Source organism: Engystomops pustulosus, chromosome 1, assembly GCF_040894005.1.
Source record: "Engystomops pustulosus chromosome 1, aEngPut4.maternal, whole genome shotgun sequence".
NCBI lineage: Eukaryota > Metazoa > Chordata > Amphibia > Anura > Leptodactylidae > Engystomops > Engystomops pustulosus.
Genome location: NC_092411.1, coordinates 89,988,798 through 90,277,155, shown reverse-complemented (window position 1 = coordinate 90,277,155; position 288,358 = coordinate 89,988,798). Strand labels below are relative to the sequence as shown.

Here is a 288,358-nt window from a genome sequence, read left to right as displayed (position 1 = left end):
CTCAGATGACAGGGGAAGCAAAATCTATCTTCTGATGCTTCCTTGAAGAGCTTCAAGACTTGAATGAGCAGTGATACTGTCACAGCAGATCCTGGCCCTTTATGATGTCATAGTCAAAGTTTCCATGGAGCTTAACTATGACACGTGCAGTGTTCCATTTTATGCAAGTTAGCCTCAGTTTCTTCTGGTGGATGTCAACTAGAATCTATTCCCCTGGGGAAGCCAATTTTTATCTCCATTGCCAATCTTCTCTCATACACAAATGGCACTTGCAAACACCTAACATGAAGATAACTCCCTACAAGGTAAAAGCCTAAGCACAAAACAGGGGCACAGCAATCTCTATTAATGTTTTTCAATACTCATTTTTTCTATTTGCATAACTCATAACTACATTGATGCTTCAGACGTTGCAAAAAACTTTGAAAATGTCCTAAATTGTTATGCAAATAAAGCATAGATAAACCTACTATAAAGGATTCAACTTATGGCAAAAGAGGACAAGGAAAATATTGGGTGGATATAGGGAAATAAATGCACTTCATGAAGGAGGTCTAACGTCCAGGTCCATATTTCCACTAGACGTAGGTCTTTGATTCCAATGAAAATGTTTGAGTTTCATTTGGATTAATAAAGAATGGTGTTTAGCAGTGGAAACAAGCATCTTGGGCTGATGCTACTTTGCAGTGAGAAAGGTGGGCACGGGTAGTGGATGTCTAGCCTGTGACTTGTCCTTTGCCTAATATTCACCAAAAACATATTTATATGTAGTAAGAAAGGGCATAGGGCAAGAGGACACTTACCTCAAACTTATGGTCATCTTGTACCTTGCATTAAACTTGATGTGACTTTTGTGCTTTTAGTGTTATTTTCTGCCATAAGCTTTAAACCTGACTCTGACTACCTTTCTTGACATGACCCATTAACCCTCCTGGGGTTTCCATGAACCCTCAGATGACAGGGGAAGCAAAATCTATCTTCTGATGCTTCCTTGAAGAGCTTCAAGACTTGAATGAGCAGTGATACTGTCACAGCAGAACCTGGCCCTTTATGATGTCATAGTCAAAGTTTCCATGGAGCTTCACTATGACACGTGCAGTGTTCCATTTTATGCAAGTTAGCCTCACAGTTTCTTCTGGTGGATGTCAACTAGAATCTATTCCCCTGGGGAAGCCAATTTCAATCTCCATTGCCAATCTTCTCTGATGCACAAATGGCACTTGCAAACACCTAAAATGAAGACAACTTCCTACAAGGTAAAAGCTTAAGCACAAACCAGGGGCACAGCAATCTCTATTAATGTTTTTCAATACTCATTTTTCCATTTGCATAACTCATAACTACATTGATGCTTCAGACGTTGCTAAAAACTTGGAAAATATCCTAAATGGTTATGCAAATGAAGCATAGATAACCCTACTAGAAAGGATTCAACTTATGGCAAAAGAGGACAAGGAAAATATTGGGAGGATGTAGGGAAATAAATGCACTTCATGAAGGAGGTCTAACGTCCAAGTCCATATTTCCACTAGACGTAGGTCTTTGATTCCAATGAAAATGTTTGAGTTTCATTTGGATTAATAAAGAATGGTGTTTAGCAGTGGAAACAAGCATCTTGGGCTGATGCTACTTTGCAGTGAGAAAGGTGGGCACGGGTAGTAGATGTCTAGCCTGTGACTTGTCCTTTGCCTAATATTCACCAAAAACATATTTATATGTAGTAAGAAAGGGCATAGGGCAAGAGGACACTTACCTCAAACTTATGGTCATCTTGTACCTTGCATTAAACTTGATGTGACTTTTGTGCTTTTAGTGTTATTTTCTGCCATAAGCTTTAAACCTGACTCTGACTAGCTTCCTTGACATGACCCATTAACCCTCCTGGGGTTTCCATGAACCCTCAGATGACAGGGGAAGCAAAATCTATCTTCTGATGCTTCCTTGAAGAGCTTCAAGACTTGAATGAGCAGTGATACTGTCACAGCAGAACCTGGCCCTTTATGATGTCATAGTCAAAGTTTCCATGGAGCTTAACTATGACACGTGCAGTGTTCCATTTTATGCAAGTTAGCCTCAGTTTCTTCTGGTGGATGTCAACTAGAATCTATTCCCCTGGGGAAGCCAATTTTTATCTCCATTGCCAATCTTCTCTCATACACAAATGGCACTTGCAAACACCTAACATGAAGATAACTCCCTACAAGGTAAAAGCCTAAGCACAAAACAGGGGCACAGCAATCTCTATTAATGTTTTTCAATACTCATTTTTTCTATTTGCATAACTCATAACTACATTGATGCTTCAGACGTTGCAAAAAACTTTGAAAATGTCCTAAATTGTTATGCAAATAAAGCATAGATAAACCTACTATAAAGGATTCAACTTATGGCAAAAGAGGACAAGGAAAATATTGGGTGGATATAGGGAAATAAATGCACTTCATGAAGGAGGTCTAACGTCCAGGTCCATATTTCAACTAGACGTAGGTCTTTGATTCCAATGAAAATGTTTGAGTTTCATTTGGATTAATAAAGAATGGTGTTTAGCAGTGGAAACAAGCATCTTGGGCTGATGGTACTTTGCAGTGAGAAAGGTGGGCACGGGTAGTGGATGTCTAGACTGTGACTTGTCCTTTGGGTAATATTCACCAAAAACATATTTATATGTAGTAAGAAAGGGCATAGTGCAAGAGGACACTTACCTCAAACTTATGGTCATCTTGTACCTTGCATTAAACTTGATGTGACTTTTGTGCTTTTAGTGTTATTTTCTGCCATAAGCTTTAAACCTGACTCTGACTACCTTTCTTGACATGACCCATTAACCCTCCTGGGGTTTCCATGAACCCTCAGATGACAGGGGAAGCAAAATCTATCTTCTGATGCTTCCTTGAAGAGCTTCAAGACTTGAATGAGCAGTGATACTGTCACAGCAGAACCTGGCCCTTTATGATGTCATAGTCAAAGTTTCCATGGAGCTTCACTATCATAGTATATAAGGCTGGAGATGCAAGTCCATCAAGTCCAACCTTTAAGAATTAAATAAATGTTTTATCCCCATAACCCATGATATTTTTTCTCTCCAGAAAGGCATCCAGGCCTCTCTTGAACATGTACATAGAGTCGGCCATAACAACCTCCTACGGCAGAGAGTTCCACAATCTCACTGCTCTTACAGTAAAGAACCTTTGTCTATGTTGATGGTAGAATCGCCTCTCCTCTAGGCGTAGAGGATGCCCCCTTGTCCTGGTCACAGGCCGAGGTATAAAAAGATGTTTGGAGAGATCCTTGTACTGTCCGTTCAGGTATTTGTACATTGTAATGAGGTCTCCCCTCAGTCGTCTTTTTTCTAAACTGAATAATCCCAAATTTTTTAATCTGTCAGTGTACTCTAGTTTCCCCATTCCCCTAATAATCCTGATTGCTCTCCTCTGCACCCGTTCCAGCTCTACTATATCCTTTTTATACACTGGTGCCCAAAACTGTACACAATATTCCATGTGTGGTCTGACCAGGGATTTGTATAAGGGCAAAACTATGTCTTTATCATGAGAATCTATTCCTCTCTTGATACATCCCATTATTTTATTTGCTTTAGCAGCAGCCGCCTGGCTCTGGTCACTAAAATTAAGTTTACCATCCACCAATACCCCCAAGTCCTTTTCAGCTTCAGTTTTACCAAGTAATTGACCGTTTAGAACATAATTATACTTTTTGTTTCCATGGCCCAAGTGCATAACTTTACATTTATCTACATTAAACCTCATCAACCATTTCTCTGCCCATCCCTCAAGCTTCCACAAATCCCTCTGTAATGCTAAACTATCGACCTCAGTATTTATTACTTTACACAGCTTAGTATCATCTGCAAATATTGAAACTTGACTGTGTAAACCCACTACAAGGTCATTAATAAAAATATTAAAAAGAAGTGGCCCCAATACTGACCCCTGTGGCACTCCACTGGTAACATCAACCTAATCTGAGAATGTGCCATTAATGACGACCCTCTGTTTTCTATCACTAAGCCAATTACTTACCCAAATACACAGATTTTCTCCTATTCCCAGCAGTCTCATTTTACATACCAACCTTTTATGTGGCACGGTGTCAAATGCCTTTGAGAAGTCCAGATATACAACATCCACAGCGTCCCCCAGATCCAGTCTTGAACTTACCTCCTCGTAGAAACCAATCAGATTAGTCTGACAGGACCGATCTCTTATAAACCCATGCTGACGCTGGGTTATAAGGTTATGCACAGTGAGATACTCCAGGATAGCATCTCTAATAAACCCCTCAAATATTTTCCCCACCACAGCAGTTAGACTCACGGGTCTGTAGTTTCCAGGATCGCTATTTGATCCTTTTTTGTATATTGGTACCACATTTGCTATGCGCCATTCCTGTGGAACATAACCAGTCCTCAGTGAATCTTCAAATATTAAAAATAACGGTCTGTCTATCACCGTACATAATTCATGCAGAACCCGGGGGTGTATGCCATCTGGCCCAGGTGATTTATCTATCTTAGTGGTTGCGAGGCGGCGCCGTACCTCTTCCTGGGTTAAACTGTTGACATTATAAAAAGAATTAACATTATTCCTCATTGTGTCTTCCACCAGGGGATTTTCCTGGGTAAAGACAGTTGAGAAGGCGACATTCAGTAGATTGGCCCTTTCCTCATCTCCTTCCACCATGACCCCCATGTTATTTCTAAGGGGACCCACACTCTCTGTTTTTAGTTTCTTATCATTTATATACTTGAAAAATAATTTGGGATTATTTTTGCTCTCCCTGGCAATATTTCTCTCAGTCTCTATTTTTGCGGCCTTTATCTGCTTTTTACAGGATTTATTTTTCACTCTATAATCCTGTAATGCCTCATCACTACCTTCACGTTTTAGCACCTTAAACGCTTTATCTTTCTCGCTTATTGCTTTCCTTACAAGACTAGTTAGCCACATAGGGTTTTTCTTGTTCCTTTTATGCTTTTTCCCATAAGGTATGTGTTTCTCACAGGACTTTTTCAGAATATATGAGAAAAAGTCCCATTTTTGTGGGGGGCTTTTGTCTTTGAGAACATTATCCCAGTCTATGCCTTTAAGGTCTTCCCTTAGTTGCTGAAAATTTGCCCTCCTGAAGTTTAGAGTGTTGGTTGCCCCTTCACTAACGCTCTTAGTAAAGCGTAATACAAAATCAATGATATTATGATCACTATTCCCCAGGTTCCCCCCAACCTGTAGTTTTGATATCCTATCAGGTCTGTTGGTAAGGATAAGGTCCAGCAGTGCCCCCCCTCTTGTTGGCTCCAGGACTATTTGCGACAGGTAATTGTCTTTTGTTGTTGACAGGAACCTGCTGCCTTTGAAGGACCTTCAGGTTTCTGCCCCCCAGTCAATATCTGGGTAATTGAAGTCCCCCATGATAAGTACTCCACCTTGCTTTGAAGCCGCATCCATTTCACTTATCAGTATTTCCTCTGCTGCCTCCATTATATTTGGAGCCTTATAACAAACCCCTAGTAATATTTTATTATTCTTTTTCCCTCCTCTTATCTCAACCCATAGGGACTCCACATTTGCGTTACTGATGTCATCTCGCAGGACGGGCTTGAGGCAAGAATTCACATATAAACAAACCCCTCCACCTTTTTTATTTATACGATCCTTTCTAAAAAGACTATAACCATCTATAGTAACAGCCCAGTCATAGCTACTGTCCAGCCATGTCTCGCTGATACCCACTATATCATATTTCCGCTCCAACATCAAGAGTTCCAGTTCCTCCATTTTGTTTGTGAGGCTTCTGGCATTTGTGTACATACACTTTATATGGTTTTCCCTGTCCGTATTCCTTTTGTCCTTATTCCCCAATCTCATTCCAGCCCCCCTTCCTCCCCCATGGACTATGACTCTTCCCAGCTCTCTATGTACACTGTCTATTTGCCCTGCACAAGTGTAGTTGCCCTCCCCCCAGGTGTCTAGCCATTTTTTCCCCTAAAACAGCGGCCCCCTCCCCATTGAGGTGCAGCCCATCCCTACTGGACAGCCTGTAGCCAACAGAAAAGTCAGTCCAGTTCTCCATGAACCCAAAACCCTCCTTCCTACACCAACTTTTGAGCCACTTATTTACCTCCTTGATCTCCCGCTGCCTTTCTGGTGTGGCACATGGTACAGGCAGTATTTCGGATAAAATTACCTTTGAGGTCCTTGCCCTGAGCTTATGGCCTAATTCTCTGTAATCATTTTTAAGGACCTTCCACCTACCTCTTACTTTGTCATTAGTGCCAATGTGGGCCATGACCGCTGGTTCCTCACCAGCCCCTCCCAGTAATCCGTCAACCCGATCCGCAACATGCCGAACCCGAGCACCCGGCAAACAACACACTGTTCGGTATGCACGGTCTTTGTGACAGATTGCCCTGTGTGTTCCCCTAATAATGGAATCTCCCACTACCAGCACCTGTCTGACCTTGCCTGTGCTCCCATTACCCTTCTTACTGGAGCAGACATTCCCCTGGTTGCTAGCGGCCACGTCTTTCTGCAGCATTGCTACCCCAGAGCTGATATCCCCCTCATCCGCCAGCCTGGCAAACTTATTGAGGTGCACCAGATCAGGACTAGACTCCCTACAACTCTTCCCTCTACCCTGCCTTCTACATGTTACCCAACTAGCCGCCCCCTCACTCTGCACCTCCATACTTCCCTCCCCACACCCATCTTCCCCAGAGAGTTTGTGGTCCAGGAGCAGCAAACTTCGTTCCATATTATCAATTGCCCGCAGCCTTGAAACTTGCTCATTTAGATCCAGAATCTGGGCTTCAAGATGAGCAATTTTCACACACCCCACACAGCAGTATTCCCCCTCGAACGGCTGTTCAAGGAAAGCATACATGGCACAGGATGTACACCGTGTAGCAATGCCACTTATGGAGTCCATTATTCTAATGGGGATTACAATAGAAATATGCACAGAAAGAAGAATTTACAGTCAAAGTAACACAAAACACAGCAGTTACCTGCTAAAGTCCCTCAAACTTAAGTCCCTTAAACCTAAGTCACACTTAAGACACTGCACACACTTGGGATCAAAGCACACTCGCCACCAAGCTCACACACTCACTTTTCTGATGCTTCTTTTAAAGGTTATCTGCCACAAAAATCTGCAGAGTTCACTGCAACAAGATCTGGCTGCAAACCCCAAGATCTGGCTGCAAACTATGACACGTGCAGTGTTCCATTTTATGCAAGTTAGCCTCACAGTTTCTTCTGATGGATGTCAACTAGAATCTATTCCCCTGGGGAAGCCAATTTCAATCTCCATTGCCAATCTTCTCTGATACACAAATGGTACTTGCAAACACCTAAGATAAAGATAACTCCCTACAAGGTAAAAGCTTAAGCACAAACCAGGGGCACAGCAATCTCTATTAATGCTTTTCAATACTCATTTTTCCATTTGCATAACTCATAACTACGTTAACATTGATGCTTCAGACGTTGCTAAAAACTTGGAAAATATCCTAAATGGTTATGCAAATGAAGCATAGATAACCCTACTAGAAAGGATTCAACTTATGGCAAAAGAGGACAAGGAAAATATTGGGTGGATGTAGGGAAATAAATGCACTTCATGAAGGAGGTCTAACATCCAGGTCCATATTTCCACTAGACGTAGGTCTTTGATTCCAATGAAAATGTTTGAGTTTCATTTGGATTAATAAAGAATGGTGTTTAGCAGTGGAAACAAGCATCTTGGGCTGATGGTACTTTGCAGTGAGAAAGGTGGGCACGGGTAGTGGATGTCTAGACTGTGACTTGTCCTTTGGGTAATATTCACCAAAAACATATTTATATGTAGTAAGAAAGGGCATAGGGCAAAAGGACACTTACCTCAAACTTATGGTCATCTTGTACCTTGCATTAAATTTAATGTGACTTTTGTGCTTTTAGTGTTATTTTCTGCCATAAGTTTTAAACCTGCCTCTGACTACCGTTCTTGACATGACCCATTAACCCTCCTGGGGTTTCCATGAACCCTCAGATGACAGGGGAAGCAAAATCTATCTTCTGATGCTTCCTTGAAGTGCTTCAAGACTTGAATGAGGAGTGATACTGTCACAGCAGAACCTGGCCCTTTATGATGTCATAGTCAAAGTTTCCATGGAGCTTCACTATGACACGTGCAGTGTTCCATTTTATGCAAGTTAGCCTCACAGTTTCTTCTGGTGGATGTCAACTAGAATCTATTCCCCTGGGGAAGCCAATTTCAATCTCCATTGCCAATCTTCTCTGATGCACAAATGGCACTTGCAAACACCTAAAATGAAGACAACTCCCTACAAGGTAAAAGCTTAAGCACAAACCAGGGGCACAGCAATCTCTATTAATGTTTTTCAATACTAATTTTTTCCATTTGCATAACTCATAACTACATTGACATTGATGCTTCAGATGTTGCTAAAAACTTGGAAAATTTCCTAAATGGTTATGCAAATGAAGCATAGATAACCCTACTAGAAAGGATTCAACTTATGGCAAAAGAGGACAAGGAAAATATTGGGTGGATGTAGGGAAATAAATGCACTTCATGAAGGAGGTCTAACGTCCAGGTCCATATTTCCACTAGACATAGGTCTTTGATTCCAATGAAAATGTTTGAGTTTCATTTGGATTAATAAAGAATGGTGTTTAGCAGTGGAAACAAGCATTTTGGGCTGATGCTACTTTGCAGTGATAAAGGTGGGCACGGGTAGTGGATGTCTAGACTGTGACTTGTCCTTTAGGTAATATTCACCAAAAACATATTTATATGTAGTAAGAAAGGGCTTAGGGCAAGATGACACTTACCTCAAACTTATGGTCATCTTGTAGCTTGCATTAAACTTTATGTGACTTTTGTGCTTTTAGTGTTATTTTCTGCCATAAGCTTTAAACCTGCCTCTGAGTACCTTTCTTGACATGAACCATTAACCCTCCTGGGGTTTCCATGAACCCTCAGATGACAGGGGAAGCAAAATCTATCTTCTGATGCTTCCTTGAAGAGCTTCAAGACTTGAATGAGCAGTGATACTGTCACTGCAGAACCTGGCCCTTTATGATGTCATAGTCAAAGTTTCCATGGAGCTTCACTATGACACGTGCAGTGTTCCATTTTATGCAAGTTAGCCTCACAGTTTCTTCTGGTGGATGTCAACTAGAATCTATTCCCCTGGGGAAGCCAATTTCAATCTCCATTGCCAATATTCTCTGATGCACAAATGGCACTTGCAAACACCTAAAATGAAGATAACTCCCTACAAGGTAAAAGCTTAAGCACAAACCAGGGGCACAGCAATCTCTATTAATGTTTTTCAATACTCATTTTTCCATTTGCAAAACTCATAACTACATTGACATTGATGGTTCAGATGTTGCTGAAAACTTGGAAAATTTCCTAAATGGTTATGCAAATGAAGCATAGATATCCCTACTAGAAAGGATTCAACTTATGGCAAAAGAGGACAAGGAAAATATTGGGTGGATGTAGGGAAATAAATGCACTTCATGAAGGAGGTCTAACGTCCAGGTCCATATTTTCACTAGACGTAGGTCTTTGATTCCAATGAAAATGTTTGAGTTTCATTTGGATTAATAAAGAATGGTGTTTAAACAAAATTGTCGTGATGAAAGATACTAAGTTTGTGTTCAAGGGTAAGTAAGGTTACTGCCTGAAAATATAGAACACTTAAAAATGTAACACTTTATTGATTATTTGTTAAAACTCGGGCCACTCTTCAGCCACAAAATTCCTTAAAACAGGCAATTCAGTGGGTATCGAGAGGTAGATTCAGAGGAACCTTTATTTGTGACGGTCCCACTCACAACTATCCACCCTTTCTCCCACTGAGTCAAGTGTGCTCTGCAAACATGTAGTCTTGTTTGATCAATTACAGATCACTACCATTTGCCTTGTATTCAATACACTGTTAAGGTGCCATTCACACTCGATCATGCATTATTTCCTAATTGCTTCCTCCGCCTTAAGCGTTTCAATGCTTCACTATTTGGGAGCGCATCATCAGAGGCTTATAGAGCAGATCATAGGATTATTTTACACTGCACTCGCACCCTCTTGTTTGTGCGTGCATCTGTCAGCAAGCGCCGGCACTGTTGAGGCCGCGTGCGCGTGTGCGCGTGTGTTATATCGAGAGACGCCCCGCCCCCTCATGGGGGAAAACCAATCATGGCGTCTTCTCTGGAAGAGGGCTCGTCCTGGCGCGACCGATCAGTCGCGTCCGCGACTTACATCACCTGTCCATCCTCGTTACAGGATTTTTGACTCGTGGGTTACTCGTCTCCAGGGTACCAATCGGGACTTATCACATTACGGATGGGTCCAGGTACCATGGTAATCAGCATGTTAATATAGAGTCCCCACAGCAGGTTAATTCTTATGAAGTTCAAAAAGAGGGATCGTATCGCGGCTCCTCACTTAGCATACAATGTACTGGTGAAGTAGAGAACTAGGAAAGGATATCAGATGTGTATCATTCACATATATATATGAATATGTGTGCTCAATGGGGATAGAATTCTGCATGTGCTACCCATTGATCACGTCATAGGTGCACAAAGTGGTCATACCATACTGGTATAGGTATCAGTGATGTCTAGACATGTGTGTGCCCAGAGTAGGACCCTGAGATGACTTAAAGCATACTTAACCATAAGGAGGTTTTACAGGGTCATATCGGTGTTGATCATCGATTCAGAGGTGAGGGAACTAGTTAGCCAGACCACATTGGTGGATTACAAAAAGCAACTATAGCAAATTAGGTCATTCAGGCCCTATGGTTTTTCTGTTGCCAAGATACAAATCCAGCGGGCTTCACGCTGGAGAAGGACGCGATCGAAGTCCCCCCCACGTATTGGGGGTGTCACCAACTCTACTTCCTGGAATCGAATACTGCTGAGGTCGCCATTATGATTCTCCCATACGTGGCGGGCGATTGTAGTGTCCTTTGAATTTTTTATATCCCTCACATGTTCCCTGATTCGTATCCTAAATTCTCTGAGTGTTTTGTCGACATACTGAATGCCACACACACATGTTGCCAAGTAGATTACTCCAGTACTTTTGCAGTTAATAAATTGCCTATTCTTAAATGTCCGATGGGTCACCCCACTGGTGAAGGATCTGCTTGGGAGTATATATTGGCAGGCTTTACATCCCCCACATTTGAATGTGCCCACCGGTGGTTTAGGTATCCATGTGTCCCCTGAGGGAGGTCCAAGATGGCTATGGACCAATTTATCCCTGAGGTTTTGACCTCTTCTGTATGTAATCTGGGGAACATCACCGATTTGATTCCCTACATCAGGATCTAATTTGAGGATCTTCCAGTGTGTCACCAAAATATCCCTCACTGATTGGTATTGGGAATCATAGGTCCCTATGATTCGTGTGGTTGTTTTTGAGCAGTCTCTGATTTTAGGTGTAAGGAGATCGTCCCGGTTGCTTGTAATAGCAGCTTGATGCGCATCTTTAAGGACCTTGTCGGGGTACCCTCTGTCGTGGAATCTGGACCTCAGATCTGAAGCTGCCGATAAATATTCCGACATATCGGAGCAATTCCTCCTGACCCGAAGATATTGCCCCTTGGGTATACCACTTTTAAGTGGTTTCGGATGCCAACTTTTCCATGACAGAAGGGAGTTTGTTGCAGTTGATTTTCTAAATATCCTAGAGCTCAGTCTACCTGATTCAGTTTTTGTAATAGATAGATCTAGAAAGGTGATGGTTTTGAGTTGAATCTCTGAGGTAAGATATAGACCAATCTGGTTTGAATTCAGAGTCGCAACAAACCCCTTAAAAAGATCTTGAGGTCCTTTCCATAAAATCAAGACGTCATCTATAAATCTAATCCACAAAAGGATATGTGATGTGAAATGTTCCATACTGTCTTGAAAGACGATCTCCTTCTCCCACCAGCCCAGGAAGAGGTTCGCATATGTGGGAGCACACGGGCTCCCCATAGCAACCCCCCTGAGCTGGTGGTAGAATCTGCCATTAAAAGTGAAAAAATTATGTTCAAGCACGAATTTTAAGAGGGACAATGTGAACTCATTGTGTTCACTAAATTGGGTCCCCCTGGTCTTGAGGAAAGTGCTCACAGCATGATACCCAATGTCATGGGGTATGGAGCTATACAGGGCTTCAACATCTAAAGATGCTAACAAGGTCTCTGAGTAAACCACTATATCCTCAATACGTTTCAACACGTCCATAGTGTCTCTTACATATGATGAAAGTGTAAGTACATAAGGACGGAGAATCCGGTCCACATTTAAGCTGGCATTTTGTGTGACACTGTCAATGCCAGACACAATTGGGCGTCCCTTAAGGGGATTACAGCCCTTATGGACCTTAGGGAGGCTATAGAATGTTGCAATCCTCGGATGTTGTGGTTTGAGGAAGTCCATTTCAACTTCACTGATCAAACTGAGGGATCTAGCTTTCTCAAGAATGTGCATAAGGGCTTTTGTAAAAGTGGGGGTTGGATTCTCAGCCAATACACGGTAACAGGCCCCATCCTTCAGGATATTTTTACACATGCCTACGTATTGTTCCCTATTTAGGATGACCAGGTTGCCCCCTTTGTCAGAGGGCTTGATGACTATTGAGTCATCACTCATCAAGCCCTGGATAGATTGTTGCTCTTCCTTACTGATGTTAGAGTATGGACCCTGTTTCAGGTCCTCAAGAGTTTTTAAGTCCTCCATGACTAAACTCAAAAATACATCTAGTGGAGAGTCATTGCTCACAGGGGGAAACTTCTTTGATGGTCTCTTCAGATCAGTGAACGGACCTTCACCCGGATTACGTTCGTTTTCAGTAATGAGCTCATTCACCTCCAGGCACTCAAGATCATTCCGTTCCAACCCTAGTTCATAGCATTTTCTCCTTTCATTCTGAACACAAAACTTTTTCCACTTTAATTTTCTAATGAATAGCTGTAAGTCCTTAACCCAGTTAAATCTATCAAACATTGGCGTAGGTACAAATGAAAGCCCAAGTCCCAACACCCTCTTCTCCATAGGCGTTAATTCTCTATGGGACAGGTTGATGATCTGTAGCATGTTATCAGATTTGGACTGGGAGATAGCGGGATTGGACTTTTTACTTATTTGGGTTGATTCCGCCTGACCATATAATCTGAGATCGGAGGATCCCTGGCTAAAAAAACGCCCCTGGCAGTTCTTCTTGGGCCACGTCCTCTTCCCCTCTGTCCCCCTCTGTTCGAGGAGAAATCAGTGCCACCTCTATTAGTTTGATATTGGTACTGTTTGCCCGGGGCTGATGTGACTCTTCTCTGGGAGTCACTATCTGAGGCTTCGCAGTCTGAGGCCGACGGATCAGGTTCTGAGTCGGGATCACCACAACGTGGGTTGACAATAAGATATTACCCTCCTTAAAATCCTGGGTGTCTCTGCAGAATTGAAAGTGTTTACGTTCCTTAATCTGTGCCATAAACCTTTCTATTGTACGCTGCAGAGTTAGCTCTTTTTTCTCATAGTCACTATTACCCGAGAATTTTTTTGTAGCTTCTATGCTCTCCTTCAATTTCTTTGAGGTAATATCTAATTGTATTTTTTCTTCTTCCCACAATAGATTCATAAATCTTAGTGATGATTCAATAGATTCATTTTCCCATTTTTTCATCAGATCAGCTGATCTTATTCTAGCTGATGGGATAATATTTATCCTCAGACCTCTTGGCACAATCTTATTTCTCAGATATGTCTCTAAAGACTGTACCTCCCACCATCCCCTAATATGGTCTTTATATATATTAGTCAAGCTTTTGAAGGTAGATGTAATTCTGAGATTTTGTGCTTGTATCGTGAGGTCCCTTCCTGAAAACACCTCTTTAGCTTCATCCAACCACTTATCAGTATCTAAGTCTGAAGTGAGGAAACCTGCCATGCCTTTTACAAAGCAAAAATAGGAGGGAATAAACAAAATTGTCGTGATGAAAGATACTAAGTTTGTGTTCAAGGGTAAGTAAGGTTACTGCCTGAAAATATAGAACACTTAAAAATGTAATACTTTATTGATTATTTGTTAAAACTCGGGCCACTCTTCAGCCACAAAATTCCTTAAAACAGGCAATTCAGTGGGTATCGAGAGGTAGATTCAGAGGAACCTTTATTTGTGACGGTCCCACTCACAACTATCCACCCTTTCTCCCACTGAGTAAAGTGTGCTCTGCAAACATGTAGTCTCGTTTGATCAATTACAGATCACTACCATTTGCCTTGTATTCAATACACTGTTAAGGTGCCATTCACACTCGATCATGCATTATTTCCTAATTGCTTCCTCCGCCTTACGCGTTTCAACGCTTCACTATTTGGGAGCGCATCATCAGAGGCTTATAGAGCAGATCATAGGATTATTTTACACTGCACTCGCACCCTCTTGTTTGTGCGTGCATCTGTCAGCAAGCGCCGGCACTGTTGAGCCCGCGCGCGCGTGTGTTGTATCGAGAGGCGCCCCGCCCCCTCATGGGGGAAAACCAATCACGGCGTCTTCTCTGGAAGAGGGCTCGTCCTGGCGCGACCGATCAGTCGCGTCCGCGACTTACATCACCTGTCCATCCTCGTAACAGGAACTTCATAAGAATTAACCTGCTGTGGGGACTCTATATTAACATGCTGATTACCATGGTACCTGGACCCATCCGTAATGTGATAAGTCCCGATTGGTACCCTGGAGACGAGTAACCCACGAGTCAAAAATCCTGTTACGAGGACAGGTGATGTAAGTCACGGACGCGACTGATCGGTCGCGCCAGGACGAGCCCTCTTCCAGAGAAGACGCCGTGATTGGTTTTCCCCCATGAGGGGGCGGGGCGCCTCTCGATATAACACAAGCGCACACGCCCACGCGGCCTCAACAGTGCCGTCGCTTGCTGACAAATGCACGCACAAAGAAGAGGGTGCGAGTGCAGTGTAAAATAATCCTATGATCTGCTCTATAAGCCTCTGATGATGCGCTCCCAAATAGTGAAGCGTTGAAACGCGTAAGGCGGAGGAAGCAATTAGGAAATAATGCATGATCGAGTGTGAATGGCACCTTAACAGTGTATTGAATACAAGGCAAATGGTAGTGATCTGTAATTGATCAAACGAGACTACATGTTTGCAGAGCACACTTTACTCAGTGGGAGAAAGGGTGGATAGTTGTGAGTGGGACCGTCACAAATAAAGGTTCCTCTGAATCTACCTCTCGATACCCACTGAATTGCCTGTTTTAAGGAATTTTGTGGCTGAAGAGTGGCCCGAGTTTTAACAAATAATCAATAAAGAATGGTGTTTAGCAGTGGAAACAAGCATCTTGGGCTGATGCTACTTTGCAGTGAGAAAGGTGGGCACGGGTAGTGGATGTCTAGACGGTGACTTGTCCTTTGGGTAATATTCACCAAAAATATATTCATATGTAGTAAGAAAGGGCATAGGGCAAGAGGACACTTACCTCAAACTTATGGTCATCTTGTACCTTGCATTAAACTTGATGTGACTTTTGTGCTTTTAGTGTTATTTTCTGCCATAAGCTTTAAACCTGACTCTGACTACCTTTCTTGACATGACCCATTAACCCTCCTGGGGTTTCCATGAACCCTCAGATGACAGGGGAAGCAAAATCTATCTTCCGATGCTTCCTTGAAGAGCTTCAAGACTTGAATGAGCAGTGATACTGTCACAGCAGAACCTGGAACTTTATGATGTCATAGTCAAAGTTTCCATGGAGCTTCACTATGACACATGCATTGTTCCATTTTATGCAAGTTAGCCTCACAGTTTCTTCTGGTGGATGTCAACTAGAATCTATTCCCCTGGGGAAGCCAATTTTTATCTCCATTGCCAATCTTCTCTGATACACAAATGGTACTTGCAAACACCTAAAATGAAGATAACTCCCTAAAAGGTAAAAGCTTAAGCACAAACCAGGGTCAGAGCAATCTCTATTAATGTTTTTCAATACTCATTTTTTCCATTTGCATAACTCATAACTACATTGACATTGATGCTTCAGATGTTGCTAAAAACTTAGAAAATTTCCTAAATGGTTATGCAAATGAATCATAGATAACCCTACTAGAAAGGATTCAACTTATGGCAAAAGAGGACAAGGAAAATATTGGGTGGATGTAGGGAAATAAATGCACTTCATGAAGGAGGTCTAACGTCCAGGTCCATATTTCCACTAGACGTCGGTCTTTGATTCCTATGAAAATGTTTGAGTTTTATTTGAATTAATAAAGAATGGTGTTTAGCAGTGGAAACAAGCATCTTGGGCTGATGCTACTTTGCAGTGAGAAAGGTGGGCACGGGTAGTGGATGTCTAGACGGTGACTTGTCCTTTGGGTAATATTCACCAAAAACATATTCATATGTAGTAAGAAAGGGCATAGGGCAAGAGGACACTTACCTCAAACTTATGGTCATCTTGTACCTTGCATTAAACTTGATGTGACTTTTGTGCTTTTAGTGTTATTTTCTGCCATAAGCTTTAAACCTGACTCTGACTACCTTTCTTGACATGACCCATTAACCCTCCTGGGGTTTCCATGAACCCTCAGATGACAGGGGAAGCAAAATCTATCTTCTGATGCTTCCTTGAAGAGCTTCAAGACTTGAATGAGCAGTGATACTGTCACAGCAGAACCTGGCCCTTTATGATGTCATAGTCAAAGTTTCCATGGAGCTTCACTATGACACGTGCAGTGTTCCATTTTATGCAAGTTAGCCTCACAGTTTCTTCTGGTGGATGTCAACTAGAATCTATTCCCCTGGGGAAGCCAATTTTTATCTCCATTGCCAATCTTCTCTGATACACAAGTGGCACTTGCAAACACCTAAAATGAAGACAACTCCCTACAAGGTAAAAGCTTAAGCACAAACCAGGGGCACAGCAATCTCTATTAATGTTTTTCAATACTCATTTTTTCTATTTGCATGACTCATAACTACATTGATGCTTCAGACGTTGCTAAAAACTTAGAAAATTTCCTAAATGGTTATGCAAATAAAGCATAAATAACTAGAGATGAGCGAGCACTAAAATGCTCGGGTACTCTTATTCGAGACGAACTTTTCCCGATGCTCGAGTGCTCGTCTCAAATAACGAGCCCCATTGAAGTCAATGGGAGACTCGAGCATTTTTCAAGGGGACCAAGGGTCTGCACAGGGAAGCTTGGCCAAACACCTGGGAACCTCAGAAAAGGATAGAAACACCGCGGAAATGGGCAGGAAACAGCAGGGGCAGCATGCATGGATGCCTCTGAGGCTGCTTAATCGCACCATTATGCCAAAATTATGGGCAACAGCATGGCCATGACAGAGTGACGGAATGAGGCTAGATAGCATCTAAAACATCCAATAATTGACCCTGACACTATAAGGGACGGCATGCAGAGGCAGCGGCAGCAGTGGCAGGCTAGAGAGTGTCATGGCGACATACCCTAAATGGACTCAGGTTTCACCAAAGGAGGTGAAATGAGATCCTATGTGAACAAAAGGTTGACGGTATATTTAGTCGATAACACAGCATGGTGGCGACATAGTGACCAAGTTCCATAACGTATCTGGTGAAACACCCGAAAAATGAGCCTGACACAGCTCTTTTGATAAGGGGACGACATGTGGAGGCAGCCATGGAGACGACTTCCATGATTAAGAGCGACAGTATGGGGCATTCATATTGCGCTGCTATGATTGCAACTTCAGGTCTCCAGCATGGCGGCGACAGATGGGCCGAGTTCCACTATGTATCTGGTGAAACACCTGAAAATTCTGCCTGACACAGCTCGTTTGATAAGGGGATGATGTGCTGCATATCCTCTCGTGCTCCAGCGTCTGGGGTATAGAGAGTTGAAATGAGACATTGGTGGACGCTGTGGAGGATCGTGCAGGCAAAATGGACAGGAAACAGCAGGGGCAGCATGCATGGATGCCTCTGAGGCTGCCTAATCTTGGGATGGAGCTGGCGGTCCACTGCCAGGCGAGCTTTTGCCTGTCCAAGCCCCTGTCTCTTGGCTCCTCCCCACCCAAAATGGGCCTGGGGGCCAGAAGCGTTTACTTTGAAAAAAATTATAATTTTCAAAGCAGGCTGGGTCGTTTGAATATTTCACCTAGGAATAATGGAATAGCATAGTGGTTCTATTTTTAATTGTTTTTACGGAAATGGTTCCATGATTAAGAGCCACAGTATGGGGCATCCATATTGCACTGCTATGATTGCAACTTCAGGTCTCCAGCATGGCGGCGACAGATGGGCCGAGTTCCACTATGTATCTGGTGAAACACCTGAAAATTCTGCCTGACACAGATCGTTTAATAAGGGGACGATGTATGGAGGCAGTGAACTAGTAGTAGATTAAAGGTGCTGCAGTTAAAACTATGTTAGTTGGATCTTTAGATGGAGCTGGCGCTCCGCTGCCAGGCAAGCTTTCGCCAATCCAAGCCCCTGTCTCTAGGCTACTCCCCAAACAGCATTTCTAAGAACCTTTTGTATAAGATCAAGTGTAGTAGCGTTCTTATAAGTTTAGGATATGGCGGGTGAGGGGAATGTAAACAGATGCGCAAGAAGCGCTGAAATAATATCGGTAAATGATAAAAGTTTGCCAGTATATTTTGTGGATTACACAGCAGGGTGGCGACAAAGTTAACAAGTTTGATGTGGAAGCCATGAAAACAACCCAAAATTCTGCCTGACGCAGTTCGTTTGATAAGGAGACCATGTATGGAGGCAGCTATATGGACGACTCTTGGAGGCAGCTATGGCGATGACATGTGGAGGTAGCAATGGAGACAACATGTGGAGCCAGCTAAAAAGACGACATGTGGAGGCTGCTATGGAGACAATTTAATTTGGATAGTGCCTGTATGTGGCAGTCCAAAAAAGTTTTCAAACCAGAGGAGCAGGTAGGAAGTCCTCCAGAAAAATTTAATAAATTGAGTGCCTGTATGTGGCAGTCCAAAAAAGTTTTCAAACCAGAGGAGCAGGTAGGTGGTCCTCCAGAAAAATTAAATAAATTGAGTGCCTGTATGTGGCAGTCCAAAAAAGATTTCAAACCAGAGGAGCAGGTAGGTGGTCCTCCAGAAAAATTAAATAAATTGAGTGCCTGTATGTGGCAGTCCAAAAAAGTTTTCAACCCAGAGGAGCAGGTAGGTGGTCCTCCAGAAAAATTAAATAGATTGAGTGCCTGTATGTGGCACTCCCAAAAATTGCTTAAAACAGAGGACCGGGTAGGTGGTCCTCCAGAAAAATTAAATACATAGAGTACTATAGCTAGAGCCAGAGCCAAAAAATAGCCAGTTTCCTATGCTTTAGTGTACAAAGAGGAGGAGAAGGAGGACAATGAGGAGGAGGAGTGCATACATTATTCAGGTTGAGCTTCTTTCACCTGGTGGAGAATGCAAATGCGGAGAAATCCAGGCTTTATTCATCTTGATAAGCGTCAGCCTGTCAGCGCTCACTCGACAGGCGTGTACGCTTATCGGTGATGATGCCACCAGCTGCACTGAAAACCCGCTCGGACAACACGCTAGCGGCAGGGCAGGCAAGAACCTCCAAGGCGTACAGCGCCAGTTCGTGCCACATGTCCAGCTTTGAAACCCAGTAGTTGTAGGGAGCTGTGTGATCATTTAGGACGATGGTATGGTCAGCTACGTACTCCCTCACCATCTTTCTGTAAAGATCAGCCCTACTCTGCCGAGACTGGGGACAGGTGACAGTGTCTTGCTGGGGTGACATAAAACTGGCAAAGGCCTTGTAAAGCGTACCCCTGCCAGTGCTGGCAAAGCTGCCTGCTCGTCTACTCTCCCTCGCTACTTGTCCCGCAGTACGCCCTCTGCCGCTAGCGCTATCAGAAGGGAAATACTGTTTCAGCTTGTGCACCAGGGCCTGCTGGTATTCATGAATTCTCACACTCCTTTCCTCTCCAGGGATGAGAGTGGAAAGATTTTGCTTGTACCGTGGGTCCAGGAGCGTGAATACCCAGTAATCGGTGCTGGAATAAATTCTTTGAACGCGAGGGTCACAGGATAGGCAGCCTAGCATGAAATCTGCCATATGCGTCAGAGTCCCAACGCGCAAGAATTCACTCCCCTCACTGGCCTGACTGCCCATTTCCTCCTCCTCCAACTCCTCTTCTTCTGCCTATACACGCTGAACAGTGAAGGACTGAACAATGGTCCCCTCTTCTGTCTCGCCAACATTCTCCTCCTCTTCCTCCTCATCCTCCTCCACCTCCTCCGATATGCGCTGAGAAACAGACCTAAGGGTGCTTTGGCTATCAACAAGGGAATCTTCTTCCCCCGTCTCTTGTGACGAGCGCAAAGCTTCCGACTTCATGCTGACCAGAGAGTTTTTCAACAGGCCAATCAGCGAGATGGTGAGGCTGATGATGGCGGCATCGCCACTGACCGTCTGTGTTGACTCCTCAAAGTTACTCAGCACCTGACAGATATCAGACATCCACGTCCACTCGTCATTGTAGACTTGAGGAAGCTGACTGACCTGACTACCAGTTCTGGTGGAAGTTGACATCTGGCAGTCTACAATCGCTCTGCGCTGCAGGTAAACTCTGGATAACATGGTTAATGTAGAATTCCACCTCGTGGGCACGTCGCACACCAGTCGGTGAGCGGGCAGTTGGAGGCGGCGCTGCACTGCCCTGGGAGTGGCAGCATCTGTGCTGGACTTCCTGAAATGCGCACAGATGCGGCGCACCTTCGTGAGCAAATCAGACAGATTGGGGTATGTCTTGAGGAAACGCTGAACTATGAGATTTAACACATGGACCAGGCATGGCACATGTGTCAGTCTGCCGAGTTGCAGAGCCGCCACCAGGTTACGGCCGTTGTCACACACAACCATGCCTGGCTTCAGGTTCAGCGGTGCCAGCCACAGATCAGTCTGCGCCGTGATGCCCTGTAATAGCTCTTCGGCGGTGTGCCTTTTATCGCCTAGGCTCAGCAGTTTGAGCACCGCCTGCTGTCGCTTAGCGGCGGCACTGCTGCTGTGCCTAGAGCTACCGACTGATGGCGCCATGCCCACGGATGGTAATTCAGAGGAGGAGGTGGAGGAGGGGTGGGAGGAGGAGGAGGCATAGTAGGCCTTTGAGACCTGGACCGAGGTAGGCCCCGCAATCCTCGGCGTCGGCAGTATATGAGCAGCCCCAGGGTCAGACTCGGTCCCAGCCTCCACCAAGTTAACCCAATGTGCCGCCAGTGATATATAGTGGCCCTGCCCAGCAGCACTCGTCCACGTGTCTGTAGTCAGGTGGACCTTGTCAGAAACGGCGTTGGTCAGGGCACGGATGATGTTCTCTGACACGTGCTTGTGCAGGGCTGGGACGGCACATCAGGAAAAGTAGTGGCGGCTGGGGACCGAATACCGATGGGCGGCCGCCGCCATGAGGTTTCGAAAGGCCTCGGTCTCTACCAGCCTATAAGGCAGCATCTCCAGGCTAAGCAACTTGGAGATGTGGACGTTGAGGGCTTGGGCGTGTGGGTGGGTTGCGCTATACTTCCTTTTGCGCTCCAGCATCTGGGGTATGGAGAGCTGAACGCTGGTGGATGCTGTGGAGGATCGTGGAGGCGAAGATGGGGTTTTCGCATAGGAGGTGCTTGGGCCGTGGTCCTGGGCAGGGGGCTGACTAGCAGATGACACAGGGGAAGGAGCAGTGGTGTGCCCGGCCGGAGGTGAACGGGCTTGGTTCCATTGAGTGGGGTGTTTAGCATTCATATGCCTGCGCATACTGGTGGTAGTTAAGCTAGTAGTGGTGGAACCCCTGCTGATCCTGGTTTGGCAAAGGTTGCACACCACAGTCTGTCGGTCATCCGGTGTTTCTTTAAAGAACCTCCAGACTTCTGAAAATCTAGCCCTCGCCACGGGAGCTTGACTACGGGCAACATTTGGCGCTGATGCACCAGCTCTGGCCCTGCCTCTCCGTCTGGCCCCACCACTGCCTCTTCCAACCTGTTCTGCTATAGGACTCGCCTCCGTCTCAGAAGCACTGTGTTCACCCGGCCTATCAACCCAGCTTGGGTCTGTCACCTCATCATCCTCCGATCCCTCAATCTGCTCCCCCCTCGAACTTCCTGCCCTGACAACAACTTCACCACTGTCTGACAACCGTGTCTCCTCATCGTCCGACACCTCTTTACATACTTCTTCCACTACGTCAATAATGTCATCATCACCCACAGACTGCGACCGGTGGAAAACCTGGGCATCGGAAAATTGCTCAGCAGCAACCGGACAAGTGGTTTGTGACTGTGGGAAGGGTCCAGAAAACAGTTCCTCAGAGTATGCCGGTTCAAATGCCAAATTTTGCTGGGAGGGGGCAGACTGGGGGGAAGGAGGCTGAGGTGGAGGAGCTGGAGGAGTGCTGATTTCGGTAACATGGGTGGACTGCGTGTAAGACTGACTGGTGGACAAATGGCTAGAAGCATTGCCCGCAATCCACGACATCACCTCTTCGCACTGTTCTGGCCTCAACAGTGCTCTACCACGAGTCCCAGTAACTTGAGACATGATGAACCTAGGGAGTGTAGCTCTGCGGCGTTCCCCTGCTCCCTCATCAGCAGGTGGTGTCTCACCCCGCCCAGGATCATGGCCTCTGACCCCTGCAGTAGTTGGACGCCCACGTCCACGCCCTCGTCCTCTACCCCTAGCCCTCGAGTTAAACATTTTCAAAATTAAAGTGTAAACTTCACTTTTTTTTTTTGTGTGTTTTTCGTGTTTTTTTTTAAACAAAATGATGCTATCCTATTGCTATGGCTAGTTTCTAACCTACACTGACAGCACACAACTGGATTTTGTGCTGTGCCTGATGACTTTGAGTTATAAGATAAATAAACGTAAAAAATAAATAAATCAGCAGACTGTGCCTAATTCAAATCAAACCCCTAATAAATTGTCCCACTTTGGTGTTTGAGGTGGATATGTGTGTCACTAAGAGCTAAACACAACGGTCGCAAGTCTCCCAGCAAATTCCTCACAATATGGTACTAGCTGCACTAGTAATGCCAGCAAGCCCATCCACAAGCAAACAAAAAAAAGGAAAATATAACGCTATTGTAGGCCTAAGTAAGCCGTTGGGGTTCTCCTGTGGCTATTTTCTAGCCCAAACTCAAAGCACACTGCTTTGGCAGATTACTGTGAGTTATAAAAAGAAATAAACGTAAAAAAAAATAAATCAGCAGACTCGGCGTAATTTAAATCAAACCCCTAATAAATTGTCCCACTTCGGTGTTTGAGGTGGATATGTGTGTCACTAAGAGCTAAACACAAGTCTCCCTGCAAATTACTCACAATATGGTACAAGCTGCACTACTAATAGCAGCAAGCCCAGCCGCAAGCAAACCAAAAAAAAGGAAAATAAAACGTTATTGTAGCCCTAAGAAGGACTGTTGGGTTCTTGTAGAATCACTCTTGCCTAACACTATTCTAATAGAACATCCTAACGCTTTCCCTGACCAGCAGCAGCTCTATCCCTAGCGGCATCCAGACAGAGAATGACGCAAGCAGCGCGGGCAGGGGCTAGTCTATTCCAGGGTCACCTGATCTGGCCAGCCAACCACTGCTATCGACGTGTAAGGGTACCACATCATGCTGGGTGGAGTGCAGAGTCGCCTGGCTTGTGATTGGCTCTGTTTCTGGCCGCCAAAAAGCAAAACGGCGGGAGATGCCATTTTCTCGAGCTGGCGAAATTCTCGTCCGAGCAACGAGCAGTTTCGAGTACGCTAATGCTCGAATGAGCATCAAGCTCGGACGACTATGTTCGCTCATCTCTAGTAGCAATGTATCCTGTAGAGATCTTTTCCGTACAATGAGCGATATCAAAATAAATATCATAAAAACTGGGAATTATGGATGAACACTTCCCATTATATTGACTACATCGCTATCATTATATGTCTCTGATATTTGTATCTTTTTCCAGGAACATGTACCTTTTGTTGCTGTATATGCAAGTATGTAAGTCAAAACGGTATATTTTTTCATTGTAGTTATAGACAATTTTTTTTTTTTTGGAGTTTCAAAATTTTTTGCTGTAATGGGACCAAGGATTATCAATAAAGCTTTATTACAGACACCTTACAGCTGATCATTGCAGTCTGGGACTACATCCAGAGAGCTTCACCTGAGGTCACAGTGGGCAGAGGGGTCCGTCTTTAACTAGGGGTCGTCTGTAAGTCGGGTGTCCTTAAGTAGGGGACTGCCTATATATATATTACACCTCCTCTTTTTTATGAAAGGGGACAGCTTCTCATTATGCATCCCTCTTCATAATGTAACATGACGCACCTACAGTGTGGAATTTTATTTTAGTGTCCAAATCACACATGATAGAAATTTTGGAGAATTCTATACTCCATTTCTATACTCCATTTTATTAATATGTAAATAAAATCTATATTTTATGTACACTCACTACTTACCCCTATCTTTTCCCTTCACCCTGACATGAAAGTTAACTATTTTGGTGGTGTACACCAGTGAGTGGCTTCCAAGTATATAGAGCAGTTATTTTTTCTTTTTCATTGTTTTGGAGTGGTCGTTACAAAACCCTGATCTCAATCCTATTGAAAATTTATGCGAAAATCGGAAAAGGCAGGTGCATGCAAGGCAGCTACAAACATGTCTCAGGTATACCAGTTCTGTCAGGAGGAGTAAGCCCAAATTCCTACCAACTTTTGTGAGAAGCTTATGTGAGGATATCCAAAACGTTCATTTGACCCAATTCATACAGATTGGCAATTGTACCAAATAATTTTTACAGAAATTAATAAAAATGATCTCTCTCCTACATTATTCTGGCATTTGGCGAATATAAATAATAATAATCTTTATATATTGCCATCATATTCTGCAGCACTTTAGAAATCATAGGGGACATATACAAATAAAATAATATGTTACCGAGTACAAGCAATTTTATGGAACAATAGGAGTGAGGGCCCTGCTCGCAAGATAAATGCAGCAGGCTTCACTATATCATCTTACTTCATGCTTAAGAGTGACATATATGTTCAGCAGAGGCCATTAACCCCATAGCACAATAAGATGTACCCTTATGTCTTGTAGCGCATGGGGGAGTATGAAGAGGGCTCACGGGCTGAGCCCTCTTCATGCTCACCGGGTGCTTGATTCACAATGAAGCAAACCCCCGCAGTGCTAGCACTGATTGTCAGTGTTAACCCTTTGATCGCCACCGGCAAAGCTGTTGGCGGCATTAACGAGCCGGCGGCACATGGCCACAGCCATCTTGGCTCCGATCGTCGGTCCCCGGGACATAATCGGGGAGCGGCGATCTGTTGTCATGACAGGTCATACAAAGATCCAAGGCTATCGTGTTTTATGCGAGGCTATCGTGTTATATGCAGATTCAACAGATTCTTCACTTTGCATTATGCCTACTCTAATTAACAATACAGTCAAATGCAACATAATTATAATGCACTTTATATTTATATACTATTTAAATTAATATTTATGCATTTTAAAGCAATTTAATTTACATTTTACAACTTTAAAACCTCACAGAAGTTACAAAAAAAATTTGGCATACCTACCTGCATTGACTATGAAGATCTATAAGCACTCATTTATAGACATATACAGCCCCTTTTAACACCCCATAAACACAAAAATCTGTGTAAACTGCACAGAACAATAAGTTAGAATACAAAGTAAGAAACAAGATTTCAGATACAGATGACACCACACTTACCAATTTTTGTTTAGTTTATTTGACCGTACTCAACACAGTAGTTTGCATCATATAAATCAACCTTTTGTTTAAGATAGAACAATAAATTAACAGTAATCAAAAAATCTGTATAGATATGAACAGTCAATATAGATGTGAAACCCTATGAAACACCACTTTGCAGTTCTGTTTATTTATTATGCCACCCTTGACTATTATAGCCATTTTTACTGTTTTTGGTAAACATCTGTCATAGCATAAAATTATTTCTCACATAATATATTTCTATCATTAGATTCCATACTTAATATAGCTTTTGTTTATACTGTCCTTTTATATGTCCTTATGTATCCTTATTCAAAAAGCTTTTTTCCTACTGTAATCATCGTCATTAACCACATCATCTAGACAGATTTATCCTGACGTGGAGATATAAACATTCTAGAGCTGCACAAAACATAAAACAATACACTTGTTGAAAAAATGTACACATTGTCAAAGAAGCAAGAAACTTCTTTTTCCTCATTTAGAAATACAAGATGCACAAAACAGAAGTAATTGAAACAACTCAAGTTAATCCTGAGATGGCTTCTTGCTTGTAAGGTTCAAAACAGATACCTAAATATATGTTTGGAAGTAATGGTCTATGCTATATATACATAATGACAACTACAATTTATTATCTGGCATTTATTTCATATTCTCATCAGAGGCAAATTAGGAAGAGGCCAATTGTTGGCTATGCATTCAAACTCCATTGAATCTATTTCAGTTTATCGAAAAATATTGCAATACACAAAGTCTATGGACTTACAATTTAGATTATGGTACAACAGCACAGTAATGGATTCAGTTCTTCAAATTTAATTAGAAATGTTTAAAAGACAGAGTAGAAGGATTTCGATATTATGCCCCCTATTTATACCTTTGTGTTGCATGCTGACACACAACCAATGCACTGTATAATACATTTCATTATTACAAATTCTGAATCATCGTGTAACTTTTAACAAGCATATGAAACAACATTTCTGTGCATTTCCTCAGTTGTACCTACGGCAACAGCTTCTGAATAGTTCTGCACTTTTCAAATCCTCTCAGAGAGGAGTGAAGACTATATTAAAGCACCATTGGCTAATTCCCATTGGCATTTCTGGTTAGTCTGCAAAACCCCTGGGTCAGAGATGTATATCTAGGGTACAACTGCCATGCACAAAGAATCTGACTGCTGTTCCTTTGCAATATTTTCTGGTCGGAGACAAATAGCCAGCCTCTGTGGATAAATTAAAATAGATAACATCATGAAATTAGAAATAGACAATACAATACATAAAGTAAAATGAACTTTTATTTATTAAAGTTTTTATATTATTGCTTAGTCATGTAAATTGTTAACTAACCATGTTTAATAATTATGTATTGTATTTGGATTATTTAGTGTATCTACTTTATATATCAAATAAGCAATGCTTCAAAGATATGCGTATAAAGAGAATAAGAGTGTAGTAGTAAAGTTATCAACAATTCTTACTAGGTTCCTGTTCAACAAGAGCTTACATTCTATGTTGATATAGGGGTGACACAAGCTGTTGAAGTGCTTAATTTTTACAATACTATACAGTGGAACCCTTTTTTTTCATTATACTTTATATATGCCCCAGACGCCATTTTTAAAAGAAATCTACTTCTTTATAAAAGTGAAAAAAACACACATACCTGTCCTCCTCTTCATCTCGATCCCGGCTCTGGTCGTCTTTAATCTTGATCACCATAAAAAAAGACTTATAAAAAGCAGCAGGGATGTGATGTCTGCTGCTTCGGGCTGCTAATTATTCATGGGAGAGGGAGGTGGTGAGAAGCATGAATAATTAGCAGTCTAGAGCGCCAGACACTGGGGCACATATACTAAGGGTCCGTCGGATGCATTTCCGTCGGGTTTCCCAAATTTTTCCGTTTTGCACTGAATTGCCCCGGGTTTTTGGCGCACGCAATCGGATTGGGGCGCATCGGCGCTGGCTTTCATGGGACAATAAAACGGGGGCATGGCCGTCGTACAGTCCAACTGATTTGGACAAACCGCGGAATTTAAAAATCAAATTGTGTTGCAATTTGGAGGACATGCACCGAAAAGAAGATGGTGAACTCCAGCAGACCTCAGCGGGGAAGCGACGCATGCAGGAAATTGGATGCACGATCTTAGTGAATCACGGCAGCCTCGTCGGACATTCCGGATCAGCAGCATCAACGGGACGGGTAAGTAAATGTGCCCCATTGTGTCCCTGCACTCTGGGCTGCATTTTATAACTATTTTACTCAAATAATCCTGGTGTGTTAAGATTTAAGAAGACTAGCACTTTATCGAGATGAAGAGGAAAGGTGAGTATGTATTATGTATTATTATTATGTACTATTATTATTATTTATTAAAAGGCCAACTGGGCAGTCTGCTCAAACAGGTTTCACTATAACTAATTTACATTGAATTTAATTTTAATGTAATTTAATTTACATGGTAGCAAAAATAAAGTTGAATGCGCCAACCTCCAGCCAGTATCTGTGTGTACACACCGGCAAAGGGTGCAATGAGCGAGAGGGATAATGTTAAATGAAGAGATGAACATGATAATAGAACATGAATCGGTTTATGATAGTCAAAAACAACTTATCAAATGTTTTTCATATGCTACACTATTAGTCATATGAGATGTATATTTTAAAATTGTTATAAATTAGGCATTTTAACCTTTAAATAATTTACATCATCATACAAATTGGCATCAATTGAAACGGCAGCTCAGCACACATTTACATTTATGGTACAGTATGTACCAAACTTTATAAGGTAAAGCATTGTAGTACAGATTGAATATTAATACAGACTAGTTATCTGTAAATCCTTTTTTAATTCTGAATGCTATGTCTATGTCTATATGTTTAACAGTTTTACAATAGTTGGCCTATAACTGCCCATTGTACTCTTTGAGGCTTTGCCTTGGTATCTTGGTTCCATGTTTTCTACCATTGTTCTTAATTGAGTTGTATACTCACTGTCAGATATCTAATGATGTATTAGATGATGCACACATTTACATTTATGGTACAGTATGTACCAAACTTTATAAGGTAAAGCATTGTAGTACAGATTGAATATTAATACAGCCTAGTTATCTGTAAATCATTTTTGAATTCTGAATGCTATGTCTATGTCTATATGTTTAACAGTTTTACAATAGTTGGCCTATAACTGCCCATTGTACTCTTTGAGGCTTTGCCTTGGTATCTTGGTTCCATGTTTTCTACCATTGTTCTTAATTGAGTTGTATACTCACTGTCAGATATCTAATGATGTATTGGCACTATCAGTTATGATATTTTGCTGCATTACAGTCTGTAGATTACTGAAATATAAAAAACTTTAATAAAAAATACAGTTAATAAAAAAAAGAATTCTGAATGCAATTTCAGTTTACTGAATACTTTATATCCTGATATTATGGTGCTAGAAAAGAGAGAGGTCTTAAATCTGCAATTCAGTAAAACCTTATAGAAAAAAAGTAAACACGCATGCAGTGGAACAGTTTGCTACTGCTAGCAATCACCTGTTTTAGGGATCCTGGAGTCCATACCAGCTTATAAACCATGTATATTGGAATCCAGATAAAAGACGATGCCCCAATTAGGTATCCAACTGATATGGTCCATTGTGGATATTTGTAGTCAAATAGCATCAAAGGTGGTTGATCCATAAACGAACTTACTATAATAAACTAAAGAGAAAGGCACCAAATATGACAATACAGAACATATATGCTCTTCTGGACCCGATCATGGGCAAGCAGAGGGCTGGGAGAAGGAGGGGTGATCGCTCTTCACTCCTCCTCCCTCCATAGGCAGATGAGTGGCTGCACGGCAAATCTTCAAAAATTTAGGACATGCGGCTGGTGCGGTGACACACCATGTGCTCACCCCATCGTGACCAGGATCCATAGACTTATATTGTGGCCTTGATCTGGCTACAATTGGTATGGCCACAATTCCGGCCATTTGAATGTACCCTAACGATGTAGTACTTCTGGATATGGATTGAAGCTTTAAAAAAGTGTTTAACTGGAAAACTCCTTTCAGCAATTAGACATTGCTGATTCATAATGCATCTTCAATCAACTGAAGACTAGACCTTGTTTAGTTAGTATACATTCCTATGAGGTACCTTGCAGAGCTGGATCTTCTAGAACCCATCAGCTGCTGCAGTTACCTGGTACTTGGTGATCACATGAACATCAGACTGAGAGAATGAAGCACTACAGTGTTTAATTGAGCACTGTGTGAAAAAGTGATCAAAAAGGCAGAGAATTAAAAAAAAAGATTCTTAAAGTGAAAACGGCGAGGTTAGTTTGTTGCTTTTTTGTATTTCTAAACCTGTAAAATGTAATATAACATGAAAAGGATTTGTGCTAAATATCTATACCGATTATTAGAAATGAGGTAGAAATGAGGTACAATGAGGTACAAAGGTCAATTGACTAAAACTTAAAGGGGTGTTCCAGGAATCAGCATAATTCATATATAAATGGTTACTTAAAACATAAGCTAATATGTAATTAGTTGATATCAAAAATTTAGCTCCCTTAGCAGAGAATGATGTTGTTACAGACTGTAATAAAGGATTAAAATGCTACTGGCCCTTGAATCAGTCCGTTGATTTCCTCCACACAAAGCAGACATAGAACAGAAGATGGCCGCTAGTCACATGTCCACATCACATGTCCTGCACCTGCCTAGGCAGGTCATGTGATCATCACAAAGTTTGGGTGTAGTCGGTTGGTTTCAGCACATCCCATATGGCCAGTGTTGTGGTGAGACGTAATGTGCAGTGATGGCAGTTACACATCATTACTATGGCAATAGGGCAGGACAGTCTGTTACATCATAATTGGGAAGAGGAGTTACTGAGAACTAAAGGATCATGGTTGTAGTTTCCAGTGGTGGCCATCTTGATAATAACTCCATCTACTTTAGATAAGTCATAAAGTTTTGTGAATCATAAAATCAAACTATTTAAGCTCCATTTTGTGACAAATGACATTGAGTTTTGTTATATTCATTTTATTTATTTATATCATCATGGGTTTTTGTATCAGACATTCATATTCCTGGAATACCCCTTTAATTTTATGTAAAGTGGTGTATCTTGTTGTTCTTGGTTTGGTGCTGGTATGTTGATTTAAGAGTCCACTCAGATTATAGAGCCAACTCTTACCACACTGACTGATTACCATTTTTTGGTTCTTTGGTTTATTTATTTCTGACAAAGTCATGCTTGCTGTTATGGGGACTGCCTAATAAATTATCTAATAGGGAAAGTTTTCCTTTTTCCATCATGAAATCCATATTTGCATATTTAATTTCCTAGAATCCTAAGTGGGGCATCAATAGCTATGTCTCTTCCTATATGTCGTTTTCATATTAAATTATTTTTTAATAAGTAGTCATTTTTACCAAAATATGTGATATACACTCACCGGCCACTTTATTAGGTACACCAGGCTAGTAACGGGTTGGACCCCCTTTTGCCTTCAGAACTGCCTCAATTCTTCGTGGCATAGCTTCAACAAGGTGCTGGAAGCATTTCTCAGAGATTTTGGTCCATATTGACATGATGGCATCACACAGTTGCCGCAGATTTGTCGGCTGCACATCCATGATGCGAATCTCCCATTCCACCACATCCCAAAGATGCTCTATTGGATTGAGATCTGGTGACTGTGGAGGCCATTTGAGTACAGTGAACTCATTGTCATGTTCAAGAAACCAGTCTGAGATGATTCCAGCTTTATGACATGGCGCATTATCCTGCTGAAAGTAGCCATCAGATGTTGGGCACGTTGTGGTCATAAAGGGATGGACATGGTCAGCAACAATACTCAGGTAGGCTGTGGCGTTGCAACAATGCTCAATTGGTACCAAGGGGCCCAAAGAGTGCCAAGAAAATATTCCCCACACCATGACACCACCACCACCAGCCTGAACCGCTGATACAAGGCAGGATGGATCCATGCTTTCATGTTGTTGACGCCAAATTCTGACCCTACCATCCGAATGTCGCAGCAGAAATCGAGACTCATCAGACCAGGCAACGTTTTTCCAATCTTCTACTGTCCAATTTCGATGAGCTTGTGCAAATTGTAGCCTCAGTTTCCTGTTCTTAGCTGAAAGGAGTGGCACCCGGTGTGGTCTTCTGCTGCTGTAGCCCATCTGCCTCAAAGTTCGACCTACTGTGCGTTCAGAGATGCTCTTCTGCCTACCTTGGTTGTAACGGGTGGCGATTTGAGTCACTGTTGCCTTTCAGCTCGAACCAGTCTGCCCATTCTCCTCTGACCTCTGGCATCAACAAGGCATTTCCGCCCACAGAACTGCCGCTCACTGGATGTTTTTTCTTTTTCGGACCATTCTCTGTAAACCCTAGAGATGGTTGTGCTTTAAAATCCCAGTAGATCAGCAGTTTCTGAAATACTCAGACCAGCCGTTCTGGGACAAACAACCATGCCACGTTCAAAGGTACTCAAATCACCTTTCTTCCCCATATTGATGCCCGTTTGAACTGCAGGAGATTGTCTTGACCATGTCTACATGCCTAAATGCACTGAGTTGCCGCCATGTGATTGGCTGATTAGAAATTAAGTGTTAACAAGCAGTTGGACAGGTGTACCTAATAAAGTGGCCGGTGAGTGTATATTACATGTTATTCCATCATCCTTTCCCAGGGTCAGCTACAGATGCAGAGGGTGCATGTACTTCTGCAATTTGAAAGTGAAACCTGTGCCACACAATTCTTGTGTCATATTAAATAGGAGATGCTCCCCTTTTATATGATATAAGGATTGCGTTTGGATACTTAAGAGAACCGTAAATATCCACTCTAAAGTTCTCAGAAATAGAAAGCTGTGCATAAAAATCTAAAATTTTTAGTACAACGTTAAGGCTGGATATCTCTGGTTCTGCGAAGCATCCATATCCATCCACAATTGTGTTTCTATATGCCGGGGTTCAGGAGATATAGCTGTTTGAAGTTGTTCACTGTTATGACATTTATAAATGTCCTTTCTGCACGGGGCATGTGCAAGTAGGACGTAAGTAGCCATAAGTCAGTTGTGAAGGGGTTAATGTATTATGCATGCCCAGTGCTTGGCAAAAACTGGTGATTACTGAAAGTACAGTAAATTTGTTTTACGTCATTATGTAAGTCGCTGATATACTTACAGCCAGGAATGCGGGACTTATGGCCACCCAACATACTCTCCAGTATATTCCCGGAGTAAAGCCTAACATGGCTTTCACATCATTACAGAACCTCTGTATTCCTGTGAATGAAGTATAGCATTACTGAATACCAAGGGCTATCACTAAAGTTTCCCACAAACGTACTGTTTCTAAGAAAAGGTTTACTTTGACAAAAGGCAACTTGAAGAACGTTGGCCAGCTTGTGTGAAATCTATTTTGTACTAAACACTTGCCTAATTCATAAAATATGAATTTTCTAAGCTGTGTGTTTGACACCAATGGCCTACAGTAGGGTAAAGTGAGGCTAGTAGGTAGGGACAGCTGGGAATGAGATTAGTGTCTGGGCCATTGTCTCTGTCTATGTCTGACCGTGACTTACAATTTGTTTCCATGTTTACATTTTAATGAGCATTTATTAAGCCAATATAAAATCACTAGAGAAAAACATACAGAGGACAGATGAAACTTTAAAGAGAACCTGTCAGGCAAATTACCCACCCTAAACTAAATATATTTTCATATACTGCCATTAGAAACCATTGACCCTATCTCTACATTGTCCCTCTACATGCCTGTGAACCTAAACAATCAGGTCCTAAAGCTCAGTGCAAATGACCTGAGATGAGCCCAATAAGTCATTATAATATTCAGCAATCCAGCTTATGTGTCATGGAACAGCCCTATGCATCACTGCTTGACTGACAGCTTGTATAATGATGTGACACTCCTGGTGCTGACTGCCACGCCCCCTGCAGCCTGTGTGTGTATGAGATACTCCTATACACATGACTGACAGCCTGTATAATGATGTGACACTCCTGGTGCTTGCTTCTCTATGTACTTCCTGGTGCCGGCGGCCATGCCCCCTGCAGCCCGTGTGTGTATGAGATACTCCTATACACATGACTGACAGCCTGTATAATGATGTTACACTCCTGGTTCAGGCCCGTCTATGTGCCTCCTGGTGCTGGAAGCCACGCCCCCTGCAGCCTGTGTGTGTATGAGATACTCCTATACATATGACTGACCGCCTGTAAAATGATGTGACACTCCTGGTGCTGGCAGCCACACCCCTTTCAGCCTGTGTGTGTATGAGATACTCCTATACATATGACTGACAGCCTGTATAATGATGTGACACTCCTGGTGCTGGCAGCCACACCCCCTGCAGCTTGTGTGTATGTAATACTCCTATACACTTGACTGCATCCTGTAGCAGTTGTAACAGCCAGACATGCTGTTACTCCTATACACTACTTGTGTAGCTGATGTCTGTGTCTCTCACACGCAGCAGATAAAGAAAAAGTACTTGCAATGCTTTACTATACATTACACACAGACATGAGCAGGGGGAGGACAGTGGTAACAGGGGTGATATCACTTTCTCTCTCCATGTGCCCAGCCTCATTTACATTAAGAAAATATGATTTTAGAATGATTAATGTACGATTTAGCTAGATAAAGACCGGGATGGAATGCTTTTGAGCTTCTCTAATAGGTAGTGAAGACAGAATTAGACCTGATGACAGGTGTTCTTTAAGACAAGCTTATACTGTCTATTAATGTTTTACATATTCTGCCTATTTAGAGACTACGGGGCAGATTTACTTACCCGGTCCATTCGCGATCCAGCGGCGCGTTCTCTGCGCTGGATTCGGGATTTATTAAGGCAGTTCCTCCGCCGTCCACCAGGTGGCGCTGCTGCGCTGAAGAGCATCGGAACGCACTGGAATACACCGAGCCGGGCTGAGTGAAGGTAAGTGCAATTTTCGAGACATTTTTTTTTTAAATGCGGCGGTTTTTCCGAATCCGTCAGGTTTTCGTTCGGCCACGCCCCCCGATTTCCGTTGCGTGCATGATGGCGCCGATGCACCACAATCCGATCGCGTGCGCCAAAATCCCGGGACAATTCAGGGGAAATCGACGCAAATCGGAAATATTCGGGTAACACGTCGGGGAAAACGCGAATCGGCCCCTTAGTAAATGACCCCCTACCTCTTTACAATGCATGATCGTGTGCAGTCGAGAAACTAATTAATTAATGATAAGAATAATAGAGCAATGGAACAATATAGAGTTCAAAGAATGGACTAAGGTAAGAGTTAGTAATGATATATTTTTTTTACATATTTGATGTTTACAACTATTTACTAAAACAGATATATCAGTAGAAATTAGACAGAATATTTCCCCATGAAACTGCTGTATATAGGCCACCTGCAGATTACACTGCATTTAAATGACCATTACAGAATGCAAAAATTATACAACAGAATATGTAAACAATAGACAGAAATTTAAAGTTACTTTCAATTAATTTGTCTTACCATAAAACCAAGACACAGCAATTGCTTCTAAAAATACTACCGCAATAATGGAGCAGCCAGCCCCAAATTCCTCCAGAAGCTTCACTACATATGCTCCTCCCTAATAAAATGACATGATTATTGAAGTAGAATACATCAACAGTAATATAAACATATCATACTTCTGTACTATATCTGCCAACCCAGGAACCTGAAAACTGACCTAAGCAGATGGCAGCATCACCTTTAAAATAATACTGGCCCAAATTGACTGCACAATTAGTTTAATTAATTATCCTGGGATGGGGAGGGAGGCTCATAAGATCTATTAGTGTGAGAGCAAATATGTAGCAGTGCATATGCATCTCATGGATTTTATCATCTCTGATCTGTCTCACCTCTCTTTCTATGTGTCAGATACTCGTACAATGTGCAGAAGCTAAATGAAAGTATATAAACCTGTGCCCTGATAATGTAACCACATTGTCAGCTCACATAACTACAGGCGGTCCCCTACTTAAGAACACTCGACTTACATACGACCCCTGGTTACAAACGAACCACTGGATATTGGTAATTTATTGTACTTTAGTCCTAGGCTACAATAATCAGCTGTAACAGTTATCACAGGTGTCTGTAATGAAGCTCTAGTGTTAATATTGATTCTTACGACAACCCAACATTTTTAAAATGCAATTGTCACAGAGACCAAAAAAGTTCTGGCTGGGATTACAATTATAAAATATACAGTTCCGACTTACATACAAACTCAACTTAAGAACAAACTTACAGACCCTATCTTGTATGTAACCCGGGGACTGTCTGTAGATGGATCATAAGGTGTCTGCTTAGAGAGTCCCCACCCACACTCTGGAATCTTACACTGACCATCACTGAGTTATAGGAGCTAAAACAGCAATAATTGTATAATTCTAAAGTAAGGGGTTAAAGATGATATTTATGGTGTAAACATTACTAATCAATTAAATTTGAGAACTTTCTTTCATGGGAAAACCCCTTTAAAGGAAATTTAATCAAATAAATAAATCAAAATCAAGCATGAATAAACCTGGCACCGTGGCGGTGGAAATCTTCTAATATTTGTTATCCATGGCCTCCTTCCTTGTAAAATGATTTCTTAAACTTATGCTAATGAGTGGGTGATTCCCAGAGCCCCTTTGTGCTGCAGATTCACCTGCTCTTAAGCTACATTTCAAAGAACATATGCCTGCACAGCTATGGCTGAGCAGGCATACGTCTGGTAATCCCATCTCCATAGCGATCCACAGTGCACGGCGTCGTAACACCGGGTAAGATAGGACAAGAGAAGGCTGGAAACATACAGAGTAGGGGGAGGCCAGCATTACAGGGCCTGGAATAAGGGAACGGTCGCCAAGGGGAGGAGCCTAGGTGGAGTTACTAAGGGGAGGGTAATAAGGGGCCAAGAAGAAGTAGCCAAATCGCCATTTTAGGTAAACAAAATCTGAGAGTCCGGCTCCCTTGAAGAGGATGGGGGGTTGGGTAGTTTAGTAACTTGTCACGGCGGCGGAAGGGAGAGAAGGAATGTCCTTGTAGTTGGTGAAATTGGAGAGGGGATGGAGAAAGTAGGGATAGATTTTTCGAAGCAAAATGAAGTTTGTTACTGCCATCTGGCAGTTTTGAGCTCCTGCTGGGTGGTGTTGCAGGGAGTGGTTGCAAAAGGGGTTTTCAGAAGCCATCTGCAGGGAGCTGGGTGCCCTCGAACCTGGGGTAGCGGTTGGGAATAATTGCGAAGTGGGGGGCAGATTGGCCATTTATTTGGAGCTCCAAGGACCTCCTTCTGGGGGGGAGGGAGTAGAAAAGATATGGCTAGGATATTGACGGGAGGGAATGTATATTGTTATGAAAATGTTGTTATATGTTGTTTTGTAAATAAAATGGCTGCTGTGGTCAAATTTATCCAATTTTTGTGTCATGTGTTTAATGGAAAAAGGGGGGGTAGAGGGGCCAGACAGCAGTTATGAGATGAGAATAAGATAATGAGTGACCATATTGACAGTGCGAATGTCATGTCCTATTTTTTCCCTGTGTATGGAGCACATGTGCGCCCATTTCCAGCCTAAGGGGGACTTATGTGAATGTAGCCTTAGATTGTCTTAAATTGCCACACTGCTCCCGCTCAGCACTGCCCCACACATTGGGAGGGGGAAGTGTTTCTTAAACACTGTAGAAGCCTGTGAATCTGCAGCACGGAGGGGCTCTGGGAACTGTCCAGTAGGTCTTAAGGCTCATTAGCATAATTTTAACAGTCCATTTTAATAGGAAGGAGAACAACCGCAATCACTGTGCCTGGATCTAAGAGTAAGTGTCCCAGGTTTATCCATGTTTGATTTTGATGGTGGATTTGTTTGTGCTATAGTAAATGTAAATATAGTTCAGAAATTACATCTTATTTAGTTTTACATCCTACCTGAGTTAAAGTGCTGAGAGAGCCAGTAAAGCAGATAATGACCAATCCAAGGACAAACAGCTCTCTCCTCTTGCCTATAATGTCTGGATATTCATCCATAATTGCGGTTATAACAGCTTCAAGGCCTCCAAACTAATCAAACAAAAGAAAATGATTTGAAAAAATATTTTAATCTCTGGGAGTGTTTCTTCTATAAAAAATAATATTCCAGGAATGTAGCTGGATGTTGAGCACTCCTGGTGAACTGGTGTGGGAGATTTCTTTACTGAACACAGCAACACCCCATCCCCCTGAGTAACTGCCATAGTATTAAAACAGAAACCGGCTAAAATGCTTGAAATGCATTTTACACAGTTCTGCTGCTACAAAAGTATGGTTTCACAGCCCTTCAGGGCTGCTATCGAACACTGTTTGTAGCTTTGTATGGTTACAACTGCTGATATATTTCTTTTAACCCCCTATAATGATAATGCCATAAGGTACTGTGTTAAGACTGTAATGAGAGGACATATTGGTTATTCTCTGTCCATACAGGTCACTAACACCTGTGGTCAGTGCTGGAACTGAACACGACTGTTAACCTTTTAAGTGCCATGGTTGAATACACTGAAGTATAATAATGTCACGGATGTCAGATTATTGCATATATATATATATATATATATATATATATATATAGGTACAAAGAGGCTTGAGAAAGGCTCCAGATGCAAGGAGCCGAAACGTAGCCTTGACACATGTGTGAATAAATGAGTATGTTTTTCTGATTTCCACAAATCTCGGAGTGCTGCCTTTTTTGCTGTTCTATATATATATATATATATATATATATATATATATATATATATATATATATATATATATATATATATATAATGTGTGTGTGTGTATATGGTATATATATATATATTTTTTTTTTTATTTACATTGTTTTAAAAAATATAAGGAAAAAAATATATACATTTTGGTATCTCTATAGTTGTACTGACCAAACAATTAGGGGTATGTGTGTTTCTTGTCAATTTCATCACACTGATGAGAATTTATTTCCAGCTTCCCAGTACATTGCATATATTTCCAGTTTCCAATACATATTAATAAAATATGAATATTAAGTAATGACACTAGGATGTACAATTAGTAACACATATAACAAACCCTCATACGGTTCTGTACACAGAAAAAAAAAGTTGTGGTTTTTGGAATGTAGTAAGTAAAAAACAAAATTTAACATTTAAAATAAAAAAATTTGCTAGATTCTACTCATAAAAATATTTTGTTTTGTTATACTCCATTGTTTACACCAAATGGATATTTTAAAAAAAGGATATCCACCAGCTTTATGCCCAAGATGAAGCATTAAGAGGTGAAACCCCAGTTGCACGAAAGCTTTAGTGTCTGAAAGACTGTGTTTGATATGAACGTTTTAAACCTTTTTTCTGAGTAAATGAAATAAACCTTTTTAATTTCTTTATCCAAAAGATTTTTACACTATATTCTTTTGCTCAACCTTGACTAGCATCCGCATCATGAGTGGGGAAATCGACTTAAATTATCTTCATTGCATGGGTTTGGACACTGGTGTGGATCAAACTTAGCAGCAGTACCTCACCATCGGAGTTTGGTACAACAGATCACCGAGTTTGGAGTGCAAGCATAACCTTTTGGGACATAATCCTCTTCTCCCGAAGAAGAAGACTGTTAATGGTGATTTAGCCTGTATTATGGTGTTGTGAGACTGGTAGGAGTAAAAACTGTTTATGCCAAATACCGTATACTTGTGTGATGTAAGTTTAAATGCCTTCATTGCATAACTTTTAAATGATAAGAACAGGAAGAATATGAATTTGATTATATATTTACTCACTGTACTATCCAAACCAAGAGTGATCATCATCAAAAAAAATATAATGGCAAAGAAGGTGGAGCCGACCATGTTAGCAATTGCTTCTGGGTATGTTATAAATAAGAGGCTAGGTCCTGTTAAGAAAAAAAATATAAATCATATAAAGAAACAGAACATATTGCAGAGTAAAAATCCCCTGTATTCTAAAGCGAGATGTGCCTAATTTACTAATCAACACATGCCTCTCTATAAATTTAGTATCTCTTGCCCTCTGAGCACCAGTTACTTCAGTTAAGACTATTACCTCACCATGTTCTACCTAGCCACCTGCTTAAACTAATGACATTTATGTACAGATTAATTTTATGACATTTTAATTAGTAAACATATATATATAAGTAAACATTTTATTTAAATTATTTTTAATGCCACAAACTACAAATTATATTCTAATGATATATATATATATATATATATATATATATATATATATATATATATATATATATATATATATATATATAATTTTATGTACCTACTATATTTCTTGTTGGTAAAGTTTAAATGTAACAATTACAAGACGTGAACAGTGACTGTCTACATATAAGAATCCTGTGTCACTGCCTGTTCTCCCTTTTCTGAGGATCTGGTTCTGAGTAGTTGCAGAAGATAATATGGTAATAAGATAATAAGGTAATATGTTTTAGATTTTTTACTTTCAATAAATTTTGCTGCATTCATATTAGCAATATCAGTGGAGAGAGTAAAATGATTTTTTCATAGTAGTAGTTTGATAGCTTTCGAGTCCTCTGGAGATTAATGGTTACAATTGTTAAAACTTAAGAGATTCCATTGTATGTTGAGAAAATTGTAAAAATAACAAATTTAATGTAAATACTTTTCAGTAAAAACTACAAAAGTGCTTAAGGAGTGATACCTTTATTGGCTTACCAGAAAAATGATATTTGCTGCAAGCTTTCAGGGCACACAGGCACATTCATCACGCATGGATACAAATGAAGCACTGAGAGAAAAACACAACATTTGAGAGATGTAACACTTAGGTAATTAGTCTCACCATATGTACTAATTATAGAGTAACATCTCTCAAATGTTGTGTTTTTATCTCAGTTCTTCATTTGTATCCATGCCTGAAGAAGGGGCCTTGTGTGCCCTGAAAGTTTGCAACAAATATCCTTTTTCTGGTTAGCCAATAAAGGTATCACTCCTTAAGCACTTTTGTAGTTTTTACTCCAAAGTATTTACATCAGATTTGTAAGAGATTCATGTGATTTCGGATGTCGGGGGATTATAATCACATGGTCGTGGTCAGTCAAGGAAATGTGGCTAAAGTAGGGCTTTGTTTATAGTGCTACATGAACCCCAATGTAATGGTGAGTATCTGTAGCACTGGAATTTCGCACTGCTCCCTGTCCTGGGAGTTTCTTTTCACGGGATCCTGATGCCTGCTGATTCATACTGCACTTCTTTGAGATGTTCTTGATGTGTACTACACTGAGATTCTTGGAACTCATGTATGAATCATGGGATTTTTTTCCCCTAAAACTCCACATTATGATATGAACTGCTGTTTGTAAATACTACAATCTTTCTGCTGTAGATTTCTAACATCTTTTATTTTTCTCATGTGGTTAATAATACCATGTAAATATACATAATATGCACAGGAACGCTATTGCAGGTTAGAGATTTTCACACCACGAGAGGTGGTGCTAGCAGACACCTGGGACCGGAGTCTAAGTAGCACCTGGCCTTCATAGAGCCCCCCGCAAAGCGGGATGGTCTTGCTGTGGCAGGGTACCACAAGGTCGTTCCACAGGTGCGACTAGCCCACGGTGGCAGCTGAGGTCGAGGTACCTTAGCAGGAGACAGTCCAATCCGGGGTCAGCAACGTGAGGCCCAGGCAGATGGGAACAGGAACACAGGAAAACAGGACATAGGAACACAGGAGCAGGGACACACAGGACTCAGGAGCAGGAACAGACAGGAGCGGAAACACCGGAATCAGGAGCAGGAACACACAGGAACGCAGGAATACTCAGAAATGTCGCAGCTTTCTCAATGGCATAGGCACAAAGATCCGGCAGGGTTTGCAGGAAGAGGCAGGCTTATGTGGAATTAGAGGAAATGACCAGCGCCAATTAATGGCGCACTGGCCCCTTAAATTTAGAGAAGGCGGCGCATGCCCTAGAAGGCGGGGACGCACACGCACGGCGGACAGAAGCAAGACAGGAGCCAGGACAGGTAAGATGCCCGGGTGATGCGCTGGCAGGGGCGGAGGGCACAGGTGAGCACGTGACCCGCAATGTGGGTCGTGGGACCACGCGTGACAGTACCCCCTCCCCCCCCTTCGGCTTCCCCCTCTTCTTGGGCTGGAGTCATCTCTGCAGGAGATCACGGTCCAGGATATTGTCCTCTGGTTCCCAAGACCTCTCTACCGGCCCAAACCCCTTCCAGTCAACCAAGTGAACCGCTTCCCCCTTACCATATTCATATCAAGGATCTCCTTTATCTCATAGGTGTCAGTGGAGTCACAGGAGCGGGAGGAGGTACTTGCCAGGAGAAGCGGTTCAGGATGACAGGCTTGAGCAGGGAGACATGGGAGGAGTTTGGGATGTACATGGTGGGAGAAAGGCGCAGTTTGTAGGACACCGGATTGATGCGGGACAGGACCTCGAAAGGAACCAAGAATCGCAGATCAAGCTTGTACACAGGAATCTTCAGCCGGATGTACCTGGAGGACAAATAGACCTTGTCCTCTGGAGAGGAGACAGGAGAAGGTCTGTCTCTTGTCAGCTGGCGAGGCAAGGAGCAGATGGCAGACCTGGCAGCAGTACAAAATGGGAGATCTTTGAGAACCAGTCAGTTAACACCCAGATGACGGTATTCCCAGAGGAATATGGAAGGTCCGTGACAAAGTCGATGGCCACGAGTCCACGAGCAGCTGGGTATCGGCAACGGCAATAGGAGACGAGCGGATTTGAGGTGTGATGGCTTATTACAAGCACAGGAAGTGCAGGAACCCACAAAGTCCTGCACGTCTTGGATAAGATCTGGCCACCAATAGTAGCGGGAAATGAGGGCTACAGAACGCACCTAGGGTGCCCAGCCACACAAGAGCAATGTCCCCAAGTCAACATCTTCTTCCGAAAGACAGGTCGGTTATATGGGAAGTGCCGTAGGTCCACTGGAGCGGCCACATTGGGGAGGGATGATATGCTGAGGAGTCGGTTCTTCCCCACATCAGAGGCATGAGAGAGAGCATCTGCCTTGATATTCTTCTCTGCAGGATGAAAGTGGATCAACAGATTGAGATGTGAGAAGAAGAGTGACCAACGGGTTGCCCTTAGCCTAGGGTTAAGACGTTGGGTTGTCTGGAGATACAAGAGATTCTTATGGTCCATATACACACAGACCGGATGGCGAGCTCCCTCCAAAAGGTATCGCCATTCCTCTAGGGCAAGCTTGATGGCCCGAAGTTCGGCCCTTTCTGGGTAAGCACGGCCCCAGCACCCACGGAAGATGCATCCACCTCCTAGATGAAAGGGCTTTTCTGTATCAGGCCTAGCGAGTACAGGAGCCGAAGCGAAGGTGGACGTCAACTTTGAGAAGGCCTCTTCAGCCACTGAGGGCCAGAGGTAGGAATTGGCGCCCTTCTAGGTGAGCGCCATGATAGGAGACACCAGAGTAGAGAAGTGTGGGATAAACTGCCGGTGGTAATTTGCAAAACCTAGGAACCTCTGGATGGCACGTAGACCTTCTGGACTCGGCCACTGCAGATAATTTTGCAGGATTCATCTGGAAACCTTTTTCCGAGATAATGTAACTAAGGAAAGGAAGGCTTTGCTGGTGAAGTAGACACTTCTCAAGCTTGGCATAGAGACGATTAATCCGTAGGTGGCCAAGAACTTGCCGTACGTGAGACTGTTGGATCTCAAGGTCTGGAGAGAACACCAAGATGTCGTTTACGTAGACCACTACACACGTGTAAAGCAAATCTCTGAAGATGTCATTGACAAATCCCTGGAAGACTGCGGGAGCATTACAGTGTAGAAAAAGGAATCACTAAGTACTCAAAATGCCCATCCTGAGTATTAAACACTGTCTTCCTTTTGACATAACATCCAAACATTGCAGATCCGGAGGAGATTGTAGGCCCGACGAACATCCAACTTTGATAAGATTTTGGCTCCATGAAGTCAGTCAAACAGCTCCATGATAAACGACAAGGGATAACGGTTCTTAACTGTGACCTTGTTAAGATCCGGGTAGTCAATGCATGGATGGAGTGACCCGTCCTTTTTGGGCACAAAGAAAAAACCTGCACTAGCCAGAGAAGAGGACTCACATATGAATCCCCTCTACAGGTTTTTTCTGATATAGTCCGACATGGCTGCGGTTTCTGGTACTGAGAGTGGGTACGAGGAGGGGACGTACCTGGCAGCAGATCCACAGGACAGTCGTAGGGACATTGAGGTGGCAACGTCTCGGCTTGCTTCTTCGAGAAAATGTCAAGAAAGTCCCTATAGAAGACGGGAAGACCCTCCAGGGCCTTGGGAGCCACAGAAGAAACCAAGACCCGCACTGGATGAGGTACCCGCACACAGTGAGACTAGCAATCAGGACCCCACGGAACGATCTCCCCCGTCTTCCAGTTTAGAACGGGTACATGGAGCTGCAACCATGGTAGACCCAACAGGATGGAGGATGTGGACCGTGGTACTACATAAAAAGTCTCTCCTTGTGCAGCACAGCGGCTTGTAAGGACAGAGGCTTGGTGCAGTACTGGACCGGGTCAGAGAGGATTTGGCCACTGACAGAGGAGATGACCAAAGGCGAACCACGGGGATGTTATGCCAGGAGACCAGGGCGGCATCAACGAAGTTCCCTGCAGAACCGGAGTCCAAGTAAGGAGAGACCTGGATCTGGGTGCTGGTGCCAATGCTGAAAAGCACCGGAATCATCAGGCGTGGAGAAGCTTTACTTACACCTAAGAACACTCTTTGGCATGCTCCCTAAACCGCACGTCAATCCTGGTGGTTAGGATGATGAGACCACTCAGGGTAGATGGCAAATCACAAGCGATCAGAGCGTCCTTAATGTGAGAGGAGAGTCCCTTTTTGAAAGCTGCGGACAGGGCTGCATCGTTCCAGGAAAGTTCCCAGGCTAGGGTACGGAACTGGACAGCATATTCTCCCATGGAAGAATTCCCCTGGTGCAGATCCAACAGCGCAATCTCAGCAGAGGAAGCCCGTGCCGGTTCTTCAAAGATGGACTGAAACTCCGCCAGAAATGCCATGAGAGTAGCCGTGACCAGGTCGTCTCTGTCCCAAAGAGGAGTAGCCCAGGTCAGGGATTTCCCGGAGAGGAGACTGATAATGTATGCCAAAATTGAGTAGGCATGAATTCTATGTGCAGGGAGCACTGGGTTATAAAGACCCTGCACAGCTTGGGATCTCCATCATACTTGCCGGGCATAGAGAGTCATTGCCTAGGTTCAGCAGTAGCCGGGGTAGCAGGGGTCGCAGGAGCAGCCTCAGGAACCTGTTGCTGATGCTGGGTAGCTAGCAACTGTTGCAGCATGGCGGTGACTTGTCCCAGCTGTTCGTGCTGTGCGGCAATCTGCCGGGATTGCTGGACCACGATGGTGCCAAGATCGGGCCAACTTGGAAGCGGAACCTCGTCGGGATCCATGGCCGAGCCGGGATTGCTTACGGGGGAGATGTCAGGATCCTCTGGACCACCGCGGGAGGTGGTACTAGTTGACACCTGGGGCTGGAGTCTAAGTGGCACCTGGTCTTCACCAGAGCCCACCGCAAAGCGGGATGATCTTGCTGCGGCAGGGTACCACCAGGTCGTTCCACAGGTGTGACTAGCCCGCGGTGGCAGCCAGGGTCGAGGTACCTTAGCAGGAGACAGTCTCGTGGTCAGGTTCAGGCACAGTGTCAGGGCAGGCGGCAGAGATGCAAGGTCAAGTCCAATCCGGGGTCAGCAAAGGGAGGTCCAGGCAGATGGAAACGGTAACACAGGAACATTGGACACAGGAACACAGGAGCAGGAATACACAGGACTCAGGAGCAGGAACACACAGGAATGCAGGAATACTCAGAAATGTCGCAGGGAAGCTTTCTCAATGTCGTAGACACAAAGATCCAGCATGGTTTGCAGGAAGAGGCAGGCTTATATGGAATTAGTGGAAATGACCAGTGCCAATTAATTAAATAGAGAAGCCGGCGCACGCACCCTAGGAAGCGGGGAGGCACGTGCATGGTGGCGGAAGCAAGATAGGAGCCAGGACAGGTAAGATGCACGGTGATGCGCGGACGGGGGCCCCCGGAAACACTCCTGACAACAAGCTGTTTTCTGCCCTGACCTATATAATATCTTAGAACTTTCTTTTTGTTTGTAAACAGTTTCTTTATAATAAATGACAAACAAAAACAAATTTTAAAAAGTCTTAATGCTTGTGTGTTAAAAATAAGATTATTTAATAATAATAACAATAATTCTTTATTTATATAGCACACACAGATTACGTAGCGCTGCACAGAGCTTGCCAAACTGGTCCCTGTCTCCATGGGGCTCACAATCTAAGCAACCTACCAGTATGTTTTGGAGTGTGGGAGGAAGCCGGAGGACCCAGCGGAAACCCATGCAGACACAGAGATATGTTATGCTTTGTTATTGCAGTAACAAATATTTATTTTTTTAATATCTTTTATAACTACTTTATTAAACTTGTTTTTTTCCTTTTAGCTACTAGGGAACTTGAAACAGTGATCATTATATCACTTCTATAATTCTTTGAAAACCATTGACCTCTCACAAAATTTGTATGAGGGATGTTAAAAAGGGAGACCTTTCTTTTTCATTAAATACATGAATTGCCATGGTCATTACTGACCATAACATCTAAGTGGTAGATGAAAATTGGAGACTAACTGTTTTGTAATCAATGTTGAAAATGTAAGGACAGTTTCACACTGCTGTGGTTGGTGTATGAAGCTCAAATCGTGCAATGTCCGTTTTCATGGAACGACCACACTGCTGGGAAGGGTTTATATCACTATGATGCAAAGAGTCACTGCTTAACCACTAAACAGCAGAACCACTTGAAAAAAATATTATTTCAAAAGAAACCAGAATTGTCTGTACTCACCTTTGTCCTTGGCAACATCTTCTACTTCAACATCACGCATTTCAGCCATATAACCCAATACTGTAAAGATTACAAATCCGGATAGGAAACTGGTCAAACAGTTGACCATGCTGGTGATAATAGCATCCCTGAAAGGCATTTAAAGGGACGTGAAAAATTAGAAATAAATATATAAAGTTAATACTTTTGTATTTTTCTTTGTTTATGTAATATTTATTTCCAATTAAAGGAAATATTAATTAATTTTATATTGTAACATTTTCCCACAATTAACCAATAGATGGAGCTCAACTGCAGGCTATTGCAGGTAGCAGGACAGCTATAAATAACATGTCCCTGCTGAGTCTAGCTACGGGATGCAGTTTTCCCTTTGGCAGGGCATGTCTCCACTGACAGATAGCAGAGTTATAGGTGACATAGGTATCTGTTGCTTCGGGAACAGAACTTCACAGTGATTTATCCCTATGAATTGGGTTCTTATGCAAGTACTCTATATGGAGAATTTTATTTTGTTATATTGCAAGAGGAATATGTCTGTATGCTTAAACATTCAGTGCTAGCAGGAACTACTGAGGAACCGGTCGTTTTCTTGTATTTTACCAGTATGTTGCAAGAATCCACTTCTTAAACTATTATGTTCTCATGTTAAAAGACTATACCCATAAGGTTAACCGAGGCATACATGGTTTTGCTTTACTACTGTATTCATTCATTGTATTGGTGCCGTGAGCAGCTTTCTAAGGCTCCTGGATAGACTCATGTGTGAATATAATGCTCTGGCTCCCTGCTGTGCCAAACACCCTTACATATTGCTACTTATTATATGCACACCGTCAACCTTGTTGGTCTCTAATGATTGCTGATATGTCAAGGTGTTTGGCACAGTAGACAATCAGAGTATTTTATTTGTATAAGAGTCTTACAGGAGCCTTGGAAAGTCTACACACATAGCTGTAGTCAAGCAAAATGTTGTGTGCCTTAGTAAACCCTATGGGCAGAACTTTCCAAATATGCTGACTAACTTAATTTCCCATGAGAACGTAATGGCTTGAGAAGTGGAGTTAGGCCCTCTCAACGGACCAATAAAATACAAGAAGATGACTGGTTCTTCAGTAACCCCTAGTGGCACTAAATGTTTTACATTGTTCATTTGGCGCATGGCACAGGTAAGGATTTGGAGCATGGTCAATAGGTATGTACACCAAAATAACAAATATTTAGTGCATGCATCAAGATGCTTGCACCGAGGTATCAGAGGATCACCCAAACTTAGTATATGTAATAATTGCAATAATTTCTTATCACAGGCACTGGCACAAGGAAATCAGCTTACGTAAAATTAACATAGTGGGGGATATTTATCACACTCGTGCACCTGCGTATGATAGCCCTGCCGCTGCTCTTATGCAGCCCAATACAACAAGTGGCCTAGGCCTCTTGATGTATCCAGGGAGCACCTGCGCGGCATTTACTACTACGGCAGGCCTGAAGTGGCGCAGAGGCCCTGATAAATATCCCCCTGTGTCTCTGCTGCTGTATCCCTATCACTGCAGCTTTATCTGCTGCTTCCACAAAAACTACAGCCTTTTCACCAGCCTTTAAATGAAAAAAACATGAGGATCCCTCAATTTTTCATCAACAGCCAGATACAATAAAGCAGCAGCCTCACATTACTGGCCTGGGATATGCCACATTTTTTCGCCTTTGCCAGCTTACTAAGGCCTCTTGCCCACAAAGTGATTTGTCATCACGTTGGACTCGCACTAAACTGACACAGCTGATTAATGGGTCTTTATACACACCAGGTTTTTTTCTTGCGGTGCGCTTCCATTGTGATGATATGTATTAAGAGTAGAGCATGTCCTACTCTGATGCGAGTAAGAGATAAAAAACACCCATTGAAGTCTATGGGTGTGTGAAAAAACTAGGATTATCCAATTTAGGTCAGTTTTTTCTGTGACATTTTCCAGGAAGCAGACAGAATCTGACACAGCTGGAAGATGATTTTCAAACTCGCATAATTTTCAGGGAGCAAAGTTGTATGTTTTTTAACACGGTTCATGGGTAAGAGGCCTAATACCAGTCTCCAATCCACCCCAGTCCACAAACAGCCTGTTGATGGATGGGTATTGGATTGTATCTGGATCTTTTCAGATCAGAATTCCTGGATCTGGGCCAGATTCTCTCTGTTCTCAGCTACTTCCTGGGAACTGGCGCTGGAAAAACGTCGCACCAGGAGGATCCTATTATGGATTTTTTCATGCACCTATAGACTTCAATAGTCAATATGACTCGGATCACAGGAGGACATGCTCTACTTGTGATGCATCCCAACGCACATGGACAGCGAGAATAAAAAACTGATTTGTGTAAAGGTCCATTGAATAGCTATGTATCAGAGTTTAGTGCGAGTCCAATGCCATGACGGATCACATTGGACTTAAACAAGAAAAAAACTTGTGGGCAATGGGCTTTAATCATATGCTGGGGCAACCTATGCTACTGTATGATGAATATCCGCCAATGTTTTTATGTTTCATAATATAATAATAAAAAAAGTCTTAAAAATTTTGTAAATACAACCTCACATGTACACCACACGAGATTCCACCATGTAATTTTTTTTATTAATTTCTGTGTTCTATATTTTTGAAATTTTGCACAATGTTATTTTTATTTTTTGTCAATAAAAGAATAATTGTTTGGTCAAAAGAGCTCTGTCGCCGTCTAGTGGTGCTTTATATTTGGTGTAGTCCAGGGACATTAATGGTGGAGTGACCTAGAGTAAACCTGTCTATGAGAGGATTTATATTTGGATGAAATACATTTTTTAATTAAGCTTCTTGTATGGCCAAAGTGGCAGTTAGTTGCCACATTTGGATATACAGTCACCACAAGAAACTAGTGCTTACAGCCTTGCTGACAACTCATTAGGTGCTGTTAATGCTTAAAAAGGAGTCTAAATGAAAAGGGGCTACAACTCCTTGCCATCGCCACACTGGTGTTACAGGGTGTCGATAGTTTTGAAGGCCACACAATGGTCCACATTTATCAAAACAAGTGTAGTCTGTACTATGTGCAGTTTGCCTGGGGAGTCTAGGGAGTGGTCCAGATTATTCAAAACTGCCGCATAGTCTTAATGAATCTGGCGCCCCCTGCACTGCTCTGGCGTGTGCACCGTTTTTTTGGTGCACATTGTTCATGCTGCAGAATTGTGTTGCAAACTTCGACTAAGCACTAGCTTTTTTTTTGTCTTGTTGAACACTTTAATAAATGTAGGTCAATGACTCTTAGGGTTGGCGTTAATTACTGTCCTGTTTTCTAAGACCTTTATCCACTCTAGGTACTCAAGGCTTGCAAGGCTTTCCTGATCACAACTACATTGGTGGGCTATTTAAACATGGATAATGCTTTTGAAAAACATTTACATCCTTACCGGTAACAGTTGTTGTTGAATGGATTGTAACTTGCCAGTGCTAACAGTACCCCAAATCCAGGCCCTAATGAGAAGAATATCTGAGCAGCTGCATCTATCCACACCTGGAACACAAAGCCATGGCACAATATTTGTTAATAAGAATCCTAAGATTGTGACTAAAAAAAAATTTCTCTTTTAAAAAGAAAATAATTTACAATGTGATGAAACTGTTAAACAAACCTCTCCACATTTAGAAATATGCATTAATATTACCTAATAATTAAAAAAATCCCTATCTACACTATAAAAAAACCATCTACAATATAAAAAAAAAGAAATATTTATTTTTACTTTTTCACAACCCTTTTGTAAAAAACTTTTGTGAAACAACTGTAAGAGCAAAATGCTTTCTACATCTGTTTCTGGATGGGGTAAAGTTTGCAAAATGGGATTCACTTTTTGGGGGCACTTTAAATGCCCCATGGTAGCTGAAAACTTATCCCGCCTTCTAAAATAGAAGGGGCGTTCTTTCCTTTATCTACACCAGTCTACATGCAGTCTATATTTCATTGCTTCAGAGAAATTGGGGCATATTTATCAGGACCTCTGCATTACCACACTGGAACCTCATGGTGTATATAGACGCATACGAGTCTTGGTTATTTTAATATAAGAACAAATAAAAGTTACATTTTAAAGTGATACACTCACAACTTTTCCCTCTACCCCCAAAACCCCCCTTCAAATATATGTCAATCATCAGCCAATCACCCCCAGGTATAACATACCCGACATATGACATCTCCAGAGTCCGGGGAACATCACTATCAAATTCTCCTCCCGAACATCATCGGCGCATGTGCAAAGCATATTGATGTTTGCCTGCACAGGACGACCAGAGATCCAGTCACTGAGCACAGGTAAAGGCCAGGCTGAACTACATACCCCCACCTAGTGATGTCATAGTAAGGTAAGTGGGTTGGGCATACACTTGGGTAAGTGTTGTGCTTAAAGTTCATGACACAACGATTGCAAATCATGTTCACCTTTGTCATGGAGGGAACCGTTATGTATTCCTCTTCCAAATATATCACTTATAGTGACACATGTCAGATTCCAAAAATAGGGCTCTGGCGAAAAGGGTGTTAAAAAATCAAATACTCACTGGATTTTAATTGTTTAAATTTGAAAGTATAGGATTGATTGAGTTAAAAGAGGGATCCCTGATCTGTAATTACAAACAGGAAGTCTATTATAATCCATGATTTGCAAAACAGAAGAGAAAGCATTGAGAAAAATGAGATGTGTAATTGAACGAATCATTTACATTTCTAAGGGCTTCTTCTGTCTTTACATGAAATATAACAATGTTTACTATTCACATCTCTGATCTAATAAGCTACTTAAATACAAGCATGTGTGATGTTAAACCAGCTGCCAGTATATATAAAGCTCAATAGATGTGAATCTATTAGCTTTTGTGATATTGTTTCTCCTAATGTTAAATGTAAGGGGGTAACTATTATGGCCCTTAAGGTAAAAACTACTGTTTCACTTTAAGAGACGGCTTAAATTTCTTTTTTATATTGCTTTGTAAGTGTAATTTAAATGTTATGTAAATATGAATGTTATGTTGATATGGTGACTTTTTATTCACAGCACACTCTGAGGTCCAGACTCTCAATAACGTACTCAATAATGCTGCTATGTCCCGGCATGGTGGCTTAGGATGATGGTCACTAAAAGGAGGAGAAGCCATTGTTGTATAGGATGTGTAGACAGATGATAAAAATTTGTGGTTTAGCACTGGGGCTCCAAATGGAACCTGTTGCCGTTTAGTTATCTGTACCCCTAAAAGTGACACCCAGTGAACACATTCATTTATAGCTGTAATTTTAGGCAGAAAATAAGATGGAAGATGTAGAGAAATCAGCATTTTGATATTAATGTCTATATTTTGCCCTGCAAGATATGACCTGGACATTTATGTACCAGTGAATCTTGGTCTTGAAAGTGTTAACAAATATGCTGTATCACGGGTAAATTTGTGCTCATTTGTGTGATGATGACATTTTCTGATACTTCTTATTGTATAACATTTCCATATGTATATATTTTATTTATATTCCAGGGTGATATTCTATTATAGTGATACTTTATATAAAAAATCATTTTGTGAATGGATAACCTGGTAGTTACACCTTTTTTACTTACTGCAGTGTCTGTCAGCTTCTGCCAGTTGGGTCTTAGGTAGAACAGGATCCCTCTCCATGCACCAGGCAGTGTAGCCCCTCTAATCAAGAGTATGAAAAGGACCGCGTAGGGGAGAGTCGCTGTCACCCATACAACCTGGAAGGAAAAGCCCAGGGTATAACTGTAGTACTGTCATTTCTTAGAACCATTTCTGTTTCCTTTATACTCTTCAGAGTAATTTTTTATTACACAATATTTCAATTTTCAATTAGTATATCTCTGCTAGTATATCTGCCTATTATCAACTATTATATCTCTGCCTATTATCAACTAGGATATCTCTGCCTATTATCAACTATTATATCTCTGCCTATTATCAATTAGTATATCTCTGCCTATTATCAACTATTATATCTCTGCCTATTATCAATTAGTATATCTCTGCCTATTATCAACTAGTATATTTCTGCCTATTATCAACTATTATATCTCTGCCTATTATCAATTAGTATATCTCTGCCTATCATCAATTAGTATATCTCTGCCTATTATCAACTAGGATATCTCTGCCTATTATCAACTAGTATATCTCTGCCTATTATCAACTAGTATATCTCTGCCTATTATCAACTATTATATCTCTGCCTATTATCAATTAGTATATCTCTGCCTATTATCAACTAGGATATCTCTGCCTATTATCAACTAGTATATCTCTGCCTATTATCAACTAGTATATCTCTGCCTATTATCAACTATTATATCTCTGCCTATTATCAATTAGTATATCTCTGCCTATTATCAACTAGTATATCTCTGCCTATTATCAACTAGTATATCTCTGCCTATTATCAACTATTATATCTCTGCCTATTATCAATTAGTATATCTCTGCCTATCATCAATTAGTATATCTCTGCCTATTATCAACTAGTATATCTCTGCCTATTATCAACTAGGATATATCTGCCTATTATCAATTAGTATATCTCTGCCTATTATCAACTAGTATATCTCTGCCTATTATCAATAAGTATATCTCTGCCTATTATCAATTAGTATATCTCTGTGTGCTACGCCCGGGTCCTGACTTGGGTTTGTGTACATGTAGCCTATCTCTGAACCTTAGAAGGGCAAATTTTAAACAGCTAAAGGAGGACTTTGAATGCATCAACTGGGACAGTGTTCTCAAAAATGTCTTTAAAAATATTCTAGCAGCGTCCTGTGAAAAACATTGGGATAAAAAAAGCAATATAGAAACCGAAAAGAAAACATAAGGCATAACGAGAAAGATAGGCATTTAAGTTACTAAAACAAGAAGGAAGCGATGAGATATTTCAAGATTATAGAGAGATCAATAAATCCTGAAAAAAACATATTAAAGGCAGCATATCTAATAAATGAAAAAAATATAGCCAAGGAAAGTAAAAATATTTTACAATTACATAAATAGTAAAAACATAAACCTGATAGCTTATTTACTATGATATTAATCTCTCCACTTGAAAGAGTTGCTTTCTTTGGTCAAGTGTCATAATTTTAGTCAGATTTGTAGACTTCAACTAACACTTCAGAAGACATTTTTACTGACCAACAATAGAACATGTAATAACAACTACCTAATGTAACAGCTTTGAGCCCCTTCAGGGCTATCGTGCATCAACTACAACATAGGAGACTAGCTAGCTAAGAAGAATAATGTGGGGGAGGAACGATTCTGATTCCTAGATGTCTTTTGTTTTGGGAACTTCCTTTATGCTGTCACTGTTCTTTAGGTACCGCTTTGGGACACACCCCTTGTTCTGTGTCGGTAGGCTGACTGTTACCCAGAGAATGTTCTCAATTACCTCCAGCAGATGACAGTACATATTGTTCCGCAGCTTCCACAGTATCAGAAATTTCAAAGCAACCAGACGGTTTTCTGACTTTCAAAATGGCGGGAACATTTGGAGCAGTCGGAAATTAGCATTTTTTTAAATCAAAACATTGCAGATGCCTTCCTTTTTCTCATAACCACAGCTGTCTAATCAGCAAAAATAAAAATGAAGCAGCCTCTCATTCGCACTGGGCCTTTATGATCCTTTATAACAGTGATGGCAAACCTTTTAGAGGCCGAGTGTCCAAACTATAACAAAGACCCTCTTATTTATCGCAAAGTGCCAACACGGAAATTTAATTTGTGATTTATAGTCCCTTCTCTGTCACAGTTTTCATTGATACCAGCACCCTGAGGACACCAATAAAGCAGAAAATAGTCCCAGGTAGCGCTGTCACTTTAAAACAGCTCTGTGCACAGCAAGTCCTGGGCTGTCTGGGACTGCAGGAAGATACCTGGTGTCATCTCTGGTGATGGCCTGAGTGCCCACAGAAAGGACTCTGAGTGCCACCTCTGGCACCAGTGCCATAGGTTAGCCATCACTGCTTTATAAGATCCCTTAAGTCATCTTCTTTATCAAAATAGTCCACAAATTGTATAATTGAGTGTTTAGGGTGGGTTGTTTCATCTGTCAAATGCAAGAGGCCTATTCTGTGAGCCATTTGAATTGTGCATGGATGAGGCAATCCCAGGGCAGTTGGCAGATCTTTCTCACAGATCGTAAGCAGGGCTTTATTGTGGAAATTCTTCTGGAGCTGTTCTCCAGATCTTCTATGCGCTTATGGTAGTCACTTGAACAACCCCTTCAGCATGACATAGTTAATCTCTACCTCAGCCTCCACTATGGTGGGTAGTTTTTCGCTTTCCTCTATGCATATCTAGATTGATGTGTATTAAGCATGGTTTGAATGGTGCCCTGGAGAATGGCAATGAATTGAGCATCTGGTTACCTCAATAGCCATGCGTACTCTGGGTCCTGCAGTGGGTGTGTTATGTGTTCCGGTGGAGCTGGAACTGCAGTGGAGCCCGCAACGTGGGAGAGGAAGGTGACATCTAAGCAGGTGGATCCACATGTGGCAGCGGGGCCCAGATAGTTGCTGCCCGCTGTGCAAAAGTTGTTGGGCATTGGTGTAGGAGCCCACCCACATAGCCCAGAGTCTGCTGTAATTGTGCTGTGAAGCAGGTTGTCTGGGTTGAGGGTAGTCAGAATTCCGAACACTGCCATTACTATATAAAACTTTATTTCACATTAACTGGCTCCCTGCCAGCATCGTGCTGTGAGTCCTAGGGGGGGAGGCAGCTGCAGCAGCAGCCTGTGTGCCTGTGTCTTTCTCTCCACCACACTCATGAAGCTCCCTCCACCCCTCCTCTCTTTGTGCCATGTGCATTGAGCGGACATGGGAGGGAGAGGGATGGTGTGGAGTAGAGGTTGAATGCATGAGGAGACTAAGGCAAAGACACACAGGCGGCTATAGATGCCCTCCAGGGCTCACCACACACTGCTGGCAGGGAGCCAGGTAATTTAAACTTTTTTCTAATTGTTCTGTCATGTACACTGGAGATCAAAGTGAAAGAACAATGTATGATCACCATTTTTTTCAGAAATAATGTAATCTCCATTGATCAACATTTGATGGATTTTTTGTTAGGGGTACACTATGCCACTCGAACAGTGTTTTACAAAATTACCAAAGTATATCAAGATAAAATCTTTATTTTGCAAAAAAGAGAAGACTAATAACTGTAGCACAGAGATACATTGCAATTCCATTTTCTGAAGGTTGCAACAGTCATCAATCAGTAGGAAGTGCACAGGCTTTTTTTGCTTTGACTGACCAGCACATGTGTGACCCCAGGACTTCACTAGTCTCTCACAATGCTGTGGTATGACTTTGGTCCACTCTTCTTTCAGTTTATTCAACAGTTCTGCAACTGTTTTGGATTTCTTAACCATAACTTTGTCATCAAGGATTTTCTCAGAGGTCCTATGTCGGATTAAGATCAGGACTGGCTGGCCATTTCATTGCTTCAATGCTTTCTGCTTTACATTTTGCTGCATGACAGAAGGCATTGTCCTGCATGAACATTGCTGGCTGATTGAATGAAGAAAGAATGGACTACTTCTCTGTCCACACAGCATTTTCCTCCGCAAAGGTGAGTCTAGCCTTTTGATTCTTTCTGCTAATGAGAAGTTTGGTCACTGCAGAGTGGGCTTTCAGTCCAAATGCTCTTAAAAATTGTGAGACTGTATGACAAGACAGACCCTTACCCTATTCATTGCAGCAGTTCCAGCTGCAATGTTGTAACAATTACCTATGGAGATTCTCTGCATTATCCTGTCCTCTGATGTATTTGTCTTTCAAAGGTAACCAGCCTTCTTGGGAGACTTGAATGATTTTCTGATGTTGTAAAGATGCAATATTCTAGAAATCTTAGACTTGAAATGACTAAATTCTCTTGCTATGGCTGATAGGGTCACCCCTTTGGCCTTTATCTCAACCACCTGCAGCTGGAGGGTTTCAGTCACTTCGGAATGACACACCATTTTTTCAAAGTCAGTGCAAAATGGAAAGTTAGGCACTAGTTAAATTGGGTTTATCAGATAATTAAGGAAATTAGCACCAGGTGCCAGATTAATTTTATCAGTGTTCAGTGTAGAATTATCTCTTACATTTTATTCTGTGCTATAGAACAATTTATGAAATAAGCTTAAAATGCTATTGCATTCATGTTAGGATATAATCATATGGGACTACACAATTACATTGGCATTTAGGAAATTGTGTGATGTTCTTTAATTTTGATCTCCAGTGTACATGAACATTTAACATACTACCTAAGACCTGAAGTTATTTTATTATTTTTCTTGTTGTATAATAGACCTCAACTGTATAACCATTTGCAGATTGATGGGCTCCAACAATTACTTCTATAAAATAATTTTTCTGTTTTTTTCTTATTGGCATAGTCTTAACAAATGTATGAATTACTTCACATAAAAACTTCCAAACTACTGCTTTTATTGTGGCAGTCACACCACCTGCTGTTCAGTTTATCGGGTACATTTTCTAAGAAACACTTAGCTACTACGTCTCATTTATCTCGTCCTAATTTTGACATGCTTTTCACACTTCTGCTTTTTGGACTAGTTTTTTGTTAATAAAAAAAATTACAGAGTGGAATTTGTTTGTTCACATAAGGTTTATTCACAGTGTTTATTGTTAATGTTTATTTTAAGTGTTTTATTTTTAACTTTGAAGAAGTTGTTACTTATATTACTTACCTTTCCAGATGTCTTCACTCCTTTCCACAAACTGAAGTAAACTATAGTGAAGATAAGAAATAGACAGATAAGGAGCTCCCACCGCAATCCACCAACATAGTCTAAACCATCTGCTTCATGTATGCCCAGTACGTGCCTCCTGCAAGAAAGGGATGATACACAATGAGTAAAATGTACAATGGAAACAATTGGCTCAAGTGTTGGCAAAAGGTCTAACACAATGTTTCTGGGGAACAAGTCTTATATTTTTGGCCTGGTGCTCAATTTTTCTTGGTTGCCACTTTGATCTTCACTTGCATCCTTGATGTGCAGATACTATAATGATCCAGAAATTTTAAAATATGTTTGCCAAAGTGGGAACATATTTCCAGGGTGACTCCCAAAATATAGACATCAGAAAGTGCATAATTGAAGTAGAATAATATTGGTACAATATTGCTGAGCAAGGGGAAATATAGGGGAATTGTTACTGACTGGGGGTACCATTAGCTGGTCTGGATGTTAAGGGACACGACTACTGATCAGGAGCACCAAATTACATTAGTCATAACTAAGAGGTTTCAACATTATTCAAAAGAACTACCACTAAGCAAGAGAGATTAGGGTTCTCATTGCATACTAAACAAGGCAGTTTTTGCTGAAATGGGTAGTTGTATTACTGTGTGGGGAAATAATTAGGCAGGATTACTGTATGTGTGGGCTAAATTACTCTTTAGTGCACTGGGAAGCATGGGAAGCAAAGGACAAATAGAAATTTTATACTAAAAAAAGCGCAGGTAAATTAAACAGATACACAGAACAACAATATATAATATTTTTTTACAGTGGACTTGAAGCATAGAAAATGTTTATAAATGTAAGCATTTACTGTATATACCCAAGTATAAGCTGACCCGAGTGTAAGCTGAGGCTCCTAATTTTACTTCCAAAAACTGGGAAAAACTATTGACTCGAGTATAAGCTGCGGGCGGGAAGTGCATTGGTCACAGCCTCCCAGTATATAGCCAGAACCCAGTAGTATAAAGCCAGCCAGCCCCCTGTAGTATATAGCCTGCCAGCCCCCTCTGGTAAATAGCCTGCCACATTTTTTGTGCTGAAAAACTCGGCTTATACACAAGTATATACAGTATTTGGTGCATTATCTCTAGATGGAAAAATCAAGGAATGAAAAAAGGGAGATAAAAAGCATTCACACACCATTTGCCAGGCCAAATGATGCAAGCATAAAACCAATTTTAAACAAAAAAAATGTATTTCTCAAAGATTTTTTTCCACAATTTTCTTGGGAATATTAACATCTTATGCTTTTAAGGGAGACAGCAACATCTGGAGAGATGAGTTGTGGTCAGTAGAAGTTATCATGGTGGTCAGGGATGATTGATAAGATAAAAGAAACTTAAAGGGGTATTCTCTTATTGGCATTCACATTCAATTTCATTAATCTGCCATATATATACATTTCTTCAATTAGATATTATTAAAAAATGTAACTGTGTGAAGATAATTTCTCATAAATGTATTCATATGATCCCTTAGAAACAAGGCTGGCTCCTTGGATACGACCACCTCTGCTGGAGTGATTGCACAAAGACACAAAGGATGTTTATATATGAAATGTCTGGGAGTTACCGCATAACCCACAACCGTCCATGATTGCTGAAGTCAAGTGGTCAGGCAGAGCTCAATAGCGCATGTCTGGCCACTGCTGCCAAAATGTGAGGTGGTCGTATCTGAGGAAGCTTTCTCGTTTCTAAAGGACAACATGGCTACATTTATGAGAAATTATGTTCACACAGGAAATTTTTTTTAATAACATCCAATTGAAGAAATGTTTACATATGCCAAATTAATTACATTAAATGTAAATTCCCAGGTGGGAATACCCATAATACCTTTAAGAAACACAAATACAAAACATCACCTGTGGTGGATTTATTTATAGTATGTGTTTAGCAAATGTATTATGCACAACTGTATGAGGCTACTATATGGGTGCTCTATGCTTGATGAATTAATATTTATAATAGGAGTATATTGTTTATTGGGTTCAGGGCTGATGCATGTGTAAAGATTTCAGACTGTAGGCTGTTTCTCATGATCAGCAAGGGTACTCATGTGGCAGTATCTAAGCATGTCACATGCTCTAAATGTTTGTGTTTATTTTATAAGGACAACAGATAGCATTGGGTGTATAGACTCTTGTTAAAGCTCACAGTCCATATTGTACATAGAACTTTAGTCATTTTTTAACAGTGGAATATTTAACAGTTGCAGCATGCATTTTATTTGGACCTTACCAGCATCACGTTAATTGATGAACTTTGTTAAGAAAATGTACACATATAGTCATAAGATCTCAAACTTGCGACATTTTTATGTATGTTTTTAACACAGCAAGCAAACTTTCCTTTGTAGTGAAGATGAATCTACAAGCTGATATATCAGTATAGCAACAGTACTGTATATACAATCTACAAACGGATACATGAGTACAGCAGCCTGTATACATTTTTACAAATGGTTGTGGTCAATCAGTCATTTATTAACAGACAGAATAGAATTAAACATTCTAGATCATCTAAGTTAAGTCCACTTACATGCACTTACGTATAAAACTCTTCAGCTGGGGACTTTGAGTAATTTGTCCAAGTGATGTTGCTCTTTCCAAAGTAATTAGTGCAATTTGCTGTATTCCAGGGGTTGTCACAACTTATCCATGGCAATGTTGTGGAAAAAGAGGAGTAGAAATAGTACAAAGCCCATGCAATTATTGTGTTGTAGTAGAAGGACACATACAATCCAATGATGCATATAGCAAATCCAATGCCTACAAACAAATAAGTATTGGTTATGATAATGTACAAAAAAGAAATCCCCTAAATTTGCTGACGAAATTTATATAAAATCTTCTATAAAATATTATAGCTGATACTGATTTGATGTATAAGACACATAGGGCAGGATTTATTACAACTTTTCTTGTACTACTCTTTGAGCCAAAAAAGACTCCACTGAAACAAAAAAGTCTTTAAAAGAGAAAAACTGGTGATAAAACCCCCCAATAGAGTTTAAGGTCAAGGAATAGAGCTTGGAGTTTTTACTGCAGATTTTGCTCCATGTTTTTGCTTCCAAGCCAGCAATTAGTAAAAGAGGAACGTATATTATAAAATAATAAAACTTAAACTGCTGCTAGCTACTGTAAACATGTCAGGGCACATTTTCTTACCCCCCTCACCGGAGTTCACTAAGATTGTGCACCGGATATCATGAAAGTGTGACTTCGCTGCTTAGGTCCACCAGAGTTCACCATCTTTTTCGTGGTGCATGTTAGGTCTAGGGCTTGCAACAAAATTTGAAAGTTAAATCCCGCGCTGAGTCTGAATCAATCGGATCGCCCGGTGGTACGACCCTAAATTGTGTAGCATGGAAGCCAGCACAGTTGCGCCAAAAAGGGTCGCGTGCAACACACCTGTGTTAGCCATTTTCCCATTTACGGATAGGGCACAGTCCAAAAAAAGTGCTTTATTGCCCTACCCCCCCCCCCCCCCATCTCCAAGTGACTATAATGTATTTGCTGGGCATGCATAGTTTGGCTTTTCTGATTTACCTCTTCACTTCTAACACAGCCCGTACATGCAGCCCTTGCATCAACTTTGTGGAAGTGCACATTGACAGAACCAGCGACACTACCTTCGGCTAGCTGGCATTGATTCTCTTATCTACCGCCAGTTACGTTTATCCCTCATCAATTACAAGGGACGTTTCCCCGTGCTCTGGCTCTACCACCGTAGCAGGTAATATCGCTATTCCAGCTCCCTGCTATCCTAACAACATACGTCTAGACCATATTCGCTTCCAGTGTATTATGTTAAAGGACCAGATGAAGAGGACAATATGTCCTTGAAACGCGTGGTGTGTGTCCCCTCTGGAAGGATCCTCTCTTCTTTTAGCTTCTTATGCCCTTGTTTTTCCGTAAAAAGTCTTTAAAATATGCTTATGAGGGGCTCTGGGCTCAATAGCTGTTAATTGATCCTGGAGGTTCCCCTCAGGCTCATTTGCATAATTGTAAAGGCCTTTTTTGTAAAAACAACAGCATAAGGAGCTAAAAGAAGAGAGATCATGCCAGATGGGGCACTTACCAGCATGTAAGTATGCTTGGCTTCCAATCCTTGATCCTGCCTTAATAAGTTAAGGAGCATTCAGGGATTATGTGCAAGGCAGTAAAGGCACATGGCAACATACCTAAGTAAAAGAATGCAAACCCCTTTAAGTCTTAGGAACACCTTAAGAACAATGACTAGGAAAGGTCCTATTTACTTTATTTTTCTAAAACTTGACCTTTTTATCACAAAGGCTATGGATGCCAATTGTACAGTTTCATCCAGGACTGTGAGTATCATCTACAGCTACACAATATGTCACACTAAATGACCTGTGTGTACAATGGAATTAGCAGAATGTACTATATAATAAGTATACGTACTAGGTACTTTTTACCTTTGAAAATGGGACATATGCGTTTCCATATTGAGATAGCACCTGTTCTGTGAAACTGTCCTAAAACCAATTCCATGAAGAAGAGAGGTACACCACCAAATAGAGCCATAATGGTGTATGGAATCAAAAATGCTCCTGGAAAGATAATACAATGTCAATATCACTAAGAAATTACCTTACTTTAAATAAGCATATATTAACTAAATATGAGACATATATTTAAGATGGTAGCTATTATATGTATTGTTCAACAAGTAATTAGTGCTGAGTATAATAGATGAGAGATGTTCATTTGAAATAAGAAGCTTAGCATTGATGTATGTCCGTAAGCCAAAATGGATTTGGTGAAAAATCACTGATGTGGAAAAAAAAACGCGAATATGAAACCACCTTCACAGCCCATTAACTAATGTGGAGTGAACGTCAAGAGGTCAATGAAGTATTTTAAAAAATAATCTAAAATGATGGTTACTCTTTAAAGTTTGGCTTCAAATGCAACTGCGGCACTTAAATTGCATTTTGGAAGAGTGAGGTAATCTCCACAAGACTCCCTTCATATATATATGAACAGTCGTAAAATGTTCTGAATGGGATCAGGTTTCAGGCTGCTGTGCTTGAAAACCACACCCAGAGCTGCCTGTGATTCACTGCTGCCTTTCAGGATCTTTCCTTGGGTAAAGCTGGGTATGCGTTTTAGGTAGTTCTGTGTGCAGCTGTGGTTTAAGTGATGGACGGCTGAAGACGGTGTCCATTGCTTCCTTATATTCTGACCAGACCTTTAATAGAGTGCTGGTTGTTCACTCTCTCTGTATCGTTGCAATCTTGTTGTTTTTCTATCCTGTGTAGTTGACTTCTGCTTTGCCTACCAACCATTCTATTGCTATACGATATTGTACCTTTGTTGCCATCTTGGTTTTGACCCGGTTTTACCCTACTGCACTTGTCTGTCTGTATATTTTGTTCATTCCTCAGTGTTGTGTATCTCAGGTATTCATTTTGTTTCATTTGGTATCTCCATGATTATACTGACCAAAAGAAAATTGAAAGCCCTTAAGAAAATGATGCAACTGCATGTGTGTCAATTGTACTGCATTTGGAAGTTTTTCCCATCCTTTCAGTACACTGTATGGAATATTAAGTGGTACTAACAAGCCCTCATGCACCTCTCTCAACTGAATTATAAAAAAAATTAGGGCATTCAGAATGTGAGGAGCAAAAATGGAAAATGACTGGGTTTTTAAGGGGTTAATGACCTTAAGGTTTATATACATGTTTTAATTTATTTATTTCGGGGGGTTAGCTGACAGTGTATTGTACATGGTAAAAGCTGATCTGTTTATTTTTTGTCTTGGATCTCAGCAAACAAGAAAGGGCGGCACAGTGAGATAACGGATTGGAATCCAAAGTGGGTGCAAGCTCGATGGGGTCTGACTCCAAAATCCCTGGAACTCCAAGAGAAAAAGACAGACGAGCAGCACTCCATGGAATAAGTGTTTTTTTATTTCACAAGTGGAAACAGCGACGTTTCGGCTGACTCTATGCAGCCATTCTCAAACAAAGAATTTGCTTGATTTGTGTGTCTGCGTCTCAGACACACCACAGATCACTGGACGCAGGCAGTAATGTTACTGCTGCTTGCATCCTTTGTGTGACCGAGGAACCATCGCTGCTAGGCATCCACTCCTCTCTATGACCAAGATGCTGTTGCCTTAGAAATAACAGCAGCATCGCCTGGGTCGTAGAGTCGAGTGAACAGCACTGGAGCAAGGAGGAGCTAGCTACAGGTAGAACAGGTACATTAGGTACAGTAGGTTTCGGGTCACATAGACAATTTTTTCATGGAAAACCCATACTTTTATTTTTCAAATGAGTAGCAAAATTAATAGAAAATATAGTCCAAACATTAACAAGGTTTAAGATATTTTATTTTAATTTGAAATAATAGCTTTCTCCTTCAAACTTTGCTTCCATCAAAGAATGATCCCTCGAATACCTTTGGCATTCTAGCTCTTAATCTGCTGAGGTAATCTGGAGAAATTTTCATGTTTCCAGAAGTTGGATTGGCTTGATGGGGACTTGATGGTCAAGCTGCTTCCTGGCCACTCCATTACAGATAATACCAGATGTCTGCTTCTACCCTAAATACTTCATGCATAATTTGGAGGTGTGCTTTGGGTCATTATCCTGTAGTAGGATGAAATTGGCCCCAATCAAGCCCTTTCCACAGGGTAAGGCATGGTGTTCAAATTCCCTTTGACCTTGTATAAATCTCCCACTTTGTCCCAATCCCAGATCATCACATTACCTCCACAGTGCTTGACAGATAGCGCCATCCACTCTTCCAGCATCTCTTCAGTTGTTCTGCATCTCACAAATGTTCTTCTGTGTGATCCTCAACACCTCAAACTTAAATTGGTCTGTTCATAACATTTTTTCCAATCTTCCTCTGTCCAATGTATGTGTTCTTTTGCCCATATTAATCTTTTACTTTTATTAGCCAGGCTTTTTCTTTGCCACCCTGCCCTGAAGGCCAGCATCCTGCAGTAACCTCTTCACTGTAGAGTTTGGCGGGTACTATTTAATGAAGCTGCCAATTAAGGACCTGTGAGGTGTCAGCTTCTCAAACTAAAGACTCTAATGTACTTGTCTGGTTGCTTAGTTGTGCATTGGGGCCTCCCACTTCTCTTTCTTCTTTGGTTAGAGCCCATTTTTGCTCTCCTCTGAAGGGAGTAGTACACACCATTTTAGGAAATATTCAGTTTCTTGGCAATTTCTCACATGGAATGGTCTTCATTTCTAAGAATTAGAAGTACATGAAAGTTCTTTTTTCTCGCCATAGTGAGCGTTTTATAGAACAAAAAAATTGTGATGCAGATTCTCAACCAGATCAACCAAAGGTCAGTTTTATAGCTTCTCTAATCAGTCAAACAGTTTTTAGCTGTGCTAGTATACTTGAACAAGGGTACTTTTGGGTTTTCTAAACATCCATTAGCCTTCTTACACAGTTAGAAAACACAATGTAGCATAAAACAACTGGTATAGTGGTTGTTGGAAATGGGCCTACAAACACCTATGTAGATATTGCATAAAAACCAGATGTTTTCAGCAAGAATAGTTATTTTCCACAATAACAGAATGTATTTATAATTAATTTAATGTTAGCTTAATTGAAAGAAAATGTGCTTTTCTTTCAAAAATAAGGAAATTTCTAAGTGGCCCTAAAATTCTTAGTTGCTCTTTATACAGCGCAGCTGATACCTCACCAGACTGTCCCTGTGATCACTTTTCTATCCTGTAATCCATACCAATTACGTTAACTAAGGGGAAAAAATTGTCATGAGTGTGTGAAGAGGCAGTGAATTACAACCTTCTCCTCTCTCCTGTACTCCGGGCTGGAGCATCTTAATGTATATGGCGTGCAGTACACTAACGGGAGGAAAAGTAAGACCACATTCAATACACCCTGCTCAATACATTCTCTAGAGACCCTACACAAGGAGCTAGAGATGGCCACACAGAAATCAAGTTTCTCAAAATCCAGCTGTCCTGTCCACTTCATGAACTATATGTTGCACACTGCACTGCCATAGTTAAACAGTACAAGATGTCGATTTTGAAATTCACATAATCCTAATATCAAACTGTTTCCATACTGAAAGTATCAAAACAGTATAGAGGTTTGATGTATTGTGCACCCCTAATTTATACATAGAGCGAAAGAGAGAGTAAATATATTCATATACATGTACAGTGGGGAGAAAAAGTATTAAGTCGGCCACCAATTGTGCAAGTTCTCCCACTTAAAAAGATAAAAGAGGCCTATAATTGACATCATAGGTAGACCTCAACTATTAGGGACAAAATGAGATAACAAATCCAGAAAATCACATTGAGTGATTTTTCTTCTATTTAACTGTTTATTTATTATTAAAGTTTTAGACATTTTTCACATAGACATTAGGCTGTTATTTGTATATTATTAGGGAAAAAAGGACCAACACTGGCCAACAAGAAACAGATGACATTACATTGAATCTCTAGTCAGAAATAACAATGATAGGCCTTGCATCTACACATCAGCATAAAACGTATAGCTCATGTTTCCCATCATGTTAATGATAAAAATACTTACCACTCATCACTTTCTACTTATCAGCTACCCCACTCATCCTGACATTTTAAAGGATGTATTTGCAAATTATGGTGGGAAGAAAGTAGCAAAAGTTCATCTCAATACTTTATTATATGTCCTTTGTTGGCAATGACAGAGTTGAAACATTTTCTTTAAGTCTGCAGAAGGTTGGCACACACTTGCTGGTATGTTGGCCCATTCCTTCATGTAGATCTTCTCTAGAGCAGTGATGTTTTGGAGCTGTTGCTGGGCAACACATACTCACACCAAAGGTTTTCTATGGGGTAGAGATCTGGAAACTAGCTAGGGCACTCCAGGGCCATCAAATGCGTCTTACTCCTCGGTTGCCCTGGTGGTGTGCTTGGAATTATTGTCATGTTAAAAGACCCAGCCACGTTTCATCTTCAATGCACTTGCTGATGTAAGGAGGAAGCATCATGTTGTCACCCCCATTCTTCACAGTAGGTATGGTGTTCTTTAGATGCAACTCAGCATCTACTCTCCTCCAAACATGACAAGTTGTGTTTCTACCAAACAATTCTTCTTTGGTACTATCTGACCATAGGACAATACTCTTCTGAAACATCCAAATGTTCTCTAGAACATCTAGAACATTCTGGCACTGCAGAATCTGAGTTCCTGGCACCACAGTGTGTTACTGACAGTAGCCTTTGTTATCTTAGTCCCAGCTATCTGCAAGTCATTCACGAGGTCCCCCGTGTGGTTCTGGGATTTTTGCTAACAGTTCTTGTGATCATTTTGAACTCACGGGATGAGATATTGTATGGAGCCCGTGAGAGATTATAAGTGGTCTTGTATGTCTTCCATTTTCTATTTATTTCTCCCACAGTTTATTTCTTCACACCAAGCATGTGTTGTATGTAGAGTATAAACTTTTATGATTGCTTATGTATTTTTAAAAATTTTATTTAATATCATCAAAACCTTTTAACAACAAATAGGTTTATTCCCTAGGTTTTAAACAACTTTGAAGTGAATAAGTACACAAGGAAACTATGTGAACAGATATGCACAAATTTGTGCTTTTGTCTCTGTGTCCTGTGTAAATATTTAATAGACTTACTGTACATAATTAATAACAAAGTAGCAATTAAAAGTATGGGATTATGATATGTGCATTTACATCTGGGATTATTTAACGTGTGCCTAAGGCACATCAGGGAAATATAAATGGATTGGTATGAAGTAGGTTGCAAAATATGTACATAAAAATGTGCAATGCAATGCAATGTTTTTTTTCGTAATTATTGTAATTAATGAATTTAGGTCATGCCAAAGTCATTGCTTTAACTAAAGCTCAAATAAAATATTAAACTTGACATAAAAAAATCTAAAAATATGAGACATTAAAATTGTTAATCCAATAGAATAATAATCAAATATTTTATATCAAACTTACTTAATGTGTTAATTTAATTTGGGATTTGCATTACCCTACTAAATTTAAGGCCACACATTTCTTCTATTAAAGTAAATTAAATATACTGCCCATTTGTACCTGAAACTAATAGGAGTGCAATTTGGCATTTTTCACCAAAAACTATTTTCATTCTTGGTGCAGATAAGGGGATTAGGCCTATGTCTCCTGACTAACTTGTCCAAAATACTACTAAGATGATATGACCATTATTCTCATTCAGAATTAATAAGACCCCATGCACATAGATTTACATGGTGACTGTATGCTTGCTGCAAGTCGGCAGCTTGCGTATGGCCGCCAAAGACGTGCATTGTGCACAGTACGTTGCCGATATGTTGCGCCTGGATTGTGGTACTACTGCAGCATATGTTCATCTGCGTGAAGCCTAAATAGTATTGTATATATTTATACAACAACACAATAGATTTTTCTAATAACAGTTTATTCCCCTTTCTCCACTGAGAACACATGTACATTGATAAAGTATGCATTTTTATGGGGTAGTTGGCAGTGATAGCTGTTGGGCCAAACAAATTCAACTCACAGTTTTCTTAGGACCACGAAAAAACCTTTTTCCTAGATCTGTCTTTATCAGGTAAATAGATCTCACATAAAGGGAGTGGGCACATTCTAATTATACATATCTGGAGGGGTTTATGCACATGGGTCTTTCACAGCTTTTCAGTCTGTGGTTTCCTCATGCTAGTCCCAGCATAAACAAGGAACAAGATGTCACTCAATATGGGCCTGGTCGTCCATTGCTTTCAGCTTGGAAGATGCGTAATAAAAGGTCCCTTCCCATCCCATTTCCAGCCAGGGAATATCATCACTGACATCTGCTCCTTCTGCATCTCTGCTGGCAGTACCCTGGAACTTACACACAGACATAATGGAAAAGGATTGAGTCATGTAGAGAGGGTTCCGGTATATAGTTTATAGAAGACAATACAAGCTGTAACAGGCAATTAGATGTGGAGTCATTCTACCTAGGAGCCTAATGAGGAGTTGCAGGTACAACTGAATGACTGGGATAGTGGGAACACAAGGTAAGTAGCATCTCTGCACTTAATGTGCGATTCACTAAGATCGTGTGCCCGATATCATGAATGTGTCGCTTCCCCGCTCAGGTCCGACAGAGTTCACCATCTTTTTAGTGGTGCTTCTAAGTGCAAGTGCAAAGCCGGATAATAGGTGAAATAACCCCCAAACATGTATATAACTATTTCTCCCAAGTGTAGAATTGCCTCACATGTGCATATCAAATGTTGTTGACAGATATCCTTTAAATGTGTCAGGCTGCATTTGGAGAGTGGTACCAAAACATAGGGGAACACCAACAAGTGACACCATTTATGAAAATACACCCCTTGGAGAATTTACCAAGGTGTAAGTTCCATAAGGGTGTTTGATTCCTAAAAAGGAAAACAGTGAAGATTTTCCTATAAAAGTCACTTTTACCCCTGTTTTTATAGCCAAAAGGGATGAAAAAATTAATTAATCCCCAAAAATGTATAAAACTATTTCTCCCAAGTGTAGAGGTAGCCCACATGTGCATATAAAATGTTGTATGGGCACACAGTAGAGGAAAAGAGGGATGTTTGTCTTTTAGAAGCCAAATTTGACAGAAATCCTTTAAAGGTGTCAGGAAGCATTCTCATCCGGAGAATTTAGCATGGTGTAATATGTGGTGTGGTATAATATGTGGTGTAGTGTAATACACATGGTGAAATGAACATTGTGCACGTAATGGTGGTTTCCAAATATGACGTGCAATGGATGCTAAATATGGAAATTGCTATTTTTTCTGGAAAGTGCGGTGCCCATTATGTGACGCCCAGTTTGTGCCACTGTAAAATATCAGCTCTCTGATTACGTGAGAAAGACCCTACATGTGATCCTAAACATTAGCCAGAAAATACAAGAAGGCTCCGGAATGACAAAGCACTTGGAATATAAATAAATAATAATAATCAATAAATAAAGAACTTGGAGAATTATAAAGGATCTGCTGACAAATCCATAGGCTTGGAGGGGAAATAGAAAACCTAAATAAAAAAAAATAAGTGACCCTAGTTTGCAAACTACATTCCGCAATGAAATAATTGAGGGGTATTGTGATCAATTTGACCTAACAGTTTTTATTATAATTCCTTTTACCGAAATTAATTCACAACAAAGGTTGGACGTGAATGGTGAATGCATTATGTTTTCTAGGAGGTGGAATATATCTGGGGACCAACTATTTTATCACTGGAGTTCTCTTAGGTCTCGTAGTAGTATGTAGTGTCCTTCCTAACCCCACCTGGAACAGACTCTTTTCTGAGTCCTTCCTTTAGAAGCAGCGGAATTCACTGGGAAAATGCTGTCCTGGCTAAACAGGACATCTAATCCAGAGGTACTGGACCCTGTCCTTATTATCCAAATATTAGTTCCTTAATATCCGACTCTTGAAAATGGAGAAATGATACGGCATAACCTGTACATTGGAACAGCATGTAAGAGTTGTACAGCATCATGCGTACAATGTAAACGGCCAGCGTTTTTTTTCTTCGGTTTCTGACAGATCAAACCCACCCATATATTTATTGTAATCCAGGATGCCGTCTGGCTTAGCGGCTGCCGTGGTGGTACCTTGTGCAGGAGTGAGGGGGCTGGAGTTCCCAAGAATTGTGGTCAGAACAAGGACATAGCTTTTGTCCTTATACTTGATCAAAACCATGTTCTGATTGCTGAGCGCCTTGATGTCCCCCTTTACTAATAAGAGATCCAGGCCTCTGGTTTTTGCATACAGTGCCGCCACATGCTACAGAACCTCTGGAACTGAGGGATTTGAACAGTGGAATGCTGGGATTAAAGTTATCCACATACAAATGGTAGCGGGTGCACAGATTGGTCAATCAAAAACCTCTGGGAGATAGCATGAAGCCACCAGACATGGCCCCTTCCACTAATAATTGATGCTCTCATTCACCCAAGCGCTGTGACGAATATTGCTGCTATTGGCTAGTCTGGATCGGCCACCCAATATCGGCAAATATGGACAGAGCGAGGCAGCGAACCCCTCTGGACTGCGAGGCAAATCTATGGCCATCAGGAACAGCTGCCCTGCCCCTGCCCTGATCTCCGTGTGCACAGCCATAGTGATTGGTATTACTGACATCATAAGTAAAATTGCTGCTATTGCTTGTTCTGTATTGATTAGCTAATAGCTGCGATCATGAAGTGAGGGAGGAAGGCAAAAAAAAAACCCTCCGGTCCACGGGGCAGGATGGGTGGCTGTCAGGAACAGTCACCACCTTACCCCAATCACTGTGTCTGAACCATGTTGGCAAGTCACTTCCTGCTGCACTGTTCTATTACAGCGCATGTCGGGAATATATAATCTTTATTCTATGGATCACTGCGATTACGGTTTTAGTATCGCCATTTTTGAAGCTTTAGTATTAACTTTAGTATTAGCATAACTTTAGTATTTAGCATAACTTTAGTATTTTGTGGGTGACAGAGCTGGTTGTGGGCCTATTTTTTGCGTGACAAGTTGTTCTTTTCAGTGGTACCATTTTGGTGCTTGTAACTTTTTCTGATCACTTTTTACAACATTTTTTTTAACGCGACTTAAAAAAGAAGGTACATTTTTGGTACGTTTTTGGGGGTTTTTTTCACAGCATTCACCAAGTGGGTCCAATTGTGATTTAAGGCAATACCAAACACGTGGGTTTTTTAGTGATTTACTGTTTTTGTACTTTATTAGTTGTGTATAGGGTATTGTGGTGTTTTGGGGACTTTCACTTTCTTTTATTATTTAATTTCATAAAAAAAAACTTTTATTTATTGTTTTAACATTTTTTTCCCTGAAGAGAACGCAGACATACGGGGCTGCCAGCGGAGGATTGGATCCCCAAGGTAAACACACCGAGGGGGTATTTGATCCATGTCAAAAGCCCCATGGCCATGTTTGACTTACAGAAGGGTGCCAGTTGCATTTTATATTTTATTTATATATTTTAATTTTTTAAACTTTTTCTTTACTTTTTTTTACTGTATACAAACTTCTGCTTGAACCAGTGATGCTCTAATACACTGTTAATGCATGTGCAGACAGTATGCATTCAGGCCCAGAAGGGGTCTGACTGCCAGGGACATCGAGCAGCCCGGGCATCCCCTGAAGAGGGGCGGATCGCTGCTAAGCAGCACCAGGGATCCGATTCTTCGGGAGAACACCCTTACACTTCACAGTCATGCTTGACGATGGAGTGTAAGGGGTTAACACTCGTGATCGTAGAAAACTCTTATGCGATACGATTACGTCCATGTGTGCGTAAGGGGTTAAAGAAACATTGCAACAAGAGTTTTTTATGATTTTAGTACATTTTCTAAACTAATGGACTAACAAAGCAGCATAATATCCTCAAATTATAAAAACTATATATAATGTGAAGTAGCCAAATGTAGAAAATTATTGTTCTACTTTTACAAAGCACATATAATATCCCATACTTTGAAAATATGTTAATTACAAATGAGTACATTTTTAATGGAATATAATAAAAGCCAAGTTATAAAACTGTCAAACTATGTAATTATAACACTGTATTATCTTTTTGTATGCACTTACTTCAAAGTGAGCCATGATTCTTTTTTCTGATGAAGACAATTCTATAGAAAGTGTTCCTAATGCCAAATTCATGAATATTCTATCTGTTGTCACATATGAGTATTTGCATGCTTCTTAAGCACCATGGACAGCTCTTTTACATATTGGGGCTGTGCCTTTAGTTGTGTTCTTGGAGAAAATTAACCCAACTATAAGCATCCATATTCTGAATATGTTATTTGATATAGCAAATAAATGAAAGGGTGCATTGATAGTCAGCAGATGTTGCTGCAAATGTTTCTGCAACTTAACATCAGTCCAATTTATCTAAATTGGGTTGTTTCGGGAGCAAGCTCTTGGATTTCCTTTCAAATGAATGAGACAGTCACAGACTCCGCTAAAATGCCACTTTTAATGTGACATATTTATGCTCATACATTTGAATTATGTCATAGATCATTAGAAAAAAAATGTTGTGCCTGTGATTTATTATAAAAGTAACATTCATTTTCTGCTTACCATAAGGATGAACACAACATTTACTTTAAAAAAAAAAAAAAATAATCGTCATAATAGTCTAATAGTCTAAACGATATATATACATGGAAAAACATTTGATGCTGGGAATTAAAGTAGCACGGCGGGCATACGTCGGCGCCCACAAGAGAAGGAGCGCTGTTCACCCCACCCCTCTCCATAGTGATAAGTGGTGCATGGCGTCGTATAAGGGGAAAAGATAGGACATGTCCTATCTTTTTCCCAGCTACGGAACGGTACGCGTGCGGCACTGTACCGCTCACGCACGGCGCCATGCACCCATTGCTGTTAATGGGGGACTTATATATGTCAGCCGTACGGCCGTGTAAATGTAGACTTAGACAGTATACTATCATGGCACAGTTTGGAAAATTATTCAGCTGTAAACAACAGAATGAATGCAACACAAGTTACTTTAAGTCCTCATGAAGAAGGACACCTAAAAGTAAAGAGAAAACTACACTTTTCTTTCTCATCATGGACAGACAGATTTACATATATATTTTTATGCTCCTAGCTGATACTGAAGAGCATCTTAAGACAGACAGACAAGAAAAATTAAGAAAAAAAGAAGGCAATAACTAGGGTAGCAACAGTTGCAACAGAAGCTATAATAATGCTTACAATTAACAAATAAGAAAGACTGTACAGTATTAGCAAGAATATGGGTGGCAAAGCTACACTAAAGGTCTGTATCTAGTGGTTATAACATGGATGTTAACATTTTGTTATACCACAGCTTTTTCATATTTAAAGCTAAATTCTATTTAGTTAATATGTGTTCATGTTGTAGTAACAACTAAAACTTGAAGTAGAACTAAAACTTATGTATTATATAAAAAAGTAAATGTAAATCTATGCAATTCAAGTATAAATTATTCTTTTAAAGGAACAATACAATGAATATATAGTATTGGGAATACTATTAATATATCAATACTATATAATTATAGGTTTTGTATTAAAATGATTAAATTAGTGGTCTTGTAATTTAAAGTTGAAGCCAAGCAAACAGTAATTACAAAAAAAAAAAATTCTTTACAAAGCTATTGTTTACTTTATAAATCGAATACCTACTTTAATAAATTAAAGAAACAAATGTATAACCTACCTCCACCATTTTGATAGCAGATATATGGAAACCTCCACACATTTCCTAAGTCAACTGCAAATCCAATCACTGATAGTAGAAAGTCCATTTTTTTACTCCATTTATCCCTTGAATCCGTTTGAGAAATTGAACAGGGTAGAGTATTATTGTTGGGTGGAACTGCATCATGTTTGGGATGCTTTTCTGGAGGAGCTGTGGAGTTCTGCTCTGACATGCTGCCACTCTTGTGAACCAGACAGGATTTCAGCTGGATTGAGTGTAAGGGATAGGTTCTTAAGGCTGTTGACATGAAGGTGGGGGGAGAAGTAAAAGAGGAGTGTACAACACAAAGTGGATTCTCCACCTTCAAAGTGCCAGTTCCACAGTGTTGAGAGTTCATTGTAAATGAGGAGTGATATACTGTAGCCTTTTGACATCTACTTATTTGTTTTGTTTTTTAATAAACATTTTCCACCAAATGTTAATTTGCAAAATGTAGATGAACAGTATAATGCAGCAGACTATAAGTTAATAAATTGTCTTGTGAAAATATAAAATTAATCATAGCTGCTGCCAGATACAGTACATTACATGTACATGCCTAATTGCGTTACGTAGGCTTTGTCATAAGTCCCTTGGGACGTTTTATTATGTATACTGTTCAATAAGTTGTTCCTTCAGTATAAAAAGGTAGGGAATGATGATGATTAAATTATGAATTTGCAATAGGCAGAATGTGTTGGGACATCTATCGTTAAAGCTCAATTAAAGACATATTACAGTAGGTAGAAACTTGTTTGTTGCTGCTGGGTTTTCAAAGCAAGCATGTGGGATTTCACATTCCGTGCATCCCTACATAGCAGGGAACCTACCAAACTATATTGGCCCTAATTATAAAAACAGAATAAAAACAAATAAAATTGTACATTTTCAATATACAGACAGTCCCCGGGTTACATACAAGATAGGTTGTGTAGGTTTGTTCTTAAGTTGAGTTTGTATGTAAGTCAGAATCATTGTATCCTCAGTCAAAAATTTTTTGGTCTCTGTGACAATTGGATTTGAAAAATGTTGGATTGTCATAAGAACCAGCAGTAACAATAAATCTTAAATACAGACACCATTGGTAACTGTTATAGCTATTTATTGTATCCTAGGGCTAAAGTACAGTAAATTACCAAAATCCAGAGGTCCGTTTGTAACTAGGGGTCGTATGTAAGTCAGGTGTTCTTAAGTAGGGGACCGCCTGTACTGATATTAGAAACATTGTTGAAATTCTCTGAAAAAACAGAAATAATGCTTTTTATCAAAACATGCATTTCTCATTGATTTTACTATATTCTGTGAGTCTAAGACATTAATGATTTATTATACCCCCCTTCCCCCAGCCATATCTATTAAGATTTTAATTCAGAGACAACTTCTTTAACCTGTTAACGCTCAGCGCTGAGCGCGGTGACTTATCGGACGCTGAGCTGATGCTGGTTCAGCTCAAGATCTGAGCTGAACTGACACGGGGTGCACGGGGTGCCGGCTGTAACATATAGCACCCCAGTGAGCTCCAATCGCGGGTGCTAACCAGCGGGACCAGCGGGATCGCGGCATCTAACATGCCTTGGGGGGGGGGTCTTTCCTATGTTGCTATGGCATCCTGATCGGACCCCAGAGATGCCTGAAGGCAGTGCCTGAAAGATTCTAAATTTCACCTCCATTTTGATTTCATTACTATGAAGATACCTAGATACCTAAAAGCTGTTTCTGATAGCTTGAGGGGTTCAGATTTGAAAATGGGTTGGTTATATAGGGGTTGGTTATATAGGGGGTTATTGACGCTAAATATGTAAAATTTCATTCAAAACGGGATTTATCCCCAAAATAGTCAATTCTGAAAATACGGAAAATCGATGTTCAATTTGTAAGCCGCATGACATCAAAATAAATTATCCAGACATTTCAAAAATGCTGAAAATGTAAAGTAGACATATGGGAAATGTTATTTAACAACTTAAATCTATCTGACTGAAAACGTAATGATTTTGAATTTTCAAAAAAATCACCATTTCTTTCTTTTTTTTTGTAAATAAATGCAAAACTTATCAACTTTACCTTTAAAATGAAGTACAACATGTGGGTAAAAAACAAACTCAGAATCGCTTTGATAAGTAACAGTGTTCAAAAGTTATAACCATATAAAGCAACGCAAGTCAGAATCCAAAAATCAGGCTGAGCCTTAAGCTACAAAATGGCTGCGCCCTTAAGGAGTTAAAGGAAAACTACTAGTACCTGTAAGCCGAATTAAACTACACAAACTCACCTAACATCTTCTTTACCTTTATCTTCTTGATCCTGGCGCTTGTCTTCCTTAATCTTGACATGCTGGGATCACCTGAAAAAAAAGCAGGCCAGAGCAATAGAACGCGATGTCCGGTGCTCCAGTCTGTTTTTATAAGTCTTTTTTTTCAGGGGATCTCAGTGTGTCAAGATTAAAGAAGACAAGCGCCAGGATCAATATGAAGAGGATGTTAGGTGAGTATGTGTACTTTAATTTGGCTTATAGCTACTCATAGTTTTCCTTTAATTTATGTATGGTATTGTAGTCCAATAAGTCAAATACATTACATTACTACTTAGGCTACAGATTTTTGTGAAAGAAATGTACTGTAAAAAAAGAAAAGGAATTTGTAATAAATGGGAAGATAATTATCATAATAACACTAACACACTAACAATTTAAAATATCAGTTAAAATAAAATCTATTTCATGAGTAAAATCAAAACTACTTGCCCGAGGTCTCTAGTCAATCTTGGCAATGAAATTCTTGTTATGAGAATATTTTCTGTGTCAGTTTGAATAAATAAATATTTTTGTGGGCTCCTTTCCTTAAAGGAAAGTTTCCCTGAGGTGCTCATGCCGAGCAAGCAGGAATGAAAAGAGGGGATTTGATACTGATCTGTATGTTTCTAGGCACATCAGATCAGACCAGGCATTGATACGTTTGTAATACCTTTATTTATTCTACATTACATTTCCACAATCAGACGCGTTCAACCCAAAACACATTAACAGAGTAAATATAACGATTTGTAAATTGTAACTCCTGTAAATTGAGGAGTGTTTTTGTCCGAATTTGGCCTACCAAGCCACGAACACTGATGAGTAGGTAATTTAAAAAGAATTTTCATTGCGGGAAAACATACTGCTACCATAGCAGAACATTTTCTTTAACTGCATGTCAAAAGCACAACTGTCGCTGTATTTGGACGTTACAGTTACAATGGGTGATCCTACAGGCAGAGATGCTGTGTCTGATTTGATCACAGCAGGAATTGGTTATTGACAGACTGACAAGCTCCGGTTCTGGCAGTAAACACTGATAATCGGCCATTTAACCATTTATATTCCTATTAACACGGGTAGTGGCATACAAATGGTAAGGGGCTCCTTTACCATCAGCACCTCTGCATTGTGATTGTGGGGTGCTGATAGATGTCATGGCAGACGGGGTCCCATCATTAATCACGGCAGTTAAGGAGGTAAACACCATTTCAGTAACAGCAAAATCCATTGAAAGAAAAAATCCATTGAGAATTTAACTCTGATGTGTCGATTCTATGTAATGTTGTGGGAAAGGTGCAGGAAAAATCAAGACAAATTTAGTTACCAGTCATCAAAGGAGGGCATCAATCAGTCACATCAAGAATGCATCAATTACTTTTCCTGTCCCTACTTCTGTGGGGACACTTCTGTACCCAAATTCTGGCACAGCAATAAAGAACTGAAGGTATTGGCCGCACAGAGCTGGTCTTCACCTGAGATTTACTAACAAATAAAATAGCTTACTGTGCTTTTTTAACCCTTAATCTAAAATGAAAATCAGTCACAAATTGACGTATTGAAAGTAGTGTCAACGTGATTTAGTATAGTCTATGTAATATGCAAATAGTAATTACAGTAAAGTGTGATAAGATAAAATCTTAATTAATGCAATAAATGTGTCATTGAAGGGGACTTCTTTTCATTAATAATAACATCCTTCATAAAATAACATAATACTGCATATTTTCAGTTTGTTCTACAATTCCCCTTTTACCTGTTCCAGAAAGTTATCAATAGATAATTGAATGTTTTACTGCTGATTTTTTCAAACTGTACATAGAAAAACATGGGGTATGAAATAATTTCTAGGAGTAAGGGCTACTTTGATCCCTTGCAACTGAGTTCCTTCTCTGATTGCTTCTCATCCCCTGTCTATTTCCTATGCCCAATTTGGTTCTAAAGTAAATCTTGCCTTTCCTATTTTGCACAGTAGTAGTTTTTTTTTCTGTAAACAAAACTCCACTTTCTGATATATAGGATATATAGTATGTATGTATTAAGAAATCAATATGCATTATGCAGCTTTCTCCATCAGTTTTATAATGCAGCGACCAGAAAATAAAATGTTTTAATGCTGTACTAAAGGGGCGTAATAATTGCAGCCACAGGGTGGTGCAACTGTGACCGGGCCCGTAGGAAGAGTTGGGCCTGAGACTCTCAATGTATAATCCTGCGCATGCTCTGATACTCAGAGCCACTGGGCCCCGGGGAAAAATTCTCTATGGGCCCCCTCCCATTGTACCTAGAATAACGTGAAAGAAGTCTGCCCTATCATGGGCAGATTACTGGACTTTCCAAGGTAGCTATATCCACTATATGAGCCCAAGTGGCCATTATTTTGGCCAAGTTCCATCCTTTCTCCAAGTGCTTCCCTTCTCTTTGTCAAGTACCTCCTATTTTTTTTTTACACATGCCCACCCTTTTTTGCTAGATTTACCTTTTGAATAGTTTCCTCGTTTTTGCCAAGAGCCCTCTCCCTTGGTTTTGCAAATCTGCAGCGCAAAGGATGCGCAACGGAAGCTGAGCATCAACGCCAATGTTTTATGACCCCTTAAGCCTACTGCCCATGAGCAAGTCTGATTCGACTGACTCTCATCCTGTGCTTGTCTTGGTGTCAGGCTCAAATTGAAATTCTTTGTTCAGTTCCGGTCTCTGAGCGTTTAAGCCAGACATTCCAGCGAGTACAAGATTGGTCAACACAACTTGGTCGTATTGGACTCACTTGTGGCAAGAGGCCTAGCAAACACCACTAGCGGTGTTGAGAACATAGCCTATGCAACAAATGTTACTACATTACCACATTATAACACAACTTATATGTGTTATTCATTCATATACAGATATATTATATATACATACAGTATTATATAGGCACACATATGTATAATACAGGGATATACACATAAATATGTATAATATATACATATACGCACATATATGTATATATGGATGATGTCAAACTGACACTACTCCTTTCTGCATTATACATTTGTATCTATATATGTCTGAATTATGGATATCCTATATGTGTGTACGTCTGTTGTATACATACTGGGGCACATTTACTAAGGGCTCTGCGCCGCACTTTTGTCGGACTGTGCACATTCTTCTAGGCTAAAACGGCTTGCACAGATATTTAAGAAGTGTCTGCACCGCTTGCTGCGCTAGCCTCCATGCCACACAAATTAGGGGGTGTGCCATTGGTCGGTCCAGGACTTTTTTCAAGTTATTCTAGGTATAATGGGAGGGGGCCCCATAGGGAATTTTCCCCCAGGGCCGTGTGGACTCACTGACAACTCTGACTATAGTTAATTAAATAGTTTACAATCTATATTATTATTCATGTTTTAACAAAGTGGTGGTTTTGTCTTTACAGGATGACTTAAAATGTTTGAAAATCTACAAATGTTTGAAATACTGTGTTTTATTACAAAACCCCACCAAAACAGACATAACCAAAACCGTCCACAGACATATAGATATCATGGAGGGAGTAAAAGCTCTGCCAATTTTTGTGTCACTTACACTGGACATTGTATAACAGTAATTCGCACCGTAAAAGACTTTGAACATTTTTAAGATTTGCCATTTTAGTGCTGTAGGGTATAAATTGCTTAAATAACAGGAAATATATATACAGGATCTTTCATGCTGCTGAAGTTGCTTCTCTAGTCAGATTTTAATTGAAACACATTGCAGGTTGGGGAATTATCATCAAACAACATGCCCATTATAATTACAAACATGAAGCAAAGCAGCAAACACAGCACTATGCACTCAAAGTTATTTGATTATTTTCAGCATCATCAAATGTAAAAGAACCACTTATGGCACCTATAGCTCCAAACATTCGAAAGCAAACTACATTCCAACATGTTCTTAGAAGAATTACCAGCGCTTCAGGAGACTGTTATCCATAAACTTCTTTCTTTATTATGTTCCAATAAAAGCATATTTCATGGCAATGTGTATAGATATACATGACACGGCATCTTAGGAGAACGACCTACGCGCTTCACTTATGCAAGCTTAATTTTTTCAGTACCTATTTACTCTACACCTGTGCTCACTATCACAGTTTTTGCTTTATTATCTTATTTTATTTCAAGCAAATCTTTCTTTTGAAACTGCTTGCCAACAGTTGTTTGCAGAAAATGTTTGACTCTAACAGTATAGCGTCATAATAATGTAGGATCATGAGTCCGTGGGGTTTTTTGATCCGAGCTCTGGGGGTGAATCGACCAGAAGGTAAGCTGAACTTTGAACTTTTTTGCTTGTATTTTATATTCCTACATATATATGAAGACGTAACTTATACAAATGCAGTGTGCCAGGGTGTGGAAGAGGGATATAAGAGATGATGTTGCTTGTAGGTGTTTAAGCCTCTCTCTACTGGCTGTATAGCGCTGAGCTCTAGACAACAAGCTGTAGGGAGAAAGTGGTGGTGTCACCTTGTGGTGCACCAAGATGGCCCTTGATGATGCTGAGGTGCAGATGGACCAGACAACGGGGAGACAAAAAAGAAGGTGTGTAGCAATTGCTCTTTTAGGATAACTTAAAGACACTTGTACAGTACAGTTGTATATAGTTCTTAACACTGGAGGAGTTACTGTCCATTTTATTTCTACAAATGGGATGCTGGTGGGCACTATGATCCTGCCTCTACTATTGGTGCTAGAGACTTTTTCCTCCCTGTAAGCTACATGTACTGTATATAGGCCAAGCCAAAAGCTACCACTTGTGGAGCTAGCACTTCCTGCTCATTGCACAAGTGCTGAGGGAACAGGGGGAGTGTGAGACAGTGTAGCAGACTGTAATGCCAGATTGCAAAGGGGGTAGGGTAGCCCTTCTGGCTCATTAGCATAATTTTAAACGTTTATTTTAAAAGGAAAAATGCCATGGATAACAAATATAAGAAGATTACCTTGGTTATGGTGCCTAAATCTATGAGTAACCCTGGTTTATCATGATGGATTTTGATTGTAGATTTATTTAATATTCTTTAGGTAAAACAAAAAGTATTATGACACTATACTGTTAGAGTCAAACATTTTCTGCAAACAACTGTTGGCAAGCAGAAAGAAAGAAAGAAAGATTTGCTTGAAATAAAATAAAATAATAAAGCAAAAACTGTGACACCTTACATATTTTATTACAAGGCCTTAAAATGTGTTTCCCTATTCAGGTTTTTTTCATACAGTTTTGAAGCTAAGTCCAGTTTTGAAACTTATGCATAAGACGGGCTCTGCTGCTGGACACATCCCCCACTACAAGGTTAGTTACAACTGCCTGGTGCTGCAACATTCTTCTAAGCCTCTACCCCACAAATGCACATACACTGCTCTCTGTCTGCAGTCAAGCTCCCTTGCCCCCTCCTCCTCTAGTTCCCATAGTGAGCACAGGTGCAGAGTAAATAGGTACTGAAAAGAAGAAGAATAGAGAACAAATTCTAGACATATAAACAGATAGGAAGACCATGTTTGCCTACTGCTCCAGTAATAAGGGCAGATAAGGGACCCAAGTTCTAGTTATCGATGGTAGACCCACTCACCTACCTATCTAAAAATTGGCATTTAGGTGCAAGATACATAAACCAAATGGTATTGAAAGTACATTTATAGACACCTTGTTGGTGAACTGCATTGGATTGCAAAAGAATTAATACCCCTTGAACTTTTACTCCATTTTAAAGGAAATCTACCATGGGGAATCTGCTTTCTGAGAGATTTCACATGGTATATTCCCAGTCCGGGCAGCAGCCCGTTTTTCACTAATTCAGGGATACAGCTGCTGCAGCCTGTCTCCGGCAAAGTTTGAGCTCTCCGTCAATGCGCCTGTTGCTTGGAAGCTATGCGCATACCCAGTAGCTCCCCTTCGACTGCATTCGGCATGCCAGCAGTGAGCTACTGCACTTGCGCAGGGCTCAAATGATGCTGGAGACAGGCTAGAACGGGTAAAGGCTGGTCACTAGTGGCTACTGGGGGTACGGAGTAGCCTTTGCCCCTGGAGATGTCTTAGGCTACTTCTCTACCCCAGTAGCCTTAGAAATCAATTTGCTTATTGAAGCATTAAACTTTATTCCTACATCCCTGAATTTGTGAAAAACGCAATGCAGCTGCTGTCTGGAAGGGGTAATCCCTATAGTAAATTTCCTTTAAATGTCAGACACAATTTTAAATGTATTTTATTGATATTATATGTCATTAAATACATACAGTATCAAGTATTTTTGTAGTATAAAGTAAATTTAATACATCATTCAACTGGTACTCTACCAAGACATGGCCATCCACCTTAAAAGCCGATACAGGGAGAGCACCAACTAGAGATGCAAAATTTTATTAAATTTTACTGAATAAAGACTAATTTGGAGAAAATCTTGTTCATTTTAGCAACATCTACTCAAAAGCATAAGTTTTATTTTTCAGCTGACTAATCTGGTTAAGGGCTTATTTTTTGCAAAAAGAGTTGTTCTTTTTAGTGGTATTATTTTAGGTTGTGCAACATTTTTTAAATCACTTTTTAGAGCACTTTTTAACGATATAAATTAATATTTAAACATATTTGGGGTTTTTTTCCCCCAGGGTTTAGCGTGGGGGCCCAGTAACTTTTGTTTCTGTTTTATTATACAGATTGTTATGGACACGACAATACCAAATATGTGGGGGTTTTTTTGTATATGTGTTTTTTATACTTTATTAAGTTTTTGTATAGGAAAATGACATTTTAGGGGCTTATATTTTTATTTATTTATTTTTTATTCTAATGTTTAACTTTACTTTTTTATTTTATCTATTTTTATCTTATACAAACTTGAACTGCTCTAATTGCTGGTTCAAGTCCAATACACTTCTTTACAATACCAATGCATTGGTGAGCAGTGTAAACAATGTAAAATGCGTCTGGCATGCAGACGCATGCGCAGACAGTTTAAATTTATATTCAGACCCGAAAGGGGCCTGACTGCAAAAAGAGATCGGCAGACCTCGGGGCTGCCCAGAAGAGGATCAGATCACCTGGTAAGGGCACGGGGGAACCGATTTCACAGGGAGAAGACCTTAACGCAGTCATGCTTGACCGTGTCGTGTAAGGGGCTAGCCGGCTCCGTTTGTGAGGCGGTGCCAGAAGTGGGACCTAATAGAATGTCCCTTTGTGGGAAGTATCTTCCCGCAGGGATGTGCTATTACATCTAGGTGCGCGTAGGGGTTGACTTAGTGTCATGTTGGAAAATGCATTTCAGGCTATTTTCTTAGACTGTATAACTCAAAACCTTATGCCATTTATACTATAGTTGTCTGGGTAAAAATTTGATATGGAGTTTTTTCTTTCACAGTGTCAGAACCCTCTTAATGGAGTGTTCTAAGCTTGTTAACCTCACCAAGGGCTTCTCTGCTACAGCTGTAAATTGACTGCTGTCCTGAGATTAATTCCCTTGGCTAAGCTGGGTATGTTTTGAGGAGAACTAGGTGGTTTCATTTTGCTTCTGAGCTGCAGGTTTCTGGTGTGGGTGACAGATGCAGGGTCTAGCCAGTCAGCTGCTAGGGAGGTATTCAGAAACTAGATAAATCGCTTATCCCCTGTATACTCAGGGCTGGTTGTACTTTCTCCTGTGAATTGCAGTACTTCTGTCTGTGTTTTACTGGACTTGAAACCCTAAACCTGTACCTGAGCATGTATCCAGCCTGCACTGGCACCTGTACCTGAGCCTTTATCAGCCTGATCAGGAACCCCAAATCTGCACCCGAGAAACCTGTCCGATCTGGAACCCTGACCCCAGCCTGGTCTGGAATCCCAAACCTGTGCCTAAGCCTGAATCATGTTTGATCTGGAACTCCAACCGCATTTGGAACCCATTCAGAGCCTCGACCCTGATCCGGAGCATGTACCTAGATTTTGTGCCCGTTCCTTGTTTCTCTAGTATCTGTATATTTATCTGTCTCTCTGTTTGTCATTTGTTTCAGTTCCTTGCCACACACTCAGAGTAGGGATAGTTTTCTGGTTGTCTTCTGTAACTAGCACAGCCTTGGTAATTGGGTAGGGAATTTGGGTTTTGCTTGATTTTAGTTTTTCCTCCATAACTGAGAGTGTCATGTTGGAAAATGCATCCAAGGCTAGTTTCTTAGACTGTATACTGCACAGCTTAATGCCACTCTGTATGAATATACCCCAGTGGGTTCTTGATTTAAATTTAATTTTTTTAAGTGTCTTTAAGCATAACTGATTACAAAAATTAAGCTAGCCATGAAATCATAATTAGGAAAAATAAATACCCCCTCTGAACTTTCTTTCAACCAGATCAATTCTTCTCCAAGGCAGTTCACCTCTCTTATTCATTCACCAACATATGAAAAATAAGAACTGACAAAAACTGGAAGACCATCGTTGTAAGAAATGGAAGACCTGTCCATCCAATGTTACTTTGCTTTGAGCCATAAAGCTAGATTGACAAGAATGAAAATTGTATAATGCTTACTAAAATGAAACAAATACACTGAAGTAACAACCACAATTTAAATTTGAACCTGGTTTGATTTAAAAAAAAAATTCTTATAAGACAAAATGTTGTGTATAATAAACACAATGGGGGAGATTTTTTAATCTCTACACAACAAAATTATGTCATAATTTGCACTAAAACTGTCCGCACCACATTTATTAAGGGTTTCAGACAGTTTTCTGCACTCCTACTTCTACAAAAGGGGCGTGGCATTGCTCCAAAAAATCCATGCAACAAAAAAAATGCTGACACAACAGATTTTTTTAGTTTTCTGCTCTAAAATAAACTAACTAATAGGAGGTGCAGAGTACGACTAGACAGTCTTAATCTATGACAGATTTATCATCCAACATCAGACTCTTAAATAAATCTTGTGCAGCAGAGGACTGTCTAGTTTAACTTTACAAAGCTTTACACAAATCTGTCACCATATCTTTGTAGGTAGGTTTTTTAGAGAAGTACATGCATTGATGTAGTAAAGGTTTTGCTATTCTACGATGACAATGACATTGAACTGAATAACAAAAATTATTTCTGCCTAGAGGGAAGGCTCACTAACACATGGATTCATACAGGTGATAATATGAGTTTGGTATGAGCCATTTAAATTACTATGAAGTTATTGCCACTGAAAACTGCAGACTGCAAGGCAAATCAACCTACAGACCAAATGTTGGCCACCAACAATTACACATTAATAGCCTATTCCTTAGGATAGGGACTCAATAACATTTTGGGGACCACCCTTTTTGACAATGCAGATTGTTATTTTAATCAGAATCTACTTAAATGTTATAGACACCATACAAAGGAAATCAAAAACACATATGGTATGAAGTGTCACAATTTACAAGTAAGCAGGACACTGTATAAAGAGAGCAGCAAGAACTAAGGCTACAGGGAACGGGAAACTGCCCCTTACTCGAAGGCTAATCTAGTTTCTGCCTCAGGGTGATGGTCAACTTACCCGGGCTAGCTCCGGACCCGATGTATTCCTACAGAACAGATAAGCTGCAGATACAACAGCAGCTAGCAAATACTGAATGGCAAAACCAGAATTAAAGGGAGCCCGGCCACTCCTGATAGGATGGTACAAAAAGACCCGTGCAATTCAGCATACACATTTTTTGTTTTAAAGTAACTAAGAATAGAGGTTATATTTTAACATCTTTCTGTGTAATCTAAGTCTCAGTAGGTGGTGCACACCATGCACACCCCATATAGATTAACACTTTGTGATCCTATAAAATGAGAAAAGACCTGGCATATCTGCCCCTCTCCAGCTCTAGCCTAGGGTCTGTACAGAGTATTCCCATCTCAGCTTCTTCCTCTAATCAATCAGGCAAGCTGGCAGCTGCTTTCCTAACTACAGGACACTAGATATGGTGACTGTTCTCTCCATATACCTTCTCCCGGAGGGAGAATTAGAGAAATTTAGCAAAAACAATGAAAAAACTATTTACTATAAACTTTCTTTGAGTTCCCATAGTATAGTATGGCAATGACACAGTTTAGAAAGAGTTAAACAAATTTCCTGACATTAGGCAAGCTAGCTTAGAACCGTAATTGAAACTACACTGAATCAGCATCTTTTTTTGCTCTTACCTGTGGTGAACAATTGTAATGGTCCGCTCAGCACGGCAGTACAAACCTCATATATGAGTATATGAAATTTTTCAATATACTTTCTGTACTGAATCTTCACCGTTTTCTAGATCTCTGCTCTGCTGACATTCTATAGGAAGCTTAACCTCTTTGTGTCTAAGCCATTTTAGGGTTGTTTCATTATAGGAGGTTATAACTTTGTAACGCTTTAACATATCCAGGGGATTTTGAGATTGTTTTCTCGTCACACATTGTACTTCAAAGTAATAAAAAAATTTTGATTATATCTTTTGTGTTAAAAAAAATGGAAATTTGGTAAACATTTCCAAAAATTATTCATTTTTCAAAGTTCAAAATTTTCTGTTTTTCAGGCAGATAGTCATAGCACTTTATAATTAACATTTCCCAAATGTCTGCTTTATATCAGCATGGCTTTTTATGCATCCTCTCTCTTTCGTAGGTTGTTAGGAGGTTCAGAATTGTGGGTTCAATTTTTCTTGGTGGTGATTAAAAAAATCATTCACTCTTGTTTATGGTTTTTAGCATTTTTTTTTCCCCGGACGTTCACCGTGCCATAAAAATAATGTGTCATCTTTATTCTATGGGTCATCACGATTACGGCCATACCCCATTTATAAAGCTTGTTAATTTTTTTGTTTTGCAAAATATAGAACCCATTTTGTGAGAAATGTGCTTGTTTTTGCATTGCCATGTAACCATGGGCATAACGTTTTTATTTTTTGGTTTACAGAGCTGTTTTAGAGCTTATTTTTTGCGGGACAAGCTATACTTTTTCTTGGTATCATGTCGGGGTAAATGTTACTTTTTGATCACTTTTTATGAGGTCAGATGTGAAAATTTCATAATTTTTGTGAGGTTTGTGTTTGTTTTACGGCATAGGTTTGTGTTTGTTCAGTGACAATTTTATTTTATTGTATGGGTTGTTACGGATGTTGTGTTTTTTTGTGATTTTCACTTTTTATGTTTTATTGAATTTTTGCATGGGATGGGACTTCAGGGGACTTTTATTCTTTTTTAATAATTTTTTTTTTATTGCACTTTTTTTAAAAACTTTTTTTTACTGATTCATTTTGTCCCAGGGTGGGACATGAACAAGTGATCATTTGATCACTTGTTCATTGTAATCTGCAATACTAATGTATTGCCGTATATTACATAGTCATCCTATGAATTCTGCATAGGATGACAGCTGCACTGTTAGTTAGTGCTGTAAGCATGATCCAAACAGGCTGCTAGTGAAGGCCACCCTGGGCTCCTTATCGGACCTCAGGTTTCCCAAGGCAACGATCGGCACCTCCGTGCCCGATCGCCACACCGATGGACTATAGACGCCATGGTCACTATGACCGTGGCGTCTTTAGGATTAAACAGGCGGGATCCCGATCCCGGCTGTTACTGCGGGATCCCGGCTACCGTGTACCGCCGGGATCCCACGGTGATCGCAGGGGCTCAGCTTCTGAGCCCGGGTGATCGTCATGACGTAATTCTACGTCACGGTGCGAGAACGACCCACATCCTATGACGTAGAATCACATCAAGCTGCGGGAAGGGGTTAATTGTTTTTTCTTATCAACAAAAAAAACTGTTCATGTGATGTCACACAAGTGCACATCCTGAGTATTACAGAGAGTAATCAGAGCCGTGTGATACTAACGAGCCGTGCACCTCGGTGGCGCCATATGACCATGGCCATTACCATTTCTATCAATTGTAAGTAAACATAGAAGCTTTCTAGAAAATGACAGCAAGCAATTTAGAAAACAGTGAATATTCAATACAGAAAGTATATTGTTATTTCCTAAGGGGTTGTGGTAGCCGTTAGCCTAACTCGATTTTGCTCACATATATGAGCATATTGTATCTTTTCTAGCACAGTGGTAAGCTGCCATCTAGTGGGCTTTTTTAGTCAGAGTATTCCATTCAAAGCAGTTGCAACTCACTTTTTGTTCCTCATATACATTACTAAATATTTTATTTTTATACAGCACTTTCTGTTCATGGCTTTCTCAACCCTTCTTTGTAGGTTCTATTTTATTTGGATGACCCACCCACAGATTGTTTGATGATTAAAGATATTCTTTATAGGTTTAACAAGATAATATGGCCTGTAAAAGTGTGTATATAGATTAAACTGACCTTCCTGCTATTTCACCAGTAGTAGCAAAAGATCTGGATAACTCTTTCTCTGCAAATAGGCTGACATACCATTCCTCCTTTCCTACTCTTATGCCTGTTCTTTGAATAAATAGAGGTAAAGCTAAGTTGAACTGTTTCATGGACAGTGGGCATCCCTTTCTCATTGGGAACATCTCCATCAAATTCCCTTGTGTCAGGAACCTGGCTGCTCACTGACTGCATCTGACTTAGGTTCAGGAAGGGGAACTGCCGGGTCTCACTGGACCGTGCTCTGACAGCTCCCCGTCCTCCAAGAACCTGAGTGATATAGCTGCCACCACTTGTCATATATAGGCTGACAAGACACCTAAGATATATTATGCACCAATACTAGGCTACACTTACAATGTAAGGTCAATGTAGGTAAGCAATCAATGTAGGTAAGGTCTCCTCAGCGTTATGGAATCGTTAAAACATAAGAAGGCTCTTATTAAATGGACATTTAATATCAAAAGTACAGTGCTTACAATTAAAAAGGCTTATTATACAAAAAGGGGGAAACATTAAACAGAAATAAACATACAATGCAAAAAATAACAGTTTTGTAAAATAATAAGTTATAAAGAAAACAGAACTTAATACACTACGTGACGTTATAAGTCTAGTATCTGGGGAAGCAGAAAGGTCTGATCAAACTGTCCACCTGGGACGCCCGAAGAATGACAATTTTTAGATGGAGACTTTCATCTAAATAGATTCTAAGATTCCCTGAACAGCCCCCCTGCTTGTGATGACACCAGGAGGCCTGGCATAGGATGATTGCCTTTTATTACTATGAGGTGTAAACAAACCTGTCTCAGAATCTTTCTTGGCTGATATCTTGCCCTGTGGGCATCCTATACACTTGGTTATAATTCCACCTTTTTCCTCATAATGCCCTGCACGCATACATACTATGCATGATGAGTTTAGTGGTAATAGTTTAGGGGTTATGTAATTGCTACCTGTTGTAGTGAAGCCACCTCTTCTCCGTTGACATATTTACTGCAGAAGTCTACCTGTAATTATATGGTGACATTGGTGAAACTGAAATATGGATTGTGACACATACTCCTTTGATGTATAAATCCAGATACAAATCCAAGTATACCTTTGACCTTTAGTGAGTAGGCCATAAACTATGGTTGAACTAGTGAAAAGATGTAGAAGGACTAGCTCCATTAATTTTATGAGGGGGTCTGGGTGATGACTGCTTGTGCTATATTGCAATAGCCTGGGCCTGTGTTTAATAACAGACAAATTTTATAGTCTATCTCATGATTTAGATCTTATCACCACACCTTGTATTACAGTCTCATTTTGTGACCGAAAATTGCTCTTTAATATTAGAACCTTCATATCCAGGGTTTTATTGTTCTTGTGACCCTTGTATTATAATACCCTTGATATGAAGGTTCTAATATTAATGAGCAATTTACGGTCACAAAATGAGAGACAAATTTGGGAATACAAGTTTATTACCCTCATTGACACCCTCCACACAGGACTCAATCAAAGGTATTCATGACTCACTACAACCTCTAAGAGATGTTATCTTGAGATAATGGTTCATCAGAGACTCCAGAGTCTTTAACTTAGAGACAATAAACCATCACACTGCCCAAGTCATCTAATTAACTCCTTATTGACGCAGACCTTTTTTAATGCTCAGTTTTAATGCTTGAGTTAATGCTCAGACCTTTTTTTAAAAAATTTGACCAGTGTCTCTTCCTGTTGTAATAACTTTTCAACACTATCCTTATGATTTTGAGATAGTTTTTTTGAGATTGTAATTTATGTTAGTATTATCATTTCGGTAATCAGTTTCTTTTTGGGGGGGTAAAAATTCAATAATTTTGGAAAAATTTGAAAAAAAGACAATTTTCAAAGTTTCAAATGTTCTACTTTCTAGACAAAAAGTCATACCATAATTTTTTTTTTGTAGAAACCTTTTGCTATTGGTCTGTTTTTATTTCCATAATTTGTTTTAAATTTACATTTTTTACGGATCTGAGAAGGTTTCAAGTTTTAATAGCAACTTCTCAGATTTCCAAGAGATTTGAAAAATGCTAAATTTTTAGTGACCAATTCAGTTTGGAAGTGCCCTACAAAGGCTTATGTACTACATACCCCCGCAAGAAACACCATTTTATGAACCTAACATCTCAAACTATTCAAATCAGCATTTGAGAAGTCTGGAAAAACCCTTTAAATCTTTCTTTGGAAGCAAACAAAAATGGACTGGAAATTTTGAAATTTCAATTTTTTTATAAGATTATTTTCATTTAGCCCTAAAATGGATACATTCAGAAGGAATTTGAGGTAAATACACATCCCAGAATTTTTGCCCTGCTTCTTCTGAGTACAGCAATACCAAACATGTGGATGTCAGCTGCTCTTTAGTCGCACAGCGATGTCCAGAACAAAGTATGTACCATTGGGTTTTTGGAAGACCAATTTGGCTGCACATGTTTTGTGGTGCCACAGTGTACTTGAAGAGCCCCTAAAGCAGTGATGGCGAACCTTTTAGAGCCGGAGTGCCAAACTTCAACCAAAAGCCATGTATTTATTGCAAAGTGCCAGCACAGCAATTTAAGCAGTAATTTATTTCTCCTTGTTGTTTGACAATTTTCCATCCTTCAGCCTCCTAAAGACACCAATGCAGTTGAAAGGAGGAGGGCAAATTCATGTATCATTGTAGGAAGATTCTATAGGAAGATTCTTTGAGTTCTGTCTGGTGAACTTCATTCTGGGGTGATGACCTGGGTGCCCACAGAGAGGGCTCCGAGTGCCGCCTCTGGCACCAGTGCCATAGGTTCACCACCACTGCCCTAAAGTAACAGTACAATAGAAAACTCCCAAAGATGTCACCATTTGGGAAACTAGACCCCTCAAAGAATTTATCTGGGATTGTTGGTGAGCCCCAACATCCCCAACATGTTGGCCAAAATCTAATGCAAAGTAAATGGTGCAGAGTAAAAAATGCATTTTTATCTCAAAAATTTCATTTTAGTGCCTAATATTTTGTGTCTCACCCATGACACTTTGGACAAACACCCCATAAATCATTCTGCGCGTCCTCCTGAGTACGGCAATACCACACATGTGCCAATAATTGACAGGCTGGGCAAACAGCAGGGCAGAGAGGGAGCAAATTTTGCTTTTGCAGCTCCATTTTCACACGTTTGGATTTAGAGGGCCATGTCATGTTCGCAGGGCCCATGAGGCACCAGTGCAATAGAAACCCCTGAGAAATTATACCATTTTGGAAACTAGACCGCTCAATTAATTTATCTGGGGTTGGGGGGGGGAGCATTTTAACCCCCAACATGCTGGCCAAAATCTAATGCAAAGTAAATGGTGCAGAGTCAAAAATGCGTTTTTATCTCAAAACTGTCATTTTAGTGCCCAATATATTGTGTCCCACCCATGACACTTTAGACAAACACCGCAACAATCATTCTGTGGGTTTTTCCCGAGTACGGCAATACCACGCATGTGCCAATAATTGACAGGCTGGGGACACGGCAGGGCTGAGAAGGGAAGGAGTGAAATTTAGCTTTTGCAGCTCCGCTTTCACATGTTTGGATTTGGAGTGTGATGTCACTTTTGCAGGGTTCGTGAGGTACCCGTGCAAATTATACCATTTTGGAAACTACACCCCTCAAAGAATTTATATGGGGGGTATGGTGAGCATTTTAAACCCCAACATGCTGGTCAAAATCTAATGCAAAATAAATGGTGCAGAGCAAAAATTGTGTTTTTATAAAAAAAATATAATTTTAGTGCCTAATATATTGTGCCCAACTCATGTTACATTAGACAAACACCCCCAAAATCATTCTGTGGGTTGTCCCGGTACGGATTGAGGGTGCACCCTTGCCTGCTGCCGCGGTCCCCGCTCCCCCAGCCCACACTTACCTTTCCTGGCTCCGTCCTGCACTCTGGCTCCCAGTGTGTAGGCCGCATGCTTCTTCCCTACAGTCGTACGCTCCCGCCACTAGGGGGGGGGGTGCGAGCGGACTTCTACCAGCCTTAAAGGGCCAGTGTAAGCCTTATTGGCTCTGGCATTCCTGGCTCGGTTATATAGCCTGGCAACTCCCAGCATCCCCTGGCAGATCTTCAGGTCATTCTACTGGAGAGAAAGCCTTCCTGAGTGTTTCCAGACGCCTCTGTGTTTCCATGTTCCTATGGTGATTCCCATGTTCCGTGTTGTTCTTGTGTTCCTGTTGTCCTGTGGCTGTTCTGTTGTCCTGTGGCCGTCCTGGTGTCCTGTGGCGGTCCTGCCTGCCATCCCTAGGTTTTGTCTGCCTTCCCGTGGTGCCCATGTCCCTACCTTGGCTGCCGCCGCGGGCCTAGTCGCACCTGTGGAGCGGCCTGGTGACTCCCTGCCGCTGCAAAACCATCCCGCTTTGCGGTGGGCTCTGGCGAAGACCAGGAGTTCACTTAGACTCCGCTCCCTGGTTGCGGCTAAGGTTGTTATCCGCCGCGGTGGTCCAGGGAGTCCACTGTCTATTCCCCTGAGACTGTGACAATACCACACATGTGCCAAAAATTGACAGGCTGGGGACACGGCTGAGAAGGGAAGGAGCTAAATTTTGCTTTTATAGCAACCTTGTCACTGGACTCGTGTTGTGGTGCCCCTGAGGTACCAGTACAATATAAAGCCCCCTGCTCTTCCACAGAACGCCTACTCCTCCACAGAACGCCTACTCCTCCACAGAACGCCTGCTCCTCCACAGAACGCCTGCTCCTCCACAGAACGCCTGCTCCTCCACAGAACGCCTACTCCTCCACAGTCTGTATTGACTGGCCAATGGTGACGATCAACGTCACAGGACCAATCAGATTGGTCCTGTAATGCCATCAAAGGTATGTCGCCTGTCGATGCCGACACCTCCCACCAAGGTGTCACCCTGTCTCGTGACAGGGTGACGTCCAAAATGCAAGTAGCGCTCGCATCCAATATATCGGACGTTGAGTGTTAACAGGGTTTTTTTTTTTCTTTTACAAGTTTTCCCCTGTAACTTAGGAATCTATAAGAACCTCAGTTACAGGGGAAATGCCCACCTGTTGCTGGGGACAGGTGATCAAAACTGTACTGGGTCTACTTAGACCCAGCAGCTCTGATTAACCCCTTTAGACCCTGTGGTCACGTCTACGGAACCGGCGGCAGCGCTAGCTCAGCTCCATCGCGCTCATGCAGAGAAGGATGAAGTAGTAACGAATCGCATCTCCCTTCTCCCTAGGGTCTCTGGGTGTCTCTGACTGGGTCCTGCTCCCGTGATTAGCACGGGAGCAGCAGAAAACTGCGGGCAGTCAGAGAGGAGTTAAGGACCTGTTGTCCGAACTTTGTAATTGTTATTGTCCTTTTGTTTAAATTTTGTTTGCATGTTCTCTGTCCATGGTGTATAAGATCTGTGTCACTTTAGAAAGACTGTTATACCATGCCTGATGAAGGGACCTAAGATGTCCCGAAAACTTGCTTGTAACATCTTATATTTCAGTTAGCCATTAAAAGGTATCACAATCTCAGGAAGGTGACTTTATTTGACCTATCAAAAGCAACAGGAATTTATTCAACTGGCTAACATGGTACAAAACTTTTCTTGTGAGTACATTGTTTGTAACAGCTTTATACCCGTGATCGGAGCTCACTGTGACTGGGGGTGTTACGAGGAGGGGTCTGCTGTTAATTACAGCCGACACCCCCTGGGTCCCGAAACCGGCTGTGCTCCAGGATCTGGCATTAGCTCAGTGCCTTATATATCCGTAACTGACTGTTAAGTATGAATGCACAGGAATAGATATGTCCATTGCTAAATGCCAAGGAGTTAATAAGAGAATGGTTTCCTGTCAAGAGAGTATATTTATTACTCATCATATAGTTACACACTTGGCATCTGTGCTAACTTCCGACATGCTTTTTTAGAAATTTGTGGAATATCCATCATGACATGGATTTTTCTCATTAGAATTTTTTTTTATTATCTCATTATCTCTCTCTTTTTATTTGCAGAGTTTAATTTGTCCAAGTCAAATGGACCAACATCTGGCATATCACAGGCACACAGAGTTACCTCTTGCAAGACAAAGGGAGAGTGCAGAGTGATGTCAGCCACTAGATTCCATATACACAATAAAGAAGGCAAAGCTACCACTTTAATTCATAGGGTGTATAAAATAACATACTTTATTGAGAATTACATAAAATTCATAAAAGTGTACAAATTGTTATAGAAGGTCCTCCAACACATCATGCATGCTGCCTAGGCCACATAAAAATGCATCTATTTAAAATATAAACAAAAAAGGGACTGCAGTCCCAAACAATGTTACTGTATTATAAGAGTTACAGACTCTAATTCTGTCATTATTCACCTCAACAGAAACAAACAGGTTTCAGGTCAGAAAACACGATAGTCAAATTACCTAAATAGAGCGCCAAGGATAGCATACCTCCCCGGCTAACCAGCCTTTTTGTGAGGGGTCAGCCACTTGAGTTTAGTTCAGACTTCTGAATGACAATAAGAGTAAAATATAACTCTCGTAAATCTACTAGCACGGATAGTGGAGGACGCTGACACATATCTTTTTCAATTTCCTTACTGGTGCCTGGATGTTGACCCATATACATCAGAAACAGCCTATAGCAATCTACAAGATTTGTAAAGCTCTGTAAAATTGTAACTTTACCTGCATTATTTGGTTTTGATGAAGGCAAATCTATCTTCTTCATTGAAATCTCCAGCTACAATCTTATTTGGACTTGCCTCACCCAAAATAATTTTGCCGAATCTGTCAAGAAAAATCCTGTGACTTTTTTTGGGGCGTATATACCATGTTTTTACTTTATGCATATTTCTTTATAAAGCTGCTTCTACCAATCTCCCTTCCTTGTCATTAGTGTACTCATATTATAGTGTAATCATATTCACCAGAACAGGGACCTTCCCCAACAGCTAGAGTCATGAAATGACATGTAAAGTAAAAAGTCATGTAAAGTACAACCCCTTAACCCTATCCTGTTACTGGTGCTTCATACCTACAAATTATGTCTTGAGTTTTTTAATAGATATAATTTCCCATTATCTCCTAGTTTTAATTAGAAACCCCCCTTAAACACGGCGCAGTGTCTCTCTTTCATCCTTAAAGACGTGCTTACTATTTATGAGGTGTGCTTCTCTTATCCTACCACTCCCTGAAGGTAGGGGTGTTACTGGATCTCCCCTGCTGTGCAGGTTTTCTGGCTAAGATGGGGTTGCAAACACCTGCCTCTATTCATGTTCAAATTTAATTACCAGATGGAAAAGGACTTAATACAATTAGTAATGGCTATATTTTATACTTTTATCACAATCATGTTACCCTAAATAGGGCTTATATGCATTGAAACAAGCGACCATCAGGTGAGCAGCATATTTGTGTGACATTGGCTATGAACCTACTGACATGATTATTGAGGCATCATCCTCAGTGCTGGTTCTTTTTTCTCTACTTCTCTTCAGCACAGATTTTATAACATCCTGGAATGATGAAACTTGATACCTCTGACCTGAAGCCTGGTCCCTACAAACTCCAAAAGGAAACATGGACATCTCTGCCAATCCTCCACCTACCCTTCCTCAGAAGAACCTTTCTCCCTTTTATCTTCAAACTATTTTGATGTGTTGTATGTCATTTTATTTTGTATCCTTTTGTATTAAAACATTTACTTAAATGTTTGTAACTGTAAATCCATAGACTAAAGTGTGGTGAGCTGTGTGACTGCTAGAGAGCTGAGTGTGCATGTCTAGTGGGATAACAAGGTGACTTCTTGAGAGGCAAGACCAGGAGTGGCGTACTTATTGGCCTGGAAAACAATAGGTGGTGAGTGACAACAGTCTGTGGGTGAGATTTATGCTCCAATTGCGACCTGGACGAAAGGTGAGCACAAGATTGAATGAGCTAAATAAATTATCCCCTTGCAGACGCACCTCAAGTTGCATTACAAAATATTGTCTAGTTTATTTTAGTGTGTGGGTATTCTATTCCGTTTAGCTGGTATCGCAATTCCCTTTACATTTCATGTATTTTAGTTTCCAAATATTTTTATTAAAAAATGCCAAAGATAAGCTGTACAATCCTCACAGCTACAATATCCCCACACAGGGGGTCAAATGTAAAAGAGATACGTGGGCTGTTGCATAATGAGTAGTATATTCCTTCCTATGCTTTAGATAAACACCTCCTAACATGAATATAATACACTAAATACACTTAACAGACACTATAACATACAAAACGCAGGGATATGGGGAGGAAAAGGGGAGGGGGGGAATGATTTAAATTGTGTGTTCACAACCATTCTAGTTACCCTATTCCCATAGTGGACAGCAATATGACCCGCTATGGGGACAGTTGTAATGCTGAGTTTAGTAGGCGTTGCAGAGAACCTAATCCACGGTTGTCAAACATTATTAAAATGTTCCATTCTGTCAGACCTTGTGGCCTCGATCTTTTCATATAACATAATCAGGTTTAAACAATTAACTACTACTTCCCTGGTTAAAGTGGGTTTACGCCACCTGGCTCCTATATGTATTTTAGGAGCAACAAACTGTATAAAGCAATGGGTTCTATTGGTAATGCTAGAGGGTTTATCCCCACGCAATAACACTGTTGGGTTTAAGGTTATGCTTAATGAAAGAACTGAGGTCAGCAGCGTGCGAATCTCTGACCAAAATCTAGCCACCACCGGACATGACCACCATATATGTTGGTGGTTACCTATTTCTTGGCATCCCCTAAAACAGAGATTGGAAACTTTGGGCTATAATTTATGCAAATGTGATGGCACTAGGTACGTTTTATGCACCTAGTTAAATACGGTTTCAGTTAGTGCTACCTGATGGCTACCCCTTGACAGAGCATCACAACAGTGTTCCCATCTCTGTAATGAAAGAGTACACCCTAGGTCTGTTTCCCATTGTCCCCTTAAGAGTAGCATACACATAGGAGATTGTTCCCCTTCCAAATGGGTCTCACATACATATCCATTCAAATCTTGTAGAGCTTGGAAGTGCTCTTGAGTTAGGAAGCCCGTTTAAGAAGTTAGCTGTGAGATTTGTGTGGCTTTATAGAATTTTTGAAAATTTGGCAAGGAGAAACCTCTTAAACGTCTATGGTAAAACAATCTTTTCAGCCACTCTTGGACCTTTGTCCTTCCAGACAAAACCCGAGATTAGGGAGTGAATGGTGTGAAATGTACGTGCCAGGATAGGAATAGGTAAGGCGCTAAATAAATATAAAAACTGCGGAAGAGAGACCATCTTAACTGAGTGGATTCATCCTTACCATGATAGTGAAGTGGTAATCCATGTTATTACTACCACATGAGCCAAATAAAATTCAGGGGGCATTTGGTCACCTTTCATAATATCGTAACAGTAGGAAACTGTTTTCGTGTAAACATATTATCCATTTTGTTTGCAAAGCGGTAAAACGTGGCCTGTGTCCAACGTATAGCTTTTTCAGTTCATGCTGTAAGAATTGTATGTAGTTGTAATTTAGTTTCATACATTTGTCTATAAACATACCGAGAAGGGGAGAATTGACTAGCTTGCTCCAACCCCAGTAGTTTACCGTATATACTCGAGTATAAGCCGAGACCCCTAATTTTAGCACAAAAAAACTGGAAAAACCTATTGACTCGAGTATAAGCCGAGGGTGGGAAATGCATTGGTCACAGCCCCTCAGTATATAGCCAGCCCCAGTAGTATACAGCCTGCCCATAGTATACAGCCTACCCAGCCCCTGCCCATTGTATACAGCCTGCCCAGCCCCTGCCCATTGTATACAGCCTACCAGCCCCCTGTAGTATACAGCCTGCCCAGCCCCCTGTAGTATACAGCCTGCCCAGCCCCCTGGTGTATACAGCCTGCCCAGCCCCCTGGTGTATACAGCCTGCCAGCCCCTTAGTATATACAGCCTGCCAGCCCCCTGGTGTATACAGCCTGTCAGCCCCTTAGTGTATACAGCCTGCCAGCCCCTTAGTGTATACAACCTGCCAGCCCCCTGGTGTATACTGCCTGCCAGCCCCTTAGTGTATACAGCCTGCCAGCCCCTTAGTGTATACAGCCTGCCAGCCCCTTAGTGTATACAGCCTTCCAGCCCCTTAGTGTATACAGCCTGACAGCTCCCTAGTGTATACAGCATGCCAGCCCCTTAGTGTATACAGCCTGCCAGACCCCCTGCCCGCAGTACAATTCATTTAGGAAACAAAACAAACACTTTACTCACCTTCCTATGTCCACCCAGCAGGTCCTCCTCTATACCGCGATGCTCCGGCATTGGCTCCATGTCTACGCACGGTCCGTTGCAGGGATCGTGACGTCAGCCATTCGCTGACATCATTGTGTGTGCCGAGCGGCTGACGTCACGTTTCCTGCGACGGACAGCGCGGGGACACGGAGCCGATGCCGGAGCATCGCGGTATAGAAGAGGACCTGCTGGGTGGACATCGGAAGGTGAGTAAAGAGTTTGTTGTTTTTTATGACTCGAGTATAAGCCGATGTGAAGTTTTTCAGCACATTTTTTTGTGCTGAAAAACGCGGCTTATACTCGAGTATATACAGTACTTTCCAGTTCAAGTTGTATTTTGCCCCTCTCCTTTTTTCCTGTGAGCCACTAGGATCATTAATTTACCCTGGATGTACTTTTTATGTGAAACCCAACTAAGCCCCGTAGGCATTCAATTGTTCTGGAAATATCTCTTAAAGGGGTATTCCCACAAAGACAAGTTTCTTATATGTATTCAGGATAACAAAATAACACATTCTCTAATTCACTAATTCACTGTTATTAACAAAAATGCATTTCATAGATATAAGTCCAACCAGTCTTTCAGTCCTGCTGTACACAGTTGCACCTAGACACAACCCTGAAACTTCTGACTTAGGGTCAGGTGACCGCCATCTTGTGAGATTGTGCAGATGAGATTTCTCTCTACTGTGTGCCTGCAGCCACGCCCCCTACACGGAGCTAAGAAACACTCACTCACTTCCTGCCAGGAGCATATGCTCAGAGCATATGCTCTGCTCTGTGAGCATAGAGAGAGGCTGCAAACTACAAGGATTAGTGATTCGAGGGAAAGAAGGGGTGGCAGGCACGAGTTGTGCCTCTGTGTAATATCATGCATCTCTGATCTGTCTCATTTCTCTCTCTATGTGGCTCATTTACTAAGGCCTCCGCGGCCACACTTTCATCGGGTTTCCTGACTTTTTCCGTTTGGCGCCGAATTCCGACGGGATTTTGGCACACGCGATGGGATGGCGAGGCCATCGGAAAACCTAACGTATTCGAAAAAATGTAAAAAACTAATTGTGTTGGTGGACCTCAGCGCAGCAGCGACACCTGGTGGACATTGGGCGCACAACCTTAGTGAATCACTGGGTAAGTAAATGACCCCCAATGTGTCAGTGTGTTAGTACAATGTCAGAAGCCAGATGAAAATGTATATACACCTATACCCTGATGATCTAAGCACATTGTCCCCCCACAGAACTAAATGGATTATAATGTGTCTGTTTAGAGAGGCCCCGTCCACACCCTGTGATTTTACACTGAGCAGCCTAGACAATGGTAGGAGCGAAAACAGCAATAAAATTGTAAAGTAAGGAGTTAAAATGATCTTTATTGGGGTAACATCACTAGGGGATTGAAATGTGAGAATTTTCTTTTGTGGGGAAGCCTTTTTAAAGGAAACCTACCACTTGCTGTATTGCGGTTTAAAACACTTTTTAAACTTTATAGCCGGTGCAGGGAGGTACGCGCTCGGCGCTTACCATGCGCGCGGCTACATAGGAAGTGAAGCGCGTACCTCCCTGCGCCGGCTATAAAGTTTAAAAAGTGTTTTAAACCGCAATACAGCTGTTTAAAACACTAACAAAAATAAGCTCCAGCACCAGCTCACCCTGAGCTGGTGCTCGGTATTACCATCTGAAACCTGCCACTTCAAGTGGTAGGTTTCCTTTAAGGTCCTCCTCAACCTGGGTAGACTGGGAAGACAACACACGGTAGACTGAGGTGGTGGGCATAGTAAGCTTAAAAACCAAAAGCACTAGATCATGGTCAGACCATCCTGAGGGCACGTGTGTAGAATATAATACCAATGGAGAATGAGGTCAAAACGTGACTAAGACCTATGCGCCAGTGAGTAATACGTATAACCTCTAATACCCTTCTGGCATTCCCTCTAGGTGTCGGCAAGAGTATTTGCCCTAAACAAGTGTGTTAACTGTCTCTATGCGACACCTTCGATCTCCCTGGAGCAGTACTATCAAGATTGGGATTCAGGGTGAAGTTGAAGTCACAGCACCAGATTAAGGAACGATATGATGAGGCTAGATGTGTATTAATTGTTTGGAATGTACTCCATGCGGTAAGACACCGACAAGGACGAACAAAAACAACATCAAGGTCTAACTTTCCAGGAGAAAGGAGAGGGCCTAATATTACATCAGTTGTCTCCGAACTTCTCCTATACGGGGCTGCAATATCCTGCTGTGTCCCGCAACCAAGAAACTAAACCTATAAAAAAAAAGAAATTGAAGTGAAAATGATCACTAGGAACAAGTCCAGAACAGTCTGAGAAAAAAGAAAAGAGAAAATTTTGCCCAGGTGGGAGTTTCAGCAGCTGTGCCAGCATTAGAACTTCCTGCCACTGCCTCAAGACTATGGTAGTGGCTGAGATCAGTCCGGTGTAGAGGGTTGTCGGGAAGAGCGCCCAATCTCTTGCCATTATCTGGACTGTATAGGTGACTGTTGATATCTCAAGGTAATCTCTGATTATGGGATAGTGCTACGCTCCAAAACTTGCTGGTCTTCCTCAAGAGTCCAGATTACATAGTTCCAATTTTTGTGTGAGTAAAATAATGCAAACGGGAAGCCCCATTTATATTTTACTTGCGCTGCTTTTAAGGCCCCGTGATGGTCCTATGGGCTCTCCTTCTAGCCAGAGTAGCTGGGATGATATCTGCAAACAGTTTAACTGTATCGGGGAGGTCTGGCTTCATGTAAGTATTTTAAACTTGTGTTATGTAGTTCCACAACTTAATCTTTACTTGTATAGGGTAAACAACTGAATAGAAAGGCTACAAAATATATAGGCATGGAGACAGTGAGGAAAGAAAAACCTGAGAGACTTCTCAGTCATTCCTTGAGAAAAAAAGAATGACTTCTCCCTCCCTTCATCTTTTAGTTAGTTCCATGTTATGTTTGGTACTCTTTTTCAATAAATTGGTAAGCTTTTTCTGGTTCATTAAATGTTTATGATTTCTTTGGTCACCACAGATACTCTTGAAAAAATTTGTCTTTTGTTCGATATGGCAGATGAGTATTCCTGAAATATTTTACCATTTTTTTCCCCTTAATTCCGTTTTCTTTTGTTAGGCTTTTAGCATTACCTCCTTTCTTGAAAATTTATACTAGCTATAACTGTTCTCTGCCATTCATTATTACTTTGTTTGTGTTGGCTTCAAGCGTGTGCTTTTTCCACTATTATTTTCTGTAGTCCTCTCCCAGCCCAGTAATGTCAGGCTGCTGCTGCTATATTGTATCTGTCTCTTGACCCCAGTGCCTTGCTGACTGTAGATGGTTGGTCCCCGGGCCTGTACGCTGCCACTTGCACAGTCTCAGAGCTCCTGGCCATTTCTGCTGATAAGACCGTAATTGTGCATCCTTCAGAGGCTTTTACCTGGAATGGTACATAAGGGTGGTTTCACATTGGCTTTTTTTAATCACTGAGCCCATTTTGGACCACGAACAGATACTTATTGGTTTTTCTCTTCCTGGCTTCAGTGATTTTTCACGGATGCCTTACTCAACCATTGGTCAATTTAGAACCTGTTTTGTTTGAGTTCACTGACAACATTGGATCAGTGGGAAAAAAACTGAAAAGTGAAAAAGCCCATTGAAAAGAATAGTTCACTAAGGCATCAGTAAAAATCACTGAAGCCAGGAATAGAAAACCATTTTGCATGTGTTTATAGGCCAAAATGGGTTCAGTGAAAAATCACTGATGAGGAAAAAAAAAATGCCAATTTGAGTCCCTCTACCTCAAAGGGTGCATTTTTCTGGACTCTTCAGACCACATCGCTTCTCTCCCTCTTCTTTTCATGCGCTGCCCATGCCTGAGCAGTCAGTGTTTCCTGCTTACCCTCTTTTTGTCTTCTATTCAGGCACCCACACGGCACTTCCTTGTACCACAACCACCCCTCAACGGAACATTGGCCACAGGGTGAGAGAAATTGAGGCAAGTCAAGAGAAAGTGATGGATAAGACTGTGTTATTATCTTAATGACACGGAGCATCAACATCATTGAAACAACTTAATGGCTTTGACTTCTTTGGCCAGGAGCACCAGGACTCCAATGTCTTCTGGCGCGCGCGCGTCTTCACAGGAAGTGCCGGAGGGTCACGCGCGCACAGCCGCGATATAGCGGTTTAAAACACTAGCAAAGGTAGACTCTGGCACCAGCTCACCCTGAGCTGGTGCCTGGTGTTTACATCTAATACCTACCATCAGCAGTGGTAGGTTTCCTTTAAGGGATGTCCCATTTCACCATTTTTATACATCTTAGTGATGGTATCCCTGGCGCATGCATTGGGGAGCAATCCATTGATCTGGGTCTGGAGGTAGGGGGAACTTCTTACAAACTGTCCTTGTTCGACAATAACCTACTGTAGATTTCTGTTTCTGTGTATAGCCTCCCTAACATTATCTGGGAATTTGATTTTATAACACAGTTAGTTCAATATTCTGAAGTCAGAGATTCTTAATGTCTGCCTCCCCGGCGTTTCTCTTTCCCTTTCTCTTGGCAAAGGCCTATCTTAAGTATCTGGGAGCCCAGATTGCTGCCTTTGCTCAAATCAATTGAATCTGATCTATAGACGTGGCACTCCCTTCCTGTTTTGGTTCAGCAGGATGAACATCCCTTAACCACCAGAACCTTTTTTGTTTTTGCATTTTCCATGTTTCACTCTTCACCTTAAAAAAATCTATAACTTTTTTATTTTTCAATTTAAAGAGCTGTGTGAGGGCTCTTTTTTCTGTTTAACAAATTGCACTTTATAGTGACAGTATTTAATATTCCATGCCGTGTACTGGGAAGCAGGAGAAAAATTCAGTATGCAAAATGCATTTGCACCATTTTCTTGGAGGATTGGTTTTTACAGCTTTCAATGCGCGCCCCAAATGACATGTTTCCTATATTATTTGAGCCGGTATAATCACGGGGATACAGAATTTATATATATATATGTTTTAAAATGTTTTCATAAATTTACAAAAATTAAAACCTGTACAAAAAAAATTCTTCATTTTGGCTTATTCTAGATATATATATATATATATTTTTTTTTTTACTATTTTTCAGACTCCCTGGGGTACTAGGTTAGCTGATTGATCATAGCATATACTACCATACTATAGTATACTCATGTCTTTGCCAGGGTGATATACACAGAGGCACACTCATATTTTACCAGGATTTACAGAGGCACACTCATGTCTTTGCCAGGGGGATATACAGAGGCGCACTCATGTCTTTGCCAGGGGGATACACAGAGGCGCACTCATGTCTTTGCCAGGGGGATTTACAGAGGCACACTCATGTCTTTGCCAGGGTGATATACAGAGGCACACTCATGTCTTTGCCAGGGGGATATATAGAGGCACACTCATGTCTTTGCCAGGGGGTAGGGGCAACATTGCCACTATGTGATCGTTGCCAGGAGGTGATATTAGTGCATCTATCAGGATGCACTCGCGCCATTTGCTCGCTGCTTAGGGGTGGTGAACAATAATATTTACCTCACTGCCGCTCCATGTTTCCCACGCTGCCATCTTCCTGGCATGTTTTTGCCAGGGGGATTTACAGAGGCACCCCCATGTCTTTGCAAGGGGGATATATAGAGGCACACTCTGTATCTGCTCGTTGCCAGGGGGTAAGGGGCTACACTGGCACTATTGTAAATTTCTTTATACGGAATGCGGCTTGAGCCCCCCCTCCCCCACCTGTGCCGCAGCTCTTTTCTGACCATACAGCCCTCTGATCCCGGGGCTCATATCTCTGGAACATTGGGGGGCTAGGAGCAAAATTCCTAGGGACCCAGAATCAGGATGCTAGAGCCTACTTTATGGTTTGTTCAGTTTGGGAAGTCTGGGGTGGTGAAAGGTCCTCTTTAATGTGTGAAAACCACAGCAATTTTACATGTTCTACTCTATTGTAAACGGAAGGTTTAATGATTTTTACTGTTTATTTATTTTTATATCATATGCCATATGACAGTTGTAATGAAGGGGTTAAGCCTAGGTAGCCTCGGGTCTTCGGAATACCCGAGGCTGCCAGGGTGATGGAACGCCGCTCCCCGTCACGGGGAGCAACGATCATCGGCAAAATGGTGCCGCCCATGCGCATGGGCGCCGCCATTTTTCTCAAGCCGGTATGCGTTCTGCAGGTTAGCACCGACTGGGGGTGTTACCGGTAAGCCTTTGCTGCAATATGCAGCAGACTTACCAGCTATGGAAACGGCTCAGCCCGTGAGGCCTCTCCATGTACCCGCGCACGTGATTCGATTTGAACTTTCTTTGAAAATTTGATGAACCAGATCGAATCGAATTTTCACAAATTCGCCCATCTCTAACCATGAGCTGATTTGTGCTGTGGTTGTACGCAGTACATGTAGGTTGCGGCAGCCTCCTCACATGTCTTCTAGACACATGGTCAGGGTGGGGGAGGGATCCATGCAATGCCTCCTATGTCTCTACTCCCCGCTCAGGTGTGGGTGAGACAGCTCTGCCGCTGAGCTGCAGGGAGAGGTGAGAGCACGATCACGGTGTACACACGCTTGCATCGTGCACCGGAAGTCTTCCGTATTCCTTTCCCCAACCAGCGTCGCTCAGAGACTAGAATAAACAAGCGCGGGAACTTGCCTTAGCTGCGCGCTCCCGGCAAGCGGGGCCTCGTCGTGACGTCACACCAGGCGCCGTGCACGCGCAGGAGCAGCTGTGCCTGCTAGAGACGAGCCTGCAGAGGACAGGAACGGGGAAGCTGCAAACATGGCAACGGGGACAGGTGAGCAAAAATAAAGTCACCGAGAAACCATTTATATTACTCATATGGAATCATATAATGACATAAGCAATATCCATGTCTTCCTCAGAGGCAGAGACCAGGCAGAGGCTACTGAAGACTGTGAAGAAGGAGGTAGGTGACCCCCATGACAGCATCTGTGTGGTTTGTGTTGAGCACATACATCTATGGACGTGCAGTGTATGTGCTGGGAAGCCGCTGAGGGTGTGTTACATTTGCAAAGCTGCCAGCTTCTGGTCACTTGTGTCGCTGTAGTACAGTGCCACACAGCTGTCCCCATGGGTGCAATGTGAGGCTGGCATAGCCCAGTGCACAGATGATCAATCATTATGTACATGATCCATAGGTGAGCTACATGCTGGCATTATAGAATCAGCTACTGTTGCCTGATATGCAACAATGATGCAAATACGTTACAAAATAGAACCTGCGTCTCATTCACGAATGTATTGGTAAGCGGGGGGCGTGGATAAGCAGTCGATCTTTTCTAACCAGTATTTTATAAAATGGTCATATTCACCCCCTTATGATTTAATGATGGGGCCGATTTAAGTGTTTCGCAGACACCGGCTTTGTGATTAATATAAGTGTGATGTTTTTCTTCAGTTTTGGATTAATGTGTGACAACCACAGCAATTTTACATGTTCTACTCTATTGTACAAGGGAGGTAGGGGGGGGGGTTTCTAACTGATGCCTACATTATTATCTACAGTCTGTTGCAATGAATTTGTTATTGATACTGTAAAATAAAAAGAGCTATACCACTATTGTAAACATACAGTAACCTAATGAGACTGCAGATACTAAAAAAACACCATTTTCCTTTTGTAGCTTTGCGGGGCAATGTGAACATGCTAGAGAATTGATAAGTATCATAGTACATGAGTGATGAAAGCTCACATCCACTTCAATATTTTATAAAATTGTCTACGTCGATTGTTAGGGTTGTCCTCCAGGACTCCAGTTCTCCCGTGGTGTGGCCTGTCAATGCTGGGTCTTTGTTTGTACACAGAGGTCAACAGTGCTGTCCCTATTATTGCCATGCAGTAGCAGGTACACGACAGCGGTCGGATGGACCTCACTGTCTTGTATATACAAGAAGAACGGGAGCACAGTAAGCATTGGGGGAGGTGATTAAAGTAGTTTATTTGTCTAAAAATGTGCTGATGTGAATATGAGATGATCTGGAAAGTGGATCAATTCCTAAGATGATGGCTCCAGGTGATGGAAACAGGATGAGAAAAATGCAGATTCAAGTGAATTGTATTAAAATCGTAGGCAGATATCTGAAGCAGTTGGGTGCTCATCCTGTAATAAAGAAGTGAAGACTTGTAGCTATAGATTGTAATGCAGCCCACGTATCCTGGGAATCCTGGGGTAGAGAGTCAAAAAATGTCAAAAATTCAAGATGGCAAGGAGGGTGCTCTAGAATAGAGGAAGACGCTGCTACTGTATCCACAGTTGAAATGATTTATTATGAATGAGAAGATGAGAAGAACCTCTGCTCCTGACCAGCGTAGGGACAGGAAGGAACTAGAGGGGCCTATTTTCCTTTCTCCTCCCTGCCCCTACAAAAGTCAAAGGGACAACCTCCAGTTGCCTGTCACTATGGACATGATGGAGATATATATGTAAAAAAAATTTCGGGTACAATTAATAAATATACTCAGGTCATATGTATTATTGTCTTTTAGAAATTGTACGAGAAGTAGGCTTATGTCCTAGAGCAGAAATACCCTTTATAATGGTTTTTAAATAATTAATTAGCATTTCATTTTTTTTAAATAAGTAGTTGATACAATAGAAAAACAGAACTTAACATTTGGCACAGAAAGGTCAGACGTTTTCTATAGATATTGAAGAGCTGCAGCACACAAGGGTCACCACTGTATTGAACTCTATCTACGTCCAGAGGACTTTCTGCTGCCTGGGGCAGCGGCACAGAGCTAGAAATCTGGGACTGTCACGCTGGATGTTTGGGGCCAGTAGGTAGGTGTTCTCCTTAAGGAGAATTTTCCAATTAAGGCCGCCATAAAGACTTAAAGCCATAGATGCTCCACTAGCAAATTCTCGGAAGTATGCAAATACGTTTTCCAAGGTGAAAGGCCGCCCCCTTAACTTCCCGCTGGATGTTTGGAAGGTAAAAACTTGAGCTGTGATTGACATCACACAACAGGCTTTAGGAGAGTCGATTAGAGATGTCCCTAGACATACGGGCATCCTGCTGTAGTGCTATACAACTGTTGTTAAAAGGTTAGTACAGAGATTGAACAAAATCAGCGCAGCACCTGACCATGGTTGTGCCAGTAATGCAGCTCAGCTGCATAAAGATGAATTGAGCTTAGTTGCAGTATCACCCACTACCCATGGTCAGGAGGAAATCAGCCATGTTTTCCCACCTCCTGACAACTCCTTTTGAGGATGTATGTAGAGACCTCACGGGCTGGATAATACTGACCAGGTGATAACAGTTTGTCACAGGCACATGCGATTGTGCCACTTAAAGGAAATCAACCACGTGGATTTGAAACGGGATCCATTCCTCATTTAGCTGTTAATGGCTTATTTTTCATGAAAAAGGACTTGTAAAAATATGCAAATGAGTACATTACAGAAGGCTCTGTCGCCTGTGACTGACTCTCTGGTAGAGAAAGGGAGGGAGAAGAGAGCATAGTCACCAAAGGAGGTAATGAATAATTAGTGGCCGACAGAGCAAGGGTGCATGCACAGGAACCCCATAGGCTCATTTGTGTATTTGTAAAGTCTTTTTTTTTCACGAAAAAAAAAGCCATAAGACCGCTAAATGAAGAACTGATCCTGTCATTGTGGGAAGACATTCTGCCACACTTAAAAATTTTAATAAAAAGTGATCGAAAGGGCGGACAATCCCCATGTTGGTACCAATTAAAATGGTCGTCTTGCAATAAGTGACCCTTACATAGAGGAGAGGCGGTTCTACCATCGCAATAGACAAAGGTTATTTACTGTGCGAGCAATGAGACTATGGAACTCTCTGCCACAGGATGTTGTAATGACTAATTATTCGAACATGTTCAAGAGGGGCCTGGATGCCTTTCTGTATATCACATTGTATGGAAATTAAACTTTTTATAAGTAGTTTCAGTTGATCCAGGGAGTTATTCTGACTGCCATATTGGGGGCCAGGAAATAAATTTTCCTTGCTTTGGGCCAATTGGCATTGGCCTTGCAGGGTTTTTGCCTTCTTCTGGATCAACAACAGCATAAGATGAACAAGTAAAAGCCAATGTGGATAACTAGTCTTGGAGAGCAATAAGCGAGAAAGATAAGGCGTTTAAGGTGCTAAAACGCGAAGGTAGCTATGAGGCATTACAGGATTATAGAGAGAAAAATAAATCCTGCAAAAGCAGATAAAGGCTGCAAAAATAGAGACTGAGAGAAATATTGCCAGGGAGAGCAAAAATAATCCCAAAGTATTTTTCAAGTATATAAATGATAAGAAACTAAAAGCGGAGAGTGTGGGCCCTCTGAAGAATAACATGGGGGGGTCATTGTGGAAGGAGATGAGGAAAGGGCCAATCTACTGAATGTCGCCTTATCGACAGGAAAATCCCCTGGTGAAAGACACAATGAGGAATGATGTAAATTCCCTTTTAATGGCAACAGTTTAACCCAGGAAGAGGTACAGCACCGCCTCACAACCACTAAGATAGATAAATCGACGGTGTCAGATGGCATACAACCCCAAGTTCTACCTGAACTATGTACCGAGATAGGGATTCTTCAAATATTAAAAAAAACGGTCTGAGGACTGGTTATGTTCCACAGGACTGGCACATAGCAAATGTGGTACCAATGTACAAAAAAGGAAAAGTACAAAAGTCTAACTTTTGTGTGGAAAATATTTGAGGGGTTTGTTAGAGATGCTATCCTGGAGTATCTCACAGTACATAACCTTATAACCTAGCATCAGCATAGGTTTATGAGACATTGGTCCTGTCAGACTAATCTGATTGGCTTCTACGAGGAAGTAAGTTCCAGACTTGATCTGGGGAACGCTGTGGATGTTTTATATCAGGACTTTTCAAAGGCATTTAACAACGTGCTGCATAAAAGGTTGGTACATAAAATGAGACTACTGGGACTACTGGGAAAATCTGTGTATTTCGGTAAGTAAATGGCTTGGTGATAGAAAAGGGTCGTCATTAATGGCACATTCTCAGATTGGGTTGACGTTACCAATGGAGTGCCACAGGGGTCAGTATTGGGGCCACTTCTTTTTAATATTTATATTAATTACCTTGTAGTGGGTTTACACAGTCAAGTTTCAATATTTGCAGATGATACTAAGCTGTGTAAAGTAATAAATACTGAGGTGGATAGTTTAGCATTACAGCAGGATTTGTGGAAGCTTGAGGAGTGGGCAGAGAAATGGTTGATGAGGTTTAATGTAGATAAATGTAAAGTTATGCACTTGGGCCATGGAAGCAAAAAGTATAATTATGTTCTAAACAGCCAATTACTTGATAAAACTGGAGCTGGAAAACACTTGGGATTATTGGTGGATGGTAAACTTAATTTTAGCGACCAGAACCAGGTGGCTGCTGCCAAATCAAATAAAATTATGGGATGTATCAAGAGAGGAATAGATTCTCATGGTAAGGATATACTTTTGCCCTTATACAAATCACTGGTCAGGCCACACATGGAATATTGTGTACAGTTTTGGGCACCAGTGTATAAAAAGGACATGGTAGAACTGGAACGGGTGCAGAAGAGAGCAACCAAGATTATTAGGGGAATGGGGGGGGACTAGAATACAATGACAGATTACAAAATTTGGGGTTATTCAGTTTAGAAAAAAGAGGGGGGACCTCATTACAATGTACAAATATCTGAATGGGCAGTTTAAGGATCTCTCCAAAGATCTTTTTATACCTAGGCCTGTGACCAGGACAAGGGGGCATCATCTACTCCTCTACGCTTAGCGGAGAGGTGGTTCTACCATCAACATAGACAGGGATTCTTTACTGTAAGAGCAGTGAGACTATGGAACTCTCTGCTGCAGGAGGTGGTTATGGTGGACTCTATGTACATGTTCGAGAGGCCTGGATGCCTTTCTGAAGAGCAAAAATATCACGGGTTATGGGGATAAACATGTATTTAATTGTTAAAGGTTGGACTTGATGGACTCGTGTCTTTTTCCAGCCTTCTGTACTACGATACTAAGTTCAATTTGTCTCACAGATTATAAACACTTATACAGCTTTATGTAACTGTAAAAATATAAAAGTTATGGCTTTTGGAAGGTGGGGGAAATGAAAACGCAAAAATGAAACCTGGTCAGGTCATTAAGAAGATATTCAACACTTTCTATTCACAGCATCCTATTTGTTTGTATATTGTATTTTACAATTTAATAAATGTAACAATTAGAACTCAAATAATGCGTAAAAAGACAGACATGGCAAACCAATACAAGACTTTTCAAAATGATAGAAAAAAAGGTGAACTAATCTACTAAAAAGGAAGCTGTCACCGCACTAACCTCCCTAAACCCACAAACGGTACCCTCTTTTGTAATATGTACAGCCCATGGAGGTGTTTTTAGCATATTTATAAGTTGCTGCATAAATGAAAAAGCATCTTTTATTCTTTTGTATAAGGCAGACACTGTCAGGTGACCCCGCCTCTGGCTGTCAGGTGACCCCGCCTCTGGCTGTCAGGTGACCCCGCCTCTGGCTTCTCATGCATGCTGCAACCTAGAAATTTGCTACAAAGACGTCCAGGGGATGTACATATTACAGAAGAAGGTACTGTTTGGGGGATTGGGGTTACAGGTTCCCTTTATATGAGGCTTTGTGTTATATTCCTTCACCATTGGGAGGGATGTGCTTAAATTAGTTATTAAAGCTGTTCAATTCAGTTATAACCTTTAAACTAGAACTATATATTTTATAATATATGAACTATGCATGCCTTTTATATAAAAGGCATTGACTGCTGTATGGTTGGATACATACTGTCTATATTTTCGTAAAAACGAAAACTAAGCTATAAACTGCAGAATGTAAATGAAGCCATGCCCTTTTTATGACACCAATATCATGGTGTGGTTCATTGGAGCTGCAGTGAGCTGTTTATTACATTAAAGTTTCCCAAATTGCGTATCTGTTTCAGAGCATTTAGAAATGATTACGTTTTGAGAACAAGGAAATAGACTGCATTACATATGATGTATGTGATGTTGGGTACAAAGGAAAAAGCTCATGTGCTGCATCATCGAGACAGATGTTTCATTCAAGGATTAGAGGATGGCTGCACTATATGTATGACTTGGCTGTCACCATGGCTAATGATTTGCTATTTTCTGTAATAATAACACAGCATTGTTGGTTGATCCAGCATTAATGCATAGCCCATGAATATTATGCAACTGCCGTTTACCGTCTGTTTAGTCAATGCATTCATGCTTTTGTATAAAGATATCGGTTAGCTGAAGCCATAAAGGATAAATAAACATAAATAAATTCAGCAGATGAATATGGCTGCACAGTGTCCTACTTAAAGGACATCCATTACAAGAACAAGGATTGTAAACCAAGCACACTGACATACTGGTGTGTGCCCCCTCTGACAGGATCTGCTCCTCTTTTAGCTTCTTTTGCCCTAGTTTTTAAGCAAAGGGGGCTTTTAAAATTATGCAAATGAACCTGAGGGCTCCAGGCTCCATAAGAGTTAATGGAGCCTTTAACTCATCAGATTAGTAATTTATATGATGTAGATTTAGATTGTAAGAAGTTAAAAAATATGCCTAAGACGGTAATAGCAATATTATGCTTACACATTTATCAAAAACGGTGCATACTGTACTATGTGCAGCTTGCCTGTGACGTGTGCAGGGTACGCCAGATTCATAAATCGTGACACCCATTCTGCATGAATCTGCTCCAAAAGAGTGCACCAACTTTTTTTTGCTGCATGTTAAATGTTGCACATGTTTTTTTTTGCTTCGGATATAGTGCAGCCACGACACAAATATGTCATGCGCGACACATATGTGGTACAACACTTAATTAATGCATGTGCAAGCACTTTGCACATAAAAGAATGTGCAAAGTCCAACATAACACTGCCGCAGGGGTTTCGGTAAATGTGGCCTACTAGGCAGAATTGTTGCATTTTCTGATATCTGATAAGTTAGCACATACAAAAAGGCATGTATTTACAGTTTCAGACAGAGATTGGATGAGTATGTGGCTTATTCAGTCACATTGAAAATTAAATTTTCTATCCTTCCAAATAATTTCTTCGATTTTGGCAAATAATCCCTTGAGATGCTCAATGAGTGCCAGAAAGACATGCCTCTTTATATGCTGCTCCTTTGGTAAATTTGTAGTGTGAAAAGACAGACTCTTTGTTGCCATGACTACCATCCTTAATATGGAAAGACTCAATATGTTTTTACAAATTTAAAACTTGACAGTAAGCAGATGGACTGATTTGTAGGCTTTACAATTCCCTGCTCACACTTATCACTAGAAAATAAGTATTCAGTACCCTGGATTTAACATGATGAGCTTTACTTCCTTACAAATTCAATATAAGGAAGCTTTACAGTGTTGGATATCTTCAGTATTAGACTATTCCTGCTGACTAGGCCCTAGTGTGCTACTTATTTTTCACGGGCATCCCCGCAATCCATATCGAGGATCGCGGGTGCACCCGGGCCCCTCTCCGCTGGTCCCGCTCCCCTGGACTTACCTCTCCTGGCTCCCGCTCCCGTCCAGACTAGGCGTCGCTCGTGGCAGTACTTCGGGATTTAAAGGGCCAGCGCACAGGTGATTGGCGCTGGCCACTTCCGGGTCTGCATTTAATCAGACGGCTCCCATCATTCCCCGGCGGATCTTCATGCTATTCCTGTGAAGAGAAAGCCTTCCAGCTTTCCTACACTCCCGTGTTGACGTGTCTCCAGCGTTCCTCTGTGTTGACGTGTCTCCAGCGTTCCTCTGTGTTGACGTGTCTCCAGCGTTCCTCTGTGTTGACGTGTCTCCAGCGTTCCTCTGTGTTGACGTGTCTCCAGCGTTCCTCTGTGTTGACGTGTCTCCAGCGTTCCTCTGTGTTGACGTGTCTCCAGCGTTCCTCTGTGTTGACGTGTCTCCAGCGTTCCTCTGTGTTGACGTGTCTCCAGCGTTCCTCTGTGTTGACGTGTCTCCAGCGTTCCTCTGTGTTGACGTGTCTCCAGCGTTCCTCTGTGTTGACGTGTCTCCAGCGTTCCTCTGTGTTGACGTGTCTCCAGCGTTCCTCTGTGTTGACGTGTCTCCAGCGTTCCTCTGTGTTGACGTGTCTCCAGCGTTCCTCTGTGTTGACGTGTCTCCAGCGTTCCTCTGTGTTGACGTGTCTCCAGCGTTCCTCTGTGTTGACGTGTCTCCAGCGTTCCTCTGTGTTGACGTGTCTCCAGCGTTCCTCTGTGTTGACGTGTCTCCAGCGTTCCTCTGTGTTGACGTGTCTCCAGCGTTCCTCTGTGTTGACGTGTCTCCAGCGTTCCTGTGTCCCTGACGTGAGTCCTAGTGTGCCTTCCTGTGCTGTCTCCTGCGATCACCTGGGTACAGACCATATCCTGCATTACCTTGGCTGCCACCGCGTGCTAGTCGCACCTGTGGAACGACCTGGTGGTACCCCGCCGCAGCAAGCCCATCCCGCTTTGGGGCGGGCTCTGGTGAAGACCAGGTGCCGCTTAGACTCCGGTCCATGGTGTATGCTAGTACCATCTCCTGCCGTAAAATCCTTTAAAGGGGCATTCTAGCAATAAGCGTAATTCATATCCAAATGGGTTATTAAAATATAAGCTAATATGTAATTAGTTGTTATTTTAAGTTTTGATCCTCTTAATAGAAAATGCTGGTGAAATACACTGTAATGAAGAATTAAAATGCTCTTAGAATTAAATGGCCCTTTAGTCAGTCTGTTGATTTTCTCTGCATGGAAAAGACAAGACAGAAGATGGCCGCTGGTCACATGTCCACATCACATGTCCTGCACCTGCCTGGGAAGGTCATGTGATCGCCACTATGTTTGGCTGTAGCCACTTGGTCGCAGTGCATCCAGTATGACCAGTGTTGTGGTGAGATTTATCTTAGTGAGGTAATTTGCAGTGATGGCCGTTAAACATCATTACTAGGTAACAAAGCAAGATAGTCTGTTACATCATCACTGGGAGCAGATTATAAGAGGGAGGAGGAGTTACTGAGAACTAACGGATCATGGGATTTGTAGTTTCCAGTGGTGGCATCTTCGTGATAACTCCACCTACTTTAAAAAGCCCTTAATATTTTGTGAATCTTAAAATCAAACTACTGTATATACTCGTGTATAAGCCGAGTTTTGCAGCACAAAAAATGTGCTGAAAAACCTCACTTCGGCTTATACACGAGTCAATAAAAAAAAAAATTTAATACTCACCCTCCGGTGCCCGGATCCGCCGGCGGCGGCTCCTGATACCCGGCGGCGGCTCCCGAAGTTCAGCACATTAAATAGGTAAACTTAACTCTCACCTTCCGGCGATACTCACCCCCGATCCACGGCGCCGGCTTCCGATCCTCATTGGTGTCTCTCGATCGCCGGCTGCGGCTGTCTTCTTTCTTCTTTTGCCGGCGGAGTCGCGTCCATGCGATCTCCCCGCCGGCGCTTACTATGATGCGGCGGTGTGACGTCATAAGCGGCGACACCGCCGCATTATAGTGAGCACCGCCGGGGAGATCGCATAGACGCGCCTCCGCCGGCAAGAGAAGACAGAAGACTCTGCCGGGGATCGAGAGCCACCGCAGAGGATCGAGGGTGAGTATCGCCGGAAGGTGAGAATTAAGTTTATTTTTTTTTTTAAATGTGCTCAACATACATGAGGGGCAGGCTGGCTGTATACATGAGGGGGCAGGCTGGCTGTATACATGAGGGGGCAGGCTGGCTGTATACATGAGGGGGCAGGCTGGCTGTATACATGAGGGGGCAGGCTGGCTGTATACATGAGGGGGCAGGCTGGCTGTATACATGAGGGGGCAGGCTGGCTGTATACATGAGGGGGCAGGCTGGCTGTATACGTTATGTAACCATACTAACTTATCACAGTCTTCTGCTGTGAAGCAAGAAATAACTTCTTATAAATCTCTAAAGCATCTTTTGTCTCTTATCATTCTCCTTCTGCTTGCTGCAGGGGACATCTCTCCTAACCCAGGTCCACCTTCTGCTTATTCCCTCTTCTCCTTCTCAACCCGTAACCGCTTTTATAAATGTGCTCTATGGAACGCCCGCTCTGTGTGTAATAAACTAGAATCAGTTCATGATCTTTCTTTCTAAGTCTTTTGACATGCTTGCCATTACGGAAACATGGATCCAGCAGGATGACTCCGCCTCCGTTGCAGCATTGTCTTATGGTGGTTTACATTTTTCGCACTGTTCCAGACCTGACAATAGGCAGGGAGGTGGGGTAGGCATACTCCTCTCTCCACAATGCACTTTCCAGGTCATTCCTCCTGTACCCTCTCTTACTTTCCCATCTTTTGAAGTCCACACTCTTAGACTTTTCCGCCCATTCTCTCTTCGAGTGGCTGTAGTATACCGTCCTCCTGGCTCACCTTATCAGTTTCTTGACCACTTTGCCTCTTGGCTCTCTCACTTTCTATCCTGTGACATTCCAACCATCATCATGGGAGACTTCAACATCCCTGTTAACACTCCCATTTCCCCTCCTGCCTCTCAGCTCTTAGCACTAACTACTTCTCTCGGTCTTTCACACCTCTGCGTTTCCCCCACTCATAGTGAGGGAAACATCCTCGATTTGGTCTTCTCCCGACCATCTTCAATATCTGATTTTACCAATTCCTCCTTTCCACTTTCAGACCATAATCTCCTTTCTTTTACTTTCAATAATCCTTCTCATTCTCAGAATCCTTCCACCCATAATTCATACCGGAACCCACGTGCAATAGATACTCACCAACTCACAGAAAACTTACAGACTGCACTGTCCCCCATCTCCTCTTTCACCTGTCCAAACCTGGCTACTAACCACTATAATCACACTGTCAGAAGTGCGCTAGATGAGATGGCACCACTCACTATCCGAAATTTTCAACACACACACAGGCAACCTTGGCACACTGAACAAACTCGTTTCCTTCGGCAGTGCTTCAGGATTGCTGAGCGTCTGTGGAGAAAATCACGCACATCTGCAGACTTTCTTCACTTCAAATTTATGCTAAAAACTTATAACTCTGCCCTTCACCTTGCTAAACAGGTCTATTTTACTAATCTCATATCCTCGCTCTGTAACAACCCCAAAAGGCTCTTTGATATCCTTCATTCCTTACTAACACCAAAGGTGCAGCCACCTGTCACAGACCTTGGGGCTGAAGATCTGGCCACCTACTTTAAGGATAAAATTGATTGTATCCGCCAGGAAATAATTGCTCAATCCACTCACCCCTCCAATCCCCTTCCCTCCCATACCTTATCTTGTTCACTCTCTTCCTTTGAGCCAGTCACAGAGGAAGAAGTGTCTAGGCTCCTTTCCTCTGTTCGCCCCACTACCTGCATCAATGACCCCATCCCCTCACATCTGGTATAGTCTCTCTCCCCAGCAGTCACTTCTCACCTAACTAAAATTTTCAATCTCTCTCTCTCTCTTCTGGGGTCGTCCTCTCTTCTTTCAAGCATGCTATTGTCACCCCTTTACTAAAGAAACCTTCACTGGACCCATCCAATGCTACTAACTACCGACCAGTTTCTAACCTCCCTTTCATCTCCAAACTCCTGGAACGCTTGGTCTATTCTCGACTAAACCGCTATCTCTCAGCTAACTCCCTCCTTGACCCCCTACAACAGTGATGGCTAACCTATGACAAGCGTGTCAGTGCTGACACACGTAGCCATTTTCACTGACACACGGCTGCCTGAGAGTTAAGTTTCATCCTACATGACCAGGTGCAGTAGCCGGGAGGCTGAGAGATTGCACTGAGCTTCCAGCACTCCCCCCTCCTCCTCCTCCCCCGGGCCGGCCCCTCCCCCTGTGTCAGCAGGAGAGGTGACCCGGCCATACACCCAGGAGGCTCCTCTGCAGCTCCTGATAGTTGTGGGGGGGGGGGGGAGAAGATGGCAGCAAGTCAGAGGTCACATCGCTGCTGCCTTGTGTGATGTCCCAGCCACCTCTACACTGACCATCTCCACAGCAGGGGCAAGGGAGGACAACCATTCTCATCATATAGTAAGTAAGGTCAGTGCACTGTATGATAGAAGTCATCAGGGCTTGTGTATCAGTTTTGTGATGTACAAGCCCTGAAATAATCGCAACGCCTTGCAAATCGCCAACCATTGCGATTATTTTGCTCCTCACACCTTCTCCATGCCAAGAGGGCATTAAGGAGATGCAGACAGCGGCGCTTGCACCCTCGCTATAACCTGTGAACTTTCATGACAGAAAGTTCACTGGTTACTAAGCATTTCCACACCTGTCTGATTGTAAGCGATCTATTACAATGTGCGATTTGCACATAGTAATAGATGATTGGGAAAATCCCCATGTACTGCCATACTGTAGTATGGCAGTACATGGTAGGATCAATCAGACAACCTAGGGTTAAATTACCCTAGAAGTTAAATAATTATACATATTTGTTATTTAAACTATAAATATCACAAAATTATGTTTTTTTGTGAAGGTGACACACCACCCGAGTTATGCTCGGTTTTTTGGCAAATTTTGACACACCAAGCTCAAAAGGTTGGCCATCACTGCCCTACAATCTGGTTTCCGTTCTATGTATTCCACTGAAACTGCCCTTTCTAAAGTCTCCAATGATCTCCTCACTGAAAAATCCAAAGGTGACTATTCTCTCTTCATTCTCCTGGATCTATCGGCAGCGTTTGATACTGTGGACCACCAGCTCCTCCTTAGGATGCTTCACTCCATTGGCCTAAAGGACACTGCACTCTCTTGGTTTTCTTCCTATCTCTCTGACCGCACTTTCAGTGTCTCCTTTTCTGGATCTCTCTCTTCTTCTGTTCCTCTCTCTGTTGGGGTTCCTCAGGGATCAGTCCTAGGTCCTCTTCTCTTCTCCCTCTATACTCCCCCCATTGGACAAACCATCAGCAGATTTGGTTTCCAGTATCATCTTTATGCTGATGACACCCAGCTATATACTGCACGTAACATCACCCCTGCCTTACTCCAGAACACCAGTGACTGTCTCTCTGCTGTCTCTAACATCATGTCCTCTCTCTTCTTGAAACTTAATCTTTCTAAGACTGAACTTCTTGTCTTTCCACCATCTACTAACCAAACCAACCCTGACCTCTCCATCTCGGTCTGCGGGATCACTATAGCACCGAGGCAGCAGGCCCGCTGTCTTGGGGTTGTGCTGGACTCTGACCTCTCCTTTTTACCATATATTCAATCTCTTGCTCGCTCTTGCCGTATGCATCTCAGAAACATCTCCAGAATCCGGTCGTTTCTGACATTTGAAACTTCTAAAATGCTAATTGTTGCCCTTATTCACTCTCGACTAGACTACTGTAACTCCCTACTAATCGGTCTTCCACTCTCTAAACTCTCTCCTCTTCAATTTATTCTTAATGCAGCAGCCAGGCTCGTCTTTCAGGCCAAACGCTACACGGATGCCTCCAGTTTGTGCCAATCACTGCACTGGCTACCTGTCTCCTTCCGTATTCACTTTAAAATAATAACCCTAATCCACAAAGCTCCACATAATGCTGCACCTCCCTATCTCTCTTCTCTCATCTCAGTCTATCGCCCTTCCCGTGCTCTTCGATCTGCCAGTGACATTAGATTAATCTCTACCTTAATTCGAACCTCCCATGCACGTATCCAGGACTTCTCCCGAGTTGCACCAATTCTCTGGAATGCCCTTCCCCAGACTCTGAGACTAATACCCACCCTCCAAAGCATCAAACGTGCTCTCAAAACCCATCTCTTTAGGCAAGCCTATCACACTCGCTAACTGCTTGAAATGTCAACTCTCCCTTTACTAATCCATCCTATCTCCCATCTGTTATCTGGCAAACAGCTGATATATACCAAGCTCCAGGCTTCTCTGCAGTCTTTTTAACCTAGGACTCTGTAAATAAGATGGCGGCTGATGGCTGGTTCAAGCAGCAACATTGTTGTTTAGTAAATTATTTATTAAATTATCTTATATTTTATATTGTTCCCTTTATAAAGAATGGCTGGACCATTATACAACCTCTTGTGTCACCCCCTCATCCTCATAGTCTGTAAGCTCTTGTGAGCAGGGCCCTCACTCCTATTGTTCCATATGACTGTTTGTTCTTTGTAATGTAATATAGTTGTATATGTCCCCTATGATTTGTAAAGCGCTACGGAATTTGATGGCGCTATATAAATAAAGATTATTATTATTATTACATGAGGGGGCAGGCTGGCTGTATACATTGAGGGGGCAGGCTGGCTGTATACATTGAGGGGGCAGGCTGGCTGTATACTACACCTCGAGTATATACGGTATTTGAGCTTCATTTTGTAAGTAATGACATTGAGTTTTGTTGTATTCATTTATTTATAGCATCATGGTTTTTTTTTATCAGATGTTCCTGGAATACACCTTTTTAAGAATTTAAATACTACTACCATCTCAGTGAGGTAATGTGCATAATGGCAGTTACACACATAATTACTATGGTAAAAGAGCAGAACAGTCTGTTAATCACATGGTTGAAGGCAGATTCTAAAACATTGCTAGCAAAGCTGCCATTTACTGCAATACTGCAGTATAGCAATATATAGTGGAAGTGATCAGACACCGAATGGTTAACCCCTTACCAATGTATGATGTATTAGTACATAACACGTGAACTGCAGGTGTATGGAGAGTGTTCTCAGCCAGCAAACGCGCACTGATCGCAGGAGTTAAGCCTTGAATTGCCACCAACAAAGCCATATTGGCTTTGATCATCATCTGGAAGCGCCAATCTTTTACCATACGAAGACTCTAGGCTGTCTGATTTTAGCCCATGTATTACAATGTTCGATTTGCACATTGTAATAGATGGTGTGGAAAATCCCCATATACTGCCATACTTTAGTATGGCAGTATATGGTTGGATTAATCAGATAACTTAGGGTTAAAATACCGTAGGGGGGCTGAAAAATGGTAAAAAATTAAATAAATACATTCATTAATTAAAAAAACTAAAAATAAAAATCGCCCTCCATTCTGTAGAACTGATATAAATATAAACAGTAAAAATCATAAACATGTTAGGCATCGCTGCGTCCCAAAATGTCCAATCTAGCGAAATATAATAATTGATATTCCCAGCGTTCAACTCCCTAACAAAATATAACGCCCAAAGGCGAAAATGCTACTATTTGAACATTTTGCAACACATAAAAAAATTTAATAAATGGTGATCAAAAGGCCATAAAGCCCTCAAAATGGTAATTGAAAACATAAACTCATCTTGCAAAAAGTGACAGTATACGCAGCTCCATACACTGAAATATGGAAAAGTTTATATACTATATATCCTGCAGTGGGGGCTGGCAGGCTATATCCCGCACTGGGGGCTGGCAGGCTATATCCCGCACTGGGGGCTGGCAGGCTATATACTACAGGGGGCCCCCTCCTCTCCTGCCAACCCATCTTGTGTCTCCTATGGAAAGTCATGTGACCTGAGCTCAGGTCACATGACTTTCTACATTGGTCGTGGGCTGGAGCAGTGAGTAGCTCCGCCCATCCCCATGGCTGTGTGAGGCTGCGTGCACATAGGGCGATGAACAAGATTGAGATGTCTATGTGACAGCCAAATCATGTAGCCAGAGCAGCCCCTGTATACAATGAAAGGCTGGTGGGAAGGTGCTATATGCATCCTCACTGTAGGTCTCTGTATACAGATAGATGATAACAGTGATCCAATGGGCTGTTACCATTAGATCACTGTTATCTGTGATCTATATACGAGAAAAGCAGGGAACACATGCGCCCATGTAAAAAAAAATTGTAATTAAAAAAACAAATAAATTACATTAAAAAAAAGTTTCAAAAATGTTTTAAAAGTGTTATGCCCTCAATCTTCCAAAAGTAAATGAAATAAGTTTAGTCAGCCACCGGTTAGGGTCGGCCCGCTCTTCGAGTGGAGCATCTGCGGAGGGCGTCAACACTGGCCTGCTCTGTGGATGGAGGGGTCTGGGGTCTGTGTCAGCCCTGGCCCGCTCTATGGGTGGGTGGGGGTCTCTGGGTCATCGTCAGCCTTGGCGCCCACTCTGTGGGAGGGGGGGGGGGTCTGAGGTCAGCGTCAGCCCTGGCCTGCTCTGTGGATGTCGGGGTCTGAGGTCAGCGTCAGCCTTGGCCTGCCCTGGGGGGGGGGGGGGGGGGTTCTGGGGTCAGTGTCAGCCTTGGCCCGCTCTGTGGGTGGGGGGTTCTAAGGTCAGTGTCAGCCCCAGATAGTACTATAATTGTCTCAAGTAGCTACAAAAACAGGGCCTGTAACAATGTTCTTAATTATAATAATAATCTTTATATGGCGCCATCATATTCCGTAGCTTTTCAAATCAGATTTTGCCAGAATATAATAATAATACTCCTCTCACCATTTTTGAGGTGTATGAAATTTTCAATAATACAAATACATAACTCCTAGTCGTATATAGTTCTAACCCCTTCGCGTTGCAGCATTTTTTCATTCATTATTCCATGTCGTGTACTGGGAGGCCGAAATAAAATCCAAATGATACGTCTCATTTATTCTTTGGTTCGGTAGGATCACTGTGATACCAAATTTATGTATTTCTGAAAATGTATTCAAAATAAATTTCTGAAAATGTAGCTAAGCTCCGGTCACATGACCTTCTATCCGAACAGCAAGCTAGCCCAGTGAGGGCGCAAGCTGCAATCCGGATCGCATTGAGCGCTGGCACCGCCCGGGGAGTAAATCAGCTTGTAGAGGCGTTTTTGCGACCTCTGATCATATGGACAATAGTCTATTAACTCTTATACGACTAGGAGTTATATATTTGTATTACTGAAAATTTCATACTCCTCCTTGGCTGAAATTACTCTATAAAAATGTTGAGAGGAGTATTATTACCCTTCTGGAAAAATATTAGTGCGACCTCTGGACCAATGGATTTCCCACCCTCTGCTTATATTTGAGTCGATGGGGCAGATTTATCAAGCTGTCTGAAAGTCAGAATTGTGATTGATTGCCATGGGCAACTAGAAATATTCTGACTTTCAGACAGCTTTAAAAATCTGCCCAAATAGGTTTTCCCAGTTTTTGGTGGTAAAATTAGAGGCCTCAGCTTATACTTGCACTGAAAAGATCAATTTGTTATGCAGAAATCATTCCCACAAACGGCTCTGTACATGGAAAAATAAAAAAATGATGGATTTTTGAGCAAAGCAAAAAACGAAAACACAAAAACAAAATATGGCCAAGTCGTTAAGGGGCTAAAGACTTTTTTTTACAACTCCGGTACTTGGTCTATGGTGGTATAATCTGTAATATATCCAACAATTAACTCCCAAGCGTTGCAATTTTTGTGATGCGCGCACACACTCTCTCTGATACTACTATTTATTTCAAATAAATATTTTTTGAACATTCAAAAATAAAGTGTACATTATTTATTATTTACATGCATTTGCTTTTGAAGCTACAATTAAATACCGTAAATAAGCAATCACTAAAAATGTAAAAAGATGTGTTTTCAGGAGCTGTTATGGCTTCATGATGAGTTATAGGAGTTGATGTGTGCTTACATAACATGCTTGTTACTGGTTTGTTTCCAATCTCGTTTTGTTTCATGAAGCCTGAGGAAAGTATATCAGGGGCTGATGCTTACAGTTGAGGAACACAGAATATATATCATTTTTTTATTTACTTTTTTTTTTTTGTCGGGGGGGGGTGGACAGTCACCTAATTACAGATAGATGCAAGCCTCTAGCCTCCTTAATGCTAAAACCTTTTTTCTTTTTAAGTTACCTAGTTTTTATACCATTGCATGGAACTATATAAGGCAGTGATGGCGAACCTCTGACACACGTAGCCATTTTCAGTGATACGCGGCTGCTGGAGAGTTAAGTTTCATCCTCTGTTCCTACATGGCCAGGTGCAGTAGCAGAGGCTGAGAGATTGTCATGCACTGAGATCCCAGCACTCCCCCCGCCTCCTCCCCCCTGTGTGAGCTGTGCCTCATGTCTCCAGTAAGCACAGGTATCATCAAGGGGCTTAGCACCAGGAGATGTGACCCGGCCATCAACTCCACAAACTCCTCTGCAGCTCCTGATAGTTGTAGTGGGGGGAGGGTGGCAGCACAGAAAGGGGCTACATCGGTGCTGCCTTCTGTGATGTCCCAGCAGCTGCCACCTCTACACTGACCATCTCCACAGCAGGGATTAGGGTGGACAACCACTCTCATCAGCACGGATGAGGGAGGACAACCACTCTCATCATACAGTGAGTAATGTCAGTGCACTGTATGATGAAAGACAGTCATCAGGGCTTGTGTGTCAGTTTTGTGACGTACAAGCCCTGAAATAATAGCAACACATGTTTTTTGAAATGCATCCAAACCAAAGTCCAGCCCCTGTGACTACCCCAGATTTTGTCAGGATGCAAGAGTAAGTTGTAACACACAATTATATTGTAATGCAAATGCTTAGAAAAGGCAAAGAGGTATATTTGCACTGCAGGTGTAATGGGCTTCTGCAACCTGTCTTTAGTGAAAATGAAAATGTTCCCCTGTTCAGTTAGGTTGTTGTGTTTTTAAATCTATCTACCAGTTCAAAAGATATAACCTCCAGTGGTGTTGTCAGGTTGTAGCTTTACTTTGGCAGAATGTACGTAACCTGATCTCAACTGTACTTGACTCTTCTTTTTTTTTTAATCTCCTTCTCTGGGAGATGTAACAAGGTGCATAGCTGTAATATTAATTCTAGTGGCCAATGCAGTGAATTGTATGAGACCATGGGGAAGTCTGCTTTTGTTTGTGCCCGTCAAGGACAGCATTAACATTATTTTGTTTTTTGGGAGCATAAAGGCCGCATGGACTTAAAACTATCCCTTATTTAACAGTATTTACGGTTCCAGTGACTTGAAGAGAGCTCTAACCCTCTCCCCTTAAAGGAGTTGCCCAATTTCAGTAAATAATGGATATTATATAGGCGCACCTGGACGTTATACTACGTCCCTGCGGCTAGATACTTAGCGCACCGGGACATAGTATAACGTCCTGCTTATGGCACTGGCTCACGAATGGAGCCGGCACCAGAAGCAGCGGCTATCAGCTGTCTATCACAGCTCACACCACGCGCTAACGCCCGCGATCGGACCCCTTACATGCCATGGTCAAGCATAACCGTGGTGTGTAAGGGTGTTCCTGCAATGCATCGAATCCCCCGTGCCGATTCTTTTCTGGGCAGCCCCAAAGTCTGCCGAGTGCTCCGGGGCTGCCCGATCTCCTTGGTAGTCAGATCCCTTCCGGGTCTGACAGTAAACTGTCTGCGCATGCGTCTGCATGCTCAGACAGTTTACACTGCTCTACAATGAAAAAGTATTGTAGAGCAGTGTATTGGATTTGAACCAGCGATCAGAGCATCGCTGGTTCAAGTAGGTATGAGAAAAAAAATGTAATAACACTAAAATTTCACTGTCCCATAAAAACACTTAATAAAGTATAAAAAAACACAAACAGACAAAAAAACCCACATATTTGGTATTTCTGCATCCATAACAATCTGTATAATAAAACAGAAGCATTACTGGACCTGCACGGTAAACGGCGGGGGGAAAAAAACGCAAATATGTTCCGAAAAAAAGATCATTTTTAATTAATACCTTTAAAAAATGCTCTAAAAAATGATTTCAAAAATGTTCCGCACTCTAAAATGAGACCACTAAAAAGAACAACTCTTGCAAAAAATAAGCCCCTAACCAGATTTGTCAGCCGAAAAATAAAAAACTTCTGCATATGAAAAGATGGTGATGCTAAAATGAACAAAATTTTCTCCAAATTAGTTTTTATTCAGGAAAATTGAATAAAATACACAACCCCCCCCCCCCCATATTTGATATCGCTACGTCCGTCACAATCTGCATAATAAAACAGAATTGTGATTGGACCCGCAAAGGGAATCCCGTAAAAAACAGCCTCAAAAAACTCTCTGAACAAAAAGATGATTTTTAATTATTACCCTTTAAAAAATGCTCCAAAAGTGATTAAAAAAAGTTACGCACTCTAAAATAAGCCCACTAAAAAGAACAATCCTTCTTAGCCAGATTTGTAAGCCGAAAAATAAAAAAGGTTATGCATATGAAAGTCAGTGATGCTAAAATAAACATTTTCGCCAAATTACTGTTTATTCAGTAAAAATGGGGGGGGGGGGACTATATAAATGAGGTCTTTTCGTAATCGTGGAGAATAGATTAAAAATAATATACTATTTTTACGGTATGGTAAACGGCCAAAAAAAAACACAATTAGCTATAGATCCCCCAAAATTATGTAACAGAAGAGTGCATCTCATGTGGCAAAAAAAATAAGCCCCTATATGTCCACAACGAAAAAAATTATAGCCTGTACAATGTGACATAGCAAATCTGATCTGCATGGCGCCTCCTTCCCTTCTATGCCCGGCCGTGCGCCCATTCAGCAGGTTACCACCACATATGGGGTATCAGTGTACTCGGGAGAAATTGGGTATCAAACTTTGTGGAGCCTTTTTTCATTTAATTCATTAAAAAATGTTTAATTTTAAAAAAATCCCGCTGGTGCGGTTATTGGAGTATACCTGGAGAGACCTTAGGAGGCTATTTGGCATTAAGGGGGGATTCAAATTTACTCCTCTGTGGGGTAATCTTAACTTTTTGGATCTAAAATGGAAGATGTCGGGTTTTGGGGAAAAAAAGGGGATTAAGTCTCTGGAGCAGTTGGAGGAAGATGGGGCACTGCCTTCTTTTCAGGACTGGTGTTTTAGGGGTATTTTGGAGGAAAGGGACTTTTTTAGGTATTGCCAAATTGCACATGCATATAGGAAAGAATTACACCACGATAGGTTCACGATACACGTAGGGGGTAAATTTATGGAACTATTAGATTTAGACTTGTCACGACTTAACTTATCTAGTATTTATCGCCGGCTTAGGTCCAGCATAGACCAGAATGTTAGTCATGTAACTCAAGTGAAATGGACAAATCAGGTCGGATATATCACTGCGGCACAATGGCGAGATATTTACAAGAGTGTGGTTAGATCATCGATTAATTTAAATCACAGATGTACACAACTTTTTATACTATATAGAATTTATTTCTCACCATATTTAATGTTTAAAATAGGTCTAAGTGAAAATTCTAACTGTAGGAGATGTAAAAGGTCTCAAGCCGATATCCTCCATGTTCTATGGGACTGCCCGAAGATCAACTCTTATTGGGAGGAGATCTTCACGAATCTAGAGGTCCAGCTTCAATGTTCTTTCCCGCGCGTGGCCACATTTGGGGTTCTGGGCTTGCTCCCGATCCCCTTAGACGATAGATCAAAAAGCGACTTGGCCTTGAAGACTATCTTCCTTGCGAGACTAGTATTAGTCAAACACTGGTTAGATGATAAATCCCCAACAGTGAATGAATGGAGTAATTTAGTTAAGCGTATAAAATTGTATGAATGTGCTTACGAGAAACGATATAGGAAGGGCAGCAGACTCAACGATATCTGGAATCAGTGGAGATTATAGAGTTTTTTCTATATAGGGTACTCCACTGAGTATATATCGTGACCACTCAATGTCTCCAGCATCGTTAGTGGGTGGGGGTGGGGGGGTATGGGGGGGGGGATATGTACATAGATATCATGACACTTGTGTAATATGTTGATGGCTCTCAATGGTGGGGAGCCTTGTATATGTTATATATATACTATTTACAAAGATGTCATGTAATGATGAAATGCTTTATGGATATTTGATAAAATTACAATTAAAAAAAAAAAAAAAAAAAATGTTTAATTTTCCACCCAAAATGAATGTATTGTCGAAAAATATTACATTTTGTTGACCGCACCTCCATTTTGTTTTAATCCCTATAAAACACTTTTAACAAACTTCTCAAAAGTGGTTTTTCATACGTTGTTCTGTGTAGTTTCCTTAATGGGGTCATTAACAATTCTAGCTATTATTTAGGCCTCTCACAGTCAATTAGAAGTTGAGCAGGTCCATCTAAATATTAGTTTTGGTGATTTTCCCAAAAATTTGAAAAATGGCACCCAAATTTTGAGCCTCATAAGATTCTAGTAAAATATGTGGAATCTTAAAAAAACATGCCAACATAAAGCAGACATTTGGGAAATGTACCGTATATACTCGAGTATAAGCCGACCCGAGTATAAGCCGAGACCCCTAATTTTACCACCAAAAACTGGGGAAAACTACTGACTCGAGTATAAGCCGAGGGTGGGAAATGCATTGGTCAAACCCCCCCAGTAGTATACAGCCTGCCAGCCCCCAGTAGTATACAGCCTGCCAGCCCCCAGTAGTATACAGCCTGCCAGCCCCCAGTAGTATACAGCAAGCCCCTAGTAGTATACAGCCAGCCTGCCCCCACAGCCCTTAAAAAAATAAACTTAAATACTCACCCTCCGATGTCAGCGCGGCTCCCCGGTGTTGGCGCGTCCCGTCTTCTTTCTTCTTCACGGCTCTTTTTCTCTCTTCTTTCTTCCGGCATGGACGCGGCCATGTTTTCTTCTAGCAGGCGCATACTATGACGCGGCCGCTGCCGACGTCATAGTATGCACGGCCACGAAGAAAAAATTTTTAAACTAATTTGAAGTACAATAAGTCACGAGAAAACAATCTCAAAATCCCCTGGATATCTTATAGTGTTCCAAAACTATAACCACTTATAGTGACACAGGCCAGATTTGAAAAATGGGGGCGCATCCTTAAGGCCAAAATAGGCTGAGTCCCGTAGGGGTCTAATGTCAAGGTCATTGTGTAGTCCCATGTGAATATAACCTAGCTTGTGTATTCTAAGCTTATTTAATAAATTATAAGATGAATATAAATGAACATTGATCAAAATTAGAGAAGACTTCCATGTACTGTACCCTTATGGTTTACCAATTTGTACAACTTTACAATTAAGACCATTACCCAAAGATAAAAAGATGTGTATAGAGATATGTACAGAGCGGCACTTACACTCACCAGCCACTTTATTAGGTACACCTGTCCAACTGCTCGTTAACACTTAATTTCTAATCAGCCAATCACATGGCGGCAACTCAGTGCATTTAGGCATGTAGACATGGTCAAGACAATCTCCTGCAGTTCAAACCTAGCATCAGTATGGGGAAGAAAGGTGATTTGAGTGCCTTTGAATGTGGCATGGTTGTTGGTGCCAGAAGGGCTGGTCTGAGTATTTCAGAAACTGCTGATCTACTGGGATTTTCACGCACAACCATCTCTAGGGTTTACAGAGAGTGGTCCGAAAAAGAAAAAATATCCTGTGAGCGGCAGTTCTGTGGGCGGAAATGCCTTGTTGATGCCAGAGGTCAGAGTAGAATAGGCAGACTGGTTCGAACTGATAGAAAGGCAACAGTGACTCAAATCGCCACCAGTTACAACCAAGGTAGGCAGAAGAGCATCTCTGAACGCACAGTACGTCGAACTTTGAGGCAGATGGGCTACAGCAGCAGAAGACCACACCGGGTGCCACTCCTTTCAGCTAAGAACAGGAACAGGAAACAGGAGGCTACAATTTGCACAAGCTCATCGAAATTGGACAGTAGAAGATTGGAAAAACGTTGCCTGGTCTGATGAGTCTCGATTTCTGCTGCGACATTCGGATGGTAGGGTCAGAATTTGGCATCAACAACATGAAAGCATGGATCCATCCGGCCTTGTATCAATAGTTCAGGCTGGTGGTGGTGGTGTCATGGTGTGGGGAATATTTTCTTGGCACTCTTTGGGGCTCCTTGGTACCAATTGAGCATCATTGCAACGCCACAGCCTACCTGACTATTGTTGCTGACCATGTCCATCCCTTTATGACCACAATGTACCCAACATCTGGCAACTTTCAGCAGGATAATGCGCCATGTCATAAAGCTGGAATCATCTCAGACTAGTTTCTTGAACATGACAATGAGTTCACTGTACTCAAATGGCCTCCATAGTCACCAGATCTCAATCCAATAGAGCATCTTTGGGATGTGGTGGAACGGGAGATTCGCATCATGGATGTGCAGCCGACAAATCTGCGGCAACTGTGTGATGCCATCATGTCAATATGGACCAAAATCTCTGAGGAATGCTTCCAGCACCTTGTTGAATCTATGCCACGAAGAATTGAGGCAGTTCTGAAGGCAAAAGGCGGGTCCAACCCGTTACTAGCAGGGTGTACCTAATAAAGTGGCCGGTGAGTGTATATACATACGCTAAAGATCAAAATAGAAGAACAACACACAATTCCCTAAATGTCAAGGTGATTGTGTAGTCCTATGTTATATCCTTACATGAGTAAATTTCTGTATTTTAAAATTATTTCATAAATTGTATGTGTTCTAAAGCGCGGAATAAAAATACCATATATACTAGAGTATAAGCCAAGTTTTTCAGCACAATTTTTTTTGTGCTGAAAACTCCCTTCTCAGCTTTCAGCTCCCTTTTGTGCTGAAAACTCCCTTCTCAGCTTGTACTCGCCATTCTGACGCCTCCGGACAGCTCCTCTTCTATCTTTTTGTACATGGGTTCTGGCTCCAGGTCTGCGACAGCTTCGTGTGCACGGCCCAGCCAGAGCACAATTGTGATGTCAGCAGCGGCTGGAAAGGGGGGCTGCTATATCCCAGATAAAGGATAAAGAAGAACATACAATTCTGTTGATTATCAGAAAATAATTCCCTATAATATATGAGAGAGAGATGTGTGTCAATAGGGCAATAAAATGACTTTATTAGAGAACAATTCAAACAGACCTGACACAAAATACATGGACATATAAAATAACTTAAAAATAGTACAGTAGTACCAATAACAATCAACTAGTTGAAATTGCCATGTAAGGCCAATCAACATAACACCCTCTCAAAAAAAATGTAAACATCCACCCCTCCTAGTAGTAAACATATGTAGCACTCAACATCAGCCCATCGGTGAGAATCCAAATCCACAAAGATAGATAGTCTACCTAACAATCTCTAAGGTATGAAAGCTCCATGATATATTACTAATTCAGATAATGATGGCGAGTTACCCCATCAGGGGTAGGTCAAAATAAAGAGTGGGTAGGAGATGGATGTAGAGAAGGTGGAGGGAGCGATACTCGTGGGGCGTCTTCTCGGCCCTGTCTCCTCGCACTGTCCAGATGACATGATAAATATTACTCTCCCACACTCGCAGCAGGTTCACTCTTATAATCTTTCTTTGCTCCCTCTGCTTAGGTATTGCAGCAGAGTTTATACTTCAGTACATTCTATGGGCTCACGACTGATCTTGGAGTTATTCATACAGGCCTAGATATTTATCTGTGCCTGCTGATTCATTATTTGTTATTGGTCATTCATTTTTTTGTGTGCCTAGATCAGTTGTCATATACCTGCTATTTGTTTTTGTGGAATCTCCACTATATTTGGATTTGCACAGGTCCTGGACAGTGCTCAGAGCAGGGTCGCTTTGGGGTGACAGGTCTTCGGCATTATCAGGTGCCACTGTCTCCCCGTTGTCCGTATCCTTTTGGGGGTACGGTCCCTCTGTTTTAAGTGATTTTATATTGTGTTTTGTCCGATTAGTGTTTTCTCTTTTGTATTTATTTATTGGTTAATTAAAATTGTTCTTCTTTTGCTACTTGACACATTTTTTTTGTATTTTTTATGCAGTTCTATAGATATTGACTTAACTACAATTGTTTCTTATAACTACTGTTTCCTAGTTACAGTACATTTATGATAACATCTAGATCTAAATAATTACTATATAAAATATGTCGGAAGAGAAATTCCTAGTTTCCCCAGCTCAACTGAAAACTAATAAACCTTGCTACTAACTTCCAGACCATGTGTAGTAATTTAGAAGATTTTTGCTGCAATAATTGTTTTCAAAATTCACAGAATTAGCTTTTTTGGCTCAGAACATATGTGAATCTGCATGAAAATGTAGCGTAATAATCGTACCTGTGTCACCTAAATCAGACCTGTCATCAAGTTAAAAAATGCTAAATGACATATGTCATCATATCGCTGCAGCTTCCTTTAATTATTTTTGTCCTTTCAAATGTTTACATGTGGCCCCAGAAATTTTTCTGTAGATTAGCTTATGCTAGCCAAAGGGGTAGCAACCCTTTATTCTCTTTTTGGGGTGTACCTCTGTGTACTTTATGAAAAAAGTGGAGAAATGGAAATATTGGTTATGAAATTAAGTCATTCTGCATTTTGCAAAAATAAGATTCCTCTCTGACAGTCTTTTTTTAAACTAGAGAAATAGGGTGGTTGAATGTCTAAGGACTTGTAATGAGTGTCTAAGCACCTGCTATGAAATGTTCAAAGAATGCATCTTCAATGTCCTTTGACTCATAAGTGCTTTCATTCATCTGAACTTGTATTCAAAAGAGCTTGCAGGCCTCATGACTTACCAGCATGTTGTTTTGCCCTCTGATAGGAAACTAGAAAGATTAATTAGTATGTCATCTGGGTTTTATGGTACATAGAAAATATATAGTCATGACTTCTTAGTACCTCATGTATGACCAAGGACATGTATAAAAAAATTTTTTCGGGGGGGTCATGAGAATGTGTTATTAGGTGTATGTAGTTACTTTAATTCAGATGACGCTTTTCCTTTCTTAAGTTCCCACTTCCATGATTATCATTATTTGTCATGTTACTAATGTAAATGACAACTTCAAACCTATAAGCACTGCAGGGAGAGTGATTGTTGTTTGAAATAGTGTTGAGGCTGCTGTGTTCACAAATATTAAGTAGTGGATTCTCTTTACAGAGAGTGAGTAGATCTCTCTGTGGGAAAGATCTTTATTTTGGCTCCAACTCCTTGAGATCTAAAGTGGGTTGTAAAAGTACTCACCCTTTGAACTTTTCTTAATTCTATATAATAATTATAAAACTTTGTTTATATAGGATCATTATATTCTGCAGCACTGTACAGATCATAGGGCACATATACATATAGAGCAAGACATTACAGAATAATAACATAATTAGATGAAACAGCTGGGAAGCACTGTCTGGGACTGGTAGTGAGCGGATCCTTCTTGTCACAGTGGGACTCTCTGCAAACCTCCAACCCCGATATGCCATTATCTTGGTTGGAATGTCATAACTGACCTTCTATATTAGCTCTGATGCAGACTCTAGATTTGGTTCCTCCCCACGGGCCCCTGAGGCCATCCTTAGGTTCCCATCCCTTCCTGAACATGTGCTATCCTAACTCTATCCCATCTTACTGAGTCTTCTCATGGGTGACACTTATACCTGGAAGATGGAGCTGTCGGTTGAGCTAACTGATGCGGAATGGGAAAAAAACTTTCTGTTCTGCCACAGATTGCTCTCTAGTTCCCAGGAGAGGAATTACAAAATTTTATTCAGGTGGTACAGGTGCCCTGCCATCCTTCACAAAATGTATCCAGTGGTTTTGGAACTCTGTCAGAGGTGGGATCCATGTTGTATATCTGGTGGAGCTGTTCAGGGATGCAACCTTTCTGGCGAATGGTGTTTGATACCTATAACTATGTTACTGGTAAGACCATGAAAGCATGCCCCCAGGTGGCGCTCCTCTCTGTGCTGCCGGGCACCATCTCTTCTTTTAAAAAGGGCCTCTTTCATCATACTGATAACCTGTGTGGAATGAAGATTTGGGAGACTCCTTCTCCCCTGTCTTGTCTGTATTGTATGTACTCCTTGTCTGTCTTTGGTCTGTCTGTTCCTGGACAACTAGATTGAGCACGAGACCCTGCAGTAGTCTTACTAAGGTCATGTTCTATAACGTATTCTCTTGGGCAAGTCCTGACACATTACACCTATGCTCCATGCCGTGGTCCTGTGCGGCCACTATTCATACTTGAGAACTTTTGTTTAATTCACATTTATTAAATGACATCTACCACCAGGATGAAAGACTGTATGCAAATGAGCCATAGGTGTTAATGGAGCCTGGAGCCCCTCAGGCTCATTTACATACAGTCTTTCATCCAGTTTTTGTCAGAGGTGTGAAATCACAAGATAAAATGGACCTTGACCTCACAAATTTCTTTAAATGACTGTTCTAAAAATTTAGGTCAGGGCCGAACATATATTGGTCCAAGGCCTGCTTGTCATACCTCTAAACTTTAAGGGACTGCACCAGTAGCCAGCACACTAGATGCACCAACACACAGTACAGACGTCTTTTCACGTCGCTGCAGTTTTCCTCTGCTCCCGCGCTAATCTAGAGAGAAGGAAGCTGGGAAAAGTGAGATGCAGTGTGATGCCGGTGGCAATACATTCTGTAGGGGTTAATTATAGCTGCTGGGTCTGATCAGACCCTATCCAGCTCTGATCCAACATCTGCACACACAGGGTCTCATATCCCCCTTTAACTGGGACTCTTACAGATGTTAAAAAAAATTCCCCTCTACACTAAAAAATCACTATGGTCACCCCGCATATATATTGTAATGTATAGTGTATATATATGTATATTTCTCTCCAGCTTTTGTAACGTTAACTCTTCAAAATACTAAAAATGGCCCTTAAACCAATAAGTATGAAAATTCATGAGAAATGCTCAGTTCAGTAAAGCCTTTTAAGGCCTGGTCAGAAAGGGGTTAAGGTGTTAATGGCATATTAACAAAACACAAACGTTACCAAAATGTTAACATGTTCATTAACATTGTGTTAACATCGCATTTTGTAAACGGAAATGTTAAAAGTAATGTAATGAGGCAAATCTCATCAGCTGTTGTATGGTGGAGTTGTATCAGCTGTTCTATGTGTAGAAGTAGCTTACAGTTTACTGCAGCTCCTGCCTCTATGACGGGAAAAGAGGACATCAATAAAAAATGGCGACTCTAATCCCATGGATAAAAGTATCAGATGTATAAAGACTTCTAGAAGGCACTGTTGTTTGTGGGGGAGGAGGGGTGCAGTGGTGACAGGGTTTATTTAAATGGTAGAATTGTTCGGACTTTCCTCTGGATGCATTCACACATGGCAGGATTTGAGTCTTTGTTGTCACTCCAGTAAGGCATCCTACAATCGGCACCCCATGATTATAGTTTCGGGGTGGGGAGGAAGGGGCTTCTTCTCCACCATGGATATTCTTGCATTGAGATGAGGCCTGACAGTTTTTTGCAGCAGCTTCTTTCCAACTTGTAGCTACAGGAAGAGGTTGTCAAAGAGACCAAAAAAATATTGACTGGGGACTGCTTGTATATATTTTGTAATAACATTGTGATCTTCCATTATTGGAATAGCTGAAAGAAAAAGTTATATTGAGGGTGTCATTTGTGTTTGCCATTTCATAGTGTGTATGCTATTAAAAGTATTTAACCATGGGTTGGATAGGTGTTTTGTGTGCGAGGATATGCATTTGTATGTCCATTTCTATTATATAATGGGAAGAATGCAGATTATCCACGGAAGGTTTGTAGTGTGCTGCCTCGCAGCATGGATACTGTTCATCCGTGTAATCATACTGTATGAGTCATGCCTCAGGAGTCTTTTGCCTTTGTTTCTGCCTTCCTGTGGGCAGGCTTTGAGATCACACCTTTTTATTTTTTAATGCCTTGTCATGTTATGACTTCTGTGTGCAATTACTGAACACAGTTAGTAATTGAATGACTGATTTATTTTTCCTTGATCATTTTCCATTTTCATTTTACCTTAGGATAATTTGAATTGTTTTACAAAGCTTGATAAATTGCGTGTGACAAATGCCCACCTTTAGGTCACTTCACAGGGTACATGAACACTAGAGAGCCTCACAATTTAGTACATAAAACCCCACTACCTACACAAGATGGATTCTTAAAGCTAAACTCTACTCCTAACACCCACTCAAACCTTTGCTGCCACCTCCTATACTTTTTAACTTGTACGAAGAAGGAAAATGGGAACTTTTCTCATTAATGCTCCGTGAGCTTTTCTACCGCCCCCTAAGTTGTGGGGTTGCTGAGAGATGGACGTTCACATGCTAGTGTGACCCCTCTTGCCCATCAGTAAAGTAAATTTTGTAAGTGGCTTGTTATTAAATCTAATAACTTTTCAAAGAAAATTGTTACAATGGTCCATTGCTTCTAATCAACTGGATACCCTGTTCTCCCCCCATATCAAACGTTAGGCTTTAATGAAGGCAGTTGTCATATGATTTAGTGTTGTTTCAGGAGGGATAGAGTCCCAAAGTTTGTAAGATAGATAGGGGTACCTTGACCCTATCTTGTTAGCAGGGGCTCAAAACTCCAGGTTATTTCTACGTTATTATCAAATATATAATTTTTCTTTGATTTGAATTTTGGAGGGAAAAGACCGAGCCAAATCCTCCCTTTGAATACTACTGAACCTTCTCCATGTGTCCAGGATGATGGCCAGGCCATCTCCTGTGGAAGTGTTAAAATGCAACTGATACCAGTGCTCCATGGTTTTCTCTTTCATGAGAATTTTACGCTATATTGTCTTTTTTTTTTTTTTTATAATACAAACATGGAAATAGATTTTGTTTTGGATGCTTGCAAAATTAATTTGTTGCAAAATATATTTTACAAAGCCCCTTCCCCTTTTGAATGTCCAAATTCTTGTTTGTTTACCCTTTGGTTTATTTTGGTGGAGTTTAAACCCCTACGCGCACCTAGATGTAATAGTTTGTCCCATAGTCATGCCTGGAAGCAGGAAATCATACATTATGATTCGGCTGCGCTTCGCATGCCCCTGCAGCTCACGAGCCCGTAGCAGCCGCTACGGCTATAGTTTCGCATGATATGCTGTGTTCTGTGATACAAATGACTGCATCCTGGAGCAGTTGAATCTCTCATACCCACACACAGGCTGCAGGGGGTGTGGCCATCCTGGTGCTGCGGGGAGGGAGGGGTATAATACAGCTGACACCCGCCTGTTACTGTCACAATCAGTGCTGGCAACGATCGCGGCAGTTAACCTGTTAAGTGCCGCGGTCAAACTCAGCCATGGCACCTAACTTACCATCCCATGCCATCGCAGCCTAGAGTCTCGTTGAGACTTGTAGGCTTGCCCTGTGTAATGATCTCTAGTAGCCAGCAAATGGCTACAGTATTATTGCAGTATATAGTATTAGCAATCAGACCCTGCAGAGTTAAAGTACCCTGGTGGGTCTGAAATAATGGTAAAAAAATGTAAAGAAAAAAATAAAAAAAATAGTAAAAGTAAAATAAAAAAAAAGTAAAAATTGTAAATCACCTCCTATACCTAGAACACCTATAAAAAAATAAAAACCTTAAAAATCATAAACATGTATTGCCACATCCCAAAATTTCCCAAAATATTAAAAAGATTACTCCCGGTTGTGAACACCGTTAATCCCAAATGTATATAAATGAATACACCAGAACATGCCACAAAAAATAACAACTTACGTAGGTTCGTACACCAAAGTGTGAAAAAGTTAGCCTCAGAGTTTGGCAAAATGGAAAATATTTTTTAAGTACAAAGGATTTAAATTCTTTTACATCTATTAAAACCTAACAAAACCTATATAAATTTGATATCCCTGTGATCGTACTAACCAAAGAATAAAGAATTTATTCATTTAGAGCGCAGAATAAATCCCGTAAAAACCGAGCCCACAAGAAGAAGCCACAAATGTTTGTGTGTGTGTGAGGGGGGTGTTGTCAATTTCATTGCATTTGGAATTTTTTTCCAGCTTTCCGATATATTGCAAGGAATGTTTAATGGTGCCACAAAAAAGTACAATTTGTCCCACAGATAACAATCCCTAACATATCTCTGTAAACATAAAATTAAAGTTATTGCTTTTGGAATGAAGGGAGTGAAAACCATGTATCAAAAAAATGAAAGTGGGTAGCGATAAAAGTAAAATGGAAAAAACCCATCAGTGGCAAGTGGTTAAAATACCCCCTATATCACATGATAAGTTTACAAATTCTCTGAGATAAGGGACTTGTGGTACCTGAGGCTACCTTCACACATGAAATTTTGGTTGTGTTTTGAAATAGAAAGGCTCCACATGTTTTGGTAATGTGTTTCCAACACGTTAACTAAATGTGAAGGAAATGCAATCTTGCCTGAACATGCGGTTACAGGTGGAGCCTTTGGATTGACGTCCACATGTGGGGTGTTCTCTTACTCGGAAGAAACTGCATAATATATTCGTAGATGCATTTCCTACTTTTATTCCGTTATATTTGGTTAAATTTTAGGGCTAAATGAACATGTTATTGAATTCCAGATCAAACCATCATTTTGTTTTGAAGTTCTGTAAAATTGTTAAAGGGTTCGCAAGCTTCCTACTTGCAGTTTTGAATAGAGGGGTGGGTTCTATTAACTCCCAAAATCCCTAAAAAAATAAAATGGTCTCTAAAATAATGGATTCTAAAATTTTCTTGAAAATTTGAGAAGATGCTGTTCGATCTTTCTAGCATCGTAATAAAACAAAAGGACACATAAAATGATGCCAACGCAGAGATATGGTAATTAACATTTAGAAAATAATTTTTATAATAAGACTATCAGTTTGAAAAACAGGACACTTTGAATTTTGAAAATGTCTATTTTTTTCAAAATGTTTACCAAGTTCTCTTTTTTTCATAAATAAATGCTAAATATATTGACCAAAATTTCCCACTTACTTGAAGTACAAAATGTCACCAAAAAAAAAAAACAAACTTGAAAACATTTGGGTAGGTTAAAGCATTTTAAAGTGATTACCAGATAAAGTAACACATGAAAAATAGGTCTTGTTATCACGGCTCTAATGAGCTTGGTCACTAAGGGGAAGCAAAACTGGAGATATCATCCACTGTTTAAGGTTACAGTCGGGTATTGAGATCTGTCTTTAATATGACACCAGAATTGTGTTTTTACCACGGTTCTGGAAATATGATTGTTTAACATGGGAGACTATCATGTTGTTTATATACATGGTCTCTGCACAGGAATTTGCAAATATGATGTATATAGCAGTATGACGGTTGTGAAGGGGTTAAAGAGGACTTGTCACCCCGAAAATGACCCCTACCAAATGTGCCCCCCCATAATCCTCTCCCCAGCCATTTTTTTTTTTTTTTTTAATTTATGTGTGGTAAGTTGATTTAAACCGATCCGACCTCTTACCAATTTAGAGGTCGAATTCTCGTATCTTGTGTCCTGGCAGTCGGCCTTATTCATAAGGGGGCCGGCCGACACACCCCCAGCATGCCCCTGTCAGCGTGGACCTGTAGTAGAAGCCGGCAGCATTGCATATATTGTGTAATTGCTGCCGGCTCTCTGTGATCACGGTAGTTTTATATTTGTACATGGGCTAGAAATCTCACACAGGTGCGTTAATGAATTCCCCCATTGTGTTATCTAATGACGTATGTAAAAGGTTCCACTTGAGAGGAGAAAAGGTCCACTTTACTTTTTAGTACCAAAAATAAAATTGAAATTAATCCTGTATCTGATCTGTCCTTGTATCACTTCATTCCCAGACTAGATCCTCAGCTTCAAGTGGTTAAATGTTCTCCCTGTATTTGCTTGACCTCTTGTAAGGGCTTAGCCATTTGGGAAAAAGTCAGTGCGCCAAAAAATTATACTATTGGAACACCAAAATTGAGACTACTAATAGCTGACGAAAAGTACAACTAGAAAGTCTTAATTTTCCCAGTTAACATCAGACAATAATAATTGTGAATTAGAATAAGGCTGTCTCCTCTAACTGCACAGTTTTTCTTTCCACCCCTTGTAGGTGTAATATTGGTTAGAATATCTAGTATAAATGCAATATGCTACTAAGCACCTCTGCGTTTCTGCTCATATTGCATTTTGCTAAACAGGATAATAAATGTTCAGTTTTATCATTTGGTAGAAATGTTAGAACTTGTAAAAAAAAAACCTTTTAAAGTTTCCTAGCAACACTGATTGACGCTATTAAATCAAACACACATCGCCAAGCACTGAAAGACCACCAGTTGCCTGGTGATGAACAGGTAAATATAATCAAATATCACTGTATAAAACATCTGCCCCACAGTTATATTATCATCTTTTAGACTTCAATCCTTATGTGTAAGAGATTAATTTCCTGATTTACTATAATGTATACTCTTAGACAGGAAGTTAAGTATTTTACTAAACAAAGTACCGTAACTTAAAAACACTGATATTTTAAAGTCTGCTGTAAAATTGGATAAGCAGAGGTTACATTAACGCCTCACCACGCGTCATAGACACGTGATGAGGTGCCATTACCCCCCAAAATAATTGCCATGCGGGCTGCGGGGCTCCCTGCCAGTTCCGCAGGCCTGTGTAGCAGCTGCCAGTGTCTATATGATCCCAACGGGACCTGAGCACAGTGTCCGGTGAGTGTGAGCCGGGAGGGTGTTGGACTGCACTCTATGTATAGTGTGTGTTCGGAATGAGTGTGCGCTGGTGGTTGGTGGCATCAGGTGCTAGGGGAGGGGGGCAGGGAACCATCGACAGGGTCAGTCATGGTCTGTGCGTCGAACTTTCTGAGGAGACGAAGAAAAATCTTGTGTACCCCTTGTTTACTGCATTATGTAATAATTATACTGCCATAGTTTGCTATTTAGCACAGACGATACTGACAGATGATTTTTTTGTATAAATAGCGTCTATTAACATTATATACGGTTTTATTTGGAAAACCATGTGCAGGAGCAGAAAGGTGAGGGGCATTTTTTTTTAATGCACCCAAACCATAACAAACCAGGGACTCAGAACAGGATTTTGTTAGGGTGCAAGGTAGGTAAAAACACACAATTATATTGTAATACAAATGTTCCTAAAAGACAGGAAGATATCTTTACAATCCAGCTATAATGGGCTTCTGCAACCTGTCTTAAGTGAAAATTAGTTCCCTGGTGTGAAGGTTCCCTTTAATTGAGGCAGAGCGTTTTTATTTTTTAATATACATTTTTTAGAACAAAAGCACAACAGATCAATAGTATTACAATGTTTCTGTCAACCAGGCCAAGTACAATCTATATCTAAGAAGGAAAGGAGTAGTATTTACTAATGCACATACTGTACATACATAATATTTCTTTATATAGTGCACACAGATTACACAGTGCTGCACAAATCAGTCCCTGTCGCAATGGGGCTCACAACCTACCTAATCAACCTACCAGTATGTTTTGGAGTGTGAGAGGAAACTGGAGGACCCGGAGGAAACCCACACAAACACGGAGAGGACATACAAACTCTTTGCAGATGTTGACCTGGATGGGACTTGAACTCAGGACCCCAGCGCTGCAAGGCTGTAGTGCTAACCACTTAGCCACCATGCTGCCCATACTGGAGTTGTTGCACTTAAGCAGTACTTTATGGTGGCTAGGTTACCCTAAATTAACAATGTGGCACCCTAAATCATATACAAATAAAAAGACATAGAAGTGAAATTCTGCAATATACACTATAAGGGTGATCTATAGGGTGGAGCCCATAAGTGTGAGGTTCAAAGCAAGATAAGGCTACCTAAGGCTAGTATTGATAACACAATTAAGATAATTTTTAACCCTTTACTTCATAATTTTACTCAATTTTATTGCTGTTTTAGCTCCTATCACTCCCTAGGCTGGTTGGTACAAAATTCCAGGCTGTGACCGAGGACTCTCTAAGCGGACACAATGGGACTCATTTACTTTCGTTGGATATTCCAACGTTTTCCAATTTGCGCTGCATTTAGCAGGGGATTGTGTTGCATACTATCGGATTTTGGCATATCGGTGCAGGCTTTAAACCGACACAAATCAGGGGGGGGAGCGGACGTTCCGACTGATTCGGACTTAGCACGGGATTTTACTTTAAAATTGTGTCCCAAGACTTGGACTTACACACACCGGGAAGAAGATGGTGAACTCCGGCGTTCTTGATCGGGGAAGTGACACATTGAGGAAGTTGGGCACACAATCTTGTTGAATCGTGGCACAATGCATTGTCGTCGGACAATGCACTTTAGGGAACTCCGAGAAACCGTGTAAGTAAATATGCCCCATTATGATCCATATATAATCCATAGTTCATATACACTTTCATTTAGCTTATGAACATTGTACTAATATCCAACACATAGAAAGAAAGAGAAATGAGACAGATAAGAGATGAGATCCATGAGATGCCTATTTCTCCTACATATCTGCTATTCCACAACACACTGCTAGATCTGCTGTGCCTTCCTCCCCAAATAAAGAACTTATCTGTCTGTAGCTTTACACTCCTCAGACTGCTGCAGGCTGGACGTCAGTGTGTGTGTATCAGAGAGAGCTCCGCTCTGGAATGCAGGGGGAGGGGGCTAGAGGCAGAGAGAGAGAGAGAAATCTCAGCTCCACAGCCCTTCAAGTCAGAAGGTACAAGGTTGGGAACCAGAAGCAACTGAAATTGTGTACAAGACTGATAGAGACAGGTTGGACTTATATCTGTGAAATGTATTTTTGTTAATAACAGTAAATTATATAAAGTGTTATTTTGTTATCCTGAAAATATTTAAGAAACTTGTCCTTGGGAATACACCTTTAAGGGTACTATATGGAATACATTTTGAGCATCAAATAAGAGACTAGAACTCCAGTGTTTGCATTGTTTTGAACCTACTGTCTCAGAAGAGAGTCCGCAGAGAGTTAATTGTGAGCCTGCTTATTTTTCAGAGGTAGACAGACCTCTGAATGCTTTCAAATTCTGTGCTCACTGTAGGAGGAAGAGCAGAAGATAGTTTATACCTACTCTATTAATTTTTAAAATACAGAAAGAATTCCCTTAAAGGTTTAGACACACTTTCAGTGTGCTTTAACTAACTCCTCACAGTTTACTATTTTTATCCATTGAGAGAAAACTGACCTGGGGGCATTAGTTATTTACAATTAAAATAACAAATTCATAAAAATGATATTCCATATTTTTTAACCAAAGAGGCAAACAATTACAACCTATTGTATAATCTACAAAGCATAAATAAGCCATGAAGCACATCTACGATAAAATACAGTCTACTTTATGCGTCTTCCATATTAACAACGCCATACATAGTAGGTGTGAACAGCAGACCTACCTGTTTTGGCTAGTATCTAAGCCTTAGACCAGGAGTAAGGCTTAAATACTAGCTTAAACTTTAGGGCTGCTGTCCATACCTACTATGTCCTTATCCTTGGTGATTACAGCTTGCTCCATGGACTTTTGGGATAGTAACCACTTTATTTTTTATGACATTGTATAATCTATTTTTTTTTTTATTTATTTGAGTAATCTTACACTACTTATGGTCCCATTACAAAAGTATAACATGCATGCAATAAAACTAATGTGTTCTGTACTTCTGAAGCTGAAGTCATTACTCTTTTTATTTATTTCCCTGTGTGACTTTCATTAAAGCAGTCGATCAAAGTTAATTGCAAGTTTTGTTCAAGTACAGCTGTATAGCCACATAAGTCAAGGAAATCTAGATAATTATGTGTTTTAAAGATAAAGCCTTGATGTGAGTTACGTGAAACGGACATAGGGAAAATATTTTTTATTTATCTTTTAAATATATTTTTTTCTTTATATATATCAAGCATCATGCTTTAGACATTAAAATGCAGTTAGATTATTGCTATTTTGAGGCTCTTCATATATACATTAGTAAATGCACTTTTAAAGAAAGGCAATCGTTACATCATATCTGCTAAGAAGTACTTTTATAAGTACAGTTCAAAAGTGAACAACAAAGGAATTAACTTAAACTTGGGCAAACAGCATTACACTATAGACAGTACTATACTGCAATATTAGAGTTTGCTCACATAGCCACAGCATTAGAGAAGAAAAACTTATGTGCCTCTATATAAAAACAGAGTTACAGTATGGATGCATAGGGTGATTTATAAAGACCAGCACTGTATCGTTATCATATCATCCCCTGGCATAAAATGTGCCAAAATAGGACCCCATGAACACGAATATAAATGTATTCCAGTCAAAACACTGTTTCCAGCTAGAAAACAGCTTAATTTTAGTTTTCTGGTTCTACAAAACCATGTGGCCTGTTTTTTCTTCTTTTTATCATCAATGGAATAACACATGGGCTATCAACAAGAGCTATCTGTCCATGCATATATTGACGATCTTCCACAAAAGCCTACAGTTACCGCTAGCCTGTTCCTTAGTTCAAACCATAGTACTTTAAACTTTCAAAAATAAAAGTATTTTCTGACTATAAAATATTCCTGAATTTTAATTCAAGTTGGAAACATAATAACAAACCAAAATAAAATAGGTCACTACAGCAATTTGTAAAGCAGAAATGGTATTCGGCAATCCTGCAACCTATGGCAAGCTAACTAGAAATGTCTAAAAATAACATTTGTGTGACTATATGGAGTTATTTAAGAAATTACATTATCAGCTTTATTGTACAAGTACGTTGATCGGGTGTCAAGAAAACATGCAAAATTTGCATTCGCACTTATGGTGAATACCTAATCTTATAGTTCTACAGTTCTTATAGAATGGGGATAAAACTTGTGTGCTATTACAGGACTCATGGCTTTTAATAATGCTGGGCTTAGAGTTAGGCCCCTCGGTCAGTTCACTAGCCTGGTATTAAAGGGAACCTGTCATCAAGAAGCTACTTTTGAAATGATGACTGGTTCCAATAGCCTCTTTATATAGATTTAAAAAATGAAATATGACAAATTCCACTGCTTTTTAAACATTAATTTCTTTTAACATTACCTGGCTCCCTTCTAGCAGCATGTGGTAAGCCCCCGGGATGGAAGATTTGCAGGGGAGAGGGTGAGTGATGTGGAGGGCAGTGGGCAAGGAGGAGGGGAGGAGAGGTATTGAGGAGAAAACAACCTGTGCAAGAACTCCCCCCCCCCCCCCTTCCCACACACTGCAGCCAGGGAACCAGGTAATGTTAAAGAACTGATTTGACAGAGACATTTTTAAGATCAACTTGCCAGAGGCTATAGGAACCTGCCATAATGTAAAAATTACCTTCCTGATGATCGGTTCTCTTTAAGCCTCCTTTAGTCTGATTCCCTGACAGGTATTGCTTAACCTTGCTGTGTGCGGCTTTCCTTAATCTAGATCCTATTTGCCTAACATCTTGCATTCTGTTGTGACCTTGGTTTTTTCTTTCTTTATTCTCTCAGGTGGGATAAATAAGTACCATTGCTCATCTACCTGTACCCTCTACCTTACAATAAGACAGACTACTCCCATTGTTTGGTTTAATTTTAGCTTTGTCTTTTCTTTTATAGGTTAAACAAATTATGGAAGAAGCAGTTACAAGGAAATTTGTCCATGAAGACAGCAGCCACATCATTTCTTTTTGTGGTAAGATCTTAAGTTCCCTTCTGTGATTCTGTATAAAGTAACCTCTCGGTCATCAAAAGTTTAACAAAGTACAATGCACATGTTTGTGCATTAAAAAGTAAATGCAGGTTGACTGCTCATGTTTATATTATGCCTCTATAAAATGGTTAAAAAAAAGGTGGTTATTTGCAACGTCATAGGGTCAGGAGACAGTGTGAAGCTTAAAGGGCATCTACCACTAGGATGAAAGACTCCAGGTTCCATAGGTGTTAATGGAGCCTGGAGCCCATCAGGCTCATTTGCATACAGTCTTTCATCCTGGTGATAGATGTTGTTGTTATGGTATAATTCCCATCATTTTGGTATGACAATATTATGTACAATGCCTAAAAAGTGGAAACCCGCACAGCAAGTGTATACTTAAAGTATGTCTAAAGAGGCCATAACACCCTGATTAGCAATATGTAACCAAAGAAAAGACAAAAGGGAGTGTGTATAGGCCAAAAATATCTATATACAAATCTTTATTTATATCACAAATAATAAACACTACAAAACATGCATATGTGTTAAAAACACTTAAAACGTACACAAGTACATGCAGTTTGACCCATGCAAATGACCACAGTGGGTCTATGCATAGCACATGACCCTATAAAGACAATACATAGGTTGCCTGTTTCTGCCCTGTAAGAAAAGTGTCCGTGGGAGGGGACTAATGTGGCACAGTCAAAAGTCAAAACAGACTAATAGTAGTTCCCCTAAGCAACATGCAAAATGATGTGACAGGGACCAAAACAAGTCGGCACACTCTAGAATATACACAAAGAAGTGGAAAATATGAGGTTACCCATCCAAATGATAGACCAGGAATGCGACGTGTGCAAAGGGTCATGTGGGCAAAGAGTCCCCACGCGTTTCGTCGCTACATGCGACTTCCTCAGGGGTCCATATTGTATTGGCGGTCAATAGTCCGCCATATATACATAAGTGCCCCTCCCCAGGGTGCAATATAGCCACTCACATGTTTCCCACTGATGTTACAGCTGAGTGCTATCAAAATCCGCGGCGTCGCAGCAGCCATCCGCTAGTCATGTGATCCAGTAATAGTCTCGCGATCGCTGGGTCACGTGTCAAGTCATGTGACAAGTCGCGCGAGACTTGTAAGCCGCCGACATAGCGCATGCGTACCACTGAATATTACATTGTGTTGCCGGCAACATTGTTTCAATATGCGCAGGCGCCGGCACATTATCAATTAGTCGTGAAAATAGACTGATCCGCAGTATAGTGCGCTAATTGCTTGGAAGCAAAGTATTAAATCTACAATAGAAAAAATTTTTTGTTTTTTGTATAACACGGAGCATAGAGTCGGGTTAAATGTCAAATTACAGAGTAATTCGAGTTAAATAACTCTTTAGTATACAATGTGATTTGAGCTAGTAAAAAATAGCAGGAAGGTAAGTCATGGCTAACACCCTGGGGAGGAGAATTAAAAACAAATGCATGTCATGCAGAGTAAAGGAAAATTTCATAGTTAGTATCTACAGTACAGGTAACAAATATAATAAGTAACTTCATTTGATTGTGTGTCATCCATATTGACATCAGACCAGCTACAGTCCGTTTGATGAGGTAAGGTCCCAAAAATGCCTAAAAATAGAGATTGTGTTGGGGTAGTGGATGTATTCCCAAAAAGTTCATTCAATTTGTGCTAAATTCTCTTGTAGTAGCAGATTATCGTCCTTTGTATCAGGGTTCCTTAATGTTGGATCTTCTCCATCCAATGTGTCCAATGTTGAGTTCCCCATACCAAAGTGGGGTGGGGACTAAGGTCGAAAACGTTCCAAGAGACCACGACAGAGAAATTCAATATGCTTGGTGGGAGAATTCCAGGTAAGTATTGATAACAATAACGATGGTAAAATGGTATTCTATGAGCTCCATTCAGGTTTATCTTTAGAGAGAAAGAAGGTGTAATTGTTATTATTACAAGCCACCTGTTTGTTGCACCAGGGGGTGACTATGACCGTGATGAAAAGAAACAAATTTTTATGAAAATTGGAGAAGTGAGACAGAGGGGAGGAAGGCAAGAAAAGGGAAAGGAAGAGTGGAGTAGTGGAGAAAAAGAGAAAAGAAAAAGAAGAAGAAAAAAAAAAAAAAAAAAAAAAAAAAAAAAAGAAAGAAAGAGAAAGGGAGTGCAAGTGTGAGGGGCCCTAGGTGAAAAAAGAGGGAGTGTGGACCATAAGGGTCCAAAATATAAATAGTGCTTAGGTAGGGGACCATAAGGATCCAATCTAAGGAGGGGGGGGGGGGGAGTGCCCTGTCTGGGGAACCCCGGGTGATGTAGTGATAGGGGGCCATAAGGGTCCAAATCTATAAGAGAGCCCACTCTAGGGGGTGCGTGTGTGACTGAGTGGTGGGGGGTGAATGTCAGTGATTGTTATGTGACCCCACCAGTGTGAACTAGCATTATATAAAGATCCGAGCGATGTGCACAATAACCCAAACATGGCCATAAAGCCGCAATATGAAGAGAGGTATATATATGTGATGTGCACAATGGCTAGTGACATGCAAACCACTGTGTATATAATACAAAAAGTTGTTGAAAAAGTTAATATGGTTATGTCATACTCACCAACGGTTTGGGACACCTCCTATCGCTGCTTATAAAATCCTGTGAAGAGGAGATCTTCATTTATACCTGTGGGTGCAATACATCCTAGATTATAGATCCAGCGGGCCTCCCTGCGCAGTAGTTCGGGAACCAGGTCCCCACCACGTATGTTGCTCTGTACCATATCCAACCCCACAACTCTAATTCCATGTGTAAGGCCCCCATGGAAGAGTCTAAAATGTGTTGCAACAGTAGAGAGGACCTTACCCTGTTTGAAGTATTTTGTGGAATTCTGGATGCTCGAAAGATGCTGCTGAATCCTCTTTCTCAATTCTTGCGTTGTCTGCCCCACATAAAATTTTCCACACGGGCAGATGAGGCAGTAAATCACATTTTTGCTCTTGCAGTTGATATAGTGGTACAATTCAAAAGATCTGTGGTTGGTAGGGTTGGTCACCCGTTTCGACGGTAACATCAAGGGGCAGACCGTGCATCCCCCGCATGCATATGAGCCCTTGATCTTCTCTCCACGTCCCAAAGTTCTTTTGTTTCGTTGAAAGTGGCTTCTTGTCAGGTTGTCCTTCAAGTTTTTTGCTCTCCTTGCAATTAAGGATGGTTTTTCGGAAATCCAAGAGTCTAGACGTTTTTCGGCTCTCAAAATATTCCAGTTGTTTTCTAAGATTTGTCTGACTTCCTTCCATTGATTGTTGTACGTGGTTATGACTCCCAATTTAAACTCTGTAACTTTTTCACGTGGTCTCAAAAGTTGGTCACGACTACTATGTGCAGATCTAAGATATGCTTTGGAAATGACTTTCCTTGGGTATCCCCTGTGTTTAAAGCGATCCGTCAGATCCCTTGCATTTCTGCGAAAGTCGTCATTGGAGGTACAGTTCCTCCTAATCCGGGTGAACTGACCTACCGGTATGCTATCCTTCAGATGGCGCGGGTGGAAGCTCCCATAGTGTAGAAGCGCATTTGTGGCAGTCTGCTTCCTATAAAGGTCAGTATGTAGATGTTGGTCGCGGATTAAAATCTTCAAGTCCAGGAAGTCAATGCTCTCCTGTGAAAAGTGTGAAGTAAGAAAAATATTCAATCCATTGTTGTTAAGGCCACTGATAAATTCTTCACATAGCTTCAATGGTCCATTCCACAGCAGAAGGATGTCGTCAATAAATCTGTACCATCCCAACACATGTTGGGTGAATAGTTCCGATGGGTACACGTGCGCGTCCTCCCACCATCCCAAAAATAGGTTAGCGTAGGAGGGCGCGCACCGTGCACCCATCGCGGTCCCAGAAATCTGCCTGAAGTATCTAGAGTCAAAGGTGAAATAACTTTGCCTTAACACAAACTCCATAAGTTCCAACAGAAAAGAGTCATGCCTGCGATCACCCGTGCAACACATGTCTAGATAGTAGGCTATAGCTCTCAGCCCATCCTGGTGTGCTATGTTGGTATAAAGCGCTTCCACATCAAGCGTCACAATCCAGGTGTTTTCAGGTATGGTCACATTGCCTATCTTCCCAATCAGGTCAGATGAATCCCTAATGTAATATTATGTACAATCTCATGGTTACTGTACTATAGTATTATAGTGGTGAGAACAGGGATAGGCAGAAGCTCTCAAAGGAGGCAAAGGCACAAGTACATATACATTCAGAGACCTGTATGGAACAGATTTTATTGAAACTTGTCAAACCATTTTAACCCTCAGGTGACCATTTTTGTGTCTCTGCTTCTAATTTTTTTAATTTTGCCATTTACAGAGCCATTGGAGAGCTTGTTACCCTAGGGCCAAACTGTACTACCGAGTGGAACCATTTAAAGGGGTTGGCCACTTTCAGCAAATAATTGATATGGTTTGTGTAAGGAAAAGTCATACAATTTTCCAATGTACTTAATGCATCAATTTCTCACTGTTTTCTAGATTTCTGCTTGCTTCCCTGCTATAGAAAGCTTCTGTTTACTTTCAGTGGATAAAATAGTCACACAGTCGTTATCACATAAATGATCAATTATTTGCCATAAGTGGACAACCTCTTTAATATTCTTTACACTGACAGATGCGTGAATCAAGCTTGCCAGCTTGCCATTTCTTGCAGATGTTCTGTCACTTTTACGGTGTGGTCCACGTGATGCATCTCCTTTTATTTTTTATGTCACCAAAATCATTGAAAACGAATGCAAAAAATTCCATTGTGTTGCGATATTGTGACACTTAGGCAAACGGAATTTGGGTAAGAAGTAATTTTTTTGCAGGACAAGCTGACGTTTTCATTGATACAATTTTGGAAGCAGTGCAACTTTTTGATCACTTTTCATTATATTTTTTAAGTGGCAAAATGTAAAGTGGAAACATTGGTTATTTTTATATTTTGACAAATCAGCATTTTGGTATACAGAAATTCCTGAGTGGAATTCATTAATGTGTTGCATGATCCGACTACGCCAGTCATCATCACAATGGTGCAGGAGAAAACTGTCGAGTTCTACATTTATACCTGCTTTTAGAATCCTCCTAATTTTCTGACACCCATTTGCCCAACGCCACACCCAATTTCTGAAGGACACGCTCCTTTTTTAACTTTGATAAATGTGGCACAAGACTGTTTATTGTCACAAATCCGCCAGAATTCCCTCCACCGTGTTTAGGATTTTGTTTATATATGTTTTCTAGGGAAAAGGGATGGTGTATTAAATATTTCCATTGTTTATACACTGAATATTGTCTCACACCGGGTCTAAGGATCTTATACTAGTACCTAATGGCAGGCAGGGTATTTCTGTCTAGCACATGGATGACTGTACAACCCTTCAAAGAAATGCCTTCAAACTCCATTACTGCCAAACCAGTCATACTGGAGGATATTGTAGGTAGTAGAACATTCTACTACCTTCCATGTATAGTGTTTCCACAGTCACATGTGCTCAGTGTGATCTTGCTCTCATCCGTGAATAGCACAGGGTGCCAGTGGAAAATCTTGGTGTTTTCTGGCAAATGGCAAACGCGCTACATAGTGTTGGGCTATAAACAGAACCCCAACTTTTGGATGTCGGGCCCTCCTGCCACCCTCATGGAGTCAGTTTCTGACAATTTAAGCAGGCACATCAATATTCGTGACCTGCTGGAGGTTGTTTTGCAAGGCTTTGGCATTGCACTGGGTTGTTTCCCTCCTATGGTCCCCTCCATGTCTCCTGGAGTACTCGCCTGCTTTCTGGTATTTGCTCCATGCTCTGGATGCTATGCTGACTGATACAGCTAACCCTCTTGCCAGAGCACACATTTAGGTGCTATCCTGGATGAGCTGCACTAACTGAGCAACTTCTGTGGGTTGTAGACACAGTGGGGGTCATTTACTAAGGGCCCGATTCGCGTTTTCCCGACGTGTTACCCGAATATTTCCGATTTGCGCCGATTGTACCTGAATTGCCCCGGGATTGTGGCGCACGCGATCGGATTGTGGCGCATCGGCGCCGGGACGCGCGCGACGGAAATCGGGGGGCGTGGCCGAACAAAAACCCGACGTATTCGGAAAAACCGCCGCATTTAAAAACCGGAAAAGTGTCGCTTGGGGAGCGCTTACCTTCACCTGGCCCGAGGTGGTGGATTCCGGCGCGATGAGATGACTTTCAGCGCAGCAGCGCCACCTGGTGGACTGCGGAGGAACTACCTTCTTAAATCCCGGCCGGACCCGAATCCAGAGCAGAGAACGCGCCGCTGGATCGCGAATGGGCCGGGTAAGTAAATTTGCCCCAGTATCTCCTGCCTCCTAACCAAATGCTAAAGTGACCAAAACAGCCAAAAAGGAAGAGAATAGTAAAAAAGTCTGGTCACCACCTATAGAACCAATCTGTTAATTGGGTTATCTTGGTAATTTCCTTCTAATCCTTTCTACCTGTTGCCTGTTTTATTTGCACAACAGCAGGAGAAATTTCCCAACGGGACTGGTTGATATCACAAGAGTGTTATTGACTTGGAGTTGCATTGTGTTGTTTAAGTGTTCCCTTGTTTATATATATGTATGTACATTCTTTAACCCCTTAGCGCTCTGCGCCGTAGCTGTACTGCGCTGAGTCCCGCAAATAGCGCTCAGCGCAGTACAGCTACTGCGCAGAGACGATGCCGGTTCAGCGCTGTATAGCAGCCGAACCGGCATCGTTAGCCGCGGGATTTCAACGGTAATCTACCGTTGACATCCCCGGCTAACACCCGCGGTCGGAGTGGGCTCCGATCGCGGGTGTTTAACCTGTTAAATGCCGCGGTCAACGCGACCGCGGCATTTAACATGCCTTCTGGGGGTCTTTACATCACAATCGGCCCCCCCGCACCGTTTTCGGGGGGGCCGATTGCTGTTTTGGCACCTCTGGGGTCCGATCGGGACCCCAGAGAAGCCTGGAGGGTTTACTTTTAAGATGGCGTCTGTGACGTCATCTTAAAGGCAAAGTGTCAGCCTATGCATCTGCATAGGCTGGCACTGATAATACCCTGCAATACATTAGTATTGCAGAGTATTATCAAGAACAAGCAATCAGATGATTGCTTGTTCATATCCCATGGTGGATCATGTAAAAAAATGTAAAAAAAAATGTTTTTCAATAAAAAATTACTTTATAAATCACTAAAAATGCCCATAAGCCCCAAAACATATAAAGAGACATATAACACTCAAAAAAGTCTAAATCATAACACAAACCCCACATATATAGTATCACCGCGTCCGTAACAATCCGTAGAATAAAACTAAATAACTATTGAACCCATATGATGAACGCCGTAAAAAAAAAACGTTAAAAACCCGCCAAAAATTATGATTTTTACCTATTATATCCCACTAAAAATGCAATAAAAAGTGATCAACAAAACATATGTACTCCAGAATGATATTGTTGCAAAGAACAACATGTCCCGCAAAAAACAAGCCATCAACCAGCTCTGTAGCCAAAAACGTAACAATGTTATGCCACTTGGAAGCCGGCGATGCAAAAATGATAGATTTTTCCCCACATTAGGGTTTTATTTGGCAAATTTAGTAAAACATAAGAAAAAATATTCATGTCTGGTATCCCCGTAATCGTATCGACCCATAGAATAAAGATAACAGGATTATTAGGCTATACGGTGAACACAAAAAAAAAAAAAGTAAAAAATCCAGTACAGAATTGATGCTTTTCTACTCATGACCTCAAAAAAAAGTTCCAAAATTTTCAACAATAGGTGATACCAACCCCAAAATGGTAACACTGGAAAAAGCATCTCGTCCCGCAAAAAAAATGCCGTCACATGGCCCAAATAACGGAAAAGCGAAAATGTTATAGCCTTCAAAAGGGGGCAACCAGAAAACTAAAATCCTGGCAGCTGCAGGGTGCTCCTTCCCTTCTGCGCCTTGCTGTGCCCCCATAACACAAGTAATGTCCACATGTGGGGGGTCGCTGCACTCAGGAGAAATTGTAGAACAAATTTTATGGTGAGTTTTCTCTTTTTATCTTTTGGAAATGTGTAAATTTTAGGGCTAGATGAACGTATAACCGACAAAATTTGACCATTCTAAATTTCACCGCCATTTTGATTCAATTACTATGAAGATCTCAAGGGGTTAACAATCTTTGTAAATGCTGTTTCTGATAGTTTGAGGGGTGCAGATTTGAAAATGGGTTGGTTATATAGGCGGTTTTGTTGCTAAATATGTAAAATTTGATTTCAAACAGTATTTATCCCCAAAATAGTCAATTCCGAAAATACGGAAAATCGCTATTCGATTTGTAGGCCGCGTGACGTCAAAATAAATTATCCAAACATTTCAAAAATTATGAAAATGTAAAGTAGACAAATGGGAAATGTTATTCTGCAAGTTATTTAGGTGTTAAATCTATCTGCCTGAAAACGCGGTGGTTTTGAATTTCGAAAATGGCAAATTTTTCTAAAAATTCATCATTTTTTTTCTTTTTTTTGTAAATAAACGCAAAACGTATCAGCCAAAATTTACCACTAAAATGAAGTACAACATGTGGGGAAAAAACAATATCAGAATCGCTTTGATAAGTAACAGTGTTCAAAAGTTATAACCATATAAAGAGACGCAGGTCAAATTTCAAAAAAAAGTTGCGAGCCTTAACCTGCAAACAGGCTGCGTCCTTAAGGGGTTAAATTTCGTTAACAATTTTGCAGGCCCTTACAATTCAAATCCCTTGTACAATATATTGCATTACAACTGTGGTATATTCCCTATTAAGCACTCCCTGTGTCTGGCTGCAATAGACTTTGATGAATGAAGTTCTTTGAGCATCTGAGAGATGTCTGGTTGTCATGGCAACCGAACAGTGTCTTGCAATGAAGACACAGCTGTGACTACCATGATCAACCATGTCACCTAAGAAATTTACTGTTCAAGTAGGTAGCAGTATCTGCTGCAAAGTAAAGCAGACACCTGCCCTGTTTGGAGAAGAATCTTCCTGTGAGCCCCCCATAGTACATAACGGCACCATGATGTACAATGCAGTGATGTGTCGTAAGGGGTTGTACAAGCTGAACATGGAGTTATAGACAACAGCTGGCATATAGATGGGCAGTAGGGTTTAGGGAGACAAGAGGTAGACTGAGAAGCCAGTCTTTGCACAAGAGTTTTCAGCGCAAAAAATTTGCTGAAAAACCTCACCTCGGGTTATACACAAGTCAATAAAAAAATCAACTTGCTTGCCCTCTGGTGCTCCAGTGCACAGTGCGGCTCCTCTTCATTCTTCTCTGTGCTTTATTAGCCAGCGGAGGCGCGTCCATGTGATCTGCCAGCCGGCACACACTATGATGCGGCAGTGTTGCCGCTGATGACTTCACAGCAGACGCGTCTCTGCCGGCTGTTACAGCAAAGAAAAGAAAGAAGAGGGGCCGTGGAGACCAGAACATTGGGGAGCTGCGCCAGGCATCGGGACCGCCCAAAGTAAATTTTTATTTTTAATGTGCTTGGCTGGCAGGCTGTATACTACAGGGGGCTGGCAGGCTGTATACTACAGGGGGCTGGCAGGCTGTATACTACAGGGGGCTGGCAGGCTGTATACTACAGGGGGCTGGCAGGCTGTATACTACAGGGGGCTGGCAGGCTGTATACTACAGGGGGCTGGCAGGCTGTATACTACAGGGGGCTGGCAGGCTGTATACTACAGGGGGCTGGCAGGCTGTATACTACAGGGGGCTGGCAGGCTGTATACTACTGAGGCCGGGCTGGCTGCATACTACTGGGGGGGGGGCTGGCTGCATACTACTGGGGGGGGCTGGCTGTATTTTACTGGGGGCTGGCAGACTATATACTTCTGGGGGCTTGCAAACTATATACTACTGGGGGCTGGCTGGCTGTATACTACATGGGACTGGCTGGCTGTATACTACTGGGGGCTGGCTGGCTGTATACTACATGGGACTGGCTGGCTGTATACTACATGGGACTGGCTGGCTGTATACTACATGGGACTGGCTGGCTGTATACTACATGGGACTGGCTGGCTGTATACTACATGGGACTGGCTGGCTGGCTGTATACTACATGGGACTGGCTGGCTGTATACTACATGGGACTGGCTGGCTGTATACTACATGGGACTGGCTGGCTGTATACTACTGGGGACTGGCTGGCTGTATAATACATGGGGCTGGCTGTATAATACATGGGGCTGGCTGTATAATACATGGGGCTGGCTGTATAATACATGGGGCTGGCTGTATAATACATGGGGCTGGCTGTATAATACATGGGGCTGGCTGTATAATACATGGGGCTGGCTGGCTGTATAATACATGGGGCTGGCTGTATAATACATGGGGCTGGCTATCTGTATACTACACGGGGCTGGTTGGCTGTATACTACACGGGGCTGGTTGGCTGTATACTACACGGGGCTGGTTGGCTGTATACTACACGGGGCTTGTTGGCTGTATACTACACGGGGCTTGTTGGCTGTATACTACACGGGGCTTGTTGGCTGTATACTACACGGGGCTTGTTGGCTGTATACTACACGGGGCTTGTTGGCTGTATACTACACGGGGCTTGTTGGCTGTATACTACACGGGGCTTGTTGGCTGTATACTACACGGGGCTTGTTGGCTGTATACTACACGGGGCTTGTTGGCTGTATACTACAAGGGGCTTGTTGGCTGTATACTACACGGGGCTTGTTGGCTGTATACTACACGGGGCTTGTTGGCTGTATACTACACGGGGCTTGTTGGCTGTATACTACACGGGGCTTGTTGGCTGTATACTACACGGGGCTTGTTGGCTGTATACTACACGGGGCTGGTTGGCTGTATACTACACGGGGCTGGTTGGCTGTATACTACACGGGGCTGGTTGGCTGTATACTACACGGGGCTGGTTGGCTGTATACTACACGGGGCTGGCTGGCTGTATACTACACGGGGCTGGCTGGCTGTATACTACACGGGGCTGGCTGGCTGTATACTACACGGGGCTGGCTGGCTGTATACTACACGGGGCTGGCTGGCTGTATACTACACGGGGCTGGCTGGCTGTATACTACACGGGGCTGGCTGGCTGTATACTACACGGGGCTGGCTGGCTGTATACTACACGGGGCTGGCTGGCTGTATACTACACGGGGCTGGCTGGCTGTATACTACACGGGGCTGGCTGGCTGTATACTACACGGGGCTGGCTGGCTGTATACTACACGGGGCTGGCTGGCTGTATACTACACGGGGCTGGCTGGCTGTATACTACACGGGGCTGGCTGGCTGTATACTACACGGGGCTGGCTGGCTGTATACTACACGGGGCTGGCTGGCTGTATACTACACGGGGCTGGCTGGCTGTATACTACACGGGGCTGGCTGGCTGTATACTACACGGGGCTGGCTGGCTGTATACTACACGGGGCTGGCTGGCTGTATACTACACGGGGCTGGCTGGCTGTATACTACACGGGGCTGGCTGGCTGTATACTACACGGGGCTGGCTGGCTGTATACTACACGGGGCTGGCTGGCTGTATACTACACGGGGCTGGCTGGCTGTATACTACACGGGGCTGGCTGGCTGTATACTACACGGGGCTGGCTGGCTGTATACTACACGGGGCTGGCTGGCTGTATACTACACGGGGCTGGTTGGCTGTATACTACACGGGGCTGGCTGGCTGTATACTACAAGGGGCTTGTTGGCTGTATACTACACGGGGCTTGTTGGCTGTATACTACACGGGGCTTGTTGGCTGTATACTACACGGGGCTGGTTGGCTGTATACTACACGGGGCTGGCTGGCTGTATACTACACGGGGCTGGCTGGCTGTATACTACACGGGGCTGGCTGGCTGTATACTACACGGGGCTGGCTGGCTGTATACTACACGGGGCTGGCTGGCTGTATACTACACGGGGCTGGCTGGCTGTATACTACACGGGGCTGGCTGGCTGTATACTACACGGGGCTGGCTGGCTGTATACTACACGGGGCTGGCTGGCTGTATACTACACGGGGCTGGCTGGCTGTATACTACACGGGGCTGGCTGGCTGTATACTACACGGGGCTGGCTGGCTGTATACTACACGGGGCTGGCTGGCTGCATACTACACGGGGCTGGCTGGCTGCATACTACACGGGGCTGGCTGGCTGCATACTACACGGGGCTGGCTGGCTGCATACTACACGGGGCTGGCTGGCTGCATACTACACGGGGCTGGCTGGCTGCATACTACACGGGGCTGGCTGGCTGCATACTACACGGGGCTGGCTGGCTGCATACTACACGGGACTGGAGGCTGGCTGGCTATATACTACACGGGGCTTGTTGGCTGTATACTACATGGGGCTGGCTGGCTTTATACTACTTGGGGCTGGCTATATTCTACTGGGGGCTGGCTCGCTATATACTACATGGGGCTGGGTAGTACTGGGGGCTGGCTGGCTGGGTAGTACTGGGGGCTGGCTGGCTGTCTACTACTGGGGTCTGGATATATTCTACTGGGGGCTAGCTGGTTATATACTACTGGGGGCTGGCTATATATTGAGGGGGGGGGCTTTGACCAATGCATTTCCCACCCTCGGCTTACACTCGAGTCAATAGGTTTTCCCAGTTTTTTGTTGGTAAAATTAGGGGTCTCAGCTTATACTCGGGTCGGCTTTTACTCGAATATATACGGTAATACAATAAAATGCATTCATAAATTATATTTGTAAACTAATATCTATCATATTCCCCACAGCTGCTCAAAAAGAAGTGCAGAGCATTAGTTGCACTGTAATGCTTAGGTTCTGTTTCAGTGTGATCAAACTTTTAACTGGTATTGTAGGTTGATTAGAATTTGAAATGCAATTGGGTTTTATCCCTTGTAATACTTTTTAGCTATCTAGTGGTATTTGATAGAAAAGCAGAATGTAATCATTGTTAGTGAATATAAGGTTTTCGGGAAGTATTCAGGCCTCTTGAACTTATCTACCTTTTGCCACATTTCAGGCTTCATACATAAAGACATAAGGATTGGGGGATCCATCCACTAATGGGCAGCCCCGAGGTCTGCCAAGTGCTCTGGGGCTGCCCGATGCTCTGGCGGTCTGACTGTAAACTGTCTACTGCTCTACAATGAATAAGTATTGTAGAGCAGTGTTTTGGACTTGAACCAGCGATCAGAGCTTCACTGCTTCAAGTTCAAGTTTGTGTAAGTAAAAAAAAGTTAAAAATGTTAAAATTCAAACCGAATTAATAAAAAAAAAGTCATTTGCCCATAAAAAAGTATAAAAAAACACACACACACAAATCCCCCCCCCCCTCCCCCCCACACACACATTTTTGGTATTACCACATCTGTAACAATCTATATAATAAAACAGAATAAAATGCAAAAAGTGTTTAGAAGAAAAGATGATTTTTAATTAATAACTTTTGAAAAAATGCTCTAAAAAGTGATAAAAAAAAGTTCCGCACTCTAAAATAAGACCACTTAAAAGAACAACTCTTCTCTCAAAAAATAAGCACCTAACCAGATTTGTCAGCCTAAAAATAAAAAAGTTATGCATATGGTGATGCTAAAATGAACAAGATTTTCTCCAAATTAGTTTTTATTCAGTAAAATTTAATAAAATACACAAACCCGCCACATATTTGGTATCGCTGCGTCTGTGACAATCTTCAAAATTAAACAGAATCGTTATTAGACCCACAAAGTGAACCCCATAAAAACAACCCCAAAAAAAGTTCAGAAAAAAGATAATTTTTAATTAATACCCTTTAAAAAATACTCTAAAACAGGGGTAAGGAACCTATGGCTCGGGAGCCAGATATGGCTCTTTTGTTGGCTGCATCTGGCTCTCAGACAGATCTTTAATAAATAGTGATGTCTGCTGTGTGTGTCTTAGACTGATCACTGGACACAGGCAGCGATGTTACCACTGCCTACGTCCTCTGTTCGACCCAGGCACCATCACCACCATTGTCTAAGCCTGGGTCAAAGAGAATAGCGTGGGAGAGATGAGGAGCTGGCTGCAGGGAGCACAGGTAAGTGAATATTCTTTTTTTTTTTTTTTTTTTTTGCTGCGACTACCTATCTACTGGGGAGCATGTACTGTGGCTACCTATCTACTTGGGGGCATGTGCTATGGCTACCTATCTACTGGGAGTATGTGCTGTGGCTACCTATCTACTGTTGAGCATGTACTGTGGCTACCTATCTACTGTGAGTATGTGCTGGGGCTACCTATCTAATGGAGGAGATATGCTGTGGCTACCTATATACTTGGGGGCATGTGCTGTGGCTACCTATATACTGGGGGACATGTGCTATGGCTTCCTATCTGGTAGCCGCGGGTCTTTATATGAACCCAGGAAGTGGGCAGCTGGCCAATCAGCCAGCCGGGAAGGGAGCTGGAAAGTGTTGGGTTGAGTGAGCTTGGAAAGGGGCACGGGTGTGCCTGCGATCCAAGACCTAGATCGCAGGGGCACCCAGGAAACTCAGACTACCTATCTACTGGGGGGCATATGCATATGGTACGGCTCTTACGGAATAACATTTTAAAATATGTGGCGTTCATGGCTCTCCCAGCCAAAAAGGTTCCTGACCCCTGCTCTAAAAGATGATAAAGTTACAGACTCTTAAATTAGGCCACTAAAAAGGACAACGCTTCTCGCAAAACACAGGCCCTTAACAATATTTGTTGGCCGAAAAATAAAAGTTATGAATGTGAAAGTTGGTGATGCTAAAATTAACAACCTTTTCACCAAATTATTTTTTATTCAGTAAAAATGGGGGGAAAAAATTAAATCTATATAAACAACTATTGTTGTCTCACCAATTAGCTAGAGATGCCCCAGAAAAGTGCATCTCATGTGGCAAAAAAATAAGCCCCTATAGGTCTACATTAAAAAAAAAAGAAAAAAAATTATAGCCTGCACAATGTGCAATGCAAATCTGCTCTGGATGGCACCTCCTTCCCTTCTATGCCCGGCCATGCGCCCATACAGCAGGTTACCACCACATATGGAGTATCCGTGTATGTGGGAGAAATTAGGTATCCAACTTTGCAGAGCCTTTTTTTTCATTTTATCCATTGCAAATGTTTAATTTTCTACACAAAATGAATGTATTGTCAAATAATATTACAATTTGTAGACCGCATTTTGTTTCAACCCCTATAAAAACTTGTAAAAAGTGCTTTTTCATACGTTGAGAGGTGTAGTTTACAGAATGGGGTAATTTACAAGTCTTTATTATTTTGGCCTCTCTCAGTCAATTAAAAGTTGAGCAGGTCCATCCAAATATGGGGTTTTGATGATTTTCCCAAAATATGTGAAAAATGCCACCTAAATTCTAAGCCTCATAATATTCTTGTAAAATACATTGAATCTTAAAAAACCATGACAACATAAAGTAGACATTTAGGAAACTTAAGTTATGAATTTATTAGGGTGACTATCTGCTTCAAAAGTAGAGATTTTAGAACTTTGAAAATAATGAATTTTTCTAAATTTTTGCCAAATTCATTTTTTTCATAACTAAGCACAAAATATATTTTTAACTAATTTGAACTACATTGTGTCACGAGAAAACAGTCTCAAAATCCCTGGTATTACAAAGCTCTAAGCACTTATAGTGACACAGGGCAGATTTGAAAAATGGGGCCACGTCCCAGAGGCCAAAATAGGCTATGTTCCAAAGAAGTTAAAGTACAGAGAGCATCATGAAGACCAAGGAACACACCAGGCAGGTCCATGATACTGTTATGGAGAAATTTAAAGCCGGATTTGGATACAAAAAGATTTCACAAAATTTTAAACATCGCAAGGAGCACTGTGCAAGCGATCATATTGAAATGGAAGGCGTATCAGACCACTGCAAATTTACCGAGACCCAGCCGTCCATCTTAAACTATCATCTAAACAAGAAGATTGATCAGAGATGCAGGCAAGAGGCCAATGATCACTCCGATGAACTGGATGAACTGCAGATCTTCAGCTGAGGTGGGAGAGTCTGTCCATAGGATCAGTCATACACTGCACAAATCTGCCCTTTGAGAAATGGCTTTCTTCTTGCCACGCTTCCATAAAGATATCCATAAAAAGTCTTGTTTAAAGTTTGCCTGGGAGACACTCTAAACATGCGGAAGAAGGTGCTCCGGTCAGATGAAACCAAAATCAAACTTTTTGGCCACAATGTCAAGATATGTTTGGCCTAAAAGCAACGCAGCTCATCAGCCTGAACACACCATCCCCACAGTCACACATGGTGGTGGCAGCATCATGGTTTGGGCCTGCTTTTCTTCAGCAGGGACAGGGAAGTTGGTTAAATTTGATGAGAAGATGGATGGAGCCAAATACAGGACCATTCTGGGAGAAAACCTGTTGGAGTCTGCAAAAGACCTGACACTGGGACGGAGATTTCTTCAGACAAGACAATGATCCCAAACGTAAAGCAAAATCTACAATGGAATGGTTCACGAATAACTGCATCCAGAATGGCCAAGTCAAAATCCAGACCTGAATCCAATTGAAAATCTGTGGAAAGAGCTGAAAACTGCTGTTCACAAACGCTCTCCATCAAACCTCACTGAGCTCAAGCTGTTATCCGAGGAATATTGTGCAAGAATTTCAGTCTCTCGATGTGGAAAACTGATAGAGACATACCCCAAGCAACTTGCAGCTGTAATCACAGCAACAGGTGGCTGGACACAGTATTAACATAGGGGGGGTCGAATAATATTGCACGTCACACTTTTCAGTTTATTATATTTTTTTTTACAAAAGTTTCAAATATCCAATAAATCCGCTTTACAATTCTGTCCCACTTGTTGTTGATTCTTCACCAAACAATTTTTATCTTTATTTTTGAAGCCTGAAATGGGGCAAAAGGTAGGAAGGTTGAAGGGGGCCGAATACTTTCGCAAGGCACTGTCCCCAATCTATAGCCAGCAGTCCCTGCCCTCTAGTATATAGCCAGCCAGCCCCGCTAGTATATAGCCAGCGTGCAGGGACCCAAAGACTGAGTCGGAGGACCAGAAGACTCGAATATTAGCCGAATTAGGTGTTTTCTGCATTTTTTTGTCCTGAAAAACTCGGCTTATACTCGAGTATAACTAAAAAAATCTGCCATTGTATCCTTGTAGAATCCTAGGAAAAAACCTAGAACATATATCACTAAGTTGTGTTTTGTGTATGAAATGTTTTTTAACATCATTTTTTAATTTCTTGAATTTGTATCACATTTGTATCACAGCAATAGTTCTTTGAATATTCATAGAATCTTATTATCAGAATACATTTTTACAGATTATGGCAGGTGAATCCAAATGGGTAAAAGGTTGGATTGACTTTATGCACATTATTTTTTTTGCCCTATTTGACTTTAACAAGATGCCCAATGTACAGTATAGGTTTACCAAATGTGTACATTTCTTTTTCAGTCCAATTGACTTGGCAAAAATTATTGCTGCATATGAATAGAGACTAAATTGTTGCAGCCCCAGATAGTGTAGTAACATAATGCTTTTTATGCATTCAGTCCATGTGACATTATGATCTTTTCCCATTAAATAAATCCGGCTTTGTCCGTACTCATCATAATGTAATGCTTTCACTGCCAACGCACAAAGACAGTAGTGATGAGCATCTATGCAATCAGATATCATTCAGTTCACAGATTTTTCTTAATTGTGACATGATTTCTTTTTATTTTACTTTTCAAATGAGTGAAAAATTATTTCCTAGTTATAAGCTTTCTTTGTAATGATTGGCAAGAAGCCTGGCATATTGCATTACTGTCCTCAAGATGAAGGTATATTGGAGCTACTATAATATTGTATGTTATGATCTATGAATCCAACATTGAATCCCCCGCTTGCTGTTTACCCTTTCTCCAAGCGTTGCAATGAAACCGTGTGAGCTGCAGCACTGGAACTGGATCCACCCCACTATATCATTTCTGCACAAAAAGGCCCCCTGCACACGAAAGTGTGCTTGTTTTTGCTGTAACCAGGGCAAGCACAAGGCCAGGTGCAGGAGAGAGGAGGGATGAGGGCTCATTACCTCTCCCCTTTCCATTGAAAGCTGATTGGTCGTCACCATAATATGGTAAAATATAGGATGTGTCCTGGATTCTGCAAGGCGGTTGTCCGGATTTGTTATGGTGCAGTGAGACACAATGGGGCACATTTACTAAAAACTGTGCAAACTGCACTGTTTTTCATGAATCTGGCACCCTCTGCACTGCTATGGCAGTTTGCACCAACTTTTTTTTAGGGCACCTTTACCATGGGGCGTGCAACACACTTCTTAAATACTGTACATGTGCAAGCAGCTTGTGCAAAGAACTCCGCCTTCACTGACAAAATGTTTGTTGCGTGTAGAATATTGTGCCATAGGGGGCGTGGACCCTCCTTTAATACATGTGCAACCAGTTCGTACATGGAAGAATGTGCAAAGTTCACCAAATAACTGGCGCAAGTACCTTAGTAAATGTGCCCCAATGTGTTCACCTTCAACGTGTGGATGCACCCTGAAAGTCTAACTATACCACGCTACAGTTGCAGTTTCTTTCCCTTGAGGTGCTTAAAGAAGTCTTTACACTTTAAAAAAAAAATATATATATTTCCTTTTTTATTAGTTTTACTTATTATCACAGGCTTTTTTTTCATGTGTGTGTTTATTAAGAATTTTTCAGAATACTAGACAAAAGTCACCTATAAAAAAACGTGCAGAAGCTATAAGCCAGGTAGTAGTATATGGTTAAAGGAAACCTACCACATGATAAGGTAGGTGTAAAATGGAAGCACCAGCTAAGGGTGAGCTTATATTTGTTAGTGTCCTAAACTGCTGCATCGCGGTTTAAAACACTTTATAATCATTATAGCTTCGGCTATAAAGATTAAAAAGTGTTTTAAGCTGCGATGCAGTGGTTTAGGACATATTAAAATATAACAAACGGGAAAGCCAGCTCACCAATTCGCCCTTCCTTGCAGTCCTCCAGGTGCACGGGTATACGTGTAAGCCCACACGAACATAGGAAATTCAAATAGCACAGGATTCCAGCACTTTCACAGAGGACGCTTGTAGTATTTCAAGTTCTTTATTCCATCAAAAAAAGTCACAGCAGATGCAGCATATAGACATGAAAAGATCAACGCGTTTCGTCCGGTTAGGACTTAGTCATGATCCCGCCACCATAAGACAAAGACTAAACATTTAAACCCTGTGTTGTGCACCTGTTGGACGAGGTGTGGATCACGTGGTATCTACCTGATAGGAAGTAATGAGATTGCCTTCACGCCCCTCTTGGCGTGGAACATGAATAGCGATCCACTGCTAGTCCAACTTAAATAAAAACATTATAAAAACAGTTGCATAAAACATTACTTGTTGTAGGGGAACTAGTTGTAGGTTATAAACATACATTTTATACAGTACATTAAAGTGTACAGGGGAAATTCGCTCCCTTTATATATAAAGAAACAACCTACACTACCTTAAGCCGGGGTACAAAGTATCACGGCCCCGACTGTGATAAAGTATATGCAGTATTAATTTAAACCATATACAGCAGACAATGCTATCTCCTATATATTTAAAATGGAGTGCATCCAATCCATCAGTACATAATAAAGTCATTTCTCTCATGGGAAGACATTGGAGTTCTGTCTACTTACTCGAAAGATGCATATAGCACGTACTATTATTTTGTTTGCTAGCCCAGGAGTATGGGATGACATATTTGTTTTTATGGGTTGTGTCATGTGGAGTATAAAGTATTCTCCTTAAAATATCCACAAAATTATATTCTATTGGGTTCAATAATGCCTACTTTACAAATTGCAAGCCAACTATATTGTTAAAAACCAAGAAAGTCTGCCCCATGTCTAATTGTACCATAATATCATATCTTTCCTGGAGTTTAACCCTAGGGGGATCCTACTTTCCAGGGAGAATATCCAAAACGCCTCTCTGTTAAGGAGTTTCCTCCCCGCTCAGGGGAGGAGACCATAGGAGGAAACTCCTTAACAGAGAGGCGTTTTGGATATTCTCCCTGGAAAGTAGGGTCCCCCTAGGGTTAAACTCCAGGAAAGATATGATATTATGGTACAATTAGACATGGGGCAGACTTTCTTGGTTTTTAACAATATAGTTGGCTTGCAATTTGTAAAGTAGGCATTATTGAACCCAATAGAATATAATTTTGTGGATATTTTAAGGAGAATACTTTATACTCCACATGACACAACCCATAAAAACAAATATGTCATGCCATACTCCTGGGCTAGCAAACAAAATAATAGTACGTGCTATATGCATCTTTCGAGTAAGTAGACAGAACTCCAATGTCTTCCCATGAGAGAAATGACTTTATTATGTACTGATGGATTGGATGCACTCCATTTTAAATATATAGGAGATAGCATTGTCTGCTGTATATGGTTTAAATTAATACTGCATATACTTTATCACAGTCGGGGCCGTGATACTTTGTACCCCGGCTTAAGGTAGTGTAGGTTGTTTCTTTATATATAAATGGAGCGAATTTCCCCTGTACACTTTAATGTACTGTATAAAATGTATGTTTATAACCTACAACTAGTTCCCCTACAACAAGTAATGTTTTATGCAACTGTTTTTATAATGTTTTTATTTAAGTTGGACTAGCAGTGGATCGCTATTCATGTTCCACGCCAAGAGGGGCGTGAAGGCAATCTCATTACTTCCTATCAGGTAGATACCACGTGATCCACACCTCGTCCAACAGGTGCACAACACAGGGTTTAAATGTTTAGTCTTTGTCTTATGGTGGCGGGATCATGACTAAGTCCTAACCGGACGAAACGCGTTGATCTTTTCATGTCTATATGCTGCATCTGCTGTGACTTTTTTTGATGGAATAAAGAACTTGAAATACTACAAGCGTCCTCTGTGAAAGTGCTGGAATCCAGTGGTTTAGGACACTAACAAAAATAAGCTCACCCTTAGCTGGTGCTCGGTATTTCAATCTTACACCTACCATATCATGTGGTAGGTTTCCTTTAAGGATCAAGAGTACATTATCACTTACAACAACCAGTGGCGGATGTCCCATGGGCCCCAGGCTGTTCACAAGACTAGGGCCCCCCAGTATCCAAACCAACATGTGCCCGGATGATAGGACCTAATGGAAATCTGCCATTTGATTTCATGCATTATGAACCAAACATACCTTAAGAATGCTGTAGCTGCAGAAGCATGTCTTGTTTAATCCCTGAGTTGAGCAGTTTTGCTGAAAAAACTATTCTAAAATTCTGATCATGAAGCTCTGTCTCTCCTGTGGCTGCTCGTGCTTCTCCTCTCACATTAAAGAGGACCTGTCACCGCAGAAAACCCACAGAGCAAATGTGCCCCCCATAATCCTCCCCCAGCCCCTTTCTCCCTAGTCGTTTTTTTTTTTTTAATTTATGTGCAGTAAATGGATTTAAAACGAACCGACCTCTTAGCACGCTGGCAGTCGGCGTTATTCATCAGGGGGGCGTGCCGACACAACCCCAGCACGCCACCGCCAGCGGACCCATTGTAGAAGAAGCCAGCATCATCGCATCGCTGCCAGCTCTCTGTGACATTTTAAAGAAGCCCGGCTCAGCCACAGCCACTGACAGTGCGGCCCGGCCGTCAATGAGAATAAGCCAGGTTGCGGCCGCAGCCGCTGTTAGTGCGGTGCGGCTACACCGCGGAGAGCCGGCAACGATGCGACGCTGGCGGCTTCTCGTACAATGTGTCCGCTGGCGGGGGTGTGACGGCACGCCGCCTAATGAATAACGCCGACTGCTAGCGCGCCAGATACACGATCCGACCTCTTACTTGGTAAGAGGTTGGATCGTTTTAAATCCATTTACTGCACATAAATGTGCATGACTATGACATCACGCGACCGCGACCTGGCCATATCATATTGATGCAGGGTTTTTTTTTTCCAAGTTTAAGCGGCAAGGTTGTTGGCTAATGGTCATTTTCATGTAGAGCCCGGGTTTGGACAGGCGTGGTCCCCTAGCAACCAGATGGCCCCAGGCACCTGTCCAGGCTGCCTATATGAAGATCCGCCATTGACCACAGCACTCAAAGTATAAATAGGCTCATAGGAATGTTTCTCAGATAATGTCGAGGTGCAGAATTGAATTTCCCCATGAGATTATGTATGAGCCCCTGTACCCTACTGGTACCAAGATGGCCACTTTGTGGGAACTGTGGGAGTTTCGTGTAGTCTTGCACCCAGAGACCCATCGACTCTACCTATAAGTAAGTCTCACTGTGAGCATGGCATCAAAATGCTCAATCCTCCTGGTGCCCAGGTCTCCAGGGTGTAGCCCTGCACAAAACTTGCCTTTTGTAAGCTCTTGCCTCAGTTACAGTATTAGTGGAGATGCTTGGGAAAACATGTTCCAACTGCATTTATGTGATATTTAATTACCTGCTCCTCCAGTCTTGCTTATCAGAACTGCATTTCAGACTAATAATGATCCTGTATGTCTATTTTATTGTCTACCTTTAATCAAAAGATAGAAAAAAGGAAGTCAAAGCATAGTCTCTGAGAAATGAAATTAGCCACAGCTAGGACTGGAACCTTCAATATTTTCTCATTATGCTTGTCAGAGCTCGCTAATTTCTCTGAATGGGATCAGATGGAAGCTCTCTGTGCCTGTAAACCACACCCAGAGCTGCCTGTGATTGACGGCTCTTTTTCAGGATCTTTCCTTAACAAAAGCTGGGTGTGCGTTAGCTCGTTTTGTGTGCAGCTGTGGCTTTAGTGATGGATGCCTGAACCAGTCAGTGCTGGAGGTAGTGTCCATTACTCCCTTTATATTCTGCTCAACCCCTTCTGGTTACAGGCAGTCCCCGGGTTACGTACAAGACAGGGTCCGGAGGTTTGTTCTTAAGTTGAATTTGTATGTAAGTCGAAACTGTATATTTTTGGGGGTGTGACGGCACGCCCCATAATGAATAACGCCGACTGCCAGTGCTCCAGATTCACGATCCGACCTCTTACTTTGTAAGAGGTCGGATCGTTTTAAATCCATTTACTGCACATAAATTTAAAAAAAAACGGCTAGGGAGAAAGGGGCTCCTCCCTCCATAGGAAACAGCGGCACACGGCCGCACACTCAGGATAAAATATAGCATTCTCTATCTTTTCCGGGTGTACGGCGCGGAACGGTGTTACACATGTGTGGCACCGTACTACCGCCGGGCGGCCATTGCTATCTATGGGGACAAATTTGCAGCCGCATGTACGTCCCATCAGACGGCCGTGTGAATGAACCCTTACACAACAACAGTGAACACTGGTCTGTCTCTGAATTCAGATGCCAGACGAAGCAAGTCTTCACTGTCACCGTGTAGGGTCTCTCACCCTTGGTTCCTGATGGCGGGTTTGCCCTTGTAAGAGTTTCGGTTTTATCTGCTGTAGGCAGGGCCAAAGCTTGCAGAGATGTCGCAGGGTTAGTTTGCCACCACTGACTCCGACATCTAGCGTCAAGTCTGGTTGTGGTAGCGCTGTTCCTGGACAGGTTCATTACAATGCTTCCTGGCAATGAAATGCAGAAGCCAATGCCCTCCCTGTCTTTTTCAGATAGCATCTGTTGGCCACCTAAGAAATAAATCTGAGGCAAAAGACCTCTGCAACTTCCAAGTCAGTCTAACAATAAAAACTCCCTAATTTCTCCATTGCTTACAGAGTGTTCTGCAACCTTATTGTTCAGAACAAGTTAAAAATTTGGATAATGGTACAAAATAAGTTATGGGGCTCATTTATCAATCTGTTTATTACATAATTCTGGCGTAATTTGCACCAAAAGACTGTCTGTGCCAAATGTATCAAGGGTTTTAGACTTTTTACTGGCACTTTTCATAGGGGGTGGCCTATGAAGATGTCATAAAATTATTATGCTAATTGACTATTGTATATACAGTACAGTATTTACAATCATGTGTGGAGAACTGACAATGACTAATTTTCTTGTGATTCATTCTAATGGAGAAGTGTTAACTTATTTTTGCCCTGCAGCTGAATAGTGTATGTTCAAATAATAATCAGCAATCTTTAATATGTGTACTTGTGGAATGACTGTAATAATTGTGTTCATATTATTGCTGACTATCTTCTGCAAGAAACTGTTTCAGGTACAAAATGCTGCCCACTCATTTTCATCTCTAGAGATTGTGTACAGGCTATGGTAATTTCACATACACAAATCTTAAATGGTAAACCACTCAACACTTGCTGTCCTTGTGGATAAGACATATTAGCATTTAGATTGGTAAATTCTTGCTGACCAAGTCTACATATTATGACTTGAGCATTGGGGAACCGGAATGCATTTTTTAAAAACTATTCATCAAGGTGGATTGTAATAATAATAATTAGTTTAAGAGCATGTGCTTAGTTGCCTGGCTCAAATGCAATTCAGCTGTTGTTTTAGAATTAAGAAAGTAAATTATATGCTATTATACAGGTCAACTATTTCTACTCAAAGTCTAATGCTTAAAGGGAACTTATCATCAGGGAGGTCATTTTTTTATCTGAGGACAGGTTCCAATGGCCTATGGCATGTTCATTTCAAAAATACCTTGAATGAATGAATGAATGAATAAAAGTTGTCTTCCCCTCAATTCCTCCAACCCTTCTCCTCACTTAGGGAGAAAGGAGAAGCTGAGGAGGGTCATAACTGAGAGAGGGGTTTAGGGCAAGACGAATCATGCCATTTGAACTACCTCTTTCCCCTGTGGCGCTGCTGGCAGGGAGCAATGTAATGTAAAATTATTTATTAAGGCATTTTTTAAATGAATATGCCATAGGCTATTGCACCACCCGATGACCGGTTCCCTTTTAGGTTTATTCATACATGTATATTTTTTGCAGGTACAGGCGGTCCCCTACTTAAGGACACCCGACTTACAGACAACCCATAGTTACAGACAAACCCCTCTGCCCACTGTGACCTCTGGTGAAGCTCTCTGAATGCTTTACTATAGTCCCAGACTGTAATGATCAGCTGTAAGGTGTCTGTAATGAATCTTTATTGATAATCCTTGGTCCATTTATAGCAAAAATGACAAACTCCAATTGTCACTGGGACAAAAGAAAAATATTTGTCTAGAACTTCAATTATAAAATATACAGTTTCAACTTACATACAAATTCAACTTAAGAACAAACCTCCGGACACTATCTTGTATGTAACCCGGGGACTGCCTGTATTTCTGTACTATTTATCTGAATGGGGTTTGTTTTGGCGGCAGGCTCATTGATTTCTGAAATCCCTATTCAGATGAATAGACTGACATAGAAATGTCCTCAAATCTTTTGCATGCAAGTATAACTTTACAGTGTTAATAAGAGCAAAAGTGGTTTTATTTTTTTAATAGCGGTGTAACCCTACACTTATTTAAATATTTAAAAATTCAAAATCACTGCGTTTTCAGGCAGATAGATTTACCACCTAAATAAGTTGCTGAATAACATTTCCCATATGTCTACATTTTCATCATTTTTTAAATGTCTGGATAATTCATTTTGATGTCTTGCGGCTTACAAATCGAATATCTGTTTTCCGTATTTTCAGAATTGATCATTTTGGGGAAAATACAGTTTTATATGAAATTTTACATATTTAACATCAAAACCCCCCTTCCTTTTAGGAAGATTAACCCCTTGAGATGTTCATAGTAATTGAATCAAAATGGAGGTGAAATTTAGAATGGTCAAATTGAGTTGGTTATTCATTAAGTCCTAAAATTTCCAAAAGATAAAAAGAGAAATTCCATATTAAAAAAGTACAGTGGCTCCTCACATGTGGTCTTGCTAGTTTTATGGGCGCACGGCAAGGCTATTAAATTTTCGGGTTTTTTTCGTTATTGGGGCCATGTGACAGTGTTACCATTTTGGGGTTGGTATCCCCTATTGTTGAAAATTTAGGAATATTTCTTTGAGGGCAGTAGTACTAAAGCATCAATTCTGTACTGGATTTTTAACTTTTTTTTTTTTTTTCATGTTCACCGTATAGCCTAATAATCATGTTACCTTTATTCTATTGGACAGTACGATTACGGGGATACCATACATGAACATTTACATTGGCACATTTTACTAAATTTGCCAAATAAAACCTAATGTGGGGAAAAATCTATAATTTTTGCATTTCCGTCTTCCAAGTGGCATAACATTTTTACTTTTTTGGCTACAGAGCTGGTTGATGGCTTGTTTTTTGTGGGACATGTTGTACTTTGCAGCAGTAGCATTTTATCACTTTTTATTGCATTTTTTGTGGGATTCAGTAGGTGAAAATTATAATTTTCGGCAGGTTTTTAACAGTTTATTTTTAACGGTGTTCATCATGTGGGTTCAATAATTATTTACTTTTATTCTACGGGTTGTTACGGATGTGGTGATACTATATATGTGGGGTTTGTGTTATGATTTAGACTTTTTTTTTAGTGATATATATATTTTTTTTTCACTATGGGACATGAACAAGCAAATCACCTGATTGCTTGTCCATGCTAATATTCTGCAATAGTTATGCAGGTGCATAGGCTGACACTGTGCCTTTTGATGACGTCACAGACCCAATCTTTCAGGCAGTGCCTATTGGCAGCTCTGGGGTCCTGATAGGACCCCAGAGTTGCCATAGCACTGATCGGCGCCCCCCGAAAACGACGTGGGGGAAAGATCCCCCAAAGGCATGTTAAATGCGGCAGTCGCGTTGACCACGGCATTTAACGGGTTAACCACCTGTGATCGGAGCCCACTCTGGGCCAGCACCCAGTCTGTCCCAATGCCGGTTCGGCTCAGATCTTGAGCTGAACCGGCATCAGCGCTCCGTCCGATATATCTGACGCTGAGCGCTAAGTTACTGCACTCAGCGTCCGATATAACTGGTTAAGCATGTGTAAATGTTAATAAAGCTGCATACACTTCCAGAAATTAAGAAAAACAGATTCAGTGCGTTTAAAAACACACCAATGACACAGTGTGACATTACCCTTAGGCTCTCAAATGGTTCATGGTCTTCTGAAGAACCCAGAAGTGTCTGGCCTATTGGAGAGAATGTACTAGCGGACCCTTAGGGTGCGGTCACACATCGCTTTAACTGCATGCGTTTAAAAACGCATTGGAATAGCTGAAGAGTGATTTGCCTAATTAAACAGCTGTTAACACTTGTGTTTACAAAACGCATGCGTTAATATTGCGGTTAACACATGCGTTTGTTAACTCAATGTTAAAGCATGCGTTAACGAAAGCATTAGCATTTGCGTTTTGTAAACACAAGTGTAGGCATATTACTTTTCAGCTATTCCAATGCGTTTTTAAACACATGCAGTAAACGTGACGTGTGACCACACCCTCACTCATCGAAACTGGGTAAGTGATTAACCCCTTTATGACCGATGGGCATTGGTGCTTGAATGTCCATGTCAATTTTTTACTTTTTTTCATGGCATGTGAGACTTGATATGATAGTTTTTGTTAATTACATATTTTTTTATAAAATTTGCGTATAATTGATAACAAACGTGAGATCATTTGTCATTTTTCCAATTAAAGTTTTTTAAATAAGTAAAAGTAGTAACTTTTACAAAAATTTGTTATAAATATGTATAGCATTATTCCATCAACCTTTCCCAGTCTTGGCTACAGATGCAGTGGGTGCATGTACCTCTGCAAAGTGAAAGTTTGCATGTAGAAACACAATTATAGTGTCATATTAAACTGGGGAGTCTCCTTTTTGATGTGGTATATGGATTGTGCATGGATACTTAAAAGAGAAGAGATATTCGCTCTTAAATTTACAATCGGAAATAGAAAGCTGTACATAAAAATCTAATTTTTTAGTACAAATTTAAGGGTCGATATCTCCGGTTCTTTTAAGCCTCCATACACAAAAAGCGGAGATTAAGGGAGATTCTCTGTTTAATGACATATGTTTCTATGTGCCAGGGTTCAGGAGATATGACCATTTGAAGTTGGTCACTGTCAAGAAATTTATAGACCTCCTTTCTGCACAGGGCATCTGCAAATAGGAGGTATATAGCTGTATTGCAGTCGTGAAGGGGTTAAGCAGGTATTTCATATAATGGTATATTTGTATTTTGGAATGAAAACTGACAAATGTCTTGCATAGCAGGTAATCTAAGGAAAATGGCTGATGTGACTGTCCTGGCCTGTTCAATGGAAAGTTGACATTATAAAAGTAATAAACTGATAAACAGAAATTAATTGTTTGTTGCCCGAATACTAATGAGCAGCTCTCATTCCTCCTCCTCTCCAAAGCGCTGATATGTGCTCGCCCTGACTATGGCCAGGGGAGCACACGTCAGTGTGAAGGTATATTCAGATGTGGACAGGTTTATGTCTCTCCTCTCACAAAACACACAAGTGAAAGGAAGGGAAGCAGGGAGCAGAAAAGAACCATGCCTATGGGCAGTAATTGCTGTGATAGGCTGCTCACAGATATAACCATATTAACCCCTACAAAGATAGGACGTTATAGTACGTACCTGCCCGAAGATACTTTCCCCACGGGGACGTTCTATAATGTCTGGCTTCTTGCACCGGCTCACGAGCGGAGTCGGCACCAGAAGCAGCGGCTGTCAGCTGTATTACATCTGACACTGTGCTTTAACGGCTCCGAACGTGAGTGTTAACCCCCATCAGATAATTGCTAGTTCAAGTTTGTATAAGTAAAAAAAAGTTAGAAAAAGTAAAATTTAAACATTTAAAATAAATAAAAATATAAGCCCCTAAAATGTCACTTTCCCATACAAACACTTAATAAAATATTAGAAACACAAATACACAAAAAAAACACATATTTGGTATTTCTGCGTCCCTAGCAATCAGTATAATAAAACTGAATCGTTACTGGACCCGCACAGTTAACGCTGGGGAAAAAGAATCCCAAAAACCGTTCTGAAAAAAAAGATGATTTTTTAATTAATAACTTTAAAAAAAAAAACTGTTCTCGCAAAAAATAAGCCCTTAAAGGACACCTGTCATCAGGTCTCTGCCACTAGTCCTGTCACTACTACCTGTTGGAGCAGCTCACAAGGATCCCATCCCAGCCTTTATCTAGTCATTTCATACATTAATTATTGTAAAATCATAATTTCTTTATTATGTAAATGAGGCTGGTCGCATGGTCAGAGGCAGCGATGTCACCCCTGTTCCCCCTCCCCTCTCCTCCCCCTGCTCATGTCTGTGTGTAATGTATAGTAAAGCATTGCTAGTGTGTGCGCTGTTTCTGCTGACATGCTGCATCCTCCTAATACACAGAGTACCTGACATGTTCTGCTATAACAGTGATGGCAAACCTTTTAGAGACCGAGTGCCCAAACTACAACAAAGACCCGCTTATTTATCGCAAAGTGCCAACACAAAATTTTAATTTGTGATTTATACTCCTTTCTCTGTCACAGTTTTCATTGATATCAGCACCTGAGGACACCAATAAAGCAGAAAATAGTCCCAGGTAGAGCTGTCACTTTAAAATACCTCTGTGCACAGCAAGTCTTGGGCTGTCTGGGACTGCAGGAAGATACCTGGAGTCATTTCTGGTGATGACCTGGGTGCCCACAGAAAGGGCTCTGAGTGCCACCTCTGGCACCAGTGCCATAGGTTAGCCATCACTGTGCTATAACATGGCTGCCTACACACACACTGGCTGCAGGGGGTGTGGCCACCAGCAAGCACATGTAGCAGCCATCACAGCGTTACACAGGCTGTCAGTCAAGCACTCGGGGTGTGGCTGTGCCTCCCACTCATGAATAAGCTGGACAGCTTGAATATGCTAATGACTCATTGGACATTTCACAGGTCATTTGCATACAGCTTTAGGACCTCATCGCTTAGGTTTACAGGCATGTAGAGGGACAATGAAGGGATAGAGACAATGCTTTCTAATGGTAGTTTATGAAAATCTATTTAGATTAGAGGGGTTATTTTGCATGACAGGTTCTCTTTAACCAGATTCGTCAGCCGAAAAATAAAAAAAGTTATGCATATGGAAAGATGGTAATTCTAAAATGAACAAGATTTTGTCCAAATTAGTTTTTATTCAGTAAAATTGAATAAAATGCACAAAACCCCCACATATTTGGTATTGCTGCGTCTGTGACAATCTGGATAATAAAACAGAATCGTTATTGGACCCGCACAGTGAAACCCATAAAAAAATAACCTCAAAAAACTCTCAGGAAAAAAAAAATTAATACCCTTTAAAAAAAGGTCTCTGAAAAGTGATTTAAATAATGTTACACGCTCCAAAATAAGACCAAAGAAAAACCAACGCTTCTCGCAAAAAATAAACCCCTAATCAGAATTGTCGGCCGAAAAATAAAAAAGACAGTGATGCCAAAATTAACAACATTTTCACCAAATAACTTTTTATATGGTAAAATTGGGGGGGGATTCAATTAAAAAATCTATTTAAAAAAGTAAGTATTTTTGTAATCTATTTTTATGGTATGGTAAACACCCAAAACAAAACCTAAAAAAATCTTCCTAAAAATTGATGATTTTTCATTATCTCCACCAACAAAGAGTTAATAAAATCTCACCAATTAGCTATAGATGCCCCAAAATTATGTACCAGAAAAGTGCATGTGGAAAAAAAATAAACCCCTATAGGTCCACATAAAAATTTTTAAAAAATTATAGCCTTTACAATTTGACAATGCAAATATGCTCTGGATGGCGCTCCTTTTCTATGCCCGGCTGTGAGCCCATACAGCAGCTACCACCACATATGGGGTTTCGGCACTCAGGAGAAATTGACAATTTGTAGACCGCACCTCCATTTTGTTGTAACCTCTATAAAACACCTAAAAGGTCAACAAACTTCTTAAAAGTGCTTTTTCAAATGTTGATGGGTGTAGTTTCCATAATGGGGTAATTTACGAGTCTAGCTATTATTTAGGCCTCTCACGGTCAATTAAAAGTTGAGCAAGTCCATCTAAATCTAAAATTTTAAAAATTGTACCTCATTGCATTGCATAAATTGCATTCTAAGCCTCATAACATTCTAGTAGAATGAATGGAATCTTAAAAACCGTGCCAACATAAAGCAGACATTTGGGAAATGTAAGTTATTTGGGTTCTATGACTATCTGCTCCAAAAGTAGAGAATTTAGAACTTTGAAATTTTTTTTTAACTAAACACAAAAGATATCATTCAAATTTTTAAATGGATTTGAAGTACAATATGAAAATTCCCTGGATATCTTCTAGTGTTCCAAAGCTATAAGCGCTTATAGTGACATAAGGCAGATTTCAAAAATGGGTCTGAGTCCTAGAGGCCAAAATAGGCGGAGTCCCAAAGCCATTTTTGTGATATGCAAATTAGCTTTTCAGACTCCTCTCTGGCAGCCTGAGAGAGGAGAAGAGTCAGAGATACCAGTGAACCACGACCCTATTATTCTGACTGACAGCTCTGTGTCTCTTCAAATCACTGCCTTGCCTCCTTGTACTTAGGGACTGTCTGCTAATATTCAACTATAGACATAGACATATAAAGCTGTATGTACAGATGGAAAATATTGTGTCAATCTTTTTACACGGTGCCTTGTGTTACATTCATGACATGTGACCAGTGACAACATCGCAGGTCTCTGTCTTATAAGAATAGCAAATTGTACACCATTTACGTGATTACATGAAATCAGAAACTGCCTATATAGAGGACATTAAAACAACATCAATACAATCTAACAAGTAGGATCAGGTATGGAGGGAACCCTAGACAGTCCGCTACATATGGTGGATATGTCCTGTCATACGATTGTAATTGGGCCCCCTGCTTCACAGTACCAAACCTAAACAGTGCCACGATGAATACTCAAATAAAAAACCAAAATTACCCTCCAATAAAGAAGCGGAAAAAGGGCACTAAGACAGTACACAGTTTAAATTTAAAATGTCAGAATTAACCTTTATTGATACTACAACACATGATAAAATTTAAGAACCATGAAGACAAAAGGTGTGGCCTCACCGTGGAGGGTGTCCACAGGATACAGTGCAATACAGGGTGGTGGAACACAGAGACAAAAAAGGGCGGTCTAACATCGGGCAGGGTGGAACTATTGTATCTATATATGGGATGTGGTAGCTGGTGGCCAACCGGGATGATGCCTAATGAGGGTTGTTCGTGATCCGTACAAATGTACACAATGAACAACTGGCCCCTGGAATGTAAATCTTGCGTGCCAGGGACCCTTGAGTCAGGCTACCAATTCTTACCTATTACACGTGCGTTTCGGCTCTGACTGAGCCTTCGTCATGTGGTCAGATACATGCATGGGGTACAGTTTTCTATTATTAAGAGTCTAAAGGACCTGAAATTATGTCACTTTGGTCACATGACATGAATTGTGACTAGTAAGGAAGCATAAGACATGTGGAGGATTACATTGGAGGGGCCGGCTGAGCAGGACACGCCCCTCTCTGATTCCAGGAAATATAAGATAAAAGGTGATTTAAGTGGATATAAGCAAAGGAATTTTTAGCTAAAAGAAGGGCATCAGTAAGTGAATAGAGTTCTACAGGAAACTGTCACTGGCTGTATATGTGCAAATATGGTGACGGGTTCCCTTTAGGTATTCATTACAAGGGTCCCTAATGTTATCTCAAGGCTCCAAGCTGTCATATGGCTGTGGGATAAAGGGAATATCGGGGCTGCTTGCAGCTATATCTTACTCTAAACGGGTGGTGCGTTAAATGACACCCTTACTGACTACCCTTAAGCTGACCATTCCAGACATTAAATTATGATATAAAGCACATATACAGAGCAAAAAGTCAAACGACCCCCACCAATACCTGTTGTCAACTTTAAGCAAATACTTATATTGTTTGTGTAATGAAAAAAGCTATACACTTTACACTTTATCAATTTCTCAATGTTTTCTAGACCTCTGCTTGCTGTCATTCTTTTTGAAGCTGCAATGTTTACTTCCTGTGGATAAAAATCAGTCTATGGTCATGTGATGTCACACAAATGCACAGCTTGTTATCATCACATAGTTACCAGAGCCATGTTTTGTATAGAGCTCAGCGCCTGTGTGACATAGCATGACCATGAACAAGTTTCCTCCTCTGGAAGTAAGCAATGAGTCAGTTTGGGAGGTGTACTTTGCCTTTTAATTTAGAGATTTTGAGTGTGGTCTGTGTGATTTATTTTTAGCATTGGCGAGGCTATGCATAGCTCCAATTTATGTAGATGTTTGCGGCTGCTATGCATACAATGTCAAACATCGCCACAAGGCGCTTATAAACGTAAAACGATCATCACCACCATTATACCCTGCCATTCTCTCCCTTGACTTATGGGATATATTTAATGAAGCGGGAATAAAGGAAGACATTCTCCTTGTTTTTGTGGATTACTATATAGAGAGCACATTTTCTGGTGTTTTTTAATTTTGTCTCGGCTAGCTTCTTTACCTCCGTTACCAATGCGTATATAATGAAGATGATCATCTACAAATGATTAAAGTTGCAGTATGTGGTTGTCTAGGTACAACAGAAAAACATCTAGTCCTGCCTGCGATGCTATACTGAATATAGCTGGTAACCCCTGTAAATGAAAACATTTCCATGCCTTGTTAAACAGCATAGCATCTGTACAACTAATCCTGTTTGCTGATGGGATTTGCTGGAGCACTGGAAATATTAGAGAAGGCAGGAAACAAAGTAAGCAATTAAATGCAAGAGTCGTGATAATGAGAGACAGGAGCCATGTCATTGTACTCTTTGCACGCACAAATGTGCCAGATAAATACATGTGAAAGGTAATTATAGCTTTTTAAAATCCTAGTAAAAAATTCATATTTATAAGTAGCATATAAATAGAAAATTCTAAGCTAAGCAAGTTTTAATTTTGGATTTATGATATGATTAAATATAACAATCTTTTTCATACAATTTGATTTCATGCTGTTCTGTGCATAAAACCCACAAGAAGCAGTAGAGTGCTGTGGTGCACTTTGACATTGCTGACTGATTTATTTCTGAACATTCAATACACAAGACTATATGTCTCCTCAATCTCGGGGCTCTAAAGATTAATCAAAGCAGCCAAGCTTTCCCTGAAAAGTGATTACTTGAAAATTCTATTTTTAAAGCTTCAGTGCCTTAAAAAGTGCTTAACATTTACCACATTCAAGGTCATGTCTGCAGGACCCAATTTCACTTGTGAGGGTAGCCACTGATTTAAGTAAGAGGAGCATACGTAAAAAGTTAAAGGAAATCTACCATCAAAATCAACCATGGTAAACCAGGGACACTTACTCCATAAAGCAGGCACTGTTATTGTGGCAACCTTTATATATTTGCTATCCATGGCTTCCTGCCTTCTAAAATCAACTTCCTGCTCACTGCACAAGTGCCGAAGGAGCAGAGGGGGAAGAGTGAGCCAGTGTAACAGTCTGTAAAGCTAGATCACAGGGGGACTGGTGTAGCCCCTTGGCTCACAGTCAAAGTGCCTGGGAAGTTGAGTAAGTGTCCCTGGTTTATCATGCTTGATTTTGATGGTAGATTTAAAAAAAAAAATTATAAAATGTAATCATCTATGATACTAGTTTCATTTATTTTATTTTTTTTTTAGACATAACCATTCCACTTAGTACCTAACATTGACTGGCAGGGAGCAAGGTTTGGATGTGGTAAACCTTCAGGCTTATTCTGTCTGTGATTTTCATGAATAGCGTACAAAACCTTTTATTTCTATGTATTTTTCACATGCCAGGTTTTTTTTCAACAGATCCATGGTCTGTGGAAAAGAATTTAGAGCCTGTCCTTTTTTTCGATTCATATACATGAACCACATACTATAGGTCTGCAGGAAAATATTATGTGCAGTCCATGTTTATTATTTTTTTTTTTTAAACACTGATGGTGTCGAGGAACAAAGTTTGATGCCATACGGAAAATGAAAAACTTGTGCGTATACAAAATGGGAATAAAATGGATCATTTTTCACATTTTATGGAAAATCGCCAAACCCCATATTTAGAGGGACCTGCTCAATTTTCAATAGACTGTAAGAGGCCTAAATAAAAGCAAGACTTGTAAATTACCCTATTATGGAAACTACACGCATCAACGTATGTAAAAGCACTTTTAAATAACTAAAGGGTACAACCCAACTGATGATCAGTTCACATGGGAAATTGACAGCAAATAAACTCTGGTCCCTCGTCAACATAGACACCGAAACATAACTCCGGATTAACCATTTGGCCCAGGGAATCTAAATGTTTCGCTAACTTATATTTAACACCTATAATACTCAAGTACTGGAGCATAAGACTTAGGCGCCCTTGAGTTGATGGTGGAGACTACAGCAGACATAGCTTTCTGTCACCTGTCTATTCTGTATTTGTTATTCTTCAAGTTTGACATATGTTTCTTTGGAAAATGTAAACTTTCAATAAAAATTGATTGAACATAAAAGCACTTTTAAGAAGTATGTGAACCTTTACCCTAGGGGTTAAAACAAAATGGAGGTGCGGTCTACAAATTGTAATATTTCTGAACAATACATTCATTTTGGGAGGAAAATTAAACATTCACAGTGGGTTAAATGACAAAAAGCTCTGCAAAGTTTGCTACCCAATTTCTCCCGAGTGTAACGATACCCCATAGGCGGTGGTAAACAGCTGGGTGGCCACATGGCCAGGCATAGAATGCACCATGCAGAGCAGATTTTCATTGTCAAAATGTACAGGCTATAATTTTTTTTCTTTTTTAATTTATACATGAGATGTACTTTTCTGGTTCATAATTTTGGGTTATCTACAGCGAATTGATGAGATTTTATTAACTTTTTGTTGGTGGAGGAAATGAAAATCATCAATTTTTGGTAGGTTTTTTTTATTTGCCCTTCACTATAAAAAATCTGTTATTTTTACATTTTAAACTGAAGACTAAAGAGAATACAGCAAACTGAAGAATAATGATGATAAAACATGATTTTTATTAAATACAAAATACATAAAATGTAATATAAAATGTCATCTCAGGAGAGACAGAAAAAATGAAGCACACCAAGTTTACAGTCCATAACCAGTATTATTCAATCAATATATCTTGATGGTATTAAAGATAACATCCTGCAATGTGTCATATATACCACTGAACATAAAGTGCATATATCAGCTTGTGGTTATACCCCCTAGTATGATAACATATCACGATTAGGGGTTGCAGAGTTAGACATTGTGTACAGTGTAACAGGTGGACATACTACCTGGTGTGCCTCTAGCCCCCAACGTGGGGGGGGGGCCAAAAGGGTGGCGTTATTGCACAAACTCCAGGGTTATATCTGGCTGATAGCCAATGGATGGTCAATATCAGCGGCGGGGACGGGCCCGTGACGTCAGAGGGGGCGGAGCGCAAGTTCCGCCCCACATGACCACACAGACACGCCTCCCGCTCGCGGACCACGGCGCTGCAACAGACCGAGCATGCGCACCAGGTAAAAGTAAGTGAAGGGACATAGATTGCATGGAGCCTGTGTGTAACTAAGAATACGTCATAGGGTTAGTGGCATGGTGATCTGTAACCTTGTTGTTATGATGGAGATCTGGTATATTTTATATTACATTTTATGTATTTTGTATTTAATAAAAATCATGTTTTATCATCATTATTCTTCAGTTTGCTGTATTCTCTTTAGTCTTCAGTTTAAAATGTGCATGCATATCTAAGAGGTCAGCTACAGCGTTCTTTGCGCTACAAAACAAATTGTGCTTTGACTAGTAGAATCTTGCCAGATCTGTCTACTGTCTTACATTTGTTATATTTATTTGTATTTGGCTTATATGTTATTTTTAGTCCCCACGATTACAGAAATACCTAATTTATATGGCTTTTTTTATTTTTTCCCATTTTTACTGAATAAAAACTACCGTATATACTCGTGTATAAGCCGAGTTTTTCAGCACAAAAAATGTGCCGAAAAACATCCCCCCACGAGTCAATACTTAAGTCAATGGGCTTAAAAAATAATAAACTTATATACTCCGGTGGCCCCGATGTGCAGCGCTGCTCCCCCGATGTACGCGCGGCTTGTCTTCTGGCTTAAGGGGAAGACCCTTGATGACACTGTGTAAGTGGTTAAACACTCCCAATCGGAGAAGGCTCCGATCGCGTGTGTTAGAGGTCGGTTTCAGCTTTGATATACAGCTGATCCCATTACTTCTTGTATTGGCTCCGTTCGCGAGCCAGTGCCAGAAGCTGGTCATAATAGAACTTTCTGGTGCGGGAGTATCTTCCAGCAGGAATGTACTATTACGCCCAGGTACGTGTAGGGGTTAAAGAGAACCTGTCACCACATATTCAAAAATACAGCTAGTGACACTTTCCCATAGAGGACATCTAGCACCAGAACTATGGACTTGAACTAAGCACACTATCATACTAGTGAGTACCCCCCCTGGCAGGATCTGCTTTTCTTTAAGCTTCTTTTGCCCTTGTGGTTAAGGAAAAAAGGAATAGTTAAAAATTATGCAAATGATTATGAGGGGCTCCAGGCTCTACCTATGAAACCCAAAGCCCCTCTAGATTGTTTGCATAGTTTTAAAAGCCTTTAAAAAAAAAAAAGATGGGTATAAGAAGAGGGGTCGCACACTATTATGTCAGTGTGCTTGGTTTACAATCCTTGATCCTGGTGGTTGATTTCCTTTAACTAACGGACACTCTCTTATTTTAGCTAAAAATTGTTTGCCTCAGTTCCCCCCATAGATCAACTTTGTTATATTATCTGGCGTCAGAGGGGGTTTAGCCTGCTAAGCCAGCCCCATCCTGTCTTCTCTTTCCTATGTCCTATGCCTCCTAAGCATTTAATGTCATTTGATCAGGGTGATGTTGTCTAAGGTTCTTTAGCCAGTTACATTTGCAACATCTACCCCATGTATGTATCTGATGCATGTATACTCCTCCCCTTGCAGTCAGCTGTCATAGGGGGTCATGTCCCCGTGTAACTGGGGCTCTTGTAGATTCCTAGATTTTCAGTGGAAAACTTGTAAAAAGAAAAAAAGAATGTAAAATTAACATGGCCGCGTCCTGCTGCCTGTTACAGAAGAAAGAAGAGGAGCCGCGATGACATCGTGGGAGCAGCGCGGACATCAGGGGAGCAGCGCTGCGCATTGGGGCCGCCGGCAGGTGAGTATGTAAGCTTTTTTTTTTTTTATTGACTCGTGTATAAGCCAAGCCATTTTTTGTGCTGAAAAACTCGGCTTATACACAGGTATATACAGTAAATATTCATAAAATACATTCGCATTTCCCCATATAATAAAAAATCGCTACACTACAAAAAACATTGCCATGGTCGCTCTGTTTGCCAAAGACTATACATATTATATATCAAAATGACCCAAACAAAATATGGAATTCAGTAAAAATGCTTATTTTGAGTATGTACTACATGTACTATAAATTACAAAAAAAGCTTTTTTTCCACTTTTAACCCTAAATAAAACTAAAAATAGTTTTATTTATAGAAATAAAAATCAATAAACTTTGATTATGTTTTAACTAGCTCTATATGTCCTCAAAAAACGCAGCAAAAAATGTTAAGGTAGCTTGCAAAAAAAGAAGTTATGGCCGTTAAACCACCATGTACGAAAATTTGCTAAAAATGCCCCGGTCACAAGAGACTTTTCAGGCTGCATCACAAAAGGGTTAGTCAGCCACAAATTCTGCAAGTTCTCCTTTCGTTATCTTTAGTAATGCATCCTGTTTGAATTTGTTATCAGTATAAAAGACACTTGTCCAAAACCACAAACAGTCACACTCCAAACTCTCTGTCGAAGGACACCAAAAACAAAATTGTAGACCTGCACCAGGTTGGTAAGACCGAATCTGCAATAGGCAAGCAGATTTGTGGGAAGAAATCAACTGTGGGAGAAATAATTAGAAAATGGAAGACATAGAAGACCACTGATAATCTCCCCCAAACAAGGCATCCACGCAAGTTCTCAGCTTGTGGGTCAAAATGTTCAAAAGAACGGTGAGCAAAAATACCAAAACCACATGGGGGGGACTTATCAACATGAAGGCTAGGATCAACATAACAAAGGCTACCGTCAGTAACACACTACACCGCTAGGGAATCAGATCCTACAATGCCAAATGTGTCCCCCTGCTTAAGCCAGGTCAGGGATCTGTGTTGCCCAGCGACCATCCCAAAACTGCTTTACAGGATATCTGCATGGAGGAATAGGCCAACATACCAGCAACAGTTTGCGCCAATGTTGTAAAGACTTAAAAAAACATGTTTGACCTCTGTCACTTCCAACAAAAGATATATAACAAAGCATTGATATGAACTTTTATTAATGACCAAATACTTACTTTCTTCCATATTTTGCAAATAACTTCTTTAAAATCAGACAATGTGATTTTCTGGACTTCTTTTTCTAATTATCTCCCTATGGTCTACCTATGATGTAAGTTACAGGAATCGCTTTAAGTTTGAGAACTTGCACAGTTGGTGGCTGACTAAATATTTTTTTTTCCCCTTCTGTAAATGGGGTAGACGTTGCAAATGTAACTAGTTAAAGGTCCTTAGACATCACCCTGGTCACATGACATGCAGAGCCCAATGATGTTACAGTGCTCTTTCAATGTTCCATACATTAGCATGCCCTAGAGGTGAGACCAGTCAATCAAAAATAAGGAGGCAGTACAATGCAATTAAAATGTAGTTTGAAGGACTCCCTTAGGGTACAGAGACACAATGCAGTTAAAATTGTATCACAATCAGTTTTGAGGTGGTTTTGTTAATTTAACAGGTGAAAGAGGGGACTAGAATACAATGAGAGATTACAATATTTGGGATTATTCAGTTTAGAAAAAAGACAGCTATAGGGGAGACCTCACTACAATGTACAAAGGAGCACAACAGCAGTACAAAGTACTTTTTATACCTAGGTCTGTGACACCTATGTGTCATCCATGCCGTGTCTGTATTTCAAATGTTCCTTTATATGGGAACTCATATGGAAGTCTCCAGAGATTTTTGTGCATGGGTCCTTTAAAATCAATGTATCGCTTTGCCATGTGCCAAACAAATGTATAGTACAATGATGAAAACTACATTTGTGTGCATAAAGCTTGCATTTGGCACCGTGATTTCATTTACTTAGAGCTTGGATCTATAAAATTGCTCATTGTCAAATCAAACAAACAAAACAAAAAATATATTTTACAAGCGAATGTCAGCAGTAAAGTTAAGGTTTTGCTCATGGTCTTCCTAACTGATTTAGAACTAAGATGTGGTTGTCAGCATCTGTTTAAGGTATAACCTAAAAATATGTGTAAAATAAATAATTATCCAAATAAGCATAATCTACATTTATTGAATTAAAACATTTTTTATAAATTTTGAAACAAGCAGACTCTTTTGATCATTTACATTTTTTTTTACCTTGTATAGTTCAAAATGTAAGTAATAAAATATGAGAAATCTATGAAAATATTTGGTACATGGAAGTATGCACACAGCACTGTAAATTTCTTCAGCTACTTGAAAGTTTTCCCTTGTGTCATTACAGCTGCAGTGGAAGCATGTGTTCTTCATGGACTGAGACGTAGGGCGGCTGGATTTCTGCGCAGCAACAAAATCGCTGCTTTATTTATGAAGGTGGGAAAGAGCTTTCCTCTTGCAGAAGAGCTTTGTAGGAAGGTACAAGATCTTGAACAGCTATTAGAGAGCAAGTAAGAAATTTTACCTTATAAAAAATGTTTCATTATATGTATTTATTTTTCCAACTGTGTATACAGGGGTATATTTGATGTTTCTAGGGCCTCCGAACTATAACAGGTGCTGCTGTCCGGGGATCATATATTTCCCTAAAATGCAAAGCCTCTTATCCTTGTCTTAGGACTTGTTTCTAATTTGAAGTGTTTCCGTATGATTTGTTCAGGTCGCAGGGTGCCTTACCGCACCATGACCATGCACAATAGAAGTCAATGAGAGCCTTGAATTTGCCTCCATTTCTGAGGCTAGCGCACAGTCCCCGTTTATTATTCTTTGCAAGAGGCCTAAGGGGGGATATATCATAAGTCCCAACAGTTTTCTGATTTGATAATAATTCCTTTATTTATTAAGGCGCACACAGAGTACGCAGCACTGCACAGAGTTTGCCAAATTGGTCCCTGTCCCCAATGGGGCTCACAAGCTAATTAACCTATCAGTATGTTTTTTAGAGTGTGAGATGAAACCATAGGACCCGGAGAGAACATCCAAACTCTTTGCAGATGTTGACCCTGGGACTTGAACCCAGGTCCTCAGTGCGCTATAATGCTAACCACTAGGCCACCGTGGTTTCTTAATATTGCACAATTGTTGCAATGGTGCAATGAGGTTTCGTTGACTATTTACTGTCCTGTGTGTGCAGAATCTTCATTATAATTGATGTCTTTATTTGTGCATTGAAACTTTCACACAAACACATTTCTGTTACATTCAAACTTTAAAACACACCCAACTCTGCTACATACCATTCATGTGGCAATGTACAAATAATCTCTCTTTGTAAGTGAATGACCTGAAGCATGTGATCAGTTATATGTGTGTGACATCACTCAAGGTACCGCAGTTTTTTTTTTTTTTCAATTTTCCAGTAGTGATGGGAATTACATCTCTTCTTAGTGGGCTGGCTCATTAGGCTCCACTCACTAAGAGCAGGCTCTTCTGGCTCCTGTACGGCTCCCTATTAAATGTATAATATGGAGCCGCAGGCCAGTCAATCGCCCCTCATCGCTCCACTTTTAACCCAATTGTATCTGGTTAAAGGGGTCGTCGTGAGCTGGTTAGGGCAATCCATTTAAATATTTGTATGTAAATAAGCCCCCATGCAACAATGTCATTTATAGACGTTATTGTGAACAGCACTTTATGTAACTTGAAGGATGCCAAAATTGGCTCCACTGTCTCTATTTAAAATTATTCATCATTGTCTACTGCTGTTACTGATATGCCTGACATTTATTTTTAGAAAGAATCAAATGCAAGTTGCCCAGGAAGCTGTACGAAAGAACCAGAGACTTCCTAATCTATCACCACAGGCCATCAAACATCTTTGGATTCGTACAGCACTCATTGAAAAAGTATTAGACAAAATTGTTCTCCACTTAGTAGAAAATTCCAGGTACTGGCTTGATTGTCTTTGCACATACCTAGATACTGGTTTTGAATAGTCTTTTTTGTTTACGTCAATAACCCATGTTTTTTAATGTTATATCTTTTGTAAAATTTGGGATTATAATTTTCTGTGCCTTAGCTCAACCTTCAGATATAGACTGAAGGTGGGATTTAACATTGAAAGTAAAACACAGTCAACTCCCCAAATGATACCCATGTTGTTCTATATATTGTGTGACAATGTAAGCAAATTATAACATGACATTATGCAGTGTGGTAAGTTGAGAACTGCTTGCACCATACTATATTATTTAGGCCCCATGTACACAGCCATATTTTTGACCGTAAGCTCACTGCACAAATTGGTTTCTGCTATGCACCATTGCTGTAGTGTGCATGAGTCCCTAACCCCTTACCGACGCGTGACGTTGTAGTATGCCACACGTCAGCTGCAGGTGAATGGAGAGGGCTCATGAGCTGAGCCTCTCCATAGCCGGTAACTGTTTGCTGCAAATTGCAGCAAACACTTATCGGTAACACCCTCGTGTTGACCATCGCCAGCGGCGTCAAAAAGATGGCGGCACATGGGCAAATCACCATCATTTCCCTAGAACTGATTTAAATCACGTCGCGTTTAACTCTGTAACGGAAAATAGCGGCCAAAGTCTAAAATGCCACTTTTTTGCCACTTTGAAAAATATAGAAAAAATTCAATGAGAAGTGATCAAAAGACCATGCAGTCCTGAAAATAGAAGCATTGAAAACGCCATCAAAAGTGACACCACCCATAGCTCCGTACACAGAAGTATGAAAAAGGTTAATTTTTGTAAATGTATGAAAACATTATAAAACCTATATAATTTTGGCATCCCTTTGATCAAACCGACCCAAAGATGGAAGTAGACATGTCGTTTGGGGCGCGCAGTGAAAGCTGTAAAATCCAAGCCCACAAGAAACAGTGCAAATGTGTGTTTTTCTCTTTCAATTTCACTGGAGTTTTTCCAGCTTCTCAGGAATATTACATACCGTCACTATAAAGCACAATTTGTTACACAGAAAACAAGCCCTCCACAGCTCTCTACATGGAAATATAAAAAAAAGTTATACATAAAAATAAAAACGCAAAAAACAATAAAAGGGCCTTGGCGTAAAGGGGTTAAAAAGACATCAAAATACACTGAACAACTATTGAAGAGGTTGAGTTAATAATCTGTGTTCTGCCACACTGTTACTAACATGTTATGAGCTTTGCTACATCTGTTATACTTATTTAATAACATACTTAAATATATATTTAGGAGTAGGATGCCACAGGAGTCATGTGTGAAACTGTGAATTTATTTTTGTAATGACATTTCTTGTGAATTATTTTAAATTTTTAATTGTTTCTTTAACAGCAAATATTATGAGAAGGAAGCACTTTTAATGGATCCTGTGGAAGGACCTATCCTTGCTTCTCTGCTTGGTAAACAGTATATTAGATAAGTTTTACGTTTTCAGAAATACTAATTAGATTGTTTTATGAAATACAGTTGCCAGGGAAATTATCGGTACAAAGTAACCAGACCTAATAAGACTAACAGGTGGCTCTTGAAATCATTTTTATTTTATTCAAGTTCTTGGGAAAAAAAATACCCAAAGGAAGCAAAAACAAAACAATTAAAAAAAAAACTTGATGGGTTCGAGAGTAGTGAACCATTAACAAATTGCCATTATTATTTTTAGAGAGCTCATTTTGTTCATGTACACATTTTAGTAAAGAATTAGTAAACTAATTGCTGCATAATTACATGGAGGTGGTTGTTTGTTTTAGTTTTACAGGTTACAAGAGTGTATGTTTTATGTAGTTGCCATTCCTAGACATTTTGGCTTTCAATACATTTGAATTGTTGGGAGGCTTCTGAATTATAGGATGGTTAGGTATTGTGATGGCTGCAGGTTGGTGTTCTTGAATGAGAGAGCCCCAAAGCCGAGGGCATTCCCATCTTTGCACTGCCAGGATTGTGTATTTTTAGTAGCTAAGTCTTTGCCTTAGTAATGGATGTCATCTATTAGACAGGGCCATTACTAAGATGAAATGTATATTAGAAAACTGAAAGAAATGTAAATTAAAGCAGCCTGGCACACTCCAGTAAACCATTGTATTAAAAAATCCTACAGAATGAAATCAAAGCTTGTATGTATTTTAGAGCGTAAGAAGAGAACAGAAATTTGGTGACAGCTTTTTAAAGTGTATAGATATATTTTGGGCCAGGAAGGTGGTTGTTTTTTCCTAGAAAGATATTGAACCCCCCCCCCCCCCCCCCAGCAGAGATGGTTACCGGTAATGAATAAGTGCCCCTCCACTCCACTTTCTAAATTTCCCTTGTTGTTTGGGGGGAGAGCTGAATTATGTATACCTGTTTTAAGAATGTGATGTGGTAGTGGTGGTAGATTTTATTATTTGTAGTAATAATCCTAGTCCTTGTAGTTGTATTAATAATAGTATTGTTGTTGTTGGTGTTCTTATTATTATCTCTAAATAAATGTACAAATGGTTCTTTTACAAATACTTTCAGTTGGTCCTTGTGCCCTGGAGTATACAAAAATGAAAACAGCTGACCATTTCTGGACTGACCCATCAGCAGATGAGCTTGTCCAGAGACATCGTATCCACAGTTCTCACTGCCGCCAAGACTCTCCCACAAAGCGTCCTGCACTGTGTGTACGTAACCTTTGCTGTACCTTTTTTTGTTTTAAAGAAAACCCTCCATCAAATTCCAGCGTAATAAACCAGGGACACTTACTCAAAGATCCAGGTACCGTGACTCTGGTAATCTTTTACCAAAGAGATCAACCAGTTTTCCATGGCCCCCTTCCTTCTAAAATAGTCTTTCAATATTATGCTAATGAGTCTGAAGAGCTCTGGTAGGTATTTCCAGAACCCCTAAGTACTGTAGCTTCACAGGCTGCTACACTGTGCATAGCAGGTCTCTCCTCCCTTGCACTTCCTGCTGCTACTAACTAAGGTAGAGGGAGGAAAGAGAAAGCAGGGGGTTGGAGGAGACATTCTGCTCAGTGTAACAGACTGTGAAGCTACAGCACTGTGGGCCTCTGGTAACTCCTAGAAGGAAGAGGCTATGGATAACAAGTATAAGAAAATTACGACAGTCACAGTTCCTGGGTCTATGAGTAAGTGCCCCTGGTTTATCATGCTTGATGTTCATGGTAGACTTCCTTTTAAATGAGTATTCTCGAAAATCTTGTAATCACTTGATGGTAGTAACTTCTAGAACTATGGTAGTCATTTTAAATGTATATAAAAATCTTATGATTGAGGAGTGTGCTGACATTTGGACTAATGTTTTGTTTCCTACTCAGATTCAGAAAAGACACTCAAGTGGGAGTATGGATGATAGACCATCAATGTCAGCGCGGGACTATGTGGAGTCATTACACCAGAATTCAAGGGCAACACTTCTTTATGGGAAAAACAATGTTATGGTACAACCTGTAAGTAGAATACTTCATATTATGTAACTTTTACATCCATATACGGAACTTTAAAACGCAAAGCAGCCATCATTGTTACCAAAGAGTATATTTGTTCTGCTTCCTATGACTATGGAACATCTACAATGAATGGACAAGTCATATATAGGTGGTCCTCTACTTAAGAACACCTGACTTACAGACGACCCCTAGTTACAAACGTAGCTTTGGTAATTTACTGTACGTTAGCCCTAGGCTACAATAAACAGATATAACAGTTATCAAAGGTGTCTCTAATTAAGCTTTAATGTTAATCCTGGTTCTTAAGACAATCCATTTTTAAAATTCAATCGTCACACTGACAAAAAAATTTTTTTATCTGGAGCTACAACTATAAAATATACAGTTCCGACTTACATACAAATTCAACTTAAGAACAAACCTGCAGAACCAAAAAATGTAGGTAACCTGGGGACTGCCTGTACAACCAGTTTTTGATTTGCTCTTCCCTGTATATAAATGTGACTTAGAGTGCAGCATAAGAATTAATTAAGAAAGGGGAATAGACCTTAGATTGGGTAAAACAATCTGAGAAACTTCAACCAATAATTACTGGACTAGCCAGGGCTTCAATTTTAAAAAGCGCCATTGCAATAGTGTCAAGAGTATACCAAGAATGGAGTGATTGCGGAAAAACATTCAACTTGTCAGTAATAGGAAACGAGCAACATCAAACTTGTGCTAACATATAGGCAGTGTACGTTAAACAATATTCAGCAGTTTTCTCCATTCACTGCAGATAAACTTTCCCCAAAGCAGGTCTTGCTTGGGCTTGGGTTAGCTGTCGAATGCACAAATGTTCAGCTTTCTATTACCCATATACTTCCTAAAGTGAACCCGCCTTATTGTTTTTAATAAACAGAGATGAACTAGTTACTCAAAAGTTGACCAACTCTAAGAAACCTGATCTAGTTCACAGAGATATCACTTCTTCAGCTTCTTAACAGATTTATAATAATGAAGGTAAAAAACTGTTCAGGAAGGAGGGTTTAACTTATTTGAGGTTATTGAGGAGTTTAAGAGTTATTTATGGAAATAGGGACTTGTTTTTAGGAGATGTATGCAATTTTCACTGCACAAGTTATTAAATCTAAGCCATCTTTTTAAAATAAAATAAATGTTATAAATAATGAGTCTGATATCATGTCAGTCATGAGGCTGTGGTTTAGTCTATCTCATGGCTGACAACATTGGGATGGGAGTGCAATGGGAAGATTAGAAGCGCTGCAGGGCCATGTAGCTGGAGCCCGGAGAGGCTGCTAATGCCCCTCTGAGTCTTTTACATAAAGTATAAATTCTTTTTTTTTCTAACAAGTGGAAGTTTATTTTGTGTGAAAGATGATAAAGGATTTTGAATTCTTGTCTTTTTTCTAGAGAGATGATATGGAGGCAATCCCTGGGTATTTGTCTCTTCATCAGACTGCAGATATAATGACACTAAAATGGACCCCAAATCAACTTATGAATGGCTCTGTGGGAGATTTAGATTATGAGAAAAGGTAAATCAATTTTGCTGCTGCTATGAATTGTGGTGTTTAGGAGCAGTAATGGCTCCAAGTATAACTACACATATGTAGATTGCTGTGTAAGCATAGAAAAAGCAAATGTATAAATGAATAACTGACATGTTGTACTGATCATTATAACAATAAGGTACGTGTTAGTCTGCTCAGCTCCTCCGGCTCTATAACATTCCGGCCAGTTCATCTTTCACCCTTTTCCTTCCATTTGGATGCTTTATGTTAATGTAACAATTCAAAGTAAATGCAGGTTAGAGGGATTGCTCTAAACAAACAAATAGCCTATTTTTGTAAATGGCTTCAGTGGTTTCTTTCATGTTACTGTCACAAGGGTAATTTCTGAAACTAATGTGAAAAAGTCACCGTTCCATCATGTTACTTACCTATATTTAAATTGAATGTAATGGTTATGGGGATTTCCATGTCTAATGTGGAATTTGTGCTCTTTTTTTTCTTTTTTTATTTGAGGTGTCCCGTTTTTTATTTGTCTAGCCTATCAAACTAGGTTCTGTAATGGCCAAATTTTATGTTCCTTTGTGATATTTGCTATGTGCAGTCATACATGCTTACATGGTCAGTGTGGATTGCTAGCACAGGTGTTTTTTTTTTTGTTGGGTTTTTAAGCTCTCTGTATGTAGAGCACAATACATCTAGCAAGAGCTTGTCTGTTAGTATGATTATATGATACTGTATAATAGATGACTATGATGGGTACACATTTGTCATCAGGCTATGCTGCCAGTGTAAGGGCAGCATCATATGGGGACAGGTCCTTCATTTTAGTAAAAACAAAAAATATTGTTCAAATTTCAGACTGTCAACCGCTGAGCTAAAGTTGAGGAGATGTTTGAATTTAAAAAGGACAGTACAGTCTGAAAGATCTTTTTTTAAAGGGGTTGTCCAGGATGAAGCTCTATCTATAGTCTATTTTCAACATGCTGTATACTGGTTGGTATCAAAGCTCAAAGGTTATCGCTTGCATAGTTGATCACAGGCCAGATGACAAATTAACATGTCCTCACCGGTCTGTGAATCGGAAGAAATTCTCATTGTTCAGCAGCCAATTAACGAGCGTCTAATAACCTAGCCATAGGTGACCAATTTTATAAACTGGACCTCCCCTTTAATGTATGATGTGCATTTCAGACTTATTTAAGACATTTTACTTTCTGCAACTAAAACTTAGGAAAAGCTGTTAAAATGTAATTTTTGCAGGTTTTTTGACATTATACAGGATATGAAATACAATATGATTTAAAAATGTTAATAAGGATGGGAAAAAAAAAAACAGAATGATCTTGTTTGATATTCACAAATTCTGTGAAGTGAGTAGCTCCAACACAACACATATTCAAATTTTCACTTTGGTGAATTCAAATCTATTCCGCATAGTGAGTATTGGATAAAAAAGGGGGTTAGGTTTTTTTCACAAATTTTAGATGATTCTCAGTTATGTGATTATAATGTTTTCTCGTCGAGATTTCTTGGGATGGATTCGGGTTTTTTCTGGTTCACCCAATTGTACCATGCATATAATTCTGTGTTGATTAATGATAGTTTTCATTTATGCAAGGATGTAGGAATAGAATTTTTGATTTGCGCGAGGTTAAGGAACAAGGTGATTTTGCCGATGTACAAGTATGTTATACAGGGGTTTGTGAAAGGGGTAGTTCATTCTTCGAGGAATAAATGGCATGCGCTTGTGGGGAATATATAAGAGGAAGATTGCAAATTGTAGTATAAGGGTATTGGACTGTCCTCCCATTCTTTGAATCACTGGATGGTACAATTTAATTTTCTCCATCAGCTATATAATACTCCCAAAGGTTTATTTAAAATGAAACTCACGGCCGATTCTAGCTGTTGGAGGTGTCTTCTGGAGAATGCTGATTTTTTTCATGTCGCTTTCGGGTGTCTCAAATTGGAGGATTACTGAATAAGTCTATGGACTATATAGAGGGTAATTTCAATGTGAGAATTAATTTTTCATGCCAGGCCGTTCTTCTTGGTCTTATAGAGTTAAGCAAAGATAATGGGAGGAATAGGCTGGTGGTCTATAAACTTCTCTTTCTAGCCAGATTGATTATTGCAAGAAAGTGGGGAAGCGCGGAGATCCCGTCTCCCTGATGGAAGTACAGAAATGTAGAAGTTTAGAGAAAATTATTGCAGAAAGGGGAGGATTTATAGAAAAATGGAAAAGGTTCTGGTGTGTGGATCCTTAATTGTGCTGTTTTTTGATATATGAATAAAGAATGTATTGTCTTGGTCACTTGACATGTATCCTTTTTTTTCTTGTGGTTTAAGCTATTTTTACATGCATTGACCCTTAGACTTTTTACCTGACTTCATTTTGTGCAGTGCTGGGGGCTGGCAGGCTATATACTAGAGAGGGGGCTGGCAGGCTATATACTAGAGAGGGGGCTGGCAGGCTATATACTAGAGAGGGGGCTGGCAGGCTATATACTAGAGAGGGGGCTGGCAGGCTATATACTAGAGAGGGGGCTGGCAGGCTATATACTAGAGAGGGGGCTGGCAGGCTATATACTAGAGAGGGGGCTGGCAGGCTATATACTAGAGAGGGGGCTGGCAGGCTATATACTAGAGAGGGGGCTGGCAGGCTATATACTAGAGAGGGGACAGGCAGGCTATATACTAGAGAGGGGGCTGGCAGGCTATATACTAGAGAGGGGGCTGGCAGGCTATATACTAGAGAGGGGGCTGGCAGGCTATATACTAGAGAGGGGGCTGGCAGGCTATATACTAGAGAGGGGGCTGGCAGGCTATATACTAGAGAGGGGGCTGGCAGGCTATATACTAGAGAGGGGGCTGGCAGGCTATATACTAGAGAGGGGGCTGGCAGGCTATATACTAGAGAGGGGGCTGGCAGGCTATATACTAGAGAGGGGGCTGGCAGGCTATATACTAGAGAGGGGGCTGGCAGGCTATATACTAGAGAGGGGGCTGGCAGGCTATATACTAGAGAGGGGGCTGGCAGGCTATATACTAGAGAGGGGGCTGGCAGGCTATATACTAGAGAGGGGGCTGGCAGGCTATATACTAGAGAGGGGGCTGGCAGGCTATATACTAGAGAGGGGGCTGGCAGGCTATATACTAGAGAGGGGGCTGGCAGGCTATATACTAGAGAGGGGGCTGGCAGGCTATATACTAGAGAGGGGGCTGGCAGGCTATATACTAGAGAATGGGCTGGCAGGCTATATACTAGAGAATGGGCTGGCAGGCTATATACTAGAGAGGGGGCTGGCAGGCTATATACTAGAGAGGGGGCTGGCAGGCTATATACTAGAGAGGGGGCTGGCAGGCTATATACTAGAGAGGGGGCTGGCAGGCTATATACTAGAGAGGGGGCTGGCAGGCATCATACTAGAGAGGGGGCTGGCAGGCATCATACTAGAGAGGGGGCTGGCAGGCTATATATTGGGGACGATGTGACCAGTGCATTTCCCACCCTTGGCTTATACTTCAGTCAATAGGTTTTTCCATTTTTTTTGTGTTAAAATTAGGGGTCTTGGCTTATACTCGGGTTGGCTTATACTCGAGTATATACGGTATATCTGTGAAATTCTGTATTGTTAATAACAGTGAATTAGAGATTGTGTTATTTTATTATCCTGAGTATATTTAAGAATCTTGTCTTTATGAGAATACCCCTTTAACAAAGCATGTGCACAGTTGGTATTGGTGGCTGTCACATATGTAAGCCTGTAAACTAAAAACATTTTCTAATATGCTTAGTTTATTAGATTTGTATGAATATCCATGCATTTTGACAACAATTATATTACTTTTGATCTACTATAGATTATTTTAATATGTTTAAATAGGTTCAGGACATTGTAGAAGGGATTCAAAAGTGACATTTTGATATATAATCAAAGTAACATTTTTGGGTCAGTTAAATGCTTTTCTCGTGCTTTTATTATCATCTCACTAATGCTTTTTGACTAGCCTAATTAAAATTTTGTGAACACAATGAAGCCAATTTTTACTATAGACATAATTTTGCATTTTCCAAGTTTTTTTTCTAATGTTAAGTAGTGGACATGTAAGTAATAAGGGTAAATGCATGTTGCATCATAGGACTACATTTAGAGCATTTACCAGCATCTTGGCGTAAGTGTCCAACTATAAATAGCAGTATATGTAGCAATGCCTTAATGTATGACATTATGAGAGTCTTTTTGTTCTAAAAGCATATGTACCAGGACACACTCAATAGATACACCAGATATAAGCATGGTGCAAACACATTTTTTGAGATTAGAAATGGAAATCATGCTAAATTGTTAATAGCTTCTCCATTATTATTTCTTTTTTCTTTGTTCATTTTTAGTGTATATTGGGACTATGCAATGACTATTCGTCTTGAGGAAATTGTGTATCTTCATTGTCACCAACAAGGTATGCTTTTTTTGTAACTTAACTGAGATTTTGGTGAATGTTAATTTGATGGCATCTTGCATTTGCCAGAGATATGTCACATTTATATTACAAATGTCCTATTCTGTGGCTTCCTAAATATGTTCTGATTGTGATCTGGTTATTGTGCAGTTCATTGTGATACACTAACATGCCTATACATCTAACCATGGCAACATTTGCTTGGTGAATTGTTCCTTCTGTAGTTTATCCATAAGGACCTTGAAAGACTGTAGCCATAAGGTGATCTATATGGCATAATGTGTGTCAAAAAACATTGCCCACACAGTGTGTAGAAATAATTTTTCTTAAAATTGTGTCATCCCTTGACAAAAGGTAATTGCCAGCTCATTTTCTTTCTGAACAGCTGACTGAAGCCAAAAAGACATTGTGCTTGGCAGTGTGCTGTAACACCTTCATTCTGATCTCAGAAATAACAATAGCCCGTAACAAGGTGTTTTCTTCAGCCACAAAACTAAAGCTCACTGGATGTTCTTTTTCTGTCATGAGTCATAATCCCAGCAGTTTATTAGATTCTGAAACAACCCTGGCATAGTCATTCCAGGCTTTAACCCTTTCCTTGTCGAGAACAAAGCTCGTACACTCTGAATTGAAGTTTGGCTTAAAAGATGTGAATCTACTTTAAAACAAAATTAGAATAAGAGTAAAATCTGCAAAGCAGCTCTTTTCATTACAGTTGTCATGATCCTGGATGAGGGGCTGCCTTACAAAGTATCCAAAAGAGGCAATGTCTTTCTTAACCATCCTGGAAAATTTGCATATTTTTCAGTGGAGCTTCATTGGCTGTAAGTCTCACATGCTGAGGCAACATTGCGTTTCTATTGCATTTGCTAAAACGCAATGTTACTTAAGCTGAAGGCTGAAGCCTTTGGAATGCATCAAAAATGCATCATAAATTGTGAGACAAATATTGTGAACGCGCCCTCAGTAAGTAGAGCTCTCACTAAACCAGTTCCCTACACTCTACTGATGCAAATACACTGAAACAGAGCCATCTAGAGTTGGGAAACTTTTCCTTTTGGAATAGATGACATACATTGGCTTTAATCTTGCAAGCTGTCATTAGAATTCTTGAAAAGTCATGTTTTATGTTAAAAGGGCTGCCTTACACGGTAGTCATTAGAGGTAATGTTTTCCTTATCCCATCCTGGAAAACATATTTGCATAGAAGCAAAACTGTAACATCTGTGCCCGTTTAGGCTTCAGAGCCATGCTCTGTCCATAAATATAGCAGAAAAATGGAAGAAATCCAGAGCAGCACAGTTCTCATTGGTTGCACACTTTAAATGAGATTTGGGTCTTTAGCTTTGGAGAAGCTAGCATTGCCTGTTGCTTTTCATTTTTTTTCTTGTTAACTTTAGCATTAAGACTGATCTTTTGTGAATTAATCATAATCATCTTTTTAATAGTACCTCATATCTTATCCATTGTTGTCATGAAGTCATAATGCAGATGCTAATATCTTTATTTCTTTCAATATCTAGTGGACAGTGGTGGCACTGTAGTATTAGTTAGTCAAGATGGAATACAGAGACCTCCTCTCAGGTTTCCCCGTGGAGGGCATCTCCTTCAGTTTCTGTCTTGTCTTGAAAATGGTCTACTTCCACATGGACAACTTGATCCTCCATTGTGGTCCCAAAGAGGAAAGGTATTACAACCATATCCCAAGATGGCGCGAATCACCCGGTGAAAGATATTGGGGCTTATTTGCTAAGGGTCCCACGGCCGCATTTTTGCCAGGTTTCGCAACTTTTCGAGGATCGCGTCGGGGATTGTGTCGCACGTGATCGGATTGTGTCGCAATCGCGCCGGCTTTCACACGACACAAATCAGGGGGGTGGGCTGACGGACGATTCGATGGATTCAGACTAAGCGCAGGATTTAACATTCATATTTTTGTGTCGCAACCAAGCACTTGCATGCACCGGGAAGGGAGAAGGTGAACTCTGGCGGACCTGAGCGGGGGAGGGACACATGCAGGATATCGGGTGCAGGATCTACGTGGATAGTGGCATAGTGCATCATCGTCGAACGCACCTCGGGGATCGCGACTCGGACAGGTAAGTAAATGTGCCCCATTGTGTTTTTTTTTTAGGTTCTATCACACTCTGTGCTTTTAATTATAAGGTTGTAGCAGTCTGTAGAGAATACATCTTAAGCTACATACCTAAGATAGGTGACGATGAATTAAAAATGTAGCTCGATAGTTAATACCAAACTATTAATCTTAGGAGTATTAACTGAGCACTTTATTAAATATTCAGTTTTAGGAGGATTCAGGATACATTATATTGTGTTCTTCACTGAAGATTGTTAAAATTTGCCCTAGTGCATAGATTTCATAGATACTAAGGTTAAAAAAAAATACATATGTGCTTTAAGTTTAACCAAGGAAGGGATGGAAAGGGAAAATAATTATAAATAACGTTATATCACCATCAATTTTGATGTAAAAATGCATCTTGAAGCCTTCTTGAAGCTCTCTGTAGTCTCCTCTGGTGACTAAACCTTTTTTTTCCTCCAGACAGAGACTGTGCCTTATTATCTTTTGATGTAATTTAACTTGGAACAACATTGTTCCATATTTTTGTATTTTTTTGTATGGACTATTCATATGTTTATATGAATAAAACATTTCCCTCTTAGTTGGCTCTTTTCGAGACAAAATTAATCTAGTTATTGCCTATACAGCAACTAAAGCTAAGCACTGATAATATGAATGTGTATTGTACCTTCACATTTATCACTTTTAACCTTTTGGGGTTTTTTTAATACCATATATTTTTTTCAGAAGCACACCTTTCTCTACTTTCCTAATATTTTATCATCTTTATATGAAATAGGGTAAAGTATTTCCCAAGCTCAGAAAAAGAAGTCCTCAGGGTTCCTCTGAGTCCACCTCAGACAAGGAAGAAGATGAAGCAACAGACTATGTATTCAGAATAATATACCCAGGGAGCCAGTCTGAGTTTGGTATGGACAAATTTATAAAGTTTTATAATATAAATTGGCTTAAAAGATTTTTATACTTGACATTGTGCCTCCATACTTTTACGTATGTTTTCATTCTTTAAAGTTGGTTATTCTGTTAACAAATTACTGTACAGGATTATGCCCTTTCGTTCCATTAGGCATCTGATGAAAACCTAATAAGGCTGTAATCTTTTAACTACATGCCAATGTTCATATACATGAACTTGCTGAAATTTTGTTTTCATGACTCCTTCATAAACATGTGCATGAGGCTTTGCCCAGCATGTATATTTATTTGACAGAAGAGTGAAAATAAACTGCACCCAGATATTTCTCAGAGGAAGACTATTCACCTTCCCATAACTCTATTGACTGGTATTGCATGTGTGACTCATTAGTGTAGTGTTCTCATTGTGTTTTTCCTTTGTTTGTAGTTACTGTGCATCATCATTTTCATTCTTCATTAACACATCTCCCATGTTCCACTTCCACCTACCATGTGAGGCCAGCAAGTCAAACTGCAGTGGTCCAAACACATGCTGAGAAGTTCTGCCATACACCTCCCATGCCTGGTTTGCTTTTAGACACTTTCTTAGTAACTGTATGTGCTGGTACCACCTTCTTTCCACAATAGATATATTTATCATAAAATATATACATTTCTTCATGTTACTTTTTTCCCTTAATGTATCCTGTATGAATCAAGGGGAAATGTAATACAAAGTGAGCCTATGTAATCTGGGATATTCTATGATTTTTTACGGCCATCTAGGACAGATTTTGTTTGTCAGTACCAGGTTCACATTGTTTGGTACTGTCATTTACATACAACAATAAGCAATGGTATATTTGACATTTAACATGATGGCTACCAGCCCATACTGCTTATCAATCTCTGTTACACCATCTCAGGTTCTTGAAATGATGGGTGATAAAATGGGCTACTTCAAAGTAATTTGTCTGATTATGCAGATTAATTACTGTTAAATGACCGCTTTCATTCTCTGCATTTAATAGGATCTTACGCTTTTCTAATCAATTTTGGTGAAATTATGCTGATTGAAAATACATTTTTTGTGCTTTTGCTGGTATGTGATATACACGGATAACATTAAACATAAATTTATGAATGTGCACATTCCAACAATGGTTATAATGGAGACCCATGCAACACATATATGTGGTCACAAAGACTGTCAGTTGTGTCCATGGGTGTAATATAATAAATGTGTAGAAACACTACCAACTGTGTAATATCTCCCATTTGTTTAGAGATGCATTTGCAATCTTTTTGAAAACGCATCCAAAAAGCTATGAAAATTCATATATTATTGTGTCTGCGTAAGTCTTTTGTCTATAAAAAAAAGCGTCTTTGGAGCTTGCACATGTATTTATTATGTGTTTGCTTCACAATTGTGTCATTGTTGCATTTTGTCGGACACTTTAGAAAACTGTTCTAAACGGGCATGGTAATTCTTAGTCAGTTTGAGACAAATTTATGTCTAGAATCCGACACAATTGTATTGCACGCTGTATACTGAAACTGCACCAAGAAAAAAAAAAAAGGTGTAACTGTGTGTACATCCTGAAAACAGACCAGATTTACTAAGAGCAGGTTTGCCTTAGGCAAACTGTACTAAGGCAAATTGTCATTTGTCAAATATCTAGGCCATTGTGTGAAAGCGGTCTTAGACTCACATGGACGCTCACAAAGCAAAACACTTTTTCTTGCCCCCCATATAAGATGTGGTGTCAAATCGCTGGTGACATGACAGAAAGTTACACAGTGTGGAGTGCTTCTTAAAAAAAAAAATCTTATTATTAATAATGAACTACAGGCAGTCCCCTACTTAAGGACACCCGACTTACAGACGACCCATAGTTACAGACGGACCCCTCTGCCCACTGTGACCTCTGGTGAAGCTCTCTGGATGCTTTCCTTTAGTCCCAGACTGCAATGATCAGCTGTAAGGTGTCTGTAATGAAGTTTTATTGATAATTCTTGGTCTCATTTCAGCTAAAATTTTGAAAATCCAATTGTCATTGGGGCAAAAAAAAAATTGTGTGGATCTACAAGTATAAAATATACAGTTTCGACTTGCATACAAATTCAACTTAAGAACAAACCGACGGACCCTATCTTGTACGTAACCCGGGGACTGCCTGTATATTTATCAACATACTGTTACTCTATATTTTATTACAACTATTGACTGATTTTTTTTTTTTTAAAGGAATGTGGATTTATGTACAATATGTTGCCCTATATTTCTCTGACATAATAGACTTGTGTACGAGACCTTTTCTCCTGGTGAAAGTGCCATGGTTTATATAGTACCCCAAAGATTCACTGGCCTGACAAGCCAACAATTGAAGTGTTGTAGTGGCAAACTATCCCATTTTTCCTGGACAGTGCACATTCTTGATTGTATACCAAATTCCTGATTAAACCAAGTCTGTTATCTACAGTAATTTTCTCTTGATTCTGAATATTTTTTTCTCTTCAGGATCCTGATTGGATTGCTAATTATTTGTTTTCTTTTTAGTGCCTCAGGATTTTATAGATCCTCAAGGGGTAGGGTTACCTTCAATGTGGCAGCCAAGTACTCGGAAATCCTCCTGCTCCTCCTGCTCTCAAAGTGGATCCTCAGATGGAGGTCCATCCAATGGATGCAATCATGAGAGGTATGTTTCATAGAAATCTGTAGTTCACTGCACTCGCTGATTACATCTAAAATAGCTGAAAATCTAAAAATACCTAAGATTAATAGATTGATAAATTATATTGTTCTTTTTAATACACATGGTTGCTCCACAGCTACCAAAGATGGAAGGCAACTTTATTTTCAACAAATGAAAGGTAACTTGTCATGTAGTGTTAGGCCTACAATCTCCACCAACACGTTATCCAGATTACAATGGCATCTTTCTATCTTCTAGAAGATGCATTTTTATAAATTATTTAACAAAACAAGAAAAACCACGGAAACCTTTTTAGGTAAATAGATGAATCAAAAAGAATGGTAAAAATGGAAAATAAAGGAAGAAAATAATGAATGGAGATAGAACATCCTTTTCCCAACATATCCAACTTAAGGGTCCGATGTCAGGGAAGATTGTGTGAAGTTGAGTACGCAATTGAATAGCCAAAGACACACTTGGGCACATTTACATAGAAAGTCAGAAACTGCACTAAAAGGGCTATTTCCGTGTATAATGCTGGGTGCGGCAATCGTGAGCCAGAAATCATGAATCTGTTGCTTCTCCGCACTGGCCCGACATAGTTCACCATCTTTTTTGTGTTGCACTTTAACATAGTATGTGCGTTATAATTTGCAAGTTAAATACAGCGCTCTGTCCGAATCAGTCAGACCAACGGCACACCCCTAATTTGCGTCGCACCCCTAATTTGTGTCCAGCACAGCTGCAACACAAAAGGGTCAGACACTTGTTAAATACCTGTGCAAGCCGTTTTAGTCTAGAAGAACGCGCACAGTCCGACAAAAGTGCAGCTCAAAGCCCTTAGTAAATGTGCCCCAATGTGTGCAGTTTCATGCAAAATGTCCTTTTTAGTCAAAACATTTTAGTACAAGATGACACATATCATGAACTGATTATGTGCAATAGTAAAGAGTCTGTATATATTCTTTCAAAAATCCATTCCAAGCATTTGGCTGAGACCTAGCCAGATGGATGAGATCGGCGTCTGCTCACGCCAGCTATGTTCCACCGGAACGTAGCACTCTGTCTTAAGAGAGCAGGGAGCACCAGATTCTTGAAGAACGGGCACCACTGATCCTGAATCTGTGGTACCATGCACATTGCACAGGCAAACTGCAGTGTGTGCAGTTTGCACTGTTTTTGATTAATGTGCCCCAGTTGGGTATTTAGTTGGTTGCACATGAATGGGAGTTATTGGAAAGACCTCCTTATCCTGTCCTAATTTAGCACCAGTGAGACTGGGTTCAGTTTGAATAAGTTTCATGGTTTTTGAAGTTGAGACCCCCAGGACTACCCCCATGTCTTCTTACTGTTCATTTAAGTACTGTGTTCAAATGTCTATTTATGAAGAACAGGTTGGGGGAGGATTGTGGGCCTAAATCATAATGATGGGTTCCTTTTTATACTGGTGGATTTTGGGGTTGACGGACGATAAGTACATCAAAACCTCAATGATTACATTTGCGTTGGCCTTAAACAAATATTGACTAATGGAAACTAATTAGGAAGGACAGATCGCTCCCTCATACTTCCCTTTCTTTCCCTTCATACTGTTTTCTTACTACATTATGGTCATGACAGTTTGCCGAATACACTTGAGCATCTTATAGAAGATTTAGTCACTCATCAGACAAATGTTTGTCAACTTAAAAGGATTACATTTTCAAGGACAAGTTATGGGGAATGATCATTCCCACAAATTATTATTCCGTGTCAAACCCTACAATTCCCAGAATGCAAACAACCATAATGAGCTATGCAAAGATATTTAGCCAGTAAGAAAGATTTATACATATATATAGCTAATACAGGCTGTAACTTGGGATCAATGTGAGAAAAGTAAGTTTCTATTTATTCAAGTTAGAGTTTATAGTAGTGCTTTTAAAATTTTAACATGAAACTATTGTTTATTTTAGAGCGCCTCTTAAAATGTTATGTGACAATATGAAGTATCAAATTGTTTCCAGAGCCTTCTATGGTTGTAAGTATTAATATAGTGATTTAATTTACACAGGCTTGTCACTCACTACAACAAATGTTCAAAAATATAAATAAGATACTGGGGCACTTTGTCGGCCCAGTTCAGGGAGCGCCAGATTCATGAAGAACGGGCGCCAGAAATCATGAATCTGGTGTACCCTGCATTATACACAGGCAAGCCACACTTAGTGCAATTTGAACCATTCTTAGTAAATGTGCCCCACTGTGTTTTATTTGGTTGTATGATATTATTTTCAAATTACAATATATATTCTCGAGTATAAGCTGACCCAAGTATAAGCTGAGGCCCCTAATTTTACCACAAAATCGTGGTAAAACCTATTTTTTTTACTCGATTATAAGCCGAGTTTGGGTTTTCAGCACATTTTTTTGTGCTGAAAAACTAGGCTTATACTCGAGTATACACTCACCGGCCACTTTATTAGGTACACCATGCTAGTAACGGGTTGGACCCCCTTTTGCCTTCAGAACTGCCTCAATTCTTCGTGGCATAGATTCAACAAGGTGCTGGAAGCATTCCTCAGAGATTTTGGTCCATATTGACATGATGGCATCACACAGTTGCCGCAGATTTGTCGGCTGCACATCCATGATGCGAATCTCCCGTTCCACCACATCCCAAAGATGCTCTATTGGATTGAGATCTGGTGACTGTGGAGGCCATTTGAGTTCAGTGAACTCATTGTCATGTTCAGGAAACCAGTCTGAGATGATTCCAGCTTTATGACATGGCGCATTATCCTGCTGAAAGTAGCCATCAGATGTTGGGTACATTGTGGTCATAAAGGGATGGACATGGTCAGCAACAATACTCAGGTAGGCTGTGGCGTTGCAACGATGCTCAATTGGTACCAAGGGGCCCAAAGAGTGCCAAGAAAATATTCCTCACACCATGACACCACCACCACCAGCCTGAACCGTTGATACAAGGCAGGATGGATCCATGCTTTCATGTTGTTGACGCCAAATTCTGACCCTACCATCCGAATGTCGCAGCAGAAATCGAGACTCATCAGACCAGGCAACGTTTTTCCAATCTTCTACTGTCCAATTTCGATGAGCTTGTGCAAATTGTAGCCTCAGTTTCCTGTTCTTAGCTGAAAGGAGTGGCACCCGGTGTGGTCTTCTGCTGCTGTTGCCCATCTGCCTCAAAGTTCGGCGTACTGTGCGTTCAGAGATGCTCTTCTGCCTACCTTGGTTGTAACTGGTGGTGATTTGAGTCACTGTTGCATTTCTATCAGCTCGAACCAGTCTGCCCATTCTCCTCTGACCTCTGGCATCAACAAGGCATTTCCGCCCACAGAACTGCCGCTCACTGGATGTTTTTCCTTTTTCGGACCATTCTCTGTAAACCCTAGAGATGGTTGTGCGTGAAAATCCCAGTAGATCAGCAGTATCTGAAATACTCAGACCAGCCCTTCTGGCACCAACAACCATGCCACGTTCAAAGGCACTCAATCTCATACTGATGCTCGGTTTGAACTGTAGGAGATTGTCTTGACCATGTCTACATGCCTAAATGCACTGAGTTGCCGCCACGTGATCGGCTGATTAGAAATTATATGTTAACGAGCAGTTGGACAGGTGTACCTAATAAAGTGACCGATGAGTGTATATGGTAACTTTTTTAAAAATATAATTTTAAAAAAGTAAGCAATAAACATATGGAATTGTTGTGTCCATAAAATCTGAACTATTTACACTAAATATTTATCCCTCAAAGTGGACACTTTATGGAGAGTTTGCCAATTAAGTCTGCCTTATAGGCGTGAGGAGACTTAAAGCCATAGATGCTCCACTAGGGAATTCTGGGAAAAATGCTAATCCGTTTTCCAAGGTGTTATATGGAAAACAATGCCTTTTTTTGCTACTGTGAAAGGCAGCCCCCTTAACATGAAGTATAACCTAGAAGAAGTCAAATAACATGATGTGGGATTAATCCAAACCAGTATATCTATTCCAGAAGCAACAGACTCCCAACTGTAGACAGCACTGTTTTGACCTGGTTGGGTCTCCTCAGTACAGCGTGGAGAACTTGTTTGGCTCCCTAGCGGAACATCTGTGGCTTTAAGTCACCACATGCCTATAAGGTGGCCTTAAATGGCAACCTCTCCACAAGAAGAGGTTTACCTTCTGACCCTAGCAGTGGCGTAACTAGAAGAGGCTGGGCCCCATGACGAACTTCTGCATGGGGCCCCCCTTCCCCTTAGGGCGAATTCACATGGCACACGGGACAGGAGGAGAGGGTGAGCGTTGCATGGCGCACAGCGTCGTATTACGGGAAAAGATAGGACATGTCATATCTTCTCCCAGGGTACGGATCGGTACGGTGCAGCACCGTACCGCGCTGTGCGCCCATTGCGGCTAATGGAGAACGTATATACGTCCCCTAATGGCCGTGTGAATGTAAAAAAATATACATACATATTTCTACACGTTTATACATTTACACACATTTCTATACTTGTACACACAAACATGTATACACTTAGGCTACATTCACACACATGTATGGGGGACGTATATACGGCCGATATACGTTCCCCATACACTTCTATGGGCTCACGGCCCTGTACGGGAGCAGTACGGTGCAGCACACGTGCGGCACCGTACCGCTCCGTAGCCCGGGAAAAGATAGGACATGTCCTATCTTTTCCCGTGATCGGGCAACGTGCGCTGTATCTTCCTATGGGGAGGGGCGGGGGTGGGCAGCGCTCTTCCCCTGCTCCTCTCCGCAGCACCGATGCACATACACAGCTCATACACCATATAAACTCACACAGCACATACACAGCTCATACACCATATAAACTCACACAGCACATACACTCACACAGCACACACCAAACACTCACAGCGCACCCACCACATTCACACACTCACAGGGCGCACACACCATAAACAAACTGCATATACACTCACACAGCTCATACACCATATACACTCACACAGCACATACATTCACACAGCATACACCATACACAAACAGCATATGCACTCACACAGCACATACACAGCTCATACACCATATACACTCACACATCACATACATACACTCACACAGCATATACACAACACTGCACATGAACTCACACACACAACACGTCCACACACACACACACAGTACATACATAGAGGGACTTACATCGGAGGACCGAAAGACCGGTGGAGTGAGGAGTAGCGGAGGATCAGAGAGGAGTAGAGAACCGGAGGAGCGGGCCGACACGTGCTCCGGAGTCCTGGAGGCTGTCGGCGGTGTCAGGAGAGCACGGAGAGCTGGGGGAAGAGCGGCCAGCGTTGTAATCGGGCAGGAGGGAGAGTGGCCGGCTGTGCTGCTGGCCAGTGGGGGAGGACCGCCGGCTACACTGGCGAGTAGGAGGGAAGAAGTGTCTGCTGCCGATGCAGCCGATGCATGACAGGGGGGGCCCGGGCCGCTACAGCCATAGGCATTAGTGACAGCCCCAGCCCTTCTGATGGGCCCGGTCTCATTGCCGACCGTTGCGACCCCGGTAGGTACGCCACTGGACCCTAGTAAACAGCTTCTCACACAGACAAACCAGTTCCCTAAACTGTCCTGAGGAGACCCATCCAGGTCATAACAGTGCTGTCTACAGTTGGGAGTATGTTGCTTCTGGAATAGATATACTGGTTTGGCTTAATCCCACATCATGTTATTATACTTCTTGTAGGTCATACTTTGTGTTAAGGGGGCTGCCTTTCAAGGTAGCAAAAGAAGAATTTTCCATTTAACACCTTGGAAAATGGATCTGCATTCTTCCCACTCGACACTAGGAAAATAAAATAATATAAGGATGATTGGCATACTCTGGTCAACTTTCTGCAAAAAGAAATGGAATGAAAAGGGATAAGAATGAAACTAATAAAACTAAAGCTTCTCCTGAAAAATAATAATGTTCACTTTTCTCAAAAAATAATGAAACTACAGGTCTCAGAAGGTTTTTGTTATCATGTGAAAGTAGCAAAACCGCTATTTCAATTAGTTTATTATTATCTCTGTAATAGTTGCCAAAATAATGAAGGGGATTCCCTTAATTTTTGACAGAGCAGGACCTCTGCACTGCTCTCTCCATCTTCTGGGCCACCCCAACATAAAATTCGAAGAACTTGGGTGACATCATTTTATATGACAACCTTAGATCATATCGTTTTTGTTTTGTTTTTCGTTCAAATCTGGGGAGCATCTTATGGTAAGGTGCATCTTATATTTTAAAAATAACAACCCCTTTAAGCTTTTTTTTATTAGTTGTCTTACAATAAATGTTCTATACATGGTACTAATGGTGTTAATGAATACATTATTACGGTTTACAAATATTTTCTTTATTTGATGATGAATCTTATTTTTTTTCTTAGGGCTTGCCTACTGCAGACACTTGTCTACTGTGAGAACACATTTATCAGCATTGGTAAATCATAAAATTGTATATCCAGATGTGCCACTTGATGCAAACTTTGGCCTTACGTTAGATATATGGCAAAAATATTTAGAAGATAGTACGGTGAGTAAATAAGTATAATTAAAAGACATACAAAATTCAAAGATTCAATTTAAAAATGTCTTACCTTTTTTTTAATTTTTTTTATTTTTTACTTGAAGACTGGAACCCAGTAGATAGAACAGAAAAAAGTCACTTAAAGTATGGAGCAGTTAAAATTATGTTTGTATGCAATGGGTGAATAAATCAGACAGGGGCCCAAGGATAATGTTTTTTTCTGTTATTTTCTGGTATTTAGACCATGATGGTCAACAGGAGCTTTGTATTCTTCGCTTTGTAAATAAAAGTACAGCTTTCTTATGGTGGAACAGTAGATAGACCATGTAGATAATCAATTTTGGCTGAAGTTCCACAATATCCGTTTGTCTTACTGTGTTTCCTCAAAGTAAAGCATGCTCCAAAATAAGCCCTTGCATCATTTTCAACCTGCTAAGAGTATTGAATATAAGCCCTACTCTGAAAATAAGCCCTGGTTGCAGGGGGCCCACACAAGGTGCCAAAGAACTGGAGATCTCTACCAAATAGCACCCTGAGGCTAGTATGCTTCTCTTTGAAGTTATTCTGACTGAAGGCTTCTACTTGCATCTCAGCCTTTTTTGAATGATTTGAGGATATTGTTTTGTGTAGCTGTTTGTGATAGTCAGCATTTTGGAGTCTGACCACAGTTCTGCACTGTTTCCCCAAAACTCCCATATAAGTTACAAAAACGGCATCACTTAGGCGCCATGCACACGACCCTATTTGTGGCCATGATCTTTGTGGCAAATGATGCTTTGTTCAATTTTATTTCTTCTTTGATCAGAGATACGAAGAACAGGAACTTTTACGTCTTATTTATTATGGGGGAATTCAACATGAGATCCGAAAAGAAGTCTGGCCTTTTCTTCTTGGACACTATCAGTTTGGAATGACAGATGCAGAAAGAAAAGAGGTATTTTTCAAAATGTGCTGCACAATGTCCACAGGGCCATTTTCAAGCATTTTTCACTTTGGACTCGTAGCCTAAATCACCAAAATTTGCTAATTTTTGCAGCAGAAATATGCTGCATTTCTAGGGCCGTAGAGTCGGTAAGACAAACTTCGGACTCAAACTCCGCAATTTCACTAACTCCAACTCCACCAAAATGATCACCGACGGCAAGTACACTCTGACTTCACAGCCATGGCTTCCTGATTACTGTAGTAATCCCTCTGATTTGTAGCAGAGGAGCTTCTCTACTGAGCATGTACATATTCATCTCCACTAAAATCCTGGAACATGGGTGCACAAGTGCGGCTGACGGCTACATGTAAAGTCTCGAGAAGGAGCCTTGAAAGCCGCAGTCATTAGCGCAGTAGGCCAGGTAGCAGTGTGTGTGCAGCTGAGACATCCTCACTGCTTCAGGGTTCTCCCCTGCTGCTCTGCTCTGTGTCTTGACTCCTGATGCTGGCTGAATGCATCAGTATCAGGGCCCAGAGCAGCCCCAGGGGCAGGAGAGGATCCTGGAGTGGTAAGTACTGTACTGCTCTAGGGTCCATTCCTGCTCCTGGCACAGTTCTGCACAGAGCTGAGCAGCACATGGATGATGAAAAAAAGCTGCAGTGTGGCAGAGAGGAGCCAGGAAAGAAGAGTTTGCTTTTTTTTTGTTTGCTCTGTTGGTCTCCAGTATTATTTGTCTGCTATTCAGTCTCCAGTATTATATGTCTGCTCTGTGGTCTTTTATCATTGTGTGCTCTAGGGTTATCACTGTTATTGTCTGTTATGAATACAGTATTTGGTCTCTCTTGTGGTATTTATTGCTGTACTTTGGTATTTATCACTTCTGGGGTGGCATTTCATGCTGTACAATGTAGCCCTTGGACTAATAAATGGTGTTCTACCCTTAGATCAGGAATAGAACAGACATTTAAAGGAAATTTTTCATAATTTTTATAATTTATTATATACCGTATATATTATATTTTTGAAGTTAGAGTTCGTCACCAACTTCACAAACTTGGCCCTTCCCACTTCAGATTTTAACCTTTGCACTCTAAATAGCATCAGGCTAGGCATGAGTGAATTTGCACAGCCTTGGATAGCTTTGAAATGATTTCTTTCAAAATATCCCACATTATTCATTGTATTTTACCTCTTTTTTTTTTATTCCCTATTAATAGATATATTCTGTTTAACCAGAAGTTTCAGCAGACTTCTCATTATCCAGATCCTGTTATACCTCGGTCTATATGGCATTATTAAAATATAGGGACTAGGGTTGCACCGATACTCAAAATTCTGGTGTGATACTGATACCTGGAGAAGTATCACGATACTTGATACTGATAGAATACTTTCAAGAAAAGAAAAAACATATTTTCTCGATTCATTGTTAAGGGTGATGTCACATGGAGAGTTCACATCGCGTTTAGAAACGCAATGCAAATATCTGGGCTCAGCCCAATCGCATATGAGTTTTCAGTGGAACGGTGAAGGTTGTTCTGGTAATATGAATATAAAACGTCTAATTTATTTTGTGTCTTGTACATTTTTATTCAATTTAACTGTATTAATTATATGTTTAAAAAAAACAGATAATCTAGTGATCTATAGAGAGATCTCTGAGAAGATTCATCCCTTTATACCAGTGCATTGAGCTTATAATTATATGAAAGTTCTAGTCAGAAAAAAATCCTCCTATTGCCTTTCAGTCCCATGGTCTTATGGATAGAGGCATTGATCTCTATGGCATGTCAAAGTGAATTACAATACATTTGATGTTTAATTTCTTTGTCCTTGGACTAGGTAGATGATCAAATCCGTGCCTGCTACGAACAAACCATGGCAGAATGGCTTGGTTGTGAGGCTATTGTGCGGCAAAGAGAGAAAGAAACTCATGCAGCTGCTCTATTGAAGTGTTCTTCTGGAGCCAGTCTAGACATACAAATCCAGAGAATGATGCATAGAGACTCCACAGTCAGCAATGAGGTTGGTTGCAGAAGTCTGAATGAAGTGTTATATTATGACACAATAGATGAAAGAGCGTTTTAAGGCTAAAATCTATATAAAAGTTTAGTAACTTATGCTGCGCTGTTTTATTAACAATATGTTGTACTCAATGATCTAAACATTAAAGGGGTATTCTCATCTGGGCATTCACATCCAGATTCATGAATTTGTTATATATAAACATTTCTTCAATTACATGTTATTAAAAAAAATGTTCCTGTGTGAAGATAATTTCTCATAAATGTTCACACAGGAACAATTTTTTAAATAACCGATTGTAGAAATGTTTACACATGGCAAATTAATTTAATTAAATGTGAATGCTTTTCTCCTCTCCGAACCTGTCATCAGGAATGTGATTTTTTTTTTTTTTAGCTGGTGACAGGTTCCAATAGCCTATGTCAGTGATGGCAAACCTTTTAGACACCGAGTGCCCGAACTACAACCAAAACCCCACGTATTTTCCGCAAAGTGCCAATGCGACAATTTAAGCAGTAACTTATGACTCCCTGCTCTTTCACAGGTGTAAATTGTATAGGCACCTCAGGACACCAATACAGTAGAAAGAAGGAGAAGTTTGGATTATCATTGTAGCTTCCTTCTAGGGACCTGGGCTGCCTGGGACTGCAAGAGGTCTTGAGTCCTGTCTGGCAGACCCTGCCCTGGGGACATGGCAAGGGTGCCCATATAGAGGGCTCTGAGTGCCACCTCTGGCACTCGTGCCATAGGTTCGCCACCACTGGCCTATGTTATGCTGATTTTAAAAATGCCTTTGTCAGCTTTGTGAATCCTTAGTAGTAGTTTCTAATAGTTTATTTTGCATAACCTGTGGCAGAGAGCAACTGCAGCTGGTGTGTTCCTGTGTCGCCTCTTCTCCACACTCATGCATTTCCCTCACCCCCCCCCCACTTCCTATTATGTGCATTGTGCAGGTGGGTAGGGAGGGCGACACACATGCTACTCTGTAGCTGCCTCCCCCCTTGGAATAGCCACGTGCTAATAGCATCCAGGTAATGTAAAATAAACTACTGAAATGATTCAGAATGTTGACAAAGGTATTTTTAAAATCAGGCTTTTGGAACCTGACACCATTTTAAAATCACATCCCTGGTGACAGGTTACATCAATGTCTGAGGCATATATAAAACTGAGGCATAGTTTTCCATTTCTTTTTTTTTTTTTTTAAACCTTTTTTATTGAAAAATCAAGGTATGTAGGCTGCTCCTCTACATGAATTTCTGACTTTCAAGAGCTATAGTGACATGATGTGGGATATAGCACTGTGGTATAGTTTTGCTTTTCCAACCCTATAAAACTTATTTGCATATACCGTCCCCCAAATCCCCTGCAGAGTATGCAAGCTGAGGTGTATGTTACGTGTGACTGAATGGCTGAGGTGTATGTTGCATAGGACTGCATGGCTGGTGCCGACTGAGGTATATGCTACATGGGACTGCATGTCTGGTGCAGGCTGAGGTGCATGTTATGTGGGACTGCATGGCTGAGGTGTATGTTACATGGGACTGCATTTCTGGAGCGGGCTGAGGTGTATGTTGCATGGGACTGTGTGGCTGGTGAAGGCTAAGGTGTATGTTACATAGGACTGTGTGGCTCGTGCCGACGGAGGTATATGTTACATGGGACTGCACGTCTGGTGCAGGCTGAGGTGTATGTTACATGGAAAATCGTGTCTGGAACGGGCTGAGGTATATGTTACATGGGACTGTGTGGCTGTTGCCGACTTGGGTATATGCTACATGGGATTGCTTGTCTGGAGCGGGCTGAGGTGTATGTTACATGGGACTGTGTGTCTGGTGCAGGCTGATGTGTATGTTAAATTGGGACTGTATTGCTGATGTGTATGTTACATGGGACTGTGTGGCTGAGGTGGATGTTACATGGGATTGCATGGCTGTGTGGGCTGAGGTGTATGTTACTTGGGACTGCATGTCCAGTAGGGGTTTAGGTGTATGTTACATGGGACTGCATATCTGGTAGGTGTGAAGGTAGATATAAAGATGTGTTACTGGTGGCGAGGCGGCTGTATGTAGCTGTGTTACTGGGGGCGAGGCGGGTGTATGTAGCTGTGTTACTGGGGGCGAGGCGGCTGTATGTAGCTGTGTTACTGGGGGCGAGGCGGCTGTATGTAGCTTTGTTACTGGGGATGACGCGGCTGTATGTAGCTGTCTTACTGGCGAAGAGGCGGCTGTATGTAGCCGCGTTACTGGGGGCCAGGCGGCTGTATGTAGCCGCGTTACTGGGGGCCAGGCGGCTGTATGTAGCCGCGTTACTGGGGGCCAGGCGGCTGTATGTAGCCGCGTTACTGGGGGCCAGGCGGCTGTATGTAGCCGCGTTACTGGGGGCCAGGCGGCTGTATGTAGCCGCGTTACTGGGGGCCAGGCGGCTGTATGTAGCCGCGTTACTGGGGGCCAGGCGGCTGTATGTAGCCGCTTACTGGGGGCCAGGCGGCTGTATGTAGCCGCTTACTGGGGGCCAGGCGGCTGTATGTAGCCGCTTACTGGGGGGCCAGGCGGCTGTATGTAGCCGCGTTACTGGGGGCCAGGCGGCTGTATGTAGCCGCGTTACTGGGGGCCAGGCGGCTGTATGTAGCCGCGTTACTGGGGGCCAGGCGGCTGTATGTAGCCGCGTTACTGGGGGCCAGGCGGCTGTATGTAGCCGCGTTACTGGGGGCCAGGCGGCTGTATGTAGCCGCGTTACTGGGGGCCAGGCGGCTGTATGTAGCCGCGTTACTGGGGGCCAGGCGGCTGTATGTAGCCGCGTTACTGGGGGCCAGGCGGCTGTATGTAGCCGCGTTACTGGGGGCCAGGCGGCTGTATGTAGCCGCGTTACTGGGGGCCAGGCGGCTGTATGTAGCCGCGTTACTGGGGGCCAGGCGGCTGTATGTAGCCGCGTTACTGGGGGCCAGGCGGCTGTATGTAGCCGCTTACTGGGGGCCAGGCGGCTGTATGTAGCCGCGTTATTGGGGGCCAGGCGGCTGTATGTAGCCGCGTTACTGGGGGCCAGGCGGCTGTATGTAGCCGCGTTACTGGGGGCCAGGCGGCTGTATGTAGCCGCGTTACTGGGGGCCAGGCGGCTGTATGTAGCCGCGTTACTGGGGGCCAGGCGGCTGTATGTAGCCGCGTTACTGGGGGCCAGGCGGCTGTATGTAGCCGCGTTACTGGGGGCCAGGCGGCTGTATGTAGCCGCGTTACTGGGGGCCAGGCGGCTGTATGTAGCCGCGTTACTGGGGGCCAGGCGGCTGTATGTAGCCGCGTTACTGGGGGCCAGGCGGCTGTATGTAGCCGCGTTACTGGGGGCCAGGCGGCTGTATGTAGCCGCGTTACTGGGGGCCAGGCGGCTGTATGTAGCCGCGTTACTGGGGGCCAGGCGGCTGTATGTAGCCGCGTTACTGGGGGCCAGGCGGCTGTATGTAGCCGCGTTACTGGGGGCCAGGCGGCTGTATGTAGCCGCGTTACTGGGGGCCAGGCGGCTGTATGTAGCCGCGTTACTGGGGGCCAGGCGGCTGTATGTAGCCGCGTTACTGGGGGCCAGGCGGCTGTATGTAGCCGCGTTACTGGGGGCCAGGCGGCTGTATGTAGCCGCGTTACTGGGGGCCAGGCGGCTGTATGTAGCCGCGTTACTGGGGGCCAGGCGGCTGTATGTAGCCGCGTTACTGGGGGCCAGGCGGCTGTATGTAGCCGCGTTACTGGGGGCCAGGCGGCTGTATGTAGCCGCGTTACTGGGGGCCAGGCGGCTGTATGTAGCCGCGTTACTGGGGGCCAGGCGGCTGTATGTAGCCGCGTTACTGGGGGCCAGGCGGCTGTATGTAGCCGCGTTACTGGGGGCCAGGCGGCTGTATGTAGCCGCGTTACTGGGGGCCAGGCGGCTGTATGTAGCCGCGTTACTGGGGGCCAGGCGGCTGTATGTAGCCGCTTTACTGGGGGCCAGGCGGCTGTATGTAGCCGCTTTACTGGGGGCCAGGCGGCTGTATGTAGCCGCATTACTGGGGGACAGGCGGCTGTATGTAGCCGCATTACTGGGGGCCAGGCGGCTGTATATAGCCGCATTACTGGGGGCCAGGCCGCGGCTGTATGTAGCCATGTTACTCGCCTATTATGATCCGCACCTGCTCTTGGGTTCAGACATTACATAGTTGGTGTATGTATCTGTGCTTTTTGGTCTCAAATAGCCCTCTTGATCTCGACTGCATTACATATATCAGTGCTACCCACCCATAATGTTTTGTTACTGGACGATACGAAATCTAGAGTTAAAAATCGGGCCCATAAGCTCTGTCAGTTCATTTGTATAGCATCTAGGATGCTTATTGCTGCCAGTCAAAAGTCCCCACATGTCTCAGTGGCTCAGATCAGGACCAGGGTTTCGATTCATTAAAAAATTTCTGTGGTCAGAGATAACAGAGGAGAGGAAGCCTTTAACCCCTTAAGGGCGCAGCCATTTTACAACTTAAGCCTCAATCGCATTCTTTGTATTCTGACTTGCGTCGCTTTATATGGTTATAACTTTTGAACACTGTTACTTATCTAAACGATTCTGAGATTGTTTTTTACCCACATGTTTTACTTCATTTTAGTGGTAAATGTTGGCTTCTAAGTTTTGCGTTTATTTACAAAATAAATAGAAAAAAAAATTGCCATTTTTGAAATTTGAAATCATTGCGTTTTGAGGCAGATAGATTTACCACCCAAATAAGTTGCTGAATAACATTTCCCATAGGTCTACTTTACATATTCATAATTTGTGAACTGTCTGGATAATTTATTTTGATGTCACGCAGCTTACAAATAGATTGTGTTTCAGTATTTTGAGAATTCACTATTTTGGGGATAAATACTGTTTTGAATGAAATTTTAAATGTTTAGCATTTATCTTTATTCTAAGGGTTGATACGATTGCAGGGATACCATACTTGAATATTTTTCTTATGTTTTACTAAATTTGTCAAATAAAAGTTTTTGGCTACATATCTGGTTGATGGCTCGTTTTTGCGGGACATGTTGTACTTTGCAACAGTATTATTCTGGAGTAAGTGTTTTTTTTTATCACTTTTTAAAATTTTTATGGCGTTCATCATACAGTTTCAACAATTATTTAATTTTTATTCTACGGGTTGTCATGGACTCGGTGATACTATAAATGTGGGGTTTGTGTTATGATTTAGACTTTATTTTTTAGTGTTATATGTAATGGGGCTTATGGACATTTTTACTGATTTTATTATTTTATTTTTTATTGAAAACTTTTTTTTTTTTACTATTTCCACCATGGGACGTGAACAAGTAATCATCCGATTGCTTGTTCATGATAATACTCTGGAATACTGATGTATTGTAGGGTATTAGCAGTGTCAGCCTATGCACATGTCATAGACGCCATCTTACTAGCATTGCCTGCAGGCAGCTCTGGGGTCCTGATCGAAAATGGCTCGGTGGGGGGGGGGGGTTATCGTGGGGGAAAGACCCCACAAAGGCAAGTTAAATGCCACAGTAGCGCTGACCGCGGCATTTAATGGGTTAAACACCCGTGATTGGAGCCCACTACAATTACCGCTGAGACCCCGTGAACCCAATGCCGGCTTGGCTCCGGTGCAGAGCCGAACCGGCATCAGCTCAGCTCCGTACTGGCAATGCGCTGATCGCGGGAGCCCGTGCCGTACTGGTATGGCACAGATCGCTAAGGGGTTAATAAAACCTGGCAACCCTGGATTAACTAAATTCATCTACTTGATTCTTCTGTGGCTTTAGCTTCAAAGTCTTTGATCATACGTACTGCTAGCGCTGCATTTACAAACGCTGCGCTAGGGTATGGGGCCAGGCGTATGCGATCGGGCTGAGGTCCACCCCGTCATGAGTTACGTCATGGCAATCGCCTAGGCTCAGAAGCTGAGCCCGTGTGATCGCCGCGTACTGCCGGGATCCTGCGGTGATCACGCGGGCTAAGCTTCTGAGCCTAGGCGATTGCCATGACATAACTCTAAGTCAAGGTGCGGAAACTACACGCATCCTATGACGTAGAATTACATCAGGGTGCGCAAAGGGGTAACAGCAGTAACAGCTAGGATCACGACTATCGCGATCCCGCCTGTTTAACCCTATAGACTATAGTGCATCGCCGTTATGATTCCCGCCCTCCATGTGATCATTGCCATGGCAACCCTGAGGTCTGATAAGGCCCCTAGAGCTGCCATCAGTAGCAGTTTGTTAGGATCGTGCTCTCTGCACGATCTAACAGTGCAGCTGTCAGCCTGTGCAGAAAGCATAGACTGACTATGTTATATGTTGAAATACATTAATATTGCATTGTATTGCAATGAACAAGTAATCACTTGTTCTTGACCCACCTGGGGACAAAATAAAACTGTGAAAAAAAGAAGAAGAAGAAAAGTCACCTGAAGTCTCATCCCATGCAATAATCAAATAAAACATAAAAAGTGACCTAAAATCATCCAAAAAACACACAACATATTGGGTATCACAACCCATACAATAAAATAAAATTGTCACTGAACCTGTACGGTGAACGCTGCAAAAAAATATGCCAAGAGAAAGTATAGCTTGTCCTGCAAAAAATAAGCTCTAAAACAGCTCTGTAAACAAAAAAAATATATAAATGTTATACTCATTGTAACATGGTGATGCAAAAACAAGCAAATTTCTCACAAAATGAGTTACATATTCTGCAAAGCAAGTTTACCATAAAAAGGCTATATAAATGGGGTATCGCCGTAATGGTGACGATCCATAGAATAAAGATAGCACATTATTTTTATGGTACGGTGAACGCCCGGGAAAAACTATGCTAAAAACCATAAACAAAAATTAATCATTTTTGTAAACACCACTAAGAAAAATCTGATTATTAACTATTGAACATCCCGGAAATTATCTACCTGAAAAGTGTTATCTCATCCACAAAAAATGAATCCCCAATATGTCAAAATTCCAAAAAAATAAACATTTTATAGCCCGTAAAATGTGACAATGTAGATCTGCTCTGCCCTGTGAAACATCTAAAAGGTTAACACACTTCTTAAAGTCAATTTTTCACACATTGAGGGGTGTAGTTTCTAAAATGACATAATTTACGCGGTTTTACTATTTAGGCCTCTCAAAGTCAATTAAAGCTGAGCAGGTGACTCTAAATAAGGGTTTTGGCAATTTTCATAAAGATTTGAAGAATTGTACCCACAATTCTGAACCTCCTAACAACCTTGAAAAGTGAGAGAATGCATAAAAACCCAATGCCCATATAAAGCAGACATTTGGGAAATGTTAGTTGTAAATTTACCTGGGTGCTACTACTATCTATCTACCTGAAAAGCCGAAAATTTTGAACTTTTTGCCAAATTTCAATTTTTTAACTAAACACAAAAGATATCATCAAAATGTTTCTATTACTTTGTTTTCTCGTCTTACATTGTACTTTAATCTCAAAATCCCCTGAATATGTTAAAGCTTTACAAAGGTATAACCTCCTATAGTGACACAGGGCAAATTTTACAATTCAGGCCTGGTCCAAAGGCCCTAGAATGGCTTAGACCTGAAGTGGTTAAGGTTAAAGGAAACCGTTACCATGTACCATAAAACAATTACTTCCCTGCTGTGCTGTATTTGGTCTAAAGGTTAATTCTCCAAATGTAATAGAAAAAGAAATGTAAAGAATTTAAAGTTTTAAATCACTCTTTTGGAGCCATTTGCTTATTGTGTGTGAAATCTAGTTCAGGTTCATGCGATACTACTCTAATTTTTTGGTACTTGTTGACTTTAAACAAAAGTTTACCAATGTTTTCCAGTCTTCTCAAAGCTGTAGTTCTGATCGTCAAAATCATGCTCGTCTTCAGAGTGACTCCAGTACAAGTACACAGGTAAGGATGCTGATTACTGAGGTGAATTCTCAATCTGTCCATAATTAAAGGAACAAAATACAATAGAAAAAATATGGTATTGAAATTCCGTCTCACCTGCTGTGGTTAGTTCAAATATTCTTTTCTGCACGTGGTGCAAAGGCTGGTCTGGTACATGGTCATATGATGTCACACAGGTAAATGGCTCATTTAGTAATCAGAGCCGTTTGTTGTAACAAGCCGTGTACCTATGCGACATGACCATGTACCAGTTTTTGTCCACAAGAAGTAAACCAAGAAGCTTACTGTAGAATGATAGCAAGCAGAAATCTACAAAATCTCAAGGAAGTGATACAGAAAATCTATTGGATATTGTATAACATTTTATTATGAAAACCGTAGCATTTATTTGCTGAAACTGGACAACCCTGTAATTCTTTCTGTGCCCAAATCAATTTGGAGCCGAATGTGGATAAGGATGCAGAACATAATCTAGTTTTTATTTTTAGATTTTAAACTAGAGTTTGCTAGGGGTTAGAAAACCATGTTGGTGGACTAGGATATACTCTAGAGCAGTGATGACAAACCTTTTAGCGGCCGAGTGCCCAAACTGCAAACCAAAAGCCCCCTTATTTATTGCGAGGTGCCAACCAAAACTTAAAGCAGTAACTTATTGCTCCCTGTGCTTCAACAACTTTCAATCATATTGGCCTCCTGAGGACATTAACACAGTAGAAAGATGGAAAATTTTCATCCTATTAGCTTCTTTCCAGTGTCCCTCTGTACACAGAAAATCGTGGGGCCAGCAGGAGGACCTCCAAAGATACTTCAGCCCTGTCTACACATTCTCCCTCTTCCTACAGTCCCAAGTTGTGAAGTTAGTGGTTACCAGGTGGTTACAGGTAGCAACTCTTGAAGGATTGTAGCACACTTTATTTGTACAGTGGCAAGGCCTGAGCCAAATCTAATTTGTGACACTTTTTATTTTGAGTAAAAAATTCAATTTTGATTAGTTTTAATTTGAATAAAAACTACTAAAATACAATATCTTCTCTGTGCAGGTTTTTGAGTCTGTGGAAGAAGCTGATCAAACAGATGCTAGAAGTGAGGAGAGCAAACCTTCAAAAGTACCTAATGGAACATTACCCAATGGGACTTGCTCTCCAGATTCAGGTCACCCATCTTCTAGAAACTTCTCTATCACTTCAGGTTATTCAGACCATAGTTTTAGCACAGATGACAATGCCTCAATGGAGACTAGTAAAAATGCACTTTACCTTCACATGAAGCCTGGATTGGTAAGTGGAAAGAAACAAAGCAGTCTGGACAGCACACTAGATAATAAAAGGGTAGAAGAGGAGCTTGAAGTTCTGGACAGCATGGACACAGAAGCAACAGTTAACGAAAGTTTGGATGACTTTTTATCAATGACTGAAAGCACTGAGGACATCTTGCCTGACAAAGAGACCACAGTGCTGTCTGTGATAGAAGCATGGCCAGACAGCGAGGCAGAGAAAGAAAGTCTGGTGGGAAGTGAAGACAACTTATCCGAAGAACCAGAGATGGAAAGTCTCTATCCTCAACTTGATTCATTGGTTGTTATTGATGCAACTATGACTGAAGTTTCTCCAGTCTCTTCCACTGGTGTGACGTACTCGGTAAGTATTGTGCATTGAATTGTGTATTGAATTTTATTTTTAACTTGTTATTAATAATTAATTCATAACAGTAAAACTAAGAGTTTGGTTATAAGAATGCTGTCAGTGTCGGGGCCCAGTGCTGCTGGGGGGGAGGCTGTACATGCAGTGATACAGGCTGGCCCCCTCGCCATGAGACCGCTAACATGCAGTTGTTTTATATATGCCTCTGTGAAACCCTCTAACAGGAGGGATATAAGAGTGGTGGCATAACTAACGGTACATCTCCTGAAGAGGGTGACAAAGGTTGAGATGTGTACCCATTCATTGTGGCCTTCAGAAGCTGTGATGGGGTAAAAGACGGATCTTCTTGTTGCCACAGTCGGGATTTACGTATGAATTTCAGATGTACAGAGCTTGAGGGACCAAGCCTGGGGCCTCACCCTTGACCATGCACACTGACATTAACAAGGGATTTGTCCTTGTCTGTGTAATCAGGTGGTCATAAGTGGCATGTAAAAGGTTAGTCAGACCCATCCGTGCGGCAATGTGTTGGTCTTTAAAAAGGGCAGTGTGTGCTGTGTATCCAATCTCGATTGGTTCGCATATTAACTTCCAAGTTATTTGCCCTAATGTTAGGGAAGTTAAGTCCCCTGTTTAATCTTTGGCTGCTGGAGGATGTGGTATGCAATCCAAGGATGATCTCCTCCCCCCAAATGAACTTTCAGTGCAGATAGTTAATTGTATTTATGTGTTTCAGTGGCAGGGTCATAAGTAGGGATTGCATGAGATATGGCAGCTTAGGGAATTCCTTAATTTTAATTAATCTGGCCTTACCTTTAAAATAACGGGAATGGTGTTGCCTTTTGGAGAATATCTGCTCTAAATTTTGTATATAGGGAGTTATATGTATGTTCTACAACTTTGGCAGGCAGTCTGGATATCTGAAGAGGTTGTCCTCTTGAAAAGGAAATTCAACAACCAAAGGGATCTTGCCGGACCGCGTAGTAAAAACTCTTCCGTTCTATCTAGATTTAAGGAAGACTTAGACAGTTGCCCTACCTATCTCAGCTATGGTAAAAAAAAAAAAGGGGGGGTGCAAATAAAGCTCATGTGAGGCGCTAACAGTACAACTACCCATATAATCAAATGTACCACACTAGGTCATGTATTAAAAAATTGAACAACTATTTATTAATTACATAACAGTTATGGTTAAAAGATACAAAAATACCTATGAAATGGTCCTATATGAAGTGTTTCGGGTACTCGACCCTTTCTCAAATTCAGGACAAGCAAAATGAATCATTTGGGATCATTTATCTCAGAAGCTAAATAAAAGTATAAATAAACCCTGAACCATCATAATCTAAGCACATCGTCAGCAGACAACATCTCATAGCACAGAAGAATAATGAAGTGTCTGCTTAGAGAGTCCCCGCCCTCACTCTGATATTTTACAATGGCCATCACTGAGTTATAGGATCTAAAATAGCAATAAAACTGAGTAAAATTGTATAGTATGGGGGTTAAAAATGATCTTTATTGTGTAAACATCACTAGGGGATAGACATTTGAGAACTTTGTGATCCCCCTCTCTGCTTCTCCTTCTCTTCTGCCACTGCAGGCTAGTGAACACCTAAATAAAAAATGTATAAAAATATTGCCGCAAAGTCTTTTATCTAACACCTCTCCTATTTACCTCTCTCTTTTTATAAGATCACAAAGCAGCCAGTAGAAAAAAGTTTCCAAATCAGTCTTTAATGATTTATCAGGTTCTAATTGAATAGCTTCTGCAGTGTATCAAACCTCTCACGTGAGACACTCAGAGATTGTCTTTCTCATTTAGAAAGGGACTTTATTCAATTCAAGGAGGATCTTCAAAGAAATGGAGAGAGAAACACAAAAGACCAGACAGATAGATAAACTGATATCTGAACATAGATCAGCTTTGCTGGAAATCCAAAACAGACTAACAGAGCTGCAGCAAGAAAATAATATAATCAAGAATGAGATAGCAGAATTGAAAAATCTAAAATCAGAAATACAGTCCCCAAACCAGGAAGAGGAAACAACCAATAACCGCGACTCCTGCGCATCAGATCCCCACAACAAAACCAATCTGACACCCGATAATAACAAAAACACCCCAGAAACCAACGGATCAGGACCCCTAATCACAGAACTGACCTGCAGCAACACCTCCTATGCTGTAACACAGTGTCAACCTGAACCGCAGGAAAGCCAAACACAGGGCACCACCACCATGAAGCAGGTCACCAAGAACCCACAAAGCCCAGAAATAGTCCTGATAATAGACTCCAATGGGAAGTTTCTCAACACAAGATGACTCTTCCTAGAAAAAGAGTTACTAAAATCTACTACTCGACTATCGAACAGGTAACAGCTGTCATGGGCAAACCATATTTTACCAACCCAAAATGCATCATTATTCACTCCAGAACCAAAAACCTCCAGGACCAGCAACTGCAGGTAGCAGAACATCTGGCCTGGCTAGCTGAGACTGCACAGCAAGTTTCCTGGCTGCAAAATAATTCTAGCATCCTTACTTCCAAGAAAGGACTCGCCACACTACCGAGGAGAACAACACCCAGCGGGTAGCCAAAATCCGCGCCATACCACACATCACCCCCCTTTATCGATATTCACCACCTGTATGACAACAAACATCTCAATAAACAAGTGGCCTTCGTGCTGGCCAAAGACTGAAAGACCTGATGCTGGACAGAGCCACGGCCTGAACCTCACATAATGCCACAACAAAATCCTATGGTAAGTTCCCCAATAACAATTGGACCTCAGAAAAATTTCCTACCAAAACAAAGCCCTTACTCAAAACCAGACCACCAGAAGCATAGACCATGCCTCACACAGGGAGATACAGAACAGAGACATGGATGAGATAAAGACCCTGCTTATCACCTTGTGCAAAGACAAGACTGAACAAACCAATCCAACCACAGATTGTTATAAACAATAATGCTTATTACAAGGTATATGGACACCACATCCATGTCCCTTATTATCTGTAGCTTGAACATTCAGGGCCTCAATGAATAGGCTTTTGGATGTAAAGCACTAGACCCAGATTTCAACAATAGTTTCAAGGACATAGACATACAAATCCTCCTAGAAACGTGGGCCCAGACAGGATGAATCCCAGGTGCCCTCTGGATACAGAGAGGAGACAGTCACATCTGGATAAGACTAAGCCACTCCATCCTCAGATCTCAGTCTGACCTCTACCTCTGTGCAGCCTACATTGCACCGCCAGAGTCCCCCTACTTCAACCCAGACTGCTTCCGTATTCTAGAGATGGAAGCCGCTCATTTGCAGTCTCTGGGCAAAGTTCTTATCTATGGAGACCTCGATGCCAGAACTGGGAGGAAGGACTTCCTGACCATGGATGGAAACCTCTACATTGTTGGGACTGGCTAGAGTAGCCCCATACATACATACAGACAGACAGAAACAGTTACAACAGCACAATTAACAGGAGTGGCAGAAAATTGCTTAACATATGCCTCTGCCTCCATATATTAAGTGGCTGCACAAAGGGAGACTCTTAATGCAGGTGCACAATGAGCTCTCATGTAGACAGCAGTGTGGTGTACTACATTATCCATATACATGAGGTCTACCAACAAACCACCCGAACAAAAAACTCGGCACATCCTTCGAATGGTTGAAAACATAGGCTTCAAGATATAAAGACTCCCCCAACAGCCCAGAAGTCAAGGAAAAGCTCCAGAACTTCTACACAACCGTGTATGAGAAAACTCCACAGGGGGTAAACCAAGCCTTGCCAGACCTCAACCATATAATGCACAAAATGGCAGAAATGTCTGATGCAAGAGGTCAAAAGGGAAATGCCTGAACAGCTGGTACGACAAAGTATGCAAATCCCTACGGAAGGTCCTCCAAACGGCCTCCAACAAAAAACACAGAGATCCAAACAATGCAACCTGAAGGAAGCCTACAACAGCATACAACCTCAATACAAGTCCATACTCCATAAAAAGAAATACAACCACATCTCAACTAAGCTCCCCCAGCTTCAAGATGACCTCAGGAACAACTCATTCTGGATTCCATGGCACCACATGGGCAGTGAGGGGAAGGAAAGCAACATCCATATCAAGAATGGCATAATCTGGTACCAATACTTAATGAATCTCTACAAAGTTATGCCAACAGAAGAATTAAACCAAGAGTATATAGACATCAAAACAAAACTAGAAACCATTGAGGAAAAAATCAGACTTTCAAAACCCTCCAGATGCTCCAATAACCCTATAGGACAGTGATGGTGAACCTTTTAGAGACCGAGTGCCCAAACAACAACCCAAATCCACTTATTTGCCTTGAAGTGCCAACCCATCTTTTAAATTGTATCAGCTGCCTGAGGCCACCAATACAGTTGAAAGAAGGAGGGAAAATTTAGACTATAATTGTAGCTTCTCTCCAGTGTCTCTCTGTACAGGAAGAATGATGGGTCCAACAGGATGACCTCCAAAGATCTTCTGTCAAAACCTTTTCATTTTTGCCGCAGTTCCAAGCAGTCAATGAAATGTCTCTTTAAAATAGCGCAGTTGCCTGGGACTTCAGGAAGATTCGGTGGATTTGTTTCTGTTTGGTGAACTTTTTCCTGGGGTGATGGCCTGAGTGCCCACAGAAAGGGTTCTGAGTGCCACCACTGCTATAGGAGGTAACGGAGAGCATTTCCTCCATAAAAACTAGTTGCTCCGACGGCATCCTACCGGAGATGAGATACATTCCTTGTGAAATACAGACTGCAATAGCTAAGCTATTCAACATTGTGCTAAGTGCCGGCTTCTTCCCACAATGCCTCAGAACCAATGCCTCATAACCCCCATAAACAAGAGGATCTCCAGCTTTTTTGCCCAGCACAATGCCCTCGGCAAGAGCCAAGCAGCATTCATGCCAAACCACGGCACCACTGAATACCTCCATATCTTGCACAGCCTCCTCCACAACCACGTCCACAAGGCATAGCAGGGAAGGATATACACCTGTTTTGTGGACTTTAAAACTGCCTAGGTCTCTTCCTGAAACTGTGGAGAGTGAAATAGGTTGGAAAATCTAAAATGTCATGAAGAGCTCCTACACTGAGAACACCTGCGCGGTGAAGGTAAACAGAAGGATAACTGCCTATTTTCAGCAGAGAAGAAGTGTCAGATAGGGCTGCAGCCAATGTTTTTCAGCATCTACATAAAAGAACTGGAGGCCTCCTCAGCACCTGGACTCACCCTACATGACACAGAGGTGAAATTTGTGCTTTATGCAGATGACCTGCTTATATTGTCAACTACTGAGAGGGGTCTCCAGGACAACCTGGAAATCCTGGAGAAATTTAGCACCCCCTGGGCACTACCCATCAACCTAAGGAAAACCAATATCCTGGTGTTCCAGAGGAGAAACGCAAGAGTGGCCGGGCTTCCCTCCTCCAAGCTGAACAGCTGCTCACTGACAGTGAATGACAGGTACACCTACCTGGGCCTGAAAATCCATCAGTGAGAAAGCTTCAGAACCTATCATGCAGTCAGGAGAGGATTGTACAGACTTAAAGGGGTTTTCCTCACATCTCAATCCCCTAGTGATATTAACGCAATAAAGGTCATTTTAACCCCTTACTTTACAATTTTACTCAGTTTTATTGCTGTTTTGCTCCTATCACACCCTCCGGTGCTCAGTGTAAGATTCCAGGGTGTGGGTAGTGCCTCTCTAAGCCAACACATAACTGTATTATCCATCTAATTCTGTGGAGTGACAATTTGGTTACATTATCAGGGTGCAGGTGTATATACACTTTCATCTGGCTTCTGACATTGTACTAACACATTGACACATAGAAAGAGAGATAAGACAGATCAGAGATGCATGAGATTACACAGAGGCTAACAGACTTTTACACTGTGAGCACTGCTACATCTCAGATATGTGCCTGCATTCCACTTCCCCCGAATCAATTATCTCCTTGAAGTTTGCAGCCTCTCTCTCTGCTCACTCTGTGACCAGGACAAAGGGGCATCCTCTGCGTCTCAAGGAGAGGCGATTCTACCATCGCCCTTGGCAGGGATTTTTTACTGTAAAAGCAGTGAGACTATGGAACTCTCTGCCGCAGGAGGTGGTTATGGCGGACTCTATGTACATATTCAAGAAAGGCCTGGATGCCTTTCTGCCGCGCAAAAATATCATGGGTTATGGGGAAAAACACTTATTTTTTAATATTATAACCTGGATTTGATGGACTTTTTCATACCGTATTTACTATGACACTTTGATGTGAATTACCGTTTACTGATTCTCTATTTGTAATATTTTACAGCAAGAAATACTGGACATGTACACCATCAACTTGCATCGTATTGAGAAGGATGTGCAGAGATGTGATCGCAACTATTGGTATTTCACACCAACCAACTTGGAAAAGCTCCGCAATGTTATGTGCAGGTAACAGCTTTGACATTAAATTTTCATTACTTCACTTTGTGCTTTGTGGAGTGTTACAGAAGTTGATTGTGCTTTATAATAAAAAAGGCCAAAAACCTGTCATTGCAAAAAGGGAAGAAAGCTAATGTGAAGAGTGCATCTCCGTTCTATACAGTATTAGAAAAAGTCTAAAATTTTTTGTGTGAAGTGGATTCAAAAGAGGAAATCTAAAATAAGGATTAATTCTCTTCCATCCACTTCATCCTTTAGCTCAAATCACCGAATAAGAATTGCAGTAGTTTAAAGCCATCCTTAACGAAGACCCACCTGATTTCTTGACATGCATGTTTTAATAACTACTTATATAATTACTTCAAATAATTAGTATTTCTAAAAGAATAATAGTCCTGGTGGAATAGACACTGTCCAATGCATGCCGACCTTTCCAAACTATACACCATGTTCCAAATTATCATGCAAATTATATTTTATCTCTGATGTTCCTAAATTGTTGATTTATAAAACTATTATAAAAGTCCTCACTTGTTAATGTATAAATCAAATTTTATTGAACAAACTTCTCAATGATAACAGTGTATTCTTCAAAAAGAAAAAAAAAATTGGCACAATTCCACATTATTTTGCACAGCGGTGTTTCAAAACATTTTATAGGTTGTAAGGAACTTAAAATGGTCATTTGTTGAATTTGCAGCATTAGGAGGTCACATTCACTAAAATCAAAAGCTATTTCAATCTATAACATCCTAAAAGCCCAAGTTACATATTAACATAAGACCGTTCTTTGATATCACCTTCACAATTCTTGCATCCATGGAACTTTGGAGTTTTTGAAGAATCTCTGCTTGAATTTCTTTGCATGATGTCAGAATAGCCTCCCAGAGCTGCTATTTTTATCTGGACCATCCAGGATTGCATGACATTCCTCAGTAAACAATACTGTTTGAAAATTAGTTCTCCTGTATGCCTGGGCCCACTAACGCTAACCTTACCCCTAACATAAAGCAAAAGATCTAGGAGGGTGGGAGGAAGTTAACATCAAAACAGCAGCTCTGGAGGCCATTCTGACATCATGCAAAGAAATGTAAGCAGAAACTTTCCAAAAACTCCCAAGTTCAACGGATGCAAGAATTGTGAAGGTGATGTCAAAAAAGGGGGTCCTATGGGTCCTATGTTACCTTTTACTCGGCACGTCAGGAAGTTTTGGATTGAAATAGCTTTTGATTTCAGTAAATGTGACATCTTATTACTGCTTTTCAACAAATAACCATTTTCCGTTCTCTACAACCTTTAAAATGATTTGAAACTCCACTGTGCATAATAATGTGGAACTGTGCATTGAGTTTTTTACATTTTAAAGAATATACTGTTATCATTGGGGGGGGGGGGTTGTTCAATAAAGTTCGATTTATACTCTGAGTGACTTTTATTTTTATTACACTGACATACATACATATGACACACTGTCATATACTGTCATTTGCTTCAACCATTTAGGAAAATCAGAGATAAATATCATTTGCGTAATCATTTGGTGTATTACTACTTACCCCCTTTCCTTTTCATAAATGATTTATGGCACAACACTATGTAGAATTATGATAAAAGGTGCTCGGGACTAAGTGTACGAAGACATATCGGGTGACAGGTCCTCTGTGATCAGTGTTTAAGAATATTTGATTATATCTCTACTGATATCTAAAGTGACTTTTGAACACACTTTGCATAAATCAATATAACAGGTGAATATAAGAAACTATGTAGTATATTTTATCAAAGCAAAGTACTTCCCTGTCCACTTACTTCAGCTCTTATCCTCTTCTTCAATCCTAATCTGCTTCTCACTCTGCAATCTCTGCTTAAATTCATCTTGCCAGAATGGACAGAAACTACATGTGCTGTAAGATTACATAACGGTTAGTCATATAGTCAGATAGAAGAATATACTGGTCAGAGTGCATTGCAATTTAGCAGACAGAGACTGCAGAAATAAGCAAAGCTGCTGGAATATGAAGATTACAGTCCTATAATGACCAGGCATAGGGGGAGATTTTTTCAGGGCTTCTTTGTCATAAACTAGAAGCACTCAAATAATTGCAATTTACAAGACATTGGGATTTTTCCCTTTTGACATCTACGTCATCTCCATGCCATATGGACATGAAGGGGGTGGAGCCGACGGCAGAGTGGGCCGCTGTGGGACGTTCCAGGCCTGCAAACTTTTAGTATTGAAGTTTGCCAGCTTTTTCTGCAATTTCACACTAGGCCGCAATTGTCTGACCAAGGCCACATGGTGCATTCACCGTGATGGATAGCAGGGCCTTTATGATATGCTTTGCACATGGAGCACAGGCAATGATAAATGCCCCCCATAGTGTTACTCCTCATGTACGTGCATGGAGTTATTGATTTCACTTTAGGTTTCAAATGATAGTTCTCTTTCTTCAAGCTGATTAAACGAATGTTATTGTTATTCATATTTTTTTCTTTTTTCAGCTATGTATGGCAACATATTGAGATTGGCTATGTACAAGGGATGTGTGATTTGCTGGCTCCTCTCTTGGTAATACTGGATGACGGTATGATATTCTCTAATGTCTTGTGTAGACATTCTTTTTGTGAACTGCTTTGAAAATTACAAAAGTGATTAGTTGCTACGGACAAAAAATACTTTACATATACTTTGTATGCAACAGGGTTAATAACAGAATTGGAATTCATATTTGGACTTTAGAAAGCAATCAATCTTTTTTTTTTCACTTTTTTTCTTTCACTTTTGTAAAACAAAAGAACAGATGATGATAGACTTTGTAATATACTTTATTAAAGTACAGCTCCCAGGTCCTTATTTTATTCCTGCCCTGTCTTATTTCTTTAAGCAGTTTATGTAATTCAACTTTCTATCCCTGTATACCTTAAACAGCTGATCAGATAAAGAACATGATAATGTTCCTAATGGCTTCCAATGTATGACTGTAAGGGCTAAAACCGATTAGCGTGATAGCGTCACAGTCCATGCAGCTCTGAATGGTTTATGAAGAGGGAGCCCTTGTCATACAGACATGGGGTTTGCTCCTAGCACCTATCGAGGGTGTCTGCCCTATGGTTGCTGGCGGTGGCCGTCAGTCTGGCAGCACATGGGTCCCGCCATCTTGTCTTCGATTGCTCTACCTGTGATATCATTGACAGTGGGAAAGTAAAATGAATCATGTGTATTGCAGTTTATGGAACGATCAGACTGTATAGCTTTAAAGTACCCTAGAGAGCCTGAAAAACTGTAAAATAATAGTAAAAGTAAAATAAAAAAAAAGCATTGTTCTGTCCCTAGAGCTGATATAAAAATAAACATGTTAAGTATTGCAGTGTCCCAAAATGCCCAATCTGGCAAAATATAAAAATGGTATTTCCCAGTGGAGAACCCCATAACGGAAAATAGTGGTCAAATATCTGAAACACCACTTTTTATGCAATGTTAAAGGAAACCTACCACTTAAAAGTGGTAGGTTTATACACATATACATGGCACCAGCTCAGAGTGAGCTGGTACCAGAGCATTTTTTTGTTAGAGGAACAAAGCCCCTATCGCCGATTAATAAGTTATATTAACGGTGACTTCGCCGGTTCTCCAGCACGCATGGTGCGCCGTGCCCAAGTGCGGTGCGCCGAGTTATAAGTTAATATAACTTATTAATCGGCGATAGGGGCTTTGTTCCCCTAACAAAAATATGCTCTGGCACCAGCTCACGCTGAGCTGGTGCCATGTATATGTGTATGAACCTACCACTTTTAAGTGGTAGGTTTCCTTTAACATTGCATAAAAAATGTAATAAAAATTACCATAGGTTGTGTACCATCCTGCAAATTGTAGCAATGAAACATAGTAAAATAGACATATTATTTCACCACATGTGGATTTTTTTGTAGCTTCCCAGTACATGGTATGGAATAATAAATGACATCACTGAGAAGACTGAGGCCGCTGTCATCCATGCGGGGACACGCTGTACCAGTGTTAAAATAGACTCGACCAAATATGAATCTTTTACTTTAGATTCCTAGTTGTCAATCAATTATCAACTTTGTGCATTATGATCCCTGATGAATGTGTTGAGGAAACGCGTCAGATGAATAAAATAATCTTGTAGGAGAGTCAGTGGGGGATAGTTAGTAATTTTGGGCTGCACAGAACAGTCTACATGTGAATACAGCAATAGACTGTTAGTGTGGCAGCACACTCTATCCTTACATCCCAGAAGAATACAGCCTCCTCTGCACATCCACTGATCCCAGCCCCTGTCAGTGATCATCTATCTGTAACCTGGGGTCACAGTATCATTTGTTTTTTTACACTCATCGGTGTAGGGTTTACACTATGGTTAACACAGTTTATGTATCTTCATTATCATTTTTGAATTTTAACAAATTATTAAAGGTTAAGTTTTAACCAGTTTATACTCTCTTTACTTCTCCTCAGTGAACAGTGTCCTATAACAGAGAGGTTAACAATTACATGTCCCTTCTCAGTGAATGCATCACTGAAAAGTACAATATGAGGTGGGGAGGAAAAGGGTTGTGGTGCGAAGGCGTTAACATGCAGGGGAATATATGTGTGTTTTATTATCATGGTTATTTTTTGATAGTAAATGGCATCTGTAAATGCTTACTCTACAGAGGCCCTGGCCTTCAGCTGCTTCACAGAGCTTATGAAGAGGATGAACCAGAATTTTCCTCATGGAGGGGCAATGGATACACATTTTGCCAACATGAGATCTCTTATTCAGGTAAACTAAGCAAAAGGCTAACAGGAACTTCAAAAATATTATATTTCCAGTAGTTTGCACTAAGGTACAACATTATCTTGTCAAGCCTTTCTTCTAGCATTGTATCTAACATTAAACCTGATTTTGAAATGAAGTCATTATGGTAACCTCCAACTTTCCTCACCTGTGCCACTGTATGAAATTCTGTTGGATTTTCTATTGAGTTTTACCACTTTAATTCTCATTCCCATTCTTCCATTGTGCTATAGTGATCAAGAACAAGCCACTCTTACGGCACTCATAGGAGATGTGTCACAGCTTATTTAGACTCTTGACTAACTAATTTTCAATATCCATATTTGTATGCTGTATCAGGATGCTTACTTCACATAGGGCAGTGATGGCAAACCTTTTGGAGACAGAGTGCCCAAGTTACAACCAAAATCTACTTGTATGTCGCAAAGTGCCAACACGACAACTTAAGCAGTAACTTATTGATCCCTGCTGTATCACAGGTTTTAATCATATTGGTGTCCTTAGTTCACCAATACAATAGAAAGATGGAGAAATTTGGATTGTAGCTTCCCTCCAGGGTCCCCTGAAGAGAAAGAATCAGGGGACCAAGAGCAGGAGCTCAAATGACAATCCATCTCTATCCAACCCTTCCTGCTCCTCCTGGCAGTCAAGGATGTTGCTTTAAAATAGTGCTGAGCATGGTGCGTCCTGGGCTGTATTGGATCACAGGAGAAAGCCTTGAGATCTAGCTGGCAAACTCTGTGTTGGGGTGAAGGCCTGGGTGCCCACAGAAAGGGCTCAGAGTGCCACTTCTGGCACCAGTGCCATAGGTTCGCCACCACTGACTGACGGGGGATCCTTGATAGCTCAAGACCTTTATCTCATGTCAGCATGAGAAAATAAATGACAGATCCAAATCAGCCGAAAAATACAGACCATTCAAATCTGTCTATTTAAAGAAAATCTACCATCAAAATCTATCACGATAAACCAGGGTCACTTACTCATAGATCCAGGCACTGTGTCTGTGATAATCATGTTATATTTGTTATCCATTGCCTCATTTCTTCTGAAATAAACTTTTAAAATTAAGCTAATGAGCCTGAGTGGTGGTTTTAAAACTTTTTCAGTGGCCACTTTAATTTTCGTGTTTCCTTTGGGTGACATGAAATCACAGCCATGGAGGCATGCTGTGAACATGAAACTGCTATGTGATCAGATACATACATACATACATACATACATACACACTGGTCACATGACATGCTGAGAAGTCATGGGACATAGGAAGGAGTAGATGGGAGGGGCTGGCCAAGCAGAACATGACCCCTCGGATGAATAGGTAATATAAGATAAAGTTGATTTAAGGGGGTGGAAGGGAAACAATGTTCTACTAAAAGAAGGGGGTTGGTTAATAGGGCTCTATTGAAAGCTGTCACTAGCTGTATATGTGAAAATGTGTTGACAGGTTATCTTTAATAAAAAAGTAAATTGTTTTCCTACTTCCACCCTCAACACACTAACAGTCTTTGACTCTGTATTCATAGGTATAATATCCAGACAATGTCATCCCATGAATTTAACCCCCATATAAATGATTTTAGTGGAAGTGTTATCACTGGGTGTCCAAGCCAAAGTAAGCTTGGGCCTCACGTTTTCCATAGCGGACACTTTCACTGTTAAAGGGGTATTCCGGGAATATGAACGACTGACACAAAAACCCATGATGATATAAATAAATGAATACAACAATACTCAATGCCATAAGTCACAAAACGGAGCTTAAATAATTTGATTTGATGATTTACAAAATTTATGGCCTCTCTAAAGTAGGTGGAGTTATCACTAAGATGGCCGCCACTGGAAACTACAAGTTCCATGATCCTTTAGTTCTCAGTAGCTCCTCCTACCTCTTGTGCTCTGCTCCCAGTGATGATATAACAGGTTTTCTTGCTCTGTTACCATAGTAATGATGTATAACTGCCATCACCACAACACTGACCATACTGGATGCACTGCAACCAACTGACAACAGCCAAACGTAGTGGTGATCACATGACTCTGCCCAGGCAGGTGCAGGACATGTGATGTGGACATGTGACCAGCGGCCATCTTCTGTCCTGCAACGAACCGCGCGGAGGAAATTAACGGACTGATTAAAGGGCCAGTAGCATTTTAATTCTTCATTACAGTGCATGTCATCAGCATTTTCTGCTAAGGGGAGCAAATTTTTAAATAACAACTAATTACACATTAGCTTATATTTTGAGTGCCCACTTGTATGTTAATTATGCTGATTCCTGGAATACCCCTTTAAATAGATTGACAAAACGATACTCAGTAATACATAAGTACTTACTGCATCTGTAGAGACCCAACTATCACAATACCCCCAAGGCCGATTCAGTCAAAAGTAATAATAATAATAATGTTAAACAATGCTCACACAATCTATATGTAGTGCAGTACAGTAGTCATACAGGTGGTTGGAGATTGGGGCCCACTGGGGGATTCACCAGATCACCTGTGGGTCATTCCAAGCCTGTCCATAAATATTTATGTTCCGTTTAGTTTTCATTAGTTGCTATGTAGTTTGAACTACCTATATAGTTTTTAATGTTTTTACTTACTTTAATGATTTCTATGATAGATTTTGGATTCTGAACTTTTTGAACTCATGCATCAAAATGGTGACTATACTCACTTCTACTTCTGTTACCGCTGGTTCCTTCTAGACTTCAAACGAGGTGAGCAGCAATACATAGCAGTAATCTGTGCATTACATATCACAATGGCAACCATCCTTTATAAATGGTTTATCCATGGAAACTTTAAAGGGATTGTTCACTTTGAACAAATAATTTATATGTATAAGAGTATATAACAGTTTTCAATACACTTTCTGTATCAATTCCTCATGGATTTCTAGATCTCTGTCGCTTCTATGTTTACTCCCAGGGGATAATAATCTGTCCATGGTCATTTGGTGAACACGCAGGTGCACAGGCCGTTATTATCACAGAGAATAATCAGAGCCATGTGATATAACAAGCCATGCATCTGCATGTCCATAACAAGACCATGAGCAGATGTCTATTCACTGGGAGTAGTGAAGCAGGACAGCAAGCAGAGATCTAGAAAACCAGGAGGAATTAATAAAGAACGTATATTGGAAAATTGTACAACTTTTCATTAAATAAACAATATCCATTATTTGCTGAAAGTGGGCAACTCTTCAACCCACTTCATCCATAAGGATGGTAATATACATTCTTAGGGGCTGAGATGTCTAAACATTGTTCCAATATATTTATCCTGATCAGCACCTCCTGTGAGGCTCCTGGTGCACGGAAATGCTCATTTGAATATATATATAAAATTCACTGCAACAAATTTTCTCTAGAAAGATATGTAAATAATGCAATGCGTCATCGTTCTGACCCATAGAATAAAAAATGTTTATTAAGCTATATGGTGAGATCCAACAAAAAATGTCAAAAATCAATTACATAATTGATGCTTTTCTATTCCTCCAGGGCATAGCAACCCCAAAATGGTATCACTGGAAAATATATGTCAAAAAATTGCCTTCACATGGCCCCTCTAAAAGAAAAAGTACAATTTTATAACCTACGAAAGGGCGACATTGAGGAAACTAAAATCCACCAAGTTCTATATGGCAAAACTGGCAGCTCCTTCCCTTCTGTGCCACGCAGTGCGCCCATACAACAAGAAATGTTAAAACGTGGGTTTTCTCCATACTCAGGAGAAATAGCATAACACATTTTAAGATGGTTTTTCTCTTTTTATGAATCGTCTACTTTTGTCGGTAATACATTTGAAATTTAATCTCCAATCTTCCTAAAAGCTTTTTCTGGTAGTTTGAGAGGTGCAGATTTGAAAATGGGTTGATATATAGGGATATATAGGGGATTTCTAATATTATATATTTTAAATTTCATTTAAAAAATAATGATCCCCAAAAAAGTCAATTCTGAAATCTCCTAGAAAATACTGCAAACCGATGTTCAATTTGTAAGCAGCAGGACATCAAAATAAATGATCCACACATTTGAAAAATTATGAAAACATAAAGCAGACATATGGGAAATGTTATTCAGCAACTAGTGTATATATTCGAGTATAAGCAGAGTTTTCCAGCACAAAAATGTGCTGAAAAATTTCACCTTGTCTTATAATCGAGTCATGAGAAAAAACAAACACTGTACTCGCCCTCCGACGTACCCCCCCCCCTCCCCACCGTCTGTTCCGATGATTGTGACGTTGATCGCTCGGCACACACTATGATGCAAGCGAGCGGCTGACATAACGATCCCTGTGACGGACCACACAAAGACACGGAGCTAATGCCGGAGCATCGCGGTATACAAGAGGACCTGCTGGGGGGGCGTCGGAAGGTGAGTACAGTGTTCGTTTTATTTCCTACAGGAATTATATTGTGGGCAGGGTCTGGGCAGGCTGTATACTACAGGGGGCTGGGCAGGCTGTATACTACAGGGGGCTGGGCAGGCTGTATACTACAGGGGGCTGGGCAGGCTGTATACTACAGGGGGCTGGGCAGGCTGTACACTACAGGGGGCTGGGCAGGCTGTACACTACAGGGGGCTGGGCAGGCTGTACACTACAGGGGGCTGGGCAGGCTGTACACTACAGGGGGCTGGGCAGGCTGTACACTACAGGGGGCTGGGCAGGCTGTACACTACAGGGGGCTGGGCAGGCTGTACACTACAGGGGGCTGGGCAGGCTGTACACTACAGGGGGCTGGGCAGGCTGTACACTACAGGGGGCTGGGCAGGCTGTACACTACAGGGGGCTGGGCAGGCTGTACACTACAGGAGCTGGCTATATACTGGGAGGCTGTGACCAATGCATTTCCCACCCTCAATAGGTTTGGCTTATACTTGTGTCGGCTTATACTCGAGTATATATGGCAATTTACTATCTGTCTCAAAACGATAATTTCACATTTTGAAAATAGCAAATTTCATTTTTTATAAATAAACGCAAAACTTATTAGCTACAATTTACCACTAAAATGAAGTAAAACATGTGACCAAAAGACGGTCTCAAAATCACTTGGATAAGTAAAAGTGTTCAAAAGTTATAACCATATAAAGCGACGCATGTCAGAGTACAAAAAATGGGGCTGAGCCTTAAGCTACAAACTGGCTAGGTCCTGAAGGGGTTAATAACTAACAACAGAACAAGGGTTTATTTGTTGCTGTCTATAATTCAATCCATCTGTTTTTACAGAACTGGTGTATGATGATGTATTCTCAGTGTGGGAAACCATCTGGGCTGCTAAGCAGGTGTCATCTTCTCACTTTGTCCTCTTCATTGCTTTGGCACTGGTGGAAGTTTATCGTGATATTATCCTGGAAAATAATATGGACTTTACCGATATAATAAAGTTCTTTAATGGTGAGTGGCATGCACTTAATTTAAATGAAGCAATGCTAGCTTATTGTACATATAATGAATATATGAATTGTATCCTACTGAGCACCACCAAAATTTTTGCTATATGAAATCTTGTTGCCACAATCCTGTTATCGAACAGAAACACATTTGTAATTCTTTAGCAACAATAATGGCCAAAGATGCACCTGAATGCTCTATTACAGCAAGCAGGTCTACTGTAGCTATTTATTGTTTACTATGTTATGGGTTTTTTTTTTTTTTTTTTTTTTTTTATAGAGATGGCAGAGAGACACAACATAAAGCATATCCTGAAACTTGCCAGGGATCTTGTGTACAAGGTTCAGACACTGATTGAGAACAAGTAAAAGGACCTCCGAAGAGAGAAGCACAGCCACATTAACCACAGCATGAAAACTCCCACTGCTATGGACCCATGGAAATCATTTGTTCATCAACACAATCAAGACCCAGCAGTGAAAGAGTTACAAAAATAAAATTTAAAGACCAGTTTATTTACTTAAGTAAGTGCCAGAAACTGAAGCCAGTTCTAGTAGCAAAGGAAACCGCTACTAATAGAATGGGTTTCCTGTATTTTCCTAATTTAGTTTGATTTTTTTTTTCCTCCATTTGGCCGCCTTAGTTTATTGTTAAACCAAAGACCTCAGTACAAGGTTGATCTTGCTAATTCCAGAAACCCTTTGTTGAAATAAGTAAGTGTGAATGTGCTAGTGATCCTTGTTAAAACGTGGCATAAATTGGTTTAGGGTTGTAATGCTCATGTAGATTAATTTTTTAACAACCATTTTATCATATATAGAGCTGTATAATCTTGGAAAGATGTGCATTTATGCATATTAATTGCCTATATTTTGGGAGTATATATATATAATTTTATTTTAGATTTTTTTGCTTCTTCTAGTATATACACACATTCCTGTCTTATCTGCTAAGGAGCAGATAAGCAGATGGTTTTTTTTTTATACTAGAGGATCGCTGAAAAACAGTAATTTATCGATCATCATAAAAGTGTGATCAGTGGCTAAGTACTGCAAATACTCAATCTCCCAAATTGCACTTTAGCCATGTTTACCTGTGAAACTTTTAGTCAATATCCCAAAATTTGTCACAATCATCTGTGAAAATAGGCCATTAGGCTGCATTCACACGAAAATGTGCCCAACCGGCTACGTTGGAGAGAAGAGGTGAGCACTGCTCACCCCTCCGCTCTCCATGGCAAATAGAGCCACACAGCCATTCTTGCGGCCAAAGATAGAGCATGCTCTATCCTTTTTGCAAGCATGCTACACTGAGCACATGTTGTGCTCACCATACTGAGCCTAGGCACCATAGACTACTTTGGAGGACGTATATCCGGCCGCAAATTTGCAGCCGTATATACCTCCCTCGTACGTTCATGTGCAGCCTTAATATGCACCAATCTCATAGTCACAGAAAGGTTTTGGGCCGGTTCCACACTTGCGATGAACTCGCATCACACTCGCAACACATGCTGCCCGGATTGCGCGGCCCGAATGCTGCACACCGGGAGTGAACTGACACTCTGAGTTCAGTCCTGGTGTGCAGCGTTCGGGCCGTGCGATCCGGGCAGCATGTGTCGCGTGTGTGATGCGAGTTCATTGCAAGTGTGGAACCGGCCTTATATGACACATATTAGCACAAACAGAGCAGAATGTTTTTCCTACCCAATGGTGTTGCCATTATTAACTGCCAGGACCAGCTGCTTATTACTGTATGCAAATTCCCCAAATTGTGGCCGGTCTTTTGCTCTTCTGGAGGTCCTGAGCATACAGTTCTTATGGATTTTACTTCCTACAATTCGGCTGCACAGCTTTATCATTGCAGGGATGATTTATAGGCACAACATATTGGAGTTTAGCAGAAGAAATTTTTTAAATATATAGATATTATTTATTTTTTATTAAATTTATGGTTTTAAGTTTTTTTTTATGCTGAATGATGAGAATGATTGATTGTAGTCATCAAAAACACAAGCTTGAAGCTAATAAGGAGTGGGTGCAAAATGCTTTTTAATGCCCGATTTGCATGGAAAAGACACCATTGGTGTAATGTAAATCTCAACAGTGAAATATTTTTTGTACAATAATTACAAAAATATGTATTGTACTGTAGCAACAAGGGGTGTTCATTGTTAGGTTAAGCAGATGGAATCTGGGCCTTGATTTACAGTACAGAATTTCAAATGCAATATGGCTAAAATTGATGTGATTAATATGGGTGCACTATGTAGGGAAGCATAGTATGATTCCCATTAGGTCCCCTTTCTTCCTATGTGCCCTCTATTAGGCTAACTTGTGTAAACTAGTGTAATTTGTAAAGAAAAAAACATGAGAGGAGTAATCTGGTTACTGCTGACAACCAAACTACTTCTCCTTTGCAATTATCACTTAACTAAGTCTAATGTTATAGACCAAGTACCAAACCAACGAGGAGGCAGTCATTCTATAGTTGAATGCTTTTTCATTTTTTTCATTGTATAGTGCAGACTTGTATACATATGTGTGTACATATGCATTGTGACATAACACTATACTACACTACACAAAGTGCACTTCTGTGTAGGGTCTTCTGTACTGTGGGATTGCTTGTTTCCTGGTAAACACATTTAGTCAAAGGGTCTGTTAGGTGTCACTCCTCAGCATGAAAATCTCCACTTATTGCTCAGACTGCTCCCTTCTGGACTTCTTGCCATACTTAAAGATTGAACTAGCCTGGTAATATCACCAATTTGTCTTAAATTATTATTGTTTGCTTTTCTAAGTGGAATGGATGCAAGTAATGAAAACATATCACTAAAGTAAAAGTAAGAAATCTCCACTGTATCTCAGTTGAACCTACATATCTGTCTCCGCTAACATAAACAGATGCTTTTATTTTTCATTTCCTGGATACTTTTCTAGCAAGCGATAAACTTCAGGGTCCTATAAGCAAGGTACCTTAGCTTAAACAGTGTTACAAAGTGTTTAACAAAGGCTCCATAAAACTATGATATTATTATATAAGTCTGCTAAATATCCTAGGCTCTTACTAAGATTTTCAATTTGTGTCCTCAGATATCAGTGTTTTTGAATAACTTATAAAGATGATGAAAAGTATTTATTTATTCTATTTACTGTACATTTCTGTGTGTCTTTGTAAAAGTCAGTGTGTGTGAATCATTTTACCAGTAAAGCTATCTCTTCAACGTTGTCGACAAACCTTGTAAATGTGCTCAGAGAATTCCGTTTGTGTGAGAAGACAACACATAGAGTGGCGTTATTTTTTCAATGACAGCTTTGTTTTTATGAATGGTACGAATCATATAATGTATACCCAATGTATTGCCTTTACCTGTGTGTTATCATTTTAGGTGTTGTTTTGTTGCATCTTCTGAAACTCTACACAGCATGCCTGTAATTGTTTGTCTAAGCTCCACAACTAGCCACTATGGTCTCCTTATTTCATAAAACACTGAGGAATGGTTCACCCACAATTAGGTTTCCTTTATGCCCTCAAGATATACTTTAGTCTCTTATTAAGAGGAAAAACTGTCTTTATAGAGCAGTTACGTTGTCAGCGACTCAGTTACAGAAGGTTCACTAACTAGGTCCACATCACATTTAGTGTCTCCAATGTAAGCATATTTAGGAAGGTTTCCCAAAGTATCTTTACAATTGAGGGCTAGAACATATTCTACTGTATCAAATCACAACGGAGTAGCAGCGGTACTGGCACTACCCTCATGCACCTTGAAATCTTAGGCGTGGTGGGACCATTTGGAATGATAACGACTGGCAGTATACTGCAGGGATGTGAAGACTATGGGGGTGCTCAGCGTAGAAAGGCAGTAGTCACAGATGAAAGAAGGAGAAAGACAATCGCGGCACTCACCGATGCAGTCTTCAACCAGGCTAGAGAAAGCGCTACTCAGCGCGAAACGGCCCGTCGCCTTGCCGCACGTCGGCGTCCTGTATTACCTGCATATCTGTGAATAAAATTTGAAGACTGCATCGGTGAGTGCCGCGATTGTCTTTCTCCTTCTTTCATATTCTACTGTATGTACCTACAGTGAGATACGTCAACCTGTGATTGCCATCAACCAGTGATTGCCTGCTACAGATTTTCAGGGTGCCCCCCTCCCCAATGATGCACGCTTGGCGGAGGCAGGGGATGGATGCAATACTCTGCATTCATCGGCTTCCCCTGAGCATATACATCCCTCAGCAGGATGGAAAGATGTAGCTTGCTGCATCTTTACATTCTTTGGTTCCTACAGGTACGATGTATATTGTGCCTATGTCTGTTTAGTAAATGTCTACATATAAATTTAGCCGATTTGCTCAACGTATACATAAAATATGTAATGTAGTGTCAATGCCTGTTGTGCCGGTATAAATCTGTCCAAAGTGTTGTGGAAAGCAGGTCATAAAGATGGCATCAGAGCTTCTGGACCTTCCATGGTGTCACTGCTCATTTGCTTCCTAACCAGAAGCCAAAATGTAGACCATGATTGTTGTACTGGACAACGATGATACCTTAGCATAATATTGATTTGTGCAATTACCAATTTATTTAAAGAAATATTTTTTTTCCCTTCGTGGCACATGTCACTGGCCAAGACTACCTGAGCAGGAACCAGGAAAAAATTAGCTGAAAATCACTGACAATTTTGTCTATTTTTCACTGATCCCCCTCAGCCTGGCATGAGCCCTTAGAGTGATACCTGAAAAATGGTTCTGACTACTTTTTAAACGATCTGTTGGACAGTCCATTAAAATAATGGTCATGGGCAGTGATCCACTGAAAGATATTGTATTTAGTGCAGAAGTAATAGTCAAAACTGGACTGAGATTTGTAAGTCACTGTGCCTGATAATAAAAAGGTTGCAAGTAGTGATGAGTTGACGCGTTAAAATTCAAGTTCGGCCCTGAACCCAGCCCTAGCCAAAGATCCGTGCTGACACAGATTGTGGGTGTTAACTCCATAAATACTTGCTGGTGCAGCCGTGTGCTCTCCAGCATTAACATGACGATCACCATTTTGAGGACGGTCGTCAAAGTGACGGCACCTATCATGGGCGTTAAGTTCAGGTTCGGGTCCGCTTATTATTAGCTGCAAGGTTTGGCTCCTTCACTTAATAAGCAAAGGTTCCTGGCAGTCGGTCTATCACCAGTTCAATATTCACAGTCAACAGCTTTTAGTCCACTTAACTATCATCACCCTTTCTAGCTTTCCCTACATTAAAACCTTTGAAAGATGTGATACTTATTTTTTTAATATGGTATCAACGGTCTGATTCTAGGTGCTATAGAGCTTGATATTTGAACATCTAAAGTGGTATTTGCTCTTCTGTCTTCTTATGACACTTCTCATTTGACCCCCACTTTTCATTTGCTCATTTGGCCCCCAGCTTTATGAAATCATTAACAAGTCCTTTTCTTTTTTTTAATATGTAGATACCATGATCACTGCAAAGTTTTATTTTAGGTTGCTTTAAAATAAAAAGCTCTGCTGTGTCCAGACTGAAGATCAAATATCTTAAGGACCAACCTATTGCTGACCATTTTTTATACATGGGACCCTTATTAAATAAGCCCAATTGAGTCTCTTTGTCCCATTACAATATATCAAAATATAAAAACAACTATTCCTGTAACACTCCCAAATCTCCAAATCGCCACTTTTGCACCATTTTGTAACACAAAGTTATGGGTTTTTGAAGGGGGAGGTGGGAGTGAAAAAACGGAAACTTAAAATGGAAAAAGGACATTGGTGGCAAGAGGTTAAGGATGGTTTAACATAACTATCAAACACGGACCATGTTGTGATCGAATTTCATAAACCAAATGTTACTTTGTGGAGGGGACACTATACATCACTGTAAAATATTAGCAGACCCTGCATCAACAAGGCCATAATGTAATGTGGGGATGCAGAAACTCCAGCGTTGTAACTATCATGCATGCAGTCCTGTACTCATGTTGATATGTCGCCAGCACACAAATGGAACATAATCATGTGAAACAAGCCAAGAATGTTTCCACTCACTTATTAATACTTTATTGGATTAAAATATATCTACCGTGAAATAATACAGTATAATTAATACTGTAGCCCCTGAACCCTTACACCCCATCACAGTTAGCTGTCTAATCTCTTTTGTAAGGATTTTTTTCCAAATGAGCAGCACTTCTGTGTAATGCCAGTCATATGTGCAAAAATGGCAGCATTTCTGGGAATCTGTAAATTTTATTTGTCACCACTGTGTATGTTGTATGTCTTCAATATGAAAATGCACATTTTATAGGCAAACCATGAGGCAAAGTCAATGTATTTCTTTACCTGCAAAGCTCACAATTTCAATTAAAAGGACATATGATACCTCAGTGTGAGTTACAAGATGCAACAAAAGAAACACTACATATTTTCTTGACATTAATTGTGTAACATTCCCAAGTGGTAATGATTATGTTTTCCAGAGTGTGATACTTTTAGAGTACATTATAACAATATGAATAATCTCATATGGAAATGTGTTCTCTTGTCGGGTTTTCTCCTAATTTCTTGTCACTATGATAGTGTAATAATATTATAAGGAAAGAAAGATAAATAGCAAGCTAACAATTGGAACAACCATGCAGAGTGCGGTCGCAATTTCTGTTTTACACACAAAAGCCAACAAGCAAGTGTAACAGCAAAAATTTCAATATTAAAGGGGTATTCCCATATCAGAAAGTTAATGTATTCATGAAAAAAAGTTATACAATTTTCCAATATACGTTCTGTTTTCCTCAGTTTTCTAGATCTCTTCTCGTTGTAATTTTATAGGAAGCTTCTATGTTTACTCCTAGTGGACAGAAATCTGATGGTCACACAGGTGCACGGCTCGTTATATCAGAGAGAGAGTAATGAGAGCTGTATGATATAACGAGCCATGGTCAGATTTCTGTCCACTGAAAATTAACATATCATTTCTATAGAAGGACAGAAAGCAGAGATCTAGAAAACCATGAGGAATTGATGCAGAAAGTAAATGGTATAACTTCTTTTAATTCAAATAATAACATTAGTTAATAAAGTTGCCTCCAGATACGTTCACATGGATATCATTATGACAACAGGATGTGCGTCCGTGGACAAATATAGATCTGTCTTACTGTGAGGTGCTTGTAGCCAGGGAGGAGAGGAGTGAGAGCAGGTAACTGAGCAATGGTACACACAGAGAGGCACCCTCTCACACCCTAACACCCATTATGACTCCTGCTCTTACAAGGGCAGTACCACACTGACCTTTGAATAATAAACTGCAAGCCCCACATAGACGATCCCATTAAAAAACCAACATGTTTCTTGTGGCCTAATGTCAGCGTCCTCATGGTGTAAAAAATCTACTTGTACAACTAGATATGGCTGACGTTAAAGAAATATACAGGATTGCAGTGGCCATACTCCAATATAGCTGTCCTGCACACTTGTAGCGACTCAGCTTAGTATGCATGTCCAATAATACACTCACCACATGTGCAGCATGCACCGGCTTCACTTCCACTATAACCTCAGTGTCAATGTGGTGATTGGGGGATGAACGTAAAAATCATAATAATAGCCCAGCACAGCAGCTGATATAACAGTAGTGGGCAGCTTGTACAGTAATCACAAAGGGTGCAAAAGCTCTAATGAAAATCACAACCACCATAGGGGACTAATGTAGATCATTAAAAAGACCGTAGCTAGACATAAAGAAAATAATTAGGGGGGGAATATGACAACGGTTATCTGGTAATGACCAGTATGCTACCCCCCCCCCCCCACAGTATTGGTAGTGACCAGTACTTTATAGGCTACTAACCTTGTACTACGTAAACATAGTTGAATAACACTACATGCACCAAAGCACCATTTATAGGAAAAACTGCTTAAAAAGAGGAGAGATCATCAAATCATATTAATAAAGGTATGCAAAAATAAGTGGGCTATATACAATAGATAAAGCAACTAGATGATATGACTTCATTCAGCCCATACGCTAAGCTGTATCGCTATCACTGTGTAGAACAACTATATTTTGGCTTATGGCCTTTGCATCCTGCATGTTTCTTTAGAATCAGCCATATCTAGCTGAGCCAGTTGTACCACAAGATCCAGTTTTATCCCCAGAGGACATTAAGTCAGTAGAAATGTGTCAGGATTTTATATGGGATTGTCTGTGGGCTTTTAGTATATTATTAAAGGGTCAGTTTGGTACTGCCTTCGTAAGGGCAGGAGTCATAATGGGTTTTGGGGCGTAATAGGGTGCCTCTATCTGCTCCTTGAAGAACAGTTTGAAGTTTGAAGAACAGTACTTAACCAGTGCTCACACCCCTCTCCTCCCTGGCGACAACAAGCACTTCACAGTAAGACACATCTATATATGTCTATGGACACAAATCCTGTTGTCATAATGGTATCCATGTGAACGTATCGGGAGGTAACGTTATTTATTTGATTTTTATATTGCCTAATTAATTAAATGTATATATTTTTTTTATTGTAATGTTTGCATTAAACGTTAAGTTTTACATTTTTGCAGTCACACTTGCTTTTTAGAGTAATACAATTATAAATAAAGTGTTTTGCAAGATATAAGTCTTATAATAACGTTAATTATATGTCATATTGTGAAAACCAGGACTTCTCTTCTTTTGCAGATCAATTGGACTATAATATAATCACAATTACATGTCACACTTCTCACTTAATCCCACAAAATCTTCATTAAATTGTGTTATCAGGAATGCTGCATGACATATAATTAAGAATAATCATGAAATAATTATTTTGATTTTAAAGAACTTTGCATTGTGTTGTTCTCTAATTGGAAATGTACGATTAGAAAAAAAAGTGGGGCTTTGGGCAGGGAAGTAGCATAATAAAACACCACTTACCACTCCCTTTCACTATTTTACTTCCTGACTGGCCCAGGCCCTGTTGCATTTGCCTTCCTGACACAACAGGAAACAGTGGGCGTGGCCACTCAGCCAATCACTGGCCAAAAACGGTCCCTATTACAACTACTGATTGGTTGACCGTCCCTTGCTAGTGTTTCCTCTCCTGTTGGTAGGCGGCACAGTGCAGTGGCAGCAGTAATGATGGGTCACTAAAAGGTTAGTGATCTCACAAAGGTCACAATTGTTTATCTTGTAGCACAGAAGTTCTTCTGTTCTCTGGATACTTTTAGAGGTTCATTTAATACAATTATAATTGTAAAGCCAAGAGCTTTACTGGTCTTCCTGAAAGGATTCGTAACAGGAAACTTGGATTGTATCCTACCACGAGATATGACGATCGTTTTCTGCTGACAGTGGTTTTTTTTTGTTTGTCTGGTAAATAAATAAATTATTATTATAATATATTTTGAATGGCAGATGGCTATGATTGTTTATCCAGAATGTTCAGTAAGAAACTTATTGGAATTGTATTACTGAAGGTCCATTTGCTCTTGCCATGTGTATAATTCTAGTATCTTTCGTACAGAACATCTTTGTTTAGGGTCTTGTAGTAATAATCTCTATAATAAATTCAGTTGAGGTCATTTTTAAAAAAATAACTATTCTGCAAGCTGATGAGTATATCATGCCACAATGTGATGAGTGAGGTTTTAAAAAACTGTTGCTTACATCTGTAAACTCTTTAATGTTCATGTTATACATGTAATACTGGATATTCACAACTCGACAATGGGGAACACTTTTCATATGATTTTATCCACATTTTATTTTTTTTTATGTAATTTTCTCTGTACTGTTGTTCAGAGATACAAAAACAGAATATATTCTATATGGTAAATGTATTTTCAAACAAATAAAACTCTTTGTTGTTAGTAAAGTGTGCACGCCTATTCATTTGAAATGGTTATCTTCTTATACTTTAAGATTCAAGCAGAAATATACGGATTTCTCTTACACCACTTACCTCTGTTCTATAATTTTAACTGTCGTTGCCATAGATAGTCTACACCCACGTAGCTCAAACTACATGAACCTGTTTTATAGCCAGCTGTCCTTGTAACATGGGAGTGGTTACATTCCATTTCTATAATGTAGATGGCAGGTGGGAGAACTGTTCATTCTATGCAAACTAAGTGACATTTTCCAACTTCCTTACGTTAAATTATACAGTATTTTTCGGACTATAAGGCGCACCAGAGTATAAGACGCACCATCAACAAATGCTTGCTAAAATGTCTAGGTTCATATATAAGGCGCACCTGATAATGAGGATGAATGACCAGCAGGTGGCAGACCTGTGCACAGTTCAAGGCAGCTGTCTGTAAGTAAGGTTCATATATAAGGCGCACTGGACTATAAGGCGCACCTTTTGATTTCCGAGAAAATCAAAGGATTTTTTTGTGCGCCTTATAGTCCGAAAAATACGGTACATACTTCTTTTCAGAGTGTTAAAATATGTTTATAGGTGAATGTAACATTATGGGGACTTCATGACATATACATACAAACATCAGTCTATAGATGCTTATACAGTATTTCAGAATTTATATAAAGTATTATAGACATCATTTATAAATATACATATAATGTATTTGAATTTCTACTGTCTCTGTCTGTAGCTCAATTTGAATGCACCACATGAGCACAGAATGCAGGAGATTGTACAAAAAGAGGCATGTGTTCTGCAAAAAGTCAAGATCTGTGCAACTAACTACACTTTTGCATGTACATGCACCCTACAGTCTTTAGTCAACAAAGTAAGGATTTTGGAAATCACTTATTGGTTGTATAGGATAAAAGAAACAGGAATTCAGACTGCGCTTCTCAAACAATGACAATTATTTATTTTGTAATAACAAGCGGACTGCGCGTTAAAAATAGTAAAAATAGTTCTATTAAAACAAAAAGTAAATGCAGAATTTGGCCGATAAATACATGAATTAACCAATAGTACATATATATTGTGGGAGATTTAGCCCAATAGAGATTTAGCCCAATTCATGATGCAGTCCAAGACAGTGACACCAAAGTTTTATTCCAAAACAGGTCTCGCCTGCGTTTATTCCAGGAGCAGGTACAAAATAAAACAGCCTTCACATTCAGGCATCAAACAAACAAAATCCTACCCGTCTGGGTGCTAACTAAACAGAGTTCCTCTAACTCACCACTAAAACACAAAAGACATCACTGCTCCAGGCACAGAGGTCAGGGCTGTGTGCTCTCCAGCCTCCTTCCAGAGAGACAACGCTCTCAGCTCTGCTCAGCAGATTTATGCAGCCTGATTAGGCTGCTCCCATCACCTGTGTCCAAGATGCTGGACAACACAACCTCAGCACTAAGGCCTTGCATAGTATGAAAACTAGGGGAAACATACCGCCCATCCACAGTTTACCCCTTCAGTGTCTCACATACCCTCCCCCTCTGTTTGATCCTGTGGGGACGTTTCCCTGCTCTGTGTTCTACTGTGAATTTGAAATTCTGTAACATAAGGAACCACCTTGTGACACTGGCGTTCCTCTCTTTAGCCTGACTTATCACGGTGAGGGGAGAGTGATCGGTTACTAGCGTAAACTGTCGCCCTATTAGGTAATGTCTCAGGGATTCCAGAGCCCATTTGATCGCCAAGCACTCCCTCAACTATACTATAGTTCTTCTCAGGGGGTGTGAGCTTGCGGCTCAGGAATGTCACGGGATGTTCCTCACTCTCCACTACTTGGGACAGGACAGCCCCTAAGCCCACGTCAGAAGCGTCAGTCTGCACAATAAAGGTCTTGGTGAAGTTAGGGGTGATCAGTACCGGTCCCTCGCACAAAACGCTTTTAAGTCGCTGAAACTCCCCCTCAGCCTCTTCACTCCACTTTACCATCACCGACCCATTACCCTTGGTCAGGTCAGTAAGGGGTGTCGCTATTGTTGCAAAATCTGGAATAAATCGGCGATAATAGCCCACTGTGCCTAGGAAAGCCCTCGCTTCTTGCTCACAGGTCGTGGCCACTGCTGTATCGCCTCTACTTTGTTTACTTGGGGTTTGATGACACCTCGCCCAATACGGTACCCCAGGTAACAGGCCTCTTCCAGACCAAATGCACATTTTTGGGGGTTGCCATCAACCCTGCTGCCCTGAGGGAGTCTATCACTGCTTGTACCTTGGCTAGATGACTCTCCCAATTGTTACTATAAACTATGATGTCATCCAGGTAGGCCGAGGCATATATATGGTGAGGTTTTAGCACGGTACCCCTCACAGACAGGGCTAAAGAGAAGACAGCTTTTGTTACTCCTGATGGGCTATTTCAGTATGTTGTACTCCCCTTTGGGCTACATGGGGCTCCCGCCACATTAACCTCTGGAATGTGGCGGGAGTCCCATGTAGCCCAAAGGGGAGTACAACATACTGAAATAGCCCATCAGGAGTAACAAAAGCTGTCTTCTCTTTAGCCCTGTCTGTGAGGGGTACCTGCCAATACCCTTTCGTCAGGTCAAGGCTGGAGAAGAACCTAGCCTGTCCCATCCGCTCTATCAACTTGTCAACTCTGGGCATAGGGTAAGAATCAAATTTAGATACCTCGTTCAACTTTCTAAAGTCATTGAAGAACCGTAGGGAACCATCAGGCTTGGGAATCAATACAATAGGACTCGACCAGTCACTTTTAGACTCCTCGATAACCCCTAGGTCTAACATCTGCCTGACTTCTTCGGATATTGCTTGCCGGCGTGCTTCAGGGACCCGGTAGGGTTTTAGGTGTACTCAGATGTGGGGTTCGGTTATGATGTCATGCTTGATGACTGAAGTACGACCCGATAACTTAGAGAACACATCAGCGTTTCGGAGCACAAACTCCTTCGTATCCTGAATCTGGGCCCCGGAGAGGGACTTCGAGATCCGTACTTCAGGTACCTTGGCATTGGGTACAGCTACCTCGGGTGTCACCTTCTTGGGGACAGATGCTTTTTCTACTCCCACGGCTATCAGGGACTCTCTTTCCCTCCATGGCTTTAGGAGGTTCACGTGGTATATATGTTCGGGTTTCCTCCTCCCCGGCTGATATACCTTGTAGTTAACCTCCCCCACTTTCTCCATGACCTCATATGGACCTTGCCATTTCGCCAAGAACTTACTCTCAAGGGTGGGCACAAGAACTAACACTCTGTCGCCTGGGTTAAAGGTCCTGAGTCTGGCTGACCTATTGTAGACCCTAGACTGGGCATCTTGTGCCCTTGTCATGTGCTCCTTTACAAAGGGGCATTACTGCCGCTATGCGGTCCTGCATAAGGGAAAGGTGTTCAATCACACTACGGTGGGGGGTCCTTTAGCTGTGCAGCCCTAAAATTTTCACAGTAAATCTCAAGATCCGACATGTCGGCCACCTCCTCGTGACCCTCAACCTCACCAGATAGGACCTCTAAGGGAGAGAATTCATCACCCCTAGGGGTCACCCCTACTGCTGGTGTGGGTACATTGGCCTCAAAGGGTTCAGGGGCCAAGGCCGGACATATCCAATGTCCATTATCTGCAATAGCACCTGAGGTGGGTCTTCGTCTCCAGAGGTCCCAAAACACCGGTAAGTCTCTGCCGATAATAGCCTCATGAAACAGGGTCCCCACCACCCCACCTCATGGGTGATAGTACCACAAGGTGTAGGTTGATGACGGCAGTGGGATATTCGAGAGTGTCCCCATGTATACATAACACCCCCACTTTACGCCCACTGTATAGTCCAGGATCAACCAAAGTTCCCCGCACCAGGGTGACCAGAGTCTAGCAAGGCTTCCGCCATGTGACCACCGATTGTGACCATCCACACTTGGGGTTCTGCATCCGTGACCGACTCGGCTGCCCGGTCTGGTTGCAGTCCATAGGCTCCACTGACAGGGGACAGTTGGCAGCACTATGGCCCATTTCACGGCATCGCCAGCACTGGATACGGCTATGACCTCTGTCACGAGCCTTGTTGGGTTTCTGTGTAACCGAGCCCCCCAATGAACACCCTCCCAACCTGACCTGTTTCCCCTTTTCTGCAGTAGCAGTCTTACCAGATGGTTTAGTGGCCTTGTCACTGGCACTGCTTCGTGTGGGAGAGGTAAGTAGAAGATCCTCCGTAGCCCGATATCTCTCTACTAGGGACACGAGTTCCTCAGCATTTGTGGGACCGGCCTGTCCAACCCATCGCTGGAGCCGAGAGGGCAGAAAACAGGTGAACTTGTCAAGAACCACTCTCGACCATCTGTGCTGGGGTGCAGTCCTCTGGTTGTAGCCACTTCCGGACAAGATGGATCAGGTCATGCATTTGGGAGCGTGGGGGTAGTTTTTCTGAGTATGCCCACTGGTGGACCCGGCTGGAACGAACTTGAATGGTGACCCCAAGACGAGCCAGAATCTCCGCCTTTAGCTGGGGGTACTCATGGGCCTCCGTTTCACTCAGGTCGTAGTAAGCCTTCTGCGATTCGCCTGTCAGGAGTGGTGCCACTGCTCAGCTGGTAACTCCTCTCTCTCAGCTACTCGCTCGAACACAGTGAGATACGCCTCCACGTCGTCGGTCGCCGTCATTTTTTGTAAAGCCTTTTGTACTGCAGCCCGTGCGGAATGCTGGACAACCGGGTACCTTTGCAAACCAGTATGGGAACCCTCAGTAGTCGTTGTTTGCGGTGCTGCTATAATGCCACTAAACTTTTCCATCATCAGCTGGAACATGGCTCGGGACTCTTCCTGCTGCTGGCAGGACCTCTCCTCCTGCTGCTGGAACATGGCTTGCTGCTGGTGGGACCTCTCCTCCTGCTGGTGCATGGCTTGCTGCTGGCGGGACCTCTCCTCCTGCTGCTGGAGCATGGCTTGCTGTTGGTGGGACCTCTCCTGCTGCTGGTGTATGGCTTGCTGCAGCTGCCGATTAGCTTGGGACTCCTCCTGCTGCAGCTGCCGATTTAGCTCTGGACTCCTCTTGCAGGTATTTAATAAAGTCCTCCATCTTGGCTTTATCCTGCAATTTGCCTGCTGCTTTCACCCAGGCCATGCAATGTTGCAGGATTTAGCAAACCTTTTCAGGTGTGTGTCTTTTGAACTGCCCGCAATCCGAAGCCCCATATGTGGGAGATTTAGCCCAGTAGAGACCGTGGTAGCGGTGATTCGTGATGCAGTCCAAGACAGTGACACCAAAGTTTTAGTCCAAAACAGGTATCGCCTGCGTTTATTCCAGGAGCAGGTACAAAATAAAACAGCCTTCACATTCAGGCATCAAACAAACAAAATCCTACCCGTCAGGGTGCTAACTAAACAGAGTTTCTCTAACTCACGACTAGAACATAAAATAAGTCGCTACTCCAGGCACAGAGGTCAGGGCTGTGTGCTCTCCTGCCTCCTTTCAGAGAGAGAACACTCTCAGCTCTGCTCAGCAGCTTTATGCAGCCTGATTAGGCTGCTCCCACCACCTGTGTCCAAGGTGCTGGACAACACAAACTCAGCACTAAGGCCTTGCATAGTATGAAAACCTAGAGCAGGGGTCAGGAACCTTTTTGGCTGAGAGAGCCATAAGCGCCACATATTTTAAAATATAATTCCGCGAGAGCCGTACAATATGTTTAAAGGGACACTGACAGAACAATCGCTCCAGCAGTCATTAGTACAGCAGGGATTACCCCCCCCCCCCTGCTATACTAAGCCAACACTGGACAGAAACAATGCTAATTCCCTGTAAAAAATAAAAAAAATAGATATTTTACATTTGAGCTTGTGATGCAGGGCATCTTGTCCAGGACCCTGGTTTCTTTTTAATGTGCTGCCTGGATCTGGCTTCTTCCCACCTGACGATGAGAGATGCAGCTTTCAGGCCTGCGCAGAAGAAGGAAGAGGCCAGAGTGCTGAAGGAGATGTCCTGCATAGCAAGCTCCAATGTAAGTTATCTATTTTTTATTTTACAGAGAATTACCATTGTTTCGGACCAGTTGTGGCTTTGTACAGGAGGGAGGAATACTCCTTACTGTACTAAGTGACTGCTGGAGCAATTTTTCTGTCAGTGGCCCTTTAAAAGTGTTGGTCTTAAATAAAGTGAACATAAAATAAAGTGCAAATTCTATTTTTTATAAAATAATAACATTTAATGCTGTTGTTAACCAACAATAACGAACTTTCTACTATTAATGTGACTTCTGGTGCTGCATGGACTTGCTGATGGCTTTGTAGTCTGGTTGATACGTGGTGAGGTTAAGCTTCATGCAGGCATTGAGACTTCCATCCGTTAAACGTGACCGTATGTTAGTCTTAATGTGCTTTAGATGTGAGAAAGACTGCTTACAAGCATAAGTAGAGCCAAACATTGTCAGTACAGCAATACGCACACGCTGCAGTGTGTGGTATGTGACAATCCAAGTTTTGACAATCAGCTGGTCTGCATGTTGAAGTTGTTTCATTTGTCTCCACTTGTGTTTGCTCGCCAACTCTGCTTGCTGTCGTGTGAGTTTTTCCAAATCTTCATTAAGTGAAAGAAACTTATTCACCCACATGTCTGAGGCCTTCAGGTCAGCAACTTGTAGTTCAAAATCTCTGACAGAGACACCGGGGATGTAACTCAGGTCAGTGCTGTCCAGTGCACACTCGTGTGGATGGGTGATGAACTTAAAAAGACGAGTGTGCTCACGAAATTCTCCAAAGCATGCTTTGAATGTCTGCAGAAGATGAGATGTGAAGCCTGTTAGCTGCTGAATATCCAGATGTTGAGCAGGGTCATTTGCTGTGCATGCATCCTTAAACTCTCCCAGTTTTTCAAAGTGCAATAAACGACCCGTTTTAATGTCCGTTATGAACAGTTCTAGCTTATTTTCAAATGCAAACACCGCTTGTTGAAGTGATAAAATTGTATTTCCAACACCTTGCATTTTCACATTGCGCTGGTTCAGATGTTCAGTCATGTCCACAAGATAATAGAACTTCAGGAGCCATTCGGTGTTGGATAACTCAGGATGCTCAACATTTTTCATTTCAAGAAAAGTCCGTATTTCACTCAGACAAGCCGCAAAACGACTGAGCACCTTCCCTCTTGACAACCAACGCACATTACTGTGCAGAAGCAGACCACCATAATTATTCCCAACCTCATCCAGCAGTGCTTTAAACTGACAATCATTTAAAGCCCGGGCAACAATAAAGTTGACTACCTGTATGACAAGTGACATCACCTCACCAAGCTGCTCGCCAAACATTTGAGCAAAAAGCGCCTCCTGATGTAGGATGCAGTGAAAACTTAGGATGGGTCTCTTTTCATGTTCACGAAGAAGGGCTACAAATCCTTTGTTTTTTCCCACCATACATGGAGCACCGTCAGTACACACTGAAACAAATTTATCCATCGGTAGATTTTTTTCTTTAGCAAACTCCGTGAAAGACTTGAACAAATCATCCCCTCTGGTTGTCCCCTTCAGAGGCAAAACGGCAAGACTTTCCTCATGCAGTGTGTCACCGACAGCATACCTTGCAATTACACTGAACTGAGATATGTGGCTCACGTCAGTTGACTCGTCCAAAGCAAGGGAAAAAAATGGAGCTGCATTTATGTCCTTCACTTGTGATGCCTCAATCTGATTTGCCATCATGATGGCACGATCATGAACGGTTCTTGCTGACAGAGGCATGTCTTTTATCCTATTGATTATCTTGCTTTTATCAGAAAAATCGTCAAAAAGTTCATTGGCAACATCAAGCATGAACTTTTTGGCATACTCCCCATCTGTGAATGGCTTTCCATTTCTGACAATCGCTAAAGTACCAGCAAAGCTAGCCGAATTCCAGTCTCCTTGTTGGGTCCAAACACGAAGTTGCTGCTGACTAGCTTGCACTTTGCACAGTAGCTCTTGGCAGGCTTTTTTCCTGCTGTCTCCTGCAGGATATTTTGATGCAAATGAAGCATGGCGTGTATCGAAGTGCCGCTTGATATTTGAACGTTTCATTGATCCAATTTTATCATTGCATATTAGACAGACAGGTGAACCTGCTCTCTCCACAAAGGCAAATTCCTCTGTCCATTCCTGCTGAAAAGTACGATACACCTCATCCTTTTTTCTTTTAGCCATCTTCTTCAATAAAGGGAGGTACTGTGGGAGTGAATAGAAGGCATGGAGTCATTACTTCTTAGATTTAGATCTGTGGATTTGTCTGTAAGGAGGGCCGGCTCCATGTTTCTTTGGGTCCTTGTGCCACAGAGCTTTAGTAGACCTCTAGAAGAGCTGAGTTCTTTTAGGCTCGAGTTTGTCTGGTGTTGGCACTGGCTGTGTTCAGCTGTTAGGGTCACTCTCTACACCCCAGCATGGCCCACTGGGTGGATATGATGTCAGCTGTATAGCTACCCAGTACACCCAGTAGGTTCCCCATCCAGTGACTATAGGTGGTGTCCCCATTCCCACACCTATTACGTCCAATAACCATAAGCAACACGTACCTATTACATCCAGAACATCATAATTTTATCTAATAAAACCCCTTTGTGCTTATTTTCTTACCTCAAATTTTATCCTTGGGAGGAGTCTTAAATTTGGAGGTGGCTTCTTCTTAACTTGGTGTCCTTCCCCAATATGGCGCTGATAGCTTTACAGCTTCCGGTCTTTCCTGGAAACAAAAAAATCTCTGAGCGAAGAAGAGACACTGGAGCTTCTTAATTATCTGTGCAACCGTGTAATCCCTGAAAAAGTTGAACAACCCGACCCTTAGTAAATGAGCCTCACTGTGACAGGAAGAGGAAAAAAATTGCACTTCATTCTCAGTGCTGGCCGCAATAAACTGTGGCTGTGTATAGTGCCCAATTTCAGTCCAGGTGAAATCCACATTGGGCAATTTCGCCTCCCACTGAGCTCCTATTGACAAAAAGATGCTGACAAAAAGAGCAGGCCTGCTTGATAAATTTTGCCCCATATATAAATTCCCCCACCCCAGTTTTATTATATTCAGAGGCCCCATCACAGTTAATTTATTTACAGCCTAATATAGCCACCTGCCAGTTTATATTATGTACAACTATATAGAATTCCGCATCAATTCAAACTATATACAGAGCCTCGCAGTATAAAGAGTTTCCAGTATAAAGAGTATCCAGATCCCCCAGTCCTCCCAGTATAAAGAGTATCCAGTATAAAGAACATCCAGATCCCCCAGTCCTCCCAGTATAAAGAGTATCCAGTATAAAGAGCATCCAGATCCCCCAGTCCTCCCAGTATAAAGAGTATGAAGATCCCCCAGTATAGTGAGTATGCAGATCCCCCAGTATAGTGAGTATGCAGATCCCCCAGTATAGTGAGTATGCAGATCCCCCAGTATAGTGAGTATGCAGATCCCCCAGTATAGTGAGTATGCAGATCCCCCAGTATAGTGAGTATGCAGATCCCCCAGTATAGTGAGTATGCAGATCCCCCAGTATAGTGAGTATGCAGATCCCCCAGTATAGTGAGTATGCAGATCCCCCAGTATAGTGAGTATGCAGATCCCCCAGTATAGTGAGTATGCAGATCCCCCAGTAAAAAAAAGGATACATTTCCCCCAGTAAAAAAAAGGATCCATTTCCCCCAGTAACAAAAAGGATCCATTTCCCCCAGTAAAAAAAAGGATCCATTTCCCCCAGTAACAAAAAGAATCCATTTCCCCCAGTGAAAAAAGGATCCATTTCCCCCAGTAACAAAAAGAATCCATTTCCCCCAGTAACAAAAAGAATCAATTTCCCCCAGTGAAAAAAGGATCCATTTCCCCCAGTAACAAAAAGGATCCATTTCCCCCAGTGAAAAAAGGATCCATTTCCCCCAGTAACAAAAAGGATCCATTTCCCCCAGTAAGTATCCCGATCCCATAGGCCACTCATTCCCCATAAATGCCAAAAAAAATACAATACCGAAATTGCCAAAAAAAACATAATAAAACTTATACTTACATGCAGTTCTCCTTCCACACCGCTTCTTCACCGCTTCTAGTGACAGCTCCGTCTTCCCGCAGTTCCGACTTCCCGCACCTCCGCGCAGAGACACAGGCGCCGTGACGTCATCGGCCGCCTGTGTCCTGCAAAGTACAGAGCGACGCAAGGGCTGTGTCGCTCTGCATGTCTATCGCGCCTGTCTTAAAGAGACAGGTGCGATGGAATTACATGGTGGGCGTCCGAATCGCTCACCCTGTCTGCGAGCCAGATGCGGCCTCTAAAAGAGCCACATCTGGCTCACGAGCCATAGGTTCCCGACCCCTGACCTAGAGGAAACATACCGCCCATCCACAGTTAACCCCTTCAGTGTCTCACAATATATATATTAAATAGTATTCCGTATATAGGTAAAAAAAACTATCAATAGGCAATAAAAAATATAAAATAACATACACTCACCGGCCACTTTATTAGGTACACCATGCTAGTAACAGGTTAGACCCCCTTTTGCCTTCAGAACTGCCTCAATTCTTCGTGACATAGATTCAACAAGGTGCTGGAAGCATTCCTCAGAGATTTTGGTCCATATTGATATGATGGCATCACACAGTTGCCGCAGATTTGTCGGCTGCACATCCATGATGCGAATCTCCCGTTCCACCACATCCCAAAGATGCTCTATTGGATTGAGATCTGGTGACTGTGGAGGCCATTTGAGTACAGTGAACTCATTGTCATGTTCAAAAACTAGTCTGAGATTATTCCAGCTTTATGACATGGCGCATTATCCTGCTGAAAGTAGCCATCAGATGTTGGGTACATTGTGGTCATAAAGGGATGGACATGGTCAGCAACAATTGGTACCAAGGGGCCCAAAGAGTGCCAAGAAAATATTCCCCACACCATGACACCACCACCACCACCAGCCTGAACCGTTGATACAAGGCAGGATGGATCCTTGCTTTCATGTTGTTGACGCCAAATTCTGACCCTACCATCCGAATGTCGCAGCAGAAATCGAGACTCATCAGACCAGGCAACGTTTTTCCAATCTTCTACTGTCCAATTTCGATGAGCTTGTGCAAATTGTAGCCTCAGTTTCCTGTTCTTAGCTGAAAGGAGTGGCACCCGGTGTGGTCTTCTGCTGCTGTAGCCCATCTGCCTTAAAGTTCGACATACTGTGCGTTCTGAGATGCTCTTCTGCCTACCTTGGTTGTAACTGGTGGTGATTTGAGTCACTGTTGCCTTTCTATCAGCTCGAACCAGTCTGCCCATTCTCCTCTGACCTCTGGCATCAACAAGGCATTTCCGCCCACAGAACTGCCGCTCACTGGATGTTTTTTCTTTTTCGGACCATTCTCTGTAAACCCTAGAGATGGTTGTGCGTGAAAATCCCAGTAGATCAGCAGTTTCTGAAATACTCAGACCAGCCCTTCTGGCACCAACAACCATGCCACGTTCAAAGGCACTCAAATCACCTTTCTTCCCCATACTGATGCTCGGTTTGAACTGCAGGAGATTGTCTTGACCATGTCTACATGCCTAAATACACTGAGTTGCCGCCATGTGATTCGCTGATTAGAAATTAAGTGTTAGCGAGCAGTTGGACAGGTGTACCTAATAAAGTGGCCGGTAAGTGTATGTGACCAATATTAATGATGGACTTACATTAAGGGGTCGGACTTTCCACCACGATCCACAGTGAGTCTAGAAACGCTGGGTCAAATATTCTAATATGTTTTTAATATGTATGTAATATGTATCCAATTATTTTTCCAATAGTCGCCCAGCTAGCGACCAAAAGTCTTTTTGTCCACCACGGCAGAAACAAATAGTAAAATGTAACCTTTATTAGATATTTGATTAAGGACAGTACAATTGGTGTGTTAAAAACATAAGCAGGCAGTGTTTACACTTATGGGTTTTCCAGGGCTTGGGGGATACTATCCTTTAAGCAAGAGAATAAAATAGTCTAGGGGGGGTGGGGGGGTGGATGAGTTCCCCCTACTTAACAAGCGTACATCATGAAAACGACTTGCGGATAGAAATAACCTTATTGATCCCTGTGGGTAGACAGGGTCTTTAATGTTTATCCTTCTCTAAGGGTCTCTAGAGTATTATTTCTCTCATAGTCCCTACAGTTTCATTGGAGTTACAGATCACTATCTACTGCTAGACAGTCTGGATTCCTGTTTTTTTTATCCTATACAACCAATCTCTCCTTCCGGCATATTCATTATTCCGGTATATAGGACACGCTGCAATCTCAGTCTCCATTCCTTTGTTGAAACTAGATGAACGTGCGAATATGTGATGCTCTGTGTATATTTTTTTCATTTTCTGTTTACAATTACTTAATTGTCCTTATTTTGCCTTCCTCAGAATCAGCAACGTACAAGGTTGAGCTAATGGACCTTGTAATTTTTTTTTAGCCTAAAAAAATTACTGTGTAAATACAGGTGAAAATTATTAATAATGTTCCTTATTTTATTGCCGCTGTGTCCCCGATCATTTTGGCATTTTGTTTTTTAACCCTTTAATGACCAGACCATTTATTTTTTTGCATTTCCATTTTTAACTTGACTTCTTTAAAAATCCATAATTTTTTTTGTGTACGGAGCTATGTGAGTACTTGTTTTCTGCATAACAAGTAAAGTATATTTAGTGAAGAATTAAAGGGATTGTCATTTGGAGCACGCAGTGAAAGCCGTAAATGAAAGCCTTCAAGAAATAAGCGTATGTGTTTTTTCATCAATTTCAGCAAATGGCATGGCATATAAAATATTGACACTGGGGGCATCTTTTGGAAGTACCATTTTGGACACAAGGGTTCTCCTTCTTTTGACGCTACTAACTTTTTCACAATTTGTTGTACGGAGCTGTGCAATTTTCTGGGTGGAATGATTTTTAATAACGTTACCATTTTGGGGACTTAATGAGCTTTTGGTCACTTTTTATAACACTTTTTATGCGTTGTAAAATAGCTAAAAAGTGGTGTTTTAACTATTTGGGCGCTTTTATCCATAACAGTTTGTATATTTTGATATATTTGCACTTTTAGGATGTGGTGATACCTAACATGTTTATAATTTTATTTGTTTATTTTTATATCAGTTCTAGGGGAAGCGGGTGATTAGAATTTTTGGGGATAATATCCAATCGGACACACAAAGGACATCTACCATCAGACTGCCCAAACTTAAAGAGGATCTGTCACCAGATTTTGACCACCCTGACTAACAATGCCTGCTAATAGGGGGTTACAAGTCTTTGGCACTCTCTAAGGCTGGCAGTGAACCACGCCCCATATTTTGACTGACAGCTCTGTGTCTCTTCAAATCACTGCTCTGCCTCCTTGTACTTAGGGACCGTCTGCTAATATTCAACTACAGACATCTAAAGCTCTATGTACAGATGGGTTGCATTCATGACATGTGACCAGTGACATACAGTTTGCTATTATTAAGAGGCTAAAGTATCTGAAATGTCACTCTGGTCACATGACGAACTGTGACCATTAAGGAGGCTATAAGGCATGAGGAGGAGTAGATGGGAAGGGCTGGCCGAGCAGGACACGCCCCCCTCTGATGGCAAGTAATCTAAGATAAATGGTGATTTATGTGGATGTAGGCAAAACAATTTTTAGCTGAAAGGTTGTCAGTTTATAGAGCTCTATTAGGAACCTGTCACTGGGTGTATATGCGCCAATGTGGTGACAGGTTCCCTTTAATTGGTGATTCGGTTTCTACTGTGAAGAAACGTTTTTCTTAACTTCAGGAACATGAGCATCCATCTGAAAAAGGACTTATAAAAATATTCTAATGAGCCCTTGGCTCTGCAGACTGAATATGCACTCCCCCACTTTCTGAAGTTGAACTCACTCGTCTGGACACAGCTGGCGACATCTTCAGAGTACTACAAAAATAAACCTTGAACAATATCTTTAATATTAACACTTAATTCAAACAATATGTTGTTTTCAAAAATAACCTAAACATATATTTTTAATGAATTATAGTTTTTAAATGTTTCCATACCACTAAACATATTTACAGTAATAAAAATTATTTATGTTATACACTTTTACTACACGCATCTCTTGTACCTAGTAACAAGGTTACCAAAGCAGGTGCAAAATATCAACTGTGCCGCTGCACAGATATTATATTATATGTAGCTTTGACATAGTATTTGTAGCTGTGTGACAATCTCATATTCTATATACACTACAATAAATACATGCTACAGGATATTTCCAGGAGAACTATAAGAATGCTGCTGCTGCTCCCCTCTAATGGGAGGTCTATTAATACTTCCATAGGCTTTTAGACTGGATTTTCTAAAACTTCATCAAAAATAAAAGTGCATACCTTGTTCTACCTGTGTAGAAATACACTGTATCCAGGGCCCGTTTTAGACAAAATGGAGCCCAACTATTTTATGGACACTCACATTCAAGATCGGAATAGAGACATGGAATAGCACTCACCCTTCCTGGTAGTTCAATAAACCTTGATTCCAGCTTGTAAAACAAACATGGCTTTAAGGATAGGGAGTGATGCAGAGGTGCTATACAGGCAAGGGACGGCTGTTGCACGTGCACTGCACTTCTGGCTTATAACAAGCCGGGCGTCGTGTGGTACACGCAAAACAGCCGTCGCTTGCCTGTATAGCACCTCTTCATCACTCCCTATCCTTAAAGCCATGTTGGTTTAACAAGCTGGATTAAAGATTTATTGAACTACCAGGAAGGGTGAGTGCCATCCCATGCCTTCCTATTCTGATGTTATAGTACTTCAATACGAAACTGTGAATAGAGCACCACTCGTTTGATTTAGTTTTATGGCATATGTTCACTACATGTAACACGCTTGAGAAAGGTTCTTAACACTCAATATTCACTATATTAGCAGCAGTTGCTATCTATATGTCTTGTGAGTTATTTGACATTCAGTAAGATTGCTCCCTTAAAGGAAACCTACCATTTGATTTCATGTATTATGAAGCAAACATACCTTAAGAATGGTGTTGCAACATTGATGCAGGATCATATCTTGGTTAATCCCTGAGCTGAGTGGTTTTGCTGAAAAAACAACTATACCATTCAGGACCTTGGGAAAGCTGGGGCAGACTGGCCTACAGAGCTTGGAATTAAAAATGGCTGAAAGTAAAGCACTAATCAACCTGGGCTGAATGACTCATACACAGCTGCTGGGGGATAGTGCAGCAATTGATTATTCTGTCTGGCAGGAAGAGAACTGCAGGAGATGATGATGCAATCAGGGAGAAACTCTCCTTCTATGAGAAGCAGCAAAGCAAGCCACAGAGCTTCATTATCATAATATTATATCTGTTTTATGAGTAAAACCCCTCAGCACAGGGATTAACCAAGATATGATCCTGCATCGTTTTAGCTACAGCATTCTCAAGGTATGTTTGCTTCATACTGCATCAAATCAAATGATAGGTTTCCTTTAAGCACTGCACAATAATAACACTTTGCCTTCCCATACTACTGTTTGTAAACTACAATCTGTAATATGGGACTGTAGGAGAATTTTATAATAATAATAATTCCTTTATTTATATAGCGCACACAGATTACTTAGCACTGCACAGAGCTTGCCAAATTGGTCCCTGTCCCCAATGGGCTCACAATCTAATCAACCTTTATAGGAGATAGACAGATGATAGGTAGATTGAAAAGTAGAATATATATAGATAGATGATAGAGTAGAAGAGAGATAGAAGATCAATTGATAGATGGATAAATAATAGGAGGTAGATAGGTAGATAAAAGATAAATAGTTGGACAAAAAGCTAGATAGATAAATGGTTAGATGGATAGATATATAGATAGGAAATGGACAAATTATAGGAGATCGAGAACTAGATATATAGATGATAGATTTTTAGACAGGAGATAGATGATGTCTTGACTGTATCCTTAACCTATTTCACAAAATAGTTAATCATTATTCCGTAAGAAGAAAAAAGAAATGCACTAAAACAGCTCACTAGTCTGTATAACAAGCAATAATCAATTTTTATTTATTTAGAAACAGACCAAAACAGAGACACACATTAAAAGCATTTTTAAAATATATGTAATGTACACGGAATTCAAAGCGGTCACCCTGGTATAGGTCAACTACACACCACCAATGTTCAGACACCTTATAATGACACTAAACCTCCCTATGATGGGGAACCTACCACCACGAATCTACCTATAAAGGTAGATCGGGTGGTAGGTGGATGTATGGGACGTGAGGATAGCCCTTTTTAGAGCTAATCCTCACGTCCCCGCTAGCGTAGCATAAACTTTATTGCCCTAATATGTAAATTTAATTAAGCGGCTACTGGGGCGTGGAGTAGCCGGACACGAGGCTACACGGCGCGGCTACTCCACGCCCCAGTAGCCGCTTTCCCCGCCTACCCTGTGATCTTCGGCGCGCAGCTCCTGGCAGCTGCGCGCCCTCGTCCGAGAAGCCAGAGTTTCTGCGCATGCGCAGTAACTCCGGCCTCGTTCCCGAGATCGCGCATCCTCGGGCTCCGAGCGCAGGCCCGAGGATGCGCGATCTCGGGAACGAGGCCGGAGTTTCTGCGCATGCGCAGAAACTCCGGCTTCTTGGACGAGGGCGCGCAGCTGCCAGGAGCTGCGCGCCGAAGATCACAGGGTAGGCGGGGAAAGCGGCTACTGGGGTGTGGAGTAGCCGCGCCGTGTAGCCTCGTGTCCGGCTACTCCACGCCCCAGTAGCCGCTTAATTAAATTTACATATTAGGGCAATAAAATTTATGCTACGCTAGCGGGGACGTGAGGATTAGCTCTAAAAAGGGCTATCCTCACGTGCCATACATCCACCTACCACCCGATCTACCTTTATAGGTAGATTCGTGGTGGTAGGTGCCCTTTAAGTTGAATTTGTATGTAAGTCGGAACTGTATACTGTATCATTGTAACCCCCAGCCAAATTTTTTTGGGTCCCTGTGACAAATGGATTTTAAAAATGTTGGGTTGTCATCAGAACCAGGAGTAACAATGAAGCTTCATTACAGACACCTGTGATAACTGTTATAGCTGTTTATTGTAGCCTGTGACTAAAGTACAGTAAATTACCAACATCCAGAGGTCCGTTTGTAACTAGGAGTCAGGTGTTCTTGAGTAGGGGACCGCCTGTATTTTTAAAATGTTTTTAATGTGTGTCTCTGTTTTGGTCTGTTTCTAAATAAATAATTGATTATTGCTTGTTATATACACTAGCGAGCCATTTTTGTGCATATCTTTTTTCTTCTTATGGATTAATGCATGCTTATTTGCATGGACTCTTTTGACTACTGGGCTGTGCTAACCAGTTTGTTTCCTTCTCGATAGTTAATCATTACGTCACTTTAGATTTTACATCACTAAACCCTCAATAACAAAGTTGACAAATAGGAACTTATAGAGATGAGGGCAAATCTTACCATGTCAGATCGCAGGGATGACGCATTTACTTCAGTTTTTATTGCAGTTGTATATACTTTTGTTTCCTGACTACTGTCACGTTACACATTTCCACTCGTAGTATTACTACCCTTCTTTGTACCACCATATTGAATCCTTCAGCATGCACACCTTGGTAAAGACATCAGTGCATGTGTTCTTCACAAACCAGCATACGTTGAGTTAATTTGGACCTCAATACTTTTGTCCTCATTTCATTTATATTATAACGGCCAATAATGGGAAGAAAGCAAGAGAGCATCACTGTGATGATGGCCATCATATAACCCCAGCCAAGTGAGCAGCTGCCACTTCTGTAGGACAGGGAGGAGTTGCAGATTTGTTTTGCAAATGTTGAGCGAAGGCTTATGGGGAACAGGAGCAGCCCAAGAATTGTAGCAGCAACTGTAAATGGAGAACAGAAGGAAATAATCAGAATTTATCTGTAGGTTGCTTAACCCCTTCCCGACATTTGACGTAATAGTACTGCAACGCGGGAGGTGCGTTCCTGCAAAATGCAGTACTATTGCATCATGCTTCTGGCACCGGCTCCGCGGCAGAAGCTGCTGGTGTCAGCTATATATTATAGCCGACACCTGCCTCTAACACCCGCGATCAGAGATTTACCGGGGGGGTCCGCTGCTCCGATCGCAGCCCCGGAACTGAGTGCACCAAATAAAATGAGGCACTTAGTTTAAAAGAAATTGGCGCGTGCAGGATGCAAATCAAAATAGGGAATTCATTAATAATGTTCATTTTGAGTTCATTTGAATTACTATAAATTACAAAAAAAAAACTTTAATTAAAGTTTAAGATTAGGCTTACATTTTAACAAGCCCTATGTGTCCTGAAAAAAATGCTGCAAAAAAATTTAAGGCAGCATGCAAAAAAAAAGTTATGGCCCTTAAACTGTCCTATGTATAACACACAATGACACTCAGCTACATCTCAGCTATAACACACACAGTCAGCCCTGTCCAGTCAGTCCCGACTGGAACCTGACCCTGCAATAGCTGGCCCTGTTATTGACCTATTATAGCAGGTAACGTCAGGTATGGCGTCAAAGAGGAGTCAACATAGTATGTGTTCTGACCCCTATATCTTTGAGAAGCATATCATGGCTAAAAGAAAACCCACTGGTCTCCCAAGGCTTTCACCGAGAGGTTATATACCCCACAAGCCAACCTTATTCCACTGCCTGGCAGTGGAACCCAACAATCCCCTGATGAGCCCATAGGGCGAAACAAGTCTTGTCGGGACATGGGATTCAGACTTCAGCCATGATATGCTTCTCAAAGATATAGGGGTCAGAACACGTACTATGTTGACTCCTCTTTGACGCCATACCTGACGTTACCTGCTATAGTAGGTCAATAACAGGGCCAGCTATTGCAGGGTCAGGTTCCAGTCGGGACTGCGGTTAAATAGGACCCCAGTTCCGAGGCTCAGGGTATGATAGATCTATAGTCCATATGAGGGATCTACATAGGGTAATACCGCACAACCACTGAGTCTCATATACCCTAACCCTACTGGACATTATCTCCTCACCACTCGCTTACTTTTGGTGTATTTATGTGTACTCCCTACGGTTTCTTCGTGTACCCCACTGAGTCCACAAATTGACTCCTGTTGCACATTGGAGCACCAACATCTTGGACGGCATCTCCAAAGGAGTTACAAAAATGCCCCTACTGGGAGATCTGAGTTGTATAGAACTCCTGAGGTGAGCCCTTCATTGCTTGAATTTTATTAAGTTATCCACACATCTGAGGACACCTCAGGTCTACTCTCATACTCCTATTTTTCTCCTTCACTTGTAGATTGGTCATCCATGCCGAGGAACTCCACATTTTGACAGCAAAGATTTAAATTGATGTGTCGTTATCAATCTTTGTAAATAAATTTACATATATATATATATTTTCACAAATCACTAGTTGTACTTTTTCTGCAATTCGGTAAAGTGATTTTCTAGGGATATCTCAGAAGTTACTCTGAGTCCTCCCACCCCTAGTCCTTTTGTAAATCCTTTGAAAGTAAGAAGTTAGGAAATTATAAAGTTTTTGTACCTGCAATTATCTGTGTATGTCTCGCCGGAGTGCAGATTTTTCTCTGACATATACCAGCAGGAATAACAGTCCATGACAGAACAAGCAAAGCTCCGAAGCTTAATAACAGCCAACCAGCAAATAGTATCACAGCAGATATCTGGAGATGAAAGATAAACATTGCAGTAGGTGTTTTCTACTTACAAAAGGTAAGGAGTGTTTTTATGTATTTTTTTTTATTGAAAATGACACATTGACAGTTAATAATAACAAGAAAGCAGGAGGTTCAGGAACAAATGTGACAGGTGTTTGTTTTTTTGGAAATTAACTATAATGTCATATGTACCCATCATACATAATAGTAAGTTATATCACATAAAGCACTGAAAAGTTAAAAAGCAACAGAACATAGTACTGTATTCTATCATAAATATATAGATACAGAATATACATAATTTCTTTAATACTGTATATTACTATATAAAGTACAATATGTACTGTACAATAAGCACTGTGGTTCTAATGGGTACGCACTGGCACTAAATGGGCAGGTGGCTTTACAGTAGCAGTAAAAACTTGTTGCAGATTGGCATATTTACATGTTGATAATACATTACAATTCTTTGGTTACCTTCCAAGAAACATCTGGAATTTCCTCTAAGGTTCGGAAACCTATGCAGGTTTGATTACACGGAGAGCTGATTTCTCCTCCACACTGAACAAACACACCAAAAGATGTGTTATCATTCTTAAACCATGCAGAAGACATTAGACTGAATCCTAAGATAAGGGATAATATAATGGACAAAGCCACCCACAGAGATCCCATACAAGACACCATTGGGATAGTGGATCAACAAATGCTGCTGCCCATTAAAACCTGTAAAACAGAAGTATAGAAATGACTAATCAGATAAAGGAAATATACCACCAGGATGAAAGATTGTAAACCAAGCACACTGACATACAGGTGTGTGCCCTCTCTGGCAGCATCCTATAGAGCCTGGAGCCCCTCAGGTTTATTTGCATAATTTGTCAAGTCTTTTTTCCCTAAAAAACAGGGTATAAGAAGCTAAAAGAAGAACAGATCCTGCTAGAGGGCACACACCAGTATGTAAGTGTACTAGGTTTACAATCCTGCATCATGGTGGTAGATGTCCTTTAATGACTGAAACAAGTTTACTTTAAACAGAAACGTCATGTAACCTTTTCCTTGCAAGATATTCATGAAGGATATGTATTTTTGACATACATATCCATAAAAACTACTTGCAATTACAATACAGTCTTTCATTAAGCAGGGTTTTTTATGTCAACTGAACAATGGCATATGCTTAAGTGGGAACTAACTTTTCAACAAACTTTCCATAAATCAAAAATACAATCACACTATCAATAGTACAAGTGAAAAGAAAAATGTTTGAATATATCTTACCCTCCACTTGAAATTAACAGAAAATGTGCAATATGCATTAAAACAATATGCAATATGCCAATATGCATTGACAGGTGCAAAAGTATGGGCACCTCAACAGAAAAGTGTCATTAATATTTAGTAGATCTTCCTTTTGCAAAAATAACAGCCTCTTGTTGCTTCCTGTAGCTTTAGATGAGTTCCTGGATCCTGGATGAAGGTATTTTTGACCATTCCTCATTACAAAACAATTCAAGTTCAGTTAAGTTTGATGGTTGTGGAGCATGGACAGCCCGCATAAAATCATCCCACAGATGTTCAATGATATTCAGGTCTGAGGACTGGTATGGCCATTCCAGAACATTGTAATTGTTCCTCTGTATGAATGCCTGGGTAGATTTGGAGCTGTGTTTTGGATCATTGTCTTGCTGAAATATCCATCAGCGGCATAACTTCAACTTCGTCACTGATCCTTGAACATTATTCTCAAGAATCTGCTGATACTGAGAGGAATCCATGCGACCCTCAACTTTAACAAGATTCCCGGTGCTGGCATTGGCCACACAGCCCCAAAGCATGATGGAACCTCCACCAAATTTTATAGTGGGCAGCAAGTGGTTTTCTTGGAATGCTGAGTTTTTTGCCCGCCATGCATAACGCCTTTTTGTATAACCAAACAACTCAATATTTGTTTCATCAGTCCACAGGACCTTCTTACAAAATGAAAGTGGTTTGTCCAAATGTGCTTTTGCATACCTGAGGCGATTCTGTTGGTGGCGTGCTTGCAGAAACGGCTTCTTTTGCATCGCTCTCCCATACAGCTTCTACTTGTGCAGCAAGGTGATGTTGCAGGTCTTTGGAGTGGTCTGTGGTCTGTCCTTGACTGTTCTCACCATTCTTATTCTCTGCCTTTCTGATATTTTTCTTGGTCTGCCACTTCTGGGCTTAACAAGAACTGTCCCTGTGGTCTTCCATTTCCTTACGATGTTCCCCACAGTGGAAACGGACAGGTTAAATCTCTTTTTGTATCCTTCCCCTGAACAACAATGTTGAACAATCTTTGTTTTCAGATCATTTGAGAGTTGTTTCGAGGAGCCCCTGATGCCGCTCCTCAGAGGAGACTCAAATAGGAGAACAACTTGCAAGTGGCCAAATAAATACCTTTTCTCATGATTGGATACACCTGGCTATGAAGTTCAAAGCTCAATGAGGTCACCAAACCAATTTAGTGCTTCAGTAAGCCAGTAAAAAATAGTAAGCAGTATTCAAATCAAGCAAATGAGAAGGGTACCCATACTTTTGCACCTGGCAAATTTAGTTTTAATGCATATTGCACATTTTCTGTAAGTACAATAAACCTCATTTGAATCCTGAAATATTACTGTGTCCATCGATTATTAGATATATCAAACTGAAATAGCTTTTGCAAAAACCCAAATTTTGATAACTATAAATGATTAAGATTAATAGGGGTGCTTAAACTTTTTCATATGACTGTATATCAGCACAACAAACTGTTAAGCACAGTGGTTGATAATTGTTTTCTTGAATTAAAGCTGAAGCCATCTATCTGACATTTAACAGGTCAATTATTTCTCATGCACATCAACTAATCTACAACAGAATGGCTGAAAAAGAAAAAAGGAAAATACCCATATACCTTGTGCAATAAACTGAAGCAACATTGCAAAGAAGACTGCGTCCACATTCTTCCAGTACAATGGAAAAGATTGACAGTCATATAGAAATATGACTTCATCTTATTCTGGTAGAGGTAGTTAGGGTTAGGGTGGTAACTTGGTTTTTGTTAAATAAATAATGGCGCAGTGGCATCTATTTTGTTGTTATACATCTGAAGTTGCTTTCATATTATGATACATTTTATTTATTACGTCCTGATCATTCTTCACAATGCACTTGTAAATGTCCTGTTTAAAGGGAGACAGGGCCCTTAGGGTAATTTACTCTGGTTGGCCTGAAAGTTTTTGTAAGTAACACTGTTAGAATTAATAACTATGGTATTCCTTCTATTTTACACTGATTATTGGATTCAAATAAATGCATTTCATACAAATAGTGAAAAGAGGATCGGCACTACCTTGGAAATCGGGTTTCACGTAGGCTCACCAATGCACTTCCAGTACGGTGTGCAGCCAGTCAAGTGATACAAGTATAGCCTTTGAGCAAGCGTAAAGCAGTTGCATTGTGGACTAATGTTAAAAAACAAGTTATTTTAATGTGGTAAATGGCGCTCTTTTTCATTATTTATTTGGATTGTCCATCAAAGTGGACACATTAATGCCATTCTACTGTCACAATGGCAATATACCATGCTATGCTTCTACACATACATATGCTCATACTTACATATGCTCATACGCTCATACACTGCATGTGCGTAAGCTATTCTACACACGCCAATAAAAAAAATATAGTACCTGTTACCATAATTTAAAGTTTTTTTCTTATTATCCCCCCTTACCTTTTTCCATGGATGAGGTTACTTTATGTTCTCCAGCTTCTGGGAGTACACTGAACACTGGCTCTGAGTAATGCTGTGCATGCTTTCCCATTTTATCTGTGTTGACTTTTCGACGTTCTGTTTATTCTTCTGCTATAGATGAAAGGGGGAAATAACCTTCAAGCATGTGCTTTCTTTTTCAGTAAGTTAAAATCCCCATTCTCCTTTTCATTTGACTCTTACCCTTAGCCTCAGTTGATCATTGATACGGTGATCTCACAGTATCAATATACAAAGAGATGCAAATTAGTAAATTGCTGTTTATAGAACATATCTCATACAGTTCTGAAAACACATTTGGACATACGTATTTCCAGTACTAATACTTAGAATGTGAACTCAGATTTCACTCTTAAAAAATGATTAGTTACAGTGGCTGATGTTGGTGCAGTTTCAAATGTTCTTTCCATATTTAACACCTCCTATTAATTGGTTTATTTTACCATAGAAAATGCAATAAGATGTTGGTGCATGTGCTCAACATGCTGGCTGCATCCTCAATACAGGTACAGAATGAGTCTGTAAACTCATAATTTTCAAAACCCAATATCCAGCTACCCTGGTTTTCTGTGTACTCCCTAAAGTCAATAAACTACTATACAAACTCATAGGGATGCCCGTGGTGTACTCTACATACTCCATTCTATTATCAATTTTTTTTTTTTTTTTTAATAATTTCCTTTATTAATGACAACAGCAGAACAGATTACACAGAAGAGAGTTCACAAAAGTATTTACAGAGCAGAAATTGTCAAATGGTGGAATGACCCAAAGCTAAGTGACACAACAAAAGTAATGTCCATAGGATACAATACTGAAGATGATTTCCGCAATACATTGTAAAGTTTGAGATCGGAAATTGTGCAATCACGTCCAATCTGCCTGTCTGTCTGTCTATTTTTCTCCAGCGAGGGTGCAGGGGGATTACTGAATAAGAGTGTGGAAGAAAGAGAGTTTACAATATTTTACAATAGCTCTCTGTATTACTGAGAAAGTTTAAATTGGATCCAGGGTTGCCATGTTTTGAAGAACTTATTGTGTGTGCCATAAACAGAGGAAGTGAGATCTTCCATATACATCAGATCGTTCACCCTCGCCGTCCACATAGCCATTGTCGGTGGTACAGTTTGCTTCCACAGAAATGGGATGCAGGCCCTCGCAGCAATGATGAGGAAACGAACAAGAGATTTCTTGTATCGCTGCGCAGACATGTCACAGTGGTGGAGGAGGAAGAGGGCGGGTTCCAACCTGAATGACTCTCCGCACAGGAGCGATATTACATTCCCTAGGTCAAGCCAGAACTGAGATAGAGCTCTGCAGGAGCAGAACATATGCCCTCCTCCTCGCCACATCTCCAGCAGATGTCAGAGACCTGAGGAAAAATTGTGTGTAACCTAGTGGGGACCCTGTATCATCTTGCCAATAACTTGTAACCTGCTTCCTGGTAGAGGGAGCTGATTGTTGCGTAGTGGCAGAGTTTGTAGATCCTGTCCTTTTGTTCGTCCGTCAGTGAGATGTTTATATCTTCCTCCCAGTGTCGGAGGTAAAGAGGGCCTGGGTCATTTGGGATTGATAGTAAGCATGATGAGTAAGATGAGGATAATGTATATCTCAGGCCAGTTGTATTTCCACATAGGCACTCGAAGGAGGTTTTCTATGTCACATACTGTTCACAAGGGGACAAAGATGTCAGGTAGTGTCTTGGCTGTCCAGCTCTCCACATTCCCAGAGGGCAGGGATCTGATTGTGTAGTCAGTTCCTGGGTCGTGGACCAAGCCGCATCCTTAATAAAATGTTCAGCTCTGAACTTCCCAGACCTCCTCCACTGCTGGAAGGCCAGTTCTTCGCAGCCAGGTAGGAAATCAGGGTTTCCAGGAATCAGGGTGAGTGGAGATTTCAGTGGCAGAAATTTCTTTCTGACCGATTTAGAGTGGCAAATAGTCAATGTAGGGCCAATAGTGGGGTTGCAAGGGTAAGGTCTTAAAGGGTTCCAACAAATGTAGGACCTGTTGTGGCGTCTTAGTGAAGGTCTGCTCTAGTTGGGTCCAGGGTTTAGAGCTCTGGTTGTGCAGCACCAGTCAAGAACCCTTGCCATGTGTGCTGCGTTGTAGTAATTCCTGAGATCAGGGAGTCCCAAAGTCGCATGACTTATTCTCGCTGGTTTGCACGTCCAAACAAAACCATGTTGCAGGGCGAAGAAGGCTGTGGGCAAATGGATGGGGATGGCCTGGAATAGGTATAAGAGATATGGAAGGATGTTCATTTTGAAAATGGCACAGTTCCTAAACCACGAAAATAAACCCTTGGACCATCTAGAGCAGTACGGGTGGGAAATTTAGCGGGTACAATGTAGAAAGTATCGCAGGGAGGTTAATTCCCAGGTACTTGATGCTATCTACAGCCCATTTGATGCCAAAGGACGCCTGCACCGTCTCCTTCAGAGGGGCGGGTAAAGAGATGTTAAGCGCTTCAGATTTGCTGATTCGGAAATTTGAGAGCTGCGAGAAATTTTGAAATTCCTTCATGAGGTTGGGCAGAGAAACCTGTGGATTGGAGAGAAATAAAAGGAGATCGTCTGCATAAGCCACTATTTTATGTATAGAGCCACTAGTCATGATGCCCGAAACATCTGGAATGTCTCGAATCCTTCGCAGGAAGGGTTCTATTGACAGGCAGGCATCCCTGTCGTGTACCATTTTGGATATGGAAACTATCTGACAAGATGCCGTTAACGCGGATCACTGCCGAGGATGACAGTACATACGCAAACATACCATTACATAGACCAAAGTGGCACAGTACCTCAGACATGAAGGACCACTTAACTCTGTCAAACGCCTTCTCAGCGTCTGTAGAGAGAAGCATGAGAGGGGTTTTCTTCAACTGTGCTTTGTGTATGAGGTTGATAGCTTTAGTGGTGTTGTCTTTGGCCTCCCTCCCCAGAATAAATCCCACTTGGTCGGAATGGATGGTTCGCATCAACAACTGGGCCGATCTCATTTCGAGGACCTTTGAGAACAGCTTGAGGTCTTGGTTCAACAGTGAGATCGGTCGATAGCTAAAGCACGAGTTAATATTACTTGAACCCTTTTATTACAGTAATTAAGTCATTCCTTCAGGGTGCTTTCTTGGAAGTCATTAAGTCCCTAAGCTGGCTTCTAGGGAACACTTAACTAGTCATTTGGGACGACACAAGCTTATACACTTGGTGTTACTTGGGACGTCATAGGCTTATACACTTGTTGTCACTTGGGATGTCAGAAGCTTATACACTAGTACACAGTTTGGTCCAAGGTTAATAATGTTCTAAAGACTGAACCTTCGTCTGGCTGTATACCAGCTGAAACGTACGTCGGGGCTGTTGTTATTCCAGGCAATGACCAGCAATACCATGGGTGAGTTTGTTTTGTCTTGAACTATGATATTTTCATGTATTATTATGCACTAACACACTTGCGTCATACCCCTCCCATGTATACTCATTATAAACACCATGGCCACTGATGCCTATATATACCGTATATTATTATCATATATTGTGATACTGCTGCTTGGAATACAACTTTTTGCGTCTCACTTGGGCCGACATCATTTTTGATCAGTATTTTATTACCAATTTGTGTAAAATAAAGTATTTACATTTTTTCATACATTTCTTTGTCTATATTTGTTTGTTGTTGGATTTCTCATCCTTTATATGAACAATAGGTGTACATATTTGTTAGCCAACTAAAATTATGGTAAAATAACATATAGGGACATACACATTGATTTAAGCTCCTGATTGCAGGACTTGTACAATATTCTCTTCCCTATTCCTAGTGTGTTCACTTGTATTTCTGATTGATCGAACTATATAGTGCCATGCTAAAGTATGGCAATATATGGGGATTTTAACGATCATTTATTGCAATGTGCCACTGGCACCTGGTAACAAATGGCCAGAAAACATACAGCCTTGGGTCTTAAAAAGAGACAAGGCTGTTATGAAGACACATGTGAGCCAGAATAAAAGGGCCCCAATACAAGAGGGAGATGGGGGAAGCAGAGTTTGAGAGGACCACAACATTAGGAGGCACAATATAATAGCAGGAGAAGGGGGGAATTATACTGTGTATGTAGGCAGGGCTAAGCGGGAAATTTTCACTCCCGGCTTTCCATCTTTTGGCCCTCTTCACCTCATAAAAGTGAAAAGTGGCTTTGGTGGGAAGGGGTTAAATCTCTATCTCCTATTTTTGGCTAATCCTGCTGCTGTTGTTTTCTGGTGCCTGGCTGATATTATTTAAATAAATGGGTGTGTTGCCCTGGACTGTCCGAAACCATTTGGGAATACTCACTTTGAGCATGGTTCTCATCAACAACACTTTGGGGCCAAATCATAATTGCTACTGAAAATTTGTGAGAATCCTGGCAAATTTTGGACCATTGGCAATTATTCCATCTGTGCTAACTATACAGTAAGAGGGCATATGTCCAGCCTAGGATCCTGGACATTCACAGTAGTGCAGAAATGTTGTTATATTTTTCTATTATAATGTAACCTCTCCTACCCCTCACCTTTCACCAAAACACAAAGCTGATTATAAGATCTACAAACATCTACCATGTCACCCTTGTCTTACTGGTTTTTAATTATTAGGAAAGACATGTTACAGATCTATTATTTGTACTAGACATATACAATGAATCAGCTACTCGCAGACACTTGCAGCCACTGTCCTGCTGCAATGGCTGAATGTTATGACAAGAGCAGGGGGTTCATGTAAAACATATACTATGGAAAGTATTATAAGTATGCTGGTTACCATAACTGGTTTGCATATGGATGTTTATGTCATTGATCTTAATGCTTCATCAACCTGTACTTTTCACATCCAACCATATAAGATGAAAAAGAAAGTTACATTGATGCTTTGCTTACACTGTCACATTTAACCTCAATGATTCTGTAAACCGGTCTCTTTTATGGTATTGTTATTGTAGAAGGAATTATGTTTTAGCTTTATGCCACATTATGCATCAAAACATATATGAATATACACTCACCACTTTATTAGGTACACCTGTCCAACTGCTTGTTAACACTTAATTTCTAATCAGCCAATCACATGGCGGCAACTCAGTGCATTTAGGCATGTAGACATGGTCAAGACAATCTCCTGCAGTTCAAACTGAGCATCAGTATGGGGAAGAAAGGTGATTTGAGTGCCTTTGAACGTGGCATGGTTGTTGGTGCCAGAAGGGCTGGTCTGAGTATTTCAGAAACTGCTGATCTACTGGGATTTTCACGCACAACCATCTCTAGGGTTTACAGAGAATGGTCCGAAAAGTGGCCCCTTGGTACCAATTGAGCATCGTTGCAACACCACAGCCTACCTGAGTATTGTTGCTGACCATGTCCATCCCTTTATGACCACAATGTACCCAACATCTGATGGCTACTTTCAGCAGGATAATGCGCCATGTCATAAAGCTGGAATCATCTCAGACTGGTTTCTTGAACATGACAATGAGTTCACTGTACTCAAATGGCCTCCACAGTCACCAGATCTCAATCCAATAGAGCATCTTTGGGATGTGGTGGAACGGGAGATTCGCATCATGGATGTGCAGCCGACAAATCTGCGGCAACGGTGTGATGCCATCATGTCTATATGGACCAAAATCTTTGAGGAATGCTTCCAGCACCTTGTTGAATCTATGCCATGAAGAATTGAGGCAGTTCTGAAGGCAAATTGGGGGTCCAACCTGTTACTAGCATGGTGTACCTAATAAAGTGGCCGGTAAGTGTATATACTACATCTAATGGGAACCTGTACAAAAACAAAGTGGCCTAGTTCTTTTTTGTGGATGTGGTGATTGTTGGTAAATATAAGTAAGATACTGTGTCATATAAAAGGTGTATAAAGAAGAGATCCTTAGTTCAAACATGATCATCTGCATGTTGTTTTTACGTTCTCCATGTGCTGTTCTTTGGGTACTCCAGTTCCCTCCAATATGCAAAAGACATTCTGAGAAGTAATTTAGATTATCAGCCTTATGGGACAGATTGCTTAATATATTGGCACTATACAAGCAAACTAAATAAATAAAATAAGAAAAAATCAGATCACTCACACTGTATGGTGGCAGTACAGGAAGTCCCCAGGTTACGTACAAGATAGGTTCTGTAGGTTTGTTCTTAAGTTGAAATTGTATGCAAGTCGGAAATGTGTATTTTATAATTGTAAACCCCACCAACATTTTATAAATTATATAAATTGTGTGTTTCAAATTATTAAATTATTGCATGTGTGCACGGTCGCAAGGAAATGAATCAGACCACTGCTGATGCAAGATATGCTCATGCTATTGCCCGGGGCAAATCAGCACTGCGTAAGTTTATTTGGTTTCACAAGTCTATATAGAAAAACAAGAGAAAAGCAGAACAGGAGGAGGATACAAATCATAACATATTAGGGTTCTCAGATCATGTAGTCTTTTGATTGGAGAGTTTTCCTGCTGTCACACGCCCACATCACCATAGTAGATTCCTGAAATTCCTCAGCCTCAAAGTGTTACGTGCGGTCTAAGATCTCAGTTCCATCTTAAGTTCATTTTTTTCTATTACAGTACTTTTTAGGAAAATAAGACAAGTAGAAATGACAGGATTTGATCTATCAGCTAGGTTTAACTTAACATCTGTACTCCTACCCCCACTCGGCCTCACATGGTGTGGCCTCCTTTCATCCTCCTCATACTGTGGCCTCCTGTCCTTCATCCTCATCATACTGTAGCCTTCTGTCCTCCAGCCTCCTCTACCTGTGGCTTCCTGTCCTCCAGCCTTCTCTACCTGTAGCCTCATGTCCTCTAGCTTCCTCCTCCTGTGACCTTCTGTCCTCCAGCCTCCTCCTGTAGTCCCATCTTCCAGCTTTTCTCTTGTCCTGCACTCTTTCCTGTAGCCCCCTGTCCTTCAGTCGCCTCCTGCAGCCCCTGTCCTCCAGCCATGTCCTGTGGCCCCTATCCTCCAGCCCCCTCTTCCTGTCCTCTGGCCTCCTCCAGCAGCGCCTGTCCTCCAGCTTCCTCCTGTCTTTCAGCCTCCTCTTGTCCTCCAGACTCCTCCTGTGGCCTCCTCTCCTGCAGCCTCATCCTGTGGCCTCCTGTCCTCCTCAGCCCAGGAAATCTCTCAGCCGTCTGTGGTGGTGGGACAGAGCTGGGACGTTTGGGAGGTATGTAAGGTTCACCCATTAAAGCAGGGCCGATGAATTGCAGTTGCAAGCACGGGAAATGCCCAGGACCCCCATTGTAAAAGGGCCCCCTGCTAGGGCCACATGAGGGGGGTGGCAGAATTGCAATTTTCTGCTTCGTCCCCCATGACGGCCCAACCTGGAGGATGCCCCTTGACCTCTGCAGGGACAGGAAGAAGAGAGGTTAAATGCTCCCCCCCGCATCCTCCCGCCAGTGTTCTTCCTGTCCCTGCTGAGGCAGGACAAGAGAGGTGCCCTCTCTCCTCCAGGGGGGGGGGGGACGAAGCTTCCATAGGGAACTCACGGGTAGTCCTGGCTGGCTAAATCCCGGCGGGCTGGGGTGTTCGGTTGGCTTCGTGCCTTCCCTTTCGCCGCCCTTCCAGTCCGTTTACCTGGCCGCCGCTCCGCGATCCTTGTGTGAGCGCGCGGCGGCCAAAGAAAACTACATTTCCCGGCGTCTTCGAGGTCCGATGACGACTTCCGGCCGCGACCGGAAGTAGCGGTTCACAGGACCGCAATGCACCTTTGGTAACGGGAGCACGGCGTGGTGGCCTCTACAGGGGGATGGGCTCCCCATTAAGGTATTTAAGACACCTGAAGCGGGTTAGTCACGCTGATCTCAGGTCTATGATCTGTGTGTGACGCTGCGGTGCTGTGCTCCTGTGTTTGTGTGCTTCCCCGGCGCTTATGATGGCTGACGAGGCAGACCCTACCTTCCTGCATCCTCCGGTTTCTGTAAGTGGGGTCATTTGTGCAGGTTTGGGCTTTTTTACTGTGTGTAAAGATAGCGGGTCACTTATTATCCTCCGCTTGCCTTTTCAGGAGAAAGACCAGGGGTCTAAAGGGAAAGGCAAGGAGGATAAAGGGGATAAGACGAGCAGGTCTGAAAAACCCGAGAAAAGTCGACTTAGGAAGTGTAACATGTGTGCTCACTCTGTCTGACTCATACAAAAAGCTGATTTGCAAGTCATGCATTGACAATTTTATGAGAGAGGAAAAAACGTCCTTCTTGGATGAATTAAAGGGGTTTATCGAGGAGAAAATAAGTTCTTCAGTGGCCGCTGCTATGCCCAGGCCCCCACTGAGTAAGAAACCTAGAGTGGAGCCGGATTCTTCTATATCTGAGGAGGGGGATGACTCTGAAGCTCCCTCATGCTCATATGTGGAAGATGATGATCCTATGGACTCACAAAAAACAGAAGATACAAGTCATCTGTTTCAGTTTGAGGAACTCGATGGTCTCTTAAAAGCAATAAGACAGACCCTGGAAATTGAGGAGATTCTCCCTCCCAAGTCTAAGGAGGAAGAATTATTTGGGGGATTAAAGGCTAAACGCCAGAGGGTGTTTCCCTTGAATGACACCTTAAAGGAGCTGGTTTCTGAGGAGTGGCGAGAGCCAGAAAAGAGAGTCATTGTGTCCAAAAGCTTTAAGAAAAGACTTGTATTTGAGCCAGAGGAGTCCAAGGTGTGGGACACTTGTCCAAAAATGGATGTGCAGGTCACAAAGATAGTAAAGAAGACTGACCTTCCATTTGAGGACGCGGCACAATTAAAGGACCCAATGGATAGGAAGTCTGACTCTGTTAAGAAAGGCCTGGGAGACATCCATGCTCAATCTAAAGACTAATTTAGCTTCTACTTCAGTGGCAAGGAACCTGCTGTACTGGCTAAATGAACTGGAATCCCACATCAAGGAGGGAACTCCAAGGTCAACAATCTTGGAGAACTTTCCTTTGCTGAAATCAGCAACAGCCTTTCTTGCAGATTCCGCAGCTGAGGGAATTCGTTTTGCTTCCAAGGAGGGAGCACTCACTAACTCTACTCGACGGGCACTGTGGCTGAAACAGTGGAACGGTGATATCAGATCCAAAGCAAAGTTGTGCAGCCTCCCCTTCTCAGGGGAATTCGTGTTTGGGCCAGAATTGGATGCTATACTCGAGAGAGCATCAGATAAGAAAAAGGGCTTTCCTGAGAGATCGATACCCAAGAAGCAGCCCTTTCGGGACTTTAAAAAGGATTCCTACAAGGATAAAGGGAAAAGGGGACGCTGGAGCTACCCGAAAGGAGGTAAAGGGAGAGGGTTTCTGTTCTCTACCCCAACAGACCCTAATAGAAACAAAAAACAATGATGCCATAGTAGGGGGAAGATTGTTAAGATTCAGAGGAGAATGGACAAAAATCACTCTAAATCCCTGGGTCTTAGATATATTACTGCATGGTTACAATATCGAATTCATCAGGCTTCCCCCTACAAAATATATGCCACCTTCATCATCCATGTCACTTACATCCCACAACTTAATATGGCAAGAAGTAGCTTCCCTTTTGTCTTCTGGAGTGATTATACCTGTCCCACAAGATCAAGAGAAATCTGGGTTTTACTCTTCTCTTTTTTTGGTAAAGAAACCGAACGGCACAAACCGGCTGATCATCAACCTGAGAGGTCTCAACGATTTTATCGTTTACCGAAAATTCAGGATGGAGTCGGTAAGATCAGCCACACACATCATTCACCAAGATGCATTAATGTGCACTATAGACTTAAAAGATGCATACTATCACATCCCTATACACCCTTTCTCACAGAGATTCTTAAGGTTTTCTGTCCTGTCTCCAGAGGGTTCTACACTACACTTTCAATTTTGTGCACTCCCCTTTGGAATATCATCTGCACCAAGAACCTTTACAAAGGTGATGGCAGAGGTGGTGGCGTCTCTCAGACTACAGGACGTACTGATCGTCCCGTACCTAGACGACCTGCTTATTATTGGCCAAGACAGAGAGAGCTTACTCTTTTCCAGAGATCTCACCCTAGAAACCTTAAAAAAACTGGGATGGATAGTAAACTATCAGAAATCAGAACTTTCCCCAGCTTCTGTGAGAAAATTCCTGGGAGTAAACCTGAACTCAGTTTACCAAATGTCGTTCCTTCCACAGGACAAGGGAGACCACATCAAGGATCTGATAACGAGGTTCAGGAAAATATCAGTGATCTCCATCAGAGAGGCAATGAAGATTCTGGGCTCTCTAACAGCCTGCATCTCCTCGGTAGCCTGGTGCCAGGCCCATTCCAGAACACTCCAGGGATGGATCTTAAGATCATGGAACAGAAGACAGGAGGATCTGGACAGAAAAATCCCGATTCCACCTGCCGTCAAGAAAGACCTGTTATGGTGGCTGGAAGACGGAAATCTGAGGAAGGGAATATTTTGGTCAAACAGCCCTTACATTCCAATCCAAACAGACGCGAGCCAGAGGGGCTGGGGGGCAGTGATGCCTCAGCGTTTTTCCCAGGGTACCTGGACAGAGGAGATTACAAGAAGGTCCTCAAATTTCCGGGAGTTGCAAGCAGTATGGGAAGCCCTCAGCGCAAACACTCCTCTTCTTGCCCACCAACACCTTCTCATCCTGTCGGACAATACAACTACGGTCTACTACATAAAAAGGCAAGGGGGAACCAGGTCTCCTCTCCTGAGTACCCTAGCTCGGAAAATATTTTTGTGGGCAGAACAACACACCCTGTCAATATCTGCCACCCATCTAAAGGGCACAGAGAACTCAAGGGCAGACTTCCTAAGCAGAAGAAAGATCCTACCAAACGAGTGGAGTCTCAAGGAGGAGATCTTCCAGGAGCTAACATCTTTGTGGGGCTATCCTCTAATGGACTTGTTCGCAACAAGGGAGAATACCAAATGCCCGCGTTATTTTTCTCTGGAAAAAGGGGAAAACAAGGAACAGCTGGACGCCTTCTCTCACTCCTGGGACATTCCACTAGCCTACGCCTTCCCCCCAATTCCCCTGATCGCCAGGGTCCTGAGAAAGATATTCCAGGAAAACACCAGAGCCATTTTCATCTGCCCAAACTGGCCGAAGAAAAGCTGGTATCCACTCTTGAGGAAGTTGTCGCCACAGGATCCAGTCATTCTTCCACTGTCCGAGGACCTACTACATCAGGGTCCAATCCATCATCCAAATCTGGGGAAATTGCAGCTGTCTGCCTGGATCCTGAATCCAGCTTCCTAAGTTCTCAGGGTCTCTCGTCCGAAGTCATCAAGACCCTGAAGGCAAGTAGGAAACCGGTCACTTTTGCCATCTACCATAAGATATGGAAGAGGTTCTGTTCCTTCTGTAAGGACAGTCCACCTTCCCAAGCTAACCTTAATATCTTACAGGTGCTCGAATTTCTTCAAAGGGGTTTGGAGTTGGGATTGTCCACCAGCACCCTGAAGGTCCAGGTGTCGGCGCTTAGTGCTTTCTTCAACCAGCCTCTCATCGAGCACAGGTGGGTCAAAAGGTTTATTAAGGCAACTTCTAGGTTAAAGCCCCAGACTGTTAAAAAATCATCAGCATGGGACTTAACTCTAGTCTTGAATGCCTTAATGAAGGAACCATTCGAACCTATTGACTCCTCCAGTATAAAAAACTTAACACTTAAGACGGTTTTTCCTGATAGCCATCACTTCTGCTAGAAGGTTAAGTGAACTTCAGGCTATATCTATTAGGGAACCCTACATGAAAATTCTAGATAATAGAATTGTATTGATGTTGGATCCAAATTTTGTTCCCAAGGTGGTTTCTGACTTTCATAGGAACCAGGAGATTATCCTACCCTCCTTCTGCGAGAACCCTTCTTTAGCAAGAGAACGAGAATGGAGTTCTTTGGATGTAAGACGTTCTGTCCTAAAATACTTACAGATCACTGAGGCCTTTTTCATCCAATTTCAGGGGAAAAATAAGGGGAGGAAGGCGTCGAAGGTGACTATCGCAAGATGGCTGAGACTGGCGATTGCCTCATGCTCCGACCTACAGAAAATACCGATACCATCGGGAATCCGGGCTCACTCGACCAGGGCTATGTCCACATCCTGGGCGGAAAGGAGAGGAGCGTCACTGGATCAAATTTGCAGGGCTGCAACGTGGTCTTCATCCACTACATTCTCTAAACATTATAGACTGGACTTGCACTTATCAAAGGATCTGTCATTTGGGCGCAAGGTGTTACAGGCTGTAATCCCTCCCTAACAGCTTACTAATTTTGTAAGTCTCCAGGTTGGGCCGTCATGGGGGACGAAGCGGAAATTGTGAATTAGATTACTCACCGGTAATTCTATTTCCGTTAGTCCACCATGACTGCCTATATATTTCCCTCCCAGTTGGATTTTTCTTTCTGTATTATTGCTTTTAGATGAGTTTTTGGTATGTGGAGCAAACATACTAAATAAATCTGATTGTATCTTCCTCAGCATGGTTATTTTCTAATCACTGGCGGGTGGATGCGGGGGGGGGGGCATTTAACCTCTCTTCTTCCTGTCCCTGCAGAGGTCAAGGGGCATCCTCCAGGTTGGGCCGTCATGGTGGACTAACGGAAATAGAATTACCGGTGAGTAATCTAATTCACAATTTTTGTGGGTGACTCTGGCAGATATCCAAGTCATCCACCATGAGTATAGACCAGTCGGCGCATATCAAAAGAACTAGTCTATTGATATGCAGAATGGCGCAGACAAGACCTGTTTGTCTGCAGATCTCTGTATTCTGTGGTGGACCCAGGCAGCTTGTGATGATTTCATCACATGCCTCCTGCGTCCCTTTACAGAGATAAGACTCTGCAGCAGAAGAGCCAGGAGAAGACACAGTAGTGGCATATGAACAGCGAGGTAAGTATTAGTTTTATTATTCTGTTCATTGCCATCTCATATTTAACCCCTTCACGCTCCGTGACGGATATATCCGCCACGGAGCTGTGAAGGTTGTATGAAGAAGGCTCACGGGCTGAGCCTTCTTCATACAGAGATGGGCTTTGCTGCATATCGCAGCAAAGACCCATCGCTATCACCCGCGGTCGGTGCTTGCACCGATCGCGGGTGTTAACCTTTTCTTTGCCGCCGGCAAAGTCGCCGGCGGCACTTTAAATTTGGCGGCGCGTGGGCACCGTCATCTTACCTCCGATCGCCGCTCCCCCGAACGTCATCGGGGGGCGGCGATCGGTTGCCATGGTAGCCTCGGGTCTTCGTTTGACCCGAGGATACATGGCTTCTGCCTGTGGCTCATTGTAATGTATAGTGAGCAGAAATGCCATATACTGCGATACAGCAGTATTGCAGTATATGGCAGGAGCGATCAGACCATCTAGGGTTAATGTACCCTAGAGGGTCTAAGAAATAGTGGGAAAAAAAGAAAAAAAAAAGTTTAAAAAATGTAAAAAAAATAATAAAATATTAAAAGTTCAAATCACCCCCCTTTCCCTAGAACTGATATAAAATATAATAAATAGTAAAAATCACAGACACATTAGGTATCGCCGCGTCCCAAAATGCCCGATCTATCAAAATATAAATGTCCAAAACGCGACTTTTACACCTTTTTAGATGACATAAAAAATGTAATTAAAAATGATCAAAATGTTGCACAGTCCTCAAAACGGTAGCAATGAGAACGTTGGCTCATTTCGCAAAAAATGACACCTCACACAGCTCCATGCGCCAAAGTATGAAAAAGTTATTCACGTCAGAAGATGGCAAATTTTTTTTTTCTTTTTTGTACACATTCGTTTAATTTTTGAAAATGTATTAAAACGCAATAAAACCTGTATAAATTTGGTATCACCGCGATCGCACCGAACCAAAGAATAAAGTAGAGGTGTTATTTGGAGCGCAGAGTGAAAGTCGTAAAAACTGAGCCCCCAAGAACATGACGCACATGCAGTTTTTTTCAATTTTTCCACATTTGGAAATCTTTTTGCGGCTTCCCACTACATGGCATGGAATAATAAATAACATCATGGGAAAGTAAAATTTGTTACGCACAAAATAAGCCCTCAGACAGCTCTGTACACGGAAAAATGAAAAAGTTATGGATTTTTGAAGATGGAGAGCGAGAAATTAGCGAAAATACCCTGCGTCCTTAAGGGGTTAAAAACTTTGGGGGGGGGGGGGGACTGTATAGAATAAATTGTGTGTTAGGGGTGCTTACAAATACACATTTGGAGGGGGGGGTGTATACTGACTGCAGGCTTGGGAGGCAGAATATAGACTGGGGGCTATGGGGGACTGAATAATTGAATATAGAATCTGGGTGGTGTGGCTGAATATAGATGGGGGGGGGGGATGAATATAGCCTAGGAGCTGAATAAAGATTGGAGGCTGGGGGGCTGAATATAGACTGGGAGCTGAATATAGACTGAAGGATGTATATAAACAGGGGACTGTATACAGACTGGGCGCTGAGGGGCTGTATATGGCCTGAGGTGAGCTGTATATAGGCTGGAGGGGCTGTATATGGACTTGGGGGACTGTATATAGACTGGTAGCTGTGGGGGGCTGTATATAGACTGCGGGCTGCAGGGAGCTATATATAGACTGAGGGACTGTGTATAGACTGGGGGGGGGGGTTGTATATAGACTATTAGGACTGTTTCACATAATGCATTTCTATTGGTTTTTGAAACCCATTTGAAGAAACGCATCATCAAACGCATACAGTACATATTATATTAGTAGAAAGATATATATTACATTGTTAATCCTTGTTATAAAAAAAACAAAACCCATGTTGCTACTTGTATAACTTACTTACACATGTGATTTTCCTTGTTTATCCTTGTGTTTGTCAGGGTGACATTATACTGTGGTATTTTTATGGATGCGCTGCAAAGAAGGAATGACATCTGGCGGTGGTATCGGCATTGATAAATCACAATCTCGGGGGATAAACAGTGGACTCCCAGGGCCGCACCCGGGAGCGGAGTCTAAGTGATCTCCTGGTCTTCGCCAGAGCCCGCCGCAAAGCGGGATGCTCTTGCTGCGGCGGGGAGTCACCAGGTCACTCTGCGGGTGCGAATGGGTAGGGACACGGGGACCACGGATGTCAGACAGGACCACGGATGTCAGGCAGAACCACGGATGGCTGGCAGGACCTCTGGAGCGCCACAGGATACCGGGAACGCCACAGGATACCGGGACCGCCACAGGACACAGGAATACAGAAACTGCACGAAACACCACGGAACACAGGAACACGGGAACACCACAGAAACGCTCGGGAACACGGAGGGCTTTCTCTTCAGTAACGGGACATGAATATCCAGCAGGGGATGCTGCCAGGCTATATAGCAGAGCCTAGATGCCAGCACAAATAAGGAGGACGCTGGCCCTTTAAATTTCCGAAGAGCCGGGCGTGCGCGCCCTAGCATCAGGAGCACACGGCCTCGGCAGGAAGCAGGGACCCGGACGGGGTTGTCATGGAGTCCGGAGCCAGGTGAGGTGAGTATGGACCTCGGCGAGTGGGGACCGCGGCAGCACAGTGGGACACGGGTGCCCCCGTGACAATGGCCCGGAGAAGTAGTAATGGAGTTCTCTTCCTGATGGAGCAGATTGTATCCTGTAAGGTACTAGATGTCACTAATGTCTGTGTAGAGACACTCAGTAGAAATGTTGTCCGCCTTTTTTGATCAGGGTGTGGGCGCTTTTTAAAAAATTGTCTTGTGAATGTAGCAGGGAATCAGGGGTAGGCTGGTGGGGTGGAGGGCTGCTTTTTTATTTTTGGGGCCTCACTTTTAGTTTCGCCCGGCCACTTTGTTGAAAACCGGCCCTGCATTCAAGCAACAATTTTCATGCAGGACAATGTCCCCTGTCACACAGGAAGTGGGGTAAGGCAGTTCCTTAAAATAGAAAACACTGAATCAATGGCCACAGCCCAGAGTCCTGATATAAACCCAATAGAAAACCTCTGGAAAATCCTTGGTGACAAAGATATGGCCAAGGAACCCACAACCGTCACAGAACTATGGAAGAGACTGGATGAAGATTGGACCACAATCCCACCAGAGGAGAGTGAGAGAATAGTGATGTCCTGTGGCTACAGATCTGCTGAAGACATTCATAGCCAAGGCCTGTGCCCTTCCTACCAATTGGTGATTGGTAAATGGATATTCCAGGAATCGACATAATTCATATAGAAATGGGTCCTTAAAATATAAGCTAATGTGTAATTAGTTGTTATTTAAAATTTGTTCCCCATAGCAGAAAAATGCTGGTGACATAGACTGTAATGAAGAATTATAATGCTTCTGGCCCTTTAGTCAATCTGTTGATGAGAGGAGGAGGATGCATGGAGAAGACAAGACAGAAGATGGCCGCTGGTCACATCACAAGTCCTGCACCTACCTGGGCAGGTCATGTGGTCACCACTATATTTGGCTGTAGTCGGTTTGTTGAAGTGCATCCAGTATGGCCAGTGTTGTGGTTATAGCAGTTACACATCATTACTATGGTAACAGAGCAGGACAGTCTGTTACATCATCGCTAGGAGCAGAGCATAAGACGGAAGAGGAGTTACTGAGAACTAAAGGATCATGGTATTTGTAGTTTCCAGTGGTTGCATCTTGGTGATAATTACAGCTACTTTAAAAAGCCCATAACAT

At 41.4% G+C, this 288,358-nt stretch overlaps 4 protein-coding genes across 4 annotated transcripts; 1 reads left to right on the top strand and 3 right to left on the bottom strand.

Annotated features, from left to right (window-relative positions):
* Positions 1 to 25,809: 25,809 nt before the first annotated feature.
* LOC140127002 (sodium-dependent serotonin transporter-like) lies at positions 25,810 to 74,159 on the bottom strand. The gene is made up of 13 exons (XM_072147138.1): positions 73,919 to 74,159; positions 62,104 to 62,238; positions 60,214 to 60,433; positions 57,607 to 57,745; positions 52,469 to 52,603; positions 50,273 to 50,376; positions 46,837 to 46,964; positions 39,678 to 39,790; positions 37,811 to 37,942; positions 35,383 to 35,482; positions 33,035 to 33,135; positions 29,374 to 29,541; positions 25,810 to 27,047 (listed from the first exon to the last, which is right to left on the bottom strand). Exons 1-13 carry the CDS (start codon positions 74,130 to 74,132, stop codon positions 26,967 to 26,969), a joined length of 1,770 nt encoding a protein of 589 aa, XP_072003239.1. The 5' UTR covers positions 74,133 to 74,159; the 3' UTR covers positions 25,810 to 26,966.
* A 31,355-nt stretch (positions 74,160 to 105,514) lies between these two features.
* Positions 105,515 to 244,713, top strand: SGSM1 (small G protein signaling modulator 1). The gene is made up of 25 exons (XM_072147125.1): positions 105,515 to 105,668; positions 105,757 to 105,800; positions 145,127 to 145,202; positions 185,864 to 186,026; positions 187,310 to 187,462; positions 188,853 to 188,920; positions 190,014 to 190,159; positions 190,816 to 190,947; positions 192,361 to 192,485; positions 196,858 to 196,925; positions 198,449 to 198,612; positions 199,808 to 199,937; positions 202,484 to 202,622; positions 204,575 to 204,639; positions 209,034 to 209,179; positions 209,979 to 210,107; positions 211,941 to 212,123; positions 219,958 to 220,029; positions 221,070 to 221,666; positions 228,016 to 228,140; positions 230,634 to 230,716; positions 232,809 to 232,918; positions 235,563 to 235,659; positions 238,187 to 238,354; positions 238,631 to 244,713. The coding sequence occupies exons 1-25, from the start codon at positions 105,653 to 105,655 to the stop codon at positions 238,717 to 238,719; spliced, it is 3,288 nt and encodes a 1,095-aa protein (XP_072003226.1). The 5' UTR covers positions 105,515 to 105,652; the 3' UTR covers positions 238,720 to 244,713.
* A 9,774-nt stretch (positions 244,714 to 254,487) lies between these two features.
* Positions 254,488 to 256,416, bottom strand: LOC140104966 (protein FAM200C-like). Its single transcript, XM_072129150.1, has one exon. It carries the CDS (start codon positions 256,414 to 256,416, stop codon positions 254,488 to 254,490), a length of 1,929 nt encoding a protein of 642 aa, XP_071985251.1.
* Positions 256,417 to 265,159: 8,743 nt separating this feature from the next.
* On the bottom strand, positions 265,160 to 271,798 carry LHFPL7 (LHFPL tetraspan subfamily member 7). The gene is made up of 4 exons (XM_072124954.1): positions 271,673 to 271,798; positions 268,408 to 268,656; positions 267,798 to 267,936; positions 265,160 to 266,130 (listed from the first exon to the last, which is right to left on the bottom strand). Exons 2-4 carry the CDS (start codon positions 268,615 to 268,617, stop codon positions 265,871 to 265,873), a joined length of 609 nt encoding a protein of 202 aa, XP_071981055.1. The 5' UTR covers positions 268,618 to 268,656; positions 271,673 to 271,798; the 3' UTR covers positions 265,160 to 265,870.
* Positions 271,799 to 288,358: the final 16,560 nt, after the last annotated feature.

Coding starts and splice junctions, on each gene's coding strand:
- LOC140104966 (XM_072129150.1), bottom strand. CDS start 256,416: ATGGCTAAAAGAAAAAAGGATGAGGTGTATCGTACTTTTCAGCAGGAA.
- LHFPL7 (XM_072124954.1), bottom strand. CDS start 268,617: ATGGTGTCTTGTATGGGATCTCTGTGGGTGGCTTTGTCCATTATATTA. Junction 267,937..268,407: donor TTCCAGATGTTTCTTGGAAG/GTAACCAAAGAA, acceptor TTTCATCTCCAG/ATATCTGCTGTGATACTATT. Junction 266,131..267,797: donor ACATACACAGATAATTGCAG/GTACAAAAACTT, acceptor CTCCATTTACAG/TTGCTGCTACAATTCTTGGG.
- SGSM1 (XM_072147125.1), top strand. Junction 188,921..190,013: donor TATCCTTGCTTCTCTGCTTG/GTAAACAGTATA, acceptor AAATACTTTCAG/TTGGTCCTTGTGCCCTGGAG. Junction 228,141..230,633: donor CTCCGCAATGTTATGTGCAG/GTAACAGCTTTG, acceptor TTCTTTTTTCAG/CTATGTATGGCAACATATTG.
- LOC140127002 (XM_072147138.1), bottom strand. CDS start 74,132: ATGTCAGAGCAGAACTCCACAGCTCCTCCAGAAAAGCATCCCAAACAT. Junction 60,434..62,103: donor CATATGTCCCATTTTCAAAG/GTAAAAAGTACC, acceptor ATTTGTTTGTAG/GCATTGGATTTGCTATATGC. Junction 39,791..46,836: donor AGATGTTGCCAAGGACAAAG/GTGAGTACAGAC, acceptor TTTTCTTAACAG/GACCTAGCCTCTTATTTATA.